At 39.4% G+C, this 254,949-nt stretch overlaps 4 protein-coding genes across 13 annotated transcripts; 1 reads left to right on the top strand and 3 right to left on the bottom strand.

Moving 5' to 3' along the window:
• Nucleotides 1–26,193: 26,193 nt before the first annotated feature.
• On the bottom strand, nucleotides 26,194–97,153 carry BTLA (B and T lymphocyte associated). Of its 5 annotated transcripts, none has more exons than XR_015724204.1 (9): nucleotides 92,327–97,153; nucleotides 76,140–76,279; nucleotides 67,252–67,437; nucleotides 51,782–52,105; nucleotides 44,462–44,497; nucleotides 43,143–43,283; nucleotides 41,622–41,668; nucleotides 32,381–38,810; nucleotides 26,194–32,043 (listed from the first exon to the last, which is right to left on the bottom strand). XR_015724204.1 is itself a non-coding variant. In XM_045785201.2 (9 exons), exons 4-9 carry the CDS (start codon nucleotides 67,337–67,339, stop codon nucleotides 38,535–38,537), a joined length of 912 nt encoding a protein of 303 aa, XP_045641157.2. In that variant the 5' UTR covers nucleotides 67,340–67,437; nucleotides 69,794–70,081; nucleotides 76,140–76,279; nucleotides 92,327–97,153; the 3' UTR covers nucleotides 26,194–38,534. The 5 variants fall into 5 exon arrangements, 4 of the variants coding, with proteins under 4 accessions (XP_045641157.2, XP_045641156.2, XP_045641160.2 ...); XM_045785201.2 differs by adding an exon at nucleotides 69,794–70,081 and having other exon boundaries at nucleotides 26,194–38,810; XM_045785200.2 differs by having other exon boundaries at nucleotides 26,194–38,810.
• A 110-nt stretch (nucleotides 97,154–97,263) lies between these two features.
• On the bottom strand, nucleotides 97,264–124,917 carry ATG3 (autophagy related 3). Its single transcript, XM_045785199.2, has 12 exons — nucleotides 124,423–124,917; nucleotides 120,821–120,862; nucleotides 116,692–116,741; nucleotides 113,860–113,930; nucleotides 112,225–112,332; nucleotides 108,606–108,655; nucleotides 105,905–105,986; nucleotides 102,892–102,926; nucleotides 102,488–102,643; nucleotides 101,561–101,688; nucleotides 99,326–99,394; nucleotides 97,264–97,501 (listed from the first exon to the last, which is right to left on the bottom strand). The coding sequence occupies exons 1-12, from the start codon at nucleotides 124,492–124,494 to the stop codon at nucleotides 97,420–97,422; spliced, it is 945 nt and encodes a 314-aa protein (XP_045641155.1). The 5' UTR covers nucleotides 124,495–124,917; the 3' UTR covers nucleotides 97,264–97,419.
• Nucleotides 124,918–125,039: 122 nt separating this feature from the next.
• On the top strand, nucleotides 125,040–144,941 carry SLC35A5 (solute carrier family 35 member A5). Of its 6 annotated transcripts, none has more exons than XM_087861619.1 (7): nucleotides 125,040–125,246; nucleotides 126,088–126,233; nucleotides 130,740–130,838; nucleotides 132,172–132,302; nucleotides 134,897–134,964; nucleotides 141,304–142,084; nucleotides 143,448–144,941. In XM_087861619.1, the coding sequence occupies exons 2-7, from the start codon at nucleotides 126,104–126,106 to the stop codon at nucleotides 143,514–143,516; spliced, it is 1,278 nt and encodes a 425-aa protein (XP_087717745.1). In that variant the 5' UTR covers nucleotides 125,040–125,246; nucleotides 126,088–126,103; the 3' UTR covers nucleotides 143,517–144,941. The 6 variants fall into 6 exon arrangements, with proteins under 6 accessions (XP_087717745.1, XP_045641149.2, XP_045641147.2 ...); XM_045785193.2 differs by having other exon boundaries at nucleotides 125,041–125,246; nucleotides 126,092–126,233; nucleotides 132,169–132,302; XM_045785191.2 differs by having other exon boundaries at nucleotides 125,042–125,246; nucleotides 132,169–132,302.
• Nucleotides 144,942–155,395: 10,454 nt separating this feature from the next.
• On the bottom strand, nucleotides 155,396–190,767 carry CCDC80 (coiled-coil domain containing 80). Its single transcript, XM_045785187.2, has 8 exons — nucleotides 189,927–190,767; nucleotides 187,595–189,501; nucleotides 179,709–179,865; nucleotides 167,647–167,783; nucleotides 165,862–166,010; nucleotides 159,475–159,578; nucleotides 156,900–156,980; nucleotides 155,396–155,899 (listed from the first exon to the last, which is right to left on the bottom strand). Exons 2-8 carry the CDS (start codon nucleotides 189,488–189,490, stop codon nucleotides 155,553–155,555), a joined length of 2,871 nt encoding a protein of 956 aa, XP_045641143.2. The 5' UTR covers nucleotides 189,491–189,501; nucleotides 189,927–190,767; the 3' UTR covers nucleotides 155,396–155,552.
• Between the last annotated feature and the right edge of the window lie 64,182 nt (nucleotides 190,768–254,949).

Raw genomic sequence — 254,949 nt, 5'->3', positions numbered from 1 at the left:
AGAATCAGTGACAGGGTTGAAAGATAACACCTAGGAAATCTCTGGAAGGAAGAAGTAAAAAAAAAAAAAAAAAAAAAAAGACATATGGAAGCCTGAAGAAAATATGAAAGAAACAGAGAATCAATTCTGGATGCCCAACAAGAGACTAAAAGGAATTTTTTAACTGGTAAATTGACAGAAATGATCACAGAAGGAAATCGTAAAAAATATATAGACAGAAGGTAACTCCCACAGGTGAATGATAACACTGAAAGGTAACACTGAAAGATACCACTGAATGCCAAGGACAAGAAATGAAATGAAAACCCACATGTATCTGTGGAGGCTCAGAACACCAGAGAGAGAGGAAAAATAAAACCAAATTACCTAGCAATGAACAAGGATCAGAAGGCCTCGGAGTTCTCACGGATCCCAGGATTCCTGAAGCACTTCAAAGTCCAGACAGTTCTGGAGTTCAGAACATAAGCAATTAGAGCTGAGGAAAATGAGAAACAAAGAAAATTAAACACAGAAATAAGCCATACAAGAGTTCCATAGTTCCATAGAGTCAATGACAGTAATTCCTAATTTTTTTAATATTAGGCTAAAATTTAAATAGTACACTTATCTTAAGTCCTCCCCCTCTTTTAAAAATATTTTCAGATGCTCCTAAGTTGGTCTCCTCTGTCCCTTGACAAACCTTCCAATAAATGAAAACCAGTTAAGGTTACCTTTTCCACTAACACCTCATAATTTTAAGTGTCTAAAAACAAAGACAAGAGAGGGTAAGAGGGACTACTACACAATTTTTGTCTTTTTAAATGTTCATTAATTTGAGAGAGAATAGATTTAGTTTCCTACCGTCAGTTTTTCATCCTTCTCCTCCTCTATATTTTCTTTTTTCCATTTCTTCTGCTACTTTGCAAAAGTCATTCAGAGTGTCTTTGTGATTCTTACCCATGTTAATGGATTGTCTGCTGGGGGAAAAAGCAGCTATGGAAATGATACAGAAGCACCTGTTTCTGTGGTCACTGTGTCTCTTAGCGCGACTGGCCTCCGCTGTCCTGTCTGTAGCATGAGAGGCATTGACTGAATAATTCCAGGTGGTCTTCCAGCTTTAACATCCCCTCTCTGAATACAATCCCTAAAAGGTCAAGGCCCAGGGTTTCCATCACAGCATGGAAAACATTAGTTTCATAGAATGGTAGGTATGCCTGTTCTCCATGCTTGCCATGTACAAACACAGTAAGGGAACATTTGTAACAAGCTTCATCCTCAAAAATCACTTCTTCTATGGCTGTGAACTGCTTTTTGATGTTTGGCAATGCAATCAATCTCGATATGGTTGCAGAATTCCCCCACATATTTATATCATAAATGCATCATTTTTATCTAAGAGTCTACTCTCCTGCCAGGACATTCATTTACTGACTCAAATTGCAGAAAAGTGTCATATTTTCTCCCAGCACATATGGAAAACCTAAAAATAAAACCCCTAATTAACAGGGAGCTACATATTTCTATCACCTTCTGGACTTAGCCATGTTCTAGCACTTACTCTTGTGTATCATGATTATCTTTTTCCAGATCTCTCTTCTAGGGTTGTCAGATAAAAATAGAACTCTCAGGTAAATTTGAATTTCAAATCAACAACAGGAAAGTTTTTAGTATGTTCCAAATACTACACAAACATTCATACTAAGCATTTAGTTACTTACCTGAAATTCAAGTTTAACTAAGTGTCCTGCATTTTTATTTACTAAATCTGACATCCCTAATCTCTCCCCACGTAGACAAAAAAAAAAAAAAATCCTTAAGAGAAAGGCCTCTCTTTTGTTCACTTCTGTGTCCCCAGTCCAAGCACAGTATCTTCACATAGTAAATACTCAATTTTTGTTGAATTAACTGATGAAAATACAAACAAAACAAAACCTATCCTATAGGTAGGGTTAGTAAATATTATTTGTAACCTAGTAGTTCATAAGGTGAAAATGAGTCATTCAACTAGGCTAAACTCAGTGTATGTGTTAGAGTAGACTAGGTCATGAAATGACTGTATACAAATTTTGAGTATTTAAACATCTGTGAGAGGAATTATTCAGATGTGTAGTTCAAACTATGAACCCCTCAACTTCTGATACAGTGTTAAGACTAGGAGTGGCTCCAACATACTCAGTACAGCATTTCTAAAAGAGGGAAAATACTAAGTTGGATGGTCATGGAAACTCAACTCAACTGAGAAGAATTTTTTCTCCCTTTAGTAATATTTTCCCTTGACACCTGGGACTGATAAGCAAGGACATAATTAAGTTAATATAGTAACAATCAAACCATTTTCCACAGGAAATTTTAAATTAAAAAAAAAATTTCCAGTCAGTAACAAAGGGACATTTTGGAGAGATTTTACCATGAAATGCATGTAATCATATTTATACATAAAAACAAAAGAAAATAAGGACGCCAGGTTGGCTCAGTCTGTTGAGCGTCCGACTCTTGGTTCTGGCTCGGGTCGTGATGTGGGACTGAGCCCCAGGTCAGGCTCTGTGCTCAGCTTGATGGTTCTCTCCCTCTGCCTCTCTCCCCACTCTCTCTCTCCCTCTAAGATAAAGAAATCTTTAAAAAAAATAAAATAAATCTGAATTTGCCTCTATGTATCATACTTGATTTTGTTCATTTTCATTTTCTTATTTCTCTCTTTTTCTCTGACTTTAATTCTAAAATTGAGGATATTTGGCTTTTAATTTTTAACAAATTACTGCTGACTATCTGCTATAGACTGGTGTTTTAAGGACTAGCTTCTTTAAAAAGGTGAGACACTCAACTTGTCACCAAAGACTTATGTCCATCTGCTGCCTTCCAGAATGTGCTCTGGTACCAGTCCCCTCTGAGCTTCTGCTTACTCAACTGCAAGATGGAGAGCAGGATTCCTGTTTCACATGGTGATTTTAACAATCCAATGAGAACATATGCATAAAAACACAACTGCCAGACACTACAGATATATTGGTTTCCATGCACTGTGAGTACCGTCCGAGTGTGGGCAAGACAAAATAGAAACGCTAACCATTATCTAAGCTCTCAGCAAGTCATAATCCTTTTGCTTGTGGAGGGTCTTGCCTTGATGTTGATGGCTGCTGACTGGTCAGGGTGGTGGTTGCTGAAGGTTGGGGTGGCTGTGGCAACTTCTTAAAATAGGATGACAAAGAAGTTTGCCATATCAGTTGACTCTTCTTCTCGTGAATGATTTCTCTATAGCATGTGATGCTGTTTGATAGCATTTTACCCACAGTAGAACTTCCTCTCAAACCTGCCACTACTTTGGCAACTAAGTTTATGTAGTATTTTAAGTCCTTTGTTGGCATTTCAACAATCATCACAGCTCCTTCACCAGGAGTAGATGCCATCTAAAGAAACCACTTTCTTTGCTCATTTATAAGAAGCAAGTCCTCTTTCATTAAAGTTGTATCACAAGATTACAGCAATTCAGCTGCATCTTCAAGCTCCACTTCTCATTCTACTTCTTTTGTTGTTTCCCCTACATCTGCAGTTACTTTCTCCACTGGAGTCTCAAACCCGTCAAAGTCATTCATGAGGGTTGAAATGAACTTCTTTCAAACTCCTGTTAATGTTGATATTTTGACCTTTCCCCATTATTCACAAATGTTCTTAATGGCATCTAGAATGGGGAATCATTCCCAAAAGGTTTTCCATTTACTTTGCCCAGATCCATCAGAGGAGTCACAATCTTTGGCAGCTACAGCCTTATGAATGTATTTCTTAAATAAGAAGACTTTAAAGTAAAATACTCCTTGATCCATGGGCTACAGAATGGCTGTTGGGCTAGCAGGCTTAAAAACAATGTTAATCTCATTGTATGTCTCCGTCAGAGCTCTTGGGTGGTCAGGTGCATTGTCAATGAGTAGTAGTATTTTGAAAGGAATCTTTTTCTCATAAAAACAAATGTGTTGTCATTAAGGCTTTGGTGTTCTATTTCTAGAGCACAGAAAGAATAGATTTAGCATAATTCTTACGGGCCTTAGGATTTTCGGAATGGGGGTGCCTGGGTGGCTCAGCCGGTTAAGCATCTGCCTTGGCTCAGGTCATGATCCCGGGGTTCCTGGGACTGAGCCCCACATCGGAGTCCCTGCTCAGCGGGGAGTCTGTTTCTCTCTCTGCCCCTCCCCCAGCTCATGCTCTCTCTTTCTTTCTCAAATAAATAAAATCTTTCAAAAAAAAATAATGATAAAAGGATTTTCAGAATGGTAAATGAGCACTGGCTTCAACTTCAAGTCACCAGCTGCATTAGCCCCTAACAAGAGAGTCAGCCTGTCCTTTGAAGTTTTGATGCCAGGCATTGACTTCTTCTCTCTAGCTATGAAAGTCCCAGATAACATCTTCTTCCGATAGATGGCTGTTTCATCTACATTGAAAAGCTGTTGTTTATTAATGATCTGAGCCAGATCTTCTGGAGAACTTGCTGCTGCTTCCAGATCAGCACTTGCTGCTTCCGCTTTCACTTTTATGTTATGACGATGGCTTCTTTCCTTAAACCTCATGAACCAACCTCCGCTAACTTCATATTGTACTTCTGCAGCTTCCTCGTCTCCTCGGCCTTCACAGAAGGCTCTGTGATTAGTTGCTCTGGATTAGTTTTGGCTTAAGGGAATGTTGTGGCTGGTTTGACCTTCTATTTGCATCAACAATAAGACCGTTTCACTTTCTTTTGTGCGTTCACTGTTGTAGCACTTTAGTTTCCTTCGAGAATGTTTCTTCTGCATTCACAACTTGGCTGTCTGGATCTAGATGCCTAGGTTTTAGCCTATCTTGGCTTTCATTATGCCTTCCTCATGAAGCTTAATCATTTCTAGCTTTTGACTTAAAGTGAGAGACATGTGACTCCTCCTTCACTTGAACACTTAGAGGCCGTTGTAGGATTGTTAATAGGCCTAATTTCAACATTGTGTGTCTCAGAGAATAGGGAGGCCCAAGGGGAGGGAGATTTGTAAAACATGCGGTATCTGTAAAGTGCAGTAAAGCGAAGGGCAATAGAACGACGTATGTACGTGTGTGTGCGCGCACATGCCTGTGTATAAATGTACACTTCTAGGTACATACTATATTGAAACTTGCTGATTACCGCTTTGTTTCTAGATGCAAAACAAACTGTTAAAAATTATTTCTGGACTTTGTCGAAGATTTATGCCAACAGCATAGCTATCATGTGTGCTTTTGGCCCCTGCCAATTGAAGACAAATTGTTTTTCCCCTTCTTCCCTTTCCCTTGCCAAAAGAATGTGCTTTTTCCACTCCCTGTCATGGTTTATTGTGTATTATTAGCCTAGGCTGCTTTTGGAGGTTCTTAGAATGCTAACCTTTCACAACACGTATCATTCGTAAGGTAATTGCAAAAAAACATTGCCTGGATTTATCAGTTTTATTGCTCCTTTCAAGTAGTGTTGATTGATGTTAGCATTTTTAAAGCCTCATCATTTAATATGGATAAGTTGGATATCTCTGAGATAAAAGGTATAAACTCTGGGAAAACTCTCAAAATGTGCAAATGTATGCATATATCTATATCTATCATATAATTTCTAAAATATATACCTATGCACATTTACATTTCATCCTTCTGTGTATGCATATATATATAAAGTGTGTGTGTGTGTGTGTGTGTGTGTGTGTGTGTGTATTTAAAGGGGGACACATGTGGATAGTGGTAGTCTAAAATGGCCCCCAAAGATACCAAATAGTAATGCCTAGAACCTGTAAATATGACCTTATTTGGAAAAAAGATCTTTATACATATGATTAATTTAAGGATCTGAAGATTCTTAAAGATTATCCTGCATTACCCAGGTGGGCCCTAAATCCAATTACATATATTCTTATAAAAGGTAGACAAAAGGGAACTTGACAGAGGCAAAAGATAAGGAGGCAATGTGACCAAGGAAGCAGAGATTGCAGTGACACAGCCACAAGCCAAGGATTGCTGGGAGCCAACAGAGGCTGAAGAGGCAAAGACTAGATTGCCCCTAGAGCTTCCAGAGGGAGCACAGCCCTTCTGACACCTGGCTATTAACTCACTGAAGTTGATTTCAGACTTCTGACCTCCAGAACTCTGAGAGTATAAATTTGTATTGTCTTAAGCTACCAGGTCTGTGGTCATTTGTTATAGCAGCAATGGGACACACACACACACACACACACACACACACACACACACACACACAGAGTATGCACATCTCTGCACCTGAAACCATCACTGCACCCTCTTTAATGGAACCAGTATTGGGATGAATCTCTAAAAGACAAAAATCATATCTACTGAATTGATTAAAAGCCATAATCTAAAAATCTATGTTTAAACTTTGAAAATGTGGGATTTAACACCAAGAAACTCCATACCTGGAGAATGAGGGGTACCAGAGGCAATAAACATGGTGACTAGTACAAGTGGTTGAGTCGATCAGCCCTGCCCTGCTGACTGGTCACACAATGGGAGGGACTGCTTGCAATAGGAAGGAGTGAGAGAGATTAGGTTAGAGAGAATGGACAAAGAACAATGGACAATGTGCTTGTGACTGCAGTGCCTAAAGGAGTGGCGAGTACGCATACTCAGAAAGATTCGGCACTGAGGTGCCATCCTGTCAGCATGCTGGGCTTCCCCTCAGCCCCCCCCCCCCCACTTTCAGTGTGACAGTGTTCTGGCAGGCTGCACAAACACTTATAAGCAGATAATCAAAAATAAAATCTCTACTACAAAGAAGAGTGAACAATCCAGAATAATGAGATATTTGAGGAAACCAACACAAAAGAGAGAGAGCAAGCTCAATGAATGGAAGAACCTACAATGGAGAAACAGTTAATAGAGCAAGCTAAATAAAGCTTTGAAAAAGATAATAAAGCTCAAGAGAGATGAAAACAGCGATTACAGTCATAAAAATAGCAAATTACAGATCATGAAAATTAAAAATGTGGTTGTTGAAATGAAAGCTTCAAGAGATAGTCTGAAGAGTAGAGTACACACAGCTGAAGAATAGATCCTGAATTTAAATAGCCATTTCATAGTAGTTCCCAAGAGTAAGAATAGACCAAACGGAGGAGAGATGATATTTAAACAAACGATAGAGAATAATTAATCTAAACTGAGAAACACATGAGTCCTGAGATCAAAAGTCTTACTGAAAATCAATCAAGAAAGAGAAAAGACTACATCACTTACAGTGCAACTTCAAGACACTAAAAATTAGATGGAAAACCCTAAAAGCTTCCACAAGACAAAAACAAAAATTATATATAAACGGATAAAAATTAATTGACATCACTCTTCTAATAAATAACAGTGGGGGCAATATGATCATGAGAAGATATCTTTAAAGTTTCAAGAGAAGATAACTTTGAGCCTAGAATTCCAATCTTAGCCAAATTACAAAGAGGAAATTAAAATATTTTATACATGGAAGAACTCAGAATATTTACCATCAAAACTTTTATTATAAGAATTTCTTTTGTATATCATTGAGGAAAAGATCTTTCCTAGGAGAAAATGTGGAATTCCAAAAGCAATGATAATCAAAGAAATTAGTAAAACTTATTGTAAACACGTACTGATTTCCTAAACGGAAACTTCCCTGTGATAATAATAAAGGATATCAAGAGGCTTAGGAAGAGAGCAGAGAGATTTTTAAATGTACCCATTTTCTTATCCGGTTGAAGAATAAAGTTATTAATTAGGCTTAGACACTGATTGTTAGAAAAATACACACTAATTACAAGGGACAAAAAAAATTAACCTTTACAGAATAGAATGAGAATATCAAACATTGAAACAAGTGTAGGGGAAAGGGGAGGAAAAGGGCAGGAAAAGGGAGGGGGAAGCAACCAAAGTAGGCTAAATAAAAAATATGAAATACCTTCTGCCCCTTTCTTGATTGGATTATTTGTTCTTTGGGTGTTGAGTTCAGTAAGTTCTTTATAGATTTTGGATACTAGCCCTTTATCTGATAAGACATTTGCAAATATCTTCTCCCATTCTGCCAGTTGTCTTTTGGTTTTGTCAACCGTTTCCTTTGCTGTGCAGAAGCTTTTTATCTTGATGAAGTCCCAATAGTTCATTTTTGCCTTTGTTTCCCTTGTCTTTGGAGAAGTGTCTAGCAAGAAGTTGCTGTGGCTGAGGTCACAGAGGTTACTGCCTATGTTTTCCTCCAGGATTTTGATGGATTCCTGTCTCACATTTAGTTCTTTCATCCATTTTGAGTCTATTTTTGTGTATGGTATAAGAAAATGGTCCAGTTTCATTCTTCTGCCTGTGGCTGTCCAATATTCCCAGCACCATTTATTGAAGAGACTGTCCTTTTCCATTGGAAACTTCTGCTTTGTTGAAGATTAGCTGACCATGGATTTGGGGGTCCATTCCTGGGTTCTCTATTCTGTTCCTTAGATCTATGTGTCTGTTTTTGTACCAGTACCATACTGCCCTGATGATTACAGCTTTGTAGTATAGCTTGAAGTCTGGCACTGTGATGCCACCAGCTTTGGTTTTCTTTTTCAACATTCCTCTGGCTATTAGGCGTCTTTTTTGGCTTCATACAAATTTTAGGGTTATTTGTTCCAGCTCTGTGAAAAATGTCGATGGTATTTTGTTAGGGATTGCATTGAATGTGTACATTGCTCTGGTTACCATAGACATTTTAATAATATTTAGTCTTCCATTCCATGAGCACGGAATGTTTTTCCATTTCTTTGTGGCTTCCTCAATTTCCTTCATAAGTATTCTATAGTTTTTAGAGTACAGATCCTTTACCTCTTTGGCTAAGTTTATTTCTACGTACCTTATGGTTTTTGGTGCAGTTGTAAATGGGATCAACTCCTTAATTTCTCTTCTGTCTCATTGTTAGTGTATAGAAATGCAACTGATTTCTGTGCATTGATTTTGTATCTTGTCACGTTGCCGAATTCCTGTATGAGTTCTAGCAATTTTGGAGTGGAATCTTTTCGGTTTTCCATGTAAAGTATCATATCATCTATGAAGAGTGAGAGTTTAACATCTTCTTTGCCAATTTGAATGCCTTTTATTTCTTTTCATTGTCTGATTGCTGAGGCTAAGACTTCTAGTACTATGTTGAACAGCAGTGGAGATAGTGGACATCCCTGCTGTTTTCCTGACCTTAGGGGAAAAGCTTTCAGTTTTTCCCCATTGAGAATGATATTCTCTGTGGGCTTTTCATAGATGGCTTTTGTGATATTGAGGTCTGTTCCCTCTATCCCTACACTGTGAAGAGTTTTAATCAAGATAGGTTGCTGTACTTTGTCAAACGCTTTTTCTGCATCTATTGAGATGATCATATGGTTCTTGTCCTTTTATTAATGTAGTGTATCACATTGATTGATTTGCAGATGTTGAACCACCCTTGCAGCCCAGTAATAAATCCCACTTTGTGGTGGTAGATAATCCTTTTAATGAACTGTTGGAGCCCAGTATTTTGGTGAGAATTTTTGCATCCATATTCATCAGGGATATTGGTCTGTAATTCTCCTTTTCGGTGGGGTCTTTGTCTGATTTGGGGATCAAGGTAATGCCGGCCTCATAGAAAGAGCTTGGAAGTTTTTCTTCCATTTCTATTTTTTGGAACAGCTTCAGAAGAATAGGTATTAAGTCTTCTTTAAATGTTTGGTAGAATTCCCCTGGGAAGCTCTCCAACCCTAGACTCTTCTCCATAGAAGACATACAAATGGCCAACAGACACATGAAAAAATGCTCAACATCACTCAGCATCAGGGAAATACAAATCAAAACCACAATGAGATACCACCTCACACTGGTCAGAATGGCTAAAATTAACAAGCCAGGAAATGACAGATGTTGGTGAGGATGCAGAGAAAGGGGAAGCCTCTTACACCCTTGGTAGGAATATAAGATCATGTAACCACTCTGGAAAACAGTATGACGTGGATGGAACTAGAGGGTATTATGCTAAGAGAAATACGTGGAATTTAAGAAACAAAACAGAAGATCATAGGAGAAGGGAGAGGAAAAATATTGCAAGACAAAATCAGAGAGGGAGACAAACCATAAGAGACTCTTAACTACAGGAAACAAACTGAGGATTGCTCTAGGGGATGGGGTGGGGAGAATGGAGTAACTGGGTGATGGACATTAAGAAGGGCACGTGAGGTAATGAGCACTGGGTATTATATAAGACTGATGAATCACTGAACTCTACCTCTGAAACGAATAATACACTATATGTTAATTAATTGAATTTAAATTAAAAAAATATAACGTAAGTACCTCAATCAAATCCATAAACACATCAAAAACAAATGAGTTCTATTACTTTATTTAGACAGAAACTCCTTTTTTAAACCCTGGTATATATTATTTAAAAATATCTGTGGTGGAAAAAATCAAAATAGCAGTTGTCTCTGGGAGTTGGGCATATTGACTGGCATAGGCCATGAGGGAACTTTCTGAGGTAATAGTGATGCTCATATCTTGACAGGTGCTTGAGCTAGCCAGATGTGTGCATTTTTCAAAACTTGGTGAACTGTGAACGTACCTATGAGCTTTGAACATTTAATTGCATACAAATTTTACATAAAAAAAACCTCTAAGCAAACATTGGCATCTAATTAATGATATGCAAATTAAAGTATTTAGCTGGAATTCACCTTGAAATGTAGGGGTAAAGTAAATGGATTAGTGGATGGATAGATATGGGATAATGCAAGTGTTGTAAAAGATGGATGGTAACAAATGTTGATAGCACTATTCATATGGTGGAAAAGTGGAAACAAACTGCCATGGACTGAAATTGGCCCCCTAAATTCATATGCTGAAATCCTTCCCCCCACCAATGTGATGGTATGAGGCACTAGAGTCTTTGGGAGATGATTAGGTCATGAGAGTGGAGCTCCTGTAAGAGGAATTAAAAAAGAGCCCAGAGAACTCTCAGCCCTTCTGCCATGTGAGGACCCAGAGAGAAGACAGCCATCTATAAGCCAGGAAGCCCATGCTTGTCAGATACCAAATCTGCTGTTCTTCCATCCTGAATTTTCCAGCTTCCAGAGCTGCAAGAAAGAAATGTTTTTATGGTATTTTTTGTTATAGCAGTCTGAATGATGAACCCTGCCCTATCCTGTCCATCTTCTACTCTACAGAAACAATGACCTTTCACATACATAAATCTGTTTACCATCTTCCCTCACTCCCAGTGGAAAATGCTGTTAATGGGGTAAACCCACAGACAGTTTAACTTTTCCTTAACACTCCCAGCTTAGGGGAACCTGGGTGGCTCAGTCGGTTAAGCATCTGACTCTTGATTTCAGCTCAGGTCATGATCTCAGGGTCGGGAGATTGAGCCCTGCATCGGTCTCTACTCAGCGGAGAGTCTGCTTCTCTCTCTGTCTTTCACCCTCCTATTCATTCTCTCTCTCTCTCTCTCTCAAATAAATAAGTAAATGTTAAAAAACAAAACAAAAAAACCACTCTCAGCTTAAGAGGCAGCTGAGTTCCCTTAACTCCCTTGCACCTAGTAAGAGCCATGGTGTTTAATCATGCCACCAGTTATGAGGAATTCTATTGAATGGCTGCCAGGAAAATTTTATTATTTTAGTAAAGGGCATCTATGCAGTAAATCCTCCCAATACTAGCCAGTGCTAGCTCTGAGAGAGAGGGAGCTAAGAATATTATTCTCTTGTTCTGAAATGCTCTCACAGAAATAGCATGATTGGACTCTTCCCTAATATCGTGACCCCTTTGCAAATGCCCTTTCCTTCTTCTATGCTCTTGGACTGATTCCAATTATTACCTTTCTGACACGCACTGACTGCTCTCTGTGGTTGAATTTTCTGGCTCAGTGCATGTACCATTTATCCATATAGCTGTTAAGAACAGCAGTTATGCTCATGGATTCTTAATTTTTTTTCCTCCGCTTTATTGAGATATAGTCAACTTATAACATTGTGTAAGCTGAAGGTGTACAATGAAATGATGTGCTATATGTATATATTGCAAAATGACGACCACATAAGGTTAGTTAATACATTCGTCCCCTCACATAGTTACAATCTGTGTGTGTGCACGAGAACTTTTAAGGTCTACTCTCTTACAATTTTCAAATATATAATATTGTTTTCTATAGCCACCATGTTATACATTATACCTCCAGAACTTATTCATCTTATAAGTAGAAGTTTGTACCCTTTGACTACGATCACACATTTCCCTACTCTCCTCAACTCCCTGACTCCTGGCAACGACCAATCTGCTCTCTTTCTGAGTTTGATTTTTTTAGAGTCTATGCATGTGTGAAATCATCAGTATTTGTCATTCTCTCTCTGACTTATTTCACTTAACATAATGCCCTCAAGTTTCATCCATATCATCACAAATGGCAGGATTTATTTCTTTTTGGCCAAATAATATTCCGCTGTGTATATCTATCACATCTTCTTTATCCATTTTTTTTATTAGTGGACTATGAGGTTGTTTCCATGTCTTGGCTATTGCAAATAATACTGCAGCAAACATGGGACTGCAGCTATCTCTTCAAGATAGTGATTGTATTTCTTTTGGCATTATACCCAGAGGTAGAATTGCTGGATCATAGGGTAATTCTATTTTTAATTTTTCGAGAAACCTCCATACTGTTTTCCACAGTGGCTGTACCAATTCACATTCCTACCCACAGTGCACAAGAGTTCATTTTCTCCACATTTTTGTCAGCGCTTGTAATCTCTTGTCTTTTTTATATTAGCCGTTCTGACAGGCATGAGGTGGTTTTCATTGTGGTTTAGTTTCTCATTTCCCTGATGATTAGGGCCATTGAGCATCTTTTTGTGTACTGCTGGACATTTGCACGTCTTCTTTATAAAAAATGTCTATTCAGGATTTTTGCCATTTAAAAAGTCTGTTATTTTTGTTATTGAGTTGTATGAGTTTCTTATGTATTTTAGATACTGAGGTCATTGTCTAAGCTCCCTGGTTATGTGGGGCCAGAGGTTATACTTAAGAGTTGGGCAGTATTGCTGGCCTGGCTCCCTGCCTAAGCACAGCTGTAGGATGAGCTCTACAGCTGCTCCGATTCCTCGGTCAGGCTTCCGTGTCAAGTGGGACTAGAGGCTATCCTCCGCAGTGGGGCAGGGCTGCCAATTTGCTTTCCTGATTGGAGCTATAGAATGGGTTCATTGCTTGCATGGCTTGTTGACTGGAGACCAGAATTAGGCAGAACTGCCCACCAAGCTCCCTGGTCAGACATGGCCCCTGCCTCGGCTCTGGACAGAGCTGCTGGCTAGGAGCTCTGCTCCGGCACTGCTGCAAGGAAGAATGTGGTCCTCCAAGATCAGGGTGTGGTTGCTGTACACCTTGTCCCCCACTTCTCTCTATCTAATCCTCAGTGATCAAGCCTAGAAGATTCCCCCAGTGATTCTCAGTGAGGCGAGACCTGAATGGGGTCCCAGGAAGTGTCCCACAACTCTGGGGGAGCTGTATGTCCACCTTGGGCTCCCTTTTATCTAGTGGGAAAAATGTAGGCCCAGAGGGCCCTCCCAGTATGGCACAGAGCCAGTCTGGAGGAGGGGAGATGTGGTCAGTGTGTAGCCACTTCTCCATACCCTTCTAATGCAGTCCTTCTGGGTCTCTGTGGTCCAGGGGGATTGCTTCAGCCTCACCCTGGTTTCTGGGATTTTCTCAGCAGAAATGTCTTGGAAATGGAATATTTTGTCTATAGATAGTTGCTGGTTGGTTTTCTTATGAGAGAGACGGAAGTCTGTCGCAATCTATGTCATCAACTTCTTGACCTCCATTCCTAATGTCATATTTGAAAGGTAAAGAAACATAAGACTAGTCCTGCTGCTTGGAAATGAAATGATATTTACAGTTAGCCCAAATTTAGTTTCATAAGTTGAACTTATGTCATGTTCAAAAGTACCTTCAGGAATGCATCCTGCCAAAATTATAGCATTGATATTGTGTGCTATTTATATGACTTTTCTTGGGGACATAGAAATTTAAACCCAGGCTTGGTATCACCAGAAAACTTCTGAGATGGGAAATTTATAAAGTACTGCTTTACATTCTTCTCCACCCATTATTTGCATCTCCAGATCTAGAAATAGACCTAGTAGAGTCCTCATTTGACTTCCTCTCATATTCAATCATTTGAATAATAATCCAACCCTTAAAATCTTTTTTTCAACAGCGTTTTAAAAACAAGGGTTTCAGATGCCATTACAATTTTGTGGTGGAAACACTGCTCTAAGAGTGAAAAGAAGTGTGGTATAGCCATGCAATATTATTTTTCTTTGTTCATCTCTGTACATTGGTAGAAGAAAAACAGGTATGAGAAAAAATATATTCAACTGAGCCAAATTGATAGACATTTTGCCCTTCCAGACCTTTAATTATATTCTCTGAGGTTACTTCTGGATTACAGGAGAAGCAAACCCATTATTGTATAGTCTCAATTCCGAATTCAAACCATTCGTAACCCCGCCTGGGACTACCAGTAATGGTAAAATGCAGTCCACTAGCCAGCTATGCACAGGCCTTGCCTTCAAGGAATCTTACCCAAGCCATTTCAAAGGATTTCTTGCTTGTAGACAAAGGTGTAGTTTCTTATCACATTAGTCAGCAGTTCCTAAGGGGATGTGTCATTTGTAACTCAACAGTGCATGACCTGAGTTCCCTTATGCCTGTTCATTCCACCCAGATAACTTCTAGCTAGGCGTGTGACTAACACAGTGGCTTACGCTCCCAATCCCCTTCTGAGCCAGCGACTGGGGTTTTTGATGAGCATCTACATGACTCACTGTGATTTTTCCTCCAAATTTCTACAGGGAATTCTAAATCTGAGTTCCCCATTCAGGGATATTCCTCATGTTCGGTCGTGTAGGCCTCATTTGCCTGACCATGTAGCAAGGCCAGTGGCTGTAGCCACAGAGTCTCTAAGTATCTAAACCACTACGGGAGAAAGGGAGCTTTACTCCACTTCCGGTGTTAAATAGACAACCCTCAACTCTGACCTTTTTGCAGATTTGTCATGCCTTCTTCTCTCTGTAGAGTGCTACTGATTTCCATACAACAATGTGGCCTTCAATCCAAGAACTCTAGTCAGTGAACAGTGAAAAAGGCCAGCAAACCTGGTCTTTCCTCAGCTGGGATAAAAATCATAAGTTTCAGACAGTGATAAGGCTAGGGAGTCCTTGGAGGCCTCTATCCTTGTCCCTACAGGCAATAAATCAGCTTGCTCTCATATGTGCTGGACACCCCTGGACATCCTCCTTTGGCATGCTCTTGAGTATACCACTTCACTTAACGCCAGAGCCTTCTGTGCTTATTCTTCCTTCCTGGACAGTCTCTCTGGCATCACCCAAGACATGGTTCATATTACTGGCCTCAACTTATTTGTTGCTTTTCTATGGTGAGGGCAGTTTTGACCTAGGCCAAGTTACAAACTAGCAATTATTTTTCAGATGGGCAGTTTTTAGGTACAAAACTTGAGAGGTATCCATTGAGTAATGTATTTTATTTCTGCCAAAAGCTCCAATCCTGTGTATATTGTGGTTGTAGTTATTTCTAGTATCATCCGAACAGTTGGTTCATAAGAATGGAATGAGACTACCTGTTCCACTGCTTTTTGTAAATATTTTTTTAAAGATTTTATTTATTTATTTGTCAGGGAGAGAATGCGCACACACAAGCAGGGGAGGGGCAGAGGCAGAAGGAGAAGCAGGCTCCCTGCTGAGCAAGGAGCCTGATGCAGACTCGATCCCAGGACCCTGGGGTCATGACCTGAGCCAAAGGCAGACGCTTAGCTGACTGAGCCACCCAGGCATCCCTATGTGAATTTTTTAAACATTTGTTTCTGCCCAAAAACTCATTTAAATTCAATTTTTTTTTGTGAATTATGTCCAACAAGATTTCTAGGAAAGGAATATGACTTTTTCCCAAACCCCAGTAGCCAGTCCTGCTTGCCTGTGACATAGTTGCTTATTGACAGGGTCTCCAAGAGATAACTCACTTCTCACAGTTTGAGGAATGTGACTAGTTGCTCTAGTCCACATAATTCCCAGACTGGGCTGGGCCTTCAATTTTCACAGCAGTTATCAGCCACTATTTTCTTATCATAAGGGTTGCTGTAGCCCATAGGCCCCCTAAGAATCCTCTAAGGGGGTGAGTCTCATGATGGTCAGGGACGTGGTGCTTTCATTTGCTCTTAATCATGAACAAGTCTAATCTCATCTCATTAAATTTTGACAATATGTTAGCAAATTCAAATATTTCTTTGCCAAAACAGTAAATGCATACTGGTTTCATCCCATGGGAATGCCAGTGTGCTTAGCTGGACTCGGAAATGGAGATTGAAAAGAAATCATCAACAAGACCTAAAATGGTATACTAATCCCCTTTAGCATTTCTACATGGTCTTTACTGTATCATATATTGCTAAAGCTATCAGTAAAACCCGTTTCTTTCATCCTCCACAGTCTACTATTAACCTCCAGGATCCATCTGCCTTAGGTACTAGAGCCACACAGGACTATTAAGGGAGCTAGTAGGAATCAAAACTCCCACTTCAATTATTTTCATCAGAGCAGTTATCTCTTGATGCTTTCTGGAATTCTGCATTTCTTGATGTTTACTAGAAAGGAAGGATAAAATACTTCCAGAAGTTCTCATGTGGCCTGATCAAGTAAAATTGGGCAAAGGTTGAGGGGCACCAGGTTTCATTCATGTATAAGATCATCACAGTTATATCATCTGGTTAAGGTGATGACCACCAAATAATCTGTCCAGTCACACTTTCCAGTGTGCAACGTACCCCTCTTGGTTCCCTTCATCTATGGAATCTTCCTGTCCTCTTCATTTTACCTTCAGGCCTTTCGTTGTACCTTCTTTGTCTCCCATGTTTCTGGGGGATTTGTCCTGCCTATCTTCTTTCTTTCTTGGGAGTTCACCAGTAAAGCAATACAGATTGCAGGCCCACTGCTTAATCATTTCCTTTCCAAGCAGCAAACAATCATCCGCTGCTCCCTCCTCTCACTTTGCATCTCTATAAAACAAACAAAATACATAACCACTATTTATGAGATTAACTTGGTTAGATTAGATTTTTCTCAGAACAGAACCTAAGAAAAGGATTTGATAAACAAGTTTTATTGAGGGAGTACTCCTCAGAATGAATCCCTAAGAGAGTGTGAAGCAAAAGAGGGAAGTAGAAAGAGGTAATCAGGATATGACCTCAGGTACAAAATAGCCTGGGCTGGATCCCTGGGGATGCACTGGAGCATAAACTGCACCCTCGAGTTGTTCCCCTTTGAGATAAGGGGTTGGTCTATCATAGCTAGTATCAGCTAGTCACTCATTGTAGACCGTGGTGGGGAGTTGGTAATCTCCCAGAGAGACTGATGACTACTATCATCGAAGGGCAATTTTCCAAGGAAGTAGGCAGGTAGGGGGCTGTGAGTCATTAGCAGTCCACACTGACAACAGCTTGGGGGTGTGTGTAACTGCTGGTAAATGCAATTGGGAGGGGTTGCAATGCCCTCGATGTACATGCCCTATTCCATCTATTTCTCAAACACATAATCGACTTGAGAACTCTAAAAATGTATTAAAGAGGAAGCAGGAAACAGTTTAGAAATGATGTTGATGAAGTGCCAGGTGTACCCATAGTACGAAGGAAGTTGATGGTATGCTTTGAGTCACTCGGGGTCCCCTCAGAGAGGTGGATGCACACAGACTGAGTAAGCGTAAGCCTACTGATAAGTATGGGAACTCACTAGTGAGAGCAGAATTTTCAAAATTCTGGTGGCAGAAAAGTTGTCATAAAAAACACATACAACTTGAGCTTTTTAGCAGGCATTCCTTTTGAAAAATCATTACCTGTGCCCAACCAGAGGTGATTTTTAAAAATGTTTTTATTTGAGTATAGTTGTCACACAAGGCTATATTAGTTTCGGGTGTACAACGTAGTGCTTCCACTTCTTTATACGTTACGCTATGCTCAACAAAGGAGGTGATTTTGGAATAAAATCTGGGGCCAGCATTTCTTTATTTCTGTATAAAGATGAGAACATTGATCTCCAACGTATACATTTGTTATATATTATAAGCGCTCCTTCACTATACCTCTAGTGCTCTTGCACTGATTCGTCTCCATATGGCTCCTCCTCTTGGACTCTAAGTTCCTTAAATGTAGAATTTGTGTCTTACCCATTTTTGTACTTTATTCCCAGTTGCAAATCAGTATACTTCTGTTGCGTAAGTGAGGAAATAATTGGAGTACTGAGGAAATGTTCTAAGGGTCCACAGTTCCGCTGGCACAGGTCATCATTACTGTGGGAATGTGTGTAGGATACTAGGGTACTTTCAGGTTTTCAGGGAATGATTGCTTCTCTTCCAGTAACTATCCATCCTAATTTATGGAGGCAGTTTCGGTTTTCAAGTTTGTTTGGCTCACCCCATTTTCACTTACTCAGGATCAGCAGGCCAAAGTTGAGTTCTCATTATGGCTTGATTCTTAAACACAAAGGGTAAAGGGTACAGCCAGGAAATAAGGAGTCAATGAGATTTCCCAGCTCAAGCAAAAAGAAATTCTTTGGAAAAATAAACAATACCTAATTTCCTCTTTGACTGAAAGAATGAGAAGTGAAAGTAAACCTACATATGTGAGTATGATAGAATAGTTTTTAGGGTTATCGACACCGCATTATAGTTGAACAGATCCTAAAAAGTCAGGAATTTAAGTCTTTTAGCTTCAGAAACTAAGTGGTAATATTGAGTATTCTCCTTATTAACAATAAACTCTGTTTTTCCTTGGGTGCAGCAGGAACTTTATTAAACTTTAACTAAACTTTATTAATATGCCAAAGTGATTTCTTTTTGGAAATTTGCCTGTATTAGGGCTCTTCACAGAAACAGCACAATAGGAGATATACATATGTATGCATATATACCTCTTATTGGTTCTATTCTCTCTGTCTCTCTCTATATATATATTATGGTATGTTCTCTCTGTCTCTCTCTTTTTCTCTACATATATAGAGAGATTGATTTTAAGGAATGAGCTTACACGTAAAGGCTGGCAAGTCCAAAATCTATAGGGTGAGCTGACAGGCTGGAGACCTAGGAAAGAGTTGATGTTGCAGTTCTTGTTCAAAGGCCATCTGGTAGTGGAATCCTTCTTCTTCTGGGATGGTCAGTCCTTTTTTACCAAGGCCTTCAACTGATTGGGTGAGATCCACCCTCAAATTATGGAGGGCAGTGTGCTTAGCTCAAAGTCTACTGATTTAAATATGAATCTAATCTAGAAAATACCTTCACAGAAACTTCTAAAACAATATTTGACCCAAATATCTTGGTACTACGGCCTAGACAAATTGACACATTAACCATCGTATTGCCCCAATCCTTTATAAACCTGCCAAGTAGTCTCCTTTTCTTCTCTCATGTTTCATAATATAATTTCTCCTATTCTGAGTCTTGTGCATTTATCCACCAGGTCACCATTTAATTCCTATTCTTAAGTTTTCCTGGTTCAGTGTATTTCACACATTAATCACATCCTCCCCTGAGTTAGTTGGAAAGTAAAATGTTCTGTGTCTTCGCCCCCTGTATCATTAAAGCATAACTATTTGGGGAGTTGTGTTTTAAGAATGCTGAGGTTAAGGTCATAGCAATGAAAAGCAACGATGAATGGATAGCTGTAAACTCATCTGACACCGCAAATGTATGATTCATAGGATAAAGCTCACAATGCAGATTACCACACACCACTAATCAAGGGAACTAGTCAGAAAAATTTTGGGTATATAATTTCAGTGTTTTTCCCATCCCAAGAGTTTATTTTGAGCAGATAGTATTGGTTTAGAGGTTTGGAGGTCTTTTAAAGGATATAAAGAAAATAGATGACTTAGGAAATTGAATGTTTCTATTACACAAAACAGTCCTACCCAAACCAGATAAATAGTGAACTGTGAACATGCTCGGAACTTCACAACTTTCGTTCACCTAATATGGACACGCAGATTGTTTTCATCTCTTGGCTACATGAGTAATAGTGGAGGAGTACAGCTCTCTTCAAGATGCTGATTTTGTCAAATGGGATCACTGGCAGGGATGTGGTGCCACTGCCAGGATCCATGTGCTGATCGCTGTGAGCCCCACCCAATTCTCTCTTTCTAGCTGACCCCGGGATGTCATCCCTGCCAGTTCTTCCACTGTTCCCCATGAGGCAAGACAGAAGTGGATCTGGGCCAGCCTAGTGAAGGGGCAGTGTGGTCAAAGTGAAAACTGCTCCATTTAACCCTTCTGATATGGCTTTTCTAGGTTCTTGTTCCTCAAGAGGATGCTCAACTTCACCTCCAGGTTCTGAGATTTTCACAGAAGCATTCATGTCTGTGGATAGTTGCTACTTGGTTTCTTTGTGAAGGGAAGTAGCACCAAGGACCTCCCATTCTGCCGTCTTTGTTGATATCACTCTGAGAATTCTGTTTTCTAAGAACATTCAGGCAGAATCCTGTAATGTATTATATTAAGTCTATCTCTGGAAGAGAATCCATGTTTCATCAGGCTTAACTTTTGCACAGACCATATGAGTCAATTGAGGAGCAGTTAATCATTCAGACTAGGGACAATTTAAGATTTTGGTCACTGTTTCCTCTTAGAATTACTATTTTAGTCAGTATTAGCTCTGGAAGAACAAGCATAGTTTTTCGTATTATTGGCTGTGGTTAAAATACAGGAACTATCTCATATTTTTATTAAATGTTATTCTTGGATTTAGGGCTTTTTTCCCTTCAAACCTCTGTGTTAATTAGGAGTAATACACTTGGATGAAATATTGTAATACATTTGCGGGATTTATTTCATGTTAAGAGCTATGTGTGTGTGTGCATGTGTGACGTTTGTACTGTTTAATTATACTTCTTTTGTGACTACTGAAGAGTTTCTGAAAGGTTTATGGTTAAAGCATAGTTATTCAGGGAACTGTGTTTTTAAGTTCAATTTTAGAATTTTTTTATTTGAATAATGCAATCATTTAAGAGGTTAATACTGTATTGTAGCATGATTTAGAGGATTTTAAAAATTGGATAGTTCTCCATGGTGAAGAAATCTGTCTCCTTTGGTGATTATGGTGTTTGGCCTTTACTGTGTGGGTGTGGTGGTCAATTATCAGTATTTTCCGGTCAACTGGTTTGTCAGTGTTTGGTATTTTTGACATTACTATGAATATAGTAATGTAAACCAGATTGAAAGGAACTAATTTTTTGTGATCAATTTTTAACTCTTTTGAGATGCACTGAGAATGAAAATTAGTGTATAATCATTGTAAGATATCCAAGTAGGCAAGAGAATGTAGGGGGGAACTCTGAATGTGAAACAAAGAATGTTCATAGTAAAGGATGTTTAAGTAATCTCTCATGGTGTGGGCTGGCCAATGTTAGAATAATATTGTGAATAAGAATACTGCAAAAATTCTTCTGTTGTATGACTGAATTTATAAAGTAATGAGTGATTCTCATAAAAGTAACATTGGAAATTGTGACTGGCCCAAGAAAATAAAGAAAATATTTTGAGTGCTGTAAATAGATATGGCAATTAAAGTGAGTAATTGGGGGCAGACATTAATTTGTGTTTGTGGCTTCCAGATTAGATTTTTGGAATAGAAATGTGCAAGGAATCGTGCTCCTATTAACATTAAATTTCCAATTAATAACGATGACATGGTAAGTAACTCATCTGAAAGCCTTCTTTTTTATGGCATAGGTTTTTCATAATTTAGGTTGTGAATAATGAATCCTGATTATGTGAATAACTTAGCCATGAAGAATGCTTTGTGCGGTAATGTGCACTGATGTTATAAGTGACTAATGAATCGTTGAACACTACATCAAAAACTAATGATGTGCTGTATGTTAGCTAATGGAACATAATACAAAAATTTTTAAAAACAAACAAAAGAAAAAAGGAATGCTTTAATGCAGATATATACAAAATGCTAGATATGAGCAGTTAATTCTTATTGTACTATCACTAGTCCTAAATGTCTGGAAGTTGAGAGAGTCACAATTTTTATGCCCATTTGTGATAAAGCATAGACAACAGGAAAGTGTATTGCTATTGAAGTAGGTATGATGTCATGGTTTGGATGGTAGCATTGTTTTCTGGTACAGGGTAAAAATCCAGTTAGTAGGAAAACTGCTCTTACTTTTATACTTAGGAGGGAATAATGCTATAACAGGAATTAGATCATCTATGAAGAAAAGAAATCACGAATGGAGGCCAACCTCAGCTAGTTTAATGAGTGTTACTGTAATTAATTCTAATAAAGTTAAATTGCTAGGAGAATTTAATATAAAATAAGTTTATGGCTATGTTGGTGATGATTAGAAATATTTGTAATATAAATAACATTGAGATAAAAGTCTTTTATTTTCAAATTTTTGATAGGTTAGATTAACTGGGTTATCAGTATTGGCAAGGGGGTTGACGATAAAAACTGTCAAAATCTATGAGAAATGTAGTCTTATTTCAAATAATTTTTAAATAATTAAAGGTAATATTTAAGCTAATTATGAGGCTATCTAAACTATAGTTAATATGAAACTTAAGTTTTTTGACAGATCATTTGTTAGTAATATGAGTGCGGATATAAAAATCATTAACACTGAAGTAGACTAGTAGATTGAGCATATAAGACTGCATATATTTGACAGTCAAGCTACAAAAGCTATTAAATGAATGGCAGTAAAGTCAATGATGTTAAATATTTGTTTAGGGTAAGCGAAGCATATTGAGATAATGTTATGCACTCTAAATTTAATAGTGAAGATATTTGAGACTGGTAGATGAAAAGTCACATTATAGCTACTATGAAACTACTGAGAAGTTGATTTAAATGGTGTGGGGGGTACATTAGATATGATAGCATGAGTGAGTCATAATCTAATGAGTCAGTATTATTTGCTTGTTGTTACACCATTCATTTAAGTCTTTTGAAGAACGAGCTTTTAATATTATAAGGACAAATGGCAGAGCAAGCATAATTTGTAGATTATATATTCAGAATACTCAAATTAGTGATAATAAAAAGACAATTCCTGGGCTAAAGGGCAGGAGGGTGATAGCTCCTAGGAAAATTTTTGTTGGAAATAATTGTGTAGATCCTAATCAGGTCTATATTCAGACAGTAGTTTTTCTGTATATGCACTTAATTATCCCAGTCATAATACAACAATAACTAATACTAAAGCTAATAATTCATGAGTAATAGTGATGCTATTTGTAAGTTTATTCTTCTTCGTTATTCTGAAAATAGCTAATTGGAAGTTGGTTGTTGTAATTAGTCAGGGTTCCTAGAGACCTAGAACCAATAAGATTTTACACACATACACACACACGCACACACACACACAGAGTATATAATATATACTACACGATACGATAAGATATACATCTACATATATCTATGTAAGATATGTATCTAGATAGATAGATGATAGATGATAGATAGATAGATAGATAGATAGATAGATAGATAGATAGAGATAGATTTATTATAAGGAGTTAGCTCACATAGTTAGAGAGGCTGGTAAGTCCCAGATCTGCAAGGCAAGTGAGCAGACTAGAGATTCAAGAGACCTGATAGGTCAGCTTCAGTCTGAGTCTGAAGGCCTAAGAAACAGGAGAGCCAAAGGGGTAGTTGTAGTATAAAGGCTGGCACCCTTGAGACTCAGGAAGAGTCAGTATTTCAGTTTGAGTCTGAAGGTAGGAAAAAAGCCAGTCCTAGTCTGAAGGCCATCAGGAAGCATTCCCTTCTACATAAGGGAGGATCAGGCCTTCAACTGATTGGATGAGGCCCATGCCTATTAGGGCAACCTGCTTCACTCAGTCTACCAATTTAAGTGTTAACCTCATCTAAAACCACCCTCACAGAAACACCCAGAATAATGTTTGACCAAATATCTAAACACCCCATGGTCCGTCAAATTGACACACAATTAACAATGACAGCATCATAGCTCTACTAAACTAGAAGAATATAGTCTTAGCAATAAATTGACGTGAATGAAATCTTAAAAATGGCAACATTAAATGGCAGCTTCCTGTCTAAAATGGTATATATATATGTATATTTTCATATATACAGATAAATGTTAATTATAGTATATTAATTTAGTTATAATTAAATTATTCTTAATTGTTTAGGGACATATTAGAAATGTTGTTCCTATTATACATAAATCACAATCCCATCTTTCAAAAAATGTTGAGTCATACCTACCATTGGAAATGGTGGAATGGTGTTTTGAGTATTCATATATTTATAACAACATTAAACAAAACTTTAGGAGAGCAATGGCAAGAATTAATGCCTTTTCATTATTCATATATTGTAAATATATTGGTTGATATTCTCAGTATTAGTAAGTCCAATCTATTAATTAAATTTTATCATATGATTCTGGTGACTGGCCCAGAATTTACCACCATAGTACCCCATGGGGATGTGGTTGAGCGCGGTGTGGTAAACCACTTCAAAGAGAGCATGAGGCCAGCTCCATCTGACCTTTTGTAAACTCAGGGGTATTTTAAAAGATGATGGGCATTGAAAAATCTTGACATTACTAATAAAAGGGCCATGACCTTGTTTCTATGTTTATGGGTATAAAATAGCATTTTTAGCACTTTAACTATATAAGTCATTTTTTAAAATTATGGCAAACCTTCTTATGAGGGCTGTCAGGAGTTTAAGTGCTATGGCAACACCAACAGAATGAAAAACATACTATCTACATTTATAAGTGTTTTTGAAAAAAAAAATCCAAACTACTGAAACAGAAAAAAAAATTTAATGATGAAATTTGAATACTTGCTATAGAAAAGAAGTACTGTTTTACTTTTTTTCTCCTTCTTCTTCTCCAGTATTATATTACTTATATAATTCCTGAAGATTATCAAGTGCTAGCAAGTAATTGTCATATTTGGGATGCAAATTTTAATATTGCAGCATCAGGAAAACATGTTTTACTATGCCTTTTGTTTTTAATTTGTGAATGTTACCTTAAAGAGTTGACAAAATGAAAAAAAATCCAGTTAAAGGTAACAAAATTTATAAATATAAGTTTATATTTAAAGTAAACTAATATTTCAATTTGTAATTATCTACATGTTTATTATATGAGCATGTATATATTTATGAGGGTATATGGTTATTGTATATGAACATGAATAATGGTATGTGTGATGTGTATGATTGGATAAAATTTATATATAAAATTCTTGTGTCCATTAGGTATTAGTTAAATAACATCTTACAGCAAATGCTGATAACAAATATTTAATTAAAGACTCGCTACAGATGTTTAACTGTGTTAAGGTCTTTGGCAGCCCTTGCCCACCCTAATTTTAAACATATCAAATGAAAGCTATTACAGTTAAGTGTGACCATGGGCTGATTGTCATTACTCCACGATTACATCATAGTTAAGAAAAAATGGGAAATTTTAAATGAGAAGTTTCTGAAGAAAAAACCAGACGCCACTCTTCTGTATAGGATTGTGGAGAAGGGCCTTGTGTGAATGAATTGCTGGTTTCTTGATGCTTGGTTAGTAAAGAATTACATTGGAGATAATATGCATAATGATAAGGACTTTATAATGGTATAGAATATGTACAATTAAAGGTTTAATCCTATGTAATGAAAATGTTTAACTACTAGAATTTAAAAACCATTTTATTTTATTCTATTTTTAAAGATTTTATTTATTTATTTATTTATTTATTTATTTATTTATTTATTTTAGTAAAGGAGAGAGAGCACGTGCATGCAAGCAGGGACGGGGGGTGGGGTGGGCAGAGGGAGAGGTAGAGGGAAAAAATCCCAGGCAGACTCCCTGTTGAGCTCAGAGCTTGCCCTGCCAGTGGGGCTTGATCTCACAACCCTGAGATCATGATCTGAGCCGAAACCAAGGGTCTGAGTCTCAACAGACTGAGACACACAGGTGCCCCTAGAAACCGTTTTAAGCAGCAAAGAAAATCAGAAACAAAATTATAGATTAAATCGAAATTACAAAACAAGAAATGAAATTGTTGTAAAATGTCAGCTCTCCTAAATTAATCTATGAATGTAATTTAATAAACTAATAAAAATACTAATAGGTTTGGGGTAGTAGAGGTGATATTTTTGTTTTTTTAAGGGTTTTTTTTTGTGTGTTATTTTTAATTTGTTGAAGTACATATTAAGTTACTTTTACAGATTTCTTATAATAACTCATAGCCTAGATGGATGGTCTTTATTGTTTCAAATACCTCCACCTGGCCATGACACATTTTAGTTATGATTTAAATAACAGTGGACTCATTAACTCAATCAAAATATAATGCATAGATCATTTAATTCTAGCAGAGCCAACGAAGAGGAAACATATTCACAAGAATTACAAATTATCTACATTCAAAAACACTTTTAGGAAATATAATTCTATCAGAATTCAATAAGAGCAGCTGTAGAATCAGTTAAATAACTGCAGTTAAGTTTTTAAAAAAGATGAATCCGACGTTTAAGAGAGACAACTTGCAAATATCCTGCTGTGATTTGGGGTGTTGGGGTTTGGCTGCTGTGAAAGCTGAATCAGACCCACATTGACTCCGGACACCTGAGACCTCACAGCCTCATGCTCCTATTCCTCTGCGAGCCCAAAACCCAAGGCACCTTCTGATGCTCTAGGATGTGCGGCTATAGAACAGCAGAGCCAAGAAAGCCACTTGGGAAAAAGTAGACTTTAAACTCACTTCAAGCATTTTTGTTTGTTGTGACCGTTTTCTTTTCTTATAGTTCGTTGAGCTTTTTCTCAGTCAACACAGCCATCAAAGGGAAACCTTCTAGAGCTTTTTCTCTCATAGAAGATAAAGTTTTGATAAAGAGAAGTAAAAGGATTTTTCTGATTCTTTCTCAAGGTCCTTTATTCCAGGATATTTGTATAGCAAACAGCCTCGGAAGAGAGAGAACATCTACCTCCAGCGCATGGCGCAGGCGTGCTTACTACCCAGAAGATCCGGCTACTCCAGTTTGGAGTTACGGTCCTGCAGCCCACTGTTTGTGCAGGCAGCCTGTGGGCCTATCCGTATCCTCTTTGGGGGGCTTGAGGGGCAAGGGAGCTGACACAAATATGCCGATGCTCATGTTGTTTGCTGTGCCCTGAATGAGAACATCCTTTTTTCTGGTCCAGGAATTTCATGTCTTCCCACAGCACCCATGAAACTATAGCAGATTAACTTGTCAGCTTGCAGGTAAGGTAAAATCTCAGACCTTTTACAGTTCTTGACATTAAGCTAAAATGTATATACGGTGTGATTCTATTTATATCAAGTTCAAAAGCATTGAAGCTAATACATGGTGTTAGAAGTCAGGATAGTTTCCTTGGGGAGCAGAAACATTACTTGGAGGAATCATTAGGGGAGTTTCTGGTGTGCCGGCCATGTGCTGTCTCTTGGTTGAAAGGGTGCTGATTACATAAACTTATTCAATTCAAATTCAACAATCTTTTCACTTACTCCCCTCCCTTTCCCCCTTGTATGAATGTTTTACTTCTATAAAAGTTCAACTTAAAATTAAAAAAAAGAAAAAGCAGAGGTAGTGACCAGGATTGCCACATCACTGAATTAAAAAACATGTGGAACTAATTATCCACAACTCAAAGAAAAAGGAAAAAGAACTGAATATTATTAGCCAAAAGATAAAGAAAATGGAGGAGAGATCCAAAAAGAAACATGATTTTAGTTGAGATTTCAGAAGTAGAGTCAAAGAAGACACATGTTGGGATATATGCTATTTGAAATTCAGAATTTCAAGGATAGAAAAATAATTTATGCAATTGTCTAGTCAGGGAAAAGAAAAAAACAAGTTACCTAAAATAGAAAAACAACAACAACTGTATTTACAACAGACTGTGTTCATAATGTTCAATGTTGGAACCAAATGAAACAGTAGCTGCATCATTTTGGAAAAAAAAAAAAGTTATCCAAGAATGCCAAGTTACCATCTAGCTATGTGACAAGAGAAATACAGTCTCAGATGTGGATGGATTAAAAAACTATACTACTCACTTACCTTACTGGAAAAAAAATATGGGAAGAAGTAGTCTAGCTGCCCAAGCAATAAATCTAAATTGATGTCCAAACACCAGGAAGACAGAGTGCAGAAGAGAAAACAACTACTGAAAGAACACTGAATACTTTTAATAGGCTTATAAATTACTCAGAGATGGTTACATTACACGCGGGACAATGTAGTAGTCTTCCTGCATCTCAGCCCCGCAAACTGCTTGATAGTGGCATACAGCTGTAGATGATTCTGCCCATTCTGAGTAAGAAATCCACAAAGATTGAGAAGGAATCCTTGTGGTTGTTGGAGTTGTGAGCCAGGAATAGACTAAAGACCAGCTTGGTACCCTCTCCTGCCTGTCTTCTAGGCAGTTTCTCGCTTATCCGCCTACCCCCTTACCATATATAAACAACTGGTATAAAGCAACCCCAAGACAATTCCATCAGGTGAAACCAAGACCAACTTCTGAGGATCATCCTTTAAGTTCAGGCATTAGGTTTGTCTGAGGTCCAATCGTTCACTTACATGGTCTGACATACGTAGCCATCAGATTTAGGCAAATCCATTCCTTTCCCCCCATGTGTCCCAGCAGGAATACTAAAGGTACAGACGGATGGCGGTTTATATCCGCGAAACCACCTTCTTTTACCATCCCCAGCTGAACATTCTGATAGATGTTAATGAGAAGAGGCTCAGTAGAAGGCGGCTCTGGCCTGGCTCCTAGAGCAGCCAACGTCAAATATGTCAATCAGATTGATTTTATTTCCTCTTCAGGCTTAAAAAACACAACTCTTTTTGAACTGATCATTTTCACTTTTCTGTTTAAATGGTTTACCGAGAAAGGGGCATCTGACACTTCCTGTTGTTGAATATATACATATAAATGGGGATAATTATCTTGTATGAAACATCCTTTAGCTGCTCTAACAAAATGCCGTAAACTGGGTGGCTTATAAGCAACAATTTCTCACAGTTCTGGAAGCTGGAAGTCCAAGATCAGGGTGCCAGCATGGTTGGGTGAGGGCTGTCTGCAGCTTGCAGACTACCCATTGTATCCTCATTAGGTGGAAAGTGCCACAGATGTCTCTGAGGTCTCTCTTATAAAGCATTGCTTTCATTCAGGAGGGCTCCACCCTCATGACCTAATCACCTTCTCAAAGTCCCACCTATTAATATCATTACCTTTGAGGTTGAAGGTTTTCACATATGAATTTGAAGGGACACAACTATTCAGACTATAGCAATTCTCACAGAGGTTGAAGTAAATGCCTTGTTCACAAACCATTCAATGGCTTCCCCAATGTCGATTAAATATATTCCAAACCTGATAGACCAGCAGACTCACTATGCCTTTCCTAGTGCTAGGAATATAGGAGGTCCAGTGATATCTTAGTCTTTATTTTCATATATAAGGACTTCATTTGTTCTCTACCTGTGAGCTCTCTCTTCTATTTCATTGATCTATTGTCGATTCCAGGGGTTCTCAACTGAGGTTTAAATTGCGGATTTGTCTACTGCTAATCTAAATCTCTCAGTTTTTGTTTTGTGTATTTTGAAGCTCAACTATTAAATTCATACACATTTAGAACATCCTTTTTACTTGAGAGACTGACTCTTAAATTACTATAAAGTGCTCTTTATCTCTGACAAACTCCTTATCTTGAGTTGTACATTCAATGATGATACAGCCTTTTTAGCTTTATTGGGATTGATGTTCGTGTGATATCTTTTTCTACCCTTTTACTTTTAACCTATGTAGTTTTATTTAAAGTGTATCTGATCTAAACTGCATACAGTAAAGCCCCGCTTTTTTTTCAATTTGAAAGTTTCTGACTACTAATTGGAATCGGGCTTACGTTAACTATCGTAATGTTTGTATTTACTTGCCCCACATATTTTCTGTCCATTTTTCCTTCTTTCCTGATTTCTACTGAGTATTCAATATTCTATTTTTAATCTCCTTTATTGGCTCTTTTGCTAGAATTATTTATTGAATAATAATATTTAGTGATTATAATAATATTTAATGATTGCTCTAGAGATTTTATTTTATTTTATTTTTTTAAAGATTTTATTTATTTATTTGACAGAGAGAGAGACAGCCAGCGAGAGAGGGAACACAAGCAGGGGGAGTGGGAGAGGAAGAAGCAGGCTCCCAGCAGGCAGGGAGCCTGATGCGGGGCTTGATCCCAGGATCCTGGGATCATGCCCTGAGCCGAAGGCAGACGCTTAACAACTGAGCCACCCAGGCTCCCCTGCTCTAGAGATTTTAATTTTCATCCTTAACTTACCACACTGTATTTTTAAAAAGATTTTATTTATTTATTTGAGAGAGAGAGAGAATGAGAGAAAGCACCAGAGGAGGGAGGGTCAGAGGGAGAAGCAAACTCCCCGCAGAGCAGAGAGCCCGCTGTGGGACTCGATCCTGGGACTCGATCCTAGGACTCTGGTATCATGACCTGAGCAAAGGCAGATGCTTAACCAACTGAGCCACCCAGGGGCCCTATCACACTGTATTTTTATACTTCCATTTACCACTTACTTATTCTTTGGGCTGTTACTGCCCTATATTTTACTTCTTCATATTCTATAAAATTCATTTTATTATTTTTCTTTCAACAGTCAGTTATCTTTTAAAGAAATTAAAAAAAGGATTTCAAATGTGTTTTATATTTATCCACATATTTCTCATGTTGCTTTGTTTCAGTAGTCAGATTTGAAATAGTTTTTAACAGAAAAAAATCATGAATTTATGCTTAGACTTCCAACTCAAAACTTGGATTTCAGGATTCTGAACATCTTTAATTTTATTGTTGTGTTAAATTTTGTTGTATAAGGAAGCTTTATTTCTAAATATATTAACATAGTTATATATTTGCTTTATCCTATATTATCCACATATTTATTTTTTTAAATTAATTAATTAATTAATTAATTTTAAGTAGGCTCCATGCCCAGTGTGGAGCCCAATGCAGGGCTTGAACTCACGACTGTGAGATCGAGATCTGAGTTGAGATCAAGAGCCGGTCACCTAACCAGCTGAGCCACCCAGGTGCCCCCACATATTTATCTTTAAAACAACAATATCAATGTAACTATGAAAAAATACCAAATGCAGGTTAAAATTCCTATATGGTTCTTTCTGTTCTTATAATCTCTGTGGGGATGTATAGTTAAAACACTGATCAAGTCACGACGTAATTATTCTGCATGCATGGTTATCAACCTGATGCATAAACTTGATTCAGTCTGTTTTCAATTTGGGACCATTTTTTTCTTTATATATTCTTATTACTTAACTATGCAACTGATTTTCGTGATTCTAAAGTTAAAACCCTATACCAAGGTACAGTCACTGAAAGTCTCACTTCCGTCCTTTTCTACACTGTTCTTTTCCCCCACCAAGAGGTAGCCATATAAATTATATTAATAAATGATAAAATTACTTTTTGTTTTCATTTTTTAACAAAATTACGTATGTATGTATATTTGTATGTCTATGTCTCTGTATGCGTGTATGTGCCTATGTGTGTAGATACGTCACACCCACTACATGCTGTACGGCACTGGAGACACTTGCAATGCAGAATAGGGCAGTGCATTCCACACACAACACAGCCCAGCAGGCGGTTTGAATTCAGAGGTTGTTCTGGCCTCCTGGAGAATCATATACCATGAGGTCAGCATATTTTAAAAAGTCAGCTAAAAGAGATTACAACTAGGACATTTTGTGATATGTGGGTTTTAGCAAATGGGACACCTTCTGATTTCCCCAAGGCCATTAGGGTGCTTTTATAACTAAGGCGTAGTGAGACTTACCTTAACTGAAATTTTGGAGTCTGATGATTTTACTCCTGAGCATCTGGGCCTTTTTTTTCTTTGCTTCATCACTGTTTGTCTGATTAGTTTTTCTAACACATTGATGTTTCTCAGGGGGAGGGGAGATGCAGCTGTGATGAGAAAAGTCAGGTCTGCCCAAGCCCCATATCTGTCCCCGTCACTGTTGCCAGCAACCTCCAAATTCTCTAATTCCTCAATTTCACACAAGTCTGCATACTTGTCTTTATCTTCGGTTTTATGCCCAACCCGCTCTGGGACCAGGCCTGAGTAAGACCAATGTTAGAGACTCCTGTATTCAAATGCAATTGGCTCAGATCCAACTGGATTCATGCTGCCAGGCCCTGTGCTAGTCTTCTACCCCATGCCTAGTCTCTGGTCACTGTTACTTGGATTACTGACATCTTCATTATAGCCTGTCCATTTTTGTATCCTCCTTTGTGTACTTACCCTGATGATCATTTTATGAACTGTCCTTGACATCAGCATCTGTACAATTCTCTCCACTGTAGTCTGAGATCCTTGCCCAGTATAATTTCTTTCTTCTCTCAATGGCCCAGAACTGATAACTGGGAACTGAAAGCATTGCCGGGCTATGCAAGGTAACATAGGGATTACAGGGATTAATCCAACATTTCTGAGTCAGCTTTAGCAGACAGATCTAAGGAATCAGAGTCCAGAACAGCCCAAATCCTTCTCCACTGCTCTTTGAGTTGACGCTGCAGTAAGAACATGGGCTCTGGAATCAGACTGCTGGGTTGCAATTCAGATTCTAATACTTATTAGCCCTGTAAACTTGGACATGTTACTTGACCATTATGTGCCTCAGTTTTCTGATCAGTGGAATGAGCACAACAACTGCCTACTCCATAAGGCAATTGTGTGAGTTGAGCAAGTCATACATTTAAAAGGCTTAGAACAATGCTCAAGTACTCAATAAATAATGAATGTCTGCTAGGATAAACATTATTATTGTCAAGAGATCATCAAGAATTATAAGAAGTAAAATATTATCTAGTGATTATTAATGCTTGGTTATGGGCCATAGAAAGCCCTGGAGCACAAGACTCAATTTAATATAGCAGTCAACCTATAGCCTATAGCTCCACTATGAATCAACTTTACTTGGATTACTTCCTTAGAAGATATTCATGATAATATTATTTAATTTACACTTCTTAATTTGAGAGACATACTGAACATTATTATCACTCAAATAAAATTTGATATCCCATCTTTTCCAATCTCTACATAGAGTGTCACTCAAAGAAAACACAAATTCCCAGTTTGAAAAACAATTCAACCTGTGGTTGTCCAGTTTGGTGTTATTATCATTTTTAGCCATTTTAAGGTAGTTTGAGAGAGTTGGAGGTTTCTAACCTAATGAAATCCTAGCCAATCCTGACCCTCCTTTTTTTAACCTCAAGTAAAATTATTTATCAATGTCAAACTTTGATTAAAACTTGAATAGATTTATAATGATATTGTCTAAAACAAAAATAAAGTGTATGGCCATATCAGCATGTTAGTTACACACATCTTGACCAACCAAGAAGGATAAAGAAAAAATAGCTGCAACTGAGCTCTCACAGTGCATAAAATGCTTTGTATAATATACAGAAAGCACTTTGTAACGACCTATATGCTTTTTAGATGACAATTACAGCTAAAATTTGGCTCATATCTTGTCACTTCCTCTAGTAACTTAACACCCATCAAGTACTTACCAAAATTAGGAGAAAATCATTCTTTTTCTTGCCTCCCATTCTTACTTTAACTTCTGAAATAGAGTCTTCCGCTGATCTACCCTCTTGCAGACTTCTCTTTATAGAAAGAGCATCGATTTAACTGACTGGAGAGATGGACAGAACCTCTCACTCTTTTAACTGTGTTAACCTTGGGAAGGAGCCCTGGCATTCAAGGCAAAGGAGGCTGTCATCACATCCCTGGCTCTCATTCATTTGCAATTAGGGAAGTTTGAGAGAGACTGACATCTCCCACATGGCTGGTTGGGTATCTCTTTTTAAACCAGCTCTTCCTATAAATAAGTCCCAGAAGCAAGCAGGATTTAAGTGGAAGAACTGGTAGGAAACTTATGCTGTCTTTGGACTCAAGCCATGCTTACCAATTTACCATTACCATTAATGTTAATCTTTTCCCCAATCTGACTTCTTTATGTTTCAATTGGTCAAGGACCTGTAGAGACACAGGACTGAGAAAAATTCAGCTACCAGATTATATTTTTTGTTCAGTTTCTACCTCATTCATCTATGCTATAAGCAGTGATGAGAGTAATGGAATCTTTCTCAACCATGTCACTTCAGAACCTAACAAACTAGTAGGTGCCTACTATGTGGTCATAGATTGTTTGCAGATAAAGCGATTCCCATGGAATGTTTACCCTGACTAACTTCAGAATAAGGCCTGATTTTAAAGATCAATCCCCAGAACTTGCTTTTGAACCTGTAACTTGATTTCTAACACAGGATTTTCAGTTCCTGTGTTCTCAAATTCAAGGCAAACATTCTTTAAAGTAGTAATGTTTTCTTTCTCACTTACCATTTTTACTTTCTGGGCTGGGTGGTGAGGCTCTTCCTGTTCCTGCCTAAAATAGAACTTTCCAAATGAGTCTGTCATGAATGACTTGGCTTCCTGCCACACCTGACTCCTGGTGGGGAGATGTGGGTTCATAAAAGCTAAGCTTTACACATCATCTGAGTTTCTTGTGAAAAACGCAGGATTTTATTTAGTAGGTGAAGACCGAAATTCTACATTTCTAACAACTCTCCAGGGATGCCCATGCTACCAGTTTGAGGACCATCCTTTAAGTAGCAAGGGATTAGATGACCTGTTTCACAAACAATATCATGCATTCTTTAAACATTATTTAATTATACTGTGTGCTGTATTCTTATACACTGGGATAAGAAACTAAAGATAAATGTAACCTAATCCTGACTCATAAGAAGCCCAGAGTCTAACATGGCAGCAAACATAACAAATAAATGCTATAAATGATGTCCATTAAAAGAATGAAAACACAAGCCATAAACTTGGGAGAATATAGTTGCACAAGCCATAACTGATAAAAGATTATTATCCAAACTATACAAATAACTCTTAAAACTCAACAATAAACAGACGAGCATCCGAGTTTAAAAAATGGGTAAAAGACCTGAATAGATACCTCACCAAGAAGATACATGGGTAGCAAATCAGAATATAAAAAGATGATCAACATCATATGTTAATAGGAAATTGCAAACTAAGACAAAGAGATATTACTATACGCCTATTAAAATGGACAAAATCCAGAACACTGACAACACCAAATGCCAATGAGGATGTGGAGGAACAGGAACTCTCGTACATTGCTAATGGGAATGCAGAATGATACAGTCACTTTGGAAAGCATTTTGACAGTTTCTTCCAAAACTAAACATATTCTTACCATATGATCCAGCAATCATGTTCCTTGGTATTTGCTCAAATGAGTTGAAAACTGATGTCTACACAAAAACCTGCCCAGGGACAACTGTAGCAACTTTAATCATAATTGCCAACTTCTGGAAACAATCCAGATGTCCTCCAGTAGGTGAATGGATAAACTGTGTTACATCCAGACAATGGGATATTATTCAGTGCTAAAAAGAAATGAGCTATCAAGACACAAATAGACATGGAAGAACCTTAAATGCATATCATTAAGTGTAAGAAGTCAAAGGCTACATATGGTTCCAACTATATGACATTCTGGAAAAGGCAAAACTATGGAGACAGTGAAAGCATCAGTGATTGCCAGGAGTTTGGGGGGAGGGAAGGATGGTAGAGCACAGAAGAGTTTTAGGGAGGTGAAACTATTCTGTATACTACTATAATAAAGGATACATGTCACCATACATTTGTCAAAACCCACAGAATTAAAACACCAAGAGTAAACCCTAATGTAAACGATGGACTTCAGTTGATAAGGATGCGTCCATGTTGTTTCCTTGATTGTAACAAATGTACCACGTACCACTCTGGTGCAGGATGTTGATGATGGAGGAAGCTGTGTGTGCACAGGGGCAGGGAATGCATGGGCATTCTTTGTACTTTCCACTCACCTTTATTGAACCCAAAACTGCTCTTAAAACACACACACACACACACACACAGAGAGAGAGAGAGAGAGAGAGAGAGAGAGAGAGAGAAAGAAAGAATCTGGCCAGAGAATTCTGGGGCCTAAAAAGTCTTGATTGGTAGGCAAAACTGATCAAATAAACCTCATATACCAAACTGGCCTCTACACTGGGAAACCTGAATTAAATAATCTGGGGTGTCTTTCAATGGTGAAGATTGTAGAGCATATATTCTGGATCTTCTGAACGAGAATTTCTTAGTGCTAGGAGTTGGTAATCTGCAGTTTATCAAGTTCTCGAGGCTGTTTTTAAGTACCATAAAGCTTGAGAATCACTTTTCTACTTCATGTCTTCACATTTTTTTAGTACAAAAGCTAATACCAAGTTGATTCCAAATAAGTTTTAATAACTTTACTATTCATTACCTTATTATTAAGGAAATAAGCCATGCAAATAATACTGAAATAGATTTATTTGGGAAATACCTATATAATTCTGACACCTTTTATTAAGAAGCAGTAAAAACATAAGTGATTTGGGATTTGGGCAGCATGGTACAAATGTAAGAATAAATCATTTGTAGAGGTGAAATCATTATCAACATTATCTTTACCATAAGACATGCTAGGAATATCCTAAACAATAGACAGAAATATTTTGTTGCTTAAATTTAAGAAAATTATGAAGGAACTGTTCAGCTGTGTGTTTATCTGATAAGGGCAGCTAAATGTATCCTCCCCATACTTCCTGTTTCTATATTTAAGAATACCGCAAACAGTTATTCTAATATATCTTTTGTACGTAGTTGCTTATAAATGCAGCTTGGCTGAAAGAGCCTACCTAGAACGAGTTGCTCAAAATTCCAGGTACGGCGCTATCGCACTGGCTTGATAACAGTGACTCTAAAGCAATACCCACAATCCCAATCTAAGGGGCAAAAGCTTAAGGCCAGTGTTGTTACAGAAGAAAAGCTCCACCACAAAATCCTAGTTTTATCTTTATGGGATATCATACTTCCATCCTCCTAATTTCAAATGTTATTTTCATACATTTTCTTTAATGGTCCATTTGCTCTAGTATTCTGAACTTTTTAGGAAACTGAAATGGAATGTCAATTTTGTCAGTTTCTCTTTTTACCATTTCTGTAAGTCACCTAGTCTTCCTTCTACACACACACACACACCCACACACACATTCATTTGTGCAGCAGCTCACCTATTTGTTCAAATGGATCCCAACCTCTGCTGTCCACTTGGTATGAGGTGTACTGCTTTATTTAGTAGCAGCACCTGAGAATCCTAATAGCCTCAAGCTGTTGAATAAAGTTGTAGGCTATTTTTGAAATAATTAGACTCAAGTACTCTGGAAATTCAGAAACTTTGAAACCATCTCCTCTTGCTGTACTCAAGTGGCTGCAACTATAGCACATTAAAATGAATTGTTATGAAGCCGTACCACTTCGTTATATATGATTTGCCCTGATTCCTTAGTAAGAAGAGCAGCAAGATACAGATGTGCTTAATGAAAGTACGGTGATCTGTACTGGCCAACTAAATATTCCAGACTTTTCTCTATTCCATTAACTGCGCTTTTCATTTGCTCTCAGGTCAACCATGAGGCAGTTTAAGTTATCAATCTGCACTTGCTGGACGATACTTATTTTCACTGATTTTTATGGTTATTTAGACACCCCCAAGGATATTAACTTAGCAGCATTATGTCACATTTATATACATTAGTCCATGTGACCCAAACACTGAATCACAACTTTGTTTATAAATGCACCACACATTAATAGCTCCGTTCCCACCTGTGTTGGCTCAGCAGTGTAACAGGGTCGGTAAAACCATGTCGGGGATGAGGAACATCTGCTCTACATTAGTTGGTGTGTTCTACATCTGTATTGCACCATTTATTCTTTCCATTCTTTTCATATATCAAGTCTAAAATGATTTCTTCTTTACATTTAAGAAACCCCAGTATGAGATTGACAGAGGAAAATTTCTCATCATGGAAGAATGGCCAGAAATAAACATACTATCATTACTTGGTTGACGGTTAGTCAAATTGGAACATTCTTTCTTTGTCAGGAGAGTGTAGTGAACTAATCCAGACAACACAAATCTCTCTTGCCTACATGTGTCTCTTACCCTCCAAAAAACACACTAACTTTGTACATTGGGTAAAATGTAGCTAAGTTTAAATGTTCTACTACCCTGCTACTGATAATACTAGTCAGTTTTGGAGGGAAGGCTTTTTGTGCTGTTGTTCAAGGCTATAATATAAAAAAGTTCCCTCACAATTTTTTGGGAGAAATTTTAGTTATTTGTCCTATGGACCCTAAAGACCCAAGCACCAACATGAACCTCCTTGAAGTGAAGCTTCTCAGGTCGAAAAATATAATTTGACGTTTTGTTGGACTCAGATAATGGTGTTGACATGCTGATCATTCAGTGATCACTGGTTGGAGGTTAAGACCAAATTTAACTCCTCACACATATGGCTGCATATTCTGTAGGTGCTTCTTTCATATTCCTTGCTTGTCTGGGGTTTATTCCAATGACAGAATGGTTCAGGGAGGCATAAACAACGCTCTGCTTGTTTTCCTCCAGACATGGGTTAGAATAAACTTCAGACTCTTCCTGGACCCTGAACCAGGGCTCATTATCATAAGTACTAGTTTCTGGTGGCAGGGTTTGGGGATTTTGCCTGGTTCCCACTTCAGTTTGCTCACTCCTAAAGGGCTGGGGAATATCAACCTATAAGAGAAAAGAAGATTGTTTTAACTACCACCTAAGGATGCAATAGTGCATTCAGTTAGCAAACTATGAGTATATGCTAAATTGAATCAATACACCAACAGAAATAATTTACTCTTCCTCACATTTGCTGCTGACACCTACATCTTTAGCAGATTCTTACTTGTTAAAAGATGAAAGGCTTAGGACCACTATGTTCCTCCCAAGTAGTTATTTTGTGCTTTTTTATTAGTCACTTTTGAAGTCACAGAACACTTCTAGCTATACAAGAAACTTACCTGGTAAAAATGAAGATACCATTTTAATGCTAAGAGTTGTTATTTCAATTTGTATATACCAGTTTTGTCAATCAATTTATATTCTTGAAGTTTGGCCTAACTCCTTGAAGGCATCAAGTCCGCAGTCTTTGACAGTCTACATGCCTTGTCAGGTCCTTTGTCGTCCCCATTTTATATATGAAGTAGTATATCTCCTACTCCTCCTTGGCAGAATTCTACCACAAGTGCATGTCTGGCCCTATCCCGAGAAGCTAAGCATTAGCTGCTGAGTATTCCGCTTCCCTCCAATGAGGTGGCTGCCCAGGAAATAACACTAAGACTGAATGATTGAACGAAGCAGGAATCTCTTTACCCTTCCCAGTCTCTTGGCTCAGCTGAAAAGTGCCCCAACCTCCACTCGAAGAAGCCTGGTTAGTCTCCAGAGAAGCACTGAAGAAGAAAATTGTCACATGACCTAATAAATAGCCATAAATCCTCAATATATCAACAAGATCCCTGTTGTGCAGACAATATATATGTCTGTCAACTCAATTACCTGGCTGTCTTCCCAAAAGATGGCTGGTTTCCATGGAAAACTTAATTAATATGAAAGAGGCTAAAGAAAACATGGTGCTCTGTGGCTGACCATACCCTGTGGCACCTCAGCAAAGGGGTAGATGCCACAAGCTGGTGTGCCATACTGTGGTCGATAGAGATGACAAACACCAAAGCAGCGCTCCTACTCTATATTTGTATGGCATTTTACAGTTTACAAAGCACTTAAAAAAATACATAGCTGAGTGTTTTTTAGTAATCAAGTATGTTTACCCTCCAGGGACCATTATGGATTAAGACGAAAACCTTGTCTTTCATATGTACCTGCCATGTTTTTACCAGTTCCTTTCTCTCCTTTGTATTTCTTTTTTTTTCTTCTTCTTTTTTTTTTTTTTTAAGATTTTATTTATTTATTTGACAGAGAGAGAGAGAGAGACAGCCAGTGAGAGAGGAAATATAAGCAGGGGGAGTGGGAGAAGAAGAAGCAGGCTTCTCAGCAGAGCAAGAAGCCCGATGTGGGGCTCGATCCCAGGACCTTGAGATCACGCCCTGAGCCAAAGGCAGATGCTCAACGACTGAGCCACCCAGGTGCCCTGCTCCTTTGGATTTCTATTCCACTGGTTCTAATGTAAGTCCCTTCCTAAGAAAGCTTTCGTCTCAAGGATCTAATATGACATCACTTTATTTTCTGAAGTGTTGGCCAACTCAAATAGCACAAAGCTCTGAATTCATGTGAAAGACACAGACATCTTAAAACAAAATTCCCAAATAATTACACACACACAGAATCCCTCTTGAATTCAACTTCAGCTCATAAATAATTTGTCCAGGCTACACAGGAAGAAATACGACATTTTAACCAAACTGGGCTTAACTCAAACAAGAAACTATTTAGATTATCATTTTAAATGGTTTCATAGATCTCAGTCCTGATTGTAACAGAATGCAATTCATTGGTGTTCACTATAGGAAGAAAGAAAACGACATTTAAGAGAATTTTCCTACTTGAGGAAACAAAATGTTAGCACCCAACACAATGTTGCCTACTGCCACTTACTAAAAACTTCATGCAAGTTTACGAAATTGAATGCATTTGGTTTGATTTAAAAATGGGCAACCTGTTGGGGGATGATGAGTGTCATTTAGTATTATATGTAAAATTATTGGCTATATCTGCCTTTGGCACTTCTGGAACTTTTGAGAAGTTTACTATGTCTTTATCTACCCTTACACCCTGGAACATGCACACACACACACAAGTTCCTTTGCTGTACCTCATTTATGACTATTTGCTTTTAACTAAAGAACTTCATAAAATGTTTTCAGAAATGTATTGCCTCATTTTGCTTTTTTTTTGAGTTCCAATATTTACACAACATTGAACCCAAATAAAAAAGCCTAAGTTTATAGTCCAAGAACTTGTAAGAAAACTTGGCTCTGCCTCCGAAATGCCCTGGCTTTGCCTGGGAGGTCTCTTCCTTGATGAGCCCACACACATTATGAAAGACTTTTGCAAAATAACTAGACTTCTGGTCAGGCTTCTTTATCTGCGAGTGATCTAGGAAGAAATCACACATTATTTTATGAGTTAATTTACGGTTCATTCTTTCATTAACTCTCAATTCTCTTCCAGAAAGACTTTAAGGTATTTTTTGTAAGAATAAATGAATAGCCTGAAGTTACATAATAGGGCAAGAGCAGAGCCAAGGTTCTATAATCCAGTCTCTGACTCTTCTACTTCGGGTCTACACGGCCACTCATGCCCTTCCAAAAGGCCACTTATTGTGAGTCTTGTTAATCCTGAAGAATCTTTGCTGCAGATGGAGGTAAATGTAAAATAAACACAATTTTTTTAAAGCAAGTCGATACATAGAGAGCATTTGGACAGTTCCCCGCACAGGGTGAGTGTTACATAGCCTTATTAAATTTAAAATAATATATTATGATGAACATGGTAGAACATAGAGCGCATTTGTTTTAACAGATACATAGAACATACCAGGTTAATTTCCCTTCCTGCTGTATCAGAAGGCTTCTTTTGTTCTGCTGGAATCAAAAAAGAAAAATAAGAAATAAAAATAATAAGAAACCAAGAAGGGTAAAGAACAACACAAAATTCTTCCCCAATTCCCTGTAAGAGTATGGGTTCTGGAATCTGCAGTGTCTAGAGCAGAAGTGGGATGCGTCCCCACCTGCATGCCAGTGGCAGTGTTATTATTAGTTTGGGCTTATTTGCTGTGACCAGCAAGGCGCATACACCTCAGTTTGTGTGCATTCACGCTGCTCACTTTGTTCACTGGTTCTTTGCTTCTTACTCCAGAGAGCCCTACGGCATGTCCAAGAAGAAGGGGCAGGATCTAGTACATCACTTTAAACACGTTGGAAATCCTTGTTCTGGGGATAGTCTATACTCGATGTCAGACACACTGCTGTCCCCTCACCTACATGGGCCAGGATCTCCAATGGCCCAGTTCACTCCAGATGTGGTAGGTCAAAGGATTTATCCCTGCCTCTTTTTCTAAAGTTTTCTGAAGCAGCCTCAAGAAAGATGGTGAAAGCTGGGGAGGGACTATGGAAAGAGTCTTGGAGTTGCAGATGTGAAGTTGGGGTTACAGAGGATTCCCTCAGTATTCTGAGAAGGTTCTGGGCTCCGGAAGTCCTTACCACAAAACACCAGAAGCACTTTTGCCCAGACAAAGATTTCTCTTGTGGCAGAAATAAGGGATGCTCTGTCTAGCTTCACTTCTGTAGCTACGCTGTGGCTGCCAGTGTGGCAAAGGGTGGGAGGAGATGGCAGAGAGGGAACAATAAAGAGAGAGAGAGAGCTGGGGCGTTTCGGATTAGAGCTACATCAGAATTCTCCACACATTTCTCTCTTATTGTGACTAAGTGTCTGTTCATGACTCTGAATGAATTCTTAGAAAAGCAGAAAGAAAGAAATTGCCTCTAAGATGTCATACCTCTCCTATCCTAGCCAAACCCACATTTTTCAAGTGCATTATTTTTGGGTGATGTGTTTGTGATGGTATCAGAAAATACAGACATAGGACTTTCCTTTGGGGACATTTGGTCTTCGTTTAGATAAGGGTGTGTATGATTGGCATGATGTGGTATGATTGTGAAAAAGAGAATGAGACGAATTCAAATCAGACATGTTAACCTGAGAGATTATTTCAACCTCCCTCTCAATACCCTTAAAGTTTAGAAGAGCTGCTTGTCTCGTAAACTTAAGATTGACACAAGGAGAATGGGTAAGTCCCAGCCATGTGCCCTCCTTATCACAACCCCTGCCTGGAGCACGGTGCTGTGGTGACCGTGCCTCACCATGACAGGAAGGGACCTGAATTAATTCATCTGGCTTTTTGGTGGAAGGATGAGTTGTCCCTGAGGAAATCATGATCCGTGGTTCCTCGCAGAATATTGGGAAAGAAAACAACAGGAACCAACTAAAAATTAATCAGCTCTAGTAACTGAACCTCAAATGTGTGGCACATAGCAGCAGCTGGAAGATGGAACCCACCTTGGTGCCTTCTAAGGCAGCAGAATAGGTAGAAACCAGTAATGAGCAGAAGCAATGCCCCCAAAGGAAGCAAACTATAAAGCATCCATTGTCTTTCATCCGTCCCTTCTGTGGAGGGTGGTCCTGAGGCACCGGTTGTATCTGAAATGTGAGTCAATGTTAAAGACAGGAAGTTGGAGATATAATAGGATCGGTAATAACTTCTGCACTGTTACAACTTAAATGAAAGATTTCCAGCTGATGCTTCTCTTTCTCTTGCAGAGGCCTTCCCCAAGAACACTGGGCCTCAGTGTTCTCACTCACCCTTTCTTTATTGATGAGCATATGTGGGTGGCTCTGGGTTATAATTCATTTTTTTGTAAGAATTTTTTATTCTGCTAGGGTTAATCCCCTCTAAAACAATACCCTCTAAAACAATACCCATAACAGCTCTCAGCAAGCACTTCACCTAACTCTTTCATTGACACGGTCTTACTTAACTCTCATATTCACCCCTAAAGGAAAGTAAGGAAGCCATTATTTTTATCCAATTTCATGCCTTGATAAAAGTATTATTGTTCCAAGGTTTGGCCAAGGTCAGATAGCTAGTGAGTTGCAGTTGGGACTCAAGCCAACATGTTTCTGATACTAAATTCCAGTTTCTTTAACACAAAGGCTTTTTGTTGTCTCATAACTCGTTGGGACCTCCAAATACTAAGTACTCTTCTTATCTCAAGATACCTTTGTTATCACCAAATACGCTTTGCTGGGCATACAACCAGTGCTCATTGCTATGATCAATGTTAACATGCCTTAAATTCTGTTTGCCCGTGGTAGGTTGCAACTCACTGACAAGTCATGAAACAATTTAATAGATCACAAAAAACGTTAGAAACAGTCGCAGCCAAATAGGAAAATATCAGAATGCATCACACATCATTAATTTTGTATATATGTTAAATTTTTTTATGCAGGAAATTTTTATTCCTAAATAATAACCTCATTATCTGTTTGCTTCCGCATGTGCTTAGTTTGAGGTAAAGGTGGTCAGGACTATTGAGGCTGGGCAAACAGCGGTTAGGTAATTCAGACTGGTAACAAACGTGGCATTGTTTACGCTGCAGCTGCTGCTTGGGTTAGGACAGCAGCCAAGTCATTACCAACGATGACAGACACAGCTGTCTGGGGGAAGGGTATGGATAGAAACAGGGACGAAAGTTCCCACATAGATAACCTAATACAAACAAATCCACTCAGTTAGGAAAATCCAACTTATATTATTTTTCCAACCACCAAATAATCTATTTTGCTTAATTTTATTGGAATAGTTTGATACTTACTTATCAGAGGGTATTCTGAATTATTTCTAGTCCATTCTGAAATAGAAAATCAAGATAAAGAAGTAAAATTGGTTGTAAAAACAATACTCAGGTGTGTCCAAAGTCAGAGCTAATCTCTGAGAGGACTCCTATATTTGCACACTAACAGAATCCAGTAACCCAGCTCAAAGGAATTTGGACAATTTGCAAATCATCACCTCAAGATCATGGTCACAAAATAAGTCTCTGGGTTTATTTTGAGGCTTGAAGAAAGACTGTAAATACAAACTTTGTCTGCTTTGATTCCCTCTTTCCTATTACTTAAGTATAAAGATAGAATACAGCCTGTATGTCACCTTCTGGCTTGGAAAAACAGGACGTTCATTCAGCAGGTGCTGCAGGTGAGTGTGGAGAGCCACAAGGAAAGGATGCTTCTGATGACATGCTGAGTATCATTCTGAAACAGATGGTGCCTCTCACTTCCTGCCCACTAATACCACCCCTGCTTTTCTGCTGAGAGGAAGACGACCTGCCCTTGTGAAGTTCCTAATCAGGGACTGACCAAGGGCAAGTTGGGGAGGATGGAGTTGCGGCCAACGTACATTCCAGTGACTGTTTCCCAGCTCAGTCAACTTTTCTCCTGGTGCTTTGCTTTGCAAAGCATTTTTCTTCATTCTGGGAGAATGTTGCTTTCCCAATAGCATCCAAGCCCTGACTCTGTCACAGCCCTGTTCTTACATGGACCAATTCTTTTTTTTTTCATGGACCAATTCTTAACTTGAACATAAAAAGGAAAAGAGAGTCAGATACAAAAACAGGAAAATTCCCAATAGCCCCTAAAAAAGATATTTCAAGGGGAGAAAATGAAATATTTTTTATCATACCTCCACATTGTTTTTATGAAAAGCATCATCCTTAAACATAATTTCAGAGTATATTTTTCTCCTTCAGTACTCAGTTCACTGAGTATTCCCAGGTACAGAAGGAAAGGAATTTTTCTTTGACTCTTTCCCTATTATGTTTGTTTTCACCACATCATACCCAGTTCAAAGCCAATTCTGAAATAATTAATTTGGCCTTTGTGAAGGAAGCAAGGATGACCCAGAAAAATATGACACAGTTTCTGCTTCCCAGGACATTATAATTCTTCATGGGATAAAGAACATTTCCACTCATTACTACAGTACAAGGAAATGTCTGATAAATGAGAGGCACAGAACATAATGGCATGAAATGTGCTAGAAAAGAGAAATCACTTTGCCCAGGGTGAACCCTGGAAGGCTTCATTAAGAACTTGGGAAATGAGCTGGGCTTGACAGGAAGGGCAGAATTGTGGTAGGTGAAGGCAGATGAATGGATGCCCTATGAATGGTGAGAGGAGCATGGTGAAGACATGTGATGGCAGGTAGGGCTGTTTGGGCTAGAGCAGAGACTCAAACTGGAGTCCAGAAACAATCCAGAAAGGTGGGTGGGGATGGACTGTGGAAGGCCTTGAATGCTGGTTAAATGCGAGCCCAACATTGGAAGCACTGAGGATGCTCTGCCAAAGACTCAGTAGAGAAGTGGCATGATGGGAGAAATTTATTAGGCAAATTAAGTGTATTAGGAAGATATTTGGCTGAAATGGACCAAAATAGGAAATACTAAAGACACAGAGCCCGTTTGGTTGATTGGAATATTTGGAGGGAAGATAATGAAGGTTTGAGATGCTCATGAAGCTATAGGAGGGAGGCAATCCCAGACTGAAGGTTGCCGACAGACAGGAGCAGAAGGCCAAAGCAAAGTCCTGGGGAATCCCCCTGGTTAGGAGCATGAATTCACGAAGTGATAAGAAAGGTAGGAGGGTACGAAATTAGGAGACTAGAAATCTCCAAAGGGAAACTTAAAAGGCCCTTCATGTCTCCTGTGTTGTTTTCCCTCTCACCACTCCATCTTTATCTCTCATTTCCAGTATGATCCTAACAAATGCATCCCCCCAGGGCACAGGGATCACAGGTATCAAGGGAGAAGCAGCCTCTCTTGCTTTTCTTCTCTTCAGGCCCCTCCTCCCCAAGGGAGACAGATTATTGATCCTAATTTTAGCCCCAACTTAATTCTTAGAACAGGCACCTTTACACACTTTACAAACTGTGCAACCATCTGTAGTGGCCATGGAATGACCCCAATATGGGGCAGAGGAGACACAGTAACACCCCTGGGACACTTCCATGTCAGAAGTCATTATTGGCTTGCCCCTGACACTGGTTAAATTCCTCCCTCTTGTACAGAAGGGGATTGGCTCCCACGAAGGAAGAGAGAATTACACAAGAAGGCAGCTTTTTCAAGGAATGTGAACTCAATGCCACTGCATTTAATTTTATTATACATTATATTAACAAATATTATATAAATAATATAGTAGTGTTTAATTGTTGTATATTTCATCATATGATTAATATCCTGGGAGTAATGTTTTGCAAGTTTGGCTCATTTTTATCATTTATTTTGCCAGTTAAAAAATTAATACTTCTTTAAAAATTCAATATCTCATCATGTGAATTAATAGTGCAATTTTCTCCAGAAAGCATTCTTTCCGTAATCTTCAATATAAGCTTCTCCAGGTTGTTAAAGGCAATTGTTTCACTTTGCATAGATTTTGTCATTTAATTCATTTAAGAATTATAAAGAAATATTTATTCAGCACCTACCATGTGCTATACACTATGCCTTCTATTTGTAGAGAAGCAATGATGTTTAAGACACAGCTGCCATTCCAAAGTGGTTTATAAGCCAGTGCGCAGACAGTTGCTGGCAATTAGTTTTGGTTTTGACCCTACATTTGCAAAAGCAGATAACTCTGCCATAAATCCCTTCTACACTTCCAGGTTTCATAATAGAGGGTTGCAGCTAGCTCTAGAGTACTGTACATCCCCTTACTAGGCTGCTTTCAGAGGTCTTAAAGTGATTTAAAAGATTTTAAAGGGATTGAAATGGATTCCTTCATTGGGCTACTTTAAGGAAGTTAAAAGACTAACTCCAAAGTGTGCATTCATATGAATGGTGTCCATAGAAGTAACTGCCTAAGTCTGCATGTAGATTTCAGACATGCTGCCAGTGCACCAAAGCTCTTTGAAACTTCTCTTCTGCAGTAATCTTCAAGGTCAGTTTATGGGCCACAAAACAAGCTCCATTTCATTTCTTTTAATTAAAGGGTGATATTCTTTGATCCAAGTATTTTTTTATCTTGGTAAAATACATATTAACATAACTATTACTATTTTAATCATTGAGAGCATACAATTCAGTGGTATTTAAGACATTCACAGTTGTGCAACCATCACCACTATCTAGTTTCAGAACATTTTCATTATCCCCAAAGGAAATTCCATACACATTAAGTGGTTACTCCCCATTATCCCCTTCTGCCAGTTCCTGGTAACCATTAATTACTTTCTATCTCTATGGATTTTTCTCTTCTGGGTATTTCATATAAACAGTCATACAATAGTAATCTTTTGTGTCTGGCTTCTTTTAATTAGCATAATGTTTTTGAGATTCATCTATTTGTAACATATATCAGTACCTCATTCCTTTTTATGTCTGAATAATATTCCATTGTATGGATATAACACATTTTCTTTACATATTTATCAGTTGATGAACATTTGGATTGTTTCCACTTCTTGTTTTTTGTGAATAGTGCTGCTGTAAGTATTCATGTACAAGTTTTAATGTGGACATATACTTTCATTTCACTTGGATATCACTGGGTCTTGTGGTAACTATGTTTAACCTTTTAAAGAAAGGTTTCCAGACCTTTTCCAAAGCAGCTTAATCATTTTACATTACCACCAGTGCTAGTATAAGAGTTTCAATTTGTCCATATCTTTGTCAGCACTTGTTATTTTCCATTTAAAAAAAAATTCTAGTAATCCTAGTGGGTGTAAAGTAGTGTCTCATTGTGATTTTGATTTGCATTCCCCTAATGACTAATGACATTGAGCATTCCTTCATGTGCTTATTGGCCATTTATATATTTTCTTTGAAGAAACGTCTATTCACTCTTTCACCCATTTTAATTGGGTTGCTTATCTGTTTGTTGTTGAGTTGTAAGACTTCTTTATATATTCTGGGTACTAGTCCCTTATCAGATATACAATTTTTAAAATATTTTCTTACATTCCATAGGTTATCTTTTCATTCTTTTGATAGTGCCCTTTGATGTATAAAAGTTTTTAATTTTTATGAAGTACAATTTATTTATTTCTGTGTTTATGCTTTTGATGTTATATCAAAAAAACCTGACAAATCCAAGATCGCGAAGATCTACTTCTGTGATTTCCTTAAGGAAACATTGTATTAATATTTTATGCAAACATATATTTTATTATTTTAGTTCTTATATGAAATATCTGATCCTTTTTTACTTATTTTTGTATGTTATATGAAGTAGAGGTCCAAATTCATTCTTTTGCAATGGGTATCCAATTGTCTCAGCATCATTTATTGAAGAAACTATCTTTTTCCCATCTTAATGCGTCTGGCAGCCTTGTTAGGTCAAGTGGCCATCTCCTTGTGGTTTTGATTTGTATTTCCCTGATGATGAGTGATGTTGAGCATTTTTTCATGTGTCTGTTAGCCATTTGTATGTCTTCTTTAGAGAAATGTCTATTCATGTCTTTTTCCCATTTCTTAATTGGATTATTAATTTTTTGGGTGTTGAGTTTGATAAGTTCTTCATAAATTTTGTATACTAACCCTTTATTGGATATGTCATTTGCAAATATCTTCTCCCATTCCATAGGCTGCCTTTTAGTTTTGTTGATTGCTTCTTTTGCTGTGCAGAAGCTTTTTATCTTGAACCACCTCACACCTGTCAGAATGGCTAAAATTAAAAACTCAAGAAACAACAGATGTTGGTGAGGATGCAAAGAAAAGGGAACCTTCCTACACTATTGGTGGGAATGCAAACTGGTGCAGCCACTCTGGAAAACAGTATGGAGGTTCCTCAAAAAGTTAAAAATAGAACTACCCTACATCCCAGCAATCACACTACTAGTATTTATGCAAAGGTTATAAAAAAACTTATTCATAGGGGTACATGTGCCCCAATGTTTATAGCAGCATTATCAACAATAGCCAAATTATGGAAAGAGCCCAAATGTCCATTGACTGATGAATGGATAAAGAAGGTGTGGTATATATATTTAATGCAATATTACTCAGCCATCAAAAAGAATGAAATCTTGCCATTTGCAATGATGTAGATGGAACTAGAGTGAAAGAAATCAGTCAGAGAATGACAAATACCATATGATTTCATTCATATGTGGACTTTAAGAAGCAAAACAGATTAACGTCAGGGAAGGGAAGGAAAAATAAAATAAGATAATAATAGAGAGGGAGGCAAACCATCAGAGACTCTTGACTACAGAGAACAAGCTGAGGGTTGCTGGTGGGGAGGTGGGAGGGATAGGCTAAATGGGTGATGGGCATTAAGGAGGGCACTTGTGATAAGCACTAGGTATTATATGTAAGTGATAAATCACTAAATCCTATTCCTGAAACTAATACTACACTATATGGTAATAAACTTGAATTTAAATAAAATCTTGGAAGAAAAAAAAGCTAAACAAACGTCAATTGACCAAAGATGTATGGATTTATTCTGGATTCTTAATTCTATTTTATTGATCTGTATATCTATCTTATGCCAGTACCACACTGTTTCAATTATTGTAGTTTTGTAGCAAATTTTTAAATGAAGGAGTATGAGTCCTCCAACTTTGCTCTTCTTTTGCAAGATTTTTTTTTGGTTATTTGGGTCACTGCAACTGTATGTGAATTTTAGGATCAGCTTTTTCATCTATGCAAAAAAAAAAAGTTTGTTGGGATTTTGATGGGAATTATATTGAATCTGTAGATCAATCTGGGAAATATTAAGTCTTTTAATATTTTTAAGTCTTCCAATGTGACTATGGCATGTCTTTCCATTTATTTACCTCTTCTTTAATTTCTTTCAGCCATGTTTTGTTCAGGGTATAAATCTTAAGCCTCCCAGGTAAATTTATTTTATTCTTTTTGAGGCCACTACAAATAGAATTTTTTTAAATTTCCTTTTCAGATTGTTCATTGCTAGTGTATGGAAATACCACTGATTTTTTTAGCTGATCATACAACCTCGTTGAATTTATCTATTAACTCTAGTAGCTTTTGTGGATTTTAAAGGATTTTCTATATATAAAATCATGTCATCTGTGAATAGATGTAGTTTCACTTCTTCCTTTCCAATTTGGATGCCTTTTATTTCTTTTTTCTTGCCTAAGTGTTCTGGCTAGAACTTCTAGTTCAGTGCTGAATAGAAGCGGCAAAAGCAGACAGCCTCATCTTCTTCCTGTTCTTTTTTTTTTCTTAAGATTTTTTTTTCTTTATTTATTTGAGATAGAGAGCACATGAGTGAGCATGAGCAGGGGGAGGGGCAAAGGGAGAGGGAGAAGCAGGCTTCCTGCTGTGCAAGGAGCCTAATGTGGGGCTGGATATGGGGCTGGATGTGGGGCTTGATCCCAGGACCCCAGAACCATGACCAGAGGTGAAAGCAGATGCTTAACCAACTGAGCCACCCAGGTGCCCCTCTTCTTCCTGTTCTAAGAAGAAAAGCTTTCAATCTTTTACCGTGGAGTATGATGTGGGATTCTCATAAATTAAACATGTTCATTTATTTTCTTCTATTCCTCTCTGTTTGCTTTCCATGTTTTATTCAGTTTGGTTTTGCCCAACTTAACCTCAACCTATTCTCCTGATGTTTGAGCCTATTGAGGTCCTCCAGGAGAGACTGGGAAGGCAGCTAAAGCTATGAACATCCTCAAAACTCATCAGGGAGTCAGGGTTATTTGTGGACAGTTTGTTCTCTGTGCAAACTATGAATTACTAACAAGTGTATAATTGTCTGAGCACCACAAATATAGCTTCAAGGATTTATTATCAGTAAAAGTCAAGAACTGGTAAGTGGAGGAAAAAATAAAAGGAAAAGATGACAAAAAACAGAGAGCTGTCTACTACTATTGGTATTCACTTGATAATTTTTTCCATATTTCAGTGATCTACTTTTGGATTTATCAAATAAATGCTATACCTTCTAAAGGCAAGAACAGTAACTTTTATTATATTTTTTTCTCTATTTTTCTCTACCTCGCCCCAAATTTACACACACGCTTGCTCACATAGATTGCAATCTGCAGGAGTGTGGCAACTTTCCAATTTACATGACTTCAGTGTCTAACATAATCACTTGAGAATCTGGGTCCTCCTTTTCCTTAAAACATGATGAAAAAATATGATATAGTCTTGGTGTGTAGAACTCACCTGTCACATTAATGGTTACTGAATGGCTTTCAACAAGTCCAGATGAAAAATTTGCAGAACAGCGGTATGAACCAGTGTCACCAGGAAGTATGTGACTAAAATGCAGAATAAAAACTGAAGTATTCTCCTTTTCATTCCAAGTTGTGTATCCCTGAAGTTTATACCCAAGAGATAAACAGCTTTTTCCTTCAATCTTGCACCAGATCACAGTAGGTCTGTTAGTACAGTATTTCACAGGGCATTTCAGATCGAATGAATTCCCTGCTGAGACAGTGTATATGGAATATCTCTTTACATACAGTTGTTCATTACATGATTTTTCCCCTGAAAGATGAAAACAAAATTAAAATCAAATATGCTCTAGAAAGACCAGTTATTTGCCACTCAACTGTTTCTGCCAAAGATTTCTCAAGTATGATTTTATAATTCTCCCAGATACAATTTTTCTTTTCTTTTCTTTTCTTTTTTTAAGATTTTATTTATTTATTTGACAGAGAGAGAGAGTGCACATGCAGGGGGAGTGGCAGAGGGAGAGGGAGAAACAGGCTCTCCACTAAGCAGGGAGCCTGACGTGGGGCTCCATCTCAGGACCCTGGGATCATGACCTGAGCCAAAGACAGATGCTTAACTGACTGAGCCACCCAGGCGTCCCCCACAATAACATTTTTCAGTATATTAACCCTTATTAGCAGAGTGTCTGGTACATAGTAGGCACACATTAAGTATTTGTTGAAAAACAAATTTCCTCAATTGTTCAATAATTTCCTCAATTTCCAAAATACTACTGATATTTTTATTATTATAAAATTTTATTTTATTTTATTATTTTGTAGCTACTCCAATGGTAGCAAATAATAACAATTTCTGGTCAATAAATTATTATATTCCAGGGGCTGTTCAAAACACATTAAATAGGGACACCTGGGTGGCTCAGTCAGTTAAGCATTTGCCTTCTGCTTGGTCATGATCCTGGGGTCCTGGGATTGAGCCCCACATCAGGCTCCCTGCTTCTCCCTCTCCCTGCCCACCCCCTGCTTGTGCTCTCTCTCTCTCTCAAATAAATAAAATCTTAAAAAAAAAACATTAAATATTTCAACTCATTTATTCTTCACAACAAAAAAAATATATTATTATGACACCTATCTTACAGGTAGTAAAACATTTGCCTAAAGTTATATATTAATAATTAGGAGAATCAAGACTTAAACTCATACTATAGTCCATTAGTCTATAATTCATTAACCATTACTCTGTTATTGTTTCTTGAGTAGTAATCACATTTTCTATTACTAGCTCTGCTATGTTCCAGTAAGTGGGAGGGAGGAACTTTTGTAGACAACTATTTCCCTATTATACTTGGCATTAGAAATTTTCTTTACTTGTTTCTCAAAGGCTTTAGTGCTGCCTTGAAATTTTTTCCATGACTTTTTCTATGTAGGACACATGCAACTCAAGATAATTGTTGGAAGATAGGATGTTCTGACATAATATGAATGTTTTGTCTTCCAAAGGCGGAGGAGGAACAGTGATGCACCTCTTTTGGAAGTTCTGCCTTTTGGCCTAACATACAGGAAGTTGCCTCCCTTTGTTTTGGTGGGGAGAAAAAGATTTTTTTTTTGGAAAAAGATTTTCTGTTATCTTCTATGAACCTTCTGTTAGTAATTGTCAATTGCATATAAAATCTGCAGCCAAGAAAAAAGAACTTTTAGAATTATCTATTATTATTGAATAATTTCTACTACCCTTAACTTACCATGGAAGTATTTACCTGGAAACCTCTAGGATGTAACTGAGAACCAAGAAATATGAAGAAGTGTTCTCTAAACATGTAAAAATAAATATTTCAAGAACGCAAACTCATCTCACTTTATACATAATCCTTATAATTCCATTATCATTTCTTAATTAGCTTAGAGAGCATAATTGTATTATATAATACAGAGTAATAACTATATTCATAATGAGAAGGTTGAATCAACAACAAAACTTTCAATTAGGCTTAATGTATCCATTTTTTGAAACAAAGAAGAGTTCAATCCATTTTACAAAGAATTTCATCAGAAATGGTTATGTCAGAAAACATTTTGGCCTCCAAAGGGGCAAACTTCAATTACTTAGAATGTATATTTATATGAAAGTATTCATTCTTTGATAATTGTTGGATTATATCGTCCCTTTGGAGACTCATGCACATGAGCAAGAAAACGGCACCAATTTATGACAACCACTTAATTTTTTTTGCATCAGTTACATCACGAGTGTATTAAATCATAGAATATTCTACTATTGAACTGACCCCTTGTGCTGGTAAAACAAAATAACTACAATCAGTCAGATTCTTTTTAGTTAAGAATTCTATAGTGGTTCATACCTTTTTATTTTTCCATTAGAGCTAAGGTCTTAAGAGTGTTTTCTCTTTAATTTCCTTTCCCTACATCCTTATGGTTTTTTTTTTTTTCTTGGCTCTTTCTTACCCCATTTTGAACTACCCTCTTAGCAATATATCAAATACATCCCCTTCATTAATTTCTTTCACTTATCTCCAGGCGTTCTTCTGAACAGATGTATGGTCTCACATCAGCATAACTGAGACAATAGCCTTAAACTCTCTTTTAAGGACAAAGCAGACTGAGGGCGACTCGGATGTTGAGGTGGAGGACACAGCTTTTGGCCCTGCTTTGCACATGCTGCTCTACTTAGCTGAATGTTCCACTTTATTTCTACACCCTTGCCAGCATAAATATTCTCATTTTGAGCTATTTCCTAACCTCCAAAAAACCTCTCAGTATAATTTCTGTTCACATCTCATCAACCTCTGTTCAGAAACTGGATTGAGTTTCCAGGAACCAGACTGAGAACTGTGGAGAACTTTTAGAAACTTGCAAATATTTATACATTTATAAATGCATTGAAACTCAAACGAGTTCACTTTAATTCACTTTAATTCACTTTAATTCAGTTGCTTCCAAAAATTCAAAATAAAAATGAAAGCAAACTAAAAGCCAAGTTATAAGGATGAAGTTCTCAAAAACTTGAAGAGAAAGGGTAAGATAATTTACCAAAAGGAAGTGCCTAACAATGTAACACCTGGATGTGGTTAGACCTGCAACAAGAAAGCGAAGAGGCCAGAGGCAGAAAAGCCAAGTGAAACTCACATTTCCAGAACTCCATTCCCCCCACTAAAGTTAATAGACTACCTCAGCCTCCTAACTTCCCTTTTCATGTACCTGGATTTGGATAAATCAGCCAGTTTATGGGGCCTAGAACTGAGTGCCAACACTGTGGAAAACAAAAAGAGGCCTTCTGGCCCTCAAGGAGCTTAACATTTACTTGTCGAGACGAGATTAACTGACAAAGCCACTTTCCCAGAATAAATTTACTATCTACCACTCTTTTTATCTTCAAATTTATCTGAGCTGAAAGCAGGGCTCAGAGGGACCCTGTATGTCCTTGTATGTTAGTCGGTAGGGAGTATAGAAATAAATAAGACAAGGTGTCTTCCTTCAAGGGGCTTGCCTTCTAATGGGAAATAAAGATGCTTGACGGATGGGAGAATGAAATAACACTATAAAGAGGTGCAGACTTAGCTTGGGTGTGCAGAGGATTAACCTCAGCTGGGACTATTGGGAAAAGGCTTAATGGAAAGGTTATACTTGAGCTGAACCATAGTAAATGAGTAACCCTTTGATAATCAGAGCAGTGAAAGTGACAGGGGAGATATTTTAAGCCCGAGGACAAGGAAGGGCAAAGGCAGAGAAGCCAGGAATCTCATGGCAGATTCAGGGAATTGATACACACCTGATCATGGGTTTCTCACATAGTGACATGGAGACCACAGGTTGTTTCAGAATAAAGGCGGTTAGCATTAGGTGGGCCACGTTTAAACTCCGCTTATTCACCACGAGAAAACACAGAGCCTGATTCTTTTGGGGTATTTATAAAAGTCATGTAAATACCTAAAAACTAGAATATTCATTCAAACATGGTTACTCAAATACTAACACGTTGTGTGAAGTTGAGATAGCCACCCAGTCTCCCTGGACCTCAATTTCTGTAAAACAGGATGAAAACAGGAAAATTTTTACCCACCATCCTCCCCTATGCAAACGTATCCACAACTTCACCTCCTTCAGTGTGTGACTGACACAATAAAACCAGGCCTAAGTCTATGTTGCCTTTCCATTTAGCCATCAGGCTGTCACCCAATGCTAGCAGCACATGTGAACATCCCTTCTAGTCCCAGCCTATGTGGCTATGTGCGTGGGGGGAATGCACAGAGCAGGGGTAGGAAAGGAGGAGAGCTCGCTGATGGTCCTGACCACATCACTGACTCCCAATGGTATTATGGAAACATCGCTGTGGTTCCTGCATATTCTTATCAGCAGGGTGAGGATCACTGGCTGTCATGTTGGCTGGCACAGAGATTCTTCTTGAATGTTGGAATGAATAGATGAATGCAGGCTTGCCAACAGGCATTAAAAGTCATCAAGAGGACTGCTCTTTGTTCAAAGAGGGTATTAATACTTCCCATCCCCCTGAGACTCAAACAGATGTTTGTAGCGCAGGAATGCTGCACAGAGCTAAATGGCACAATTCTAATTCTTCATCAGACAGCCATATTGACACTTTGCAGGACACTTTGTCCTGAATTCTGTACGGCTATTTCATGACATTCAGGAAATCAAAAGTGTCCCCGAGGGGTTTGTCTTGTCAAAAAAGCATTTTCTAAAGAGAGGTGAGGAACCCAGTTGCTTTTGGATGGGATGTATCAACCAACATTAGTTGTTCTGCTGTTATTCTCAAACATTGATAGCTAATGGTAGGGAATTTTCAATGCTAAAATAATTCAAATAAAGATATGCAGTGAAAGGATGAAACCTCTACCATCCTCTGGCTTTTGTATGGTGAAGTATCCCTTTTTAAGTCACTAGAGGTTTCAGAAGACTTACATTTTTGTTTTTGTTTTTTAAGATTTTATTTATTTATTTGAGAGAAAGAGAGCAGGAGCAGGGTGAGGGGTGGAGGGAGAAGCAGTCTCCCGGCTGAGCAGGGAGCCAGATGTGGGGCTGGATCCCCAGACTCCATCATAATGTGGGCCGAAAGCAGATGCTTAACTGACTGAGCTACCCAGGTGCCCTGGACGACTTATATTTTAAAAATCTTTATGAAAGCCATGACTGTTTGTTACAGCACACATATTCCATGACCAGGGTATACCTAGTATATTTGATGCCCAGAGTGCACCATTTCTAACAACCCCCTCCTCTGTATGGAAAAATATTTTCAGAGAGCATGAGTTGAAACGAACAATAAAATGGCCATAAAAGAAATACAGACAGTGAATATTTCCTTTCATTGAACTTTATACATAAAACCATGGAAGTTAAAAAAAATTTTTTAAATATTAGAATCAAAAAAGGAAAAGTGCACGAAATTACTTATTTAATAGTTCCGTAACTACTGAAACAGTGTGAACTTTGATCCTTTAGTTACAGTCTGATATAGTAGTCGATATAAATAATTTTCCAGTAGCTAATAAATGAATTTTATTAGAACTGAAATTGTCCAAAAGGTACAATTTAGGCAATTACTAAATTGCACCACAAATGTGAAGCTTTATTTTGATTCATTCTTTAATTTTAAAACAACACTTTAAGTAGAAGAACACATTTCAGTTGTATAGATATTATTCAATAAAACATGAAGTTTTAAACTTCAAAACTAAAGTTCATACCTGAAAACAAATTACACCACACCGTTTGTGCTGTTTCACTTTTAGATTTTAAACAAATAAATATTCGATGTGGTTGCACAGAATGAAAGCAATGGAATGGCTCACATTCTGTTTCTTTGGCTCCATAGTTGCTGTGGTGGTGTTATTTATTTAAAATCTGTTGAAATGAAGGACTATGTCGGGATCAGAGACACAACTGCCTGAAGCAAGCTCAGGTGATTCTGAACATTATAAATTAACTCGTGAAATGAACACATGAAACTGTATGTGTGTCCAGAGCCAGCTCTGTAACTGGGAAGTTCTCTGAGGTAGCTTTCGTGGAGAACGCAATGTTTATCAAAGGGGAAGTACTAGAAATGTGCTAATTTGAAACTTACATACATATCATTAAAACCCAGGAATAACTATAGTAATTATTTAGAAGACCAAAAATATTTTTGAGGGGAGGAGTATTTTATCACTGATATTATTCAGAATTGCTGGCCCATGGTGATAATTCAAAGTAGCTTTATTTGTTTTTAAATTCTGTACAGATAATGTATTCCCTTTTTGCCCAGACCCAGGGGTGTGGACATCACCCTGTCTATGGCTACTTAGTAACAGTGATAGTTTCTAGTGCAAAGGGAACGCAAAAAGAGACTTCCACTGCTCTTCAATTTTCCCTTCAGATTTTTTTTTATCCTTAACAAGATACAATCCCTCAGAGCTTTCAAATTTCCAAGAGGGAGAGAGCCCTCTGGCCAGGTCAATCAGGTAAGGCTCCAAGGAGGAGGTTGAAATACCCTCCAGGCCCAAATCCGCCCACAGGCAAATCTGGTTCACATTCTATTACCACAATATGATACCATCACCTACTATCTGACATGGCCAGAACCTGGGAGCCCTCTTGATTTCTTTCCTCTTTCCTGTCCCATTATATCAGTCATCAAGTTAAGTTGATTCAGCATCCAAAATGTCTTGCAAATTTGCTTCCATAAAGCTGCCTTAATTTGGGTCTTATTTAGTTTCATGTGGATTATTGTCACAGCCCACCAACTAGTCTTCTACATTCCAAACTTGGCCTTGTTCCCCTCCCCCTACCCCATTTATTCTCCACATCACTGTCACAGTTTGTATTCTCAAAATGAAAATCCAACAGAAGGATTTTGTGCCTTAAACCCTTCAGAGACTCTTCAATGCCTGCAGGAAATGTCTAAACTCCATCAAATGAAATTTAACCCCTACTTCCTTTTGCAAACTCACCCCACCCCCATCCTCCAGCCACCCAATTTCACTGGACCTCCCCCCACTCTGTGAATGTGCCATGCTGCTCTGCATGACACAAAGCATTCCTTTATAATTAAATATGTGTTTATGCATCTGTCTTCCTATCAGGGCCACGACTTTCTTGATGAGATAGTACCTGTCTCTGCAGCAGGAGGTGGCCTTAGTACGAAAGGAAGACGGCCCGAAGTAGCCTGAGACTGAACAAAGAGAGCTCAGGAAGAGAAAAATTTCCTGTTCACAACTCTGACTAATGCTGTCTACGCACTAAGGGAGCAGAGCAGACACATCTGAGCTATTACAAAGGTGGCCTACAGGGCACTGAGGTGAAGACTGTATGCGTCTCAATATACCCCATAGTGGTTAAGTTATAACCACTAAAGAAAATCTAGACCTTACAAGTATACACTGTGGGACGGCCTGATTTATGTCCACTCAGGGGTGATATTCAAAATATTTAACAAGTGATACTCTGTGGTCATCCAGATACCTGGATCAGCCAATCAGAAAGGCATGCCAGCCACAAATAACTCCACGGGCCAGTACCTTGCAGTTGAGCAAGGGTAGCTGCAGGTGTAAATACCACCAGGAGCGAGGGAGGGTAGATAATTTGTGAGACCTATTAGCTCTTTAAAAAAAAAAGTTTCGTGATTATGAATCATATGTAAAGTACAAATATTTCTAATTTTTAAAGACCGTGCACCTTGATTATAACTGTTACCACGAGGAAAATCCCAACTGAGATTCACTCTTGCTCCATTGAAAAATTCTTACACGTGCATGGAAAGTTCAATATGATTACATTTACTGAAAGAAATGAATGACTGTAATGAAGGTCGACTGCCTTGATTTGAGCTGTGACAGAGTTAAACATAAAAGTGTCAATAAATAATTTTTGAAAACCACAATTATCATGAAAGGTGTAATACATCAATAATTTTCTGTGGTGTGAAGCAGGATTTTAGCTTCTGTCAGAAGATACTATGATAGACAGAAAAAAATCCCCCAAACTTCAGATACATGGTAAGGAGACTGCAGAAGGAGGGAAGTCTTCAGACTTAGGAGGAAAACAAGTCTCCTGAGGATCCTGGTGGCACAATCTGCCTTACTTTCGAGGGCCAGGGTGGCAGACGGTGAGGGAGATCTGATGAACCCCCAGGGAAGGGAAGCAAGTGCTTGTTTCCCTGCAAATTGGTATGCGGTCAGGGGTCCCCTTGAGGCAGTGGGTTGAACAAAGTCAAGGCCAATTAACGCACAGCAGTGGCGGCCATGGAATCACACATCAGAGGTTCTGGAAGCACATCCTCCTGGACACTTAAGGAATTACATCACAGCATCAGAAAGCCCATGTGGCACACTTCTCATCATAAGCTAGCTGGCATAGACTCTGAAAATCAGCAATGTGGTGCCATGAGATGAAGGTGGTGGACATACAGACATCACTAATTAAATGTATTATGTAGTGTGCATCAAGCTTACAACTTTAACTGTGTGGTAAACAAACCTACTACATAAGTCAGATACCCCCAGAAGTGCTAGGAATATCCGAGAAACTTGATGTACGCGTGCAAGGTTAAAACAGACTTTCTATTGTAAAGAGTGACCATTGGTAATCTAAGCCAAACCCTGTGTCATGATCTTAGGGGTACAAAAAAACTGGGAGCCTCAGTCCCTACCATGAGATGAGAGAGCTTCATATACATCCACCTGACAAACTACATGCAGTGTAATATGGATCAAAGACATAGACATAGTATGAAATAATGGTTCAGGTTTTTCTTCTTCTCTGTGGATATTGTCTGATACTGGTCTTTAGATGGGGGTAGGCATCTCTTCCCTGTCTAAACACATACATGCAAGCATGCACACAAACGGAGAGAGAGAGAGACAGACTCACATTGACATAAAGTTCCTTTAGCAAAAATGGAACTGGAAAGAATTAAAGAATAAACTTCACAACAAGGATGTACATAGTATGAATCCAAACTCATTCCCTTTGCTTAAAAAACAAAGGACAAGAAACGAGAAAATTGATTACCATTTCCTCCTTAAAAATCTCATTATACTGGTATGTAATAACTTTCTTAAAGTTTGCTTTCATGTGGTATTTATTTAGCACACTTCGAAGCAATTTCTTCCAGCACTAGAATTTCTCATTCTGTGATATGACTATTTGGGGGAAAATTTGAAGACTATTTTTTCAAACTAGTCTTATTAAGCCATCTCCTGGTTTTATCTAGTTTGGGATAAGTTTAAAATTGTTTTGTCTTGAAATAGTCTTTTTAGTATTTGCCATAGCTTTGTCCAACAGTCAGCAAAGTTCACAAAGTACCTGTGCCATTTCCCCTCCTTGAGATATTAAAAGACAGGACACAGAGAGAGCATTAGTGCTCATCAGGTCAGACAGCACATGGATAGAGTAAGTCACATTTGGGGGATCACTTCCAGAATCACCACTTCACATACTTCACATTCATTGTCCCTTGCTCAGAAGCACATAGCACCTCACATTATCAAAGTGCTGCAGACCCACCCTAGATCCTCCTAATGGGAGGAAGATAGGGATATAACTAATATTTTTGAGTTCTTATGATGTGGTTTTCACTCTTAGGTACCATACATCATCTCATTTGGTCCTTAAAATCTTATCAGGTACTTAAAATCATTATCTTAATTTTTAAGCTGGAGAAACCAAGTATTAGAGAAGCTAAGCCATTTGCTGAAGACAACCAGCTGGTGGGAGTCAGAGCCAGGACCAGGACTTGAGCCCAGGCCTGGCTAACTCCTAAGCAAAAGCTCTAATCTGCCAGGGTAGTTGTAGAAGAAAATGAGAACACATAAGAAGAGTTCTTAGCATTATGCTTGGTTTGTAATAGACAACAACAAAAAAATCAGGTATTATTATTTCTTAGGATGAATTTAGGGAAGTGACACAGTAGTCGAGCAAAGCCTGCAGGTGGAAGAGATAAGATGGAAACCAGAAGGTCTTCCCCAAGTGCCTCTGCTCTGAGCAATTATTCCCAACTGAGTCAAGGATCAGCAGTGATGCATAATGACTGGCATATACATTGGACAAACAAATATAATAGACATAGAAAAGGTAGTATATCCCATAGAAAAATGTCCTTTTGTATGAGAGATGAAATCTTACAAAATTATACTAACCAGGGGCACCTGGGTAGCTCAATCAGTTGTGTCTGACTCTCAATTTTGGTTCAGGTCATGATCTCAGGGTCATGAAATTGAGCCCCGTGTTGGGCTTCACACTGGGCGTGGAGTCTGCTTAAAAGTCTCTCTCTCTCTCTGCCCCTTTTCCTCTAAAAAGTACTAATAAAAATAAAAAATAAAAAAAAGAATTATACTAACCAGCAAGGCTGGCCTTGGTCAAAAGTGGGAAGTAAAAATACCTTTGTCTTTGTATACTTTTCCAAGATTTCTTTCAGTACTTTCCATTACATCTCTACCAAGCGACAAATGTGCCCTTGTGGTTCTACCCTATTGGTCACTGACTTTGTCTCTCCAGCCAAAGGATTCACATGTGTTCCCTTTCTGCAGAGTCCTGCCCACCCCATTCTACAAGAATGAGTATTTAGTGGAGTGTTTGTTGGCCAATTCTGCAATTCTCTCTGTGGAGTAGCAAACACTTTTAGCCAGTTTTATGAGCCCTAAAGAACAATGACTCATATTGACAATTTAGATAATAGTTCTGGAAGACTTTGACTGCCTGCTCCAGGGAGGCTCTGTCCTTCAGAAATACTAGGCCCTCCACCTTGATCACAGTGCCTTCTGGAAGAAAAGTAGCACAGGAAAAGCCTAAAGCATACCTTAGAAACCATGGCCGGTAGCATCAAAGAGAGCCTTTGTCATTGTTATCAGAAATCAATATAAGTACTTCTAAATATTGCCTTCAGTGATAATGTGGCTACTTGGGATGCTCAGGGTAAGCATGGGTTCTGTGTTGCTGCAAAGACACAGGGAAAGTCTGCCTCTACTTCTTTCCCAGGTACTTCCTCCCCTTCTTAATGCACTCTACCACAGAGATCACACTGAGATTCACCGGCGTTTTCAAAGCCCTACAAGATACTTAACAATATCTAAGTGAGCCGAAACTGCCAGGTGTACCCCAGTATTAATTCTCCTCTTCTAATATGGTAGAAGAAAATTAAATAGGGCCTCAATCATCCAGTTAGAACCTAAGTGCCCCAGCCTGCCTTATAGCCATTTCTGGACAATGAGCTGCTTATAACATATGTTAAGTTCAAGGTTGTGTTCACAAGATAAATATGGCTAACAGGAAGGAGAAAAGGAGAAGTTAGCTCTACCAGCTAAACCTGGGGTTTCCCTATGACTGGCCCAGATGGCCGTTTCAACACTCTCCTGGACTCTGTTCAAAGCGAACCTCAAATTAGACAAATTTAGATTCTGAGCATTCGAGAATGATACCCCTGCAAATGCAGCACAGGCACACGGTAATTGCTTCTGTAGAGATAAGCATGTAAATCAGAGGCCATGACCATGAAACAACAGGTGGGTAATATTGAGCTTATTTTGAGATAAGGGATTGGAGACTATCAGAAAAGTGAAGCAAAGTGCATACGATAGAACAGCTCACAAAGGCAATGTCACTGAAGTCACATGATGACCAAAGCCTTGTTATTTCTTGGTAAATGTGGATGGTTGTAGATAATGATATCAAGAGTTATTGATAGACAACTTTTCTCAACCCCAAACGAGAGATGGCCTCCCAATCCTACTTGAGAGGAACTATCAAGCTAATTAAATTTTGGACTAAAAGAAAAAAAAAAACATTACTAGCTAAAGTTACACAGCACTTAATGATGCATCAAGTAAATCACAGGAAATCCTCAAGATATAATGTTTAAAATTAATGTGTTCTAAGTGTTGTATAGAATTAATTCACTTAATATAGCAACCCTATAAGATCAGTGTCAATATTGCCCCCCATTGTTTAGATGAGGAAACAAAACCAGAGAGGTTACAGTCACAGTAGATGGCAGAGATGGGACAGTAATCCAGGCGGTCTGGCTCTAGAGTCCCTGATCCTAACCACTCTGCCACTGCCTTTCCAAGAAACACAGCAAAAGATTGATTTAATTTGGCAACCTGATTATGAATGCCTGTGAACATTTTTCCTTCAACAATCTGGAACTCGTAAGTAAAGATGAAACTCACAAAAAATGAAAATTAAGTAGGAAAGCCCCAGCAAAGCAAGATAACCAGCATTGACTTCAGCACTACAATAGAAGAAATTTTGCTAGTGGGACAGAGGAAGCAACAATTAAAGAGCTTCTCAGGATTAGGAAAGTCTGTTCAAGGCTCTTATCAGCACACGGGTTAATCTTTCCATGCCTTAATCCAAGAAGTCCTTTAGCTGCAGAATATTTTCCTAGACATTTACGCAAAAGGTAATCATATTTTGTGGCAGGCATTTTTACAGTAACAATACACACGCATTTGGCAGAAGAATGAGTTCTACCTCCAGCATACCAGGTACACATTTCAATAGGAACAAATAGCTAGAGCCATAGCATTAAGCCTGATAAAGACACTGTGTTATCAAACAGGAACTTCAAAAAAATGATAGGCACAGAGCACTTTCTGCCCTGTTTCGGCTCTGACCCGGTGATATGGCCAATTCCCAGTAAAGGGACAATCTGAGTGGCATGCGGGGTATGGATCCAGGGACCATACTGAACTATCACAATGAAGGAGAAAGATGACACAGACAAGAGCTAAATGGAGAATTGGACCTAACTAACATGTTCTTGATGGAGGCAAACCCTAAGGAGCCACTAGTACTAGACCAGACTAGGATTTTTTTTTTTTTTAATCACAATAAGCAGCAAAGATTTGTTACTGCCTTCATTTCAGATCATATATAGTGCCAAGTGGTAGCCAGACATTAACTGCAGTACTCTGGCCTGCTTAGAGACGTAATACTTGTTTGATCCTCAACTGAACAAGTGGTCCAAACCCTCACAGCTGGGAGCTGGTCCCTGGTGATGCATCTCCACTTGTAGCCTAGTTCTTCCCAGTATAATCTGCCCATCTGTGTGCAAAAGGAAGGTGCTGACACCTTTATTCCTTTCATTAGGACAGGAATTGAAATCATAGCCAGATACCAAGGGGCAGAGTTCCCTCTAATTTTTTTTGAGAAACACAAAAAGCAAGCAAGCATAACTTTATTATAAACAAGGACCTTAAATAAGTTTATAGAGAATATAACATTTTTTCCAACCTTATGATAGAGGCACCTCATTTCTGGGAAGAGACACACAGATCTCACATTGCTTTTAAGTGGAGGGAAAGAAATCCATAAAAATAAAAGAAAAATTAAATTATAGATTAAAAAAATAAAAATTTAAGCATTTTGAAACTGTGCCAGTGTAAAGAATTCAGTAATTAAGTAAATCACAGGAAATCCCCAAGATAAATAGGTTAAAATTAATGTGGTTTTAAGGTATGGAGCCATCAGCTCTGTATGGCAGAAAAACTCTCACCAAACATTTATCTCAACCTATATCTTAATTTAATGCAAGTAATGCTTCAATCTATCAACTTTACAATAGACCTGGTTGGCACTTTGTCTGAGGCTTTCCATTTCATTTTCCAAATAATTTGATTCTCTATAGTTGGGGTCAAATACATTGTGCAGTGTATTTTATTAGTTCATTTTTTTTTTTAGCTTTAAAAGCTCAACCATTTTAAACGATAATATTAACACTTATTTCCCATTTAACTGAATTTTGTGGGGGCTGCTTGGTGAAAATAATATTAGCAAAAACACCATTAACATTTATCAGCTTTTATTATGTACACTTGTTATACCAGGCACTTCACCCATATTATTGCATTTATAGTTTTCACAATAGGCCCATCTTTTAGGTACAATTATTATCTCTATCTTACAAATGAGGAGACTAAGGATAAGAGAGGATAAGAAACTTGACCAAGGTCACACAGTAAGTGGCAGAGACAGTAAACAAACCCAGTCCTAACTTCCCTCCCCCAGTCTAGCTTTGTAAACACATCGGGAGGGGAATAGAAGATGTACCTCACTCCCAGTGTGATATAGTATTGAACATTCTTTTTTTTTTTTTTTTAAGATTTTATTTATTCATTTGACTGACAGAGAGAGAGAGAGCACGAAAGCACAAGCAGGAGAAGGGGCAGAAGGAGAAGGAGAAGCAGACTCCCCGCTGAGCAGGGAGCCCAACAAGGGGCTCCATCCCAGGATCCTGGAAGCATGACCTGAGCCGAAGGCAGATGCTTAACCGACTGAGCCACCCAGGCGCCCCAGCACTGAACATTCTTTTTCTCCATTTCACAGAGGGTAGTTTATATGCTCTTCAAATTGGTAAGAATTCTATTTAATATATGACTCCAATTATAGCTGTGTGATTTTGGGCATCTGATGGAAAATGAAACACCCAGATAGCCATCTAAGCTCCTTATCAACGTAGTACCAAATTACTTGCACATATAAAAATGCTTAGGTGCCTGGGAATTTTTATTCTGTACTTGGTTGTGTGCCATCCTAGTATCATGAAGACAAATTCCAAACCAAGCAGTTCCAGAATTTAAGATGACATTATGGAGTATTCCAGTCAGCATATTTTCTGATTTAAAACCATAGCACACAAACCAGTAAGAGTATGTGTGTTTGTGGGGATAACCAGGCAGGAGATTCGAAATCAGACCTGAGAAAATCAGAAACTTCTGTTAGCTGTTTACAGTCTTTCCAATATATGGGCCCCTGTGTCCATGTAAGGGAGCAAATGAACTCACTAGAAGGAAGAAATTGGTTTCTTGCCCCCATAAAATCTTTGCAGAGGTGGCCACACATCATCTGTGCAGACCTCAAGCTGTTTTCAATGCCACCTGACACCCAGGTAGGAAGCGTTCTCTCTTAGCCTAATAGGAACAATGACAGAATGCTTCGATCCTCGATTTCTGAGCATTTTCTCATTCGGTATTCTCCAGGCACACACCCCACTGAGGCAAATAGGGCAGCTCTGTTTAGTGACACTACTCGAGAGTAACCACAGAGTCAGGTACAACCCCAGTTATCCAACATTCATCCAGCTGAGACACTACCGCACTCTGCTTGCCTCTGTTTCGAAAAGACAATCTATTCAATTGTCAGGATGGCATCCAGAGCATTTTTGCTAGTAGTAGTGATAAATTTGTACTTTATTTATAACATCCGCCTAATTCTCTTACCATCAGAACACGTTTTTAAGAAAATCAGCCAAGCCATGACTTGAAACCCATGTTCTTGTTTGGTTGATGTTCTAGAACGTGCTCAGTGAGCAAATCTCAATACATGGTTTCATCCACCATTATCCACTTGACATAAAAAAACACATCCTACTAACACCGCAAGTGAAAGCATTCCCGCCACCACCCCCCTGGGAAATAAAACAAGAGATTATCTACATAGGTGCCTTACCGTTGATGCTCCAGATGACCAGATGTGGGGTTAGGAAGAGCACCCAACACAATTTCCCAATTCCAAGCATGCCGGGGGATGTCTTCATCTCCGGTGCATATCAGGGACAGAAAAACTTCACAAGTAGACTTCTCTTCCTCCCTTGAATTCTTCAGGATTGGACTTGATTATCTACCTCAGAGACATCTGTGAAATAAATAGAGAAGAGCAAGGAGGTGGCAGAAGACAGTAGGAAGAGCCCGAATCGTTTGTGAAACAACGTGAACAGAAAGACGATATGGTACTCTATTCTGTGGTTTTTGCTTCTTGTCAAATCGGCTGTTCACTTTCAAACACTGATCTGCAAAGCGGCTCAGTCCTTAACTTCTCCTTCCGCTTTACCACCCTTTTTGCCCCACATTGAGGTTTTTCTCATTCAAGTTGACTGACGTGAAAAATCAAACTCTAAAGAAATCTATATTGTCACAATCTTTAGGTTGAGATTTTAATCAAATTAAGGTCAGGGAATTCATGCTAAAAAGTACCTATGGTAAGTATGCCTTTTCCCCCTTTTCATAGCTTGAGATTATGAAACTTCTTTTATGTAAAAGGTTTTAGATTTTTCTTCCTAAACATCATGTCATGGCAAGATGAGAATGCTTATTGTGATTATACCAGTGATTTATCTGAGGTTATGGAGAATATGAGTGACAGGAAGCACTTCCTCAACAGATGAGGGAAGGGCAGGTGTCTTTAATCTGTAGATAAATATCAATGGAACAAGATCATTGTTAATATTAGCTACATGTGCTCTCTCTAAATAATAAAGTTCCGAACTAACATCTTGAATACCAATTAAAGGAAACTTTCATTTTCAACATTCTTCATGTGGTTATTGTCTGGATGAAATAGAAGAGAAGCAATAAAAGGGAGAAATGGAAAAGTTCAAGATCAGATAGCTCAGGGTCAAGATGGGACTGTTTTCTCCAAGGCCACTTGTAATAATTAGCTGTGCTTCTAATTATACATACATATATACATATGTGTGTGTGTATATATATTTAAGATTGTATTTATTTGAGAGAGAGTAAGAGAGGGAGAGAGAGAGAGCATGAGTGGGGTGAGGGGCAGATGAAGAAGCAGACTCCCCACTGAGCAGGAAGCCCAGTCTGGGGTTCAATCCCGGGACTCCAGGATCATGACCTGAGCCAAAGGCAGATGCTTAACCGACTGAGCCACCCAGGCACCCCTGTGCTTCTAATTTTAGGAGCTAATTAAATTCACCCATTTGAGATTCCAAATGAGAAATCTAGATTTGTGACATCTGTGGTCATTGACAGAGGATGATTTTGTGTCTTTCTCCTGGAGGCTGGTGATTTTCTCCAAGGTCAAACTTCAATGGTTTTAAGTACGTAAGTTTAAAAAAATAGTTATCATTGTATTTATTAATTCAAACAGACATTGTGTGATGGTTGGAAGCCCCAAGATGAATGATTTTAAAGAGCTCAGTGAACCAGTACTATATCTGTCTTTAGTGTTGGAACTGAAATATTCATGTATTTCAACCAACACAGTTTAACACAGAGCAACTTGTACCTATCTTAGAACATTCATTACTTACCAAGTAAACATCCTGTGAAATATTTACCCAGCATTTACACAACTTTCTTTCCCATGCTCAAGGTGAAATGCAAACTTCCTGTGGCAGCTGAGGCAAGGCTCATTGTCCATTTAAACTGGTCCCAGAAGTCAAAAGTCATAAACCGTAGCCAAGGATCTCAGGATATTGTCCCAAACCAGAGACAAGTTATATACTTTGTTTATCTCAGCATAAAACCTTTTTGATCTACTATTTTAAGGATTTTTTTTCATATAAAAAACCCCATGCTAATAAGATAAAATTTGGGGAAAAAACCCTTATGTAACATCTAGTGTATTTTTTAAGATATCTATTTTGTTACTTTCATCAGCATGACTGGCTCTATTCCTCCACAGCTGGAGTCCTGAGAAGCCCGCTGTAGACAGAACCCTCCCTCAGAATCTGTCTCCTGTCTTCATTCTAATAAAAATAAAAAAAAAAAAAAATGAAAGAAGCCTGGCTCCAAAGTTTGTTAGCTCAGCTACAAGTCAATTTTCCTTTAAATTTCTACCTCATCTAGCAATTACGTTTCTATTCTGACCCTTGTCCCATTATAATCATGTACTGTTTGATTGAAAAATTGTACTTTTTATTTAAATGTGCAAATTTAAAGAATTTACTACAGTTTTAAAGAATTTACTACATTTAAAAAAGTGCTTTGTGTTCTAGGAACAATTTTAAAAACATGAATCTATCTCCAATTTTATTGTGAAAGACAAAAAGCCAAGTAGAATTGGGCCTCTTGAAATTCATTTCCAAACATCTTAGGAGCTACATACAGGGCAAATTCTTCAGTTCACTTACAGATTCAGTTGCTTTCATGAATCATGAAGCAGCTGTACTTTCTCCAATATTTTTATGTCGGGGGGGCGGTCAGAGAAACAGCAAACACAAAACAGATGCAGGACCCTAGAGAGAGCTTACCACCGATATCAGACAACATCAGCCCAGAGGGAATCTTGGTTTAAAAACTTTTTGCACCCCAAAAAACACTGCATAGCTTCTGCCACAAATGTAGTCCAGCATTTAAAACTTTTTCTGTTCTGCTTGGCGTCTTCTCCTCATCAATGTTCTTGATAGCAATGGTTTCCAAATATGCTTGCACTGTAGAATCAGTCTCGGCACTTTTTATACACTGGGTGGGATTCCCGGATCCCATCTATGTCCATTGAAGGAGATCCTCACGGGAATCTCCCAAGGGGATTCTGATAGCTGATTTGAAAGGATATTTGGAAAACAAGCATGAATTGGTGGGAGACACGGATTTTGAGTCACAAAAGACTTGGTACCAAATCTTTGCCGCTTATTAGCTGTAGACTCTTTAATAAATTCATGGATTCTTAGTCTGTAGTAGACACAGAGATGTACCACTTGGGTGCCCCTTCAAGGACATATTTGCTTTTGGCTGTGGGGAATGCAGTTGGCAGACAGCTTCCAGGTGTAAACTTCTTTAGTGACTGCCAGGTTGAGACTCACCTTGTCCAAGGTCATGATTTTCCATGAGAGCCTGCATTCAGTGATGGAGCAAGGAAAATGTAAAAAAGGCTGGCCATTTGGGGCTCCCATGGGATGCTGATGGGCAATACTTGACCCAGAGCTCCAGGCTGTCAGCCAAGGTTATGTCAGAGTTTGACTTCTTCCTCTGCCTCAAATCGTGCTTCTGGCCCCTTACTTTCGCAGGTGCTGACTGCTAATCTATCTCAATGTCTGCTTCCAGAGAATCAAATCTATTCCACATCTCAATTTCCTGTTCTGTAGAACACATCTATCTGTTACGTTGGTGAACTGAGATAATGTATGCAAAGTGATCAGTAAATTGCATCTATAATTATTCCTGAACCAAAGATGGGCTTTAATTTGGACAAGATGGATACCAGGAAGCCCTATGTTCATAAGCCAAGAAATAATGATGGCGGAACAATTTGAATATGTTTATTTGCTAATGGGAGTCATTGTTGCATGGAGATTGAGACTCTGAATAAGTGTGGTAACAAAGCTTTGATTAGCAAAGAAGTGTAGAGATTAAAGATGGTCTGAATTCCCCCTAAATTCACAAGGATGGATCAGCCATGCAAGGAGCCCTCAGAAGTAAAGCGCAGAAAAAAATTGGAAGTCGGAGGGCAGGAGATGTAAAGAAGGGCCCACACTGGGAAAGCACTCTAAGCATCCCAAAGACTGGAAGGGGTCAAAGCAGTGGTGCTGTCACAGTAGGACTAGAGGACTGGACAGGTAACCAAGGCAGGGACCACTCCCTGAAACTGGAACACAGAAAAGGATCAGTCATTGGCCTCACACCCCAAGATAGGGAAAGAGACCAACTTGATTTTGAGCCCTTCCCCTTTGCTCCTTATAGTGTCCCTTCAGTGAGAAGATTGGTCCCACACTGTGAGGTGGATAGGGTTGAGCCAAAAACACAATATAAAATACCCTCAGCTGCAAAACTTAGAAGACTGAAGATGCTTTGGGGGAAAAATAAATAAAAACGTATGTACAGAGAATGCCCAAGAATGCCCTTCTCCCCTTACTTCCCTACTGGCAGACTGGGAACACATTCTGGATCTAGATGCGTGACCTTAGACAAGTTATTCAGTTTTGAATCTAAAACCTCCTTGAATCCTGTTAGCCTGTAAAGCAGGAATAATAACACCTACCTGAAAGGTTGTTATGAGTATCAATAAGTAGCTTAAATAGTACTATATATTTGAAGTTAGCATCATGAAACCACATACCACAGTGCTGGCACAAAACTAGGATCCTGACAAACGCATTTTCCTTTCTTTCCTCCCACTCAGACCCAAAACTATAGTGTTCCTATGTCTTGTTTATTGGTATTTTTGCAGCCTGGACAGAGAGAGAAAGTTGACTTCCCTTATATCCTATGCACCTGTGTGTACTATATTTGTGTATGCTTAGAGTACTTATTTGTAGTCTATTTTGGTGCCATTGTGTATATTTATCTCATTGCTTCCTCATGAAAACAACTTGAGGATGCATCACAGCTTTGCAAATTGTTTTATCTTTTACTTTTGTGGATGTGTATATGATTTGATGTGCCTGCAGCTTCAGATCTCAGCCAAATTAGAGTCTGAAGCCATTAACTTGTTCTTCCAGGAGGAATTTGGGGGGGTTCCTGGAAAAGAAGGGTGGCATACTTTCTAGATTTCCAACTACAAGCAGTGAAATAGACCAGGAGCCCAGGATCTGCATGCCAAAATCCATCACCCCATTTGTGCCACGAGGCCATGTTTTTCAGCCAGTGACTGAAGACAATGGAAATACCAAGGCAGGTCCATTTCTGAGAAACAGGACTCCTCTAATGACAGATTTTGGCTTAAGGACTCCCCTACAGCCTTGCCAAAACTTCCTTAGAGTACACAGTAGTCTAGGATGCTTCCACCCAACCTACTTCCCTCTCCCCATAACTAGGGATCAAGCTTACTTTGTGGTCTTTCTCCCATCCCCCCCCCCATTTTTCTCTCATACCTCCCCACTTTTTCTCACAGGCTTCTCTTCTAATCTAATCCTTACACTTTCCATCCTGTTTTGGAGCCTGCATTTGGAGAAGCCAGTCTGACACATTAGTTTTGCATAGTTATGACAATATGGAATACGCTTCTTATTTTGCTTCCCTTTACCCCTTGTTCAGGCGGTAGTATTCTTCATAGGGGGGATCTATTCTGTAGAAGGGAGGAAGGCATGAAAGCTAGTTAGTAAAAATAGCAGGATTAAGTTAGTCAATTTGGGAGGAACTGTAAAGATCAGCCAAATCGATGGAGAAAATAGTAAAAACACAGGCATAGAAAAGAGACAGAAATGTGGGAAGTTCACGTTCTTTTAACTGTAACAGTGAAAGTAGCTAGGAGTATTGTGGGAATCAGACTCAAAAAAAGTGAAAAGCTTTCTCAGCACTGCACTGCACATACTCACATTTGTCTTAGTGGCAGAGTCCTCTCCTTGCTTATATGGCTTTTTGAGGGAAAAAATGCAGATGAAGTAAACAGTAATTTGAAGCAAAACACAATGAAGTTAGCTTTATTTTGGAGTTAAGTCCAAAGAAATAAATTCAGGAGAAGTTTGTCCTGAAATGAAATATATGTAGACTTCATAACCAGTATGGTCCCAGTCAGATCAAATGCTGGCCACAGAGCTGGAACAGCTTTGTGGAGGCCCCAACTGTGCCAGTCATTTTAGGTGCTCAATAATTAGGAGATCCAACATGAGAGGTCCCGAGGAAGGGTCGCAGGAAGTCAGGGAAGAAGCAGGAAGTACCTGAGGGCTCAGGGCAGTAAGCTAGGTGCCATTCACCAACTGGTGTGAAAGTGCAGTATTCATATTTTAGCGTCTGGCAATGGTAACTGACTACCTTTTGGTTGTTTATCCCTTTAATATTGATTAGAGTCGGTGTTAATAAACCCAAATAACTATATGGTTGACCCTTGAACAACATAGGGGTTGGGGGTTTCAACCTCCCACACAGCCGAAAAGTTGAATATAACTTTGACGCTCCCCAAACTTAACTATTATAGTGAGAGCCAGGAGAGACCACTTCTTACTGCAATGTTAATTTGCTGGAGAGAGGAACTGTTCACACAGAGATGACTAGCCTCACAGGGCATTTTAAGTGGATACTCCCAACACTCAGGCTCACTGCAAGAGCAACAGAAGGTGGCTACGAAATTATTACAGCATTACAGTATGTACTACAGTATATTTTATTCAGTTACAGTTTAATACTATGTCTTTATGTTTACATTTCTCTCAACTGTGCATGCTGCCAGGCCCAGCCTGATAAGTGTTTGTGAATTTTGATAAATTTTAACTTTATATAATAGATTTGTGTATATCTTATAAATAAAAAACTAGACTAGCAGTTATGCATTCATGACATACCTTTTTCCTAATTTTTTCAATAGTTCTAGGCTATGGGGTTCATCTGTGAGTTTTTTCAAATTGTCGCAAATCTCCCAAAACATTTTCCAATATATTTATTGAAAAAAACCCCCACGTTTCAAATCCATGTTGTGCAAGGTGCAACTGTAACTCTAAGTTGTCCAACATAATGGTTTGAAAGGAAACTCAGAAAGCCCAGGGGGGCACTTTCTCCCGATCTTTATGCAGATTTTTAGCTGTCTGCTCAGTTGCCTGGCAAGATTGCTCTTCCTGCCCTTATCATAGGCATTTCTCCAAATGATTCAGGAAAAAAAAAAAAAAAAAAAAACCCACAAAAAACCACTCTAGTAGCATATATTTAAATAGCTGAATAATATGCCATCTTATAGGACTATTTAGCCATTTTCCTATTATAGGATATTTAGGGTTTTACAATTTTTCAAATAAAGATGAACACTTTTGCTCTGTTGCATTTTGGATGATTTCCCCGAAGTGGAATTACTGGGTTGAAGATACAAACATTTTTAGTATTCTTTATATCTACTGCTACATAACTTCAAAGACCAACATACCTTCCTAGAGATAAGTTATGAGATTACCCAGATATAGGTTAACTGCACCTTTACCATTAGAAATGTCTTGTTACGATCATCATATTTTAAAAAGTACATTTAATTTATTCTGGGTATTCATATTTGATGAAGATGAACAGATTTTGGGGTGTTTTATCATTTGTGAGTTGTCACTCATGTGCAATTAACTGCTTATCAAGATATTGGAATCAATGGCTTTTGTACTATTTTTAAATTTGATAATGCATATATTGACTATATTAAACTCTTGCCACCTTGCCTGTTATATTTTAGGCAAATGGTCTGTTTTTGTCTTTTCACATTTTAATGTAGCTTTTGATTTATAGAAGTTGCCTTTTTAAAAGTAACCATGTCTAATAATTTCTGTTGTTTTTAAATTAGAAAAAACCTTTCCTGGATGATTTCTAAATCAAGATGTCTAGGTGAGAGTGGTAGGCTGAAAAACATCTGGAGAAATAAGTCTTTCAGTTCTGAAGGGAATCAGAAAGTGTATCATTGCCTCCACCAACTGGTCCTTTTTCCATCTGAGTAGAAAGAACAGAGACTTCCCATATACTCCCTTCCCCCCACAAGTACAGCCTCCCCCCATCACCAACATGCTGTACCAGAGCAGCACATTTGTTACAACAGATGAACCAACCCTGATACATCATTATCACCAAAGCCCACAGTTAACATTAGGATTCACTCAGTATTGTACTTTCTATGGGTTTTGACACTTGTATAATTACATTACAGTATCATAGAGACTAATTTCATTGCCCTAAAAATCACTGTGCTCTGCCTACTTGTCTCTGCCTCTCTCTGCTCTACCCCCTTGCAACCACCATAGCCATAGTTTTGCTTTTTCCATAATGTCATGTAGTTGAAATCATACAGTGTGTAGCGTTTTCAGATTGGCTTCTTTCACTTAATAGAATATGTGTTTAAGATTCTTCTGTGTTTTTCCATGAAAATGGAAATGATAGCTCATTTCTTTTTTAATGTCAAATAGTATTCCATTGTCTGGATGTACCCATTTGTTTATCCATTCACCTACTGAAGGGCATCTTGGCTACTTCCAAGTTTTCACAATTGTGAATTAAGCTGCTATAAACATCTTTGTATAGATTTTTGTGTGAACATAAGTGTTCAGTTCCTTTGGGTAAATGCCACAGGTGAATTATTATTTTTTTAAACTCTTCAAGATTCCAAATTACTGAAGGTTTAGTCTACCTGGATTGCAGGCCACAAGCCCATGACTTCTCTTTGCCAAGTGCTATTTTCTTCCACCCCCACCTTGAGTTGATCTGTTATCTTGCAGGATTTTGCTGAAAGCAGCAGGAATCAGCACACTTACACTAATATTTTGAATTTTTCCTAACATTTTGGTTAATGTTACAGGCATAGCTAGCATGGTTCTGCCATCTAAGGATTGCTTAACATATAACCTGGTTCACAGGCTTTCCAGTCTACAAAATCTAAATCCTTAGAATCTTTCTCCCTACTTCCTTTGTATAGCCAAGGCCATAGTTTAGGCTGTGACACTCTCTGTGCACTGTCCTGATAGACATGACTGTATTTCAGATAACAGAATTGTCTATAGATAGTTTAATCAAAAAAGGATTCATTTCAAATTTCTTGAAGCACCAGAAAACCAACTTAGGTGCTACGTAGTGAGAAGAAACACCAAAAAGACATACTAGTTATCCAATAGTGTTGTTATGACAAAATCACACTGCTGCCACTGCAGTCAGTATCTGATGCCAGAGGCCACTACAATTCTAGAAACAAAACAAAACAAATACCTCCATGATGGTGCTTGTCAGAAAAGTCACATGGCCACTGCCTCGTGATGTTCGTTTCCATGTTCCAAGTGTCACACACAGAATCCCAACTATAAGAGGGTCGGCAGAATGTGGTCCTCAGCTTGCCTCTCCTCAGAGTACTGGAAGGGAGGATACAAAGGAGTTGGATTTATATAGAGGAATGGTTCTCACCAAGGAATAATTTTGTCTCTTAGGGATATCTGACAATGTCTGGATACATTTTTGGTTGTCACAACTGGGGTGGGGGTAATACTAGCATCTAGTGGATGGAGGCCAGAGACGCTGCTTAACAGCCTACAATGCACAGGACAGCACTAACAACAAAGAATTATCCAGCCCAAAATGTCAATGGTGCCAAGCTTCAGAAATTCTGGTGCAGAATGAACCAATCCGCAGTATCTGCCTCAAACTTCCTCCTTAGATTCATATTCCCTGAGGGCAGTGGAGGACCTAGAAATCATTTCTGGAGACTGAGAATGCAGAGTCTTACACTAAGAACTGAAGAACCATACAATGATCATGTCAAAAAAAAAAAAAAAAGGCTCTGTAACAAAGATAGGGACTATGTTTTGTGACCACCTGAGTTTCAGGCTTCCAACCCACTTTCCAAGGCTCCTGCATTATTGCATTTTTGAACTGATAAAAAGTTATGGAAAATATAAAAGTCTCTTCTCCTTTGATTCAAACTTGAAGAATTTGAAAAAGCACCTATATCAGTCTCTCACCAAAGCCATCTCAAATTCCATTTTAGATTGGGTTCCCCCTAAAGCAAATCCCAATTTGAGGACTTAAGCACAGTTTATTTGGAGGTATTCCCAACATAGTAGGGGAGTGAAGAAGACAGGAAAGAGAAGGAGGCTAATAAGTGGTTTGTTTTCTAGCAGGTTACTGCTGGGAATAAGGTATTTAACCCTCGCCTCTGGGAACCCTGAGAGCCAATACTGAAAAATGCCTCAGAGTCATCCCACTCAAGGACTGAAGAAGCTGGGGCATTTAACCATTTTATTAGTTTCCTATTGCTCCTATAACAAACCCGGTGGCTTAAAATAACACAAAATTTATTATTTTACAGTTCTGAAGGTCAGAAGTCCAAAATGGGTCATACTAGACCAAAATCAGGGTGACAGCAGGGTTGCATCTGGGGGCTCTAGAGGAGAACCACTTCAGCTCCTAGACACCACTTGCATCCCTTGGCTGGTGTCCCCTTCCTCCATCTTTAAAGTCAGCAGCATAGCACCTTCAGATTGCTCTCTGTGACCTCCTTCTTTCAGTTTTAAGGACTCATGTCATAAGACTGCGCCCACATGGATAATCTAAAATAATCTTCTTTCTAAAGATCATGAACTTGGTCACACCAACAGAATAACTTTTGTCAGGTAAGGTAACATATTTGTAGATTTAGGGATTAGGATGTGGACATCTTTGAGTGGGTCATTTTTCTGTTATACACATCTGCTCTCACCAGGCATGACTAGCCTGCCACTCAGGTGAACCAAGTATACACTGGTGGCCAGGGAAAGCCTGTGAGCAAAGAAGTATAGGTGCCAGCAATCAGAAGTTGGGCAGTATTCACCAAAGCAGTGAGGGTTAGGGATGTAGGTGGGGCTCGGACACCATCTGCTGCAATTCTTCTTGGTTATAAGTCAATAATCGGAAAGCCCAACCTTTTTATTTTTGTTTTGGTTTAAGAGGGAAAGAAAGAAAGGCAGAAATGGACAAAGAGAGGATAAAAACCATAGGATATCTATGTAAAGATAATGTTTACATGTAAGAAAATATTCAAATAAAGGTGGAAGAAAGACACAGAATTCAAAAAGCAAGCCACCACTTTTTAAACACCATTAAAAAAAAAAGGAGATAACCCTGAAAAATCAAAGGAAACTCCTCCTTTTGAAACAGATTTATTAAGAGAAACAGAATAAATTTTGGAAACTTTTATGTTCTTAACATGATTCAGCAGGTAAGTTCATTTTGGGAAGTTGAGGGTGGCAGCAGAATGTTTTTGAATCCTTCCAAATCCCCACACCAAAACAAACAGAGCAATTATACAGCAAAACCAAAAACTCATAAGTAACATTCACCAAAACACACACACACACACATACACACACACACACACACACCAGATAACAAACAAGACTCGAGATAACAAACTCCCCACAGACTACAGAGGAAGACAAACTACCAACAGGTATAAAGCTACCTATCAATTCTGTGCTGGAGGACTAAGAGGGATGCAATAGGCATCTCTCAGATATGAGAATAAGAGAACCCCCACATAGCTAACAGAACGAAATCATTGGAGCATACAGCAGACCAAATGGAAACGCAGCTGAAACTGGGATAGCTGTGTCCACTCCATCAGCAGGTAACCACAGGCACTCAGTTGTTAGAGGGCGAGAGAAGTCAAGTCCCCATGAATTTTCAAAACAGGGCCCCATGCTCCCTCCCACAACACGGCCCTATGCTGAGTAGTAGCTATTAGGAGTGACGTTGGAGCAAAATAGGATAGAGATAATGAAGATAAGAGAAAAAAAGTTCTTATAAAGGTGGGGAAGGGAAATAGAGTTCAAAAAGCAAGTCACAATTTTTTTGGCTTTTATAAAAAAGAGAAAGAAAATAGAGCACTCTCAAGTTAGAAAAGCTGTACTGAATCATTCTTCCTTTTAAAAATTTGGAACTAATTAAGAAGCAGAAAAGTATTGAGGTCACATCCCATATAAAATTACAAGAAAAGAGAATAAAAAACAGAATAACTTCCCCATAGACAGTGAGAGCATTGCATAACAGAAAGAAATGTTTGAAGAGATTCAAAAAGAGCTAAAAGAAATAATATACCATAAGACATGACAGAACAATATGACTTAGATCAGAAAAACAAATGAAGTGACAATTCAAAAAATAATTAGAAATAAGATAACAAAACATATTTCAAAAACAAAGACCTAACAAGAAGAACACAAGAGGGAATTAGCAGAACAGAATGCCTTAATGAAACAGAAGGTGAATCTGAGACAAGTTTTTAAATTCAAAAGAAATCAATAGAAAAAGGATTTGTGAGAAAGTAACACAATTATAAGTAGGCAAAGAAGATCCAATATGCAACAGAGAAGAACTACATATACAATGATAAAACAAGTAACAAAATGACAACAAATACACATCTATCAATAATTACTTTGAATGTAAATGGACTAAATGTCCAATCCACAAGACACAGGGTGACAGAACGTATAGAAAAAACAAGACCCATCCATATGCTGCCTACAAGAGACTCATTTCAGATCTAAAGACTTACAGATTGAAAGTGAAGGGATAGGGGGCGCCTGGGTGGCTCAGTCATTAAGCATCTACCTTCGACTCAGGTCATGATCCCAGGATTCAAGGATCGAGTTCCACAGCGGGAAGCCTGCTTCTCCCTCTCCCACTCCCCCTGCTTGTGTTCCCACTCTTGCTGTGTCTCTCTCTGTCAAATAAATAAAATCTTAAAAAAAAAAAAAAGTGAAGGGATAAAGAAACATTTCTCATGCAAACGAATGTGAAAGCCAGAGGTAGCAATACTTATATCAGACAAAATAGACTTTATTTATTTATTTATTTATTTATTCATTCATTCATTCCTTTATTTTAAATTGTGCTCCAATTTGGGGCTTGAACTCACAACCCTGAGATCAAGACCTGAGCCGAGATCAAGAGGTAGATGCTTAACCAACTGAGTCACCCAGGGGCACCCAAAATAGACTCTAAGACAAAGACTATAGCAAGAGACAAAGGACACTATATAATCATACAGGGGACAATCTAACAAGAAGATATAATACTCATAAATATTTATGCACCCAACATGGGAGCACCCAAATACATAAACAGTTAATAACAAACATAAAAGAAGTAATTGATAGTAATACAGTAATAGTAGGGGACTTTAACGCCCCACTTACATCAATGGACAGATGATCCAAGCAGAAAATCAACAAGGAAACAGTGGCTTTGAAAGACACATTGGACCAGGTGCATTTAATAGATATATTCAGAACATTTCATCCTAAAACAGCAGAATATACATTCTTTTCAAGTGCACATGGAACATTCTCCAGAATAGACCACATATTAGGCCATAAAACAAGTCTCAACAAATTCAATAAGACTGAAATCATACCACGCATCTTTTCTGACCACACACTATGAAACTAGAAATCAACCACAAGAAAAAAATCTCGAAAGAACACAAATACATGGAGGTTAAATAACATGCTACCAAACAATGAATGGGTCAACCAAGAAATCAAAAAGGAAATAAAAAAATACATGGAAACAAATGAAAATGAAAATGAAAACACAATGGTCTAACATCTTTGGGATGCAGCAAAGGTGGTTCTAAGAGGGAAGTTTATAGCAGTACAGCCTACTTCAAAAAGCAAGAAATATCTCAAATAAACAACCTAATCTTACATCAAAAGGAGCTAGATAAAGAATAAACAAAACTCCAAACTAGTAAAAGGAAGAAAATAATAAAGATTAGAGCAGAAATAAACAAAAGAGAAACTAAAAGAACAATAGAACAGGTCAAAGAAACTAGGAGCTGGTTCTTTGAAAAGATACACAGAATTGATAAAACTTCAGCCAGACTCATAAAGAGAGAGAGAGAAAGGATTCAAATAAAATCAGAAATGAAAAGAGGAGAAATAACCACTGACACCACAGAAATACAAACGATTGAAAGAGTATATTATAAAAAATTATAAGCCAACAAAGTGGACAACCTAGAAGAAATGGATAAATTCCTAGAAACACATAACTTCCAAAAACTCAACCAGGAAGAAACAGAAAATTTGAACAGACTGGGGCACCTAGGTGGTGCAGTTGGTTAAGCGCCTGACTTGGTTTCAGCTCAGGTCGTGATCTCAGAGTCGTGAGATCAAATCCTGAGTCAGGCTCTGTGCTTGTTGTAGAGTCTGCCTGAGATTTTTTCTCCTTCTGCCCCTTCCACTCATTTTCCCCCCCACCTCTCAAATAAGTAATCTTAAAAATAAAGAAAAAAGAAAAGAAAAAAAAAGAAAGAAAGAAAAAGGAAAGAAAAGAAAATTTGAACACCAGCAATGAAATTTAACCAGCAATCAAAAAACGCCCAACAAACAAAACTCCAGGACCAGACAGGTGAATTCAACCGAACATTTAAAGAAGAGTTGATACCTATTCTTCTCAAAGTATTTCAAAAAGTAGAAGAGGAAAGAAAGCTTCCAAATTTATTCTATGAGGGCAGCATTACCCTGATACCAAAACCAGATAAAGACATTACAAAAAAAGAGGACTACCGGCCAATATCTCTGCTGAATAAACATGTAAAAATCCTCAACAAAATATTAGCAAACTAAATCCCACAATACATTTAAAAAAATCATTCACCATAATCAATTGGGATTTATTGTGCAATAGTGGTTCAATATTTGCAAATCAATCAATGTGACATATCTCATCAATAAGAGAAAGGGTAAGAACCATATGATCATTTCAGTAGATGCAGAAAGAGCATTTCACAAAGTACAACATTCATTCATGATAAAAGCCCTCAACAAAGTAGTTTTAGAGGGAACATACCTCAACATAATAAAGGTATCTGTGAAAAACCCACAGCTAACATTATACTCAATGGTGAAAAACTGAGATCCGTTCCCCAAAGGTCAGGAACAACAGAAGGATGACCATTCTCACCACTTTTATTCAATGTAGTACTGCAAGTCCTACCCACAGTAATTAGACAGGAAAAAGAAATAAAACTCATCCAAATTGGTAAGGAAGAAGTAAAACTTTCACTCTTTCACATAATACTGTATATAGGAAACCCTAAAGACTCCACCAAAAAACTACTAGAACTGATAAATGAATTCAGTAAGGTCTCAGGATACAAAATCAATGTACAGAAATCCATTGCATTTTATATACTAATAATGAAGCAGCAGAAAGAAATTAAGCAAGCAATCCCATTTCCAATTGCACCAAAAATAATAAAATACTTAGGAATAAACTTAACCAAGGAGGTGAAAGATCTGTACTCTGAAAACTACCTAACATTGATGAAAGAAATTAAGATGTTCCATATTCATGGCTTGGAAGAACAAATATTAAAAGTGTCCATACTACCCAAAATAATCTACATCTTTAATGTAATCCCTATCAAAATACCAACAGCATTTTTGGTTTAGAACAAACAATCCTAAAATTTGTATGGAACCACAAAAGACCCTGAATAGCCAAAGCAATCTTGAAAAGAAAAAACAAAGCTGTAGGTACCATGTTTTGATTTCACATTATATTATAAAGCTGTAGTAATCAAAACAGTATGGTACTGGCACAAAAATAGACACATAAATCAACAGAACAGAATAGAAAATCCAGGAATAAACCTGCAATTATATGGTCAATTAATCTTTCACAAAGAAGGCAAGAATATGCAATGGGAAAAAGTCTCCTTAACAAATGGTGTTGGGAAAACTGGCCAGCAATATGCAAAAGAATGAAACTGGACTTTCCTACACCATACACAAAAATAAACTCAAAATGGATCAAGGACCTAGATATGAGACCTGAAATGATAAAAATCCTAGAAGACAGCACAGGCAGTAATTTCTCTGACATTGGCCATAACAACTTTTTTCTAGATATGTCTCCAGGGGTAATGGAAACAAAAGCAAAAATAAACTATTGGGACTACAACAAATAAAAACCTTCTGCACGGCAAAGAAAACAATCAACAAAACTAAAAGACAACCTACTGAATGGGAGAAGATATTTGCGAATGATACATCTGATAAAGGGTTAGCATCTAAAACATACAAAGAATTGATATAACTTAACACTAAAAAAAAAACCCAGACATTTCTCCAAAGACAAACAAATGGCCAACAGACACATGAAAAGATGCTCAACATCAATCATAATCAGGGAAATGCAAATCAAAACCACGGCGAGATACCATCTCACACCTGTCAGAATGGCTAAAGTCAAAACCACAAGAAACAATAAATATTGGCAAGGATATGGAGAAAAAGAAATCCTTGTGCACTGCCGGTGGGAATGCAAACCAGGGCAGCAACTGTGGAAGACAGTATGGAGGTTTCTCAAAAATTTAAAAATAGAACTACCATATGATCTAGTAATCACACTACTGGGTATTTACTCTAAGTATATGAGAATACTAATTTGAAAGAATATATGCACCTCTATGTTTATTGTAGCATTATTTACAATAGCCAAATTATGGAAGCAGCCCAAGTGTCCAATAGATAAATGGATAAAGAAGATGTGGTATGTATATATGAATATGTGGCATGTATATACGAATATTATTCAGCCATGAATGAAATCTTGCTATTTGCAACAACCTGGGTGGATCTAGACAGTATAATGCTAAGCAAAATAAGTCAGTCAGAGAAAGACAAACAGCATATGGTTTCACTCATACGTGGAATTTAAGAAACAAAAGAAACAAAAGGAAAAAAAAAGAGACAAACCAAAAAACAGACTCTTAATTATGGAGAACAAACTGATTGTTACCAGAGAGGTCAGTAGGGGGATGGGTGAAATAGGTGAAGGATATTTAGAGCATACTTATTGTGATGAGCACTAACTGAGTAATGTATAGAATTGTTGAATCATTATACTGTATATCTGAAACTAATATAACAATGTATGCTAACTACCCTGGAATTAAAATTAAAAAATTAAACCCCCAAACAAACAAACAAAAATCTAGTATGGGATTAATATAAATCCTTGGTGAACAAAAAATAAAGCAGGAGAAAAAATACTTAAAAACATAAACAGTTTTCCTGAAATAAACAAACTATTGTCATCTAAGACTATTATGTGTATAATATAGGGTAAATATGTATTTGTAGGATAATCTAATTCTAACAATTCTTATGTCTCTGAGAATCATGAGTCTCTGTGAAGGAAGGGAGATACAGATGTAATGTGGAGGTCAAAGACTCTGTAGCAGTCCTAAATTTTGGATGGCGGTATTAAATATTTTATCCTAAAGTGTGTGTGTGTGTGTGTGTGTGTGTGTGTGTGTGTGTAGGCACAGAGGTAGGAGACAGTTGGATAGAAAAAAAAAAAAAAAAGGAAAGAAAGGAGGGTAGGGAGGAGGAGGAGAGGAAAAGACAGAAGGGAGAGAAGGAAGGAGATCTTCCCAAGCTCTATCCACCCAAGAAGCCTAAAAGCTATGACCAACCCTGTAGCAATGAGCATCTCTAATACCAGAATTCTGGTCTTGACACCATTTCCCACTTAAAAACAAAACAAAGCAAACAAACATAACAACTCAAAACCAGGGCCTGTTGGAGAAACAGTTAATTCAGAGTCTCGGGCAGGAAATATACAAAATAAACCTAGAACATCTTGTCAGAAAGAGAGCAAGGAAGCTATGAAAGATTACTAGGTTGTATCAGAAGGATTTGGAGCAAACTTGAAGAGGCTCCTAATGGCCAAAGGTAGGACAATTGAGCATTTAAATCGATAACTGCAATTTATTAAAATCTCTCAAGTGTGAGGAAAGAAGTGAGCAGGGAGAGAATAGAAAGCAGGGTGCCCATTCTAGCAAGACCAAGGGAGAAAATTTCATGTCAGTTTGAGGGTTTAGTCATCTACAGTGGATTGAGCATAGTGATACTGAACCATGACTGTGTTTGCAAACATGAATCTGGGACGATCTATTACTTAAGAACAATAAGAACAGCCATGAGCCTGCTGAAGCCTTTACCCAGAGTCAGGGCAGGCTTACTGCTACTAAATAAAGTTTGAAGGAATGGTGAAGGATAAAAAAAAGTGATGTTTTGATTATAATGCATGTGACTTGTTTATTCAATGTACCAGTTACATGCATAAAACTGAACACTGCCCCCATGGAGTGGATAATCTAGGAAAGATTTTACATGTACACAAATAACTATAATGTAAAATGTTAAGACATTAATGCCACAATGGAGACAAAATCAAAATTCTATAGTTCGGTAGACAGAAATATCATGTCTGACAATGGTGAGAGAGGAGTAGGATCTGAGCTGGTCTTTAAAGGATGAGTGGCATGTGGTGGGCAGAGATGAGAGGGAGAAGGTGCTAGCCTGAGGAAAATAGCTGGAAGAGAAATCCAGCATAGGAAAGCGCAGGGAGTGTTTTAAATCTCAATAGGAAATTCCAGTTGTCTGGAGAGGAAGGTGTGTGATGGAGGAGTGAGAGACAAGGCTAGACAGATGGATTGGGACCAGGCAACTGGACAGGACTTCATCACCAGTGTGAAGGTTTGGAATTTATCTTAGAGAGTCATTCAAAGTTTTTAAGTGGGATAAAGTCCTACCCACTAAGAGCATTTTAAGGTACAGGAAAGATAGGTTCAAAGAAAGAGCATGCAGAAGCAGAGAGACCAATGAGGAGGCCATCTCAGTCATTAAAGAATTGAGCTGCCATGGTGGCAGTGGGGGTGGAAAGGAAGAAGGAAGTGCCAGGAATATTTTGAATGAAAACTCAAAATTGATTTTGGATGAATGATTAGATAAGGAGTTGAGAAATTTGAAGCAGGTAAGGATAACTGAATCTACGTGATTGGAAAAAGCTGTGATTGGAGAGGAGCGAATTTTGTGCTTCTTAAACTTGAAGTATGTTGACTGGGAGGAGCAGGACAATTGAAATGAGAAACTGGAATCAGCCAGGGGCTGGGAAGGAAACAGTTTTGTGAGACAGGCTCATAATGCAATTCAGGGGGAATAAATGAGAACTCAAAGGGAGTGTACAGCAAGAAAAGAAGGGAATGGATAACAGGCCCTTGGGAGAGGCTGACGTTTGGTGAGGGTAGGAGGAATCAACAGAGAGTAGGGCAGAGACCTGGTGCAAATTCTCTGGCATATGCCGGAGTCTCCCAGGGCTTGGGCTGCCCCACAGTATAGATTATATCGACCTACCCCTTCCATCAGGCCTACTTGAGAGATGGCACACTATAGAGCAGCGCTTCACAATCTGTGATGAAAGGCCAGTTTTTCCTTTCCAATTTGTCGGAACCAATACTTCTGTAAAATCAGTATGAGTCAATAACGAAAAAAACAAATGATCAAGAGCTTGGATGTTTTGGCAATGTCAACCTGCTGTGAAATTTTCTGAAAGCTTACTTTCAATTTCTGTACTTACATTGTGGTAAATATAAATACCAACATATCCAAGTAGTGCTAAGAGGAACTGACACCAAGACAGTATGCTATTTCCAGTTCTGTTATTAGCACTGTGACTATAGGCAAGCCTCTTAACTTTTCTGGGCTTACATTCCCTTGTTTGTAAAGTAAGACGATTATATTTGCCCTACGAAGTCTAGATGGTATGGTGTTTAAATGTTAGTTGACACTGAAATGGCCTAAATTATCATTCTGCCCATACTCACTTTCATGCCGAAGTGGGAAAGAACTATTTTCTTCTCCTGGGAGCCTTTCCCCTTCTCCTAATGTTTTGAAGTGTATGCTGTGTTTTGAGGCTGGAAGGCTGGTCAGGAAGAAGGACTTCAGGGAGCCAGATTTTCTGCAAAACTATTCTGAGCTAATCTCTAGTTGATTCTAATCATGGCACATCAAAATCACAGGAAATCTAAAACAAAACCTGAATCTGAACCACAGGCCCCAGTGTACATAACAGGATCCATGATTCACCAGCTCAGGATTCCAGGCTACAGTGTGCACACTTCCACATGCCCCAGTCAACCTGAAATGGTCAGTGGTGTTTATCATATCCTGTTCATCTTATAGGCTAATGCTAAACATAGTGCTAGGCATACAGTAGATGCCCAATAAATCTTTCCCAAGTAAATAAATGAACGAATGTGAATGCCTCATGTCCTTCAAAAGCCTTCTACACCCCAGGCTGACACTAACTTCTTTATTCAGTGTCCCCCTAGCACTTCTTCTGTGAAGAAATTACCTGTTTCCTGTCATTTGCTAAAGGAATTGTGATTCACATCTCTAAAAAATGCCAATTTGGACTGAACTGTGGCCCTCCTCCTTCCCCAAATTCATGTTAAAGCCCTAATTCCCAATGTGACTGTATTTGGAGACGGGACCTATACGGAGGTTTTTAATAAAGGTTAAGAAAAGTAATAACAATAAGGCCTTAATCTGATAGGGCTGGCACCCTTAAAAGAAGAGGAAGACATCTCTCAATCTCTCTCTCTCACTCTCCCTGCACAGCATAGAGGAAAGGCCATATGAAGACATAGAGAGAAGACAGCTATCTGTAGATCAATAAAAGACTCCTCACGAAACAGAATTTGCCAGTATCTTGATCATGAACTGTGAAAAACTAAATTTTGTTGCTTAAGCCACCCAGTCGGTGGTGTTTTGTTATGGCAGCCCAAGCAGACTAATACAATGCCCTTCCCTGATCTCTCTCATGTATGCATCAGATGATGGAACAAAAGTAGGTCAATAACAGCAAGAAAACAGGAATATTCACAAATACATGAAAACTGAACAACTCTTGTACAACAATTGAGTCAAAAAGGAAATCAGAAGAAAATTTAAAAACATCTTAAGACAAACAAAATGAAAACAAAACATAGCAAAACCTATGGGATGCAAGAAAAGCAGTAATAAGAAGGACATTCATAGTGATAAATGGTTGAATTAAAAAAGGAAGATCACAAATAGATAATAAGTTTACACCTCAAAGAACTAGAAAAAGAATAAACTAGGCTCAACATTGGCAGAAGAAAGGCAAATGAAGGTCAGAGCAGGAAAAAAAAGACCCAAGGGGGTAAAAGATATGTACCCACAAAAACTATAAAATATTGATGAAAGAAATTGAAGATGACACAAAAAAATGGAAAGATATTCTGTTTACGGATTGAAAGAATACTGTTAAAATGTCCACACTACTGAAAGCAATCCATATTTTCAATACAATCCTTATCAAAATTCCAATGGTATTTTTCATAGAAATAGAAAAAACAAGCCTAAAAATTCATATAGAAGTACAAAACACCTTGAAAGCCAAAGCAATCTTGAGCAAGAACAAAACTGGAGACATCACATTGCTTGCTTTCAAACTGTACTGTAAAACTACAGTAATCAAAATAGTATGGTATTGGCATAAAATCAAACACACAGACCAATGGAATAGAATCAAAAGCCCAGAAATAAACCCACACATACATGGTTAAATTTTCAACAAAGATGTCAAGAATAAACAATGTGGAAAGGAGAGTTGCTTCAATAAATAATATTGGGGAAACTGGATGTACATAAGCAAAAGAATGAAATTGGGACCCCTACCTTATACCATACACAAAAGTCAACAAAATATAATAAAGACTTGTACATAAGACCTGAAACCATTAAACTCCTAGAGGAAAACATAGTAGGTAATGTTCTTGACATTGGTCTGGCACTGAATTTTTGGATTTGCCACCAAAAGCTAAGGCAACAAAAACAAAAATAAACAAGTGGGACTACATCAAACTAAAAAGCTTCTGTACAGCAAAGGAAAGCATCCACAAAAGGAAAAGGCAACCTATGAAGTAGGAGAAAATATTTACAAATGACATATCCAATAAAGGGTTAATATCCAAATTATATGAGAAACTCCTACAATTCAATAGCAAAGACCCCCCCCACATATTCTAATTTAAAAAATGGTCAAAGGACTTGAAAAGACTTTTTTTTCCAAATAAGACAAACAAGTGGCTAGCAGGTACATGAAAAGATGCTCAACATCACTAATTATTAGAGAAATGCAAATCAAAACCACAATAAAATAATATCTTACACCTGTTACAACAGTTATTATCAAAAAGAAATAAGTGTTGATGAGGATGTGGAGATAAGGGACCTTGTGCACTGTTGGTAGGAATGTAAACTGGTACAGGCACTATAGAAAACAAGTTGGAAGTTCCTCAAAAAATTAAAAACAGAACTATCATATGATCCATATATCTCATTTCTGGGTATACTCTAAACAAAACAAAATCATTATCTCAAGGAGATATCTGTACTCTCATCGTAATTGTAGCATTACTTATGATAGTCAAGATATTGGAACAACTTAACTATCCTTCAAAGGATGAATGGATAAAGAAAATGTAAGATACACACACACACACACACACACACACACACACACACACACACAGAAATGGAATATTATTCAGCCTTTAAAAAGGAAATCTTGTTATTTGCAACAATACGATGACTCTGAAGGGCATTTCACCAAATGAAATAAGCCAGATAGAAGATGAATAACATACATTTTCACTTATATGTGGAAATTAAAAAAAAAATCAAACTCATAGAACTAGAGCAGATTGGTGGTTGCCAGGCGCTGGGGGAAATAGGGAGAGATTGGTGAAAAGGCATATTAACTTTCAGTTATAAGATGAATAACATATCAAGATCTAATGTATTGTATGGTGACTATAGTTGTTAATACTTTATTGTATAATTGAAATTTAGGTAAGAGAGTAGATTTTAAGTGTTCTCATCACCTCCCACAAAATGAAATATGTGAGGTGATGGATTTGTTAATTGTGAGAATTCATTTACAATTTATTATATATCAAATAATCACTTTGTATACTTTTAAAAAAAGATTTTATTTATTTATTTATTTGAGATAGTGTGAGCGAGCACATGAGCTGGGGGGGAGGGGCAGGGGGAGGAGGGCCAGAGAGAGCGGAGAGAGAATCCCAAGCAGATTTCTGAGAGCCAGAGCCAGATGTGGCCTGATCCCACCATCCAAAGATCATGACCTAAGCCGAAATCAAGAGTTGGGCACTCAACTGACTAAGCCACCCAGGCACCCCCACTTTGTACACTTTAAATACATCATCATTTGATCAATTATACCTTGATAAGACAAAAAGAATTTTAGTCCATTTCCCTCATTTTAGAAAGGTAGATATGTAGGTCAAGAGAGGTGTTAGGAGATTGAAACTGCAAATTATAAAAACGAAAAATATTTGTAAACCACATGGCTGATAAAGGGTTAATAACCAAAATAAACTGGATGTGTCGGTTTTTCAGTAAATGGAGGGATGAGAATCTCAAACATATTGGAGGTTCAGCAACATCATGCATTTCCTTCCTCCATTACAAAAAAAATTCAAGAGAGGGAGAAGTGATTTCAGTAACTGCCATCTCCAGTATGCTTGAGTACTTAAAGTTTGTGCTATTCTACTGCCCTCTGCTGGATGTATGTGATACTTGTAACCTCAAAACTAGTTCTAGAGTGGTAGCAATAGTAATCATTATCATACCAGCAGCAACATTAAAGGTAAAGCACTGTACTAAGTGCTTTACATGTACTATCTTATTCAGTCCTCTTAATAACTCTATGGCTAGAAAATCGCTATTCTCTAGGTGAGGAACCTGGAGGTTCAAAGGCAAGCAAACCGACTAAGTTTACACAACTAAAGGGAACTGGGAATTAAATACTAACTCTAGAGACCAGTACTTACTTATCTCCTGTTTACTAAAACGTTCATGCTCCCAACTGTATTGGAGATAAATCTGGAAAGGATTATCATTTGAGACTTGTTGATTCACTGATTAATAATGGAATCAAGAAAAGGACTTTTATTCTAAAAAGCCCAAATATCTTCTAATTTTTCTCTCTCAAGCCCCCAAATTATTCAAAAAGGAAGTTTACTCAATTAAAAGCAGGACAAAGTGTTTCTTAGGGCTTCTCAATGTGTGATCCATGAATCTCCTGCATTAGAATCATGTGAGTTGCTGGTTCAATATGCAGAATCCCAGGCGCCAGGATGTACTGTGGAGGTAGAGGGAACAGGACTTGTCACTGAGACATGATATTTGTTACTAGTGTAGGCATGGACAGAAAAAGGAAGCAAAGATGATTCCTAGGATTTTTTGCTTAGCAACTGGATTGGTAGTAATGACATTAACTGAGATGGAAGATTGGAAGAAGATTGGGTTTTTACTGTCAGCAGCCCAGTTGTGGTAGTTGGTGTTTGGTAGTGGATATAAAACTGGGAGTTTTGGTTTAGACATGTTAAGTTTGTAACGTCAATAGGTAGCCAAATAAAAATGGAAAACAGCAGAAACCACAAAGGAAATAACTGAGATCCAATTTTTTGATTCAGAACTGTATTTAAGACCTATCCATATTGTGTCATGTTTATCTATTCTAATTGCTGTATAGTACCTTGTAACCCTACCAATGAAAATGGCCAGATCGCTTCCAACTCCTGTTACCACAAACAATATAGCAAAGGCAACCTCACAACCATCCCCTAGTAAAATAATAATATATAGATTAGTCCTTGTCCTCAGTTCTTGACACAGGGATCCTAAAACTCTTAGAAATTCCTAAGTGATAAGAACACTAAGAGCATCTTTTGTTCTACTGAGGTGATTCTGGATGGTTCTTAGTTGGCTGCTAGTCACCAGAAAGACTGAGCTATGATTAGAAGTTTGGAATTTTCAGTACCACACCTCATCCTCTAGAAAGGGGAGAGGGACTAGAAATAGAATCATGCCTATGTGAGCAAGTCTTCAGAAAACCTCAGTAGTAAAAGATTCAGAGAGCTTCGAGTTGGCTGAACACATTCACACTGGGAGGGTGAGGCACCCCAACTCCACAAGGATAAAAGCTCTTGTGCTCAGGACCCTCCCAGACCTTGCCCTATGTATCTCTTCATCTGGCTGTTCATCTGCATCCTTTGTCATATCCTTTAATAAACTGGTAAACATAAGTGTTTCTCTGAGTTCTGTGAACCACTTTAGCAAATTAATCGAATCTGAGGATATTGTGGGAACCTTTAATTTTGTAACCAAATCAGACATAATTTGTAACCTGGGGACCTATCACTTACTGTTGGTATCTGAAGTAGGGTGGGCACAGTTTTGTGGGATGGAGCCCTTAACCTGTGGGTCTGATACTATCTCCAGGTAGTGAGAATGGAGTTAAATTGGGGGACACCCAACTGGTGTCACAGAAAACTGCTTGGTGTTGGAAAAAACTTCTACACATTTGGTAACTAGAAGTAAAGTGTTCTACATGAGAAACAGGTGGAAAACTGAGTTTGTCTAATACATCCCTATAAGGTCTTCTGCAACCGTTCCTTTGATTATACACTCAAGAGTGAGACATTCTTAATTTGACGAGGTACTACCTACCAGATTCTCTCCTAAGATGGCTGAATCCGTTCACACTCTAGCAGTGCACAGGGTTGGTTCCAATATCTTCACATGTCTTTGAATGCCTGTCATTATCAAAACAAATGTTTGCCAACTAAACAGGTATAAAGAAGCATCTTCCTTTAGCATCTTTCTGGTAAGTTTATCTTAATACAGTTCTTAGCTCTTGGGGGTTTTCTTCTATAAATTGCCTATTCAAACATATTTTATATTTTAAAAAAATTAGAATTCGTGGACTTAGTGAATCTAAAAGACGGCCCACAGTAATCCTTGCCTCACGGCATTAACGTCTTTGTGTAGTTTCCTTCCACACTGGGTAGGGCAGATCTGCGTAACCAACTGGATATTAAGGAAATTACAATGTGTAAATTCTCAGAGTAGGTCATAAAAGATGACGGTTTCTGCTTTATTCTCTTACATGACTTGCTCTGGGGGAAGCCCGCTGACATGTCCTGAGGACATTTAAGTAACATTATGGGGAGGTACACAAGGTAAGACATAGCTACCAGCCAGCACCAACTTGCTGGTCCTCTGGCAAGTGAGAGAGTCTTTTTAGAAGTGGATCTTCTAGAATGTGAAGTCAAGCCTTCGAGTACCTGTAACCATGGCCAACATGCATGACTGCAACATCATGAGACCCTGACCCAGAAACGGCTAAGTCACTCCCAAACTTCTAACCTATAGAGACTGTAAGAGATAATATGTGCTTATTATTCTCTTAAGTCACTACATTTTGGGGTAATTTGTTATACAAAAGATTAACTGACACCCTGATTGTTCTCTGTTGTTGATTTGTAGGACTTCCCTGCATAGTCTAAAAAGATGAGTCCCCTATCAGTTTTAGACTTTATGAATATCCCCTTCCAAACTACCATTTGTCTATTAAATTTGTTTGTATTGTCTTTTTAAAATCTGTAATTTTGATATAGTAAAATTCATCTATTTTCTGCATAATGGTTCATGCTGGGTAAGGGGAACAGCTGGTAATGTTTAAGACTTCTACATTCTAGGTCACAAGATATTTCCTACATTTTCTTCTAGGAAGTTTTTAATTTCACCCTCTATGGGTGTTTTTGGCCTACTTCTATACTCTCATCAGACCAGGTTGACCTCAATTCAGGCATATATAATTTTTCACTGCAAGAATATGCTCTCTTGTTTGGACGTAGAAAGAGTATAAATTATAAATACAAAGCATTTTCCATCCTGTAGCTTAACAAGTAGTAAGCTTTACCTATGAATCAAACTTACTAGAGCTCATGTGCTTGTAAAAGAATTCCTTCTAACAAGACTGTTTTTCTTACTTACCTAATACTTTAGGAGAATCTAGACTTAAGTTGCTTGGTTGTCTCTCCTTACTTCAAATAGAAGTCCAAATCCTACAAAACAAACTACATTCTTTAAACAACTGAATTTTGCAGAGTGCTTTGGGAGCTCTCAAGTCATTATCACACTATCCTGTATTTTCAGGATAAGTCATTCATGTGCAGAGGTCAGAATAAACATAACCACCACTTGGCTTAACTGAATACATCTTGAAATTGGTGTTTAAAAAACATGAAGACTTTTGCCTCAAGATGCAGAGACCTGGAAAAAGTTATTTCTTCCATCCTTGCAGCAAAAAAAGAATAAAACTGGCTTCAAATTTAAGACTTCATGTGAATCCGCAGGAGACCTAAGGTTGCAAAGGAAACAACCGATCCAAAGTCTTCCCTGCAGGAAAAAGGAGAGGTGACATAAGCCCACCTGAGGTAGTATAGCTGGAATAGCCGGCAAACAGGTGAAGGCAGACTCCAGAATGGCAAAAACTGTGAACCCTTGGGACCAAAGATACTGGAGGGAGTCCACATTGTCTCATAGGCTCTTCTTCCACTGGCACTCTACCTGGCACTCACAAAAAAGATCAGAAGGAACCCTAAGAAATATCCACTGTGGTGGAGACCCAGGGTAGGGGAATAGCAGCTCTGCACGAGGCTGAAATTCCACCAAGATTCTTCCCCTCTATCTCCACTACAGAACAAAATTCCTTCAAGAATACAAACTATCAAACTCAAGAATAAATAGTAGGTATAAAGAAAGTAATTGTATCTGTATTTAAAACTTTCCAAAAACTCTCAAGGCCCAGATGGTTTTACAGGAAAATTCTAATTCTATGCAGTATCTTCAAGAAAATAGAGAAGGAAAACTTCTCAACTCATATTATGAGGCTAACATTACTGTAAAACCAAAATCAAAGACATGAGAAGAAAACCACTCACAATATCCCTCATAAACATAGATGTAAAATTCATCAATAAAATTTCATCAAATTGAATCCAGCAGTATATAAAAATAATACATGGTTCATCTGAGGAATGAAAGGCTGTCTTAACAATCAATGTAATCCCTATTACAAACATAATACAAAACACTATATGATTGTTTCAGTAGATACAGAAGACAAATTTGACCAAATCGAACATTTATAATAGAAATGCTCAGCAAACTAGAGACAGAAGGGAGACTCCTTAACCTAATAAATGGCATATACAACTAACATCCTACCTAATGGTGAGAAACTGAGTGCTTTTGCCCAAAGATCAGGAAGAGGTAAGGATGTCCACTCACATTACTCCTAATCAACACTGTATTGGAAGTCCTATCCAGTTGAATGAATTAAGAAAAATATAAGATACACAGATTGGAAAGAAAGGAGTAAAACTATATTTGCAGAAGATATGACTATCTATGTAGAAAATCTAAAAGGACTTGCAACGAACAACAGGAACTAAAAACGAATTTGGCAAGGACGCAGAACACAACATCATTATATGAAAGTCAGTTGTATTCCTATTACAAGCAATAAACAATTGGAATCTGAAAATAAGAAACCTAGCAGACACCACCTTAACCAACTGCTTCCTAACATAATGCAAAGAGAAGGGCACGCCAGCTCTGTGATATTCTTTTCCTATTTTTTTTTTTTTTAAAGATCTTATTTGTCAGAGAGTGAGAGAAAGCACAAGCAGGGGGAGAGGCAGGCAGAGGAAAAAGCAGGCTCCCCGCTGAGCAAGAAGCCTGATGTGGGACTTGATCTCAGGACACTGGGATCATGACCTGAGCCAAAGGCAGATGTTTACACCCAGGCATCCCTTTTCTCAAAATTTTTAACCTCAATCTAATCATGAGAAAACATCAGGTAAATCCAAATCGAGGGGACATTGTCCAAAATTTCTGATCATTACTCTTCGAAAGTATCAAGGTCATGAAAGACAAAGACAGAAATTGTCACAGATTAGAAGGGACTAAGACATGAAAACTAAATGCAATGTAGTATCCTGGACTGGATTCCAGAACAGAACAAAGACATTAAGTGGAAAAACCAGGGGAATGTGAATAAAATATGCAGTTTAGTTAATAGTATGGTATCAATGTTAATTTCTTAGTTTTGATAAACATAATTATGGTTATGGAAGATACTAACATTAGAGGAAGCCGGGGGAAGGATATATAGGACTTGTGATGCTTCAGTAAATATAAAATTATTTCAAAATAAAAAGTCAAAAAAAAAAAAAAAACTATTACCAATTGCTACTATTTATACAAATCAGACATTTAAAAATACCATGAAGCTCATATAAAAGTAAACTGGTTGCAAAGGCTTTTAAGATTGTCATCCATAATCTGAATTTCAATTTCATCAAAACAACCCATGTTGTCATAAAAATCCTATGAACTTATAAAAACACATTTATATCATTACAAATCCATTTTTGTTGTATGTATTAAGGATCCCTATGAAGATTTCAATTGGAAAAAATGTCTGAAACTAAAAAGGTTTGACCAGCAAAATTATTTATGCCACCCAGTAGCAGTAGTGACTGAGATAAATAAGACTGCTAACTTAAAAAGGTTAGAGGTTATTTGTACTTTCGGTAAGATTTAACTGGGAACAAAGGTGGACCATGTGATAATATCTAATAATGGATATCATTTAGACTGAAGGTATTCAAAAATAGAATATATCAGTAAAATCAAGTTGGAAAATAAGAAAGAAAAAGAGCTTGCTGGCTTTATGAGCAAGCAGGATACCTGGTATTATTAGGGGATGATGCCCATGTTTGTATCTCCATATCATACTGTATCAGACAGCACCTTAACTCCACCAAGTCATTATCTCTATTACGGAGACTCCCTTGCAATATAAGAACTGAACTACAATTGGAAAAGGGAGAAAAGTAAAGGGGCACTGAAAGTAAGGAGAGTATTCTTAAATGATGAGAAGAGAGAAAAAAAAACACAACAACTAAGATTCCTTAAAGGCAGGGTTAGCCATTCCATTATGTGCAGAATGGAAAGAACAGGGACAAGAGGCAAAGTATAATGTCCTAATGGGCATTCTGGTCCTACTCTTTCGCTGTCCCACAGAATACATTTGACCTTTCTGAACTACATCCAGACCTACATACTGATGTGATTCAACAGAGACCCTTTTAAAGGCCAATATTCTACTATGCAATCACAATTGGAGAAATAGTCCTGAATCCTTAATATAAAATAATTTTGGTGGTATCAACTTACGAAAACAATCAGGAAACAAGGTGAATATTAGCATATTTCCTGCCACACAGTAAGTGCTTCATAAATATTAGCTATTAGCAGGTAGGAGACTTGAGAAGAGGGGAGAAGGAAAGTAAAAAGAACAGAGGAAGAGAAAGGGAAGGTATGTCTAGCCTGCAGTATTTTTTAGTCCTAGTTCACACTATTACAACACTTTTAATGACTTCCTCATAAATGTAAACCTAAAATACTCTTTTATCATCCTGCAGAAGTTACTTCTTCATTTCCAGGGTTCCTAAAGAAAATACTGTTATCACCATTTGATAAGAAGGAAGAAAAACAGTCTCTTTACCACTCATTTTTATTAAACAAATAAGTCTGGTAGTGTAACTTTTTTTATTTAATGCATAAACATATAAGTCCCTTTATTAGAGAAATTGTACATATTGGTGAATATGGTCAATAGTCACATCTATGGGTTAATTGCTTAAAAATCAGAAACAATAATTAGGATAGATTCTATGCTCTCTTCGTTACATTGTGAAATGTCTTGTGTAGTCATATTCTATTGTTGGAATGACAGCTTGTACAAACTTCAAGAAAATTAGAAGATACCTAAAGGTCTTTAGCTAAGGAAAACAGATTGGTAAATGGTACTATGATTTAAGCTAATATTGTAATTATTCTTATTAAGCAATTTCTCAGAAAAAATATGTAGACAAAATCTTAAATTAAGTATATTTAAAAAATGCACTCACACAAGTTTGCGTCTATTAACATGAGGTTCTCTATAACTTTAACCTGCTTGACCCATTCCCATTTAATATTTGAATGTGAAACTTAATAAGTATGAGTTCACAGGAGCCCGATTATTTTGATATAAACATAAGGACAAGACCATTCATATTTAAATGAGTGGGAAATAGTTCCTTTACTGTCTATTAGTTTGCTAGGGTACAAAATAGGGCAGGGTAAAGAATATAAAAGCACTGAAGCAAAAGAGAAAAAAATAAAGTGGAAACCGTCCGAAGGACTGATTCTAAGTTAGTTTATGTACTTGCCATAGAATCTGCTACAATGGGCTGTCTTTAATAAAATCCTGAATTTTTTTCTATGTTCCACTGTACCTGGAAATATTAAGAGCTTAATTTTTATTGGGGGAACTGATGAGTCAATTATTAAACACAGAGTCTTACAAGTTGCTACCTAGCCTCCAACACAGAGATGAATGCTCAAGTTATGCATCATAGGGTTGCAGGAATAAATCTGGTTTGGACCAAAAGTCTTGGTTTCTTTCAATGTCAAATAGGACCAGTGTTCTTCTGAGGAACACACTTTATCAGCAATTCCTAGGTTTTTTCTAATTCCAAGACAGGGGTGACCCCTCACAGTCTACATCTAACACTGAGTGGCATAACCTACCAAGTTTAACATCAATCTAGCACCAAATTAATTCAAACTATTTGGCATCTTAATCATTGATTTTGTCTGCTTTTGATGAATCCATTCTATGGGTACATGTAGTTCAGGACACAGCAGTTTACTTAGTTTATTCCTTTTATCAAACACAGAGAACTAAGTAGGAAAACTATAGTAAAATATAAGAAGGGTGCTTTTATCTGGAGAAATATAAAAATACTATATTTTAAGAATATCTGAAATATACTTTGTGTGCTTTATTTTTTTTTAAAGATTTTATTTATTTATTTATTCGACAGAGATAGAGACAGCCAACGAGAGAGGGAACATAAGCAGGGGGAGTAGGAGAGGAAGAAGCAGGCTCATAGTGGAAGAGCCTGATGTGGGGCTCAATCCCATAACGCTGGGATCACGCCCTGAGCCGAAGGCAGACACTTAACCGCTGTGCCACCCAGGCGCCCCTGTGCTTTACTTTTTAATTAACCTATTTGTTAAGCTGAATTCTTTGCTTCAGAGACCTTAGAATGACACAACCTAACTTTACTCTTACCTGATGGGAAGCATATTTTTTTAACAGTTAAACTGGAAATATACTTAGGGAAAAGATACTCATGTGTTATCTTCTAAATTAGTAGGTTACTCTTCTTTCATCAATAAATTATGCCCTTTGAGTTTTCCATCAAGAGCAATGGTTTTATATTCATATGTTCTTAGCCATTGCCTCTTTGACAAACAAAAGCAACTGGTAAGCTGCTGCCTAGAAAAGTACATATTGATCTGAGGCTTTGTAACAAGGCAGAGCTGACTGGTGCACACAGGGACATGTGCTAACCAACTGAACAAAGCAGAACTATCACAATATAACATTTTCCAACTAAAGACTCCTACGAAGACCTCCACATATGAGGGGCTAAAACAAGTTACAGGTACTGTGGCACTAACGTTGTTCCATTTCCCAAAGAGGAAAAAAAAAATCCTAGGAGCCAATATGCCACTACTGACATATATAGGTAAGGATACATATGAACACCAAGCTCTCCCCCTCCTTCTGCAACAGTCTCAATGATTTTCTTCATCACCTCAGCATGCCTAAAAGCAAAAGAACAAATAAACCTTATTAGCATAGATAAATTAGATCAAAATAGGAAAAGCAAGTTTTTGTGAAGAAATCTACCTTATTAGTGTCAGTGATTTAATTTTAATATAATAGTTATATTATAAAATATTCTCCCTACTCCCCAAGTCAGATAGTTGAGAGTCATATACACTGTTTTATTGGAACACAGGCTAAATTTTAAAAGCTAGGGTAGTCAAAACACAATAGACTAGTTTTCCTATAACAGGGACGGAAAGAGTTGGGGGGAGGTTAGCACAGCAGAAAGCCAGAGAAAGGGAAATCATGGCAGGGTATAACTGCAGAGCAAGGACTGTCTGCTCTAAGAAACAAACAAGAAATAAGACCAGGAAAATTCAAAAAAGCTACATGGTAACAGCTAATCAAAAAAGCAAAGACAAATTTATAATGCTGTGATTTTGACTATTCAAATATTTAGCAGAGAATAAGCCAAAACTGGGTTTTAAAAAAGCTAACTTGGTTTGAGTCAACAAGTTTATATATTTTTTCTTTGTCCTAATGCATATTTTAAAATTTATCTGATTTTTTTTTTTTTTTTAATTTGAGAGAGAGAGTGCAAGAGCATGAGGGGGGGTGAGGGAGAGGGAAAAGCAGACTCCTCACTGAGCAGGAGCCCGACACAGGGCTTGATCCCAGGACCCTGACATCATGACCGGAGCCAAAGGCAGACATTTAACGGACAGAGCCACCCAGGCACCCCTCTCTGATTTTATTTAGAAATGATTTTTTGGCTTTATATAAAGAAATATGTGTATCTGAAGTTTTTGACCAATCCACAAATCTCTTCATAGTCAACCAGTGTCTTTCCTCTGCTATAGAAAGAATGATACCAAAGTAAATGCCTAAGTATAAAAACTGAGAAAAGGGCAGCGCACAAAAGAATGATCTTTTAGATATTCTCTGGCTTAAATATACTGCTTCAATTTTTATGAATATAAACTTCACGACAGAGGCAGTCAACTTTGAAGATGAGAGTAAATGTATTAGCTCTGAGAATCCAAAAACATAACCTGAGATGGCCCATGGCAATGCCTAAAATGTACTTGAAATCTCACCTTACAAACCCCCAACTTTTCTGCCCTATTTACATTACATTGCATTGGATAACACAGTCATTTATTAAAATATTTAACATTAATTACCAGTTAGACTACTTATTTCTTTTCCAGACTAAAATTTACACCCAAGAGAGAGACATGCCTCAGTTTGATAAGCACTGTCCTAAAACCTCAAACCACCACAGGAGCCGACAGAATAAAATGAGAACTTTCTAGATAATGCAAAACTAAAACTAATGACTCTCGAATTACTTTTCAGTTAGCGATATTAACAACTTTTGACATAAAAAAACTGGAAAAATGAACTAGGCTTTCTATATGATAAAGTTTAAGAATCAAGAGGCTGCAAAAAAGGAGAAGAAAATATTTAAAAATTTTTAAAAGCTAGAATGTTGCATTTAATTAGTCAATGGAACGACCAAAGTTTTCATTTCAAAAATTTTGTTACCAGAATTTCTCAATGTTTTGTGAAAGCTACCCATTAGAAATAACTGAACAAGTCATGAATATAGACTCAGTTTCACTTATTTGGCTCTGAAAAAATACAATGATACAAAGAAAATCCCAAATTACAAAATGCACTTGATTTAAGTAGGGCTGAACATCTCTCAACTGAGGAGTAGAGGAAAAGAGAACTCTACATATATCTCCCTTCACTAACCAATAAAAGGAGATAATATGTCACGGAGAAAAACAGAAGGATAACTTCATACTCCACATTCATAGAAGGATACATAACAATAGGGCAAATCATGTCGAAATGATGGGCATTTTTTTTACTCTAAAAAGCACCTTCTAAATTATTCTTGGAGCTAAAAATAGTAGTAAAATCACAAAGACCTATACTATAATTAAACACAGAGAGAGAGAAAAAAAATTTTTTTAATGAATTAAAATAAACTGGTGACTTTTTCCTTTTTCTTACATATTTAAGCACAAGAACATTTCTAAGAAAGACAAAAGAGAACTGTACTTGCTTATTACATTTTTTCTGTTAGGGCACTTTGTTTACAGATTCCCAATAAATCCATAAGTACACACAACACACACACATACACACACCTGCATGGGTGAACTGAACACATAGGAGGTGGTGGGAGATGAGGGTGATTTTCAATGGTCACTGTTTTCTTCACGTGATCTTGACTGATGTCTTCATACATGTGTTCAACTGTTAAAGGCTGCCGTTGCTAAAACAATAAAAAAATATTTTGAAATCACTCTTTAAAATCCTTTAGACCTAAACCTTCATGTTTAAAATACATTTAGCCCCACCTCCCATATCACTTGTAATATAGAATTCCAGACTATTTAGAATTACCAGACTATTTGGGGGAGAGTTTACAATCCATTTTACCAACGAAGGGAGGAGAGAGGTGTCTGTACATCAATGCTATGCGATTTCAGCCACCACCTAATACAATAAAGATCCTACAAAAGGCAAGTTCATGGCTGTCAAAACATTTTATAACTTTATAACTCATCTTTTGGGTCTATTTTGTTCTACTTTTTTGCTTCCCATTCACAGTCATAAGAATGACAGGTTAAAACAAGTTAATTTTATTTCAGTTATCCTTTAATTCAATTAAGTAAATGAGTTTAAAAAAAAAGGTTTTCTGTCTTAAAGAAAAGAACACACATACCAATATGATCATTCTGTAAATGCCTTGTATATTCAACAAATGTAATACTCAACAAATTTAATACAACAAACTAAGTTCAATTTCCCTTATATTTTGAAGGAATAACCTCAGGGACCAAGCAATAAATATGTAACAGATTATTTCTGTTTGATTCTTAGTAGTGTTGTCACACTGAATAATTCATAGTTTCTTCAAAATAAGAAGTTCAGTATTAATCATGAAATTGTAAAACAGACGATTTCTAAAATTTAAAAGGCCACAATATATATATCCACAGACCTAATGACAAAGGAATTAAATCCAACAATTTAAAACATTTACATTAAAATATATTTTCTGTTTTTACCTCATCATAGCCAAACAACCATAGTCGTGGTGTCTGGTAATATTTATCATAAGTGATATAAAGGTCATAAGTTCTTGTTTGCAAAATAGCATCTTCACCTCCAGCATCAGTTTTAGCTTTACAAGCTTCTACTATTTTTCTTGTGTCTAGGGTAGCCTGGCAATGCAAGGAGAAATTTACACCCATTAAAATCAGTATGAATGTGACAATTTAGAAAATATTTTTCCCACCCTGTATTTTTTTCCCCAAAACAAACAGAACTTAAAAGCCAAAGCTAAAACCTTATATGCTATAACCAATGCAAACATATAAATAAACGTTTACTGGAAAGATCAAGATACCATTAGGAACGTTAATCCCCAAGTTTATTCAGTAAAAGTTAACTAGAAACTCAATTTACAAACCTCATCTGTTTCCAACAATCCACTTTCTTCATATTCTGTTATAAAAAGCAACAAAAGATTAATCAAGTTCAAGAAAATTTCCTAAACCAAACTATATATTATTTCGGAGTATCACTCAAAACCTGGGTTTTTGCTTTTGTGTTTAACTGAAAATACTGAATAGGTATGACGGAGCTAATTTTACATTTCCAAAGCAGCTGATTCTTTAACTGACAGAGCCAGAGAAAATCAGCTTGCCAATGCCTGGTCCAAGCTACAGCCTATCAGCAATACCGAACAGCATAATGATCCTGTAGAACACTCAGTGACTCCATCACATACACAGGCTATTCATATAATTGCATAAAACGTGCGCATTAAAATCATCATAGGTTTCCATGTTGCTGAATCCAGGGGTAAATTCCCAGTTTTCATCTTAACCGATCTCTCACAGGGCCATCTGGATAATTTAGTCCCATGTTCTTTGAACACTTTCCTTGGCTGTTAAAATACTATATTTTCCTGGCTTTGCCTCTCACCTCACTGGCTTCTCCTTTACTATCTTCTATGCTCGGTTCTTCTTCATCTCAACTTTTTTAAACTCTACAGTAACCAAGGGCTCAGTTTTTGGACTTTGTCTTTTCTTTATCCACACTTACTCCTTTGAGGATTTCATCTAGTCTCAATGCCTTTAAATGCTAATAATTCCCAAACTTATCTCTGGCTATAAACCTGGATATTTGTCTACTTATGGCTCTCCTGGAATGACTAACGTACATCGCAAACAGCACACATCCAAAACTGAACTCCAAAACTCCCCCTCCAGAGCTATTCGGTCCTGTATTCCTTATCTCAGTTACGACACCTTTCCAGACACTGTAAAAAATCCTTGGAGTCACACTTGACTACTGTCTCTCTCATGCTACTCCCCCTCAGCAGCAAATCCTTTTGACCTTACCCTCAAAATATGTCCAGAATTTTGTTTCTCATCACTTTCAATGTTACCACTTGAGACCAAGCTGTTATCATTTCTTGCCTAGATTATCAAAATAGCCTAACTATTATCCTCAAACCTCTCCAATCTGTTCTCAATACAGCATTCACAGTGATTCTGCTGAACTGTATAAATCTCATTCTAAGTTCCTTTTCTACTTAGAAAAACCCTCTTATGGCGTCTTATCTCACAGAGTTAAAGACAGGGACCTATGTGATCTGGTCCCAAGGTTATCTCACAGACTCCATGCCTTACTTCTCTGCCTCTGCCCTTACTCCTCTCTGAACACAGGATATTTATTTTTTAAAAGTAAGTTCTACATCCCATGTGGGGCCTGAACTCATGACCCTGAGATCAAGAGTCACATGCTCTACCTACTCAGCCAGCCGAGCACCCCTGCTCACAATATTTTATATAAGCTACACAAGCTCCTACACCTCAGGGGCTTTGCACTCTTCCTTAGATATCCAAAGAGCTTGCTCACTCACTTCTTGCCAGGCTTTACTTAAAACTCATGTTCTCAATGAGGTTTTTCTTGACCAACCTATTTAAAATAACACTCATCCTTCCCCAAGACTCTGTCCCATCCCCTTCCTTTATTCTTCTAACACTTATAACCATCTAATACAGCATATATGTTGCTTCTCTATTGTTTTTTGTATGTGTCCCATAACTAGAATATAATCTCTGTAAGATCGTGTATACTGCTTTATTTCTAGCACCAAGAACAGTATCTGATATACAGATACTATACTGCCCAATGTTTGTTGAATAAGGAATGAAAATTGCCTGTTATATTAATTGTTGTTACATTACCCGCTATACCATCAACATTGTTTTTAAGCAAAATTCCATATAAAGCAATTTTTTCTTTAGCTCTATCCAAGGGAAATGTAACAAACACACTAAAAGACTGTCAGATATTTAAGGCAGTCCCACAGCTTGTATTCTAAAAACGGTGCTTTACTCATAGTATTCTTCCTACCCTTCACCCCAGCTTGGGTAACTGTACACAATTCAGACAGAAGGAATGCAGAAAGTATTTGTGCAAGAAGGTGGTGCTGACAATTAGAAGACATTCAGGTGCAAGTGAAAATAAACAAGTACATTTGAGGTTCAAGAGATATGGACTGGAGGTTTAGATATGAAGCTGATCACAGAGATGGTATGTGAGGTTGCTGTGAGCAATTTTGGTTACAAGTAATTCATTTTGATTTCTTCAAAGGATGGGAGTTTATCATAAAAATAAGGACAAAACTCCTTATTTTCCTAATTAGAATTCAGGAACAGATACACAGCTAGGTTTCATAAGGACTTAAAAGTAATTTATGAAACAAAACTGCAAAGTACTTTAAGGGGCGCCTGGGTGGCTCAGTTAGTTAAGAGTCTGTCTTTGGCTCTGGTCATGATCCTAGGGTCCTAGTGAACCCAGAGTCAGGCTCCCTGCTGAGCAGGGAGCCTGCTTCTTCCTTTCCCTCTGTCCCTCTCTCCCTCGCTTGTATTCTCTTTCTCTCTCAAACAAACAGGTACTTTGAGTCAAGGCCACTCTGGCAATTTGGCTAGGAGTCACCTCCTCATCAGCAAACACCACCTATTATGCTGCTTCAACTGCCCTTGGCACCATCTTCCACTTCTGCATGATACACAGCATTTCTATCTCACCATAAATTCTATGTATTTGGTCAAAAAAAAAAAGAAAATACACAATACATGAGCAAACTTTGTTCTGCTCTGAAAAAACTTTTAAGAATTAGCTTAAGAATCTGTATCTTTGAACTTTTTACTGCATTAAAGATGTATGACTCAGATGTATCCCACTAGAAATTATGCTTGTATCAAGGCTATGTCCTAGGTAAAGTACAACAGTCCAAGACCAAGGTAAGTTCTGCACTAACTAAATTTAAACTAAACAAAATCCTCTCTGGGCTGTTAAATGTTAAAATCTATAACTCAATGGAGTACAATTCTTGTCCACTTCAAGTACTCATATTCCAAAATCAATATTCTAGTGTGATTAAAGAAAATCTAGAACATAAATACCTTCCATATCTGCAGCTTCTCCTTCATCTTCTTCTTCCTCCTCCTCACCTACTGCTGAGCAATCTTGAAGTTTTATACTGTCCTATGAAATTAATTATATTTAAAGTCACTTAAATATGTCCATTAGTTCAAACACTAACACTCATGTATCATTCGCAGTGCAAACCACTGTGAAAATATGAGTGGTAAAGACAGTTCTATCCTCAAGAAACTCCTACCCCAGTGGAGACAACAAACCCATAAACCAAATATTAAAAGTGATGTGCTAAGTGCTGTGACCGAAAAATATAAAAAGTATCAAAGAAGCACCAAGAATCATCTAACAATTTAACGATTTTTGCACTTCCAAAAAAATAGTATTTTTACCTAGCCAATTCATTAATATTAGGAAATCGGTTCAGAGTTATAACTTACACACATAATTTAAAGGAGAAAAAAGGTATATATTTGTAAATCACAATACATTTGTAAGTTAAACTTATTATAAATCAAACATTATATTCTAATTTGTTAACAATATTTTAGGCTGAATTAAGTAAAATTATCAGACTTTACAGTTATTTTAACGTATAAGATTTCAGTTCAATTTTTAAACTATATTTGCACTAGAATAAAAGAATAATACTAACCAAAGACAAGCCTAGTATATAATTATCATTTCACAAATTCAATATTCCAAAAATCTGAAGTCAATGTAGTAAAGTAAAAAAATTGGACATCTAGTTTCACCTAATTACAATTTTACTTTGATTCTATTTACCACTAGAAACTTAAATTGTATGTTATTATTACCACACCCAAAATGTGAAACCATAGAAGATAGTATCTGGATAATTATTATATGAGCCAATATCTAACAAACTGATCATTAAGGTAAATTTTAATCATGTTGATGTTATGGTGATCATACTTGAAACAGTAGAATACAGTGGAAATGAACAAGAAAGATTAACATTTGGGTCTGGACATCAAGTATTATAAGATATAAATTATAAAAAATAAAGTAAATTCTACATTACAAAGGAAATGACAGGAAAGACATTCAAGTTGTACATTATTCTAAGTAGTCATCCTTCAGTATGACATAAGGATGTTAAGTGGGATAGCAAGTACCATATTAACCATCACTGCATTTTTAAAAAATTCTTGAATTACCATAAACCTATCAAAAATGCTATCCACACTACTCTGCCATTTAACATTTCCAAAGTCTGGAGCATATACAATTAATGGCTGGAGTAAACAAGATTCCTAAAGTAGCAAAGCCATTTTGGTGATTTCTCTGTAGTCATTCAAACTCTCCAAGAAGTAGAATTTCAAAAAGAATTTTCGGGCCAATGAACTGAACCTGAATCCCCAGCAAGCATAAAATTGTACATTGGGAAAAAAAAACAAAACTTGTTTTAGTTTCTAACACTTCCTGTTAAGACCCAGTTTTAAATCCCAAAAGATCCAAATGACAAAAACACACAAAAGAGAGTATCTTAAACTAGTAACTCTGGAGTAAATGTTTCATAAGGACAAAAGAAACTCAATTATTCTGCCCAAATATTCTATCCTCTAAGAGATCTGTTAACAAAATAATTAAGAAAAGGTAAGGGTAAAGACATTTTGTATTTTTTTCATATTGATGTGGTTTGGGAATATAGGTGAGGTTCAGTGGGGTAGAGTCTGGAGCCCATGAGCAAGAAAGAATTTTTGAGACGTCTTTGGTGCAAAATGATGGTTTATTAAAGCACGGGGACAGGACCCATGGGCAGAAAGAGCTGCTGCCCCAGGTTGTGAGGGGTGGCTCATTATATACAATGGGGTTGGGGGAGGTAAGGAAAAAGGGAGGTTAAGAAAGTACTTTCATATGTTAAAGAAGACTCACAGGACACTGGAGGCCTTGCCATTGTCAAGTTAAGGTTGTTTTTCTCTCTAGCAAGGCATTAACATGAAGATGGTTGGGAAATTCCCTGAAGAATATCACAAATCCCACCCAGGAGTGGGGGGCGGGGGAGGTTGCAAGGTGTCAGCTTATGGTTTGTCCTCAGCTTGCCTTCCGTTCCCTCATCAGTATCATTTCAAATACAAAAATATGAAAACAACTGCAATCATTTTCTCTCTAGAAATGAAAAACTAATATAATATAGATGTCTGAATTGAAAATTTTCAAGCAGAAAAATTCCACCCAGTTACAGATTTTTACTCCCCTCCCCACAATAAACCATACAATAAAACCTAACTCATTTAGCTTCTACCCAGTCAAAATATATCATTTTTTGGATGATGTTAAAGTTTACTTTCAAATTTTCAAAAACAAAAACTTCCACTCAAAATAGCAGCAAATAAACTATAAAATTTAAACAATATATCATTAGCACCTAATCAACAAGTATCTAAACCTCTCCAAAAACCTCCATTTACCAAACATTTGGTACTCTCACTTAAAAATAAAAGCTATTCTTTTTAAACTAGCCTAGCAGCCTTTCCAATTGGTGAAAACCAGTAGTTTTCACCAGTTAGAATCTCAAAAAACTTTTTCGGCCATACAACAAAGTAAAATAAGCATTGGGAAACAGTAGTTTTGATATAGGAAAGTGAGAGAAAAAAAACAACTGGAATTTTAAAAAGCTTGAAAATAATCAGTTTGAATAAGACTATATACATGCAAATAACTATGTCATTGAATCTACAAATATAACTAATTAACCAGTACCTTGCTTTCCAATGTAATCTCCTTAACTGCTTCAGTTATTCCTGCAATACCTGTTTAAAATTCAAAAATTTAACAAATTAAATTGTAAACATCTTCCATTTACCAGATTCAAGCAATATATAAACACTTAAAGTTACCTAAATTCTCACAACTTCTCTGAAACGAGGAGGCAATGTTAGCAGCATTTTACAAATGAACTCTAAAAGGAATAACACCAAAAGCACTTATCAAATTGAAACAAAACAAAACATACCAGCGTGATATTTTGCCATGAATTATTCTACTCTATCACTCATTTACTATCCCTCACTTACTTTCCCAGTGTGAGTCTCTATCCAATACATATTAATTCTCAGTGGACACATTAGGAGACTATAGGACTCATATTTATTTTTATTCAAAACCGTACTGAAATTTTCTCAAGAAGATATTAATGTTATTTGATTCAGAAATCTAGGATACCCAGAAGTAGTAATACCATACCACATTTATATGGGCTTTCCATTTTACTGTTTCCATAGCTTATTTCAGCCTTACAAACACTATCCTTTGAGGTAATTAATCATTTCTCCCTATGAAGAAATGAAGTCTCCAGAGATGAAATAACTTCCTTGAGTCTCATAGTTAGTGAAGAAATTGGAATTCAAATCCATGTGCTAACTTTTAGCTCAATGTTCTCTCCACTGCACCTCATTAAGCAACTACCTTGAACCTACTTGTCTCAATGAAGGTGGCACTAAGCAGATGGGGGGCACCACAAGTCAGCTAAATAATATTTCTAATTCAAAATACATGTCATTGTTTTTAATTTGATAGTTCAACAGGATGAAATACACTAAAGGAAAAAAAAAACCCTACATACAAAATAAGCTTTGCCCCTTTGTTAATCTTCTAAAATCTTTATATATCTGTTCAACATCTCCAAACTAAAGAATAACTCACTTTCACTAATTCAAAATGTCACAATCCACAGCTCTAACATAAAGCTTTTACTTCATAGTTTTTCTACAAATTACTATATAATAGATTTGATTATTTCATAACAATAAAACCCAAATCTTAACATACTGAATTGGTATAACAAAACGATTCACTGGATCCAGTACATAGATACAAACAAAATAAACCTCTTCAATCCATCCAAATATAATAATGTAGTAGTAGCCCATTAAACTGGACTCTTCTAAAAGTAGGACATACTGGCAAAGAAAAAAAAAAAGCTCAAATGACTAATGAAGGTAACATTCTCAAGAATTCTGATGGTTAATTTTATGTCACCTTGGCTAGGTTATCGTGTCCAGATGCTTGGTTAAATACCAGTATAGATGTAGCTGTGAGGGTATTTTTTAGGTTTTAACATTTAAATCCATAGACTTTGAATAAAGTAGATTACTCTCTATAACATAGGTGGGCCTCATCCAATCAGTCGAAGGCCTTATAAGGAAAAACTGAGGTGCTCAGGAAAAAGAAAGAATTCTGCTTTCAGACTGTCTTCAGACTTGAGCTGAAACAATCAACCCTTACCTGGGTCTTCAGCCTGCTGGCCAGTTCGTCCTACAAACTTCAGTCTTACTAGCTCCCAAAATCACGTAAGTCAATTCCTCAAAATAAATCTATACCTATATACCTGTATCTATATATACATCCAATTTTTCTGTGTCTCTGGAGAACCATGACTAATACAAGGGCTAAGAGAAATAAAAGAAACCTATGAGAAGCAAAGATGAAGCAAAGAGAACTGAGGCGAATAAGTAACCAGGCACATGACCTTCTGAGTCAACTGGAAGCAGTGTTTTAATCAAATCACAATATAGTTTAAACTAAAATTCTAAGGATCTCTCTCTAGCAGGGCAAACATTTTTCCAGTTGTTGAATTTCTGTAATAGATTTTCATCAATCCAATAATACCGACTGACACCTACTTATCTCTGTAACAAATGCCTCTGTAAATATGCACTTAGATTTTGAGCTAGTCATTATGGAATAGAATACAACCAGACAACAGAATAAGTCATTTACTTGATATCAGAAACATTAGCTATAACTAATGACTCTAGTCAGTCAACCATTTCCTACAGATGCACTGCCCACATCTTCCACCACAGGAGAACTAAAGCAGAGCAGCTGAATAATTTCAGAAAGATCAAAAATTAAAGAAGTCCATCTACCATCACTCTCAGTGGGAGAAATTGGATGATTTTTGAAGTCATTTCAAAAAGCTGTTCAATACACTATTTTCTCAAGGCCTTGACATTAACACTCAACTCATCAAAAAACAAGTAAGTTTCAAATCAAGAGGCCCAAGTCTGGAATCTATGCCTATATCATCATAAACACACGGCAGTGTCCCTTTTTAAAAGCAGAGGGAAAACTGACCTAACAAGGTACTTTTTCCGGTGCAGATTACTTAGCCCTCTGACTACTACAGTGGGTCTCAACTGATGGCAGCAATTTTGCCCTTCACAGAATATCTGGCACTATCTGGAGGCATTTTGAGTTATCAAAATTGGGTGAATACTACTGGCATCTAGTGGGCAGAGCCCAGAGATGTTGCTAAACATTCTGCAATGTACAGAAAATGCTACAGCAAAGAATCATGCATCCCAAAATGTTAGTAGGGCTAAGGCTGCGAAATCTTGCTCTGGTACTACTTCTGATATACCTGCTACTTTCTAGGACTTCAAGGGAGAAAACTTATTTTTTAGTACTCTAGATTTAAACTCAGAACATATTTTCTCCATTAAAACTAAGTCATAAATGGCATTTATATAACTATGTAAATTAACTAATTAACTAATAGTTAACTATTAACTAACATTAATTAACTTATGGTACGGTACATAACTATTTATATAACTATGTAAATGCAGATTAGTATATTTTGCTATAGCTAAGTTAGTATGGCTAAGTTAGTGTGGCTAAATTAGTAGGCTATAGCAGCATATGCTAATCTGCATTTACATAGTTATATAAATATAGTGGCAAAATAGGTTTTTAGGACTTGAAATAAAAAATCATCTTCAGACTTACAAACAACTTCTGCAAACATACACTTACAAAAGGCTTGAATTTAGTCAATTCTTTTAACAAATTTATTGAACAACTTCTGTACCAGATACTATGACAGATATTGAGGATTCGACAGTGACTCTCTACCTAAGGAGTGTGGTCCTTACAATCCTCTTACAGTCACTCAACAAATAATTACTAATTACTTTTAAATGCCAGGCCTCTGAGTAAAATAAAGATACATATAGTTCCTGTCCTAAAGCTAATCATCCAGCAATGGGATGACATGTAAATAAGGAATTCTAAAGCAAAGTAGTATGCATACTCAGTAATTCTGTCTTTCTTTCTTTAGAAATAAAGAAAATGATATGGATATTTTCAAGTTGCTACTAACATAGCAGTACTTTAAAAATTTGGTATACTCCAAAGGCAATTTTTCTTTTTTTTCCAATTTGTCTTCCTGCTTCTTTTCAGGTAACTAAGTCTATTGGGGACAACTGTGCCTTATGTATCCTTTGTTTTTGTTGTTTTTGATCAATGCTGTAATAAAAGACTGTAAAAACATTTAAAACAACTTAAACTAATATATGGTATTCTATTCTCCTCTTACCTGTGTTATGATAAGTATCTACCCATCCCCCATCACCATCATCTTCTTCAATGATAGCTTCCAATTCATCTGAATATTCCATCTGTTTGCACCGCTTGTAGCACGGCACTATAAAAAAAAAAGGCAAATAGAGTTACAGCATATAATCTCCTTCCTATAAATCTATTAGAAAAAAGAGAGTTTATTCCATTTTAAGGAAATACTGTATTTCACTTCTAGTAAAAGTGATTAAAGAGTTGTATTCAACCCACAGACACATTAATGACCACATTTATCTTTCCCTGACTAGCTTTGTCAGAACACAAGTAGGAAGGCTCTACTGGAAATTTTCTATGTATTCTTTACCCTGATGGTCTGTGAACAGCAGGCTAGAGCCAGAGATGACATTGTTCAACTTCAGGCCAATGAATAATAATAATACCTTATTTTAATAGCTTTACTCTCAAAACAGGAAGGCACCACCTGTCATTCTCAGGGGTGGTAGAGATGACTTCCAGTCTGCAATGCTATAGTAACTTTTAATATGTATTTCATAATTCTTAAGTTCCAGCTATTCATAGTGGATAAGCAAGTGTAAAATTCATTAAACTGCTACATTTTATCATCTTATACAATATTGGAGCCAAGTTTTTCATATAATATATGTGTCAATTAACAGATATTACTCATATAAGCCTAAAACTGAACAATTATAATGTAAAAACATGATGATGTAGAGTCAAGAAATGGCTATTAACCTCTTGATTTTTTTAAAAAACAAGCAGGATATAAATGATCAATTCTAATAAAACATCTGTGGGAAAGAAAAAAACTGATGTGTTATACATATTTTCCCTTTCTGTAACAGATAAATTAGAACAAAAATCAATGCACTGTTACGTGATTAGACAGGGACTATAACAACCTTCTGATGCTGTTTTCAAATTAACTTCATAAAGGAGAAACTAGCAGTTTCAAAAACATTTTTTTCCTAAAGGCAATCTTTCAAAGATACAATGGATAATAAATTTTTAGCTTGGAATTTTCAGATGTCAAAGGTAGTATCAATTTCATTTTTCATGACAAATGTTTAAGTTTAAAGAAGATCAAAATCAAAGAGCTAAAAAGTTTATAATTATGAAGTCAACTTTAAAAAAAGGCAATTAAAATTCCAAATTCCAAATCTGCTTGGGCCCTTTCCCTCCACACCTTAGAACTAGACCTTTTTGGGAAAAAGTAGTAACAAAAAGGAAGGAGGTAAAAATGAAATAAGGAAAAAAATACTCTAGCAATAGAAAACGCAGAGTTTCATCATATTTCCAAATTTCTGTATGGCTTCAAGCATAAATTAAGATCAGTAAATGCTAAGGTTTTGGGCGCCTGGGTGGCTCAGATGGTTAAGCATCTTGACTCTTGGTTTCAGCTCAGGTCATGATCTCAGGGTCCTGGGATCAAGCCCCCACATCAGGCTCCCAGCTCAGCAGGAGTCTGCTGGAGATTCTTTCTCTTGCTTCTCTTGCTCTCGCTTTCTTAAATAAATAAATAAATCTTAAAAAAAAAAAAACTTTAAAAAATGCTAAGGTTTTTTTCTGTTTTTGCTTTTTTAAATATAACTCTTTGTGAAAAATTTACTAATATATGCAACATAATTCTTACCATTTTTGGTGACCAAAAATTGTTTGCCTGTTGGTAGGTATGCCTTCACTTTCAATTCTTCCCCTGTAGCCCTTTAGAAAGAGCAAAAAGCACCAAAATACAAGAACTATTTTAAAAGGCAAAGACAGAACAGAAGATATCACATATAAATATCAAAACTACATAATCCACACTCCTGAGAAAATTGTTTTAGGACTAGTTTTGGAAGGATGCCATTAAGTGACGTATGTTAGGGCATGGAAGACCATAGCATTGTACGTGAAATGTACTAAGAGACGCAGAGAGACCTAAGAGAATTTAGATTACATATTAGACAAAAAAGACAGAATAATATAGAACTACTAAGCAACTATTATGCTTGCCTCTAAACAAAAAGAAAATGTTGTTCCTTAGGGAGTGTATTCTCAGACTTTCAATTCCCAAGTACTGCTCATCTTCAGATCAAGAAGAGGCAGAAAAATATCTGTAGGACATTACATAACAAAGTAGGTGGTTGGCAAGATCCCTGTTCCTGCCACTCGATTAAAATTAGAACTAAGAGAAAAAAGGTGCTTTGAATCACAAGATGATAATATTAAAAATAATGACTGAAAACAGAAAAAAAAAAAACCCTTTATTGAGTGTTTACTAAGCGTAAGACTTAGAACACGAACATGCATTACTTTTATTTACTCCTCAGCATCCTAAGAGGTGAGTAATATTAATATTCCCATTTTAGCTTAAATAAGTCAGACTACTCAAGGTCAGAAAACTAAAACATAGAAGAACAAGTGAATCCAGGACTCCTGCTCTTAAACACTACTCTCTCTGTGGGTCAGAGCCAGCTATACCATTTCTGATTTCTCATAGCTACTCTGGACTATGTTACTAAGAATTTGTTCAAAGATTCTTCTGTGGGTCACCTAATGAACTGGCCAGAGCTGGAGTGGCATGTGTTATCTGCTAAAAACATGTGAACAACAATGGGGAGTCTACTGCCTTATCAAAGCTTCAGTCTAAAGTTTAACCATAGATACCAGCACAAAATAAAGCCAGGAAATGACCTACTATCTTTTAGCAGCCTTCTAGGTTTCCTTAGACCATTCTCGTGTGTCAAATTCAATAATGGCATAGCAATGCCTAAAGTTCTGAGTGAAGAGTATACAATACAGTCATGATGGCACTTGTAGATACAAAACTATAACATGGAAATAACCTGTTTCTAGCACTGGTTTAAAATGAGTTGTTCCTTTGGCCCCAGGAATTCAGCCAGAAGTGTGGACACTGGAGTAGGGTATAACTGAGTTCTAAATTATTTCAACTATCACAATTCATAAAGTGAAACTATAAACTACCTGCTAAAAAAAGATCCTGTCCATATACACATTTCCCTGTAACAATACTATAAATCATATGTCTGAGCTACTTAGACAAATAAGGACTATCACAAAGAAACCTGAAGAAAATCTGTATCTATTATATTGAAGAAAATCCTAAATCAGTTCCTTTCATAAAATGGATATTAAATTTTATATACCTATTTGACTTAAAACACACAAAAATTATAGACTAGAACAAAGCTAAATATAATTTTAACAATTTGTAATCCAAAAAAAGAATCAATCACCCTTACTAAATCATCAGCTGCTATGATATTAACTCAATTTTAAATATGAACAGAAAATACATATAAGGAAGACAAAAGCATAAAAATAAATGAACCTGACATTTTGGCCTTTCTTGGTACATTAAGAAGCAGTGTTCTAAAAGATAAAGAGCAATTGATAAAAAGCAGTAAAACTATTTTGGGTTACAAGTCAAATATAAAAATTGAGAAGAGAATAGGCCACAGATAAAAGAGAGTTCCAACTTTGGCTTCAAATAGTTTTAACTATTTAAGCTCTTCAGATATGAAGGAAAACATTATCAGTTCTAACTTCATTAATTTTAGAACCCCTGCTCCCAAATTAAAACTGTACCTTTCAACCACAACTGAAAAAGTGTCATTAAGGGAATCAGAATAAAAAGAAAAAAGGATATAACAAGTTGAACCATTTATACCCAAACAAGATGATAATTCCAAAACAATTCTAGCCTAATTAAAATAGCTCTGCCAGTACTGGGATCACTTTTTCAGCTACAGTCAGGTGGCTTTACCCTAAGTACTTGAATGTAATGAAATGGCATTTGTTTTAAAACATTCTCTTATTACTCAGAATATTTAAAATATGTTATGAGATCTGCTAAGTTGCTTACTTTTTTTACATTACTTTCATTATAAAAAAATTAATAAAAAAACAAAAACAAAAAAGTCTGTTAACAGCAGATTTCTAGTTAAGACCTTTAATGAGTATCATGAACCTTCCTTAACTTCTCAGCTAATTCCTAAAATAGGGGCATACTTTTGAACCTTATAGAAGGTCTTATGATTAAAAAACTTAAGACGTTGCAAAACTCTGTATTTATTAATGTTATAAAAATATTCAGTAAACATTTTAGTTTGAAAAAAAATGAGCTGGTCAAATTTATTAAACTCTTGAACATTATTTTTTAAAGATCCACCACAAAATCGGACCTAGACACTATAAAGGGAATACTAATAAAGGAAATAAAGGCATTTATCTTAAAACTGTCTTTCATTCTAACAAAGCAAAACAAAGTAAGTATAACAGCCAATATATCAGCCTTTATTTTACTTTAGGTATCACTGGCTCACTGCTTAACAGAAAAATCTACTAGAACAGAGTTTAAATTGGTCATTCTAAAGTCCATGCCCTAATCTGTTTTGCAAACTGCCACAATTATAAAGCTTTACCTTTAACTAATTTCTCTTCCTCACTCAAGATTACTTACCATTGCCATGTTGGACAGTGGTGGACTAAGTGATCTCCAGCTGCCACAAACTATTTAGGATTTAAAAGGAATATAAAAGAAAAAGGAAAAAGAAAAATTGAACATCACTGAATGTAAGACGGTAAAATACCAAAGCGATCATCCTGTGTAACCCTGATACCCAATAATCATATAAATGCAAACAGCACCAAACCTGCTCTACCACTTGGATGATTTTTGATTATTATTAAAACTGCAAAATTTTCTACATCCATAAAATTTAAATTTTGGAAGACAAAAACATTGAGTGTTATTTATTTTAAATTCCATTTTTATCATTGGATTAAATAATGCCAAAAGGATATAGTATCATGAAACGAATAAAGGTAACACTGCAGGATTTAAAATGTCAAAACCATTTTATGGATAAATAAGATAAAGACAGATACCTGCTAGGGGCTGAAAACTCAATGAAGATCTTTGGGAAAAATTACTAAATAGATACAGGCCTCTGATGTAAGAAGTTTATGACATCACAGTGCACAGTTTTCGCTCTCTTTTTTTTTTCTTTTTAAGTTTAGGTAATAGCCCATTTTGTAAGCGTTTTCATATTAACAAGAGTGAGAAATGTAATGCTAAACAATGGGGGAAAGTTAGAAGCTTTTGGATTGACTCAGAAAATACCAACACAGTTAAGAAATTGAACCCTCTAACACCTTAGACTTTCTGGGCAGGTTGAACATTGCACAAGTTTTTATTTTTCTTCAGAAATCGAAAACAGACTCAGGAAGAAAGAGTTTAACCTTTCGAGAATTTCCATTATACATGAGCATGAACTCATCTTAATGTAAGCAGAAATCCTCCTTAGTCTTGAGAGCAGAAAATGAAAGAAAGTCTCTTAAGCATAACTGCAGTGTCCCAACTCAGGCAATATACACACTTCCCCAATTACTTCTATTTCACAATAGCTCTAACTTAAATTCATATATTGTTCATGGTTAATTACACAGCAAAAAATTACAGTATCTTTAATCTTCTAATGTTTGTCTTGGAAAAGAATGTCTATATATAATACTCTATTTTCATTTAACAAAGTAAAATTTTATAATATAGGTTTTCTAAGAGTAATTTCTTTCAAGAAGATACATTAACAAGATTTAGCAGCATACTCCCAACAGCAACTTTTCAAATGTTTCTGTTCTTTTATTTCAGAGAATCTTATTATTATTTAAACTAGTTAGGTAAAGACAAAAACCCAAATGAAAACAATACTCTCTCCCCAAGTTTTAAGTATTTTAGGTCACTGTAACCAAATGCTACCTTTATTTTTTTTAAAGATTTTATTTATTTATTTGACAGAGAGACAGCCAGCGAGAGAGGGAACACAGCAGGGGAGTGGGAGAGGAAGAAGCAGGCTCCCAGCGGAGGAGCCCGATGTGGGACTCAATACCGGAACGCCGGGATCACACCCTGAGCGGAAAGCAGAGGCTTAAGGACTGCGCTACCCAGGCGCCCCCCCAAATACTACCTCTAACTCTGTGGTTACCAAGAACTACTTTAACACCACCAAAAAAGTATTAATTCAACAAAATGCAAGCAAAACAGTTAAAAATTTAAAAATTCTTTAATGATATTGCCTTGTCACAAGACTCTAATATTTTATTCCCTGACATCTCCAGTAGCATTTATTAAAAAAATAATAGGGGCACCTGGCTAGCTTAGGTGATCTAGCACCTAACTCATATCTTGGGGTTGTCAGTTTCAGCCCCACGTTGGGTGTAGACATTACTTAAAAAATAAATAAAAATTAAAAAAAATAACAAAATACTAGAAGGTAAGAAAAACTATAAGAGAACATGAATTGCACAGATAATTAGTACAGGTGTACATCTTGCCCTCATTAGCAATGGCCATCATTGCAGGCTTCATATGCTCAAACGAAACAAAACATAAGGCAGACTCAAATTTCTCAATTCTCAGTACCACTTGCAGTAGCTTTCTCTCGGTGATTAAATATTATATAATACTGAGTAACTCCAAGATAAAAACAGTTATTAACATTTTGGCCAGCAACTTTATCCTCAAGCTTTTCTACTACTAATACTCTACTTAAGTCACACAGATATATACTCAAGTAATTTTAGTCAGGCAATTCTGTATTAGATAATGCCTATCCCTCTTTTTAAACACAGTCCTTCCAACAGCTCTCAATGAAAACAAAGAGAGAGCTGGAGGATAAAAGCCAGAAGATCAGAAACAGTAAGAGAAAACAAATAAATAGATCAACTCAGTATATCTTGTATCCAAAGCAAATTATGTCTTGTTTTCCTCCTCTAGACTCATTCTAACCTAACTCAATCCTGTAACTGTGCTCTATCTCAATTCAGCATCATGTGGTTAGTACCCAGGTGAGCTAGTTTTGTCTTGCATTTTTTTTTAAAAAGGAGGATATTCATAAACCACTTAATGATATAGTTAAGTGCTACTCATTCTACGGTTAGTAGCTGTTTTAAAACATCTTAAATCTATCCAATGACCACAGACTAGCATCTCTAACTCCAACCATCTATTTACCAATTAGCTGTCTTCCCATAGATAAAGCCAAAGACTGTAAGAAGAACAGCACACTTTCATCCCTGCTCCTGATTTCAGACAGTTTTAAGAGCCAAGTCTAACTTATACCTGTTTGGCAAGAAAGTTAACAATATCAAAACTTAGTTTATGTGGCATTCAAGGTATTAAACTCATGGTGCCTAAGGTAGGATAGGTCCTTTAGAGAATGTCTAGCCAAAACCCCACATTTTACAGACAAGGAAACATGAGGCCTGTGTCATAGCTTAATTGATTTACCCAAGTCAGTAAGAGAAATGGGTGTAGAAGACAGATCTCCTATGTTCTTTCTATACCACCATGTGTCGTCACTACAAATAAAGATAATTTTAGAGTAAAGATCAATTCAGCACATCATTCTCAGAACTCACAAAGATTTGGGACTCAAGAGATTCCATCACAATTGAAAACTGAAAGATCAATTAATTCTTAGGCTTGAGGTCTTAGAATTTACAGCAATAGCCAGATCATCAAACAAGTCCCAATTCAAAGTGTTTCTTTCAAAACAGTAAAGTTCTATTGCCAGTGAGTGGTATTTTTATTTTTTTATTTTTAAAGATTTTATTTATTTATTTGACAGAGACAGCCAGCGAGAGAGGGAACACAAGCAGGGGGAGTGGGAGAGGAAGAAGCAGGCTCCCAGAGGAGGAGCCTGATGTGGGGCTTGATCCCAGAACGCTGGGATCACGCCCTGAGCCGAAGGCAGACGCTTAACGACTGCGCCACCCAGGCGCCCCAGTGAGTGGTATTTTTAATGAAAGTTAAAGGTGAAACTTAAATAAATTCTGTTATTTATTAAGACTAAAAAATAAGTCTGATGCAACCATAACTATTCATGAACCTGGAATGTAAAAGGATGTTTAGAACAGTATTTATGTTTCTAAGGATAACAAAACAAATTACCTAAAGGAAAGAGAACACTTTTATTACACAGATTTGGTAAACAAGTAAAATGATTCCTCAAAACATAATTCTATGTTAAAAGTTCAATGAAACACAACTGGCCTATAAAATAGACATGAGCTTCAGCATTAAGCAGATCAACATTACTTGGTTAGTAGAAAAAGTGAAAGAATTGTGAGAAAAAACATCAGCATTAAGTATGTAGCAATAAAATATTTAAGCTAAATACTGAAAGAAAAATTAATATCCAAGCAGTGAGCCAAAGTTTCCAAATGAAAAGCCATGAAAACTTATGTTTGATGTAGACAGAGGCAAGACAACAGCAAACACCAGAGAGCCCACGGTATAGCCTCAATATAACACAAATATGAGTGAAGGGTAAATGACCATCAGAATCTTTTCCATTCCCTCTCCCACCTCCATTTCTAAATAAAGAGGAACTAGAGAGAAATATGAGAAGTGGCAAAGTGAGAAGGAAGTTACATCTTCTCTTATGGGAAGTAGAAATCCCTATAAAATTGCTAATAGAGTCGAAAGAATCAAGATTACAGTTTAAGATGTTTTCTTATAAAGTAAAAAAAAATCCCACCCAGGTAAATATAATTATAAAATGTAATAGCTTCAGAATAACACTCACCTCTTCTGGGGTGATAACACCTGTTTCCTTAAACTTTGATTCCTAAAGAAAGCAAAAAGAATAACATATTATACTCTTTCACTTTCGAATTAAAAATGTTTGTGGGCAAGTATTTGCCTGGCACCCTTCTAGTCAAGAGAGCACATACAAAAAAGAATCTATCACTGGTACCTGACCCCAAGGAATATACAAGTCTAATGAAGGAAACTGACATGAAAATAATTACAATTTGATCAGTGCTAAAATAGAGCCAAGATCTTTGGAAAAACATCCAAAGGTTTATACAACATACAATGATTTTGTGAAATGACCAAATATCTTTATTTTACAGAAGAGTAAAAATGTCTTAAGAATGTTTAGACATCTTACTATTCGGCCAACATCTCCAACATCTCATTTTAATCGAGTAACACTAGAAACCAAATCTAGTAGTCATAAATCATTTAATCCTTTCCCATTATCTCCAAGATATTGATACAATATTCTCTCCTCTAAAGCAAAGATGCTATTTATCAAATGTTTCTAAATTTTAAATTAAATGTAAGATTTTGTAGTACAGTCTACAAAAATGAAAGGTTTCATTGATGAACATTATTCACTCAACAAGTATTCATCGAATAACCACTTTGCGCCAGGCACTATTTGAAGTAATGGGGATGTAGGAGTGGATAAAACAGACCAAACTCATCCTTGTTCTCATGAGGAGTTTAAACTCTAGTGGAGTGAGAAAAGTCAAATGGTAATGAAAACCACAAGGAAAAATGAAGCGGCAAGCAAACAGTCAGGGGTGGAGGGAGAGAGATGGCTCTTTGAAAAAGGATGGTGCGGCGCCTGGGTGGCTCAGTTGGTTAGGTGGCCAGTTCTTGGTTTCTACTCAGGCCATGATCTCAGGGTCCTGGGATGGAGCCCCAAGGAATGGCAGGCTCCATGCTCAAGAGGGAGTCTGCTTGAGGATTCACTCTTCTCGCCTTCTGCCCCTCCCCCCTCTTGAGCACACACGCACTCTCTCTCTAAAATAAATAATATTAAAAAAAATAAATAGTGGTGCCTTGGTGGCACAGTTAAGCATCCGACTCTTGGTTTCGGCTCAGGTCTGATCTCAGGATCATGAAATCAAGCCCTGCATGAGGCTCCATGCTGGGTGTGAATTCTATTTGAGTTTCTCTCCCTCCTCTCTAAAATTAAAAACAAAACAAAACAAAAACAAAGCTAAAATAAATAAATAAATAAATAAATAAATAGGATGGTTAAGAAAACAAAGGTTTCAGTGATAGGTGACTTCTGAGCAGAGACCTTAAAAAAATGAACAAGCCACAAGGCTGTAAATGAGCATTTTCGGCAGATGGTGCAGAGAGTACGAAAACCTGAGGCAAGAGAGTATTTAATGAAGGTAACAAAGAGGCCAGACTCGCTCAAGCAAAAGTGAGCAAGGAGGGGCGCCTGGGTGGCACAGCGGTTAAGCGTCTGCCTTCGGCTCAGGGCGTGATCCCGGCGTTCTGGGATCGAGCCCCACATCAGGCTCCTCTGCTATGAGCCTGCTTCTTCCTCTCCCACTCCCCCTGCTTGTGTTCCCTCTCTCGCTGGCTGTCTCTATCTCTGTCGGATAAATAAATAAAATCTTTAAAAAAAAAAAAAAAGTGAGCAAGGAATAAAGTAGTAGTAGAGATAAGGGCCTCTACCAATCAAGGGGAGGCTTGAAGATCATTTTAAGGACTTTCGTTTTTACATTACCATGACTTTTCTTAATTTCTACTTGCTAGGATAAGTCATTGTTTCTTTCCGAAGGATTTAGTTTTTCCTCCTTGCCTTCTTATGTCTAGTAAGAAACTACAGGGATTCTCTCTGTAAACAGGAACAGGCAAGGAGAGGGTCAATAATTCTGCTTTCCTTATTACTGAAAATACATACTGACAAATACATATTGACAAGCTAACATTTTATAGTTTGGAGAATAAGTAAAATGATTCCTCAAAACATAATAGTGCTATAAGTTCAATAAAATACAACTGGCCAATAAAACAGAAGTTTGTTTTTAAAAATTTTATTTATTTGACAGAGAGAGAGAGAGAGAGAGCATAAGCAAGGGGAGCAGCAGGCAGAGGGAGAGGGAGAAGCAGACTTCCTGCTGAGCAGAAAGCCAGACTTGGGGCTCGATCCCAGGACTGTGGGATCATGACTTGAGGGGAAGGAAGACGCTTAACCAACTGAGCCACCCAGGTGCCCCTAAAACATTAATTTAATAATTTGGGAACTTTTTTTTTTTTACTCTTCTCTCCGAAACTGAAGAGTTTAACAATCATGTATTATTTAAATGCTGCATATCTAGGCAGACATGTTTCTGAAAAATGACATGAGAAAGAATCATTCGATTCAAACGTCAAAATTATTTTCAATTTCAAAGTTGACTAGAATTAATTAAGAGGAATTTCACAGTAAAAAATATGTAAGCATAGCAAGAGTTGGAATTTTCATTTATAAACCTTTTTTTTTTGTTTTAAACTTGGCCCAACAAGGTATCATTTTAAAATCAGTCACAGAAATAAATATTAAAAAAGTACACGGCTAACATTTCCCTTTGTCATGGAAAGAGAGCAAAGTAAAACTATCCACTATTCTTCTTAGCATACTAGAATAACTTCTTATAGAGGAACAACCATATACAAGGATATTTCATCCCCACAGGATTTATAAAATTCTCATTGAAAGGTTAAAAAAATATAAATAAAAGCACTTAAGCAAGAACTCCCTATTCATTTAGTCTCATTGCTCACTTATCAGAAAGGAAAAAGTTACAATGACAAAAAACTTGTAAGACTTAAAAAAAAACTTGAATGTACTTCCAGAAATTTAAGTCTGAAAATTAAAGTCACTGCTAATAGCTAATGTTACAACTTTTACTTTAAAAACGTTGTATTAATGACAACGCAAAAAATCAATCAATCAATCAATCAATCTAGGAGGGTCAGGCTGCTGCTTATTATCAATGAAGTCCAGGATTTACAAATAGTTTTCTGACTATTTTAAAAACTCGGAAAGGGAAGTTTTGCCTCTTAGCTGGGTTCAACGATACTGACAGAGATAATGTTGCAATTCACCTTATTCCTCTGAAACCTAACAAGAGGGGACCTCAGTCACAACTCACTATTTCAAACTCCTAATTATAAGAGACTTTCTATGAAATCTGAAAGAAAATAGTGACACGTCATTTTAGCACCAAATATTGACTTCGTTTTTAAAAAGATAAGCAAAACCCTCGTTTAAAAAGTTTAAAAGACTTCCAATGTTAAGATTTAACGCTCTCAAATCTACTTGGATGCCGACCACCTTCCAACTTGACATACCCAGACGCGCCGGGTTCTGACGGGTGGCGACAGCAATGCGCACACAGCGTCGCTCCAAGTTTACCTGAAGAGCCCGAAAGCCCTAGAGAACACCTGCGTAAGACCTCCGGCGGGGCTGCACCCTTACCTGTGTCCCACCCTTACCACCTTCCTACACTTTTCCCCGCCGGAGAACACGGTGTCCCTCCCGGTGCCAGGTCCTCAATCCCTGCGGAGTTGAGCGTGTACCTGACCGCCCCTGGCAAGCCCGGCCTGGCTTACCTTGAGCACCGGGGTCAGGTACTCAGCCACTTCCAGTGCTTTTCCCTTCACCGTGTTAATCACATTCTGCATCCTGGGGCCGGAGAAGCGGCCGGCCCCGCGACGGGACGGGAGGGGCAGCCAGGAAGGGACCAGGAGTCAGAAAAAATCCCCGCTGCCGCCGACGCTCATCGGCACCCGGCTGGCGGCACCCGAGGGGACGGGACGCGACGGGACGCGACGGGGCGGACCAGACGAGGGGGAGGGGCGGCCAGCGCCAATCGCGAGGGCAGGGCGCGCGCTGCTCACCACCCAGGCAGTGCGCGGCGGACTGGGCCTAGGTGTCACCTGGCCGCGAGGGAGGGCGGCGGGGATGAGGGGAGAATTAGGGGGGAGAGGCGGGCGCACGCGCACCCCTCGCCTTCTCGGGAGCTGTCTTCTCCCCCTTGCTTCACTCGCGCCCCTTCCGGCTTCCCCTTCTCTCTCTCTCGCCGTAGCTCCGCCGCCACTTGGGCCTCACGTGACTCAGGACTCTCCCGACACGTGACGCGAGAAAGGGCGCGCTGGGGCGGGCTCAGGCCGCTTCTTCCCTCCTTCCGGAAGCGTAACACTGAACGCGCCTGCGCAATGGGTACCAGGTCCAATCTTTCTCAGTCCGGACGTTATTGTGCTTTTTGTTCCGGAATAGGAGGCTCGGGGGCAAAGACTTTTTCCCTGTCTTTCCTTCCCATAGTTTTCCCAACTATGGACCCTAAAAACTACTGCTGCTTCTGCGGAGCTACACAGTTACTGCCTCAGCTTTAGGATGTGCACTTCTTCACTAAAAACCCTTCGGACGGACCGAGGTAACCTCGCCCGCTTGGCAAACAAGTGCGCGTGCGTATGAAGGGATGGCGCTCCGCTCGAGATTCCTAACTGCGCATGTGTGAAAAGAAGGATTTCTCCCCCACCCCCACCCCCCCCCGACTGTGGAGGGAAACCTGGCTTTCTCTTGCAGGGGAGGTACCTCTTTGACCTCTACGCCTGCGCGCAGGTGGGCTCTCTGTGTTGACGTTTCAAGCGCGTCTCTCCCCAGTGTCCCAGGCCCTGTGCACCATCCCTGCAGTGGGAGGTTTTGGAGAAGTTACCGAGCCTACAGTTTAGTTTCCTCAACGTATCAAAAGACGACTTTAGAGTCATTGATTTCTAAGCTCTCTTATGCTTTTAGCACTAGTAAAGTATAAATTCACAGCACTGTTGCAGATATTTCCATTTGGTTCATTATTGTAACGAAATCTTTCCCAGCAAGCCCTTCTCCCACGTTCTCGAGAAGAGCTGCTACTGAAGAGAACAATAGAAATCTGAAATTCTCTTCCTCTAGAGTAACGTTGCCAATAGGAATGAAAGTTAAAATTGCTTTCTCCAGAATTCTGCGGTCCAAAAGTGTCAGTTGCTCACTTGCTACTCTTGGCAGCGCTTATAACCTGGCACTGCTTTTCTGTCTCTAGAGTTTCCCCTCCTATCAAATTCTGACTCTTTTTCATTTTTTCCCCATAGTTTCTCTTGTTCTCCTCAATTTTCTTGTTTTTGGTATATCCATAGCCAGCCATCTACAATATTTCTTTTCTGTTCGTTACTAATCAGTGGTATTTGTGCTATGCTTTATCTGCCTGCGGCGTTGCTCACGAATATGGTCTTTTCTTTAAGGCAGTTAAACAGAGGAATGGAAAGCAAGTGCTGTGGTCATCCCATGTTCTGCTCCTTGTCAACAATGTATACATTCCTGCTTGGCACCATATTCATTGCTTTAAGCTCAAGTCGAATCCTACTGGTAAAATATTCAGCCAATGAAGGTAAGTTAAGACTTGGACTATATGGAGCACTTCTATCTAATCATACATTATTTGTCCTGTCTTTGGTGTCCTTGTGTGTAAAATAGAGATAATACCTTTTCAGGTACTCTGCTTCATGTAAATAATAAAGTATGCTTAAATTTGATTCTGTAACTTTTCATTCCTTAGCAAGAAAAATGTTTGATGCTGAGTAAAATTTGGATTAGTCAAGTACAGTATTGAACCTTTTAGAGAACATAACATCTGACTGTTGCTTTAATGAACAGGTATCTCTAGGTCTGTAGCAGTATGTGTAATTCTAACTTTTTTTGAAATAGGAGGATATATATGGTCACTTGGCTTTTGTGAGGTACTGTCCTAATTACTGTACCAGTATGGCAGTAGAGATTATTAGCTCTAAAATTATTAGCTCAAGAAGTCTTCTGGGGTGTTTTTGTTTTTGTTTTGTTTTGTTTTGTTGAGAGAGCTTGTGTGTGCATGGTGTGGGAGAGAGGGCAGAGGGAGAGGGAAAGAGAGAATCTTAAGCAGATTCCATGCGTGGTGCAGAGCCCAGTGCAGGGCTTGATCTCAAGACCCTGAGATCATGACCTGAATTGAAATCAAGAGTCAGACACTTAACCAACTGAGCCACCCAGGTGCCCCTTCTGTTTTTTTGTTTTGTTTTGTTTTTTAATGTAGGAATTTGTATTTAGGCAAACAGTTTAATTCTACAAAGCTGTATTGAGAACCTTTCACTAGTTATTGAGAACACATAAAGTCATGATATCATGACCCTTAACGGTTTGCTTGGGTCTGATGTATAGATAAGTCTCTACTGAGGTTAACGTTTATCTCTTGGGCACTAGGCCAAGTATTAAGTAGCATGTTCAAAGTGTGTAAGACATAGACATTGTTCTCAAGAACTCAGTTTATTAGGAGAGCTGTATATGTGAAACATCATGAAAATATGGTAGAATAAATGCAGTTTTACACCAAAGATGCAGAGATAGTTTAGGAAGTAATATATTCTGTCTAGGAGAGGATGATATGGAGTGCAAAGGGATCAGGGAATACTTCCTTAAAAGGTGAAGTTGATCCACAAGAGTACCGGTGGGCAGGGCTATTCAAAACAGAAGCAACAATCCATAAAAATGAATAGATACGTGGTAAAAAAAAAAAAAAAAAAAAAAAGGATGAATTGTGAGAACATGTACTTCAGAATTACTGAGCAAAAAGTTTAAGGACTTGAAGGGGAGGGTCAAGGGTTGCTTTTTCCAGAGGGGAAAGTTATGATCAGATACTTAAGGACTTCATATGCCATGCTAAGGAGCTGGGACTTTGACTTTATTCTCTAGGCCCTAGAGTCTGGGGGATAGGGAATGCTTAAAGGATTATAAACAAAATGAGAGAGACTGTTATGGTAGCTGGATAGAGGATGGTCTCAGGAAGAGACTGGAAGCAGAGTAGCTAGTCGGGGTTATTGCAAATTCAAGCCACAGATGAAGAAGACTAACCAAGGCTATGGAGGTAGGAATAGAGAGGAGAGGATAGATTCAAAAAATACTCTAAACATAGAAAAGACAGGACTCAGAGAATGTATTGAATGTGGAGACTAAAGAACATGAAATACTGTGTACTCAAAGGTTTCTGGTTTGGGGTGCTAAGTAGATTGATGGTGTTCTCAGCTCAGACGGAAGCTATTAAGAAGAAGCAGGTTGGACAGAATTCAGAAAGATTACAGAGTTTTAGTTAGGTACCTTCCGTGAGGCCAGGAGCTATGCCCTTGTTCACTGCAATATTCTGCACTGTCTAGCACATCACGTATGTGAAGGAAATACCAATTAAATTTATAAATAGGAGGTAGTTATTCATGTGGATATGTTTAGTGAGCATTAAACATTCCAGAATACAGATTTGGAGACATTAATATTAAATTGACATTTAAAACCATAGGAGCAGAGGGCTCATTCGGGATCAGCATGCAGAAGGAGAAAATAAGAGCCAAGGATAGAACTGCAAGGAATGCCAACATCTCAGAGCCATGCCAACACTCAGATGTTAAGAAAGAATCATTAGAAAAATAAGAGAAGTAGATGCACATGACTTATAGAAGGGAAGGAAATGAGTTTGGAAACGAAGGACTTAGTATCATCATAATAAGATAGGGATTAAAGCATGCCCTTTGAAATTAGTAATTAGAAGATGTTTGATAATCTCAGAGACTAGGTAGTTTGAATAAAGTGTTGGGATCAGAAACCAGATTGCTTGGGAGTAAGACCTGAATGGAAAATGGGTAAAATGGAGATAATGAATGTTGATGCTATTTTAGGAAAAGAAGGAGAAAGTATGATAGCTGGAGCGGGGGTAGGATCTCATATTTTGTTTTTTGGATGGGACAGTTTGAGCATACGTACAGGCCAAGGGAGGGAGGAAGCCAGTTAATAGAAGACAGAGGAGATACTTATTGGAGCAAAGTTCCTGAAGAGAAAGGAAGGTTTTAAAGGGGAGAATGGATCCTATTGGGATCATGGCCCCTTTCTTTGGACTAAAGGGAGCCCAGTAAGGATGGATGCACTGTAAATATGGTATATGAGTGAGAGCAGAAGGTAAGTGCAGGGAGGCCTGATGTGCTGCTGAGTCACAGTTGGGATCTACCATGACAGAAATGCAATGTAAAAATAAATAAGTAAAAGCCAAAGTGAGTTCTAGAGCGGCGGCAAGAATTTGAGAGTTGTAATCTGAAGGCCTCTCCCCTCCTTCTCGTGTGTGCATGTTTGCTCGTGTGTATCACGGAGAGCAGATAGTAGAGTGTAATTTCAGCCTAGCTTTAAGCTCAGAGAAGGGAGGAGAAGTTTTGTGTTTTTTTTTTTCTTTTTAAAGATTTTATTTATTTATTTGACAGAGAGAGAGACAGCCAGCGAAAGAGGGAACACAGGCAGGGGGAGTGGGAGAGGAAGAAGCAGGCTCCCAGTGGAGGAGCCTGATGTGGGATTTGATCCCAGGACTCCGGGATCACGCCCTGAGCCGAAGGCAGACGCTTAACGACTGAGCCACCCAGGCGCCCTGGGAGGAGAAGTTTTAACTAGACTTTGCATGATGGAGAAAGTTTAACAGGCAAGTGTTAAGTTCAGGTGAACATTAATTAAGTGCAGAATACTGTTACCTGCCAGTTATATGAAGATGACTAACATGGGCCCTTTGTCATATGAAGCTTACATTCTAAGGGAAGACATATACAGAAGAAGTAACTATAATACAGCGGGACATGGACTGTTATAAAGGTTTATAGGTAGTGCAACAGGATCTGAGATGAACAAAGAATTGACTGTGCTTAGGTTGAGAAGGTCAAGGGAAACCACAGAAAAAAGAAAAAAGGTGTTCTGGATAGAAAGAATGTTGAGCTGGCATTTTTCCTCTGTACTTGGCCAGTTTTGGTTTTTCATATCATGACCAAGGGAAACAAGCAAATGTTTCAAAGGGGGGGAAAATGCATTCCTTAAAATAGGACCGAATAAAGTTTATGTTTGTCCTTGGCAAAATTGTACAGCAAGTTGTTTGTCAGCATTTGGAATAGACAGAGGTAACAGCTAAGACCAAGGCATACTGACCTAACCTCATTTCCTAATTAAATTGACTTGTGAGTTAAGATATATCTCCCAACTCATCAGTGGGTTTGGATATGTCAGATATTTCCTCCCTGCCCTAGAGGTAGCCAGAGCCCTGGGCAGTTGCCTCTTGGCTCTAATAGCTTCCTTCTTTTATCCCAATGTACTGTTTATCCCAGAGTGCCAAACAGATACTGTTTGCTATATGTACCACGATGGGAAACAGACGGCAATACTCTAAGGGAATATCACGGACAGTGTACCTTGATTCTAGCAAGGGGGACAAGTCACGCTAGAGGAACCATGACCTGGGTTCTAATTCAGCCAGATAAATTAATAGCCTTTGATGAGTCAGGCCCTGAGTGCTAACTAATGGTCAGTTTAGAATCCCAACTCTAATGCCTTACCCCAAAGCTGCCTTTGCCCATATCCTTAGCCTCCTCCACATGTTTATCAGCAACTTGGATATGAACATCAGAAGCCTGTTTATCAAACTCAAGAATAATAAAACACTGAATGCGGTAGGGATAGCTAATACATTAGGTGAATTGATTAAAAAATCCAAGAGAGGGGGCACCTAGGTGCCTCAGTCAGTTTAGCGTCTGCCTTTGCTCAGAGCATCATCCCAGGATCCTGGGATCAAGCCCTGAGTTGGACTCCTTGCTCAGCAGGGAGTCTGCTTCTCCCTCTTCCTCTGCCTGCTGTTCCCCTGCTTGTGCATGTGTGCTCTCTCTCTCTGTCAAATAAATAAAAATAAAATAAAATAAAAAAATCCAAGTGAGAAAAAGCCAACTGGATGAAGTTTGATATAACGAGTATTAAAATCCAGCTTTTAAGTTTAAAAATAGCTATAAATTATTAACTGTATATAAACATTATAGGGAACAGAATTTATAGTTAAAAAATTTTTATTACATTTCAGAAAACAAGTATGATTATCTTCCAACTACCGTGAATGTGTGCTCAGAATTGGTGAAGCTAGTTTTCTGTGTGCTTGTGTCATTCTGGGTTGTAAAGAAAGGTGAGTCTTGAAGTGGTACTCTATACTTGTTAAAAATCACAGAATCAAAACATTTTAGAACTAAAAGGAACATTCGATGTCATTTAGTCTAGCCCACTAATTTTATAGATGAGGACACTAAGATACAAACTTAGGTATGATTACCCCTGTTTTGCAAGTGGAGAAACAGGCTCAAAGAGAAAATGTTATGCATTGGTGAGTAGGAGGGGGCAGGGCCAGTACTCCAACCCACATTTTCTTCGTGTCTTGGCCATCGCTCTACCTTGTTACTTGTTCGCTTGTTGGGTCACACAGTGAGTTAGTTTTTATTCAAATTCAGGATTTTCTAAATCACTGCTGTCTGATTTGATATGTAGCATACTGCAAAAGCAGTCCTTATTTCCTACAGGGGAAGTAGTATAGTGGATTGGAGTCAGAAAGACTGTATTCTGGGGCAGATTATTTTAACTTCTCTGACTTCCAGTTTCATCACTTATCAAGCAGATACTTCCTTACATCTAAAGCATCTGGCCTTTTGTGGTTCTTCATATGTATTATACATTAATTCTCCACCTTAGTTCCCCAATTCTTGAGCCTTAGTGCTCTCTATTCTTTAGTCTGCCCTCATATGTGAGGTAGGCATAGAATTTAAAGTCTTAAAGGTCTTTTCCAGGAAGATTGCTTTTTATTTTTAAAAGTTTCAATTTGTTCAAAGTTTCTAGTTGGTGAAATACATTTCTTAATCTCATGAAATTTATGAGTTATTTGCAGGGCTTATACTTAAATTGTTTTCTATTTTTGCATGTTATTTTACATTCTCTTGTTACAGTACTTTCCTAAGTTTTTGGAAATCGGGAGATGGGATCGTAACTCATACTAAGATTAGTAAAATTTATTCTACTCCCATATATATAAATTTTTACCTGGTATCTTCTTTTCCTGATTCCCTCTGGGGGAAAAAAAAAACCAGCATAAATGCTTGATTTTTTTTTTTCTCTGTAATCTTACTTCTTGCTCTTTCTCTTGGCTTTATGTTCTAATAGCAGTAAGAGAAGCCTTAAGAATCCTGAGATGTTTCAAGTGATGTTTCAAGTTAACAGGAATTAGGTATTCCTGAGGGTGTTGCTGATTGTCATTGATGAGGCATGGTGGTTGGTGGGTTGAAGAAAGAGAGACAATAATGAAATCCTATATTACCTTTGATTTCTTAAGGCTAATAGTCACTGATGAAAGCAAGTTCATAAAGCCTCTTTCAAAGAACTGTATCAGTAATCAAATACAACTTACTTTGTCTAAAAATATGGGCATTCTCATCAAGATCCTTTGTTTATTGCTGTCTTTCTTTCTTTAGAAGATCATCAGAGTAGAAACTTGAGATGTGCTTCCTGGAAGGAATTCTCTAATTTCATGAAGTGGTCCATTCCTGCCTTTCTTTATTTCCTGGATAATTTGATCGTCTTCTATGTTATTTCCTACCTACAGCCTGTAAGTAAATATGATAGAAAATAGCATTGGAAAAATATAGAGAAATGAATCCCAGAACTAATCTATTTTATCATTTTCATTGTCAGTGTTAGTTTCTCTTTGCCCCGGGTGGTCTTCCTTAGGTTTGACCAGAATCATCTGAATACAGAATTCCCAATCTGCTTGCCACCTTCTCTCACTGTTAAAGATTGCTGCAGAAAACTTGCTGACTATTTGGCAGGGGTTGCTCCCTGGCCAGTGAATATGGAGCCGTCTCTCTGTGTGTAACCTTGGTCAGTCTACCTGTTTGCTGAGCCATCCTATGGTCCCGAACCTCTGTTAACTTCAGCTTTCAGTACCTCCAAACAGATGTCCGTGATTAACTTGGAAAATCGTGTACTCAGTGCAATACTTTTTCCTATACCTGCTTTAATGTTGTATATTCATTTTGTTTGTATGATTACTTTTTTTTCCTATTAATCCTATCATTTAACCAACAAGTTCTTTAAGGGTAGAAAATACATTCTCCCAGCTATAAATGTTATCTATAACTGATAATACTAGGGGTCTTTCTTTCTCATCTCTCTTGGCATCCTCCATGCCAGTTGAGAAATCCATTCATAATCGGAATCCATTCATAATCACAATTAAAATTTGGTCTTCTGCTTTTATGTATTACTACTCAGTTTGGGGCATGTGTATATTTTCCCCTAGTATTTTACAAAATGAAGATTTCTATTGCCATTGTTGCCAAAATGTGTTTTAAGTTTCTTTGAAGAATATATTCAGGCATTTTTATGATAAATAAGGACTTTTACTGGCACTAGTTCTCTATGTGAAGCCTCTTAAATATAACCAAATCACTTTGAGAGTGGAACAAGGAGAGATCAGTAGAGCCCTAAGTAGAAAACAGAAATTTGATTCTTTTGCACAATTTAGAAGCTATGTAATTAGGCAACCCCCAACTACTATAAGTGTCATTTGCCCATCTGTAAAATAGAATAACGTTACCATACCAACCCAAAGGCAGGAACCTGGGCCAGGTGATCACCTGAAGTTCCTTTCAGCTGTGTGATCCATGTTATTAGTAAGTGTTTTGAATGTTAGAATTGTTCTTTCTTAAATTCTTACTTCCACTTTGTTTTTCAGATCTGAGAATTCCTGTACCCAACAACAAAATTATTGGCATCAATGAGTACACAGTTGTTGTATTTTATTAAGATTAGCTCTAGATTTCTATCCCTTTCCTCTATCCTCAATATGAAAGCAAGATTGCAGCTTCCTTGTTCTTCCAGCTCATTGCTTTGCTCTTCCTTCCTGATTGTGCACAGCCACAGATATTACAAAATCGGTCACATGGCATATCCTGTGTATTGCTGTGCCCAAGTCTTCTTGGGAAGAATTAAATAGAGATGCATGGCAGTTTTGGGGCAAAGACTCTGGCGTTTTGTTTATTCTATGCTCTTGCATGGAAAGCAGTAAACTCAGAATTCAGCAGGGCCGCCAGGCTGCCTGATTGGGTGATCTGAACCATTATTGTGATGGATCAGAGTCACTGCCTCCTCCCTCTTATCAGCCACTTACTTTCCTCATCAGTTCTTACTCTTCTCCTACCTGGGGGTTCATAAACATTCGTCTCCAGAGGACACTGAGAAATCCTTAAAACAGCTCTTCCCACAAAAAACTCAACAGAAAAACAACAATGTTGTATTCTTGGAGTTTTTACTGGTTTTTATTGGATTTATTCTTATTTCTTTAATTTACCTACACATTAGCCACATTTGCTGGTTATGTAAGACTACTGAAAAATACTCTTTGGAGTTCAGTCAACTTAAACTGACAGCAAGGCAAAAGGCAGAGTGAAGGAAACGAGTAGGATTTGTTTTTAAAAATTGTTAATATCCTCAGATCCAATCATGGGGAGCGGTGATGAAATTTCATACTTTCTGAGCCAAGATATGTACATGTTCAGGTTAATATTCTCATGTCTGAAATATGACTGAATTCATGAAAAGAGACCATTATGAAATCTAGCTAACACATTTAAAAGTGTTGGGAATGATGTGAATAAATCAAAGGACTGTCAAATATGAGTTTGGTATTGAATCACTGGTACTGAGTCACTGCCGTTCAACCAGGAGAACTGATTGAATTCCTACAACAGTAAAGATGCTTAAAAACCTATACTTCAATTTTCTTACTGTATAAACGGGCCTAACAGGACGTGTCTTCCCTGCACCCCTGGAAAGAGTGTGGAAACTCTATAAGGCACTTGAAGAGCTTGACAAAGTATGCTTCATAAGCAAGGTAACTGTTATTTGTAGACCTGAACGTTTAGAGTTTCTAAGCATTTCCAGATCCACATATACAGATTATTTACACAGGCATTTGCTGAATTTAAGCACGTTTTCAAAGCGTATACAATAATTTGGTCATATCTGTATACGTTAACAACCAATAAAAATGGAATTTAATCCTCTGGTGAAATAGCTGCCCTAATAACCCCTCAGGTTTTGACCAAAAAAGCTTTTTTTGTCAGGTGAACCAGCAAGCTGGGAGATTTCTGAGGTCACTACTTTGTTTGGATTGTAACTCTATCTTCTTCTTCTTTCTAGGCCATGGCTGTTATCTTCTCAAATTTTAGCATTATAACAACAGCTCTTCTATTCAGGATAGTGCTGAAGTAAGTAACTTACTCTGAAAGCATATATCATACTTTAAAATGGCACGGCCTTATTTCAGATGATATACCCAGCACACTGAACCCTCTGAATCCCAGGACCGGGATTTTATTCCTCACTGGCTTTGTGTTTTGGACAAATTGTTTAACCCATCTAGAAAGCAGCTCCAGTGCTGACCCATCTAAATCTTTGCAACTAGTGTATGAAAAGTTTTTTCTTAGCATCTCAGAAAAAAAGAGAATTGACCAGCTTATTTTAATTTTTAGTGCCAAATTTTCAACGAAGAATTCATGAGCTTTTTTTTCCCCCCTAGAATCTCTATACTTTAGTAGGGAACCAAGAAGTTCCTAAATATTGTTAATGCATTTGTTATTTGTAGTTTGGAGGTGATAAAGGGTGGCAGCTTCCTTAAACTACTTGAGGTGAGTGCATGATTTAAGCTGTGATCGGCGGAGGATTTGCATGAGGAATCTAGTCAAAATTACAATTAATAAGAATGATAGATTTTTAAACTTTTAAAGTGCTATCACCAGTGTTTCCTTTCTTCAGGAAGACCTTTGAATAAAATAAACTATTAAGTAAACGGGCTCAGCTGCCAAGCAAAGGCCAGAATATTCTAAGGTATAATGGGATTTGGTATTTAACTCTAGCTTAATTTGTTACTTGATGATGATAAAAATAAAATTAACTTCTTGTTATATTTGTTGTGATTGTTTTTTTTTAATTTTGCGTTCACTTCCCCTTTTAATTTCTTATTTCTCAGTGTGCCATGTCATAATATGTGCTTTCATAATTTATGTGTACAGAAGAGTGAATGGCTTAGTGCATAGGCACTCAGTAAATATTTGTTGAATCCATGATGGGTTCAGTACATTAACTATATGGAGTTCTTGAAAGACTTTCTTTTTTTTTTTTTTTTAAAGATTTTATTTATTTATTTGACAGAGATAGAGACAGCCAGTGAGAGAAGGAACACAAGCAGGGGGAGCGGGAGAGGAAGAAGCAGGCTCATAGCAGAGGAGCCTGATGTGGGGCTCGATCCCAGAACGCCGGGATCACGCCCTGAGCCAAAGGCAGACGCTTAACCGCTGTGCCACCCAGGCGCCCCTTGACTTTCTTTTAAGCATTCAATTTAACAGTTGATGTGAGAGATGGGGGAAAATGAACATGTTTCGTCCAGGTTAGATGTTAGAGTGCACTGAAATTTGCTTTTGAATCAGGTTCTTCATTTTATTTATGAATTGTGACAGTAATTCAACTAGCAAGTTAAAGAATGCTAATTCCAAAAATGTTTCGAAGTCTTTAAAATCAACATAAAAGTCACTTTATAGGATAAAAAGTTGACTTCTGAGAAATTATATGTAAACGGTAATATCTTTATATTGATTCCTGTGATAAAATTGGAGATGCATGTCCACGGAGGACAAAAATTGGCTCTGCCACGTAATAAAAGTTTCATTATTTGATAAGGGAGTCTCATAATGGGGTCTCAAAAACATGTTTTTTTTTAAGTAAAAATTTTTTTCCTGTGAAATGACAATTTATGGGTACACATGGTATTATACTTACCTAATACAATACATAAGTATTGTAAATTATGTCAATTTAAATTTGCCAAACTGAAAATATATAAAATATGTATTGCCAGGTTTGGAATTGGCCCATAGCTCTAGCTGTGCCCTTAATTGTATGTAATACTTTTTGTTTGTTTGCTTGTTTTAATTTGCTCCAGAGCGTGAGCTGTGGCTCAGAGGTCGAGGTGAGGGGCCTGTCAGAAAGGCCTTATCCAGGGCTGGCCTGACTGGTTTGTAGGCAACAGGGCGGGCAGGCTTGCAGCTGGACAGGGAGAAGATAACACAGTAAGGACTCCTCAGGGCCAAGGGCTGGGCTAAGGGCTGAGCCAAGGGCCTTTCCCCTGTCTAGACTTCACAACAACCCCAGGAGGCAGAAGTTACTGTCCTCGTTCATCAGTAGATTCATCCCAAGCTGAGTCTGTGCCCAGAGCCACCAGGCGTTTTGCAGCATTTAGGTGGCTTCAACCACGGGAGGGAGCAGGTGGGGCAGCAGGGTTAGAGGCAGATGGACCAACTCAAAGTGAACTGCCCCTGTTGGGCTGAGAGAGAGCTGGCACATGGGCAGAGATGACCATCTTTAATTTTTAAACATTAAAAATTAGTTAGAAAGTTCTTACTGTAACCAAATCTAAATCTATACTGTAAACTTAGTTTGCTTTTTATACTATTAATTATAACATTGTTATATTGTTGCTAGTTTTAATAATAATTAATATTGTGAACTAAAGTTCCAAAAAGCTTTTTCACACGTTTTACCTCTTAATATTCAGAGCAGTGATATTCTTAGACATGTATTTGCTTTGTTGTTAATATCTCTCAGTTTTGAATCCTTCGAAGTTAATTAAATAGACAATAAAATCACTCCATTTTTGTTATTTTTGCAGGCACTAACTTAGCTCCCAGAGGGGACCTTAATTTGAGTGATTGACAAGTCAGCAATGAAACTACTCTTAATATTGCTAAAATAATATAAAATCTAATACTGTCTTTTATGAGAATGTCTTCCAAGTACTGTATTATCTGTTATTACATTTGAAATCAACTTTGTTCTATTTTGATCTTTTTGTCGTTGGTGGCACATGTTGGTTGTTTGGTTTTCCTTATTCAGTCTACTCTTTGTGAACCATTTAATGTTTTTTTCCCCTTAGCAATAAAGTTTTGACCCAGGAGTAGCAGCTTGAGCCTTATTACATATTCTTAATATGTTTACCATAACTCATTTTACATTTAGACTCTTTTTTATTTTAATTCAATTAATTAACATATAGTGTATTATTAGTTTCAGAGGTAGAGTTCAAGTTGTATATGACACCCAGTGCTCATTCTATCACGTGCTCTCTTTAATTGCCCATCACCCTGTTACACCATCCCCCCAGGCCCCTACATTTAGAATATCAAAGCTGTTGTCTTATACTTGACTCTAGCAGAGCCATCAAATACCTTTCTCATACAGATAAAGAGGATAAGGCTATACAGGCAAGAATTAGTTGGAATAATTTGAAAGTGGTAGAAAAATATCACCAAGCAAATGTCTTACCAGATGTTCTAGAGAAACCCCATGTGCATGTGTAGATTTGTTCTTTGAAGTATAGCCACTGGTCCACAGTAGAAACTGATGGTGGGCATTATGCCTCAAAGCCTTACTAGGTTGCTCTTAAGGCTTGGCAAAGTTGTATTATTTTGTTTAATTAGACTTTAGGAAATAGTAGTATCAACCTGAACATTCAGATCTGGGGGCAAAAGATAACCAAACAAGCACTTTTATCTAAAAAATGTATATAAATTTCCCTGATATCTTCAAAAAGAAGCTGTTGGGGAAAAATCAATGAAAAACATTTTGACACATGATGGGTGTCTTAGAATTTATGGTAATGTTTAATTACTCTCCAAATAAGCAGGAAAAAAAAAATGTGCCCTCACTGGTACAAGCATTTCTTCAAAATCTTTCACTTGATAATTCTGTTTTATAATTTCCTGTTATACATCTGCCACTGGTCACTCTCTGTGCTACTAAGAAATGTTTTGTGTACAATTTTTTTTTAAGTCCTGTGAGTCTTTCCATTTCATTTCATTTTCGTGTTCTGCCCTGTTTTACTATCACCAGATATGGTAGAGATGCTCTTATCTAACACAATTTGGACTTAATTGTTTAGTTATTAGGAAAACTCAAAGTGGTGAATCATTTAAAAAAAAAACATATTTTAAACAGCTTAAGATGTGTAAATGTCCATTCATCAATGTTTTAAAAAGCTCAGGCATTATTTATTTCCTAATCTTATAATTAGCTCATCTGTACACAGTTTGAAGGCAGGTTATCTTGTGAGTAATTTGCCTTTAATTAATCTTTCAAGCATCCAACTTTTCATAAAAATAGCAATCCTTTCCTTTTGCTCATAATGTATCATTTATGTAATCATTAAATATCTAATTACAATAATGAGGTCACCTGGCAAAAACACAGTTAGGAACAGAGACTCTTTGTGAGCAAGCAGTTCATTTGGGAGCAGAAGTCCTCTGGTAGAGTAGTCTTCTGGATGTAAGCAATCAGCTCTGATCAGCAATCTGAATGGTTTGGTTACCGGGGCAGTGGAGAGATCAGTTAGGCGAGTTTCTACTCTTGCCTCCACCAAACTGTGAGAAACAAATTCAAGCACAGTCATTGATAAGCGTACCTGTTCTCAGCTGCCTTTATGGGATAATTTATTAAGCTTTATTTTCTTTGCTGAAAATCTACCATTTTCAGCCTAATCCTTAATAATTTTTATATTCTTCTAGAACATTACCTTGAATGAGCAACATTTGCAGTGGTACTGATTAATTTGTTTAAGGCTTTGCTTAATTAGGTTCTTTTTTCTCAATGTCAGTGTTAGTGGAAAATCTATTAGCTGTCAGGATTGAAAACCTCTAAAGGAATTATAGATTATATTATACATAAGTATAATATATATTACATTTGTCTTGATGTCCAGTAATTGGTTATATAATGATTTTTATGAATTGGGCATATACTTTTCATCTGTCTTTTCTATTTCCAATCACTTTGCTTTTTACCACTTATGCATACCTGCCACGCCTTTAGAAATTTATGTGATTAGTATACAGTTTCTGACCTCATAGCTTCGGGCTATGCTAGCCTCGTAACTAAATGCTAGATCTGGTTATTTGAAAGTACATACATGAGAAGACATGATAATGTGCACATGTGTGCTGCTGTCTAGGCTGATCTGTGCACATACCAGTTTCAATTCATGAAGCTCTGTGGAAGCATTGGTGAAATCAGACACTCGTCCTATGTATGCACCTTGGGATCTCATTATACTTAGGCATTGTACTTAAGAGGCACATCGGTCCAAAAGGAAGACCTGCAAACCATGGCTCAGATCCCTTCGTTGCTCTTTCATAAACATGTGACCTTAGGAAAATCCGTTAAGCTCTCAGAGCACTGTTTCCTTCCTTAGAACAGAAATTGCCTGACCCATAGTACGTGTCCAGTAAATGCTCCAGAGTTCTTATAACTTCCATACTTTACCTGTTGCTTTACACTTCTTCCTTTGCTTATATTCTGTGTGTGTGTGTTCCCTCTTCTTCATCTGACTAATTGATCTTTAAACTTGAAGATTTTGTTCCCCTTCAGATCTCCGTATCGTTCCCCACCTGAGTCGGCTGCTCCTCTTTCCTTAGTCAACATTGTACATTCTTGTTGTTGTTGCCTTTGTGTAGACTCTTCCCTCTGCCTGGACATACCACCAGCTGCCATTTCACATGGCAGATTTCAGTTTATTTTTCATGTCTCACCTCAAGTGTCACTTTTTTCTTTGAAACAACATCTGACTCCATTTACAGACTCAAGGGTTCCTTCCTTATTGTGCCCCAGTTGTTCTATGTATCACTTGTCACACATTATGTTTACATTATTTAGTTTCAAGGCTCTTCCCTATTGTAAATTCCTTGGGATGAAGATCAAGTCTTCTCTCCCCAGGCTCATAGTAGCCTGGCACATAATAGCTGCTTATTTAAATGTCTGTTGAACTGAATGAATCCACAAAATAGATCGACAATAATGTATGTCTTCTATATCGCGCAAGTTTGTGGTTAGGCAAAATAAGTAAAGAAATAAAGCATTGTTAAGATTTTGTAAACCGAAACATTAAAAATATTTTCCTTATTGTCCCAAACAGTAGTTTGCTGTAAAATGCTTTATGATTAGACCACAGATCTAGGAGCAGGCTCCCTCCTTAAATCTTTTTTGGCTCATGAATACCTTTGAAATTTGACAGCTTTGAAGGGTCTCATGGGATTGGTGGGAGTGGGGCCAAGAATTCACCTGTCTAGAAGATTTGGCACCTACTGCAAGGATTCATGGATTTCTAAAGCTCCAAATTCAGGTTGATGGAAATCAGGTTGAGAATCTCTGCCATACTTACTTCATAGCAAAGTAAAAAGTTATTGTTACAAAGCTCTATGATCAGCTTTGGAGGTAAAAAGGAGACTTAGTTAAATCTAAAGTTAAAAGGAAATGTAACAATGAGAAGAAATGACTGAAGGGCATTAAGAGACAATTTATTACAAAGGTGAATAAAAATATCATGCTTTAGAAGCAGAGACGCCAACAGGTTTCCTTTGAACTTGAATCAGGAATGCTAGCAAAAACTGAGTACAGTTTATTCAACCAAGTACTTAAGTGTTGGAGTTTTCAGTAGGAACAGTCGATATAGGAAAGGAGGAGGAGGGAACAGAAGTAAAACCTTGTTTTTCCTCTTCGAACAGGAGGTATCTAAACTGGATACAATGGGCTTCCCTCCTGATTCTGTTCTTGTCTATTGTGGCCCTCACTGCCGGGACTGAAACTTCACAGCATAACCTGGCAGGACATGGATTTCATCACGATGCCTTCTTCAGCCCATCCAATGCCTGCCTCATTTTCAGAAACGAGTGTCCCAGAAAAGGCAATTGCACGGCAAAGGCATGGACTTTTCCTGAAGCAAAGTGGAACACCACAGCCATGGTTTTCAGTCACATCCATCTCGGCTTGGGCCATGTGCTTATTATAGTCCAATGTTTTATTTCTTCAATGGCCAATATCTATAATGAAAAGATACTAAAGGAAGGGAACCAGCTCGCTGAAAGCATCTTCATACAGAACAGCAAACTCTATTTCTTTGGCATTCTTTTTAACGGACTGACACTGGGCCTGCAGAGCAGTAACCGTGATCAGATTAGGAACTGCGGGGTCTTCTATGGCCACAATGCATTTTCAGTCGCTCTTATTTTTGTGACTGCATTCCAGGGCCTCTCGGTGGCTTTTATTCTCAAGTTCCTGGACAACATGTTCCATGTCTTGATGGCCCAGGTCACCACTGTCATCATCACAACAGTATCGGTCCTGGTCTTTGACTTCAGGCCCTCCCTGCAGTTTTTCTTAGAAGCCCCCTCCGTTCTTCTCTCCATATTTATTTACAAAGCCAGCAAGTCTCCAGGTCTGGAGTATGCACCTAGGCAAGAAAGAGTCCGAGATCTCAGCGGCAGCCTCTGGGAGCGCTCCAGTGGGGTAAGTTTGTGAGGATGCTGCCTTTTGCCTATTCTTCCCAAATTCAGTGCACAGTTATACAAGAAAAGAAACTGGGCAGTGCTTGTTTTTCAAAGGATGTATTGGATTTCTGTGACTTTGAAAAATTATTCAACAAACATTCACTGGACTTAGGTGTGCAAGGGCTCATGATAATGCTGTAAGGGGTCGAGAACAAGCATAAATCACAGTCTCAAGGACCTTCTGTGTTAGTTGTATCTTGTAATGTTGTAGAGCCATTGAGCTGGGAGATGTCCCACAGGTTATCTTGTCCAGGCTTTCTAGTTTGGTAAATGAATAAACAGACTCAGAGGCTAAGTGGGTTATATATAGTACATAAAAAAAACTATACTAAACCCATGAGGTCTGACTCCTAGTCCATTACTCTTTCCACCCCACCATAGTCAGGGAAATATGCCTCATTCATAAGAAAAGTTGGTCTTTGTCATGAATAAGTCTTGTTCAATTTAAGTGGAAGTCCTGGCTCCTTGATTTTCCCTCAGTTACTCATGAACCCTAATGTGCCAGAAGGGCAGGCCTTATCTCATTAAGAAGATGGTTTTCAAAATGTCTTCATAAGTAAGAGAAAAATATTTTCTCGTATTATTCTGCCAGTTGCTTATAATTCTTCTAGGAGGGTCTATCCATGGTGGTATTAGCAGATTAATAATAGTCTTATGGAGATTCAAGTAAGGAGTTAGATATATGTTTAAAAGATGAAATAAACTCCTCTAACTAGCTTTAAATTTAGAATTTTCATGAATACACAAAATATTAAGTACTTCACAAAATGAACATTTCACTCTTTGGGAAAATCATCTCTTGTCTATTAGTTTGTGGTGGTGTTTCCATCAGTAATGTCTCTGAAGTAGTGACAGAACAGATTCTTAAGATGAAAAAGTTAGAAGGGTGGGTCCCAGATGCCCTGATCTCAGCCAGAGTACAGTTTCAAAAGTCCTGTATTCTTTTCCGATGGTTTGATGACACCGCTTACTGTACTTTTTAGGTAAAAAAAATTACCGATTTTAGGCGAGGGCCTAGTTTATACTTAGTTCTCCGACCACTGGTTATTTCCCTTCAAGACCAGCAGAGGGTGCCCCTTACTGTGTTCCGGTTGTTGGTTTTGAAATTGAAGTACTGAGATGCACGTTGATTTTTTGTGATCTCATTATGTGTCTAAAATTAACTTTGCAAGAACATAAATATCTATCTAATTTCATTGACTAGATTATAGTTGTAGTTTAACGAAATAAATTTTTCCAGTAGGGTTTCTCCTTAGTAATCATTAAAATGCTACATTTCTAGTGTTGTTTTAAGTAATTACTGATTTCATATTTCCTTTTAGGATGGAGAAGAACTGGAAAGACTTACCAAACCAAAAAGTGATATTGAGTCAGATGAAGATACTTTCTAATTGGTACCCCAATGATTGGCAGCTCTCAGAAACCTTATTTTCACGTCTTCAGCATGTGTAATATTTATCTCTTCACTTTGATAAACAAGAACATTTCTAAAGCATAATACTCTTTTGCATATATCTAACCATCCCGAAACAGTTCCATCCAAGGCTTAGAGTACCCAAAGGCTAAAGCATTCTAAGGAACTGACACGGGAGTAAGAGTATGAAGACTGCATTAATGGTACTTGGTAAGTCGACAAGACACATTCCCAAGTTATCTTCCTTGTCCTCCAGGGGCCCAAAAGACTTGTAATAATCACGTTGGCTGTACCCTATAAATATAAAAATAGTAATCAGTTTTCCAGATATTCATAATTATGAATGTAGTTCTATTCTGCATGCTAAAGTGTTCCCTTATGTATCATTATAAATATCACCTAGGTTGTCCCTTGAATTTTGAAGCCCTGGAGATACTCATTTTGCAGTTAAAAAGGAATGTGATTCTTTCTAAAAAGTTTGGTGGAAGGACTTTACCATTTGGCTACAATATTGATTTGAGGGCAGTGTAGTCTATACCAAATGTTTTGCCAAAGAAGCAATTTTTCAGAAGCAAAATATTAGAATTTTAATTTTTAGAAATTCATAGGGAATTTGATTTTCAGTGATTATCCTTTGATATTTTTCTACACAAATAAGCTTCAGTTTAGGTAAAAGTTGGTTCCCAATTACCACAGTTCTCACTTGGATTTTCAGTCATTTAAACAAACCACAGTGGACTTTTTTTCTCCTCGGTTTGACCTCATGACTCTTGGATTATCAGATTCTAGAGAACTAACGAGCCATTTCATTGTATTAGTTATAATTAGAACTTATGATTGTTATATATCTTACTATCATACCCTATTCCTAAGAATCGAGACAGTGGCTTCAGAATCATAACAAACTGTCAGTAAGACTAATGCCTGAAATTTGCTTTTTAAAGGGTCACTTTGCAAACAAATATCTTTCACTGAAATATGAATAGTCTTACTGTAAAACAAGGAAACATAGTAAATATACTACAGTAATAATATTGATACTTCAAGTGCATGATATTTTTTGAGGTATTTTTGCGTGCAGCCAATTAAATGTGAGGTAGAGAAGCCAGGTGGTAGATAATAAAAAGTGAGAAAACAGAAGTGACTTGCTCAAGGTCATGCAGCTGGATGGCGATAGGAGAGGCCTACCTCACAGGCCTGTGTACACAGTTTACAGAGTACGACACTGTAGACGTGAACTTTAAGGTGTCATTTTCATGCAGTCTGTACATCTCTTCTTCCCCTAATTTTCATGCAGATGAACATGTGATAATACTGTAAATAATCCATCTGTGATATCTGGGATAATACGACAGGCAAGAGTTGGTGGAAATTTATAAATAAAATAATTATTAAACCCGTATCTTGAGTCTTCACTGTCATGTGAGGTGGGACACGGAGTTCTTTTCGTTTTCATTTCAAAAAATGGAGCGAGGCAAGAAATCCAAACAGCTTTTAAAACTTTCTTTTTCAGTAGATGTTGACTTCTGAGAATAGCAAAACTGAGAATCACCTTATCATAGGTATACCCCTCCAGGTTGTGAAAGAGGGAGTTTACATTATTATGGCAATTCATTTTAAAGGTAAGGAAATCAGGTATAGAAAGACCTCCTTTTTAGGAAATATAATATATAAAAACATCTAATGGAACAGAAAAAATTACAACAATATTATTGGCAAAGGTATTGCCTACATTAAATACATTACATTAAACAGCAGATTTCAGTAATTCGTGGAGCTTGATTTTCTTATTTGCAACGACTTTATTTGTAATTACAGGTTTAGCTGTGTTAACTGACCAATTACTAGGATAAAGAAAGAGCTGGAGCTAAAATGTGAAGTTCCGGCGTGGACGGGCTGTAGTACGTTGTGGGCACTAATGCTTTGAAAGGAGACTCACTGGAAGGTGAGAGGTCCAGAAACCACAGCTAATCATCTCAAGTGCTCTTGGAGTCAAGTATATGACCTGGGAAGAAGAACAATTGTTATGTGGAAAAAGAAGTAGTGTTTCCTACTCTGAAGAGCCAAATTAGAGTGAACATTGTAGAGTGACAGTTATTTTTTCCTTGTAACCGAGACCCTCCGAACAAACGATTCTTTTCAACTGTAGAAAAGGTCCTGAAGAGCAGTAGAGAGTAGTAGTGAATTCTTGATCACTGAAGTTTTCAGGGAGAGATTGTACCATTAGAATGTTTTAGAAGACATTGCTTCATTGGTATAGAAGTTGGCCTAAATGATTTCTGAAATCCCTTCTTATTTTTAGATGCTCTTCTAAGCAGGTATGACCTACAACTGATGTGCTGAATCTGCTTGCTTCATAGTTTCTGAATAGCCTTTGGTTGGACCTCACGTGTGGCCTGCAACGACCTGGTTCCAGCTCTGTCACCGGCCCCAGGACCAAACTTAGGTCCAGCAGTGCCTAATCCTGAAGGGAAGCAGGATGTGGATGTTGCTTGTAGAGGGAAAGATGGCCCAGACCCAGGATCCCAAATCCTTGGCCAGCTGTGTCCTGCTGCTATAGGTTTTCATGGTCCACATGCAAGAGGAGACTCAGGGCCAGATTCCTTTGTTTACAGCTCCGAGGCTTGCCTCTCAGTTCCCACGTGGAAGTCCTGTTGCTTGTGAGCTGGACTAGACTGTGCAGCTGCAGGGAATCCCTGCGCTTTTCCAAACAGCCCAACAGGCTTGACCTAACACAGCCCAGGTCCTCCTTGGCTCTTTTCCCTTTTATGTAAGTCCTGGTTTTTCCCACCAACTCTTACCACTCCAGTGTGGGGAAGAGTCAGAGAAAGCCAAACTCAAAGGAAAGACAGTGGCTTTCCTTCTCTAACACTTAGACTTCCTGAAATTGAGTAATCTATATTCCTCTTTTAAGAGAAAAACCATGTTTTTTCTAAAAGATCTCCGTGTTGGCCTTTTTCTCCTTTGCTGTTATTTAAACTCATACAAACATAATATGAAGTATAAACTTCCTTGCTTATAGTTTTTATATGAAAACCAAAACAAATTCGCAAATTAAAATAGAAATATAGCTATAAAAGCAATAAACTTTCAATTCATATATGAGTTTAGTGAGAAGGGGTTGTTTTGCTCCGATAAAGTCACAATAAATCCCTTAACAGACCTGCAGAACATTTGCCCTCCCTTGCTGTTTTACTTGCTTCAAGCACCATCCTGTCTCTGCCAAGATAACTGAAACCTGCTGACATTGTTAGTAATGCATTTAATCCTGCCGGGATTTATCAACCCATGTCCCTGACAATCCCATACGGATGTGGTGTGGGTCAAGCTGCCAACTCCCATTGGCCTCGGTGCCCTGGAAAGATTTTTAAAACGTCAGCTTTATGCGTTCCCTAAAGTTTTGAAAGAACTCACCAATGGAATTGCCTAGGCTTGTCACTTTTTGAGCCCCTTCTCCCCCCACCCCCACAACATTCTCTATTTATTTCTCATCCTCCTCTTGCTAAAAAATCATCCAGATTTTCAAACTTATTTGCATAGGAATTTTTGAATCATTCTCAAAATTATTTTATTTTCTTCTGTTACTGTAATTCTATTTTCTTAATTTTGTGTGTGGATGGTTTCTCTATTGTTTTTTTTTTTTTTAAATAAGCTAACAAGCAGTTGTTTCTAATTTTTATTTTATTGAAGTTTATGTTCCATTTTTCCAAGATTTGTTTAATGTCCTTTTTCTATCTTATGTACCTGAAATACACTTATTTTCTTTCTCATTTGTTAATGAACATTTTTATAACTAGTAGAAACATTTCCTGGAGTAAGTACATATTAGGCCAATCCCCAAAAACTTTAGAATATGGTATTATCATTGTCTTCTAACTAATCTGTCTTGAGTCAAGGGCTGTGGATTGAGGTTTTGATTCATACTTTTGTTAATTTCTGGTTTTCATACACTTGATTAGAAAATGAGATTTGTATTCTTTCTGTTGTTTGCATATTTTTATTGAATTATTAAGTGTAGTTTGGCTGGTCCTTTAGTATGCAATAATTTTTTTGAGAAAGTTGGTATTGGTTTGATATTTTGAACCAGTCCAAAAGTTGCTTGTAATATTTGACATTTATTCTACTTACCTTTCTAATCTATTTCATCACCAGTAATTATTTTTACATTTAAAAAAGCAAATTTAGTAACTTATTTATAAATTTATTTATTGAAAAATTAAAATACAGTCATTGACTCCTTTCACTAAGAGATGAGGAACTTAGAATATTATGTTTCCTCCCAACTCCCAGTTTGTCCTAATAAAGTCAAGAATTTTATCTGGATCTGCTATACTGTATTTTGTCTACTCTAAGACTCCTATGTTTTCACATTACCATCTCTGAGATTGGAATGCCTTAAGCAATGGCAGGTTAAAATAGCTACTGTCTTGCGGCATAATGATGACGTTGTCTTTGCTTGCACGTGCAGGCATTTGGTATGACTGGACAATGTTTTAGTCAACAAACCACTTAAAAACCATTTGACGAGAGGAATGCCTAGGTGGCTCAGTCGGTTAAGCATCAACACTTGATTTCAGCTCAGGTTGTGATCTCAGTGTTGTGAAAGCACGTCCTGTGTAGGACTCTGTGCTGGGCGTGGAGCTCATTTAAGATTTCTCTCCCTCCCTCTGCCCCCCTTCCCCACCAAAAAAACCCCAAACCATTTTAGGAGAGGAAAAGAGTCCTGGTTGTTGAATGAAAATCTTCCAATGAGATCTCCTGGTAAGATCAGGAACATGCCAGCATTACATTTTACAAAATGGGTGTCCATCGCTTGAAAGTTTTGGAAAACCCTGGAGACAGAGAAACTTAAGAAATGCTATGTCATCATCAGTTCTCTCAAGGGCACAGAGAACTCTGGAAAACCTCAGACATCTGCAGCTCTGCACCAGCAAGTGATTCAAAAGATTTTTGGCCCAAATGGGAAGATGTTTTAGAAATAGCGTAATTAATTTATTTAAGTTACAGTTTGCCTTTTTATGAAACTAGAAAATGGTACATACATCTTTAAGAGCTCTTTAAAGAAATATAAAGTAAAAATTCTAAGTCATGAAAAATAATATGTTTAATTGACAATATGCTCTCTTAGTGGGGACATAAAATAGTGATTGATTCCTTTTGGAATTAATGCTATCATAGGCATGGTGAGATTTGGAAGTTCATTCAATTTTTTTGTTGTTTTGTACCTTTTCTTTCAAGATTAATAGTAATCCCAATTATCACAGCTAATTAAACTTAATTTGTTCATGACATAATTTCCTCTTTCATAACTTTATAATGCTAATTTATCTCTCCGCTAGAAGCTGCCACGAAATAGAAATAGATTTTTCTCTCTTTTTTTTTTTTTTTTTAAAGATTTTATTTATTCGACAGAGATAGAGACAGCCAGCGAGAGTGGGAACACAAGCAGGGGGAGTGGGAGAGGAAGAAGCAGGCTCATAGCGGAGGAGCCTAATGTGGGGCTCGATCCCATAACGCCAGGATCACGCCCTGAGCCGAAGGCAGACGCTTAACCGCTGTGCCACCCAGGCGCCCCAGATTTTTCTCTTCTGAAAGGGCTTTTGGCTGATACACTCCCTGAGGTTTTGGGTCTTTTGTTTGTTTTAGCATCTAGCAGTTATTTACTAACAGCACTTTTTCTAGTCATATTGCTCAAACTGGCTTTACATTTTTTTACTTTCTATACTCATTTAACATGAATAACAGCTTGTCTGGAAAATATTTCTTGAGTCACCCATTTTTACAATCAGAAATCTCTTTTTTATCATTTAGTGCTGCAAGAAGTTAAATGTTTCCCCGCTGTCTTATTATGTATGGATGTGTGTATGGATTTTTTCTTCCTTTTACAGGTGAGGTGTTTTCTAAGCCTAGGTGATTGAATGCCTATAGTATGGGTCCTTTCTTTAAGGTTTCTGTGTACTCCTCTTTTAAAAAGTTTAACATTCTGAGTTAAATATTTGCCACGTATTTGCCACAAAATGGTATAGATAGAATCTCCTTTACCTAATTGCTCTTTACCTGGATACTAAGAAGCAGGGACCATAGACAATTGCAATGAGGGAGTTTTATAGATGATGCTTTTCTTATAGGTTGAAACTTCTACTTTGAGGGTCAGTTCCATAAAGAAGGGGGAAAGCTATCTCCTGTCTGTGAGGAGGGGGTGTCACTTGAGTTTTAGTTTATTCCTCTGTTTTAGGTGGAACGCCCAGCTTTGGTTAAGAAGTCAGGTTAAGCAAAGTACCTTGAACGTAGCACACAAACTTTCTCTACAGCTAGAATTTACTGCTAGAATTTTTATATTGTATACTTACTTCTATACCATATAATATTTTACATATTATATTTAATACCCTATGTACATCTAACATACTATATAAAATGCTGTATTTTACATTTTGTAAATTTTTATATATACACATGTATGTATACAAATACATACTTAAATATCTATGGACATACACACACACACACACACACACACACACACACACACCACCCTGCAGAGATTTCCCAAGTTCATATTTGAAAGGACTCACCAGACTCCACAGAGTACACTCACTTTTATTTAAAGGCCAAGGGTACAGTGCAGCAAGAAAAGGAGAGCGTAGACATTGGTGGTCCAAGAGAGAGCTCATGACTACGCTCCGCAGCATTCTCACCTGTTCATACAGACCACGCTGTCTCCACTGGCTCCTGCCTGAACTACCAAGATCTGTGTGAGGAATCTTGACTTTGGGAGAGCTCAAAGCAGAATTTTCCAGGACTTTTATGCCTCGCTGGCCATGTAATCAGCTGGATTTACTTAATCGTTAGGCCAGTTGGAAACCATCCTTAAAGAGACTGACCCCAGGGATCACCAGAGTAGTTCCAGACTTTGAACAGCACATCATAAATCCCACTGCTGTAATCCTGGCCAAGGGTCAAAAACCAGACATCCTTATCTCCCCAGAGATAAAGATTAAGCATTTCCAAGCCTAGCTGTAAACCAACTCTCTCCTCCATATATACACCCTCACCTCCAAACCTCCTTCCTCCAATTAGAAAGTTAGGTGAGTCAGAAGGGGGAACGTAAGGACACATCCATGTCACCTATCTTTGGCCTCTCAGACAGCTGACCTTGCATGGGTAATGGACTACAAGTGTATTCGTTATCTTTCCTCCTGCCAAGTTTCCCCAAGTTGGGGACGGTAAATAGGCACCCATTACTCAGAGTTCATGCTATAAGATTAGAGCCGTTCCCTAGTTTCAATTTTGATGAAGTCTTCTTCTATAAATTCAGTACCTTTTGTTCATTTTGGCTTATTTCAGTGAAAGGGTGGTGGTTACAAATGAATTAATGCTACCCTCTTCCCATGGATATTCTAGATAACTTCTTAAATCTGGGATAGGGAAGAAGTTCCGAGGAGAAGCAGTGCTTGCACTGTGGGTATCCAAAGCCCTTGACCATGGTGCCAATAGAGTCAATAGGAGGCACTTGCTCACATCATGTGGAGCTTGACAGGAAGAGCAATTTATAGTTCTAGACTCCAAAAGACCAAAGAACCATCACCACTCATTTCTCCTTGGTCCCCTCTGCACCCCTTACCTGTCCCTCCCCACATGAGGACCCAATATTGATTATCCATACACAATATTTTATAATTAACTGTGCATGTGACTGTTCTCTACTGGTCTGTGAGCTTCTGTGCAGGGAATTTTTTTTTTCAGTTTTATATTCCTGGTTTCTAGCAGACTACACAGAAAATGGTATAAAAACAATAAATGTTTGAGTCACCATATAACTTGAGTCTAATCTACAAGCTAGTGTCCTGGATTAAGAACCAGAACGACCAGATGGTTCTTTGCATACATCAAGGCTTTCAGCTGTTGTGGATCAGGTCTTGCCAAATTTGGGAGTATTCCAGCCTCTGCCTCCCCTACCCTACTTTGGCTCTCTGAAGAGTATTCATCACAAAGAAGTAAGCTAAAGATAGAAAAGAGGACTGAAGGAAACAAATGGAATGACGGTGAAGTCTGCAGGCGGAATTCATTCTTTCTCTAACATTTTTGGGAAGAAAAGTGAGGCTTGCTTCCAGGGATTGGCAGTCTTCCAGAAGTGGTTTGTTCCCTACCTCTCTCCTTCAAGGATTTCCCTTTACATTGTAGATATTCTTGGAAAAGATGGAACCTTTAGCCTCTCAGTTATGCCTAATCAGTTGGAGTCATCTCTGAGCCAGAATGGGTCATGGGAAAGTGGCCGGAAAAGGGAAAATGATTCTTATGGAGGAGGTGGGAAGTCAAAGAAAATTTTGCCCAGGGTCAGTTTTAGCTATTTAAAATCACCCTATCCCTTCACCCAGCATCTTTGCCACATGTATCAACCCATAGACTGGAGGAATAGGGAATCACTCTTTTGCTTTCTAGAAGGAAAGTGCTAGTATTTAAGGTCTCTGCAGTCTGTCCAGGGACACCCCAGTTTGTCCAAGCTTCAGGTTATCAGAGAGGTGATGCCTGGGGTCACCACATTAGGAAATTGTGTTGGAGAGCAAGCATACACCTTGTTGGAGGGACTCCATCAGTGTTTGGGATGCTCAGTCTTTGCTAGCCTGAATGTCCTTGGAAGGTCCAGTCTGGCTATATGGAGATGATTAGGGTTTCTGTGTTAGAGGTGATGAGCCCAGTGGGTCCAGCCACAGCAGTGCACCATGCTGGAAAGAAGGTATTCAATACATTTCCCTATTCCCATAAAAATCTGGAACTGGAATCTGAACTATGAAGTCTGGGTTCTCTATGAATTTAACATTAATTCAATCAGAGGAAACCTCTGAGTTTAGCATACTCTCCCTACTGGCCAAGAAAGATTCACAAATACCATGGAGTTAGATGATAACTTAGATATCTATTCCTATTCTCTCATTTTGTAGATGAGGAACTGAGTCCCAGGGGTAAAATGACTCATCTCAGGTCACACAGGTCAGTCTGTGGCAGAGTGAGGACCAGCTATTTTCCCAAGTCCAGTGGCTATTTTATGACACCCTTGAATTCTATGACACCTGACCCTTTGCCTCTCACTGCCCTAACCTTGTTTCCTGAGTTCTTAATAACACGTACAAAACTAAGAGAAAGTTTGGCTTTGGGAGATTTGCACCAACTTTGAGAGTACTGAAGAGAAGTAGTTAGCATTTAACCTTGCTTCACTTTGTCATGAAGTTAAGAGTACTCCTACCACACCCCACTCTCTGCGCCCCTCCCCCCCCCAAACCATTAAGTACAGAGCAGCCAAGAAGGAGAAAGGACGAAAAGAAAGCAATCCTGCAGGGAAAGGGGAGTTAGTGGTGGCAGAAAAACAGATATGGGTTCTTTTCAAGAGGCTTCTCTTTTTCTGGAATTTCCACACATTATTGAATACTGAGATCATCAATTCGTGCTCATTGAGCCATCATTCCTCCTAGTCTTGAGTTGTTTTTATCACCAAGACTCTAGAAGTTGAGAAGGTGTGAACTTCAATGTTAACTCTACTCCGGAAAATGAGACCAGCTGGGCTCTACGGATTCCACTGTGTCTGGACTGCCTGCCTCTGCCTCTGAGGCAGGATCTCTCTGCCCTGCGATTTCTCCAGTGAAAAACAATTCCTGGAAACTCATGGAAGTGAATTCTGACAACCAGCAACTTTGTCCTCCTCAGAGTCTTCCAGATTTCCCTCACTCTGCTGGGAGATTTCTTTCTACATACCATAATTCCATAATAATTCTCGAAAACTGTCTTCTTTGTTGCTGTTGTTTGGAAGGAAACACTTTCATTAAAAAACAAAAACCAAACAAACAGAAAATACCCAGATTACAAGTGCCCCGGTCTGTACTCCCAGAAGACAGAGATTCAGGTGATCTCATTCTCTAATCCTCCCATTTACTGAAACGTACTTTGTGTTTTTCCAGGTTATAAGATTTGAGGACATTTCCCAATAGCATCTTCCTCTGAATGTTTCAGTCCCTTTGCTGAGCTACGGCTTCTTCTACAGCTCTGCAAATGATGATTCATGGCTTCTTGGCCCACTCACATGAGGAAAGAGAGTTCAGACACACTGCTAACTATGATTTCAGTGCCAGTGAAAAGTAATCTCCGGTTATGAAAAAGTGCTGTCTTTCTTTGGTTGCAGAAGCTAGAACTTTATTAATCTTATTCTATAAGTAAATTTTCTATTATTATCTAATTGGTTTCCTTGGGAGATGAAATTCCCTCGTTATTATACTTCCCAAGATCGAGACTCTTTGGGCCCCTTACTTAGAAATTGTCCCTACGTAATTTCAGAAGCGATGGTAAAGAAACCCATTTTTTATTGGCGATTTTAAGCTATCCATCATCTTGGCAAATATTTAAGAGTAATTACATCATCCTGGTTCTCCCACCTGCACCCTTTGAGCAGCTGGTATAGACTGTTCTAAAAGGTGAGAGGAGGAAAGCTCTTCACCATGGGAGGGGGGGCAGAACCACAATTTACACAATAAGAGAACTGTGTTCCAAAGTCGCTTGAACTGTCTGGACCTCAGTTGCCTATAAAATAGGTAAGAATGAATGGTCTTCATGGAGAATGAAGAGCAAAATAAGTGACTTCTCAAGTTTATTGAGCTACAAATTCCACTTTTACGATATAATTATGTATAAAAAAGTCCAGAAGATGTAAAGGCAAATTTGTGCAAATAGCCACAGATAAGTTAATAGCTAATATTCACATGTGGCTTGAATGCAGTTATTAATATCTATGCTCATTAGAGTTAATAACCAATACCAAGATGATTTGGAGAATTAATTCTTAATAAGAGGTGCAAAAAGATAAGCATCCCCATTATTGATAGAGGCTGGCACTGTTAGGATGCTAAATGCCTGGGAATCAGACTAACTCCCTCAGGGCAAGTTCACAAATATTAGGTGTTAATATTACTTGGTTTTTGTTTGTAGAAAAAAAGGAAAGTAGGAAAGAAGGAAGGGAAAGAGGGAGGGAGGGAAGGAGGGAGCATATTTAGTTTGAATTATCATATCTAAAAAATAAATGCTCTTTTTCAAAGATAAAGATTGCATTTTGCACTCCAGCTACACTTCTGTCCATTGTAACTCAATAACATTTACCTTTTAAAACAAAAAGAACCCTTGCATATAATCTCCTTCTTTGTAATTTTCTTATATAAAATGCCAGTAGGGTAATAGGTCCATTAACGAGTAAGTACAGGGGTGTCAAGTGTGAGGGGTCAAGGTCTTCTGTGCCAGGAATTCCACGGCACCCCTAAAACCCTGGAAGTATCTCCTCTGGCTGCAGTACCAGACTCTGGTGATGATTCAGGGATTCCTTTTCCTGGCCCTCTGATCTATCTCCGAAAAGACAACAAGATAAGAGAAACAGGGCAGGAAATGGCTATGATAGCAAAGCAGGGTTTGGTGCTTTTCCTGGCTGTGGTGGCCAATATCGTTGGACTCCTGTGGTATCAAGCTTTATGAAAGAAACTCACAATGTAAAGCAGAGCCATCTCAATCATTTTTAGACTGACATTTCTGAAAGTGTTAAGAAGCTGTTTCCTCTGTTACATGTGCTCAGATGTTTTCTGAGAACATCTGTGCTGTGATGTTTAATTTTCTTCAGCAATCATAGTTTTACTTACCAGTGAATACTTTTTAAAATGTAAATGAGAGGTATAAACATTTTTATATAAAATTTTGTATTCCAAATAATGTCTATCATAGAAGAAGAGGGAAATATCCATTCAGCACCAGATCCCCTCCAGTTAGAGAAACAAACGATTCCTTTAAACATCTTTATGGTTTAAGGTTTCAATAACAACTCACGAGTTGGCAAAAGTTTGCTATTTATTTAATTTTGGAAGAACACAGAAAGAAAAAGGCAGGGAATGTAGGCGGTGTGGAAAAACTCCTTTCCATAGCTGGCCGCTTGTGGCTTTAACAGCTGCAGGGGAAACTGGCTGGGGCTAAGGTTACGTATTTCTGTTCAGTAAGGGTATCCATGGTGGTAACTCTCATGGTGACGGTAGTCATCCTGATAACCATCTTGGTACCCTTGGTGGTAGCCATGGTAACCGTAGCCTGCGTACTCATCTTCCGGGCAGCGCATCCCCAGTGACTGCTGAATGGCCATTTCCTGTCTCCGGAGTTGCATCGAATCAATTAAATCATACACAATCACCATGGACCACATTGGGGAAGGATACCAGGATTTGACATTTCCATCTTTTCCAACTAGAAGCATGGAGAAGTACTCCGGGCTCACTTGAAAATAGTTCCGGATGTCTTTCACCAAATGGGCTGGTATGTCTTCTCTCTCCACAACAGAACTCCCTAGAACAGATGTAGAAAAGTTGTTAGTGTAATGAAGAGTCAGTCCTCAAGCAAACATCGAAATGAGAAGAAATCACTATGAGAATAGAGAAAGGACCCATGAGTCCTTTGGTTCAAAATCCAATTAAAGAAGGTTGCTGGGTTTTTCCACTAGAAATTAAATGTCCCTGATGTTCTCCAACACCATTAGCGTCAAACTTTGGTACGTGTGATGTCTTTTTAACAGGAATGTTATAAAACATAAAACCAGTCCTTTAATCTAATTCTGGCAAGATCAACTTCTTTCAAGTTTGTCACGAACAAAGATTATATTTTTTATATTTCTAAGTTTATTTCCAATTAGCTTAGTTAACGGCTTTCCTTTTGGTACTTTTTTGTATAACAAAAAACTTATTTCATTTTCAAAGAGGAAAAACACCAATTACGTAAGATGTGGATACATGTATTTAAACTATTAGGGTCAGTGAAAAGGAGAAGGGGAGGGGGGAGGGTGCTGACGCTTTCTCTGCCCCGGAGTTCATGCACATTATCTCCTGTGAAGATCTTGGTTTTGCAAGGAAGAACTGATTTGCTTTCTGAAAACTTGAATCACTAGTCACCTTTTTTCAGCTTCCCTGAGCCTTTCGGTATTGATCGTCATGTATTAAAAGGAAATCAGTAAGATATGACCCACGTGCTTCATAAAATTATTGTGGGAATTACATGAGATGGCACAGATAAAAATGCTTTGTAAGTCATAAAGTCCTATGCAGACCAAAAGCATTATTCTGGTTTAGAAAACATATGCTTTTACTTTTATTGTCACTTATGAATGATTTATATTGACAACGATATTAGTGATCACACTCTATTTCCTGCTTGTGCGTGAACACACACACAGGTGGGGTGAATTCAGTGACTGTGTTCACCTTAGAGGTACACCCACTGCTTGCAAACAGTTTAATATAATTTAATTGAACTTAACAATAGTTCATACTGTTTTAAAATAACAGCGCTTTACCATTAATTGGGAACAGTTCTAAAACTCCCCCAACTTCCTCTCCGACCCCTAAAAGTTTCAGAATGGTTATGTGGCGCAGACCTGAAAGAAAAAAGAAAACCATAAAATTGGTAAATCATCTTTTACCTCCAAAGGCTGATATCTGACAATTATAAATCTCTACATTAAAAAGAATATAGAACATAACCTGATTAGGCAAAATAATCCATTTTTTTTTCTATAAAAAGAGTAATTAAATACTTTTAAAACCTTGAAAAAGACCAATTGTAGATTTAGGATAACAACAGGGTCAGATGCGGTTTTGTTTTGTTTTGTTTTGTTTGTAGATGGAAATAGAAGAATTTGCTCTTAAACTGTGGTTCTATTAAATAACAAAACACAAATGAAGCCATCAGAACATTAAAATATCTGGGATGATCTGTGCTGATTCGTGTGCTGAAAAAAAGTCATGGCTGGGGTTGCAACGGCTTACGTGGATAATTCAACTGTCTCTCAGAGAAAAGACAGCAGAACCCACGGGGTGTGATTGTTACAGGGATAGTTCCGGCTTTCTTGCACAAAAGTTTGTCAGCTTAAAGGACAGGTTCTTATCACTTATTTCGAGGATTCCAAGGAGAAGCACTTAAGCCAGCACAGCGGGCTTCCCACCCTCAGCTAAAATTTCAGGAAAGGAGAGAAGGTCATGCCTTGGTGGCTTGTTGGAATTCTTTTGAGGATGAAGTGCACACGAAGGGATTCAGGAGAAAAAACACTGGAGGACAAGGGGGCTGTCAGTTCATCATATCAAGATTTCATGGTGTTTGACAAAATGCCAACCCACGCAGGGTCATAGCTTGGGACTAATGATACAAATATCGATGGAGTTTATTGTTCAGAGGAGAAGACTGACAGTTGCCATGGCAGGGGCTGTTTTAAGGAGGGGCTAAAATCCAAGCAAAAGGCTATTCCAAAAAAAAAGAAAGTTTGTGGTCTTTGCTCTTCTCCCAGAGAAGTGAAGCATTCTGTTCTCCATGTTGTTGAGTCATGTTTTCAAAAGGAAAGATCATGAATTTAATTATTCCCGGAAAGTAGGACTTGTTTACATTTCCTGTATATTACAAAAGGGTCTGCTTGCACTAGTGTGATTTAGGCTCTGTGTGCAGAGATTAAACGAAACACCACTTAATAGCTGTTCCAAAGCTGCCTTTAGAAAATTAACAAGCCATGATTTTATTTATATTCTTATTGTGAAGAGCCATTAACTGCTCTAAGAACTTCTGTCTTGTTTAGCAACATTGGTGGCTACAAATAATTTAAAATATGCTTAAAAATACAAAAAAACCCTTATATATTGATATAAAGTCTTATTGACTTTGATAACTATACATGACTTTGAGGACTATACATAAAAACTCATGAATTTTCTAGTTGTTCTTACTCTTATGAGCTTGTTTTCTGCCTGCTTTTGAGTTATTATTTCTTAAAACTGAAATGTATTTATATTTTACAGATACTGGGTCATAGTAAAGCCCCAGGTTCTGTTAATGCTTTACAAAACTTATACCCTCATCTTTTTATAAATCAAGCACAGTTTTATAACCAATAAATGATTCTTCTTCCTAGTAGAAGTATCAGAATAATGCTGATTCATCTGTGTTTTAGTTAGGAATGGAATTTTTAAAATCTGTGGCTTCTAGCTACTTTCCCCCTCCCCCATGACTGTCAAAATTCTTCCTCTGTAGAACTGCATTTTAAATGAGATTTCAGTTGTGAATTCCACTTTTGAAACTGTCTCTTGATTCACCATTGAACTTAGTAATAAGTTTCTACGTACCATGCATTTTCCTTTCTATGTGTCCCTATTCAAAATGATACTTTAGGCCACTAGCATAATAATTTTGGTAAAGAAAGCAAATGTTAGTTTTCAAAACACTGAACAGTTCACTACAAAAAATAAATAATAAACTATGTTTCTCTTTGAACTACTTGTCCTAAAAATAAGATTCTGTTTAACAGATCTTGTTGTCTTTGGTGTCCAATTACAGATCAAAATCCTTTTTAAGGGAAGGGCAATATAGTACAGTATGCTTCCATTAATATATTAATTCTCAAAGCCATTCCTGTTTTACAAAAGACATTTAATCTATGGAGAAGGACCCAGTGTTTGTAGCTAAGTATTATCTAAGTAAATGATGATAGCTGGGTTTTCCGTTGTTGAGACAAGTTAAAACAAACAAACAAACAAACAAACAAACAAACAGGAAGGCACATAATACAGATCACTGAAAGCAAAACAGTAGGTATTTTCAAACACTTCAGTGAAGAACTCCAGAGGGGAGAATATTGAAAAAAAAAAAAACCAAAAAAACCCAAAACAAAACAAAATAAAAAAAGAAAGAAAAACAAAAAAACCCTCCAGTTGACTAAGGTTCCAGTCTGAAAGCAACTTTATACTCAATACAACTGAGTAAGTGTCTGGGAATCTCCAGTCTGGACCGAGGAGTATTTGGATGATCTAAGCTTCTCTGTTCCATTTTAGAATTGACCAGCAAGAGCGTGGAATGGGAAAACAGGGATGACGAGGCTTCCCACTCACCAAAATTGCAGGCCTGGCCACTGAGGGCCGAGAGCTGCTGTGAATAGGCCCAGTCTTCATCATTAGGGGCAGAGATCACCAGCAACCGCCTTCTCCATCGGAACCTGGAACAAGCAGAAGGCTGTGATTACTGCTTCAAACAATAGAGGCTAGTGTACAAAATCGGAGTCCCTTTGGCTGTCGGGTTTGCCTGTGCCCAGAATAAAAAACACTGGCCCTTAGAAATATCTCATAGTTCCTCAAAGCCATGAAGCTGCATTTCCACATTTCTTGCACTTTTTCTGTTATAACTCCACGGTCTGCCTACTGTGGCATTTGCATGAAGCATCACGCATGAGTCTGGCCCCCACGACCAGTGGGGTCACCTGGGGAGACACAAAGCTCTCAGACACCACAAAGACTGGCCAAAATGGTATGTTATATTGTAGCCACAGAAATAAGGAACCAGAAGGGAACTGAAGAAAACTCAAGTTCTTAAGAGTTCACTAGGGCATCGAGGGGGTTAAGAATCGAATGTATGGACAGGAAAGAGAGTAGAAAAAGAGAACTAAATTTAAAGTGGGTGACAGTGACAGGGTGACAGTGACAGGAAGGAAAATGGGGAAGGTGTTCAAAGGGTCAAGAAGGATTCCTGGAAAAACTAAGCCCTAGGGGTCTTTCTCGATAGCTGGTGATTCTTCAGAGGCAAATGTAAGTTCTAAAAGGTAGCCTACCATCATTAGTAAGAACCAACATTATAGAGTCCTCCTGTGATGGGGCTGCACCTAGAGCCTAGGACTGCAGCATCTGTGGTCAACCTGTTTCTGCTCCAACACCATAGGGTAGCAGAAAGGGCTTTCGTCTTATAACCTGAGTTCATGTTTTGTCACTGCTAACTTTTTGGGTTCCTTGGGCATGTCGCTGAGTTCATCTAAGTCTCAGTTTTTCCTTATCTTTAGAACTGAAAATAGCATCTACTTCAAAGAGGTGATAGCACCTAAGAATTAAAGGAAAACCCATCAGTGTAAGTTGTCCGTGTGCTGGTGTAGATATAGATGGTGGCCCTATCTGCGGGCTTCTAGATGTAGAACTTTCTGTCGATAGCCCTTGGGCATCCATCTATTATGCTGCCGTACAATAAGGGATCCAGTCCTTATGTTTGTGTAGCGTTTCGTAGCCCACGTTCATCTACACGGACATTAGAGGTCAGGGTAGGCACAGCCTATTCATCTGACAGATGAAAAAGTGGGGCTTAGAGAAGAGAAGTAATTTGCCTAACTAGCAAATCGAAGAGGTGGTACCAAAAATCGAGTTTCTCTGACTCCCAGGACAATGGTCTCCCTCGTCTATCACCCTCAGAGATCCTGAGGCGTGGCCGACACAGTCGAGTCCCTCAGGAGATAAGAAGGAGAGAAGGTATGCAACCAAGGGCTAACAGCATGGAGTTGTCTCCACTTCCACTTTCGCTGGAGGCGGGGTTTTGCTTCCTGCCTTCCGTGCAGACAACTGTGGGGTGTTAGTACACTCGCTGAGCTGGAAGCCAGTTGATTTTATTCATGACTTCTCTCCCTGTGCCCATTCTAGCCTCACAGTGAACATGAGCATTTTCAACCCCAAAGAAAATGGCCTCCTGGGGGAATAGTGGTTTGGGTGAATGAGAGAAAATGATAGTCTGATGAAATACGACCTCTGAATGGATGCCTGTAGCAAGGCTCGCCAAGAGCTGCTTGCTATGACATTACATTCGCTTCCTCTGCTTCTTTCTCTTCAAGGGGAAAGAAAAACTAAAATCTCCACTGGGGATAGGGAGATGAAGGGGTTTGGCATGGAGGAGGGGAGAGGAGCATCTGAGACTGTCCAAGATCTCCTGGGAAAGGGAACAGTGACTGCCGTCGGATCACAGACACGGTCTCCTGTACCCTCCCTGCTTCCTTAGGAGGCATGCCAGCCCAGCACTGGCCCCTCAGCCAGCATCCAAACCAGGCCAGCCTTCCTGGCCTCACACAGAGCCGTAGGGTATCCTCGAAGGAGCTATTTTGGGTGAGGTATATTTTGGCTTGTTTACCTGCGTGCACCACTGAATGCTGTCCTGATTGGACAGGGACAGGATCTGAGACTCCCTGTCGCAGACACAGCCAGGCAAAGGTCCTTTCCCCTAAGTGATGATTCTTTCTCCCACGGACCTTTACATTAAGATACAAGGCTCCAGCTGGCGACACCGAAGGAAATCACTTGCATAGGGCTAGCAAGAGATGTCAGTGTGGCCCAGATCCTTGTTTTGGACAAATTGTTCTCCTGTCACTTTAACGTATCAGTAAATAAAAATTCTATGAGCTGTGTGTGTGTGTTTGCTTCTCTAACTGGCATTCCCAAATTAGTGTGCATTTGCCCACTCTTTGGGGCTTCTGTCTCAGAGGAACGTAATTATAGCCTGAACCAGATGCGTGTCACTGAAGACCAGACTGGCTTCAGAGTCTGGTCAGCTGAAACCAGGCTGTATAGACTCACCAACAACTCAGCAAATTTGAAGGAAAATTCTGATTGGATACTTATTTATTTATAGAACTGCTATTTTTAAAAAAATCCTTTTTCAGTTCTCTTTGCCTGGGTTTCAATCCTGAGGTGTTTACTAAATCTCTTCCTACCTCTCCCTTCATGACAAAGCTCTCTAACTAGGAGCTGAAAAACTGGTACTAATACTACTAATAGCCAGTGTTCGTTGATCACTCACTTTGTACTAGGCTGTGGGCCCTCGTTACCTTAATTTTTATTTTATTTTATTTTATTTTTTAAAAGATTTTACTTACTCATTTGACAGAGAGGTAAGAGAGCCAGAGAGCACAAGTGGGGGGAATGGCAGAGGGAGAGGGAGAAGCAGGTTCCCCGCCGAGCAGGGGATCAGACGAGGGGCTCTATCCCAGGGCCCTAATATCATGACCTGAGCTGAAGGCAGGAGCTTAATGGACTGAGCCACCCAGGCGCCCCACCCCTCATCATTACCTCTAGTACTGAATTTATCTTTCACAACAATCTTAAGAATAGATACACTTATTATCCGCGTTTTGCAAATGAGAAAACCAAAACCCAGAGAAGTTAAGTCATCAGCCCAAGGTCACGCAACGAATACGTGGAAAAACCAGGAATCTAACTCAGGGCTGTCTTACTCATGCCTTTAGGTAATACACGATCCCACCTGAACTTTTAAGATCAATGATAACTATCAGCACGGTGATTTCATGAGTTGTGACCACAAATCACGCACAAGTCTAGGACGTCCGAATTATAATCCTCTCCATCCTCAGTACCTACAGCAGGTGCCTGTTCCTGACATAGTACTGAATATTAAAGCCCATAAGGCTCTGATGACCGAAGGAAAATACATTTATATATCATTGTGTCCTGTCCAGAACAAACGGCTTTAGATGAAAAATGTGCATACAAGTCTTAAAGATATGCCGAATTCGGATCAGTGATCAACAGGAATGAGCGCTGCAACTTTTGTGTGTGATCGAAATTGAGATCATGTCAAGCCTTCCCTGTCAAGGTTTGAAACCCATGACACAGTAATTATAAAAAGACAGCCTGCCTGGGGATGGTAAGAGAAATCTCTCAGAATGTCTGTAGCTGTTGGTCTCAGGGCTGGCCCAAATCCGTGGCTATAAATACAACAAAGAGCTGGGTGGTAACTGTCTGCTGTCGAGGATGGGCAACCTGAGTTTACAGGGCTGGTTCAGCAGGTAAGCACCTTTTGGTCCTGGAAGATTTAGAACTAAGAGGAGAACGTTTTCAAAGAATCACAGTGATAATAGATACTTCTAAGAAGGATCCTGGTCTTCTTTATATACATCATTTAAGTTCTTGTGAAACTTAAGAGAATTTGGTTTAATAAAATAACAACCTTGAAACTTTAAATTGGAATGTGCAATTGAGCAATTAGCTTAGATGTGTGGTTTTCAGTCGTGTGCAGTTGTTGGAACATCCGAGAAAACTTTAGATTCACTGTGTTTACAAGATTCCTGGATCATTTAAGTACTCAGCAAGGTTTTGTTTGTTCATTTCAAGCAATTCAAAAATACATAATAAATGTAAAATGGCTGTTTGAAATAATAACATTGTTTAATTATGGAGTTTGTAAGCAAGACCAAATATTGTTCAAAGCCCCTTAAAAGTGATAGCTAAAATTTGCTAGGCGGTAAATAGAATAATATGATTTAAAAGCCTAACTTAAAGTTTAAGAGAGAGCTACGGTCTTAAATTTATAACTTGAATATATTCAACACTAATTGTGAAAATCAAAAGTGAACTTCTAAAGACTCTTATCTGCCAAAAGAAAGGTAGAGGGAAGGAATTGAAGGAAGGAAGGAAGGAAGAAAGGAAGGAAGGAAGGGAAAGGAGAGAGGCAGGGGGAAGGGAAGAAAGGAAGGAAAGGGGAGGAAGGGAAGGAAAGGGGGGAAGGAAGGCAGAGGGAGGGGAGAGGAGAGCAGGGGAAGGAAGGAAGGAAGGAAGGAAGGAAGGAAGGAAGGAAGGAAGGAAGGAAGGAAGGAAGGAAGGAAGGAAGGGAGGGAAAGGAAGAAAAACACCTCAAGGGCAAGAGAAGGCTTTTATCATCAATCTTCTAAGTCAGTGCCAGCAAGAGGGATGACCTTGGATCAGAAGTTGATGTTTCAGTGCCCCCAAGACTAGACAAAGAGCCATCTGCCCAGTGGGCATGCTCCTTCCATCTTCTTTCCAGATGCTTGCACTGCACTGAAAATTTGAGTGAAGGAAGAACCTCAGGTTCCTTTCAGCTCTGAAATCCTGTGGTTTTAGGGATATTTCCCTTTGCTTCAAACTCTGGGCTTCTGGGTCCAAGACTAAAACTAATTCACATTCTATTTTCAAAAGGAGTATTTGATAAAAATGTGGATGTTGGGACCCAGACCCTGCCGGGGTCACTGAGTCCTAGAACTGGCACTAGCTCAGTGTCGACAGAAAGTTAGTTACTTTTCTCCGTTAGCCTCAGCTGTCCCACCCACAACACAACAATAGTTACAGTATTCAGATCCTAGGATTGTTGTAAAGATTAAACTCGAGAAGGAAGAGAAAGTGCTTGGCACAGAGGCAGGCATACAAAAAGTGATCCCTTGGGGTGTCTGGGTGGCTCAGTTAGGTGTCCAACTCTTGATTTTGGCTCAGGTCATGATCTCGGGGTCATGAGATGGAGCCCCCTCTTGGGCTCTGTGCTGGGCATGGAGCCTGCTTAAGATTCTCTCTCTCTCCCTTTCCCTCTGCCCTTCCCCCGGCTCCCACTCGTGCACTTTCAAAAAGTGATCCCAGCAACTCTGGGGTGTAGTGAAGGCTACTTGCTAATATTTTCACACATGGGTAAGATTTTTAAGGCAAGTTAATTAAGAAGCATAGAGAAGTCAACATAGCTAGTAAATTGCAGACCCAAAACTTGGATGAACAACAAGTCCTTTGCTCTTTACACATCGTGAGGTTCTCTTTTAAAAGACCCAAGTGTCCTTAATCGAGAGGGATTTGGATGACCCATCCACTTACTAGTCATAGAATTCTGGACTCTCCAACTTACATATGGAGAATATGCTTTATGGACGCAAGTAAGGAAGTTAACGGCTTCCAAGTTAATGAGTCCCCAAGTAAGAGCTTGTCCGTTTCTGGAGCCTCTCAGCCACACAGTACAGCTAGGTGTGGGGGGTGAGGTGGGGAGGTGTTACGCTGAGATCTCTGTGCGTTTATCTGTTGTGGGTGGAATTTCTGCAGCTTTACACCTCCTAGGGCCCCAAAGGCCCTGTAGAATTTTCATCCAACACGGGGGAAGGGACAGAGAAGGGAGAAAGTGGAGCAATTTTTTAAAACAATCTTGTCTGTGTATTTATTAAAATGTTCCTGCAATGGTTTTCAATAAACCCTACTCCCCAGGGAATCAGGGATCTGGGTAAGAGGATTTCTCCTTTCGAGGTCCTGCAGGGGGCTTTTCTTAGAAGGAAGCAGAAAATCAAGCAGAGTGTTTCAAATCCTGTTTGGAACCAGAGAGGCCTAATAAATAAACACGTAAAATATAAATGCTGTATACAGAGCCCTCTAAATTCGCTGACAGAATAAATGAACCCTCCCAGGTCCAAATTCTTTATTCTGTGCCAAAAAAGGAGCAGAAAAGAGAAAAAAGACCTATCCAAAGTCACCAAATCAACATTCAAGCTTGGAGCTGACCCCAGTCAACCTTGCGACCAACCTCCCTTTCGACAGGAAAAGACTAAACCCACTGGCCAGAGGGCTGTGAAGCAGACAGACCTTTCACCAGGGAAGGTTGGCACACAGGTCTACTCTGTGTTTCCTTGGCCTTTTCATTAGCTCACCCAGAACACCTTCCCACCTGCCTCCTCAGGGACTCCAAAGGTGGGGTACCTGGATAGGAAGTTTTCCAATGACTGCTTCTTGTCTTCCTTGCAAACAATGCCCTCCTTCTTCTGCTTTTCCATGTCTTTGATTCGGGACTGGAATGTATCGATCAAATCGAACACAGACTTCATTGATATAGGCACCTCATAGTATTGCTGTTTAAGATAGAATAGAAAGCATATAGTGTATAAGGGTGTTTCTTCCCTCTGTTCGGAGGAGAGGGCCTGGGAGAATTCAGGAGAGCGCTGGAGAAAATCAGAGCCTGCAGGGTTCATTGATTTATAAACTTTCTTCCGCAAATGTACATCTGCTGATGTTTGGAGGTTCAGAATCCATGAAACAACGTCCCTTACCTTTTATGAGAATTTCTGAACTGCATACCTTTTATTGGAAAGGGTCCGTGCCTTCCTCATCACACATATCTTAGGTCTGTTTCCTTACCTCTGGGACTAAACTGGTTCCTATTCATTACACAACTGGAGAGAAGGTGAGAAATGCTATAACCAACACAGGAATAGAATAATCTGTTCGAGTATCTGACCTGAACTATAAGGTTATTTTCCACCAGAGGGAGGACTGTTCTGTGGTCATCAGGAATCTACATAAACAGTTTGTGATTCCCAGAGACTGTTTTATTGAGCAAGTGTCACTTAAAATTACGTCATGTTTCTACACGTATTCTCAGAAAAAAGTTGGACTCCAACTTAAAGATAATGCACTTCAGTTTCCTGGATCATAGCTGTCTGGACTTACAACGACAACCTAGGATGGATTTGAGGGCGGCTGAGCACAGGCAGCGTAAACTAGAGAGAAGTCTGGACATAGCTTGGAACTATGCCCCCAGTGGGAATTCAGTAAACTAGAATGTGAAAGCTAGCAGAGCCCTTTGGGCCCATCTAGTCCAGGCCCTCGCATTAGAGGTGGGGCTACACAAGTGAGGAATAGATTAATAAAAGGCCTCTCTCCAGATCCAGAAGAAGACTGCAAGCTGGATCAGCTATTCTGTTAGCCCGGGGGACCTTTTCCCTGATGATTTTCACGTAAGCATGGTATGCTATTGTGTACCAGAATAGTTAAGATGTGCAGGCTGGAGCCTGCCTGTATAGGTATGAAGGGCAGTGCTAACTGGGCGAACTTCGGCAAGTTCCTTAACCACTCTGGGCCTCTCTTTGTTCTGCGAAATAAAGGTAATACTTGTCATTTATCTCAGAGGTTTGAGATAGGGATTGTAAAGGGTTGAGGTGACTGCCTGGCATGAGAAAAACACAATAAAGTTAGATATTTTGTTATTATTTTTATAATTATTATTAGTGTTACTACATGGCACAGTTTTTCATGGCTCAGAACCTCTGTCCCCAAGCACAGGAAGAAAGGTATAGAACTCTACTGTCTTGTCCATGTTGGATCAGGAGGTACACTTCCAGGCCTTTCCAGAGTAGGTCTATGCTAAATCTGGCTTTTCTGAAGGAAGAAGCCAAATACTCTTCACCTTTTATCCCTTGGGACTGGCACATCATAGCTATTCAACCGGTGTCTGATGAGTGCTTGACCCTGAATCTGGTCTGAGTCAAACAGCTGGGCCACAGGAGGCCATCCAACCCAGCTCTTTCCATAGACTGCATTTCTAGGCACAAACTCTATAGGGCAACAGGGAATATCTGAACCATTCCAAAACTTTCCCACTATAAAATAATTTGTGCCTATTCATATGTTTAATCGATTCATTGACAAAAAATTCAGAGTTGCTATTCTAAGGACTAGACCCGTATCATTTAAAACAGAAACCCATACCTTGACTCTCAGGTCCACATCTGTGAGCACCATGAAGAAGTCATTATAGGTCATTCCATATTCTTTCCTCAGCTCACCGATGAGATGCTGGTCTACCAAGTCCTCATCATCCACCACTCGCATGGGTTTTTCATTATCTTAAGGAAAATGAAATGTGAATAAATATAGGTGTGACAAGACAGAAATAAGTGGGAAGCGAATGGGTGAAGGCTCTGGGTCTCCATCCTGAGTTAATTAGAATAGCTTTCATTAATTGTACACATTCAACTAATATTTTATTTGAATAAAAGTTTCCCAAGTGAATAAGTAAATATAGAAATAAATGAATAAACTGATTTTGAAAGTCAGTCTTGTACAGATGATTAAGCCCCATCTCTGTCTGCCTTGGTCATAGTGAATCAGAAGGAGCAAAGTGAGAGTGAAGGCGGCTGAGTCATCCCTGGAAGAAGACTGCCAATTCTGCCCTGGGAATGAGTCATCACTCCACCTCACCAAGGAGTTTTCAAATTTATTTTAGTTTTAGTTATTCATCTAGTTGAGTCTAAAATCTGTGTTTTTTCCTCACTTTTATTAGAGAATCACTTTGGGACTCAGTGAACTATGTCATTGCTATAGAGAAAAATAAGCCTAGGTTCAAACTTGGCCACAGGTTCATTTTAGGTCCAAAAATGTAGGGCTCTTCATTATACAAATGCTGTAAGTGAATATAATTTCAAGCCAAGTGGTACTAAATGTATGGGAAGTTTTTAACCATTATGTATTTTTTTTAAACATCAAGCCCTAAAAATAAATTATTAGTTTGAAATGGTTCTCGAAGATGTCATTAGGTTGATGGGAAGTATGAACATGGCAACTCTTATGTCTCTGGGATCACAACATTTCTGAGATGAAAATGCTACTTCCTTCCCTTACGAGTCATAGTATTTCCCTCCACCCCACTAAAATTTTTCTCTGCAAAATAATCCCTTGTACTTAAAAAAATGTGAAAAATTCAAGTTAGCAAATATGTGATAATAGATGTATTAGTGAAAAGATTCTATCAGGTACCATCCACATAGCTACCCAATGAGTAATCCTGGAGTAGAAACAACCACAGTTTTGCAGATACAGAGGTTACAGAGCTTGTGTACCATAGACCATTGCTCTTTTATGGATAAAAAGGGGATGAAAACAGTTTAACTATTACTTTGGTTTATTTGATTAGGATCACTGAACGTATACAAACAAGGAAACTGATTTCCCCCAAAGCCGATCAAAACTCGAGAAGACTCTATTTTCCTCCCCCAAATTGTGACAGGTCATGGAGGAGGCTCAGAGGCATGGGAGCTGACAGCTTCTATGAGGGCCAAGCACTGTCTGCAAAATGAAAAATGACATGCTTCATGCGTATGAACTATTTTTTAAATGCATATTTTTGCTGCCATTAATTAATTACAAAGTGATGTAAAAGAATTGCCAGATTCATGTTGGTTTTTGTTTAATGTGTCTCATTGAGCAGAAAAAGCAAGTTGCTGAAGAAAATGCATAGAAGACATTATTTTTGGTTAAAAGGAAATAAAACAAAACACATCTGCACAGGAATAGACACCGGAGAATGTCCAGAAGGACATCTAGCTGGTGACAATGGCTGCTTCTAGGGAATGGAAAAGGTGAGGAGGAAACTTTCACTGTTTACTCCACACATGTCTGTAGTATTTAAAATTTAACAAGTAGCATACTTTACAATTAATAATAATAATAATAATAATAATAATAAGGTAAATCATTAAAAACTGATTTTAAAAATGTTTTTAACTACCGATGATTCTAAAACTTTAAAAACCCGATTTTATCTTGAACCTAGGGATTACCATTTTTAATTCCCAACCTACAGTCATTTTTGCTTTTGTTCATTCAATAAAATATTTGTTGCCAGTGTCCTGAGCTAAGTCTATGCGGGACCCTGAATGCAGAGATAAGTAACTCGGATGGAGTTCAAGTTCCTAAATTAGAATCAAAATTAGACCATTATATCTACCTAACAGAGAAAGTTACATAAACCACTGAATGGCTGCGATGGAAGGAAGTTGGAGATTGTAGGAGATTTCAAAGATGGCCCCAATTCATCACCCCTCTCTACACCTAGACTCTTTGCTCAGAAACTGCAGCTCCCCGTTAAGGTGAATGGGTTAAACTGTTCCGCCTCTTGAATCTGAGCTCATCTATACAACTTGCTTTGGCCAATGCTAGTTGATATTAGCATGGGTGACACAGACAGAGGCTAGAATTGGGCCTGTACATTTGGGATTGCTCTTGCCTCTACCATGGCCATGAGAACATGGCCTAGCCATCCACCCTAGCCTTCTGAAGGATGAGTTACACCAAGTCACCCTGGTCTCAGCCCAGATAGGGCCACTCTAGATCAGCCAACACCTGTTAACCCCTAAAGTGTTCAAGCACAACTAATATCAGTAGGACTGCAAATACATGGACCAGCCTCACCGAGGCTCACCAAGCCCAGCCCAGATGACCAGAACCCTGCAGACATGTGACTGAATGGTTAATAATTCTATGCCACTGAAATGTGTGGGTCTTTGTTACAAAGCCTTATTGCGGTAATAGAGAAGTGATACAGACGTTACTTGGCATAACCCAGTCACGTTATTGAGAAACAATAATCCAGGAAACATATGAAGCAGGAACTGAAGCAGATATTGTGGTGTGTTGTCAGGTCCCACCTTCAGAAGCAAGACCACTCTGAAGGTTAGCAGCCGACTCCCTCTCCAAGAATCACTCTCCTTAGAAAAAAGCTGCCTTTCCCCCAAGTCACACTCTTATTAGGGGGCAGCCCACATTCAATGGTTGATGAGGTGGGGGGGAGGTAAATCTAAAAGACGTCCCCCTTGCCTCGAAGTGGACCACTCTGAAGGGTTGATGGCACTACAATTAAAATTCCCTCTCTGTTCTCTCATATCCCTCACCTCTCATAAGCATTATTCCTGGGAATACTCCCCATTCACCCCGTGCATGCAAATCTCAGAGTCTGAGAGTCTTTTCCCAGAGGATAAACCTATCACAGAGCCCACCGGGGAGTACTAGTTACTAACAGAGTGAGGGTTAAGCCTCAGGGAATATGACTTCACTCTTCTCCAGTGTTCCTTCTAGTTTACCAAAATATGTCCCACTCAAGTATAGAGAGGACCTACGACCAAGATTTAAGCCAAACTTTTTTCTAACTGGGATATAGCAAGAAACCAGTTTCATGGTCTGGTTTCTCCTTTCAACTGAAATATTTTCTGAAACATTTTGACTCAACATTAAAAATAAAACATTTTATACTTCCAGACTACAGAATATCTAACGTCCTAAACGAACGTCTGTGTCAAGGAGGAGAATCTGCCCCCTCCGATGAAAGCACTAATCAGTAGTGGCTGCAAGGACGGGCACAACTCTACTGCGAGACAGTGTTCTCCTCTGGCCCAATTCTGAGCAAGGTGCGTGCAAGGCCAACTCCCAGCTCCAGCGGCACGCCCTGCCCTGTTAGGCTCTGCATTCTGTCTCATTCAGGCTTGAGACAGGACTGGGTAAACGCGAGACTCTCCTTAGTCTGGGAATGCAGCATACATCTGGCAGCTTCTTATTACATTTAACCAAGTTTTGCCAAAGCTCTCCAGTCCTCATTCGCAGGGCTTAGAAGCAAACATTCTTTAGGACACATGCTATAAACAGTCTATGTGGTCTTGATCCAGCTAAACGGATTCCCAGATCCAGACCCATTTGATGGGATTTGGCTATCCCACACAGCTTGTCCCTGACCCAAGATGACTGAGGAGGGACAGAAGGGAACGTGAACTCTGTTACACGCTGGTGGGGACCTGTCCTGCAACTGGGGCATTGGCCTGGGTGTCCATCCTTGAAGGACCTCAATTCCAAAAGTCAGTGGCCAATATCAGGTTGCAGTAGATTCCTTCATGTATTTGTTCTTCCATGTCTGACTACAGACAGCAATGACTGCAGAAAAATTCAGCTCCAGCCACAACTTATTAATCACCAACTGTGTGCCAGGCATTACGTTTGAAACTTCCATCCATGATGGCTTCTTCTCTGTGATATTCACAGTATGTCTCCTTCTCCCACCCTGTCCTACCTGAGTTTAGGCGTTCCACCGATGTCCCTGCACCACATCAGCCCCTCCCATTGCTTCAGAAGTTTCTTATCTCCTCTAGCAGTTTTTCGAAGCATGAGCCACTGTCTACCTTCATCACAACTACCCGAGGCACTTGTTAACATCACAACCCATGAACAGGAGGGGCAGCGGGAAAGGGAGAGAGAACCTCAAGCAGACTCCACGCTGAGCATGGAGCCCGACTCAGCGCTCAATCTCACGAACCTGAGATCATGACCCCACTGAAAACGACAGTCGGATGCTTAACAGACTGCACCACCCAGGGGTCCCAGGAATCTGCATTTTAACAAGTTTTCTGGATCACTGTTATGTGGTCTAAGGACAGAGAACAAAGACAGGTTAAAATCCAAATCCTAGACATAGCAACCAAGGCCATTTTTGTCCTGGACTCAGCTGACCTTAGCTAGCTGATCTCTGAACTCTTCCAAATATTATGCTCCAGGCTCTATTTTCAGTTTCTAGAAATATGCCTTCTCTTTCTGGAATGCTATCCCTTCCACATGGGAACTAATTACCTGTCAACCTGTCTTTACCTCATCTGTGTACTCACAACACTTTTATACCCTCCTGCAATCATGCTTGTCACCTCGTATTGCAACCAGTGTTTATGCACCTATTTTCCCACTAGATACGAACAATTCATCAATAGGGACTGACCTTTGATCATCTCTAAATCCCTGTAGCCTGGCACACATAAACACTAGGCACAGATTTGGTAATCATGAAATTTCTTCCCTAAGAATGATGTCACGTTAAAAAAAAAAAAAGAGGGTAGTGAGGGATAGAGTAAAGAAGGTGAGCAATTCTGGGTCTTTCTAAAGAACCCACCATCCAACCCTTACACTTCTTTATCTTGTGAGCCTAAAACACAGCCAGTCTAAGTGTAATTTGAGAAAACTCATCACATAGATTTATTTTCTAAATTTGGGTTTTCACCCAAATAATAATTGCATTAATCATATTTTTTTATTTTCTATATAGTATGATCTCTTGACATCTTAAAAACCCTTTCTGACTGGGAAGAGACTGCCCCTTCCAAGGCTAGCCAATTCTTGGAGACAGCAAAAGGTCCAGCCTGCAGCAGCTCTCTGAAATGCAAGCCATCGAACCCCATGCCCTACCTCCTCGATCTGGCACATGCACCCCAGGAAACAGTATTCCTCTGCTTTAATCATCCCAGGTTCAGATACCAGGCAACTAGAGACCACTCCTATCGCGCAAAGCCTGCTGAAACCATTCAAACTAACCAATCAGAAACTATTCACCGTGTTCTTCCTTGCCTTTTTCTTGGGAACTCCAATAAAGGCAGTGACCTAGGCTCTCCCTTCCCTGTTTTTGCTTCTGCTTTCTGACCCAACCCTGGCTCCTCTTGTGGCCCTGGGAGGCGTGCTGCCGTTTCCTCTCTGGGACCCATGAGCAATAAATTCTATTTTCCTTTGACATTCTGATCTTTTGAGTGTCATTCACTGTGTTGCCTCATTCACCACCATACCTTAATAAACCCTGTCCAGGGGTAACAGGCAACATAGATCAACTGTGTTTATATGGCATTTAAAATATAACTATTCTATTCAAGAATTCAACACAGGCCAAAGCTATGTATAAATCTGAAAGCAAAGACTCCCGCAGAAGTTGAATTTCTTTGATCTCAAGAATATTTCTGGGATTGCTGAGCAGTCTGTAGATTAATCTCAGTTAGGAGACCGTGGCCTCCAGCAATGGGATTCACTTTTTTTTTTTTATTGGAAACAGACCAATTTAAATGACTTTGTAGTGAATTCCCTTATTCCCATTTTACTGTTTGAGTGGTTGGTTGTCTGCCTACTACCTCATTGTGAGATGAGTGTGGATGACGTCTACAGGTGGGACTAGTCGGGCCATTCCTGATCACAACATTGCTGCTTTTACTAGATCTCTAGAAAGAGCAACTTGTCCCATCTATGAAGAAAGTGTCCTCCCAGGTTCTTTTCTGTCCCACAGACTGACTCTATCAAAACTTAGAAGTTATTTAAAATTTATTTGAAAAATACATTTAGAAATTTTTAGTGACTCCACATGGTTTACCAAATAAATTTTGGATTCTCTGGCCTGGTTATTTGGAACCCTTCTTTTTCCCTCTGTTCTACACTTAACCTTCTGCTCGAAAGCAAACCTAGGGGCAAATCAGAACCACTTGAGCAATGTTTTAAAAACATAAATTCCCAGACCTCATTCCCAAACTGGCTCAGTATCTTGGAATGGGGAAGGGAGCCGGAATCTGAATTTTCATTCTAATTTATAAAGAATACCTATAAATTGAGATTAAAAAGAACAATCCTGAGGCACCTGGGTGGCACAGTCGGTTAAGCATCTGAGTGTTGGTTTCGGCTCAGGTCATGATCTCAGGGTCATGAGACTGAGCTCCGCATTGAGCTCCGAGCTCAGCATAGAGTCTGCTTGAGATTTTTCTCTCTCCCTCTGCCCCTCCCACTCATGTACTCTCTCTGTATTTCTCTCAAATAAATAAATCAATCTTTTTTTTTTTAAAGAACAATCCAATAGAAAAATAGGCAAAGGGCACTAAAAACAAAATATAAATGCTTCCTAAACATATGAAAAGATGTTCAATCATACTCAGAAGAAGAAAAATGCAACCCAACAACACACTGCACTAAGATACCATTTTTCATATACCATATTGGCTAAAAACATTCACAAGTTTGGTTTTACACTGTGTTGGAGAGATTTGGGGAAATAGACCCTCTTACACATTGCTGGTGGGATGGCAGTATGGTACACCTCGTGTGGAGAGAAATCTGGTGATATCTAACAAAACTAAATACATTTTCCATTTGGCCCAACTATCCTGCTTCTCCGAATCTGTTGTAAAGATAGACCCACATAGATAGAGTGACGTGGGGATAAGGTAACTTACTGTGAAATTGCTTATAATAACAAAATACTGAAAACAATCTAAGTGCCCATTAACGAGGGGACTGGTTAAATAAACTGTGGTAGAATCTCACAATGGCTTGATGAAGAATGAGGACAATTTCTACATACTCCTAAAGGAAGGTCTTTAGGAAATATTTTTTAGGTGAAAAAAGTAAAGTTCAGAGTAGTATAAATACAATATTTTGTACTAAAAAGGGGGAATATAGTGCTTATATTTATTTGTATTTACATAAGAAGCACTAAATTCATAAATAAGAAATCATAAAAATACCTATGGGGCAGAGATTAATACAGTATAGCGGTCAGGAATGGGTATAATGTTTGTCGGTCTATACCATCCTATGTAGCTTTGACTTCAGAATCCAAAACATGCATCATCTCTTCAAGAAATTAAATAAAAACAAAAGTACTTTGATGGAGTCATCACCTATGAAAAAAATCTCCATTTTCAAGGCCCCTCCAATAAATTAACCCACTTTTCAAAATTCTCTGATATTTACCCCTTCTCTAATGACTGCAATTGTAAGAGCTTATCCCTCCAGCATATTCTTTAAGCACTTCTTTTGAACAATTGACTTATCAGGTGCTTTTCACCCCTTGATCATCAGGGGTTGGTCTTGACACTGATACACTTGAAAGGCAGGAGGACAGTGAAATGGGGTGACTAAACAACCTGGGGGCGGGCTCCCCAGCCTCTAGGGCACACAAGTGATTGATAATCAGAGATTGAATAAACAGGGAGGGACACCCAGCCAGTGTCTGTGAATCTGCTCACGCACCCAGCCTGGCCTCCCAACACAAGGTGGCAGAGTCTAGAGAAGGCACCTGCCAGACTTTGTCACCACTGATGAAAGGAGGAGTTGGGGCAGAGGGCCAAATTTTCAGGTACTCCTGAGGGAAAGTGACATTTCTACATTGTTAGGAGCTGGGGAAGCTTGTCCATAAAGAACAATTCTCTTCAATAGGATCAAAGAGAGTATTAGGCTGAAACAGAGTCTATTGTTCTCACCTATAAAAGGTATTTTAGAAATTCACCCATGAATTCCTTATTCATATGACTATGGAATCAATTTCTCTCCTGTTGTCCCATCCAGCCACATCCCCATCAACTTTCCACCTCCTTTTTCATCGAATACCCTCAAACTCTTCTTCCTTCAAAGGAAGCTTTAAAGAACTTCCTCTGCCTCATAAAAATATCCTGTTGTTATAGCCCTTAAAAGCTGGTGATTGAATATCAGTGTCAAATATTTTTCATCCCTGTATCTTGCTAAGAGAAAAACATGCTTCCTGTGTTTTCCCCTTATTTCTCTTTCTGTTCTGCAGTAAAGTACCTTTATTATTTTTTTTTATATTTATTTGAGAGAGAGAGAGCATGAGCAGAGTGGAGAGGCAGAGGGGGAGGGACAAAGAGAAGCAGACTCCCCGCTGATGCCGGGTTCGATCCTAGGACCCTGGGATCATGACATCAGCTGAAGGCAGATGCTTAACTCACTGAGCAACCCAGGCGCCCCAGTAAAGTGCCTTTAGCCAGCTACTTCTTCCTATCTGGCACACTTAGTCTATAATCCATCCTCTTCATATATACACCAATTTTTTCTATTCAATTGATATTTTAAATACCACTAACTATTAGGAATGCTTTTATGTGCTATGTCTTTCTAAACTCTCACATATAATATTATTTATCTTGGATGGCAAAACCAGATGGGCTTATTCCGCGTTGCAATTTGCTCAGACTTGAGTGACTTTCATTAGGCTAATGACTGAAATCTTAAAGTAAACTTCCTGGTATCTGTAGACCCATCATCTATAGTCCAAATACATTTAGCAAAATGGACCAGCTGGTGAGTACAGCCCACAGTGTAGTTGGATGTGGGTCTCTCTTTTTAAGGCCCAGTAAAAGTCTGGAAGAGTATAGAGTGCTTGATTTATTTCTAAGGAAAGTAAGGCCATCTGATAGGTTTCCAGCTGAAAATCGGTCAAGGCTAGAGTTTGGTTCACTGAGTCCATGGTGCACGCCAATTCCTGTTTTCCCATGGCTGGCTCCCAGTCTTGGCTGAAAATTCTGTGGCCTTTCCCATAAGGAGGGTAAGCTGGGACATAACACCAGGAGAGAAAGGCCTTCCAGGAATTAAATGAGGAACAAAAGAGAAGCCCCCCCCCCAGATCATGTCCAAGTTGCCATTCAGGGAGAGGCAAACACCCAAAGCACAATACCTGACTTCCAATAGGGCAAGAAAAAACCCCTCAGTGCCTCTACGGCTCATATTCAATCCAGATGTCTAAAAAACAGCAGGATTAATGCTAAAAATTTGCCAGGGCAGCACCAGATGCTTAGAACAGTTGGGACCACATAGAGGCTGAAGTAGAACATATAATGATTTTTCCAAATTTTTCCAAAATAAGGAATGAGGATTCTTTGTGTAAGGGTTGGTGGGCCACACATTTGACACTGGGAACACCTGGCAGGGAGGCCTTTCGTCGCCAGCCGGCACCAGTTTCTGCACTGGATTGAATACCTACTTCCTCTCTAGACATCTGGATTGTAATTAAGCTCACTGGATCTTGCTACTATTTGAAAATCCAGAGGCAAATGGTTGAATCTCAGTTAAACACTAAATACGTGGCTTTGCAGTATTAGTCTTTTGGGCTTTGGTTTTATTACCAGGAGTAGTAATGCACCTTGCGACCTGGAAGGGCAGTTGTGAGGGTTCCTTGTCAACATTCTGTAATCAGCAGAAAGCAATTACGAGTGCTTTTTAATTACAGGTGCTCTAGTCCCTGTGACAGCTCATTGAGCTCCACATGCCTTCCAGAAAAAATGGTGATGATGACCACATAATAGTGTTTATTACACGGCAGATCTTTATAGGTGTTATCTTACTAAATCCTCACCACAGCCTGTGAAATAGATATAATTATTTTCTAGGCTGAGGTTTAGGAAGCAACTTGCCCCAAGTCACACAACAAGTAAGTTGGGACTGTAGATTTGAACCGGTCCGTTTGACTCTAGAACTTCTTTTGTGTCTTCTGTTTGTATGATTATTGTTGTGGTTAAGGGCTTTGTTGTTGTTGTTCTCCCTACCAAACATACATGCAGCACAGGGGTTAATGTCCACAAACCACTCACCGATCCACAATGTTTTATGATGGGACATCGGAAAGAATGGTATTTATTTTTCTTTGGCGCTAATTCAGGGGAAGGTGAGCTAATAAAGACAGAGAATGAATAACCGAAACTTCGTATCTGAATAAATTCTAGAGGCCTGCTGTACAATATTGTGCCTATAGTTACCAATACTGTATTGTGCACTTAAAAATTAGTTAAGAAGATTGGCCTCAGGGCACCTGGGTGGATCAGTTGGTTAGGCATCCCACTCTTGATTTCAGCTCAGGACATGATCTCAGAGTTGTGAGATCGAGCCCTGTGTCAGGCTTGGTGTTAGGCATGGAGCCTAATCAGGGTTCTCTCTTTCCCTCTGCCCCTCCTCATCTCTCTCTGTCTCTCTCCCTCTTTTAAAAAAAAAAAAAAGGTTGGGATCACATGTTTTAACCACATTTTTTTTTTTAAGTAGGCTCCACGCCCAGTGTGGAGCCCAACATGATGCCTGAACTCATGACCCTGAGATCAAGACCAGGCTGGGCCCAAGAGTCAGATGCTTAACCATCTGAGCCATCCAAGCGCCCCTTAACCACAATTTTTTTTTTTAAAGATTTTATTTATTTATTTGACACAGAGACAGCCAGTGAGAGAGAGACAAGCAGGGGGAGTGGGAGAGGAAGAAGCAGGCTCCCAGCAGAGGAGCCTGATGCGGGGCTTGATCCCAGAAAGCCGGGATCACGCCCCGAGCTGAAGGCAGATGCTTAACGACTGAGCCACCCAGGTGCCCCCTTAACCACAATTTTTAAAATATGATTTAGAAACTAGACAATATCCAAACCAAATTGACATTATCATGACATAATTATGACTGCTATGTGTTCTATTACATCAAGATCACATGGCAGAAACATCTGTGAGATAATGTGTTATATATATAGAAGTTAATTGTTAACTAATGGGGAAAATATGTCTTATATTCTTTCCGAGGAAATGTATTTTATGAAAAATATGCAGGATGTGCAAATGGTGAAATATGAAGGACTTCCACTGTAGTTAAAATAAAAAAATTTAAAAAGTAGAGAATGCATGAAGGGGAAAAGTTTTTTTGTGTTTTTTTTAAACATAAAGCCCCAGAGATGTAATAATTATAAAAGAAACTGGGTGGGTCAGATCTGGGGCTTCTGACTCTGCGACCAAACTACTCACAGTAAGTCTTGCAACATTCCCATGAGAACTGCAAGGAGTTAGACAGCTGCCCAGTGCTGAGCTGGACGCCTCGTGAGCCTCACACGCACCATTAATATGAAAAATTGTGAAAACTCTACATTCAGCCAAATTCTTCGGCTCTCCAAAAGGACTTGGGTGCAGTTCAGTCCATATTTTCAGTGACTTTTCATTTCGCTGAACAGCCTTTCTCAGCCCTCCCCAGTCCTGCCAGAGTCAAGTGCTTCCAAGGGTCTGGCAGTCCCCATCTGTGAGTGAGTCACCTGCAGCATGAAGCAGGAAGATCAGATGGTATTATTCACAGGCAAGGAGACTCCAGATCCAGAAGAAACCGTCTACATACCTTTCTGGCTCTCCCACCACTGTATTACTTCTCTCATTTTTCTCCGCCTTATTGACTTTCAAACCATAGAATGCCTGCATATTATTTTTCATTTGTGAAGTGCTGAAAACTTAACACCAGAACCATCCAGAATAGTTACGTAAATAGGTAGGTAAACTGGCCTTTGTTACCACAAGGAAAGAGCCCTCCGAATATCTGAATTTTCCTCTTAATTCCCCACTGACCTCTCCCATAAAGTTTGTCCCACCTTAGGTATGAGAAAACCAATAATGTAATTAAAATGTTTAAGAAACCTAGCTGGAAGTGGTCGATTTTCATGGTGCTGTTGTTGACAGGGCCAAAGATGGTGATCACGGAGATTTTCCTGGTGGCCATCTTGCAGAAACTTTCCAGATACTCATCTCGCTGCTGCACATACATGTTGTTCTCAGCCTTCGGAGCCGTGATCAGCTAGAGGTGGGAGGAGGAGAGCAAATATTCATTCACAGTGATAGTTGTACACAGAGGCAAAATCCAAAGGGATAATTTGGAATAGAGGGCTGGTAGTGACTGACGCTAAAGTCAACTCAACCGAAGTGTTCTATTGGACAGTTAGCATAACTCGAGCCAAAACAGGCCATTTGGAAAGGCCCCCTGTTTTGTAATGGCTCCAGATGCTTTAGAGTTTTCTGTTCCCACTAGTTATCTTTACTACTAGTCTTCATGTGTCCTAGCTTTCTCATTAGTGAACTCCGCTCAGGAAGACTTATTTTGCAAGGCTATTGTGAACGTTACATGAATACCAGACATGTAATCATTGTTCAGTAAGTGCTTTCCCCCTTCCTTCCTTTTGGTTTTTATTATCCTAATGGGCTGCTCAGACATTTGTGAATTCAGTGGTTACTACTCTTTTGTTTCATGTTCCATAGGGTTGAGAGAGCTTCATAGCCGTTGTGACTTCAAATCCGTACATAGATTCTGTTTCATTTTTAACATACTTTACTAGGCAACCTTGCCGAAAATTTGTAGGATGGCCTCGTGGCCTGTGTTTTATCACACAGTATATATTCATTGTCACACTGGGCCTGTACAGAGCTCCTGGCAGACCTCTTTGACACTGGAGTCCCCCATGACAGGCTGGACTTTGCTCTTTCAGTTCTGCCTTCTATAATTCAGGCCTGGCATTTTTCAACAAGCTCCTGTGAGTCTTTTAAGCTCAGTGTGAACCCCTGACTTCTGGGGAAAAAAGAGAAAAGACGGAGCAAAAAGAAAGAGATGTTATAGTCACCAGAGCCATCTGGGAAAGCGGATTTTATAATTTTGGATAAAAGGAGGATACCCTTCATTTTTAGGGCTTCTGTTGAATGCTCTAAGAATGTCTCAAAGTTTCCATCTAACTGGATATAAAAGCTTTTCTACTTCCTTGATTATGTTTGTAGCCTTTTCCTGAGCCTTCTCCAGTTTTACCAGGTTTTTCATGAGTAGAGACCAGAACTCTGTACCACACCCCACGAGTGGGTGGGCCTGGTGCTGTTCACCCTGGAGGTGGAAGGACATGGACTTGCATTCTGATGATGAGCAGGTCTTTGTTGAGCTCTCTGACCCCAAATAGCTCACTAGGCTGCTGTCTGCATGAACACTGTCTGTTCACCCTTTGCTAACTCATCACTTGGCTTAGAGACCAGGCTCTATACACTTTCTCAAATCTGACCTCGTTCAAATTTATCAGCCACTTTTCTACTCACCCATCTAACCTTATAAAATGTTTCTGAAGTTTGTGGCTATTAGCTTGGCATTTTTCAGAGGGCAAGTCGCCATGTTGTTCATCTCTTCCAAACACTTTATCGAAATGGTTAATACATCTGCCCCCAGCTTGATACCGCTATTTATCCTTCTCTGACAGAAATGTGCTTATTGGTGCCTGCAGGCTTTCCCTTTTAAAAATTCCTTGTGCTTGACAAAATACTATCCTTCGTGGAAATCAAAGTGCATTCAATAACTTCTGAGCGGAACATTAACAAAGATTTTTCTGGGATGAAGCTATTTTTTTCCTCAGGTTGTTATTTATTTAAGTGGTCATGATTTTGTTTATTTTTGATTTTGTGTTTATATTCCTGTTCAGATGGACAGGGTGGGTAGGACATACTTATTTTAGAAATGTAATTTCCCAAGAGGACAAATAATATTTTCCCAAATTTATTCATTGATTCATACTTAGCCATAACAAAGATTTAAAGTGGCTATAAAAAGATATGGTGATGGTATTTTTGCTTTGTTAGTTTTCAGTTGGTTTTATGATGTTTGAACATATTTCTCCAGGTTTGGATGGTGGCCCATATCTTGGCGCTTTATTTTCAGTTGATATGTTTTAAGTCTTTCTTTCTGGCCGTTCTTTGCTCACACACACACTATTTTGAAATAGATGAACGTTTAAGTGAAAACACAAAATAGCCAGAAACCAAGGTGAGATTTACTGGTAATGATTTTGAGTTTCCTTTTCTAAATGAAGGATATACCCCAATTTAGAATCTACTTAGAGGAGTCTAGAGCACAGCTGCCCACATGCTAGACGACTGACTGATGGTTACCTGCCTCTGTAACTCCGAATCCATACATCAATTCTATTTCATTCTTAGACTTTGCCATGGACCTTTATAGCCCACGGACGGACCATGATAGGACAGGATTTCAAGAGTCCTCACAGCTCCCTTTGGTCCGTTTCTCCCTCTTGTGAATAACTGGGAACTTCAGACAACATAGAATCGCACGGAACCTCATCCTCCCCTGCCTGGCAGCTTCTCTCAGTACCTCTGAACACAGTAGCCTTAGGCCACTGGATACCCAGTGGGAATCAACATAAATAAATAAAGAGCTCTGATGTTTATTTTCGCCTCGGGACCTGTGCCCAGGGATGCCTTCACCTACCCGTGAGGTGACGTTTATTTTGCATGACTCACTTCCTCCCTCTGCAACCTGGCCCCAGGCTCTCTCTTGCTAACCTTTCCTCCCATTCCTCCCTTACATGACCTCTTCACTCCGTAGCCAGACCGGTCTCCGTTATGAAATGAAAGGAATCTGGGCAGAGTGGCACAGAGAAAGGGTGACTGTAGTCAAAGAGGAAGGGACTGCATTTGCTCCTAGTCCAACGTTGGCTACCTTGTAGCCTCCACAAGGCCACTTAACCTTATGAACCTTGGCTTTTGCGTCTTTACAATGGAACCACTTTCCTGACAATAGTAGTGAGAATCAAGAAAATAAAAAATATATACATGGGGCGCCTGGGTGGCTCAGTCATTAAGCGTCTGCCTTCAGCTCAGGGCGTGATCCCGGCGTTATGGGATCGAGCCCCACATCAGGCTCCTCTGCTATGAGCCTGCTTCTTCCTCTCCCACTCCCCGTGCTTGTGTTCCCTCTCTCGCTGGCTGTCTCTATCTCTGTCGAATAAATAAATAAAATCTTAAAAAAAAAAAAAAATATATATATATATATATATATATATATATATATATATATATACAGGTACAGGCTGTGTGCACGCAAGCACCACATGCGTACGCTGCCTCTGAAGAGTTGACTCATTTCCTTCTTCTGCCTTGGCCCCTATCACCACTTCCACCCAGAAATCTCTCCCCTTCCCTCCACCTTAACTGCATGCAGGCAATCTTCAAAGGCAGCATCCTCCTTAACCTCTTTCCTAGCCTACAATAGTCACTTTCTCCTTTGAATTGCTGTTCAAATGCTGGTCCATGTTCCTCAGTTTCCATAGATCATTCCAGCCAGAGGAGAGGAGTAGTGGTCCCCTGCTTAGGAGTGTCTAGATGCCCCCTGCAAACCAGCTGATAAAGACCCCTCTCCCCTTGCATTTAATCTGCAGCTCCAGCTCGCATCGGGGACCGTAGAGGAGGCTATCATGTGAACATATTTCAGCCACTCTTTCCCTGTGTGCTGACACTTGTATCCCATTCGTTGTTGAGTTTGGCAGTATTTCAAACGGTGTTTAAAATGGTAGCCGTGTCCAATCCCCTCTCCCTAAAAAGAGCATCCTAGAACTTCTCAGTAAACATTATTGTCTGACACTTGGACTCTTTCCAGGTTGGTGGTGATAAATCAGGGCATGTATCATGAATTCAGAACTGTGTTGTGGTTCTTTCTCAGGTTTATGTTCTAATTGGTGTGTTGGCACAAGGAGCCTCAGAATATAATGAAGCCAGTTTGCATAAGTGAAGGGAGCCAACAAGAGCGGGAAGATGCTAGACGAAGATATTTTAAGTCTCAGCTTATTCAAAGCACTGTGTTAGGCTCACAACACTAGATTTTTACAGGATTCTGAAAAGTAACATTCAAGCCAGTAGTATGCCTTAGTAAAGCAGGGCTTTATGTCCCCTTCTAAAATTAAACCAAATAAGTAGATTGTTATCCCAATATCCAAATTTCTGAGGTAGGGTTAAAAGTGTGAACCTCATTGAATTACAGGACGTTCAGTCTCCAGAGTGCTTAAACTTGATCTTGAGTCTACGTAATTCCATATTATGAGGCTTCTTGCTAACTGACAAGTAGGTACATCTCAGGGCACAAAATGCTGCTTTTCAGCTCTACTCCAAATAGTCCATTTAGTGATAAATGGCTTTTCTATATTCTTACCCTTGTCAATCCCAAACCGACACCAACCAGTCTGAGGGGTTAGGTCAACTGGGATTCAATCTATTGCTCTCGATGACCCCCAGGCAAGCCAGACAGCTCAGGTGCAGAGAACCAGCTGGGCATTAAGGTCAGAAACTCTACACTGTTGCTTAGCACAAAACGTTGACGATTGATAGACCTTATCATTTATCCGAGTGGTTTAAGGTTAAAAGTGAATTTTAAAACATCTGTATTGATTAACTAACAGGATGATTTCTCAGTTTCTCCTTCACTTTGTGGCATAGGCCCACTGAAGGCTCACACCCCCAGGATGCAGAATGGGGGGAGTGGCTGGAGTATGAATGTTAAAATCAAACAGACCTGAGTTCTAATTCTGCCTTGGCCATGTATTAGCTACACACCTTGGGAAACTTCTCAAATTCTCTAAGCTTCTTTCCTTGACTTTACAGTGGAATTAACGAGTCCTTCCTCTTGGGGTTGTTATGACAGTTAAACCACGCAGCTCTGGCAAAACACTTTGCAGGATGTGCCTTTTTCTGTTTACAGGCTGAGAGGCAGGGGCTTTGAAGGACCTCTGGCCTCAGAATAGGACACCTGGTTCTACCTGCAGCTCCTCGGAAGGCCCCTCGGATGCTGTTCACCATGGCGGCCATTGTTTCTCTCAAAAATGGATTAAGGAGAGGCTACATGATGTTTTCACATCTGAAGAATGATATAAATAGATGTAAAGCCCTAGGGGCTTACGATACATTGTAGTTGGACACCAGATTACTGAGAAACTAGAAAGAAGAGCTAAAGTCCCGCGTGACTTCTTGGAATGTAACCTCATTTCAGTTTCAATGCACTGGGTTCGGTTGAGGCCAGCTGGAGGTATAGGTCGTCAGCCCTCTTTTTACAGCTCGGAGAGTGCTAACTAAGCCTGAATGAATGTTAATTGAACCACTGAACTTCCTGAATAACATCAGCATGTGTAATAGGAAAAATGAGTGGAAAAGAGATAAATGGCACCAACCAGCTCTTTCTCCCAGAAACCCAAGTCTCCTCTCTGCCTGGTGCAACAGATCTCTTTTCTCTCCATCTTTTGATGTTGCATCATGTTGATTTCATCTTTGTCTTTTCTAATCCGTTCCTAGTTTAGATATTAGCTCTTCAGAAAACACATTTCTGATATGACCATCAGCTGGGCACATGTGGGATGGCAAGACTGAACCGCCTCCTGTTGGTACTTTCTTCCTAATAACAAACCTGGTTCTCTCACCAGCCCCAAAGAGCAACGCTGCCATGAGCCACCCCAGCTGGTTTCTGGTTTGCCTCACATGACATCAGCAGAGGCTGTCGTTTGAATTTCATTTGCTAGTAATTTACGATCAGGGATGCTGTTTAAAGCAGAAAATACCCAGCTGGGCTTTCAAACCCCTGACTAAGGGAGTAGAGCGAAAGGGGAGAAATGAAAGGCGTGACTAATATCGGGGATAGAGGATGAAAACCTCTTTCTTTGGACTCACAAACCAGGGGCGATGGAAGTATTTGCCAGATGGGTGCACAGTTACAATCCTGACATTTTACCCATGATTATTTCCCCCCTGCTTAAGACCTGCCCACGAGGAACACTTCACCTGCCCTGTTGGCTAAATGGCCAGGGTTGGGTGATGTGCTTTAGCAGCTAGACCAAGTCCCGGGTCCTCGGGCAGGGCACACCGCTAAGGCTGGCCCACGCCTCGAAGAGAGCACTTGGCTCCCTTGGGTTCTGTAACAAACATTTAAGTACCAGGTAGAATTCTCCTCTGAAATGAATGATTCTTTTGGCTCTGACGAAAATATTCTCATTTAAATTTATGTACTCTGAAAATAACCAAGTAGCTGTTAAACTGCTCTAGCAGACAGCCTGTCCTCTGCTAACTAAGTTCCATACTTTAAGGCTTTGGTTCAAAATGAGTAAAATATATAAAAAATGCATAACAACACACACACAAGCCTGCAGAATCAATGAAAACTTATGTCTTGTTCTACTGCACAGGTAAACCACCGTGGAACAGCTGAGAGAATTTTGGGACATGCCCCACCCATGATAAACACCACCAGCGACTCTGCTCTGAGTAACATTTCAAATGCATATTTAAACTTTTTGAAACCACTGAAGATAAATGGACACCAGAGCCTCTCTGCTCAGATCATTAATCCAAATTTAGACCAGATTGGAAAAACTAAAAGCCCCTTTGAGATATGCCTTGAGAGAAGAGTGCCTGTCTCTTTGGGTGGGGATAATGCAGGGTGCTGTCACCCTATGCCTTGTTAGTAGGACAACTGCTGTGCTCAGTGTCTCCTTCCCACCCATGTATCCGAAAAAAATCTTTCCTGACCCACACTGCCTGACATTAATTTACTGATCCCTTTCTCCAAAGTGACTGTATTGTACCTTCTCCTCCTTGACAGCCTGGAGTAAAATGACAGCACTTAGAAGGGGTAGAAATCTTGGAAGGGCCCTAAAAAGGGGGGCGAGGAGACATGGAGAGGGGAAGGAGCCATTCTCACATGACTGATGAGAACTGCCCTTACATTTAGGATGGGATTTATTTCTGTCCAAAGGCTTCCTTTGGCTTGGCTAGATTCTTTAATTATTCTTTGGATAGAGGCTAGTAATGGCCAAAAGAGAGAGCTCCTGAGATGGACCTTTGACTTGCTCCATATCAGTGGCTTCAGAAACACAGGCAAAGTGGGAGAAAGACTTGCTTGTCTCCTTTTGCACACACACACACACACACACACACTCATTTGACAGAGGCTCAGGAGAAACTGACATCCGTCTCTAGCATTTTGGAAATTGGAACAATTAACCCAGCTCTCCACATTGTCTTTTTGGCCTCTTACTAGAAGTTGGGCAGTGATGGGGGAGAAAATCTTTAAGGGGAGAAGACTTCAACTAGCTGGTTTTAAAGTATTCGTGAGGGTCACGCCAACAAGGAGCCTTCCTCATTCCCGGTCATACCCACTCTGCACCCAGTCTGCCTTCCTTTCCTCTTTGAGGCTTCCACTCTGATATAGACCTAATTAGGAGAAAAAGGAGACACTTTACCATTTCCCCATACACATGCTTCTAGTTCCTAAGCTCATGAAGAGATACATCCTTTTCCTAAGTTGTGACCAGAGTCAATGCATGCCGCGTTAGGAACTCCTTCGTTCTTCTTTTATTCTTTGACCTTGGTAAAAGAGAGCTCTACCCAGAACTATCCGTTAGAAGAGAGTTAAAGATAGGGGATGGGTACTGACAGGTTTGGAAGGAGCCGAGCATAGGTAATTCCCCGGGCTTCTGTCCAAGGGCCTCCGGCCATTGAGTCCGGACCTTAGGGCCACGGACCTGTGTGGACAGAGGTTCAGAGAGCACTAAACCAAAAGGAGCTACTGGCCTGGCTGCCCCTTCTGGACGAACGTCCTGATCTTGACATGGCACGGATTCGGCCACAGCCTGCCATCCGGCAAGACGATTTTAGAAAAATAACAAAGCAAACTTAACATGCCCTGCCTCAGCCCACAGAACAATGCCGGGGAGAGGATTACTTACAAGCAGCCTTCGTTTGCCTTCAAAGGACCCCAGCAGATCGGTCACCGACTTCCTGGGACTCTGAGCGAAGTGTTTGGTGGTGGGTTTCAGGTAGCCCTCCTGCTCTGTTTTACCTGCTTTCTTCTTCTTGCTCTTCTCTTTCTCCTGCCTGCTCTTTTTCTCAGCCTTCTCCTTCTTCACCTGCTTTTCACTCTTGAGTAACTTGTCTGCTTTCTCATTTTTCACCTTTTTTTTCTTCTCCTTCTCAGGTTTCTCCAGCTTGTCGTGCTTTTTCGATTCCTTTGCTTTTTTGGGGGGAATATTCCCCACCTGCAGCTCCTCCTCCAGCTGGGAGGCAGTAGGCCTGCTCAGGTCGTACTTACTCTCATACTCATTGCTCAGAATTTTGTCCTGGGCTTTCTTTTTGGGAGGTTTCCCCTTGGCTGGCTTGTGAGGACCCGGCACCACACTCGGGTCCCGGGGGCCATGCTCCCGCCTGTCTGTGCGGTTGTCCCGGACACGACCCGCGCCCGCCCTTGTGCTGTGCTCTGAGATGGTGGTGGGAGGGGCAGCCGTGAAGCTCTCGAAGCTGGTGGCCTTGCTGGGCCTCCTGGTGGTCTGCAGCCTCTCCCTGTGCTGCTCCTTCCTGGCCTGAGGGTAGAGATTCTCTGAGGCCACGGGCTCCCTGGCAGGGGCCACCTCCGCCGTTGCGGGGGGCCTGTGGGCATCCGAGGAGGGGTGCACCCTGGGGGTCCAGGGCCTCTGGGTGGTGGGAAAGGCCGTGGTGGTCGTCAGCCTCGCAGCGGCAGTTACCACCCGAGAGGCGGCCCGGGGCGCTGTTGGGACGGCGGCAGGAGGCACGGCGGTGGCCCTTGGGGCTGCAGGCGGCGGGGGAGGGGGGGCCGTGGTGGTGGCCGGCTTTCTCAGCACCTTCAGCCGACTCTCTCTGGTCGGTGGGACTTGGGCTCGCCTCTGGTCGTCCTTCCTCTTCTCACCGCTCCCGCCCGGCTTCCCTGCCCCTCCGCCGTCGTTCCCCTCCTCCACCACCTGGCCCTCGACCCCAGAGGCCTTACATTTTTGGACAAAACCCTTCTGCCTGATTTTCTCTATCTTGCGGATGGGGCCTTGGTCGATGATCTCGTACAGGGCCTCCAGCCTGACGGGGTAGGGGTAGCGCTCCTCGACCTGCAGGGTCTTCTTCAGCAGCACCATGCCGAACTTGCCCGTCTCCAGCTTCAGGAAGCTCATCAGCTTTGGGATGAGGGTGGGGTCCAGGGGCCGCTCCAGCACCCGGCCCTCGCTGGTGATCCTCCGCACCTTGCCCCCCTCCTCGCCCGGCTGGTGGAAGAGCACGATCTGCTGGATGTGCCTTTCGGCCAGCTCGCAGTACACGTCGTCCTTCAGGAGGCTCATCATGAGGCGGTAGTAGCCCTCCGAGGCGTGAGGGGCCGAGATGACCCACACCCTATTCTTGCCCGCAAAGCTGGCCAGGATGTTGGGGGAGCTGGACCCAGAGGGGAAACGCAACATTCTCGAGCGCGCTGAGGACCCCTCATCTCGGATCATGTGACGGGGAGAGCTCGGGGCTACTGGTCTTTGCTTAGGTCTCAGGGGGGCCCCGGGGATGCGCCGTGGGGCTGGTGGCGCTGTTGTCGCGGGAGCTACTCTCAGCACCGGCACACTCCTCCTTCTTTGGAGAGGCGGCAGGTTTGGTTCTTCCAGAGTGGTTCTCTCAATTCCCTGAGACCTCCCTGTGTGCCTCAGAAGCCGAGCCGGCCTTCTGTTGGCTGCGGAGACCAGAGGTGCTTTGCGCCCTCCGTGGCTCCCCCTGTTCATGGCGTGGAGGTGGGGTTCTGAGCCACACACCAGCCACATTGCCAACAGCATGGTAAAACTCAGTCCCGTTCTCCATGTCATTGTGCAATCCACTTTGAAAGGCAGCGGGGTCAAAAGACAGAAAGGGAAGAGGGGGAGTGAAAAAAAAAAGAAGAAGAAAATCATTTAATTGCAAACAGCCCTGGGCATTTTCTCTTTCTCTGTCTTGGCCAAGGGGTGGGGGAAGGGGTGGTGAGAGAAGCAGCAAGGAGGTCAGGGAATGGAAAAAAGGGTGAGATCCTGTTGCTTTTAAACCCCTGTAATTTGTTAGTGCTTAACAGAGACAGTTACATTAAGCAGGAAACCCAGCTCAGTTCCCCATTCAGCATGCTTGCCCTGTTTCCACCCGGCTCTCTGATGCTCCAGAGAAAAGGCACATTGAGCATATTAATTATGACAACATTCCTATTTCATTTCTTCAAATGAGCAACAAAGAAACAAACAAACACACCAAAGACAGAAAGGATTACACACTTACATTGTGGCTCATGGAGATGGAATGCAGAGGGTTTAAAAGGCAATCTGAAGTGTGGTCCCAGGACAGTTTCCTAGATGAGATACTTTTCCTCCCAAGCCTCTTTCTCCTTCGCACGGCTGAGCAGTACAAAGGGGGGTGTGCTGCAGCCCCGGCTCCCAAAGGCGCCACGGACCCGCAGCCTGTCCTGACCTGAGGGCCGAGCTGCTTTCTTCTTTCCTCTGGCTGTCTTTTCACCTTCTTGACAAGTAGGATGAGGGGAAAGGAGCTGTCCTAGTGAGTCTTTGCATCTCCATTTGTCTGTAGTTTCTGCTCGCGCTCGTGTGTCTGTGTGTGCCAGTCCCCTGTGCCGACAACACAGGGCGCCCCTGAAAGTGAAGTCCCAGCTATTCCTGGATCTTGCTCTTTCTCTCTTTAGAGTTCCAGGATTCTTCTTATCACCCTTTCCCCCACAGTCTGGCTGAGTCCCTTTGTTTCCGAGCGTGAAAGCACTGGGATTAATATGTTTTCCAGGCTGAGAGAAAACACAGGAATGTGATGTTGAAAAAGGACTTTTTTCTTTTCCTGCGCTTCTCCCCTCCTTTATTTCTCCCCACCTTTTGTTTTGTTTTGTTTTGTTTTCCTCCTCTTTTCCTTCTCCTTCTTTTTCTTCTTCCTCTTGCCTGGACCCGGTCCCAGAAATGCCAGGACAACCTCAGTTTTGATCCAAACCAAACTCAAACAACAGCAGCGGCTGGAAATCAAGGAAACTTCACTAAGAATTTAACAGATCAGCAAAACACCACCTCCTTCCCACTTCAGCAAACGCTGAGAGTGGACTCGGTGGGGAAGGAGAGGGCTGTTCTCTGGGGTGGGGGAAAGTTTTGAAACACTACACATCATCATAAATCACTTTAGAATAGGATGGCTGAGGACTTAACCCCTTCCATACCAAGGGATCAGGATACTTTCCCTTCCTGTCTGGACTCACATTGCACACTGGAAAGGGAAAATTCTCAGATCTCTGCATCTGGCTGCTTGGTTTTCCTAGAGACAGATACTCATTTGGGTCAGGGCGCTTGGCCATACATTCACGGACAGTATATATATTTATAGTTCCATGTGTATATTTTTATCTCTTTCTCCCCATTTTATGTGTTTCGTTTGAGGTTGGAAAAGTCCATGGAAAACATGACTGGGTTGTTTTTATTTTATGCTAATCGGGGATCATATTACTGAGTTCTTGTTCCTAATTTTCTCCTTGGCATGGAAGGAAGCTGGGAAAAGGTTAGAAATGGCAGGCGATGCCTGCTGTTCCCCTGAGATTGTGGTTGGTCATTACATCAGGGGACAGGCGTTATGATCTCCAGCCCTGGGCTCTGGCTAGAGATGGTAGGTTAGGACCTTCCTCGGAAGACGTGAGTGTGCGAGGGGGTGTGGGGGAGGTAATGCAGGACTGTGCTCTCCAGAGGCTTCAGGAGTCTGGAGGGTTTTAGGCAATCCTTAGAAGTGGCCAGATCAGGTTCCAAAGGAGAGACTGAGGCAGCTCTGTGCATCTACCTCCTGGATCTGCCATGGGCATTCAGCTTTTGGTGGTGAGACTAGGTGACTCAGGGTATACAGAGATTTCTTCCAGTCTCTGAAAGAGCATCATTCAGTCGATATTAACTGCCACAGACAGTGGTGAACCAGGATTCTCAGAAGGCTCCTTCAAGCTAGGCCATGTTAGTGGCTACCCTCGCTGGCTAAAACCTAGTTCCTAATTGCTACCCCTTGATCAGCCCCATCTCTGATGGGTCACATTTACCTTTCCTTCACATGAGATCCCAGTACTGAATGAAAGACCTGTAGGGGATTGAGTATAGGCTTCTCGACCCACAGCTTGAAGACCAAGGGCCAAGAGGAAGGGCTCTCCTGTGGAGCTCTTTCTGACACTTGTGAGTATAGTAACAAAGGTGGACTTCAGACTAGAGACCCTCTGTCCCATGGATTTGGAGAAGACATCCCCTCTTATGGGATTCACCTGTTCATTTGATCCAATAAATGTCTTCTGCTAAGTAGGACAATCCTACATGTCATTTCCTTTCTCACATCATAATGGGTTCCATGCTATCCTTTACTGAGTCTTTTTCTTTCCTTCTCTTTTCTTTTTGTCTTTTCCCTACTAATAACAATTTATTGAGCATTTTCACACGCATCTCTGGGCTTGGTGTTTTCATATATTCCTTTATCTACCCCTCACAGCATCTCTACGAGATAGGTGGGATGATGCCCATTTTACAGATGAATGAATTGAACCTTAGTAAGTTTAAATAAATTGCCTACCATACACAAATTGTAAGTGGTAGCTCCGAAATTTGAGCCCAGGCTTAGAACTATGTAGAAAGCATTATGCTATCTTGTCCCCCTCTTTCATTTTCTCCCCTTGCCTTCTCTTTTTCCTCTTTCTTCAATTCCTTTTTTGTGTTTCTAGTATTCATAGAGAAGTATTATTTGTTTGCTCGACCTGAGCACTTATAATTTTAGAGTCCTACTTTCTGGAATAACTGTATAACAGTACTTTTTGCCTTTCTTAATAGGTCCTTAAAGTTTTTTATTCTTTTCCTTAAATATCCCGTGACTTCCACCAACCTGCTAAAGATGTGTACCACATTAGTCACCTGGGCCCTGGTAGAGTTGAAATGCAGTCAGTTTTGCCACAGGAATTTGACCCGGAGGGGAAGTCAGCCCAGCCTTGAGCTGTGTGTCTTTCTGGGGCCCCAGGCTTTCTTCCCTTCTGCGAACTTCACTAGATGGCGCGCTAAACACACGGGCGGGAAAGGACCGACGACTCCACCACCTCCGCGTCTCCCCAGCGCTCCCCATCCCCCCCCCCCTGCACAGGCAGACTGGCAAAGTGGGGTTTCTCTGCCTGTTCAGAGATTTTCAGCCTCAATACCTACAGCCTTCCCTGAGACCTCCGAAGACCAGGGAGCACATACTTAATAAGAGCGATTAGGAAGCAGATTAACATCCACGCCTTTCTGGAGAATCCTATAATGATACACGGTTTGTAAAGAGTCTCAATTTCTAGTCCAAGATTTAAGAGCTCTGTATTAAAAAGTCTCCCACCTAGATCTTTCCATTTCTTTTCTTGCAACCTAAAAAAACGACATTAACCCCTTCGCTGAGAAGAGAGATTTGAAAGAGATGGATGTTGAGTCAGAGAAAGGTAAAAGGAATACCATTTGAAAGTAGATTTTAGACATGCTAGTTTGGGAATTCACTGTGTTGAAACTGCCTGACACTGGTTGCACAGTGATTTGGAGGAAGGAAAGGAAATGAACGCACGAAACAGAATGGCTTTAGAGACACAGGGATGGGAGTAGTTATTTGTTGGAAGTTGGAATAAATGTAAGGAGGCATCCAGAAGGGGGTGGCCAGACCCACACTGACCCAAGGCTTCAGCAAGCTGGGATGAAGTGTCCGGGAAATAGCAGAGCCACACCTTTGTGGCAGAGACATGGACTTACACATTGAAGATCACTATGTACTTTTCCTTTTCATTTGCAGACCTTAATCAAAGGTTCAGTCTTAGGGATGAAGACCACATCCCGTCCTTCACAATGAAAAAGAAGTCTCCTTTTTCTCAGTATTCACAGGGTAGGACAATGAAAGAAATAAACAAGAGTGTCCAGCAGAAAGCTGGCAATGTGTTAATTCAGGATGCTGCTCTCCCAGAGAGGCTCTGAGAAAGGCTAATCCCACAAAAGAAACACTCTGAAATTGTTCCTCGAATGTAGACAGGGTCACGTGTTTAATCCAAAATTGATGAATATGTGTATTTAAAAAAATAAATAAAAACAAGAAATAATGGCCAAAACTATTGGGAAACAGTTATAAATATTTTTTATTCATTTATTTTTAATTACTTTAGAACTTGCTGGGGGGGAGGGGTGTAAAGGCACTCCCCCCTCAAGTGGAAGGTTATTTAATTAAGAGAATATTTAACTCCTAATTAGAACAAGTTGAAAGACCTTGCCCTAGCAGAGACTAAGGAATTATGTGAATAACCTAATGGCTCATTTTATTTTAATTATTATTTATTTATTTATAAGATTTTATTTATTTATTTGACAAAAAGAGAGACAGCTAGAGAGAGAGGGAACACAAACAGGGGGAGTGGGAGAGAAAGAAAAGGCCTCCCAGCAGAGCAGGGAGCCCGATGTGGGGCTGGATCCCAGAATCCTGGGATCACGCCCTGGGCTGAAATCAGACACTTAATGCCTGAGCCACCCAGGCACCCCTAATGGCCCATTTTAAATTTTTAATGTCAGTGATTTGGAATTTAGATCTGTATTGGTTGCCATTCTATCTGTGCAAGAAAGGTAAATTTATGGGCATATAAGTTTGCTGCTTGGGGGTTAGCTCTGGGTTGGGAAGAGACAGACAGTACCGCGTTTAAAGTCTTAGCTATTGGCCATTCAATGCATGCAAAGGATTTCTATCAATCAGGTTTAAAGAGGCAAACTCTAATTATGCTGCTCTGCACACCTGTGGGTATAGCCAAGAAGAGATCAATGATCCATTTTTTCTCTCCCTTCTTTCAGCCATTCTCTCAAATGTTTGCCAAGAGTCCAGACTTTGTATCAGGAACAATACAGAACTGGGGTGTCTCTTCCCCTTAGATGTTCACAGCCCATTGGAGAAGATAAACAATTATCAATTATATTTCCACAGCAGTACTGCCAACTTTCTCATGTAAAAATTCAGTGCTGACTATGGCTGCAGCCAGTATGCATGGAGTCCATTCCTGTTGGAGACTTTGCTCCTTTGATTCCTGGAGCAGGCTTTTCCCCAGAAAGAGGCTTCCCATGGCAGCTACCACATGGCACTGGAAAATCTTATTTGGTATGTTTCATTGGCTCCAGAGTCCACTGGAGTCAACAAGGGTCCGAGATAATCGGCAGGAGGTGTTGGGTTATCTGACAGTCCTTCCATCCTCGTTTTCCCAGTCCCCATCTTAGTTCTGTCTGCTGTACTTGCTCTGCTAGGATCGCCCCACCTTTCACTCGTTGTTTCTCTGTATTGAGCCTGCCCTCTGTGTTTTGCTCATATCACTCAGGATACCACCTTACATAAGGAGGGGTTAACCAACAGGATGGCAATTCATGCATTCAACAGATGTGGTGAACAGGTATTACCAAGTGCAAGCCTTATCAGAATGGTTGTAAGCGACGTGTAAAGGGCTCTATAGCATATCGTCCACTTTGTCAAGTCTTCAACCTCTGAAGTTGCAGTTGAGTCTTGGTCCTAGCCTGAAGTCCCTAGAAGCCAAGTCTATTGAATAAAGTAGATGACGAAATTGTGTATTTCTGGCTGGGGTCAAAATAATAAATGACTATAAAGAGATAAGTTTTCTCGGGCACCTGGGTGGCTTAGTCTGGTAAGCATCTGCTTTCAGCTCAGGTCATGATCTCTAGGTCCTGGGATCGAGCCCCATGTCAGACTCTGCTCAGTGACGAGTCTTCTTCTCCTTCTCCCTCTGTTCTCTCTCTGGTTCTCTCTCAAATAAATAAATAAAATTAAAAAAAAAAAGCTTTCTGCCTGGTTCATTAACTGGCTTTGGAAGAAATATAAAAAAGGATTTCAAAAATTCTCTGAGTGTCTAACATAGAATAAGTACTTCTTATGTGTTTCAGTGAATGGATAATTAAAATATCACTATGTACAGTTTTCTAAGATGTTTGCTTTGAAGTCAATGATATGAATTTGGACCCCACTGTTTTCTAAAAAGTCACATTAGTTTGTAATCATACCTCAGAAATCTCTGTTTAAAAACTATACTGTTCTGAGTCCTATGTTTGCAATTTTTCCTATAAATCTAAAACCGTTCTAAAAAAAATAAAGTTTATTTAAAACATCAAAAAAATAAAAAAAATAAAAACTATACTGTTATAACTTAAATATTTTTAACCAAAATCTGTTGCAAAAAACTCCAGAATAAAGATCAAATGCAATGTGGTCTTCAAACTGAGTTTAAAAAGTTCAAAGCAAAATTCACTCTGAATTTGTTAACAGGTAACATTCCAAAGCTTTAAATGTTATTTTTATTTGAAAGTTAAGCATGGAAAATAAAAGCATGTGGTCCCTTAACAAATAATTTGTGATGATGGATTTTGGCAGGAGTCTTGGCATTAACTATCAGGAAATTCAGTCAGTACAAATAAATGTTGGTAAGTAACTGCATCGAAAACAAGAGAAACAATTTAGATTAAAAAAAAAAATTCTGGAGCGCCTGGGTGGCACAGCGGTTAAACATCTGCCTTCGGCTCAGGGCGTGATCCCGGCGTTGCGGGATCGAGTCCCACATCAGGCTCCTCCACTGTGAGCCTGCTTCTTCCTCTCCCACTCCCCCTGCTTGTGTTCCCTCTCTCGCTGGCTGTCTCTATCCTGTCGAATAAATAAATAATCTTAAAAAAAAAAAAATCCTGTTCCCGGTTGGACGACAGTTCCCAGTTCCCATAGTTGAGATTTCATATATTCATCGGCTAAGATTTGTTTTGCCTAAGAGAAAGCAGTACAAAATCTGCAGCTGAACAAGCCTTCGATTGGATTGTGAGGCTGTCTGCTAACTGTGCGACTTGGGTAAGCTGTCAACCTTCCTGAACCTCTCAGTTTCTTCATCGATAAAAATGTGAATGGTTATTTTTTACATAAACAATAAGGTTAATTTTTTCTCTAAGAATGATTTTATTAGAGTGCTTCTTAGTTCAAATTATGGGAAATCCATAGCTAACTGCTGTAAACAACAAGGAGTTTGTGAACTCACACAAATAAATTATCTTGAAGTAGGGCAAGCTTCTGGGTTGATTTGCCCTGGAAGTTCTCATTCTTTGTTCATTCATTGTGGTAAAACATAGACAACACTTACCATTTTAACGATTTTTTTTCATTTTCATGATTTTTAAGTGTCTAGTTGAGTAGCATTGAGTGCTTTCCCATTGCTGTGCAACCATCACCACCATCCATCTCCAGAACTTTTTCATCTTCCCAAACTGCAGCTCTACCTATTGAACAATTTCTCTCCATTGCCCGCCTTTCCTCAGTCCCTGGAAACCACTATCTTACCTTCTGTCTCTATGGATTGGACTGTGAATGGCTATTTTTAATGTGTGCCATGTGCCTACCACAATGCTACCACTCAGCTAATCGGGGGAGAGGGGAACGGTGCCTGCCCAGCGACAGCCATAAACTCAGGCTTCCAGCCCAAGGCAAAAGGCTACTGGAACGATGTGGGAAGGAACTAAAGGATCAGACAGAAGTGCTAAGCCGCGAACACGAAGATAAATGGTTAAACACGGGAAGAGGATTCACCTATTAAGTATTTTGTGCCAATCTGTCATGAGATCAGAAGCCAGTGTAGTGTTTACACTTTGTCTCTCCTGTTGGCTTTCCCTCTACAGCTGCAAAAGTCTTCCAGTGGGTCTTCCAGCCACCAGACTCACCCTCCTAATCTACCCCCTAAATGGTTGTCACTGTAATTTTCCTCAAACATCAATATTTCTTTCCTGCTGCAAATTCCTTAACAGTGAGCAGAGAACTTTAGAGACAAAACTCAAGGCTCCCCTGGCCTAGAAGTGAGCTGAAAAATAGGCACTAATTTTAGCAGTAACCATGGAAACCTGCTGATGGACATTGATTTTAGCAGTAATGATGGAAACCTGCTGATAGTGTGAAGTCCGATCAAGTTGGAAGTGGTCATGAGACTGTAGGCCTTCAGTATAAGACCTGAGTGGAGCTTGGGACCTTGGGATTTCCTCCTGCAGAGAAGGTTTTGAACCAACAGAAGAGTGCGAAGGTGCCCTAGAGGAGCAAGAGAAATGCATGACCTTCAGGGCCATGGTCTTCAGAAGATGGTTTGAAAGTGAGTTGCATAAAATGTAGGGAACTATGAAACTCCCCAGACACATCTTACGGGGTCCACTGATTGGTGAACGTCCCCACCACATTCCCAGAAGGGAAAGCAGGGGCCCAGAGCAGCAGTGCAATTCGATTGGAAATTGAGTAGCGATTCCATTAAGGGTTTTAACAACTTGATTATAAAGTTTTCCTGGGTGAAAACTTGAAATAAGATGGAAATAATTTTTTTTTTACCACGTTATACCTAAATTAACCTGGCTATAACTTAAAACTTAAGAAAAGAAAAAATGCAGGAAATAAAATTACAGCTTTAATTTTGTTTTTGGAAATTAAATCATTTCTTTGATTTTAAAAATATGGTAGCTTTAAATTATTTTTAATTTAAGTGTTGTCTCAAAATCGATGGGCATTAAAACATGACATATGTAGACCTGTTCATGGTGAGCTAGTATGTCTAAATTATCAAGATTTCTGGTTCAGTAAGCAATTATAGATGGACATAGAGGGAAAAAAAAGATTTTAAATCCACAGGCTATTTTTAAGAGTTTTTGTGAAAAACAAATATTTTATTATGTTTTAATGTTTAGTATTCACCCAGCTTACTGAAATGACACAAGTACTTAAAGAGAGATTTCAAGCTATTTGTTCTGTAGATATTCAGAGCATGACAGTCTGACAGATTCTTTAAAGAACAATTTCTATTCTGTGTTTTCAACTGCAGTAGAGCCAGTTAAATGCTCACCCAACTATTCAAACTCAATTTGCCTCCATGGCAAAAATAACCCAGTTGATGTTTTCCCCCCTTTTCCGCACTGTGTTTTTCCAGCATCCTGACAGCCGTACTTTCTAAATGCCCAAATACTAGATAAGATTTCAGCTTACTATAAGGAAAATGTTATAAACACCAGAGCTATTCGAACATGAAGAGAGATGCCTGGGGAGGCAGGAAGCTTCCTGTTGGAGAAAGTGTTAAAATAGGGGTTCTTTCGAAGAGAATTTAAACATTTGGAGAGTGGCTACCCCAGGGGAATATTTTGCCTTGAAGATTCTGAGAGTCTATGGTTTGCTATAATTACTGTGTATGAATTGGAGTAATTTTCCTGGCTTGCTTTTGAGGAAAAAAAAATTAATGAAATACCTGTCATCAGAATTGTTATCTAAAGACACAAGGTAGAGAAGAAGTAAGTGTCATAATAACACAAAAGTAGTGGACTGTCTACTTACGTAGTTCCCAAAAGTTCTTCTCCAAGTAACAACTGTGCCCATGAATTAGCATTTTTATCTAACAAGAAATAGTGAAGAACTGCTTAAGTTATGGGCAAAAGGATCTGGTAGAAGACAACATCAATAAGGGTGAGAAAATGATTGGTACTGCACATGAAAATTATTTGGAAATATGGCCTTTCAGAAAATCAGTTAAGCCATTGAAAAGCCATTGACTAAGCTTAATGTGACCTCGTTGGGACTGTGCTACGGAAGTCCCACTGTGAAGCCATGGATACTGGGTCACGTTACGCAGTTGGGCTGGCAGAATTGTAGTCTGCCCCAAATCAAGGGCTGAGTCACTGTTTCATCATCCTAAGAATGTAGTGCACATTGGCAATTATGACAATATATTACACCTAAAATAAAGTAAACTTTATATTTTTCTCTGAGATTTCAAAATAAGGTTGCAAACAAACTTTGAAATATTTGCTGTGACATTTAGTACTTGTCGAGATGGATTAATTTTGGTGGTCTTTTCTCAGGATTACATTTTTGCCAGGCAGTCAGGACTTCATGTATTTTCCAAGGGAGCTCCTTAAAGAAATCTGAAAACAAACATATACAATGAGAGGCATTGTATTAATAATTTTTAAGAAATTATTTAAACTTTCCCACCCTACGTAAGTCCACAGTAGAAATAGCAGAGGTATGTTAAAAGGAAAAAAGTCTATGCCCCATGTGATAGAAGCTTCTTTAGAAATCTAAGATAATTCCCCTAATCAATGATACCAAAAACAGTTTACACAAGGCAGGAAGCATGCCCTGGGATTTCAGTCACTGAATGCAATTACGGGAGACAATGGGTGATATTTTTAGGTGATTTGGCATACCAAGACTCAGGTTGTTGGGGCGCCTGGGTGGCAGAGCGGTTAAGCATCTGCCTTCGGCTCAGGGCGTGATCCTGGCGTTCTGGGATCGAGCCCCACATCAGGCTCCTCCACTAGGAGCCTGCTTCTTCCTCTCCCACTCCCCCTGCTTGTGTTCCCTCTCTCGCTGGCTGTCTCTGTCTCTGTCGAATAAATAAATAAAATCTTTAAAAAAAAAAAAAAAAGACTCAGGTTGGGTCTATCCCAACTCTGCCTGTGATCTCTACTCTCTGAACCCTGCATGAGTCTCTTGACCTACCTCTAGTGTTTTGGGATCCAGCACATCAGTTTGAGTGCCTACCGGAGTCCATTTCTACTCTCACAATCCTTACAGGTATCACCTGGTTTCTTAAAGTAAATTTAATTCTACCCCAAGTGAAGTACCAGGGAAGATTGTCCTGGATACCCAAAACCTCTAGTTTACTTGAAGCCAGTTTTCTCCTCCCCTCATTACAGAGTAACGCCCTCAGGGAGAGATCTGGGAGGTCAGGAGATCCTGATATGGAGCTGGAGGTTCAAGCCTTCTCATAATGGATCTAGAAAGACTTTGGAGGCAGTTTCAGACAAGACAGAGCTACATAGATTAGAGCCTAAAGACCAGCCTAAACAACTTTTCAAGACCTTTCTGGCATCTTTCTTGACCTTTATAGAACTCATAACTTCACACGTTGGTCACAAACACATTGGTCTTTGGGCCAAGGCAGCAAGGTGAAGCTTTTGAAGAGCAGGCCTTCAGGTGATCTTCTCCATGATAGATTTCCACTTCCTTGCTTATCATTGGGAGAAAGGGTTTAACCTCTGGCTGCCTCCCTTTATTACATAATCCGTTCATCACGAGGCCCAACCCTAGTTGCTAGTTGCTTATTTGGATGAAGAGAATTTTAAATCTTGGACTTTGACTTCTTTAAAAGCTTATGTAGATGGCTTAGTGTCATTTTCTTCTATGTTGGTCAATTCATGACACATGTATTATTTAATGTGAAAACTTATATATGAAGGAATGGCACAAAGCCCTCAGCTTCCTATTTTGCTCCTACTTAATTCGTTCTCCTTGCCTTGGGCATAGGAAGCCCAGTCCCATGTTTGCCCCCGCTCTAAACAAACCCAATGCAAGCCCTGAGGCTCTGTAGGACATACCAAGACAGTGTCTCACACTCTCTGGAGTTCATCATGGAAATGTGATAAAGATTAGAAATATGTAGACCTTTCTCTGTGTCTGTCTTCCAAACACTCTGTGAGGGCTGGCAAAAAAATGTTCTTATTCTCCAAATATTCACTGGCATGTATTTGTGCAGTAAAATTATGTTTGGGGTTTGTAGTTGGACTTTTTAAATGAACATCTGTTATTCTCTTTCAGTCAGGAGGTTCTGAACCCAGCTGGGTAGGGCAACTTGGCTTCCCCACCACCTCTGTGGAGTCACAAACGGAGCCTGTCTTCCACCAGCTGTTTGTTGATTGGCTCACCAGCTGCCACTCATCTCCCACAGCTGTTTTGGCTCTGAGAGGCTCTTGGGTGTGGAGGGAGAGGGTCAGGGTCAGCTTGTTCTGTGCTGTAACCCATGGGAGTTCCAGAAGCAGGGCTATTTCATTAAGCTGCTCTGATCAGCCATTACTGAATGCTAAAGTCACAGCCCTGCGTGGGTGTGAAACAGGGTCTGGTGTGTACCTTTTAGAATGGTGAGTCATAGCAGCTTAGTGTTTAGAGCAATTGTTTTTACCTCCTGGTGTCTCTCTTGTCTATTTCTATGAGATGAGATTCTAGATAATGTGACCCATGCTAAGGCAAATGAGAGATGTGGTTGCAAAGAGTGCTTTATTTTCACCAAAGAAAAAATGCTCTTTGGGTCTATATTATGAGTTCCATACAATTTGGAAAGGGAAATTTATTTATCTACTGTGTCAGTACCATCAACTACGAGAATACTTCAAGTTCCCTAGACCACTCTGACTCTGATGGCTTCAAGACCCTGGATTTTAAGAAGACAAAATATAAGACTTCAAAAGCTTCCTTTCCAGGCCCTTCAGCAAAACTGTATCAATAGTCATAACACTCCTTTTGACACGCCGTTATAGGGTGATTACCCTTCCTGACTCACGGCTCCAGTCGCATTATTGTCTCACTCAAATTCTTTCCATGGCTGGCAGCTGTCAAAAATACAAGTCATACTCCATAGCTTGGCATTCAAGGTCCTTTATGATCTGATCTCAAACTACTTGTCAAAACTCTTAATTGCCAAGTACTGCCATTAACACTTCCTTCACTCTAGTTAAATGTACCACATACTGTTTCTTTGTTGCCCCTTGTTTTTTCCACTTCTCTGCTTTTGCTTATTCTGTTTCCTGATCTCCTGAAGTCCAAATGTTTCCTGTCAAGGCCAGTTCAAATACACCTGCTCTATAGTCTCCCTAAGCCTTCTCAATCAAGCCCATCTCTGCTGCCTCCAAAAATCTAAATTACTTTCCCCGAGCTCTCTCAAAGCACTTTTTAGGACTTTCTGTCTGGAATTATAGCTCACAATGCCCAGCTGTCCTACCTTCCCCCAGCAAGCGCGGGCAGAACCTGTGTCCAGTTCATCTTTGTCCTTGCCTTAGGGCCTTGCAGATAGTGGGTGCGCGATGGATTTTTGTTAGAAATATAGTAATGGACATTTGCGGAGAGTTTTAGAATTTCCGAAGTGGATTCATATTCATCAATTCAGTTAATTATCATAAGTGGTAGTACAAGGAACAGGTGTTCTCTTTATTACGAATAAGAAGGGAAACAGAACTAATTTTTAGTCAGAATTAACTTTTACTTATTTATCAAATTATGATCTGTGTTGTTCTTAATGTCTGCCTCTTCTGCCATATTGTAAGCTCCATGAGAGCAGGAACCATGTCTGTATTTCCAGTGCCTTGCACATTGAAAGACACAATATAAAAATGCATTAAACATTGATGAATGAAGGAAGGAGTGAATACCATGAGATAAGCAGTGGTCTGAATGTTCTATGCACACTATTTCATTCTCACAGCAGGTATCATCTCCATTTCACAGGCAAGGAAATTTAGTCTCCGGGGTAAACAGTGCTTGTGCGTGTAGCTGAAATGGAAACCCAGTTCTCGTGATTACAGATACGATGTCTTTTCCTTCATGCCATCAGCCTTCTATGAAGTGCCTTTAAGTAGTCTTTCTTTTGTTATTTTTTTACTTTTAATTGCTTTGTAATTCTATAAGAAGAAAGATATTTTCAAGGGTTACCTTATCTCTGTTAACTATAGACATCAAAGTTATAAAATAGTGGGTACGTTATTAGTCACGGTTACAGAGCCCAGTGGTATCATTGTGTGAAGGTAGATGGGGATGTATTCTTGGAAAGGAGGAAAGGATTTTCTAAGGATTTCCCTACCTCTACTGTAGTTCTCTGCTTCCTTTGAAATGAAATAATTGTTTTGATCTAAGAGTAAAAAATAAGTTCCCATCAAAATTTACTTTGTTCTAAATGATCCATAGGAATATTCAGAGCTATTTTGATTGCTGTCTTTGAAGAGAGAAAACGAACATGTATTGAGCAATCTCCTCATGCCAGGACTTACTGAGGTGAATAACCTGATGAGGTGGGCATTATTATTATCTCTATTTTACAAAGGAAAATGTTATTGCTTTCATTTTTAAGAATGGTTTATTTTTATATCTTTTGAATTTCAAAAGAAAAATATATGATTCAATTGTCCAAATCTCTTTTTCTTTATGTGAAATTTGGGGAAAGATTTTCTTCTGATTTAACAACATTACTCATGCCTAAAGTCAAAAGGGAATCTTTAACTTTGTAATTTTCTGAGGCCTCTTTCTTAGTGTTTTCGTACTGTGGTTGGTGGTCAAGTCATTGGGGTTGAAATGGTGTGTTTGGTTAACATGTGCATGCAAAAGTTAGAGTTAAGTAATGCCTATTATTATTATTATTATTATTATTTTAAATGTTTTCTTTTTATAACAAGATTAAAATATTTCTTTGACTTCTCTTTCTCAACATACATTTGGGAAGCCAATGGAAATTCCTCCTTCATTTGAAAGGTAGCATGTTTCAAAATGACTTCTACAAGGGAGTCCAGTTTATTCATGTTTTATAAATCTGTGTTAATCTATCTTTACTACTCACTATCTAATTTGCATTTTTAATATTTACTGTGTCTTTAGTGACAATGTGTTTTTCTTTGTTTCTGTGCAGACCTCAACTACGAAACTACTGGTATGCAGTTAGTCATTCACAAAGTGTATTGGATCAAAACAAAAGACCTCAAGGCCAAAGTTTTGAGCTGTAATACCATTCCCATGAGCCCTGCTGGTTACCCACAGCATGTTCCTATCACTGTGATATGGATTTAAGGAAAGCTTTTAAAAACATAGCAGATTAGCAAGATCTAAAAATCCCTGGATGGAACCATTACTCTCAAAGTGATCCAAAACTGACATCACACAGAATCTTTTATAAAAATTTCTGTTCTCATGGCTACTCTTGTGGTGCAAAATATTTATGTGAACCCAAACTTTGCAAAAGAAAACAACTGTTAGAAAGATATCTTATGTCTTCTTACTATTGTCTTTACGGTCTCACTTCAAATATGTTGCCAGGCACTTTTACGGTCAGGGCCCCCTTGAAAGAGACATCTGCAAAGGGAGTTAGGAACATTGAAATGCAAACTGTAAAAAATAAATAGCACATCTTCTAAACAGGAGTTTTCTAAGTAATTGCATCAAATGATTAATTAATGATTAAGTATTTTAAATTTTACTTAGTGAACATACAGTGCAATATTGGTTTCTGGAGCAGAATTCAGTGATTCATCACTTACATACAACACCCAGTGCTCATCACAACAAGTGCCCTCTCTAATATTCATCACCCATCTAGCTCATCCCCCAGCTGCCTCCCTCTAACAACTGTCAGTTTGTTCTGTATCATTAAGAGCCTCTTGTGGTAGAGGTGCCTGGTTGGTGCAGTTGGTTAAGCTCCTGACTCTTGGTTTCAGCTAAGGTCATGATCTCACGGGTCTTGAGATCAAGTCCCCTGTCAGGCTATGCATTCAGCTCAGAGTCTGCTTAAGACTTTTTCTCCCTCTGCCCCTGCCCCACATGTGCTCTCTTGCACTGTCTCTCAAATAAATATATCTTTAAAAAAAGAAGAGTTTCTCATGACTTGTTTCCCTCTCTCCTTTTTTTCTTTCCCCCTTCCCTTATGTTCATCTGTTTTCTGTCTTAAATTCCCCATATGAGTGAGATCATATGGTATTTGTCTTTCTCTGAATGACTTATTTCACTTAGCATAATACTATCTAGCTCCATCCATGTTGTTACAAATGGCAAGATTTCATTTTTGATGGGTGAGTAATATTCCATTACACACACACACACACACACACACACACACACACACACACACAATTTAAATAGAAATGGAAATTCCTTTTCTGAAGATAGGGAATTAGTAGTCTTTTCTTTGATAGGCCCCTGTATCCACATATATATACTCCAGGGCTCCAGGTCAGTTCTGTAGAGTTCCCAGATTCAAAGAGATGAGAAGTCATCAAGAACAACAAGGTAAGAGAAGGGGTTCTTGCAAATGCCTTGAAAGCTTTTTCCATTTTCCCTGCCACCTATAATGGGCACAATTCCCTTTCTTTACTATAGTCCTTAGTCCTGACCCATCAGGATTTATGACTATCACACACCTTGGTGTTAACTGTTATTTCTTCATCATTAGGTTTAATATCATTTCATTTCAGTTGTCTAGTTCTGGTCTTGGTAGGGCACCAGCCCACATTCAGTCCTTACTGCCCACCTGTAAATTCCTCTAGTCCCCTTCTCCCACTGGAATTTCCCACCATAATAGCTATTTAATGCCTCCTCTTGCTCCAAGCAGGTATTACCCCAGTTGGGTGACATGGGGGAAGTTCACCCTTCAGGTTTTGGCAAGATATACCCAGTGCGCAATGAATATGTAATGTATAATGAATGGAGATGATGCTTTTGAAGGAATTAGTTGTCTAACCAATGTGATATGGCAGTTTATGTTTCATATAACCTCTGCCATTTTCTCTCATTCTCTATGTATCTCCAGCTCTCTCCTTTGCTGTGCTCTTCTTCTTCTGACATGGAAATATGAGTCAGAATAAGTTAGAGAGAAGAGATAAAACAAAACCACAAGGACAATACCACAGACACATACCAATACCTTCAACTGAAGAGAAATAAACCAGAAACCCACAAGGACCATTTGAGAGGTATAAACAAATTTTAAACAAACATGTAAATTAATTTAACTCCTCTAATTTTTTCAATAGCTAAAATGTGGGTTTTAGAAAACATCTTTCAAAGACCATGCACAGATCACTATACCTTTCTTTGATCATTTGACTACATCAAAATTGTGTTCAAACTTCAAGTGAGGAAAACACTGGAGTACAGTCTAGGATTGGGATTTCCTAGGAATCTCCATGCTCTTTCCATCTATCCCTGGCACAAAAAAAAAAAAAAAAAAAAAAAAAAAAAAAACTTTTTTGAGGGAATTGAAACAGGAAATATATGTTTATTCATGCATATGTGGCCTCTATTACCAGGAATTCTTTTAGGAGTTTTGAAAAGAAGGCCCAAGATTTTAAGAAAATATAAAAATACTAAGAAGATAAGTTAGGAAGTTAGCAATGATGAAGTGGATTTAATAAGTATCAAATGAGAGAGAGCAGATATCTTAAATAGCTCACAAAATCTTTATAGAAGAACCTGAAATACCAAGAAGATGATTTTTCAAAAATTTGGAATTGGACGAAAAGAAAATATTATTTTTAAATGAGGCCAAAACATCCATATAAAGAGATAAGTGGTTGATTCTCAAGTGGCTGGGATCTTGCAATGCTTTAATATCTAGAAATTTGGAAATATTGGGTTACTTGTCATGTAAGCCCTATGTCATTCTTTTTTCTTTTTTAGTAACAATACTTTGACTAGTACCACTTAGAATTCCCAGACTTCTGAGTACATGTCGTGAATCTGAATATATTTGAGATTATCCAGTATCTATAGCTATTAATAAAAAGATGGATGGTGGGATCAATAAACGAAATGGTTTGAAAATCATCGACTTTTGGATTGTAGCAAAGATGTGAGTCACATTTAGAGATCACTGCCATTTGGAAGTTAACACTTCTGAAGTTTGGCTTCTGGGCCAATAACTTAAAATTCTTTGGGAAATGGAATAAAAAGAATTATATACTCCATGGTAAAAAAGGGTCACATTTACCTAACTGAGATGAACTTTGTCAGTTTATATAAAACATGAAATAATTAAAGAAAGGAATAGAGGTACGACAAAGACTGATACTTGTTTTTTAATATCCATTCCCCCCTTTTTTTAGTAATAAAGAAATATGCATGTTCAATCTCCCTTTCAGCTAGGACTAACCATGTGATTAATTTGGGGCCATATGACATGATTGGAAGCATTGTGTGACTCTTCAGGAGTTCTCCTTAATTACAAAGCCCTTCTTTGCCTTTCCTCCACCCTGCTACTACGACGGTTAGAGCTCTAGCAGCCATGTTGAGTCACAAGAACAAGGGCCACCTCATGAACACGTTGAAGCAGAACCTTGGGGAAAGACTGGTTCCTTGATGATTGTGAGGTTGTCATCATTCCTGGACTTACCATCTCTGAAATTATTTCATATGAGAGAATGATACTTCTATCTTTTTTAAGGCACTTTTATTGTGTGTGAGGAGGAAGGGGGAAAAGTGGTCTATTTTATTCTCAGATGAACCTAATCCTAACTGATATGTTTTACTCTCCCATCCCCAGTATGCTGCTGGAATGTGTGCTGAATCTGGGGGATAGCTGGAGGTAAGTGGGGCAGTAATCAGGACACCCCATAATCACAAGGTTTGGTATTCATTTGAGCGACAGTCTGTAGGCATAATTTTCCAGAGAAAAGGTGGACAAGAAGCAGTTTACCTAGAAACTGAAGCAGTTTCTGGATTACCTGGTGGGTTGGCCCCTGCTATCCTATTAAATAAAAGACATGGTCAAATGTATCATTGAAATTTTTCCTTTCCTTTCTTTTCTTAATTCCAAGGGGTGTGTGTGTGTGTGTGTGTGTGTGTGTGTGTGTAATTTTTAGTATGTTACAATTCTGATTTTCTCAAGAAGATTAAATAAAATGTCAGCTTTAATATTTTTCATTTAAGTGATTTACCCACAGGAAATCCTAGAATCTGAGTTCCTGGGTCTGCGTTCACTTTTAACTGACTGCTGGCCAGCTCTTTATTTCTGAAGGCAAATTCCCAGAAACTTGGGAGTCCCAGAAAGAAAAGTACTCACACAGTTGTGGCTCATACTTCCTATTTTGGAAAAAAACAGTATGACTGGTGTGGTCATACTTCCTATGTGGTTTCATATATGTTTGGAAAAAAATTATTTGATGTAGACACAAAATTATCTTCCAACTGAGAGATGGACTCCATTTTGCCTCGTTGAAAGGTCTCTAATAATGTAAGGATAATGGGGTGGAAGAACACTTCTGTTCACTCTTCTTTGCTTCTAGAATTTGAGTAGATAGTTAAGTCATTAAAACTAGGCTAAAATTTTTTAATGAAATTAACTAGCAAATTAACATTTGTCCTGATCTCAATTATTCTTGCAAGTGAACTGCAAGGTGTTGCCTAGTACAATTACCTAGTTCCTGGTCTCTTCTTCCTATAAAGTCTTTTGATTTGTACTGCTCCTCAGAGCTCCTTTCTATCTGCTAGATGGGATGCTTCCTGATTCAAATCAACTTTCGCTCAAATAAACTAAAAATTTTTAATATGTCTCAGTTTATCTTTTAGCAACTAAAAATAAGAAAAGTGTCAGTTTTGACACATGTTATTATTTTCTTGTTTTTATACTGTTAGTATTATCTTTATGATGTGGAGTATTATATAGATTTGGGGGTTTTGGGGTTTTTGCAGAAATCTTTTTTATGCTACTTATCCATTTTGTGAGGTTTGTCTAGGTTAAACCACACACTATATATTCTTACACATCTATTAAAGATTACAAATAGAAGTTTTAATATTTTCTTCCCACACTTCAGTGGACTGTCTTGCATAGCCTGCGGCGTATCCATCCATTTTGGATACTCTTAGGGAACTCAAAATCAACCCCACCTTATGGAGTCCATTCATTTAACAACTAATGGCAACATCATAGTGGGAGTGTCCCAACCCCTTCCTAAGTGTCCTTACAACTAATACGACCCGGTTTCGATCCCGAGACCTGATGAAGAAGCCCGTCCTTCTACCTTCTACGGAACAGTCGTCCAAAACCCCAGACTCTGTTTTACTCTAGTGTCAGAGTATCATGGCCTGCGCGGCATCTAGATGGCTCAGTGCGTTAAGTGCCCCACTTTCGATTTTGGCTCAGGTCACGATCTCAGGGTCCTGAGATCAAGCCCATGCTGGGCTCCGCACTGAGCATGAGCCTGCTTAAGATTTTCTCTCTCCGTTCCCTTTGCCCCGCGCCCTGGCTTGCACTCTCTCTCATTAAAAAAAAAAAAAGTATCTAGGGCTAGGAAAAAAAGAGTATCTTGGGCTGGGAGGTACATTCCAGCCTAGCACCCATTCTGGCCTAGCACCATCCCACTTTGCTGCACTACCTCTGGGTGGTGAGACACTGAGAGCTAAGGAGAAGCTAGTGTGGCCTGAGTCCAGCACTCTGCTGCAGGGCTAATTCTCAATGCCAGCATTTTCACATCAGTGTTTCTCCTTCGTACGGACTCACCCCACTCCAGCTGCATGTCAGGCCTGGAGCACAGAGCTAGGTTTGGCGGAGCAGTCTGCCAGTACCCAGAAGCCTATCCTCCTCTTCTCCCTTCTGGCCCAAGGTCTGGGATTCAACACAGTCTTAGTCTGTCCCTTTTCTCCAGCCTTTTAGCCCTTCTAAGGATAGCCATCCACAGTGATTCTAAAGAACATCCCTCATCCCAACCTCCTTCTAAATAAGGTTGGCCTCAGTGAGTTCAAAGTGCTTCCCTAGCTCCCTCTTTGCTGAAGCAGAGAAAACAAAAATTTTACCTTCACCTGTGTCTGCACTATAATATTGAATACACATTGTGTTCAAGGCACTGTGCTAAGACATCTATCGTCAACATTCCCTTTTAATACTCGTGGGAGGCTAATTATTATCTCTGTTTCATAGATGGAGACATTGAGACTTAAAGAGGTTACAAAACCAGCATATTTCAGAAAATGGGGGTTCTATACTGGAAACTCAGGCCATACTAACTTCAATATCCATAATATCATGATTATACTATATTACAGTTCCATAATTATACTTCGGGACAACAATATCTCTCTACCAGAATTATGCTCATGTGTATGATGAAATATTTTTCCTTGAGTAGGTCACAGTGTGTTTGGAGAGATAGAAAGTGTGTTACAATAGAAATTGGCAAAAGTTGCTGGGAGAACTTGGAGAAGAGAGCCCCTAACTACTTAGAAGGGGATCAGAGAAAGATTCATCCAGGAGGAAACTCTTGCGTTAATCCTTGGGGAATGCGTAGATGGGAGCCAGGGAGAAAAGGCTGGTGGGCACGCCTGGCAGAGGAATTATTTATGCACATGTGAGGAGGCTTGAGAGTGTCCTACACATTGGAGGACAGCAAATAGTTTTCCACAGTCAAAGGACAAGAAATGGAACTTAAAATATTGAATTAAAGAGCAATACACAAGATAACAAAACAAAACAAAAAGTCAGAGGGGAAAACATGGAGCACTTTGCATGATATACCGACAGCTTTGGACCTTTTCTGAGTGTGGCAAAAAGCCATTGAAGGAGGGAGTATCACATGATCACTCTTGCATCTTAGATAACTCTAGAAATGGATTAGAGGATGGTCTAAGGCTGAGAGACCCAGGTGGAAAGATTGTATAATTTTTGAAGCCATTTTATTCTAAAACTCAGGAGACATCAAAGGTATGGCCTGAGCCACTAGGATAGGCACACAAACCAATGTAGTCTTTTTCACATTTTCGGTTTGAGGGCTTATACCAAACTCGGTTTTCTTAAGTCCACTCCCTCACTCACTGACTCATTTCTTCATTCAGCAAACATTAATTTGTCAAGAGTTTCCAAGAACTGAGTTCAGAACTAGAGCAAACTTTTCCCATCAAGTTCACCCCAGGACAAACCCACATCCTTTAAGCTAAGCCAGACTAGACAGGCTCTTCCACCTGAGCCTGAGAGACTCTGAGGCTGTCTTCACGCATCTCTCTCTCCGCCCCCCTCGGCACTTACCTTCCTGCATCCCTCTGGCTACCAGAACCTCAGCGGGAACGTGAGCCACAGGAACACGGGCCCAGGTGGAGCGCCTGCCTTCTAGATACCCATGGCTGGGGACGAGGTGCTGGGCAACACTCAGGCCAAAGCCCTGCTGAACTTTCGGCAGAGGGACCTGTAGCCTACTGTGAGAGAAAAACTAAATTGGATTTGCATTGGCTAATGCACGTCAGCACCTTTTCCTTATCGGACAAATTTGAAGATAAAAGAAAATTCCTACGTGGTTTGCAGAGATAACAGTTCAAAGAAAACCCACATGGTATCAACAAAGAGAACTGTGAGCATCCCAGCTCTCCAACTCAGAAAGGATGAATACCCCTTCTTCAGTATCCGAATACGAGCCGACACACCCAAAACAGTTTCTCTATTTTTATGCCATACTCCCTCCACATCTTCTTTGTTACTGTTTTCACTAGTCCCAGTAACAAAAATTATTTGAGGATCTCTGGGGGCAAAACACTATACCGGACATAGGAGACACAAAAACTCATATAAGTGCGTTACTGTCCTTAAGGACGTTGGTCTAATTGAGGCAGATAAAAGGTACATAAGGAAAAATTCATTATAAAATAAAGTAAGGCACTCTATGGATTAAGTACGTGGTACACATAATGGTTTCATAGGCAAGAGGAGATTTATCTGAAATTAACAGGAACAGGAAGAGTTCAGATTATCACAGAGAGAAATGTGTGGGGCTCACAGAGAGACAATGTGAACTCCAGGACTGAAGAGTAACTATAGCTAACATTCACATAACATTGTCAGGCATTGTTCTAGGCACTTTATACATATAAATTGATTTTATTTGTTACAATATCCTTATGACGTGAGGACTAAATAATTCCCTATATTGAAGATGAGGCAATATGCACAGAGAAACTAAGTGACTTGCCTAAGGTCATACAGCCAAGTGGCAAAGCCATGACGTGATCTCAGGCAGTCACCCTTCAGAATGTGGTCTTACCACTTACATATCCTAGAATGTATAAACAGCAGTCAGGCTTCATCCAGCGGCAGCAGGTAAGAACAGATGTGGGCAAGTATATCCATGTGACGGGGTAAAATCTGATGAGAGTGGGGGCATATACAGAAGTACCCCCAGAAACCTTGATGTGCTCAACGGGGGTGTCAGACTGAAAGCCATTCACTTCTGGATTTTATTTTATTTTATATTATTTTGTTTTATTTACTTTTGGTGGGGACGGGGAGGAGGAAGGAGCAGAGGGAAAAGGAGATAAACCCAAGCAGACTCCCTGCTGATGGCTTTATCTCATGACCTTGAGATCATGACCTGAGCTGAAATCAAGAGTCGGCCACTCAACCACCTGAGCCACCCAGGCACCCCTCTTTTCTGGATTTTAAAAGGCAGTTTATTTTATATTTGCAAACATATCTAATTTCAAAAGTCAAAACTCAAATGGTAAAATCTTAAATAATCTCAGACTGCAGTAGTATTGGGGTTGAATGGAAAACAGGCATATTATGTGACGACAGAAATAGAATATTAACATGGTCTTTGGTTGGGAAAATGTACAAATCTAGAATTTTCCTAAAATTAGTATTTATAGGATTGACACATATATAAACCCAAATTTTAATTACTAAACATTCTCGAGTGTTCTTTTTTTTTTTAAAGATTTTATTTATTTATTTGACAGAGAGAGAGACAGCCAGCAAGAGAGGGAACACAAGCAGGGGGAGTGGGAGAGGAAGAAGCAGGCTCCCAGTGGAGGAGCCTGATGTGGGGCTCGATCCCATAACACCAAGATCACGCCCTGAGCCGAAGGCAGACGCTTAACAACTGAGCCACCCAGGCACCCCTCGAGTGTTCTTTATGTTCTTTATGTTTGGCCTCTTAATTTATCCCTCTCCCTGGCACCATGTTTCTTGCCCCCTCTTCCCTTTGCCACAGGTCAGAGACAGTGGGTGATGCCAACGAGCATCCCGAACAGGGTCATTTCATGCTCATTAGGGTTCTGCTGAGGTGGGAACGCTGGACCAGCTCACTTCCTCCCCAGTGTGGTCACAGAAACCTGCTTCTAATAAGAAGGAGAGGAGAAAGGAGGGGTATGACGGAATGGGGAAGTTGGCTTTATTTCCCTCAGGTTGAGGGAAAACACGAATCAATCGATTAAAGTGACAATATTCTGGAACAAATCCACAAGACTTTTTTCCACCCCAAAACTGCTTAACAAAACAGTGATCTCGCTTGAAGGGGCAGAGAGCAGTTAAATGAGGACTCCAGTAGACAAGCTTCCTGAGAAGAAAAAAAAAAAAATTAGTCACCATCTGAGATCCCTAAGTCCTCCTCCCTCCCCTATGACAAGTCTAGTGGGGTGGGGGTGGGGAGCGGGAGGCGGAAGGGGTGTGGGAAAGGCCAGTGACTACAGTCTCCACTCTAACTCCAGTTCTCATTCAAAGAACATCAAACAAAATCTTTACATGTTTGGAGACTTTGTTTCTTCCCCTCTATTTTTGTTTCCCTTCCCCACCGTGAATTGTTTAGTATTTCGAAAAGTTCTCAGTCATATGACATTCACTGGCACCCATCTGACAGCTTCTATATGTCTGAATGCACTCTGGTATGCCTGGCTCTTCCAGACTTCAGCCTGGCTTCCTCCAGATACCGTGTGGAGGGGGCTCTCGCCAAGAGCAGGAGAAAACATCTCTTTTTCTCTTATAGTTTGGACCAGCCTTCCCTACACAGCCCCCATGCTGCCAAGGAGCCCAGAAGAGGCATCCCCAAGGGCAGGATGCGTCAGGAGCTACAAGCAATCTTCCAAACTGCCTAGAAGAGACCATTTTCAATAGTCTTCCCTCCGTGGCCTGGGACCAAAGCAGAAACGTGGAGAGTGCCCCTCTCTTATCCTTTACTGTCTCTGAATAGGTGATATTAAGTTAAGGCACTCACACTGTAGTCTCCATTTATAATTGTTCAGAGTTCTTTGGAAATAAGAAAAAAAACATAAAATTGTCAGATTTCTCTAGAAATAAAGGCGATACTACTTATTGCTTGAAATAAATATTGTTGATGAATGAGTGAAAGTAATCATTGCTGGCGTGCCAAATAGAAAGGGAAAAACTGTGATTCTCCAGAGAAGCACGGGGTCCACAGGCTCTAACCTTAACCTTGACCCTGACCCCAGAGATTGGAGGGCAAGGAGAAGAATGGAGAGGGGGTGGGGGAGCTGGGCACGTGGCATAATCTGCCACTTGGAAACTCTGGGGACCCTTTTGATGGTGCATCTCAGCCGGGGCTAGACACAGGTACAGGGAGTGAGGGCCCTCTGCTTCCTGGGGAGCCACAGGGCTGGACAAGACAGTTCAGCCTGGACTGGGGGAAGAAGCAGAATGGAAGTCATGGCAACAAGTTTTCCGTAGCCAGGGGTGGTGCAAGCTGGTCTTGAATGCTCAGACAGAACGTCGAGAACAGCGGTTGAGTCAATCCTGAACGAGACGGCACTGATGCATATCTAGTTTATAATTTTAGGTGTCCTCGTGATTTTCTAGAAAAAATTATCACATACTTGAATGGTCTTGGCTATTTTTCAGTCTTTTTCAATGCTCCTTGTTAAATTCTTATCTGAATCTCTTCTCCTTTAGCCACCTTGTAACTAAATCTTCATTTTGAGATAATTGTCTTTTTCTCCCTTTTCTGTCCTAAATTCAATCAATACCCATTTCATTTCCTGCAAACTGGCTTTTTTCCCCTCTTTTGGTCCATTTTTTGCTTTGAATTGTTAAAATTTTGATTCATCCCAAATACTGGTAAGCAAGCTTGAAGAGGGTGGTGGGATGGGGGTGGGGCAAATCTCGTGGTTATCTCTGGAAGCCAGGGCCATGCAGAGAAAGCAGCACTTGCAAAGGCACTGAGGCAGGTGCAAACACAGCTTATTTGGGGGAAAGCAAGGAAGCCCCATGGCTGGAGCAGAGGAGCAGCGGGCTTATTCTTAGCATGTGTCAGGCTGCTTTGAGGGCTTTTAAAATACTAACTTCTTTTGTCCTCATAACAACCCTGTGAGCAAGATAAGATGACTATCTTCATTTTACAGATGAGGAAGTGAGACACAGACCAGTTAAGTTATTTACCCAAAGACACACAGGGAAGAGAGTGAGGACTTGAATCTGTGTAGTCTGTGGGGAGAGGAGGAGGAGGAGAAAGAGGAAGAAGAAGGAGCTAAGGAAATCCGGTGCCCTGCCATGCAGGGTCTTGCAGAGCATTTCTGGGCTTGGGTTTTTGCTCTGAATGAGTTGGGACTTGATGGGCAGATTCGATCAAAGGAGTGGCATGGTGTGATTTACACTGTCAAAGGATCCCTCTGGCTGCCGGGTTTAAGACAGACTGTAAACAGGGAGACCTGCTAAGAAGCTGTTGAGGTGATAAGGTGAGGTTGCCCGATGAGCGGATATTCATGAATTCTGGTTTATTACGTAAAAATACCCCTGATTCCCTTTTCCACACACTGGCAACTAATTCAGCCTGTGTAAACACTATGACTGCCAATCGGGAGACAGGTCTGCAGATCCTTCTGTCCAACACACACATCTCTGCTCTTACAGGAGAGGACATAGAGCCCTGCCTCTCTCCTGCTCTCCCAGGCCCTAACTGTTCCTCTCCATTTGAAAATGGATGTGCCCGGAATGAATCGGCTTAGTCATCACTGGAGTGAGGGGGCGACACAGCAAAGAAGAGGCGTAGCATGACTGTCCCATCGGGGATTTCACTTCCTTTCACAGAGTTTATTCTGCTCCCACACCTCAGTCTGTGCACACTGTTGGAGAGAGGCCCCATCTGCTTTCTCTTCCTCCCCCTCCACCCCTTACTCTCCCACATGCAGTCACAGAGGGGTGGCCGGGTAATCCAGATCGGTGGGTGGCTGAGATCATTCTCCTTCTGTTTTTCCCACCCTCAGACCTGAGATCCTGAGTTATAAATGCCCCCTCTGTCAGCGCTGCCTTCACATTGCAAACTGTTTTGCAAGCCCAAGTGGGACAGCTGTACAAAGCTCGGGGAGAGGGGAGAACTCTCCAAGCCTTCTTATCTCCTCCCTAACGAACCATACAAACTGACACCCACTAGCCACCAGGAGATACCTGGTATCCGTTTGAGAAGATCTCAGTGAGATTCTCGAGGGGCGTATTGAGTTTGGGCCTTTGCTTCAGTACCCAAGGGCTGAGGTTCTATCTGGGAGGAAGGTCCTTGCCTGTGCTCCAGGCATTTCCTTTAGATACGCTCACCACAGCAACACAGAGTCAGGTCAGCCTTGGGAAGTCGGCCAGGAGCTCCTATCAGGAGACAACTTTATCTTCTTAGCAACTGACAGGAGAATGACTTTGATAGGCTTAGGAGGAGGGTAGAAGCCATGGACTAGGTTTTAAGTGGAGAAGGAAAATAAAAGGGAAGCTGGGACCAAGCATTGCAGGACAGATATGGGGGGGGGGTTGGGAGACTGGCTGGGGAAGGAAGAAGAGAGGCTTAGAAGTGGGACAGTATGTATGTATGTATGAGGAATTGAATAAATGCTGTGAGCTGGGTGGTGTCGCTCTTTCCCACAAATCCCCAGATCTTCATGAAAACTAAAAAAGTTCTGGATTTTCTCAGTGTGGTTGAATTCCTCATGAAAGCTGGTGAGTGGCCTTGAGCATCAAGGTTGGCCTGAGGCAGAAACAGTCAACCTGCACGAATGAGGAAAGGAGTCAAGGTGTAGGCTAAACCTTTGACCTCCGTGCTGCTGTGTCGTGCACAGAGCCAGGCCGGCCCTGGCAGGATAGGCACACAGCCAGATCTGGAGGACCTGGGCCACTCTGGACCTCATGCAGCCCTCCTCCTTGGCTCCCTGGAGGTCTCCCTTCTTGTCCTAATATTTCTACTTCCAGCCAGTTAGCTCAGTTCACAGCCATTTGAGAGTTTTGTCTGAGAGGTTATACAGTGCAGTGGTCAAGAGTAAACATACTAGAGCCAGACAATCCGGATTTAAATCCTGGCTTGGCTAGTTTTAGCAGTGAGCCCTTGATTAAGGCTACGGGTGCCTCAGCTTCCCCAACTATAAAATGTTACAGTGGGTTGTCTAGCTCACAGGGATGTTGTGAGTAGTAAACAAGTGAATACATGTAAAGTACTTAAAATTATACGTCCTTCGTGGGAAGCTTTCACCAAGTATACCTGCTTATTACTACTTAATACTGGGAGGAATAAGGATATTTAGCCACAATACTGAAACTTATGTGTTTTGATCACTGAATTTCTTTTTTTTTAATTCAATTTATAGTGATGATTCTGTTAGTTTTTAAAAACTTGTTTCTGCAGTATAGTTGACATACCATAAACTAGACAAATTTAAAGTAGGCAATTTGATAAATTTTGAGAATACATATGATATACACCCATAAGACTACCATCAAAATCAAGGAAGCGAACATATACAGCACCCCCAAAAGTTTCCTTGTGGTCCTTGGTAGTCTCTCCTTCCCAGTCCTCCACTTCCCCACCACTTCCTGTTACCAGCAAACTACTGATTTGCTGTCACTACAGACTGGTTTGCATTTTCTAGAATTTTTATATAAATAGAATCAGACAGTATGTACTCTTTCTTGTGTGTCTTCTTTAACTCAGAATGCTTGTTTTGATGTCTACCCATGTTGCCGCATGTATCAATAGTTCGTTCCTTTGAATTGCTGAGTAAGTAGCACTCCCTGGTATGGATGAGCCATGGTTGATCTGCTCCCCTGTGGAAAGATGTTTGGATTGTGTCTAGGTTTGGACTACTACAAATCTACCTACTCTGAGTATGCGTGTAAAAATTTTTGTGTGGACATAGGTGTTTGGTCCATTTATGTAAATACCTAAGAGACAAATGGCTAGATCATAGAGTATATTTTTAAGTTTTTAAGAAACTGCTAAACTCTTTCCCAAAGTAGTTATGTCATTTTTACGTTCCCACCAGCGGTTCCTATACACCCTCATCAATACTTGATATAGTCAGCCTTTTTAACTTTAGCCATTCTAATAGATATGTAGCATTATTTCATTATGATTTTGTTTGCATTTTTCTAATAACTAAAAATGTTGAGTTAATTTTGCCATTTACTTACTTGTCATCTATATTCTTTGCTGAAGTGAAGTGTCTATTCAAATATTTCGCCCATTTTTTAAAATTGCATAGTTGGCTTTCATGTTATCGGCTTGAGAATTCTTTATATATTCCAGATGCAAGTTCGTTTTTGTTTTTCTTTTTCTCAGATATGTGCTTTGCAAGTATTTTACTCAAGCCTGTGGCTTGACCTGAAAACATATCGCAAAGAACAGTGTTTTGCAAAGAACAAAAATTTTTAATTTTCATTAACTCCAAATATGTTTTTTTTTTTCTTTTATGGGTAGTGGTTTTGGTGCTGGATGAAATAAATCTTTGCCTAAGCCAAGGGAGCAAGGATTTTCTTCTGTTTTATCTCTAGGTTCTGTAGTCTTGGTTTTACATTTGCGTCTATGATCCCTCTTCAGTTAATTTTTTTTATGGTGCAAGATATGGATCAAACTCCATTTTCTGTTTGTTTTGCATAAAGGTATCCAATTGTTACAGCATAGTTTGTTTTTCTTTTTTAATTTGTTACTATGGTTAGTTGCATTGATGGATTTTTAAATATTAAGCCACTACTACACTCATAGGATAAACACAATTTGGTTATAATGTATTATATTATTTATTTTACATACTGTTGGATTCATAGTGCCAAAATTTTGTTTAGAATTTTTGCGTATATATTCTTGATGGATATTGTTCTGTGGTTTTCTTTTTTTGTAATGTTTTTGTCTAGTTTTTGATTTAGGGTAATGCTGGCCTCATAGAATGAGTTAAGAAGTATTCCTTCCTCTTCTAGATTTTGCAAGAGTTTGAGAAGGATTGGTATTAATTTTTCTTTAAATATTTGGTAGAATTCATCTGTGAAGGCATCTAGTCCTGAGCTTTTCTTTGTTGGGAAGTTTTTGACCACTGACTCAACCTCTTTACTTGTTAGAGATTTATTCAGATTTTATGTTTCTTCTTGAGTCAGTTCTGGTAGTTTTTGATCCATTGGTTAATTAGGAGTGTGTTGTTTAATTTTCACATATTAATGAATTTCCCAAGTTTCTTAGTGTTATTGATTTCTAATTTTATTCCATTGTAGCCAGAGACTATATTTCATATTATTTCAATCATTTTTAATTTGTTGATCTAGGTACACCCACTAAGCCAGGTTTAAATTAAGATTATTGCAATAACCTTCGGGACTTTGTCAGGTTTTGCTCTTGGCTGTTTGGAGTTTCTTTTGAAGCGAAGTTGGCTTCTGCAGGCAGCATGTAGCCTACCAGGGCTGGGCTCAGCTTTCCTACCTGGGTTTCCTTCTGACTCAGACCACAAATCATTTTGCTGGAATACAATTAGGAAAGCCCTATGACCCAGCCATTGCACTACTGGGTATTTACCCCAAAGATACAGACGTAGTGAAGAGAAGGGCCATATGTACCCCAATGTTCATAGCAGCATTGTCCACAATAGCTAAATTGTGGAAGGAGCCGAGATGCCCTTCAACAGATGACTGGATTAAGAAGTTGTGGTCCATATACACAATTGAATATTACTCAGCTATCAGAAAAAACGAGTTCTCAACATTTGCTGCAACATGGACGGCACTGGAGGAGATAATGCTAAGTGAAATAAGTCAAGCAGAGAAAGACAATTATCATATGATTTCTCTCATCTATGGAACATAAGAACTAGGAAGATCGGTAGGGGAAGAAAGGGATAAAGAAAGGGGGGTAATCAGAAGGGGGGATGAAGCATGAGAGACTATGGACTATTAGAAACAAACTGAGGGCCTCAGAGGGGAGGTGGGTGGGGGAATGGGATAGACCGGTGATGGGTAGTAAGGAGGGCACGTATTGCACGGTGCACTGGGTGTTATACGCAACTAATGAATCATCGAGCCTTACATCGGAAACCAGGGATGTACTGTATGGTGACTAACATAATATAATAAAAAAACATTGAAATTAAAAAAAAGAAGGAAATCCCTTTTTTCTCTGGTTGGTGAAGCTGAAGGGCACACCAAGTCCAGACATATTAAGCACTAGATAGATATGAATGTAATGTTTAAATTTATCAGGTTATTTCATAAGAGCTGTTTTACAAAATTCAAATGAGGGTTAGGATAGATGTGGTTCTACTTCTGATGGTCTGTTTTTTTTCATTACAGGTTTCATTTCCTTATCTGGCAGCCAGCCAACATCCCCTTCACTGACTGTGTTGAAATTAGAACAATAAAGCATTCCCTTCCTTAAGAAGTCTCGATGAGATTTCCCTCATAACAGGACCACACTTCCTGGCTTCTGCCAACTCATTAGGATGTTTGGGGGGTGTTTTCTCCTTATTCTTTGATGATCTTAGATACAGGAGCTCACAGAATAGTGCCATAAACATGCTGAGACAAGTACATTTCGGTTATTTATCTGAGGAAATAATCTAAGCCAGTGAGGTTGAGACCAAATTGAGTTTGACAAGTAGTAGGGAAGTAAACTAGGTAAAGAGAACACACTGGTATCTAGAATAGTCTGCAGGTTCCTCAATGGGCATGTCACATGATCATAGTTCAAAGAATCTCTTAGAGGTTCTGTTTTCACCACTTGGAAACAGGAAAATTAAACCCAGCTTCTAAGGGTCTTATAATATTTGCCACAAATAAAAAGATCCCATTTTTCTTTCATGGTGTTTCCTCAGCAGCTGCTCCCCGGCATAGTTATGATTATGTTTGACCCATAGTACTTCCCTGAATTCATGAATCAAGAACATAAAATTAAATGTTTCCTTAAAAGTTAACTTCATATTAAATATCAGGTTAGGGGAATTAATATCTAGGTACAAGCCATGCATCAGAAAGAGTTATACAAAGTGAACAGGATTTTATTTATTTATTGGAGAGAGAGAGCACAGCAGGGGGAGGAGCAGAGGGGGAGGGAGAAGCAGGCTCCCCACTGAGCAAGGAGCCTGATGCCAGGCTTGATCCCAGGACCCCAGGACCATGACCTGAGCCGAAGGCAGATGCTTAACTGAATGAGCCACCCAGGCACCCCTGGTCAACTCTGTTATTAGTCAGTAATTTCAGAGATAGAAAATTTTCCTGGGGAGATTATTATTCTATTCTTATGGATCCATGGCTGTTTTTACACTTAACTTTAGTCAGATACCAAAGAACATCTGGTGTTTCATAAAATGTCACCTTTGAATAGAAGTTTGGCAATCATGTGCTAAGTTGTGGAAAATGACATACCGTCTAACCAGAGTCGACGTGTGGGTTCCTGTAACAGATCGAAAAGGAAAGTGATTTGCTCCAACCCACCCAGAAACCCCAACTGTGGGCTCTACTCCGGTGGAGTGGCTTTCTTATGAGTGGACAGATGCCACACTCCCCACCATCATTTCAGATATAATCAGCCCACAGACACCAGCTGGCACGCGGAGCAGGCTGTGAGGTCAAGGAGATAGTAGTAAGAATAAAGGGATAGAGAAGTGCATTCCAGAGCCATGGAGTATTCGCGCTGGTGGATTAGTTTTGGTCACTGAGACATGAAACATGGCCACCTAAATCAAAAGGAAGAAATGACAGATACTACTTTATCTGCCTTTAAATTTTCTCTTTTTTCTGATGAAAACATTTGCAGTATCTTAAGCCTCTGAGCTAGACGCCTGAATTCAACTCCTGACTCTGCCCTGACTCGCTGTGAAAACTCAGGCAAGTTACTGATCCTCTCTGTGCCTTAGTTGCCTCATTTTTAAAATAGGAGTAAAAATAGGACCCATTTTATAGAGTTGCTATGAGAATTCAAAGATACAATATACAGTTGTTGTTGTTGTTTTTTTAAGCACTTCAACTAGGGCCTGGCCCTATGTAAAATCAAAAAGCACTATGTAAATATCAGTTATTATTATGCTAACCTTCAAAAAGGAGAATTCATTGTAAGTTATAAAATTTCTTAGATAGATTATTTAAATGATTGTCAGACTTAGAATTTATTTCCTTGGAGAATTTTTAATCCTTTTACCACCTGGACTTCATCGGATACAGCCACCTGCTTCTTTACGGAAGAGAAAAAGCAGACGGTTCTCAGACTCGAAACAAATGGTTGCTCTCACCAACGTGCCTCTCTTGTCTACCTTTGGGTCTGCTCAAGAAAGCAAGCAACTTAGAGGTCTGAAATTAACATTTTCCTTCTCTTACAGAGTTTTCCTGGCTCAAATAATGTTAGGGAAACTATCCCATGTTTCTCAGTGAAGATGGGCTTTATCCTGCCAACCAGACAGAGTTGTGTCTGCTTAGGGGTTGATAGCAACTGTGTCACCGCTGAGCCACTAACCAAACAAAACGTCTAGGGCTTTGGAGTTTAGACAATAGCTGAATTACAAGGGCACTGTCCCAGAAGAGACCGCGCTCAGTTTTGCAGACCTGGACAATAAAATGTCTGTGTCTTTGAAACCAATCGCCTAGGTCTTTGCTTTCCTGTGGTATATCTTTCCCTTGACAGCAGAGAATTGCCCACATGGGTGAAGGTAGGTTTCCTGTCATAGTCCCCAGTATAGTGTGGATGACTACGATTGGAGTCCTCCAAAACCCCTATGTGACGTCAGTGGGAACTGACTCCACCATGCTAGGAACGCATGCTGGACCAGGGATGGCAATGCTGTTTTGATTGACAATTCCACCAAACAAGGAGATTATTGCAAACTCAGATGGGTGGAGGGTTTTCCAGAAATGCTGAGTAATGGCCAGCGGATATGCTATGATTGGAGATAGATCCCTTGCCGAATATAAGGTCCCACAAAGTCTGGTTGGTTTTAAGTAAAACACTGATCGAAGAGTCCTAGGGACAGCCCTGGGTTCAAACGATGATGGAAGACTCATCAGCCATCAAAGCATTCTAAACACTCTTCCAAATCCCCTTCTCTTAGGATGCTTATTAGCTCCAGAGGGGAAAAAAGACATAAAAGAATTCTCATTAAGATGTTCAGCCCTGAATGTGAACCTTCATCATACCCCAGAGCTATGCAGTCTTTGGAAAAGAACTGAAAAAGAAGGTAATTAGTCACCTCCACAGTAAATCCCAAAGCCAGGATTTCAAGTCATGCGCAATCGATCACATTATCATCACCTATGTCACCACCTTCTCACGCACAACATTACCCCGCAACACTTCGCTGAACAAATGGCCCAATTCTACAAACATTTAAGTGTGGCAATGTGCAAGGATCTGTGATTCCGGACTAGCAGAGTGCAGCACAGAAATTAAGGGCAGTGGGGTAGGAGTTAGAGCTTGGATAAAATCTTAGCTTCACCCGTCACCGGCTTTATGAACCTAGGCAATTTTCTCAACCTCTGGTGGGCTCAACTTACAAACAGAACTGACAAGTTTACTCCTTCTAGTGCTTCTGTTGGAGTTTTGTAGGATGAAGGTCTTTGCACAGTGCTTGGCATGGGTCGTGAACATCGGTAGACGTTACCTACATGTGGTATTACATGGAACCCCAGCACATATAGGAGCATGATCCTTAAAGCTTAGCTGGTGACTACCTCACGGACCACAGAAGTCTTAGCTCTTGGCACAGGGTAGATAATACATATCTGTTGAATGAATAAAGCTATGAGTGTTTCCCTGCTTTGTCCACTCACCAATTCCTGACCCTCAACCCCTGACTCTCCAACACAAAGAAGACAGAAGTGGCTTTCTCTTCCAGAGACAGAAGAGAAAGTGTTATGAGAAGGTGAATTTGGATGTGGTATCAGGGCTTCAGGGCTGGTCAAGACAAATGCTGAAAGTAAGAGCTCGGCTGGAAAATAGGAGCCAAGAGTAGCCAGACGTCTAGGAAGGTTACAACCAGGAACCAGGATGGGCATGAGACAGGTGAAGGGCCAAGTCCAGGGCACGCGAATTCTGTGTGCTTCTTTCTCTGAGGGCCAGCTGTGTCAGGAGTTCCAGTAAGCTGAACTCACCGAAGTGGAAACATAAAGGCTTCTCTCAAGTTTTGCCTGGAACTCTCTTGTGACTCATTCCAGGTAGGACGTAAAAGATCACACTCAACAAGCAGACACTTAGGCTTGTGTGTTTATTGCCGTCACTCTTTTCCCCTGATTCCCTTTTCCCTCTCCCTCCAGAGTTTTCTTTGCTCACCGGCGTGATGGACACAGAAAGGACTGAGAAGCCCTGTTTCTTTACACTTTTGGACTTGAGGGGGCAACCTGCTTTATAAACACCAATAAAACCCAGAGTCTTTTATTCTCATTTCTGTGAATATTTATCACAAATTAAGCAGATTTGGTTTTGTTTCAGGTAAATAAAATAAATGGTCTGTATCCAGACACGTAGGGGTTGGCGGTCTGTTGATCACTCATCATCTGTTAATCCTGGGTCTAAAGTTTCCTTTATTCTAGTCAACCTTTTTGATACACGTGTCCTGACTTCTTCTTACCGGGGATGTTCCATCGCAGGGGACATTCCTAGCCTTGGGTTTCAAAGCCTTCAGCTTCGAGGAGGGAGAGGAAGTATCCTATGGAAGTATGTTTTCAGTTCTGCAGGTGGTGGTTGAAGATTGCAAGATCAACCTGAAACTGGTGGTTTTTGTTTTTGTTTTTAAGAATCCAAGTTGCTTATTGGTATTGGCAAGCAGCCCAGTACCTAAGAGGGAAGAATTTGTCGCTGGCAGCTTTCAATCCCACGAAAAGCCAGCACTTGCTTTGTGAACACACGTCTCCGAGGCTTTACAGGCTCCTGCCCACAGGAGGCGAGCAGTTTGCTCTCTGGCAGCAGTAACTCAACATGCTTCAAAGGATTCCTTCTGAGCTGAGTTCTTACTCAGTGCCAGTTCTCTGACCTACGTAGGTCTCACTAAGATATGAGCACTAAAAGCAGAAACCACATAGATGCCAGAGGGAAAAGACCTTTGGCTTTCTTTCATACCAAATTGTTCAACTTTTGTTGTTTCTGCATTGTGGTTTTTCTGCTTCCGTTTTGTGACTCTCTAATTCTGTAGCTATTTTTTCTTCAGCTCTTTTAGTAAGCATTACTTATACCTTCTCTTTCCTGTTCTGATTCTACTTGCTCCAGCTTACAGGCAGCCTTAGACAGGTTTGGGGAGCCTGACACCAAACCCAAACTAAAAATGTAGGGCAGGCTGAATCCAGAGGTCATATGGGAACAGGAAGACCTGAGACACAAAGGCCCCAGAGGTGGGTCGAGCATAAGAGGCAAGGGACTAGGCCAGACATGTAGAATGTAGGCCAGATGAGAAAACCAGCAGCAAACAGCAAAAAGAATCAAAATTGAAGACAGAGTTCAAAGTAAGAATACAGAGAACCATTAGTCCAATTTCAGAGGTAAATTATCGGACAAAGTCTTTTCAGCCACTAGAATAACTACCAGTAAGTTGAACACCTACCGTGTGCCAGACCCTTTGTTTGATGCTTTCTACAGGTCATAACTCTGCAGGGTTCAGTCTTTATGATTTCTGAAGTGCGGGTAAAGACGCCAAAGTTCAGAGATGGAAGCTCCTTGGCCACACGAAACTTTGGTTCTATGTCAGTGTGACTATGACCCGCCCTCTTCCCATGGGTTTCACTGCCACTGGATAGGATTTTGATGATCTGTCTGGCTACTATTCTTAAAGGGAAAATGGCCCAGTGGTGGTATAAGGATGGATGTTGCTCTAGGCTTTCCCTCTGAGTTTCTGTCCATTCATAGAAAGGCCCGCCCAAGACATGAGTAGGTTAGGCAATGGAGTACTGATGTGGTTGGAGAGGCAAAGAGAGAAACAACTACTTCAGTCTCACTTCAGCCTTCAGCTTCCAGGGTCAGATAATCTTTCTATTAAAATCGCTCTTATAGGAAGGTAATGCAGAAAGTGTGCACAAACTGCAGCCAGACCACCTGATCTTTCTCTGGAGTTCTAGCACTTACTAATTGCCTGACCTCAGACATGTTCTTAACAGTTCTGTGCTTGTTTCCCTCTATGTGAAATGCCAGTAATAATATCCAATTTATTGGCTGGTTGTTGTTTTAAACATTAAATGAGACAATCCAAGCAAAATGCTAGCTCAGTTCCTGACAGCCACTAAACGTTCATTCTTGTTGTCACTATTAGGAAGAGTCTTTATGTCTGTATTAAAACCACATAACCTAGGAACACAACTTAAAACAATACCAGCCTCTCCAAAATTTGGGTTTGCAAGTTCATACAAAGCAAGATTTCCTGGTGAAATGAACAATTAGCCCTTCTCTTTGGGATTCTCTTTTTTTAAAATGCCATTGCCTTTCTCTTGGAATAGAGTGGTGGTTCTTATGATGCAGGGGCAAAGCAAATAATATCTGAGGATGTCTCGAGACACTTCTAGTTGTCAGCTGGGACAGGGGCATCCTACTGGCATCTAGTGAGTAGAGTTGAGGGACACTTCTAAAATCCTACAATGTACAGAATTATATGATCTAAAATGTCAGTGATAAGGTTGAAAATCCCAAGGTAGAAAAAGTAGGGGTGTTGACCCAGATGGAAAAATGTAAAAGACTCCTAGATGCTATATGCAAAGGTTTTCTCTTCTTCATAGCAGCCTCGCTTATTTTACGGATGTGATGGCCTCTCCAAATTCTTAAATAGCACTGAATATATTTTTAAGATCTTACATTTTTCTAAAATTCTCTGTTTTCTCAGGGTTTGGTTCTTCTGTTTTTAATGTCCCTCATGCTGTTGGTTTTTTTGAATGCTGGATGATTCTAGGTTGTCTGTTTATACTTATAAATAAGGGTCTACATGCGCAGTCTCAAGCCTGGCAGCACATTAGACTTGTGGACCCCAATTTTCAGGGGTGGAATCTTGGCACCTGCTGCATTCTTGTCCTCCCTACAGATGAATGTAGACAAATGACCCTAGTCTTGATTTTAATGGTGTTGAGTGAGGCTAGCTAATTTCAGAGACCCCACTCAGACTAGATCAGGAAGACTCACACTGGGAAGTAGTCACCATCTTCTGTTTTTCTTGCATTAATGTTAAGAGGTGCCTCCTCCATTCCCTCAAAAGGGTCAAGGTGCAGCAGGGGAAGAATGTAGGTCAGTGGTGCTTACCTCAGGCCCAGTCTATGGAAAGATGGATCTTGCATAAGAGGCGGCAATAAAATCAAGGTGAATATAGTTCAATTCTGTAAACAGATAGTCCTATGAGGGACTCTAGGTTATCCAGAATAGCAGTGTCTTAACACACATCTGACATAAGGAGCTCTTCAGTGAGGATGGGGAGCAACAAATTAACAGTTTAGGCCAGGTAATAATTTTGCTTTTGTTATGTTTTGTGGATCCCATAAAAAAATATTCTTCTCCAGGGACTAAAATTCACTTACATTAACTGAGCAGCTACTGTGTCCCAGGAATAATCTGAGCACTGAGGATACAGTGAACAAGTTGGAACAATTCTCAGTCTCATAAAACTTGCATCCTAGAGCTGCACTGTCCAATACAGTAGCAACTGCCACAAAAGTCAATTTAAATTAATTAAAATTAAATCAAATCTAAACTTTAGTTTCTCAGTCATACTAGCCATATTTTGAATCTCCAGTAGCTACATGTGGCTAATGACTACCATACTAGACCACACATAGAACATTTCCATCATTGCAGAAAGTTCTACCGATCAATGCTATCTAGAGAGGGCTTACAGCCTAGGGAAATCTCCACCTTTCGGCTCCCACTTTGGCTATTACCAAACTTTTGAGGAGTCCTCTGTAGGAATGGGTCAAAAGACACATAGGTTTTCATGGATATAATGGTTAACCAATTAGGTAGGCACTCTTCTAAGTGGTTTCAAATACAAACTCATTCAGTCCACACAAAAGCCTAAGGAGGCAGGTACTAGTATTATTCTAATTTAATAGTAAGGGAAATTAAGTCAAGGAGAGATTAAGCAACTTGCCCAAGGTTTTAGTTTATATTAGTCCAAACTTTCTAGCAGCTTTACAGCCTTTACATCTCTGTGACACAACATGGTGAAAGCTTTACTCCTTTCTCAAGTCACGAGCCAACCAATTGTTCAGTGAAGGCCGGTCCCCTTCTATCTGGAGGCTTGGGCAACTTTTACGTTCTCTGAATCCTCTGCTGGGTCTTCGGCATCTAGGCAGGAGACAGAGTAAGAAAAAGCTTAAAACAGGGTTTCCTAATTTCCGCATTACTGATGTGGATGACTCTTTGCTCTTTTGCGCATTGTGAGATATTAACCGTATCTCTGGCTCCACCCACTAGAAGCTAGTAGCATTCTTCCAGTTGCCACAACCAAAATGTTTTCAGACATTACCAAAAATTCTGGAGGCAAAAATCACACCCTCCCCAGTTGTGAACACTGGTTTAAGGTACCACTCCCGAGGTTTTGAGGCCAGGCTAGAGGTGACTATATTCTTTTCATCCAGATTCTGTTGAGCAGAACTCAACATATGGCCATACCTGGGGTGGGTTAAAAAACATAATCTGGTGATGCGCCCAGTAAGAAGAGAAGGTCTGGGAAGACCGGAGGCACAATGTGGAATCTGCTTAAGGAGTATAGATCTTAGAAAACATACCAAAAGCTTCAGAGAAACTTGCAGAGATTTGCAGAGCATTCTAGAGAGTATTGGAGATAAAAATATACCATCAATATAATTTTTTTCGTGGCTAATCTCAACACCCTAGATAGGACTCCCAGAATAAAAAATTACTGCAATAAAACACTAGATGTCATGTTCCCTGGATGGATATATTCATCAGATAACACCAAAAAGCAATCAACATTTTGCAATGATCCGTGAGAACATTGAGCACATTCAGGGTAGGAATGAGGCTGGGATAATGAGAATGTTCCATGAGGCTGTCCAGCCTTAATTATATTCCAGAAAGATGAACATCTGCAAATGTATGGCCAGAAGTGCAAGGAAGACAGAAATGCATTTCTGGAAGATGGACAAGTAAAGAACCTGGCTAAATGTCGCAGACAGCAGAGCTTCATAAACAGGAAGAGGTAGTGGGTAGAGATTGCTATTCATTTACTAACAGTTTCAAAGAATATCCTGGTTCAGTGTAAAGGTGTGTTGCAAAGTTGATTAATAAATGTCATTGTCCAGCATCCCACTCGAAGCACTAGTATTTTTGTATAGCAAAGCACATTAGTTCATACCACTCTGTAAAAAAAAAAAAAAAAAAAAAAAAAAGAATGCATACCTTTTGTAAGTATCATCTAAACTGCAGTTGGCTCCTGTTGGTGCATTACAAATCTTTAACTATCCCTTATTTTCCCGGCTTTATGACAGCCAAATAAAGTAAAAATGCTTCTTGGGTTTTTATTACATGGTTTGAGGGAAATTATTTTTCAGCTGCCTAGTTTGGACATTTTTCTCCTCACTATGTAATCATATTGAAAAGAACTAGAAACTCTCAAGTTTCCACCAACTGGCACCAAACCAAACGCAGAAGCCAAGGTTGGCTCCCCAACCACACTTAGCTCCACCCTACCCAACCCCTGCCCTAAGAAAAGACGGTCACATTACATCTCTGTGCCAATAAAAATCAATCAAATCCAAACTAAGTCATTGTATCCAATAAATTCATATAAAAGCCTATATCTTATTAAAGTTATTGATAACCTACATCTTACTGAAGTTAATGATTATATTTTATTCATTTTATGAAAAGCCTCTATTTCTTTGGAAAAAAAAACTGGAAGCATATTGTAAATGAAGAAAAGAGGACAAGGATGGGGAAAGAGAAGGAAAAGAGCAGTGGATAAGTCACAGCACGAGGAGGACTCTTTTCCAGGCTTATGCAAGAAACTTCTTCAGTTACATTTTCCAGGGCGTGGAAAATAAGGTCAAAGTTACAAAATCATACCAGCTGATTACAGAGGCAATGGCTTTTCTCTAAGTGTTTTCAGTAGGAAAGAAATCAGTAAGCACAGCTAATAAATAGCTACCTGCATACAGACACCACCTCAACAAACATTCATCGTGAAATTTTGCTATATTTTTTTTGCTATATGCAAAATACTCTCCTAGATTGGCAGGTGAGGGATGGAGAAGGTGAGGAAAACAAATACTTTTTTTCAACAAACTTGAAGTGTAGTGGGGATGTCAGATAACTCTACAACTCAACAAAATACAAAAGAGAAGAATTGGGAAAAGAGAGCAGGTGGAGAAAAAATACTGAAGGATTGACATTTCCTGACTGAGTGAAGAAATGTGGCATAGCTTTTAAAAATAAGGGAGCTGAAGAAGCAGTGTTTGAAGGCAAAATTAAGAGTGTCCCCTCCCTGGGCAAGATCATACTTGATTCTTTGGATTATAATGAAATGGAAATTTCAGTGTACTAAGAGGAAAACCATAAGGTTTTACATGGCCTTTATTACCCATCAAATGTAGTGCCAAGCCCATCCCCAGCAATTACTCACGTGGCTTCCCGCCCTCTGCCTGAAAGCAGGGTTCTTCGTTCCTCCAAAGACCCGACACCGCTTCCTCAGTGAGCCGAGGCAGACTGCGAAAGCAGGTGTGCCATGTAAACGTGGCACCATCCCAGGACTCCGCTCCTGTCTAATCTGGAATACTGGGATCTGGTTTCTCTTTCTCCTTCAAACATACAAAAAGCAAGGGAACAGAGTTTTGTTTTTTGTGTTTTTTAGGCCAAAAGGACCTTTTAATCAGGAATCTGCCATTATTACATGTTCTCTTTCCTTGGTGCAAAATGTAGCCCCGTTCTCAGATGACCTACAGTGTAATGGCTAAAAGAATAGTTTGTGGAGTCAGATAGTGTGGGTATGAATTCTGGTCTATGGTGTGACCCTGGATAATAATAGTACTTACTTCATAGGGTTATAGAGGATTAAAAGTAATGGATGAGAAGACTTTGTAAAACCAGGCCCACAATTACAGGCTTCTGCTTATTAATAATATTGCTTTAGAAAAATAACTAATAATAATAATATCATGTTAATTCTTTATATTTCCCAGAAAAAGAAAAAAATAGGGGTGTCAGGGCATCACAGATCCCATGGGTGACTCTTCCTGGGCATATCCCATCACAGCAAACCCTGAATCGATAACGGTCCATAGACCCAGGGATGCATCCCTGTGTTCCCTAGAAGTCTGGCGTCTTGCCACCAGATTCTTTCTCTCCAACAAAAGTATCTTACACATCACCATCAGAGGAAGACAGTAGTGCTAGGCTTGGGTGCCACTGTTTCTCTGGCTACTCCCAAGATGTTATCCCTGATTTCCATTATCCAGCTGGGTAATAACTTATCCCAGATTTGTGTCATGGAAAGTTGATGAGTATTCTTCCCTTTACATCTTTATTCAGGTTATTGATAAAACATAAGACAGGATTTGGTCATCAGCGAAATCATATACGTGGATTCTCTACAAGGGTTATTCAGTCCTTGCTCTGCGGAGAAGCTCTTGGTTTGTTTTATTAGACTTCTCTCTGTGTGTCTTCCCTCTCTCTCCCCCTGCCATCCCCTTCACTCCCTACAATTTGAACTCATTAGTTCATGACATATTATCATATTAGTTTGTTCAAGTTTTTTAAATCACCATACCCCAATCACCATACATAGGTAATTACTTTACATGTTAAATGAATGTGTGTGTGTGTTTGTAATGCACAAGTGTTCAAATTATATTTTGAAATATAATGTTTATAAATTAATTTCAAAATATGTATGATTTTTCTACGTGCAAGAGCTTTTAAATACCTAATTGATATCGTGTTACGTATCTCATCCTGTTTCTTACTGTTTCTCGCTCAGCAGCATATTTTTAGTTCTGTACATGTTGCTCTATCTATTTCCACTCTGCTCTGACTGTGGCAAAATGCTCCATCTGCTCCATAATTACCCACTTTCTTCCAATGCACACCCCGATCGCCTCCAATTCCCTATCACCACCAAAACAGCTACAATAAATCTTTATGGACCTGTGTAGACTCCGAGATGTACACCCACAATCCAGATCTCTGGGTTCTCGACAAATACGTATGATCTGACTGGGAGCTGCCCCTTTGCTCCGCAGCGTGACCGCACCCACAGCAGCAGTGGCGTTACCGCACTCCATAGCACACATCACGGTCAGAAGCCCCAGCCCATTACCTCTTCACAATGATGCTCATGAAATGGCATTGACCCCCTTGTGCTGAATGTCAGGTTCTATTGGTTTGCACCCAATCTCTATGCATTGGGATCCAGAATAAGGCAGGACCATAAATTCGCTTGTTGATTCTCTTCCCTGGTATTTACACTTTGCTATGGTTCCTCCAATGTCCTGTCAGTTAATCACCAAACTTTTAGAGATTTATCTATGCTTTTTCGTTGCTCACTCTCGTTCATATTTCAGATAAAATCCCTTTGGAACAGGTTAGGAATTCTCCTGTCAAACACAGTTTTCCTTTTTTCATGGGCTGCCCTTTATCCCTTGCCAAGGCTCAGATGTTCTGGCATGAGAAGCCGTGGTCTCAAACACTTTAAAACCATTTCTGTGGCCAATGGTTCACTTCCCCCATGCCTTTTTTCTTGTCCAAATTCTCCAAATGCTTCAATTTGTAGCCTGGGCTTCAAAATCGCCAGTGATACATTCCAGATTTCTTTGGCTCCTATATAATTAATTCCCAAAGAGATCAACAAAACAGTCAGTAGTCGGTGGGTTTGCGGAGAAAGTCAATTGCTGCTACTTTTTCAGAAGACTCACTCACCCCTTCCTCTGAGTCACTTTTTCTACACATCAACTTCTTGATGTTGGCTTCAATTCCCTTCATTCGCTTGGGATAACTTTTCCTCCTGACTTCTCTCTTGGATAACTTTCTCCATCCTGTTGAAACTGATATGGTGTTTCCCTGTTACAACTGTCCACCTAACTCAGGAGTTTAAACACATAGCTTGTTTCATAACTTCACATGAATCTTATGATTCCAAGTCCCTATTTGTGATGATGGCAGAAAATTAATCCAGTCACTTTCAAAAACTTCCTCTCATCCAGTCAAATTCAAAATTATTACCTCATTAACAGTCCAGTTCACATAAATGCATCTTTCTCTTCTTCTCCAAGCCAGTTTGGCATCGACTGCTCTGGGGAGAACAAAGGGTAAGAGTACCTCACCTCCTCAGTATCTGTCCCGTACTCTCTGTTCACAGGTTCTCCGGTTTCACACAGCCTGGTCCCAGGATCAGGTGGGTAAAAATTGGCTGGTCTCTGACAACCATTCTGTCTCAGAGAAGATCCGTGGTTCAGTTGATTCCAGGAAGCTGTAGCCACTTCTGCCTCTTACCTCAGGTCGAAATCAGTGAGTATCCCCTGGTGTCTCTCTGTCCCCTTGGTTGGCCAGATGGGCTCTCAGAGTGGGTGAATAAATGAATACTACCAGCCAACATCAAAGGCTCTCTGGAGCCACGAGGAAATTACGAAGTCCCACAATTGCCAACCTTGAAGGTAAATTGGAGGTGGCAAGTTGGGGAATCTTTGCTCCCTTTGAGCCTAGCTGCCCTGTTTCCACGTAGCCCTGTAATCCTAGGGCTGTGCTCAGTACAATTCATTTAAGGCAATGGTATTGTTTTATCCACTGCTGTTCACAGAGGGACCTATCTAGTAACTTTCTCACCCCACCACACCCCCTTTAACATAGCACCACCACCTCCATCACCACCACCCCCTCCCCTCCCTGTTTTGCATTTTAAAGCATTTTTTCTGGGGCACCTGGGTGGCTTAGTTGTTAAGCGTCTGCCTTTGGCTCAGGGCATGATCCTGAGGTCCTGGGATCGAGCCCCACCTCAGGCTCCTCTGCTGGGAGCCTGCTTCTTCCTCTCCCACTCCCCCTGCTTGTGTTCTGTCTCTCTCTGTCAAGTAAATAAATAAAATCTTTAATAAATAAATAAATAAATAAAGCATTTTTTCTTTGTTAGCCTTCGTCCGCAGCTTGTCAGTGTCTCCTCCCAGGGCAGGGGTTGGAGGTGCAGCAGGCATTTAGAGGATTTCTTTGAATTAGGTAATGACCCAGGATTCTGGGTCATTATCTTTGAGGTAGCTTGTATCCAGAGCAACCATTTCCAAACAAACCTCCCGGTGGTGGAGAATGGACCTGATAGGGGCACATTCCACTACTCATTTACAGATCACCCTGCTGCTGCATGTCTTCTCCATAAAGCCAGCCGGGAGAAAGACCTTCTGCAAGCAACGGTTAGGACAACTTCTCATCTACTGCAAAGCGAGCTCTTGAAAAGTTCACACTGAGTTAAATCTCCTGTGGTGAAAAACTCACATGCTCCTGAAATATGGTGATTTGCCCTAGTACAAAAACTCCATCAGGCTGGTGCAGAAGGGCAGGACTAGGTGGGACCCACTCTGGGCAAAGAGCATGAAACCCCAGGCCTGGCTCAGCCCTCTACAGGTTGCTGTTCCGCAGGCCTTTGTAGTATGATTGGTGTTTACTGATTTGAAACAAGAGTAAGGAACTTTCATTTCTATTAAGAGCCTGAAAAAACTTCCAGATTCTTCATAATGCAATCCAAGTAATTTGAATTACTTCTTTTTACTGTACTTGTCATTTCCTATATATATATAAAATATCTATATCACCATGCACTGTTAATGTATAATAAAGTATCAGCATTGAAGGAACCATTTGTGGGGCTTATTTATTACAAAATATGATACTTCCCCTTATTAGGAAACTTTGTAAAAGACTTAGAATGGACAGAAATTACTAGACATCCCCACTGTTTTTCTCTTACCATTGTAACAAATCACCAAAACCTAGTGGATTAAAACAACACAAATTTATCATCTTGTATTTAGGGAAGTCCGAAGTCTGAAATGGGTCAAAATCCAAGTGTCAGCAGAGTTGCAGTGCTTCTGGAGGACAGAGGGGAGAATCTGTTTCTTTCCCTTTTCCAGGTTCTGGGAGCCCCCTGCATTTCTCGGCCAGTGGACTGTTCCTCCAACGTCAAAGGCACCAGTGCAGTATCTCCAAGCCTCTGACTATGACCTACTCCTCTCACTCCTTTTTTTACTTTGAAGGACCTTGTAGTTACCTTGGGCCCACCTGGATAACTCAGGACAATTTCCTTATCCTAAAGCCATCTCATTAACGAACAGTTCCATCTGCAATCTTCACACCCCTCTTCCACATGACAGTTTCTGGAACTAGGAGTGGCCGTGGGGGTGGGGGAGCCTCATTCTGCCGGGCACAGTGCTCCTTCAATGGAACGCTCATTGTTATCTATGCAGTGGGAGTATCGGACTTGACGTGGATGTCCTCCTTGTCTTTGACAAGTCTCTTTGACAAGTCTCTTTTACAACTCTGTAGACTGAAGACACTGAGAGCAATGCAAATAATTCTTCTCTATAGAAATACGAATACATTGTGCTAATAAACATATAATGTATTTCTGCCCTATAGAAAAGATAATTCTAAACTATATCTTTTGCTGTATTAATGTTAAGTAGTTCTACATCAATTAGTAAATGTATTTCATCACTGCTGATTATCTGTATGTGTATCTGTTCTTCAGACTCTCACCTGAATCAGTTTCAACATCACATTGATTCCTTCACTAATTAAATTATATAAAAACTTGATGTGTTCTTTTTAGATCTGTATTACAGTGATGATTTTATTTTTAAAAACTGAATCACCCAGTAGCCAAGAATTAGCCTCCTGGAAAATATACCAAGAGCTGACACTCTCTAGAGCAGTATTTCCCAAAGGGCACTCCATCTAACACTAATTCTGAGGATGTTAATAAATATTCCCTGAAAGAAGGGTTTTATTTTAAAATAATTTGAGGAAACGTTTTATTCACAGAACCTCTCACAGAGCTGGTGTTCCATGTAAACATTTTAGAAAATTCTACTCTGGATGACTGGATTTTTGCCACACTGGGAACCAACAACAACAAACCAGTAGCCAAGACTCATAAAATTATAATGTTCGTGACAAAAAAAAATTAATTCTCCATATAGTTGTGGGTCCATGTCTATGTTTTGTATTCTGTTCCATTGATCTATGAGTCTGTTTTTGTGCCAGTACCATGCTGTCTTCATGACTACAGCTTCGTAGAACAGCCTGAAGTCCAGAATCGTGATGCCTCCTGCTTTGTTTTCTTTTTCAAAATTGTTTTGGCTTCTTGGGGTCTTTTGTGGTTCTATACAAATTTTAGGATTGTTTGTTCTAGCTCTTGTGGAAAATACTGGTGATATTTTGGTAGGGATTGCATTAAATGTGTAGATTGCTTTGGGACCCCAATGTTTACAGCAGCATTATCAACAATAGCCAAATTCTGGAACGAGCCCAAATGTCAACTCAACTGATGAATGGATAAAGAAGATGTGCCATAATACAGAGTGGGATATTACTTTGTCATAAAAAGAATGAAATCTTGCCATTTGCAATGACTCGGATGAAGCTAGAGTGTATAAAGCTAAGAGAAAATAGTCAGAGAAAGACAGATACCATATGATTTCATTCGTATGTGGAATATGTATATATTTTTAAAAATTTCGTTCTCTCAGTTCCTTTGTCTCAATCCTCCCCGCTTCAAAATGCTCTTGGGTGTCTTTAATTAAAACCTGCTTGCAACCAGGAAGGTTGTAGATATATTGGTATATTTCAGAAGTGAGTCTATCTCTAATTTCTATTTTATTTATTTATTTATTTTTTAGATATTCAAAAGGTGAGATTGGATTCAGTACACCGAATTATTGACTTATAACAGATCATCAGTGACCCCAAACTCATGTCCACCATCTAAGTTTCCACCTTCCTGGTCACAGAGGGCATGGTAGCTGGTAGACAGATGACTCCTTGGTGATTATGAATCAAAGAAAAAGGAGGTATGCCTTCTTTCAGATCAAGGAAGATAATAAACACTAATATTATTATATGTTTACCATTTCTAGGCACTGTGCTGAACACTGTGCATGACTTCGTTCGATACCTAAACTAGCAATATCCTCATCTTACTAAAAAAGAAACCAAACCATAGATCCAGTAAGTGGTTTGTTCAAAGTCACACGGTGTGTGAGTGGCTGAGCTGGCACTGAGACCCACACGGTAGTAGTGTCATGATACACAGGCCCACAGGCCCATAGCCAATGGGGCCAGCTATATTTCACATTTCATAATTTTTACAATTTTAGAGAGGCAAACAGTTTACATAGTGTACATTACAACACCCCCAGGAGGACTGGGGTAGCATCTCACGATCAAACACGTGAATAAATCTGGAACCAAAAATAGTCACAGTGAGGTAAACGAAGACTATAAATTGTCTCATATCCATTCAGATCACATTTTGTTGCCAAATGAATCAGAAAACAGTTTCCACTTTCAGTGTTTGGGATTTGGGAACTGTTCATAAAGGATTCTTTTTTTTAATAATATTTTTTATTATATTATGTTAGTCACCATACAGTACATCCCTGGTTTCTGATGTAAAGTTCGATGATTCATTAGTTGCGTATAACACCCAGTGCACCATGCAATACGTGCCCTCCTTACTACCCATCACTGGTCTATCCCAGTCCCCCACCCCCCTCCCCTCTGTAGCCCTCAGTTTGTTTCCCAGAGTCCATAGTCTCTCATGGTTCATTGCCCCTTCTGTTTACCCCCCCCTTCTTCTTCTCCTACCGATCTTCCTACTTCTTATGTTCCATAAATGAGTGAAACCGTATGATGTTCATAAAGGATTCTGGACCGACGCTTCCTTTTACGTACCCAGCTCTGTTCACTAAATTTAGTACCTCCCTGTTTCCTGGATAGCGCAAACAGAATGCTGCTGATTTACTTTTACTTCCGGTCTTACCAGCCACCAGCCTTCTGATACAGGTTCCTTTTTCAGTCAGGGCGAAATACAATTAGCCTCCAGGGGGAGCTCCAGGCCTCGGGTTTCATCCCCCTCTTGTCCAGCCACTTTGCACACCCCAGTGCACACACATCTGGACATGTCAAGAAAGACTTTTATTGAGGCACCAGACTAAGGGTGTGGTCCCTTTTCCCCATTATTTTCTTTCTTGGGAGTCCATCTTTCCTCTCCATACCTGCTACAATAGATGATCAGAAGCAGCTGCTGGCCATGGCCTACCCTACCCTGACACAGCGTGGGGCGGGCAGTCTAGATAGACCAGTGTCCTCTAGCCCTGAGGAAGATGCAGGCTGTGCTTCCATTTTCCACGGCAAGCTTTTGTACTGCTTTTCCTTACCATCAGTGTGGTGTAATGGAGAAGACGGAGGCTTTGGTCTGAGCACAAACAAAAATGAGAAAACTAGGTCTTCCTTAGACGTATCACGGGGAGTTCTCTGCATCCTCGGTCTGGTTCACCAGGCCACCCCATTGGAATGTGGGATAAAAGTTCTCAGACGGAAGCACACGCGTTCTTGTCCCTGATGCCTATGTCCCACATGAACCTCAGAGGGACACAGCTGTCAGGAGACTGTTAGCTAGGTCCCTGGACAAACACTGTGTCATATCCATTTAGCCACAATTTATAAATCTAATTGCCTAGATGTAGGCTTTCTTAGTTTCTGTCACATTCCAGGCCTGCTTCCTTCTGTCTACACCTTGCATTTGGGTGCTTTTATGCCCACATTTGTGGGAACTCTTTTGGGTATTTCTGAAAATTGCCCTGAAGATGGATGCATTTGTGTGTTATGCTTTACCAGCTTAGCTCTCAGAGGGTAATTGTGCACCCAGAGTTGGTATTCAAAACCCTGAACAACTGGAATGACACAAGCAGCAGCCAATCAGAGCAGATGCTAGCTATGAGCACCCAAAGGGCTGTGCTGGTCAATGCTGGTGGCCCCTCAGCCTGGCTGGCCTATATCCATCTAAGAAATTAGCCTATGATTCTAGTCTAGTTCTTCCTCCTTTTTTATTTTATTTATTTATTTATTTATTTGAGAGGGAAAGAGAGAATCTTAAGCAGGCTCCACACCCAGGGCAGAGCCCAACGTGGGGCTTGACATGAGGCTCCGCACGGTGCTTTATCTCACAACCCTGAAATCATGACCTGAGCTGAAATCAAGAGTCAGACGCTTAACTGACTGAGCCACCCAGGTGCCCCAAGGTCCTTCCTTTTTTGGCCCACTTGTGAAATGTGTCTTCATGTAACATTAAGGAAGAAGTCAGAAATTTTCTATTGCAGTAAAACCATTATAATACATGCTTCAGTGGGAAGAAACAAGTACACGAAAAACCAGGGGTGATGCTAATTATTCTTACCACTATTTATGCGTAGTGTGAAAGGAGAAGCTGATGTCTTTACCTAGAAGGCAGGATGTGGCCTCAACAAATCTGCTTTTACTTCTAAATGGACAGGTCCTAAGAGGCAAGCTTCAGCTCATAAAGAATTGCTGCTAGAGCCATTCGGATTACTCACTGTAGAAAGCTCCAAAAATGTATTTCCTAAACCTGCTGACTATAACCTTCTGCTCAGCAACCAAGACTACCAGAAGCCAAAAATATACATTTGTGTCTCAACAGCTTTGAACTTCTGAAGCATTAATAAGCTACCCATTGTGCATGACCTAAATGTCTAATTCAGGGTCTTTTCCACACACATTAGTCAATGACACCTCCTGACAAAGTATGCCACTCAACACTTGGGGCTCTACTAGACATTCTAAACAGCAGGAAAATAAAAAAGATGAGAACTAAGGTATGGGAGTTATTGCAAATAATTGTGAGTAATAGCAAGTAGCAGAAGAAGCAAGCCAAGGGCTTCTACCAGAGAGATTTCTCTGGTTCATGACAATATCCAGGCATGGAGTAGGCTTTCAAAGCAAAAGCACAAAACAGTAACATTGGAACAAACATTAATATAACCTACCATTCTGCAAAGGAGAAAACAAAATCTTTCAACTTTATCTCAACTTTAGTTAAATCCTTTAGAGTCTTCTGATGAATACGCATACACCCTTTCTAAAAATCAGTTATATCCCCTTTGTGTTGGGATATTTCTGTTGCGTAAAGCATGGATGACTGCTATTGGACAAAATTTCTCCTTTATCCTTCTAGATAACATAAAGTATAGAGTAGAAGACCCTTTTCTCCTTTCCCATCCTGTCTCTCCTTCAGATGCTCATTTTTAGCCATCTTTGTAGTTTCAAGGACAGCTCTGCCCAGAAGTTTGAAAAATCCAACTCCCATCAATTCCAGATCTCCTGACCCAGCATTATTCAAAGTATGTTCACACACCACTGCTGAGTTTTTCTTATCAGTCCAGGACAGAATTATAAAGAAATTGCGAGTAGCATTCAGAAATTTTTCATCAGTTTTTCATAACAATTTTAAATCTCTTAAAGCGAATCATAGAAAAGACGGGTTTATACTTTGTGTATTCATCCATTAAGAATCTCACCAATTTCATTCCCTACTACTGTATCCCTTAGAATTTCATGGTTTGTGTTCAACTATACATAGAATTTTAGATACTCAGTTCAGAGATCTTCCAACTCATTTTAAAGAACTCTTCTCTCCAAACAAAGTTTTACACAGAGGTCCATTGTTTAAAACAAAAGAACAACAAATGTCCAGGTCACAGGAACAAGGCAATCTGGTTCCTAACACACTCAAGGCTTGCCCTCCCCCACACACACCCCAGAAGAGCCCCTAAAGCACTTCCTCAGACCCCTGGAGATCCATAGTGCACAATGTGAAAAACACTGTCTTTCTAATAGTGGGCAATGTGAACACCTGGCAGTAGGAACAGGTTTAACCAAAGTGACCAGAACTGACAAAAAAAATTGTAAGTTAGAAAAAATAAAAGGCAAGCATACAGACTTTTAGGAGCATAACTACTTCTGAAAATTTCCAAGAAGTGATGGCCAAAGGTTGTTACATTTATCTTTGAAAGTCTGACTTGTAGTGAGTTATCCATAACCTTCCATTGTTTTTACCCAATTATGCTTTTGACATGCTTTGAGAAAAATGCAGAATTTCCTGCTAGGGACTGTGGTTTTAGTTGGTTGTTGATTTGGTGATCATCCAAGGTCAACTTTCCTCAAGTTCAAAGACAGGAAAACACAAGAAACCAATGAAGAAGTCATACATTTCTTGATAATCTTTTGACCCTTACAGGGATCCGGTAGTTGGAAACACTAATCTGATTAGTCCCAAGACGGGCACTTCTGGAGAAGTAGAAAGACACCTCTTCAGCAAAAATATTTGAAAGAACAGGCTGCAACCTCAGGTCAGGTGTCCACTCGCTCCTCCCACCCCCATCTGAAAGGAGCGTGTTACTGGGAAAGAAGCAATTACCATCACTTTATATGGGAAAATTTTTGAGCATTCCCAGACCAAAAAAGCAACCTCTCTTAGGCTTTTCTGTTACCTTAGGACAAAACTTGCCAACAAATGCATAAAATGTCAAGATAAAGCAGAGATGCTCACAGACACAGTTCAAAGTTCTGGTGGCTTGACGCTGAGATACTGAGTGCAGTTCCTGGGACAGGAGCTTGGTGGGGTCCCTGGCACTGCTCAGGGTACACATCGCCCCTACAGAGGCTCACTGCAACATGAACACTGAACACTATTTTCTCTTTCCATCTGTTTTTATAAAAACAATACACGTCTTTGGATTTCATTCAGTTAGCAAAACAGGTACAAATGTAGGTCTTTCATAAAAGCCAAGTGGCATAATGCGAATGTTTGAAAAGCAGGGGATACCTGTACTGGGCAAAATATTGGAGCCCCAAGAAATTTGTCCTGGTTACAGTGCTTTACGCTGCATGGGGAGCTTAGGAAAATGAAGACCCTGAAAAGGCAGAATCCCAGGGGCCCGTCCACAATTGAAAGTGGGTTCATATTTCCCTTGGGTCAACTGTCAAGATGAGAAGTTCAGCGTTAGCCTTGAATTCCTGGAGAAGATGGAGCATGCATTTCATTCATAAAAGTGCCAAAATAGTGAAAAGATGACAGCCTTTTGTTCTGACCTTCCTGATCCAGTTCTCTTGTCTATGTGGCAGACAAATGCCCCTTATGACCTGCCAACCTCAGTATAGTTCGGAATTAGCAACCACTACTTCAACGTACTGTCATTTCATTTGCTCTCCCTCACAGATTTCTCATTTTTTTTAAATTGAGGAAGCTTTAATATATAGGTTGGAGGATTTTTGTCACTCTACAGACAATGTTTTGGGTCTGGAGAAAATGGAAGAGGTGAATAAGAAGGCACAAAATACCTAAAAGCATCTGAGAGGACATCTCTTCAATGTCTAAGATAGCAGTTATGTTTGACATCATTTTTCCTCTGCTCCAAATGACCTTCTCTTCTCAAATCACGTAGACTTGTACATCTTAGAGCAAAGCCGTACAAAGTGACTTGTGAGATAGTGACAGATAATACAGGAGTTCGTGATTTCTGCATGATTTCATCTAGAATGATCTCAGTGTGGTTTGCAAGATTTGTATCAACTCCCAGCCATGAATTATAAATTAAACAATCATATTTTGCAATAACAATTTAAGGGCAGATAACTTCAATATTTCACTTTGCTTTAAAATCATATGTTTGAACATCAACTCTGATGTTGATAAAGAAACCTGGAAAATGTGTCTTTAAATTGAAGCTACAGAATATTTCATTAAGACTCGGACTGGCTGGAAGCTATTACTTTTTCCCTTTCTACATATAGACAAAATTTAGACCCGATAATGTTAAGGGCTTTCATAAATTCCATGACTAGACCCCAGATTTCCACATTATTGACTCTTAACCTGGCCATTAAGTCAAACCTTCATTCTAATAGGATTCTTTGCAGAAGTAAGATATTTTTCATAGTTTTTCATAACATTTAATTTTCTGTGCCCACATAGATAATCAAAAAACAAATCTGACATATTCTAGAACTGGGAAAATTTAACCATCTTCCAGGATATTTGGGGATTTCCAAACTAAGTCTATGCTATTAACAAATTTTCTGCTACCCACAGTATTATTTTGAGGGCAAGAGCTCTTTAAATATTAGCTATTATTTTGAATTATTCTCCTTTCAACAAAAAGACCTAAAAACTGCACGTGGACTTAGTAAGGACTCCAGATGCTGGTAGCCATATAACCGGTGTGTTCAAGTCTTAAAAAACATTTGATTTTAAGTATCTCCTGGGAGAGATGACAGGGTGAAATAGAGAGGAGTGCAGGTCATGATAAAACGTCCATTTCCATATGGACATCCAGAAACATGAGAGTGGGAGGAAGTCATGAACTGCATGATGGAACATCTTCCATGGAAGTAGAGTGTCTGTTGAGCAGTAGGTAACCTGAGAGGAAGTACACCGGGTTCAGTGCAGAAGAATTCCATGGAGATGTTGCCAGATTTCATTCATTCTCCCAGAGCAGGAGGAAAGGAATCAGGAAGGGAAGAGGCAAGCTGAAGTTTCCTCCTCTACAGTGAAGCAACTCGTTGATCATACAAACTCTTGATACCATCATATAAAAGGATTTACGTACTTTCGATGAAAGCCTATGTTAGCTTGAGATCAAAGGCAGGTGAAAGCTTTGGGATTCTAATCGACCTTTATCCCCCCTCCTTTGATGCCACAAAGATGGACTACAATCCCTAGAGCCAAGAAGATGCATTTTGCTAAAGCTAACTCATCTTGAATGATAATAGGTATGAAACCCTGCAATTATGATTTTCTAATGGCTTTCCACAGCCATTATGAAAAATATGGCAGTTATACCATGTAAGCCAACCAACCAGGGTTTATTCTGTTAGGTTTCAGTTTGTAATGCAAACATTATGATCAGGAGTCTTTTCATAAAAGACAATATTCTTCCTATTGAATTGCTTTATAAGTATTCAGATATCACAGTTGTCTGTGTCGAGTTACTTCAGTGGTGTGGGGCCAGGGACTAATTAGGACAAGGTCAAAAGTTTGACCTCAGAAGGTCAGCTGGCCTTTCTTCATTGTGTGTCACTGTCAGGATGAGTAAGAGCTGCTGCCCCTAAAAGATTTTTCATTTTGGAAGTCTTCTTACAGATGCTAACGACTGTGGTCAGCATTCTCATAATCAAAACGCATAATTCTAGAAGGAGGTCTTGCTTATGGATTCACTCAACAAATATTTATTGAGCAATATGCTAGGCACTGTGCCCAGTACTGGGAATTAGGAGATAAATAAGAGAAAAGGGAACAAACATTTGAGAGCCTCAGCTGTCCCAAGTATTATGCCAACCAACTGACACGCAAGAGGTCTTTTTATTCTTAATTAACCACACAATGTACACATCATTTTCCCATTGATCCTTAAAAAAAATTAAAAATTCCCTATTTTAGAAGTTATAAAAGTATTATATGATCACTAGAGAGAATATGGAAAGATACAAAGGAGAAAATCAATAGCATTCTTAATAGCAACCCCCACAGATAAGTACTATTAACTTGGGGGATCTTTTCTGTATGTGAATTAACACTGTTCTGTGCCTGAAAGGTGTCATGTGTCTCGAGGAGATGCAGTCTTTGTAGAGATGCTGATGGGGATTAGAAACTGGAGGTCCTAGAGCTGACTTTGCTATTAATATGAGACTTTGGGAGATTCGTTCTCCCCACTTCCATGCCTACCCCACTTCATCCTCCTTTAAACCTAAGAAAATGTCTTTCCCTCTGGCAGCTCTTCCCTGACATTCCTCCCATACATTCACCCACTAGTTACCGTTCCCCAGTCTGTGCTCCCTGGGCACCCTGACTTCTGTGTAGCTTGAATTGTAACAAAGTACTAGCTCCTGTTGGCTTCCTGTTCACTTCTCCCACAATCCTGTGGGGGAGCTTGAGTCGTGCCCTTCTCTCTTACTTACTGTTGTGTCTTCACTATATAACAAAGTATCAGGCATAGAAAATATTGTTTGGATTAACTGAATGAATAAAAAGTTATGTAAAAGACCTAAGATTCTACAGGAATTCTGTCAGAACCAGAGGCCAAGAAGTGGGCTAGCAGCTGGTGGTGCATGCATTGAGAGGGCAGAGGAGGGAGAGAAGGGCATGCCAAGGTGAGGGCAAGGTGACACGGAAACTCAATGTGGAACTTGGGGAGGAGACTAAAGCGTATATTGGTGGACTTGATTTACACAATAAACTTCTGAAATTCCACTGTTTTGGGAAATGGATTCATTCTCCTGTTGATGTACGTCCAAGTCGTGGGTACACACACACAAACACACACAAATCTAAAATTAGCATTTAAAAATCATATTTAAGAAAGCCTAATGGTTTCTAAGTAAAAGAATATCTGAAAATAACTCTATAATAGTCATAATCTCATGTAATAACCCAAATACATTATCAAATATTCAGCAGCATAGAGAATAGAGAAACCCTGGAATCAGGAGATTGGGAAAGAATAAATCTCTTATTTCTGGAGAAGCACTTGGGACTTTTTTTTTTTAAAGGAATTCATTAAAAGGAGCACTTTTGAGCAAGTGTTTTCTTATGATATCTTTTACTTCCTGGCTTCTTTCCAAACCAGATGAGAAGTATCAACTGAGAAGTCTAAAGTCTGCTGCTTGGAATTTTCTTACATTCATACAGATGCAGTTGTTTTATGAGTTCTGTCCTCCCTACTGTTCCTCCCTTAGCGTTCTCCAGGCGTTGTGGGTGTAAGCGGTGGCAGAGCTGGCAGAGCTTTAGCGATTACCTAATCCAGCTCCATCACTTTGTAGTTGATGAAAACAAAGAGGCGAAGAGCCTTGCTAAACACACATGCTAGTTGCTGGCAACCCTGGACACCCTGCCCCTCCAGTGTCCTTGGCCTGGACCATTTGGTCTCCCAGAATGAGCCATGGTCGTCTGTGTGTTGACAGGAGGGTGAGGCAATGCTTAGGATTCAAGGGTGACCTATCACTTATGTGACCATGGCCACCATCAGGCTGTGCACCCTCATGAGCCGGAGGAGTGCCCTGTTCTAGTACAGACGTGAGGGCCTTGAGATGCTACCTACCGCTCTCGGCGAAAGAGCTGTGACAGCTGGAAGGAGCTCAGATCTGGATTCACTATCCTAAGTGATTATCCTAAAAAGGAAGAAAAGAAAAGTGACAGAGAAGCGATTTGGAATGATATTAATTCATTCTTTAAATTGATTTTACATTGGCTCTGCATCAAATCAACATTTGGAAGAGTATATTTACCACTTTCTTTAAAGTGCATTTTGAGAATGTCAGTAATAACAGAAAAAGTAATATCAGACCAAAAAAGGGAAGACCTCCCAAACCTCTCCACATATACACAACTCCTATTAAATTAAAAGAAGATAAGATACAGAAGTCAGACTTGGAAAAGAAATAGCCAGGGCCATTTTACCACCTCAAGTCCATTCTCTGGATATTGAGTCACACACAGAACTTGAAAAACATGCAAATGAATAGAGGCCCACCATATCTGTCCTATGAGTGTAAGTGTATGTGAAACCACCTAAGGGGAGATAGCATGCAATGAACCAAGCACCAAGCCAGCTCTTCTGTGTTGAGTGAATGCAGAGAGCAGACTTTCACCCTTCTGTGAAGTAAAAATAGAGCTGAGATGGGGCCATGTGCCTGGCTAGCTCACCCCTGGAGCTCAGCACATCTGGGCTCTGGCTTTACAGAGAAAAGCAAGAACAATATAATCCTCATGGTCTTTTGGCCACAAAGATCCTCAAACCCGTTCCCAATCTGTCAGGGTGCTAATCTGTTTTGAACATTCAGTCTTTCTTTCCAGAAAGTCTTCCCAGAGTAACCCAGCCCTTCCAGCAAGCTGCCAATACAGCCTGCCTTCTGTGCTCCTTCCTTTGGAATTCTACTCCACATACATCTGGCTGGCTGCTCTGTTTCCCTAGTAATGCAGATGCTGCTTGACAAAAATCTGACTCGTGATGGATATATTGGTCAGTGGCCTGCAGGACTCGGTTTCTGAATGTCCATAAAAAGATGCAGCTTTATCACGATACCCATTAGGGAAAAGCGGCTCCTACAGGATGAAGGGTCATTGTGCTCTCTCTAAACTCTCCCAAAACTCTGGCTGCGATACAGACTTTGAGGTGGTGAGAGTCGTGGGGAACAGAGGGTTAAAGAGAAGATGATTATTATTTAAAGGATCCTAAGAAACTAATTTACATGATCTATTTTTAATCTCTCATATGTTTGCCACCCATGTAAAGTGAGGCCTGCTTACTCTTGTTTTGAAGCCAGGTGCAGCCAAGACATTTAAACCACATCACTCTGACTCAGAAGGCTTTCAAAACCTTACTAGATTGTTGTAATTTCCTTAAAACTTTCTCAAAATCCTCTCTAGACATCTTTTCTTCTCCCCAAGTTTCATATTGACAAGGGCACCTTCTCTCAATTTTTGGTGAATAGTATCCTCCATCTAGTTATATACTGATGTGTTGAAGAACAGATTAAATCTACAAAGAGAATCCATGTAAATTATCTCACTGTTTAGCTCAATGAACATGTATTGAGCGCCTGCTGTGTACCAGTCACTATTAATCTAATAACACAATCCCTGCCTATCGATGATGAAAATAGCACAGCAGACAACACAACTGTCTCATCTTATATAGGAGAGTCTACACTCAGAGATTAAGAAGGACATTTTGCTGTTAGTAGTGGTAACATCTGACCTAGACCCAGGACCATATAACTTTTAGATCATTATTCTCTGGTTGTCTATCCAAGAGTGTGTTTTTTGCGGATTGAAAAACATGCGCTATTAAAAAACAAAAACAACAAAATCCTTTTGGTTATACTCAATTAGAATTCTTAAACTGGCCTAAAAATGATTGCTACAGCCAACCAGATTTTGAAATGGTTTTCTAGAGAAAGAAAAAAAAAAGAAAAGAAAAGAAAAGAAAGAAAGAAATGGTTTTCCATATGGCATCTTCGCTCCATTGACCCTCTGTACCAGCGCTATCCAATAGAACTTTCTGAAAAGACGGAAATATTTTGTGTTGTCTGTTACACTGGTCACTAGCCACAGGCAAATGTTGAGCCCTTGAAATCTGGTTAGTTGCAACTGAAGAACAGAAGCAATACATTGTATTCTATTCTATTGTATCGAATTTAAATGTAAATAGCCACAGGAGGCGGTATAGTGTGCGGATTACGACAACACTGAGGATAACCAGGGAATTTTATATCTTCTACAGGAGACTATTTCCCTTTACAGATAGAAGGGATATTGAACAGATAGTTAACCTGTTTTATTATTTCGTGGGGTGAGGTAAAGGGCAATAGAAAAAGAAATGGACAGGTAAAGATGCCGACAGGCAGAGCCCAAAAGGATGCAGCCTTTCACAAAACAAAAAATGTGAATAGAGATGGTGACTGTCCTCCCACATGCTGACCACTGGTCGGAAAAAGATCTTCTCTCTGCAAAGACAGTTTTACACTTGCAGTGTTGGGGAAAATAAGCTTGTGCTTACAGAAGCTTGCAGAAGCCTCTTTCTAAATGAATTGGCTTGGCTATTTTTATCCATTCAAGCCTACACATATTACTTAAATATTAATGAATTCTGTGGCCTAAAATGAACTGGATGAATGTGGAAGGGAGAGAATTTTTGCTTTTTTCCTCTTAATAAGAGACACACAAACCTGAAACTGTAGTTCTGACCTGTGCCCACCAAGTTAGGGTTTCAGACCTTAAAGATTCAGGTGTCAGTTCAACAGATGACAAAACGTTCTTTTTCTGTCACTAATTCTCATAATCTCCTGGCTTGCACATGTGGTATCTGAGGACTTTTCTAATAAAAGCACACCTGCTTTTCCTCATTCCTTTGTGCATATCCACACTAGAAAGACCTTCACGCTGCTCAATGTGACAAAGTTCCACCATTAGCTCTGTTCCGGAGCTGAGGCTACCCCAGAGATTCGGTGACCGGGGTCCAGATAACTTAATACAAGAGAGAAGTTTATAATGGAATCACTGATACCAGTTCAGTTCCAACAACCCACATGGATGCCATCACGCCGAGGGCAAACAGAAGCCAAGACTCACAGAGCTCTCCCGGCACCATAATCTTCTTCCCTTAATTATAAGGAATTATTATAGGCTCCAAGACACAATATATAATAATATGAAGGTAGCAGGATGGGAATTTTTAACTTGTTTTAATTCAGAAACACCACTACCTGTTTTCTGTTTGTCTTTGCTTCCCTGCATTTGGAGGAGTGATTAGACCCATTCCAGAAGAGAGTGAACTTTCTCTGCCCTTTCCCCATTCCCATCACTCTCCAACCCAGGAAGGAAAGCAAACACTTCTCCTTCCCCCTAGCAAGTGTCTAATGAGTGAGCCTCCCTGCTCTGGAAAGTGAAAGTAGCGAAATTGCTGACAATTTCGACTCCGAACTTCGTAGCCATTGAAGATTATTGCATGAAAGAAAAGTACATAGTGTGGGGCTTTGGATAGAGGGTCCATCCTGTGCAGCTGTAGAAAATACTAACATTTGGGGGCAGTGGGAAAGACAATAGGGGAGTCACTAGATGGGGAGAATTATCTAGGAAAAAGAAACGGGGTGGAAGGGGTGAGGAAAGGGCACACTGGCATGGAAATACAGGTGAGTAATTAGAAAACCGTCTTGAATTTGAGAAGGAACATACTGCTCTTCCCCTACTACCCAGTGTGGACGTGACAGTCATCCCAAAATCTGTACCTGGAACTTCAGAGGGAAGTTTTCTCCATCTGTATCAACACCTCACTAAACTGGCTGCACAATGGACACAACAATACCCCTGCCACAGAGCTTTGCCCTGTTATTCGCAGGGCTCCTGTGCAGACCATATTGTTACTCTATCAATCCCAGGGCATGTTAAGCTCAAGGGCTCCCTAGACCCTTCTATGAATCCTGGGGAGGTGCTTCTCTAACTTTGCTTGAGAGGACTGAGTTGAGCAAGCTTACATCCTGAGCTAAGACAGGGGCCTTTAAGTGCAAGTGCTATATATTAGTGCATCACTGATTGCCTCTCTGTATCCATTTCTTCTCTGACCTTCTACAAACAGATTGCAAATATTTTTTTACCTCTTTTACACCTCTTTTCTTTTCATCTGTTATTTAGGAGACCCTGACCCTATCTCTGTTTTCAGTTGATGGACATATGGTAATCCTACCCCATTGTCAGTGATATGTCCAGAACGCAGGCTTAACCCATTAGCCCATGGGATTCCCCCTTGTGACAGGTACTGGTCCAGGGTTGGGGTGTGTGATCGCTCTGGACCCAGTCAGACAGAAAGAAAGGATTTTCATTTTATGATTGGAAAAGGTGCTGTTCCTCTCACCTGCTGGACATGAGCAAGTCACTTTGGTGCCTAATGACAGCCATTTTAGAAACACAAGAGAAACCAATCTTAAATTGATGCAAAACCTTTGACACAGAAAGAGATGGAAAATATGTTCATGTTTGAAGACATTGTTGAACCACTGAATTAGCTATTCCTGAAGCCCATCCTACCTAAAGATATATCCATTTCCTTGTTTAGATCAATTTACTTGGAGTTGTCCATTAATTGCTGCTGAAAACTAGCTTTAAATACTTATTAGAAGTACCCAGGAAGCTGATAGGGAACACTGCTTCTCTGCTCTTTCAACGATTAGCCAGAAAGGAAAACCATTTAGTGTAAAAGAGGTAGGAAGTTACTTAAGTAGCCATCACCCCTAAAGGCATGTAAATTTCCTCTTAAGACCAAATGTAGACAATATCAAACTGTAACTTGATTGATTGATTGATTGATTGATTTTTTAAAAAAGATTTTATTTATTTGTGAGAGAGAGAGAGAGAGTTTGTGAGCATGCACATGGTCAAGCTGGAGGAGGGGCAGAAGGGGAGGGAAAGAGAGAACTTTAAGCAGACTCCGTGCTGAGCACAGAGCCCAACACAGGGTTCGATCATGACCTGAGCAGAAACCAAGAGTCAGATGTCTAACTGAATGAGCCACCCAGGTGCCCCTGAAACTGTAACTTTAAAAAAGATTTTGTTATATGGCAAAGGGGAGCAATAAGGGCATGAACACAGAACATACCAATAAATAAACTTCATCTGACTTTCAAAGTACGTAACTCTGCCGTAGCAAGCTGGTGTCTAGGTTTACAGATCTTACTCTGCTTTTTTGTCCTAAAATTTGTGCCCTTTACCAAAGGCTGATCCAGCTACCCATGTGATCCTGTTCAGGCTTCTAAATTCCCCCTAACTGACCTCAACATGGCTACCCCATTTTAAACTTGGCCCCCGTGGAGTTCCATCTTAGGCCTTTGATAAATTTCAACCTAAGAGTTCTATTCAAGTTCTATTTAAGAGAGCCCGTCTCTGGATGTGTTTTTCAAAGTCTAACCCAAAAGTCCTCCACACTGGAGTCACCAGGACTGACTACTTAAAATGTAAATTCCTGGGTTTTGCTCAAGGGGATTATGATTCACCAAGTCTGGAGTAGCACCCAAGGACCTGCATTTAAACCAACTCCCCCAGTGACTATGATCAAAATAAAAATGGAAAACAGTGTTCTAGGAATATATTTAACGTTTTCAAAACTAGTAATTAGGATAGCCTATCACTTATACTGTCATGAAAAGAACATCATGCAAATACAATTCCTCACTATTTATGCATAAATGCATATATAGCACTTATTGCAGACTTGCAAATCTGGTTTGTCACTACAATTCTACAAGCCACTTTCCATACCCCCTCTTTTTCTTAACCAATACAAACATCCACTTTTCTTTTACCCAGTAGAATAGGTACAATGCTGAAGAATGTTGTATCCTTGCCTTCAAAGAATTCTAGTTGAAGCCCAAACACACATTTGCTTGCAAAAAGAGAATGTCACAAGAACAATGGAAAGATATCTGACCCTGAACATAGACTTCTAGTGAAAATCTATTTTTCCAATAAATTCTAAAAATTTCTAAACATGCTCAGAATCAGGATGCTAACACATTTGAATTCAAAGGTGACTAAAAATAAAAAGGAGAAGTATTTCAAGAAGTGACCATCCATATGCCAGGGTCACTCCTACCCATAATAGGATAAGAAAGTCCCTCCTATTCCAGAATATCTTCCCCACCCATTTAGTCACCCACTGCCTTCCGTTTTCACATCACATTTCTTTTATTTATTATATTTAGGGCTGCTGTAACTTTGAACCATGCTGGGGGAAGGAATCGTGTATCAACCAACTGTAAACACTTTTGCCAGAGTGTATGTAACAATCCCTTGGGATAACTGATGTGATAGCACTCAGGTCAGACAAGTTTCGGTGGATAGGAGGTTGTCTTAAATTGGGTTCTCCCAGAAGCAGTTACTGAGACAAAGATTTAAGTAATGGTCATTTATTGGAGATCAGATCAAAGAAATCACGGGTAGGGAAATGGGGAAGTGAAACAGGGAAAAGAGAAAAGCAATAGAGGGTGTGATCATGAGCAATGAACAGCTATGGCAACTGGGGCTTGTGCCGCAGGGTACCTGCAGGACCTTGCATAGCACATCTCAGAGTTTTCTCAGCCAAGGCATAAGGAGCTGGGGTATTTATTCACCATTGCTTGAGGGATGCTCCAGGACACAATGTCCCCTAAGCACCGTGAGTGTTCCACTTGTATGGAGCGGAGTGACCTGAGTCTCAGGGGCTTGAAGAAGAAAGCTGTCAGCACGTAAGAGACTGACGAGCGCTGAGGGAACATAGATTGGTTCCAACAGGGTCTACGGCAGCTTCCCTGAGATCCCCTTGGGCCCTGTGTTATGCTGACTCAGTCCTGTTGCTGATCTTCAAGGAGGTGATTCATTAGAACTTCAAACGAGAAAAGAAACAAGACAACAGACAGGTTGATGGGGCAGAAACAGTGTCCAGTGGTGCAGTTGGCCCCAAAGTCGTAACTGGTAATTATCCTCCCCATCCTCTACCGCTTGTTTGGCTGTCCATCTGGCCTTAGCTGCTTGCTTGGCGCGGTAAACTAGACCCTCAGCCCTGAGGGGTCTGAGCCATGACTGCCTTGCTCTCGTCAAACAGAGACTGCTTGAATTGGCTGTTCGTGACTATCGTCATGTATGAAATCAGTAAAAGTGCCCTGGTGGATTTCCTGGGTTCCAGAGATCTTCTTATTCACATCTTCAAAATGACATTGCAAAACAAACAACGAACAAAACCCCTAAGCAATGGGATGGGATTGGAAGAACTTCCAGGTTGGTACACTCGTTGAAGGTGGAAGGGTGGCATGAGTGGAGAAGGTGGGGAAGCTCCATCCCTCCCCTCCCCCAGCCCCAAGGCTTCACCCCACGCATCTCTACCAATCGGCTGTTCCTGAGTTGGATGCTTTATAACAAACCGAGAATACTAAGTAAAGCACTTTCCGAGTTCTGTGAGGCATTCTAGCAAATTATTAAATGTGAGGAGGTGTATAGCCAGTTGCTCAGAAGTATAGGTGGCGATCGGGACTTGGGACAGACATCTGGAGTTTGGGCAGTCTTGCGGGACTGAGCCCTCGAGACTGGGGAACCGGACACTAACTCTGGGTGAATCGTAACACACAGAGCTGGGAACCAAAGAGCTGGAGAACTGGTAGGTAGTGTGGGAAAACCCACACGTTTGGTGTCAGAAGTATTTATGAGTAAAAATAGCGCAGATCAGATATTTTGGCAACAAGTCCTTTATCAGAGATATGTGTTGCAGGCATTTTATCCAACTTGGTAGCTTGCCTTTTTGCTACCTTTTGAAGAACAGATGTTTTTAATTTTGATGAAGCCCAACTTTATAAATTTTTAAAAATTGTTTATGCTCCCTGGAGTCTGAGAACTCTTTGCCCACCCCAAAGTAGCAAAACTTTTCTCCTGTCTTTCTTCCTGAGGTTTTGTAATTTTCGTTTTATACTTAGGCCTTTGATCCATTTCAGATTTATTTTTGTATATGTTGCGAAGAGTTGATGTTTATTAACTTTTCTCATATTGATATCTGGCAACAACTTTTTTAACAGATTTTTTTTTCCTTGTTGAGTCACCTTGGCAGCTTTGTAATAAAGCAATTGACCGTATATGTGCGGGGTCCATTTCTAGTCTCTATTCTGCTCTCTGTTTCTCTCTCTCTCTCTCTCCCCATATATGTATGTATATCCATAGATGTATTCGTCCATATCCATATATGTATACATATACCCATATATACATAGATATATATTAAGTCTTGACATCAAGTAGGATACGTCCCATAACTTTGTTCTCTCTTTTTGTAAATTGGTTAGGTTACATCCATATATAATTTTGAATCAGCTCTCCAGTTTCTACAAAAATAGTTTGTTGGAATTTTTATTGATATTTTATTGAAAAATTTGGGGATATGAAATCTTAATGATATCAAGTCTTCTAACCCATAATCATGGTATGTTCCTCCATTTATTTAGGTCTTCTCAAATTTCTCCTAGTGGTATACCACGTGCACTTAAAAATAATATGTATATTGTAGCCGTCTGTAGTGCTTTACAAATGTCAGTTAGGTCTAGTTGGTTTATAGAGTTTGTTATGATCTACCATGTTTTCATTAGTTTTTTGTGGTCTAGAGTCCTTAGTAATTGTTGACGGAAGGGAGTTGAAATTGGGTATGACGTGTTGAGTTGTCTATTTCTCTTTTATTCTTTCAATATTTCTTTCACAT

The sequence above is a fragment of the Ursus americanus genome, chromosome 4 (assembly GCF_024610735.1).
Source record: "Ursus americanus isolate L20-20 chromosome 4, mUrsAme1.1.p, whole genome shotgun sequence".
NCBI classification, from domain to species: Eukaryota; Metazoa; Chordata; class Mammalia; order Carnivora; family Ursidae; genus Ursus; species Ursus americanus.
The sequence above is the reverse complement of the archived record's forward strand: the minus strand, read 5'-3'. Positions and strand labels throughout refer to the sequence as shown.

Coding starts and splice junctions, on each gene's coding strand:
- BTLA (XM_045785201.2), bottom strand. CDS start 67,339: ATGAAGACATCCCCCGGCATGCTTGGAATTGGGAAATTGTGTTGGGTG. Junction 52,106..67,251: donor GGTCATCTGGAGCATCAACG/GTAAGGCACCTA, acceptor TTCATCTTTCAG/GGGAAAAATCATGTAATGAA. Junction 41,669..43,142: donor CTGCCTTAGAAGGCACCAAG/GTGGGTTCCATC, acceptor TTTTGATTCCAG/CAGAACAAAAGAAGCCTTCT.
- ATG3 (XM_045785199.2), bottom strand. CDS start 124,494: ATGCAGAATGTGATTAACACGGTGAAGGGAAAAGCACTGGAAGTGGCT. Junction 102,927..105,904: donor AGAAGCTGCAGATATGGAAG/GTATTTATGTTC, acceptor TTTTTATAACAG/AATATGAAGAAAGTGGATTG. Junction 97,502..99,325: donor GGAGAGCTTGGTGTTCATAT/GTATCCTTACCT, acceptor AAAGACCTTTAG/GTATCTTCTAATTTTCTTGA.
- SLC35A5 (XM_045785193.2), top strand. CDS start 126,104: ATGGAAAGCAAGTGCTGTGGTCATCCCATGTTCTGCTCCTTGTCAACA. Junction 134,965..141,303: donor CTATTCAGGATAGTGCTGAA/GTAAGTAACTTA, acceptor CTCTTCGAACAG/GAGGTATCTAAACTGGATAC. Junction 142,085..143,447: donor TCTGGGAGCGCTCCAGTGGG/GTAAGTTTGTGA, acceptor ATTTCCTTTTAG/GATGGAGAAGAACTGGAAAG.
- CCDC80 (XM_045785187.2), bottom strand. CDS start 189,490: ATGACATGGAGAACGGGACTGAGTTTTACCATGCTGTTGGCAATGTGG. Junction 166,011..167,646: donor ATGTGGACCTGAGAGTCAAG/GTATGGGTTTCT, acceptor TATCTTAAACAG/CAATACTATGAGGTGCCTAT. Junction 156,981..159,474: donor TGGCCAGGCCTGCAATTTTG/GTGAGTGGGAAG, acceptor TTTTTCTTTCAG/GTCTGCGCCACATAACCATT.